The 281493-nt window shown below is 46.1% G+C and overlaps 7 protein-coding genes, 2 non-coding genes and 2 pseudogenes across 25 annotated transcripts; 5 read left to right on the top strand and 6 right to left on the bottom strand.

Moving 5' to 3' along the window:
- Window positions 1-13399: 13399 nt before the first annotated feature.
- Spindoc (spindlin interactor and repressor of chromatin binding) lies at window positions 13400-31043 on the bottom strand. Of its 5 annotated transcripts, none has more exons than XM_070017855.1 (7): window positions 30732-31043; window positions 24421-24750; window positions 24198-24344; window positions 23917-24048; window positions 23613-23813; window positions 21786-21893; window positions 13400-14166 (listed from the first exon to the last, which is right to left on the bottom strand). In XM_070017855.1, the coding sequence occupies exons 1-7, from the start codon at window positions 30856-30858 to the stop codon at window positions 13955-13957; spliced, it is 1257 nt and encodes a 418-aa protein (XP_069873956.1). In that variant the 5' UTR covers window positions 30859-31043; the 3' UTR covers window positions 13400-13954. The 5 variants fall into 5 exon arrangements, with proteins under 5 accessions (XP_069873956.1, XP_069873957.1, XP_069873958.1 ...); XM_070017856.1 differs by having other exon boundaries at window positions 23613-23798; XM_070017857.1 differs by lacking the exon at window positions 21786-21893.
- A 16973-nt stretch (window positions 31044-48016) lies between these two features.
- Window positions 48017-55956, top strand: Zfta (zinc finger translocation associated). 2 transcript variants are annotated; one of them, XM_070017941.1, is made up of 5 exons: window positions 48017-48158; window positions 50345-50839; window positions 51290-51685; window positions 51981-52517; window positions 52779-55956. In XM_070017941.1, the coding sequence occupies exons 1-5, from the start codon at window positions 48017-48019 to the stop codon at window positions 53261-53263; spliced, it is 2055 nt and encodes a 684-aa protein (XP_069874042.1). In that variant the 3' UTR covers window positions 53264-55956. The 2 variants fall into 2 exon arrangements, with proteins under 2 accessions (XP_069874042.1, XP_069874043.1); XM_070017942.1 differs by lacking the exons at window positions 51290-51685; window positions 51981-52517.
- Window positions 55957-57069: 1113 nt separating this feature from the next.
- Rtn3 (reticulon 3) lies at window positions 57070-110298 on the bottom strand. Of its 2 annotated transcripts, XM_070017939.1 has the most exons (9): window positions 109967-110298; window positions 96874-96930; window positions 83752-85884; window positions 64909-65116; window positions 61823-61961; window positions 61528-61597; window positions 61083-61129; window positions 60167-60225; window positions 57070-58983 (listed from the first exon to the last, which is right to left on the bottom strand). In XM_070017939.1, the coding sequence occupies exons 1-9, from the start codon at window positions 110109-110111 to the stop codon at window positions 58938-58940; spliced, it is 2904 nt and encodes a 967-aa protein (XP_069874040.1). In that variant the 5' UTR covers window positions 110112-110298; the 3' UTR covers window positions 57070-58937. The 2 variants fall into 2 exon arrangements, with proteins under 2 accessions (XP_069874040.1, XP_069874041.1); XM_070017940.1 differs by lacking the exons at window positions 83752-85884; window positions 96874-96930 and having other exon boundaries at window positions 109967-110292.
- A 598-nt stretch (window positions 110299-110896) lies between these two features.
- Window positions 110897-186236, top strand: Atl3 (atlastin GTPase 3). Of its 4 annotated transcripts, XM_070017937.1 has the most exons (14): window positions 123922-123991; window positions 124137-124288; window positions 142464-142678; window positions 143962-144105; window positions 150050-150154; window positions 150817-150867; window positions 161456-161512; window positions 166031-166123; window positions 167053-167191; window positions 175298-175425; window positions 176025-176081; window positions 178732-178803; window positions 179213-179644; window positions 181081-186236. In XM_070017937.1, the coding sequence occupies exons 2-14, from the start codon at window positions 124243-124245 to the stop codon at window positions 181165-181167; spliced, it is 1626 nt and encodes a 541-aa protein (XP_069874038.1). In that variant the 5' UTR covers window positions 123922-123991; window positions 124137-124242; the 3' UTR covers window positions 181168-186236. The 4 variants fall into 4 exon arrangements, with proteins under 4 accessions (XP_069874039.1, XP_069874036.1, XP_069874035.1 ...); XM_070017938.1 differs by lacking the exons at window positions 123922-123991; window positions 124137-124288 and adding an exon at window positions 110897-111014; XM_070017935.1 differs by lacking the exon at window positions 124137-124288 and having other exon boundaries at window positions 123740-123991; window positions 181111-186236.
- Window positions 152737-156222, top strand: LOC138824374 (etoposide-induced protein 2.4 homolog; annotated as a pseudogene).
- Window positions 162296-162402, bottom strand: LOC138824377 (U6 spliceosomal RNA). The gene has a single exon (XR_011371068.1). It is a non-coding gene; the product is annotated as a U6 spliceosomal RNA (small nuclear RNA).
- On the bottom strand, window positions 163109-163210 carry LOC138824379 (U6 spliceosomal RNA). Its single transcript, XR_011371070.1, has one exon. It is a non-coding gene; the product is annotated as a U6 spliceosomal RNA (small nuclear RNA).
- A 7330-nt stretch (window positions 186237-193566) lies between the features above and the next one.
- On the top strand, window positions 193567-214970 carry LOC138824239 (phospholipase A and acyltransferase 3). 2 transcript variants are annotated; one of them, XM_070017933.1, is made up of 5 exons: window positions 193567-193672; window positions 194052-194133; window positions 206182-206284; window positions 210245-210513; window positions 214723-214970. In XM_070017933.1, the coding sequence occupies exons 2-5, from the start codon at window positions 194116-194118 to the stop codon at window positions 214822-214824; spliced, it is 492 nt and encodes a 163-aa protein (XP_069874034.1). In that variant the 5' UTR covers window positions 193567-193672; window positions 194052-194115; the 3' UTR covers window positions 214825-214970. The 2 variants fall into 2 exon arrangements, with proteins under 2 accessions (XP_069874034.1, XP_069874033.1); XM_070017932.1 differs by lacking the exon at window positions 193567-193672 and adding an exon at window positions 193755-193900.
- A 1488-nt stretch (window positions 214971-216458) lies between these two features.
- On the bottom strand, window positions 216459-217241 carry LOC138824194 (R3H domain-containing protein 4 pseudogene; annotated as a pseudogene).
- Window positions 217242-220411: 3170 nt separating this feature from the next.
- On the bottom strand, window positions 220412-242250 carry LOC138824238 (galectin-12-like). 5 transcript variants are annotated; one of them, XM_070017931.1, is made up of 10 exons: window positions 241945-242027; window positions 240774-240901; window positions 239454-239542; window positions 239062-239275; window positions 237270-237389; window positions 236460-236498; window positions 228910-228936; window positions 227865-227953; window positions 223252-223402; window positions 220412-222809 (listed from the first exon to the last, which is right to left on the bottom strand). In XM_070017931.1, the coding sequence occupies exons 3-10, from the start codon at window positions 239492-239494 to the stop codon at window positions 222663-222665; spliced, it is 828 nt and encodes a 275-aa protein (XP_069874032.1). In that variant the 5' UTR covers window positions 239495-239542; window positions 240774-240901; window positions 241945-242027; the 3' UTR covers window positions 220412-222662. The 5 variants fall into 5 exon arrangements, with proteins under 5 accessions (XP_069874032.1, XP_069874028.1, XP_069874030.1 ...); XM_070017927.1 differs by lacking the exon at window positions 240774-240901 and having other exon boundaries at window positions 241945-242250; XM_070017929.1 differs by lacking the exons at window positions 240774-240901; window positions 241945-242027 and adding an exon at window positions 240902-241015 and having other exon boundaries at window positions 239062-239268.
- Window positions 242251-253770: 11520 nt separating this feature from the next.
- Window positions 253771-275079, top strand: LOC138824237 (phospholipase A and acyltransferase 5-like). 3 transcript variants are annotated; one of them, XM_070017924.1, is made up of 7 exons: window positions 253771-254094; window positions 254896-254983; window positions 257796-257904; window positions 269327-269435; window positions 271636-271898; window positions 274578-274658; window positions 274942-275079. In XM_070017924.1, the coding sequence occupies exons 1-7, from the start codon at window positions 253881-253883 to the stop codon at window positions 274963-274965; spliced, it is 888 nt and encodes a 295-aa protein (XP_069874025.1). In that variant the 5' UTR covers window positions 253771-253880; the 3' UTR covers window positions 274966-275079. The 3 variants fall into 3 exon arrangements, with proteins under 3 accessions (XP_069874025.1, XP_069874024.1, XP_069874026.1); XM_070017923.1 differs by having other exon boundaries at window positions 253772-254094; window positions 254893-254983; XM_070017925.1 differs by lacking the exon at window positions 274578-274658 and having other exon boundaries at window positions 253772-254094; window positions 254893-254983.
- Window positions 275080-281493: the final 6414 nt, after the last annotated feature.

Below are 281493 nucleotides of genomic sequence, written 5' to 3'. Positions count from 1 at the left end.
TTTGAAGCCAGACTGGGCAGGGAAGTCCATAAGACTCTTTTCTTGTTTGTTTTTTGTTTTGTAGGTTGTAGGGCCTGAACTCCAGGCCTGGGTGCTGTCTCTCAGCTCTTCAGCTCAAGACTAGCCCTCTACCACTTGAGCCACAGCACCACTTCTGGCTTTTTCTGGTTATGTGGTGCTGAGGAATTGGCCCCAGGGCCTCATGCATGCAAGGCAAGCACTCTACCACTGAGCCAACTTCCCAGCTCTCCATAAGACTGTTATCTCCATTTAATCACAGAAAAAGCCAGAATTGGTAGAGCACTAGCCTTGAGCAAAAGGAGCTTAGAGACAGTGCCCAAGCCCAGAGTTCAAGGCTCAGGACTGGTAATAAAAACAAAACAAAACAAAACACCAGCCGGGCACCGGTGGCTCCTGAGCTCTTAGAAGATAGAATAGTCCAGGTGGGTGCCAGTACCTCATGCCTGTCAATCCCAGCTACTCAGGATCTGAATGCCTGAGGATCAAGGTTCAAAGCCAGCCTGGGCAGGCAAGTCTGTGAGACTCTTATCTCCAAAAAACCACCAGAAAACCAGAAGTGATGCTGTGGCTCAAGTGGTAGAGTGCTAGCCTTGAGCTGAAGAGCTGAGGGATAGCACCCAAGCCCAGAGTTCAAGCCCCACAACTGACAAAAAAAAAAAAAAAACAGAGAAAATACCAACCAATGAAGAGTATTTCCTACAACAACAGGCACCATGCTCGGACTCTTGAGACACCTCACCATGCCTCACCCCAGCTTCTTCAGCTGCAGAAGAAGTCGGTGAAGACTTATCCAATGAGAAGAAAGAAAAAGAAAAGATGAAGACAAGAGTACATGCCATTCCCCCACCCCAAATTCAAATTGAAAATCCATAAGAATGATCTGCCCCCTGGTGGCCAAAGGGAGACATATTGCTGATTCCTCTATTAGTGGTACTTCTGCGGCCAAGGTCTAGAAAGCAGGAAAAAGAAAAGGAGCTGAAGGTCAGCATTACCTCCTCCAAGCTTCACACTCAAGATCTAACCCCAGCCCCACCCCCTTCTTCTTCTCCCTTCCCCTGCTTGGCCTTTCTTTTTTTTTTTTTTTTTGGTCCAGTCGTGGGGCCTGAACTCTAGGCCTGGGCGCTGTCCCTCAGCTCTTCAGTTCAAGGCTAGCGCTCTACCACTTGAGCCACAGCGCCACTTCCGGCTTTTTTCTTTTTTCTTATGTGGTGCTGAGGAATCGAACCCAGGGCCTCATGCATGCAAGGCAAGCGCTCTACCACTGAGCCACCTTCCCAGCCCCCCTGCTTGGCCTTTTTCTCTCTCTCATTAACCACTCTCCCCAGCAGACTTCCTCCATCCCACCACCAAACTTGCTATAATAATCTTCCTCGAGTCAAGCTCTGATTATATTTCTGCTCTTCTAGAATGGGATCTCCAGTGAGTCACAGACAGGGCTGCCTTTGTGGGCATATGACCTATACAGATATATAGAAGATCTTTATACTCTGAAGCTTCTGGAGTCTGATTTAATGCAAGCTGTCTTCTCTCTCTTACACACACACACACACACACACACACACACACACACACACACACACACACACACACACGTATATATTTTAAACCAAGAAGGTCTTTCTTTTAATTTTGCACTGTGCCCTACAACTTATGTAGCTAGTCCTGGCTATAGAAGAAGTCTTTAGCCTGCATTCACAATTTTGTTCAATCTGGCCTCAAATGACCTTGCTAATATCCAGCTAATATCACTGGCTGATACGTCTTTCTCCCTCCTTCTTGCCCAGCCACTCACTAACTGATCTCATGCTTATGCCTCTCTGTTCAGGGTGATCCTACTTCAGCTGCCAGATGTACTGCCAAGTCCAGTCCTGCTGCCATATACTCACATCCTTAAAGCCACCCATTTCGCCTCAAAGATAATGACTGTCACACATTCAGTGCCCTTTAAAGTTGGCCAGCACGCCTTTATTGGTCACTTACTATGTGCAAGGCACTGTTCTAGAAACTTCAGACTTATAGGTGAACCACTAGGCAAAGTCTCCCCTAGGAAGAAATTTGTTTGTTTTGCTGATCCTGGGGCTTGAACTCAGAGCCTAGGAACTGTCTCTGAGCCTCTTTGTGGTCAAGGCTAGTGCTCTACCATTTGAGCCACAGAGCCACTTCCTGCTTTTTTGAGTAGCTTATTGGAGAGAAGAGTCTCATGGGGACTTTTCTGCCTGGGCTGGCTTCCAACCATGATCTTCAGATCTCAGCCTCCTGAATAGCTAGGATGACAGGCGTGAGCCACCAGCGCTGGGCCCCAAGATATTTATTTATTTAGGCCGGTCCTAGAGCTTGAACTCTGGGCCTGAGTGCTGTCCGTGAGCTTCTTTTGCTCAAGGCTGTGCTCTAGTGCATGAGCACATTGAGTCCACAGCACTACTTCTGTTTTTTTGTTTGGTTAGTTTTTGCTAGTCCTGGGGCTTGAACTCAAGGCCTGAGTACTAGCCCTGAGCTTCTTTTGTTTAAGACTAGCACTCTACCACGTGAACCACAGCGCCACTTCTGGCTTTTTCTCTGTGTGTGGTACTGAGAAATCAAACCCAGGGCTTCATGCATGCAAGGCAAGCTCTCTACCATTCAGCCACATTCTCAGCCCCACTGCCAGGATTTTTTCAGTAGTTTATTGGAGATAAGACTCTCAGGAATTTTCCTGCCCTGGCTGGCTTTGAGCTGCTATCCTCAGATCTCAGCCTCCTGAGTAGAAAGGATTATGGGCACTTGGCTAAGAAGATAATTTCATTCTTACCCCTTGGAGACATTGTAGCTCTTTTTCTTCTTAACCCATTCCTGTCTGGGGACATGCACATTCTGGATAGATGTCCCCTTGCAGCACCACACAGTCCAGAATTGTCCTTCGATGAAGAGTCAGATGAGACAAGACCCACTCTTGTCTTCTGACTCCAGACTCTCTGTCTTTTTTTTTTTTTTTTTGTCAGTCGTGGGGCTTGAACTGTGGGCTTGGGCACTGTCCCTCCACTCAAGGCGAGCGCTCTACTGCTTGAACCACAGCGCTACTTCCAGTTTTCTAGTGGTTTATGGGAGATAAAAGTCTTGCGGACTTTCCTGCCCAGGCTGGCTTTGAACTGTGATCCTCAGATCTCAGCCTCCTGAGTAGCTAGGATGACAGGCGTGAGCCACCGGCACCGGGCGACTCTCTGTCTTATGTCTAGATATCTCTTGAGTTTCTGTCATTTGCTCTGGCAGCACTGACCTGAGCCTTACCCAGCTAAAGGCATCTCAGAGATGTCAGAATGAGCCAACATGCACAATAGAATTGATGATGCAACATATTTATTATATTACCTAGACACAGCCGTGAGTAGGACCTAAGATACACAGGGAAGGAACTGTGGCTCTGTTTCCATTGTTGGTTTGGCTCTAGCATCTTTTTTTTGTGGGCGCTGGTACTGGGACTTGAACTCAGGACTTCTTATGTGCATTGACTTTTTTCACTTGAGCCACACCACTTCCAGCTTTTTTTTTTTTTTTTTTGCCAGTCATGGGGCCTGAACTCTGGGCCTGGGCACTGTCCCTCAGCTCTTCAGCTCAAGGCTAGCGCTCTACCATTGGAGCCACAGCATCACTTCCAGCTTTTTCTGCTTATGTGGTGCTGAGAAATCGAACCCATGGCCTCATGCATGCAAGGCAAGCGCTCTACCACTGAGCCACCTTCCCAGCCCACCACTTCCAGCTTTTAACTGGTTAACTGGAAATAAGAGTCTCTAACCGGGCTGGGAAGGTGGCTCAGTGGTAGAGCACTTGCCTTGCATGCATGAGGCCCTGGGTTCGATTCTTCAGCACCACATAAGCAGAAAAAGCTGGAAGTGGCGCTGTGGCTCAAGTGGTAGCGGGCTACCCTTGAGCTGAAGAGCTGAGGGACAGCGCCCAGGCTCAGAGTTCAGGCCCACAACCGACCAAAAAAAAAAAAAAAAAGAGTCTCTAACTTAGCCGGGTGTCAGTGGCTCATGCCTGTAATCCTAGCTACTCAGGAGGCTGAGATCTGAGGATCTTGGTTGAAAGCCAGCCTGGGCAGGAAAGTCTGTGAGACTATTATCTCCAATAAACCACCAGAAAACCGGAAGTGGTGCTGTGGCAAGTTGCTGACTTTTCTGCTCAGGTGACCCTCAGATCTCAAGCTCCTAAGTAGCTAGGGATTACGGGCATGAGCACTAGTGCCTGGCTGGCTAGTGTGTCTTGAGAGCTTTGTACCATGTAGTAATCTCACATTGAATTCTCAAACAACAAGCAGAGAGGCACCGTTATTTTCCCCCAGTTAGTAATAAGGAAGTGAAGCCCAGAGAAGCTTGGTTCTTTATGGTGGGTTTGGGGATGAAGAAAGTGAGAGGCAGAGCAGGACAGGGAAAGAACACACACCTGCATCCAGGCTCTGGGCTGGCCCTCAGCTCTCCTCTTTAGTAATTGTACAATTTTAGGCAAGCTGCTTAACCTCTCTCTTCCTGGGTCCTCCTATTGGCTGATTGGAGCCAATGATACCTCCAGCACACAGCTAATTTGTGGGAATACAATGAGTTCATATAGAAAACATGCTTAGGCAGAGCCTTGGTGCCCAGCCAACTTGTGCCAGCTCTTGTGCTCATGAAGGAAGTGCTGTTTGGTGTCCTCTGTCCTATCTTCCCCACTCCCTAAGGAACAGAACTAAATCTAGAAGTAGGAGAATGGGGCTAGGAAGGTGGCTCAGTGGTAGAGTGCTTGCCTTGCATGCATGAGGCCCTGGGTTCAATTCCTCAACCGAAAAAAGCCGGAAGGGGGCTGGGAAGGTGGCTCAGTGGTAGAGTGCTTGCCTTGCATGCATGAGGCCCTGGGTTCGATTCTTCAGCACCACATAAACAGAAAAAAGCCGGAAGTGATGCTGTGGCTCAAGTGGTAAGAGCACTAGCCTTGAGCTGAAGAGCTGAGGGACAGCGCCCAGGCCCAGAGTTCAGGCCCCCCCCCAAAAAAAAAAAGCTGGAAGTGGTGCTGTGGCTCAAGTGGTAGAGCACTAGCCTTGAGCTGAAGAGCTGATGGACAGTGCCTAGGCCCAGAGTTCAGGCCCCACAACTGAACAAGAGAAAAAAGAAAGAAAGAAAGAAAAAAAAAACAAAGTAGGAGAGTGTTGGCCAGTCACAGTGGCTCCCACCTACAAGCTCAGCTACTTAGGGGGCAGAGGCAGGAAGATCAAGAGTTTGGGGCCAAGCTAGGCACTGGTACCTTATACCTATAATCTTATCTACTCAAGAGGTCAAGATCTGAGTATCACAGTTCAAAGCCAATCTGGGCAGGAAAGTCTATGAGACATTTAATTCCAATTAACCACCAAAAAGCCAGAAGTGGTAGAGCATCAATCTTGAGGAAAAAAAAAATCCAAAGCAAAGTAAGAGCATTAGGCACTGAGTTCAAGCCTCAGTACTGTCAAATTAAAAAAAAAAAAAATTAAACTGGGTGGTAGTGACTCATGCCTGTAATCCTAGCTACTGAGGAGGCTGAGATCTGAGGATTGCAGTTTGAAGCCAGTCCTGGCAGGAAAGTCTGTGACACTCATCTCCAATAAACTACTCAGAAGTGGAGCTGTGGGTTAAGTGATAGAATGCTAGTAGCCTCGAGCAAAAGAAGCTCAGGGACAGTGCTCAAGAGCAGAGTTCAAGCCCCAAGACTGGCAAGAAAAACTAAAAAAGAGCCAGGTGCTGGTGGCTCACACCTGTTGTCTTAGCTACTTAGAAGGCTGAGATCTGATGATCATAATTCAAAGCCAGCCTGGGCAGGAAAGTCTGAGACTCTTATCTCTAATTAACCACCTGAAAACCGGAAGTGTTGTGTGGCTCCAAGTGGTAAAGTGTTAGCGTTGAGCAAAAGAGCTCAGAGACAGCACCCAAATTCCGAGTTCAAGACCCATAACATAGCATAACATAACATAACAAAACAAAAACCAACTTGAAAATAAAACTAAAGAGTGGGGTTGGGAATGTGGCTTAGTGGTAGGGTGCTTGCCTAGCATGCATGAAGCCCTGGGTATGACTCCTCAGTACCACATACATAGAAAAAGCAAGAAATGGTGCCGTGGCTCAAGCATTAGAGTGCTAGCCTTGAGCAAAAGAAGCTCAGAACAGTGCCTAGGCAAGTTTAAGCCCCAGGACTGGGAAAAAAGAAAAGTCTCATGGACCATCCTGCCTGGGCTGATTTTGAAGCACAATTCACAAATTTCAGTCTCCTGAGTAGCAAGGATTATAGGTGTGAGCCATTAGTTCCTGAAATTTTTGCTAAAATGTTTCTTCTTGTGAAAACTTCTCTAGTCCCCTCCCAGAATTTCCTCCTTCCTTAGATGACTCAGAGTGCTAAGCCAGGCTATGGAGCTACAATCAGCCACATCCAGAATGTAGGAGATTCTCCAGTGCAAATCACTGTACTAAAAAAAAAAAAAAAAAAAAGGAAAAAAGAAGGCCAAAAGCCAGGTGCTGGTGGCTCACACCTGGAATTCTTGTTATTCAGGAAGCTGAGATTTAAGGAGCACAGTTAGAAGCCAGCCTGGAGATAATAGTCTCCAATTAACGATCAGAAAACCAGCAATGGAGCTGTGACTCAAGTGGTAGCAAACTAGCCTTGAGTACAAAAGCTCAGAGACAGTGCCCAGACCCTAAGTTGAAGCCCCATAACTGACAAAAGGGAAGGAAGGAAGGAAGGAAGGAAGGGAGGGAGGGAGGGAGGGAGGAAGCGAGGGAGGGAGGGAGGGAGAGAAAAAGAGAGAGGGGGGAAGAAAGGGAGGAAGGAAGAAGGGCCATGTGCAGTGCAGTGGCTCATGACTGTAATCCCAGCTACTTGGGAGGCAGAGATCTGGAGGGTCATGGTACAAGACCAGCATAAGCAAAAAGTTAGCAAGACTTCATCCTGGCTGACAAGCTCGGGTACGTTGTTATGCATCTGGTGTCTCAGCAGTGAGGGAGGCCATAGCTAAGAGAATCACAAACTAAGGCTGGCCCTGGACAAAATGTCATGATCTGCCCTGAAAAAGCAAAAAGCAAAAATGGGCTGGAGGAATGGTGTAAGATGTAGAATGCCTGCCTAGTATGAGGCCTTGAGTTCAAACCCAGTACCAAAAGGAATAGGGAAAAAGAGAAAAGAAAAAGTCTAACAGATTATGAGAGGAATCATTACCAAATGCAAAGTGTGGACTTATTTGGATCCTGATTTAAACACACCAGCTGTAAAAAGACATTCGTGGGAGCATTCTGGAGATGAGTTCCACAACATTCCAAGTGAATGTATTGGTGCTTCACTGTGCATTTAAAAATGGTTAACATGATCAAGTACAGTGGTATGCTCCTATAATCCTAGCCCTCAGGAGATGGAGGCAGAGGACTAGAATTTGAGGCCAACATGGACTACATACAACACATAACAAAAGCAAAAGGTTAACATGGCAAGTTTTATGCATATATATTTTTAATTTTTTATTGTTACTATAAAGGTGATGTACAGAGGGGTTACAGTTACATAAGTCAGGTAAAGAGCACATTTCTTTTCTTTTTTTTTTTTGGGTCCAGTTGTGGGGCTTGAACTCTGGGCCTGGGCACTGTCCCTCAGCTCTTCAGCTCAAGGCTAGCGAAGAGCACATTTCTTGGCTGGGAATGTAGCTTAGTGGAGATAGAGTCATGCAGACTTTTCTGCCCAGTGCTGGCTTCAAACTATGATCTTCAAATCTCAGCTTCTTGAATAGCTAGGATTACAGGCATGAACCACTCATACAGACATGAGCCACAGAGTGTTGGGTGCCAGTGGCTCATGCCTGTAATCCTAGCTACTAAGGAGACTAAGACCTGAGTGAGGATGGTGGTTTGAAGTCAGCCCCTGGCAGAAAAGTCCTCATGAGACTCATCTCCAATTAATCACCAAAAAGCCAGAAGTAGAGCTGTGACTCAAATAGTAGAGCACTAGCCTTGAACAAAAAAATCTCAGGGGCCGGGCGCCAGTGGCTCACGCCTGTAATCCTAGCTACTCAGGAGGCTAAGATCTGAAGATCTAGGTTCAAAGCCAGCTCAGGCAGGAAAGTCCCTGAGACTTATCTCAAATAAACCACTCAGAAAACAGGAAGTGGTGCTATGGCTCAAGTGGTAGAGTGCTCGCCTTGAGCTGAAGAACTGAGGTGAGGGATAGTGCCCAGGCCCAGAGTTCAAGCCCCACGATAGACAAAAAAAAAACAAAAACAAATAAAAAACCTCAGGGATTGTGCCCAGGCTCTGAGTTTGAACCCCAGCACCAGCACAAAAAATAAAAAATTAGAGAAGTTGAGCATGGTGAGAACATATCTATATTCTCAGCACTTGGGAAACTAAAAACAAACAAACTAACATTAAGGGCTGGGAATGTGGCTTAGTGGTAGAGTGCTTGCCTAACATGCATGAAACCCTGGGTTTGATTTCTCAGTACCACATAAACAGAAAAGGACAGAAGAGGCGCTGAGGCTCAAGCAGTAGAGTGCTAGCTTTGACCAAAAGAAGCTTAGGGACAGCCACCAGGCCCTGAATTCAAGCCCCAGGACTGGCCAAAAACAAGAATAAAAAACCCAGAAATAAACAAATAAACAAAAACCATTAAGAAGCCAGGCACTGGTGGCTGTAATCCTAGCTACTTAGGAGGCTGAGATATGAAGATTAAGGTTTGACCAGTCTGAGAAGAAAAGTCTCCATGAGACTGCGAACTCCAATTCCACTCAAAAATGGAAGTGGAGCTGTGGCCCAGGCCTCTAGTTCATGTCCCATAATCGACCAAAACGATAAAAAAAATTAAAAAAAAAAAAAAAAAAAAAAAGGACAGGTGGTGTAACTCCACAATAGAGAGCTTGCCAAAGCATGTTTTTTTTTTTGTTGTTTTTTTTTTGTGTTTTTATTTTGGGGTCCGGTATGGGGCCTGAACTCTGGGTCTGGGCACTGTCCCTCAGCTCTTCAGCTCAAGGCTAGTGCTCTACCACTTGAGCCATAGTGCCACTTCCGGCTTTTTTCTTTTTGCTTATGTGGTGCTGAGGAATCGAACCCAGGGCCTAAGGCATGCAAGGCAAGCACTCTACCACTGAGCTACCTTCCCAGCCCCAAAGCATGGGTTTGATTTCCAACACTGAAAAAAAGAATCCCTAGTACTAAATAATAACAGTGATAGATTTGGAGAATGTATACAGACTAGACTAGATATTAGATAATAAGGAAATAACAGCTTTGAGGACTTTTTTCTTTTGAGACAAGATTTTGCACTGTGATTATAGCACAGTCCTACCACACCATCAAAGAAAACTAATGTGTGTGTGTGTGTAGGTCCTGGGGCTCTAACTCAGGATTTGGTTGCTGTCCCTGAGCTTTTATGCTCAAGACTAGCTCTCTACCACCTGAGCCACAGCTCTACTTCTTGCCTTTTGGTAGATTAACTGGAGATAAGATTCTAACAGACTTTCCTGTCCTGGCTGGCTTTGAATTGTGATCATCATATCTCGCCCTCATGAGTAGCTAGGATTACAGGTGTGAGCCACTAGTGTGCCGGCTGAAACAACTAAGTTTTAAAAGTGTGATAATATATTTTACTGAAGAGGCAGAATCTCAGAGATCCAAATGGAAGTATTTTCGAATGAAATGATATGTCTGCAGTTCACCTTAAAATAATCCAGAAGGAAGCAGGGCGTGGGGATATAAAGCTAAACCAAATTTGGCAGTCTTTGCTGAGGGTGGACTATGGGCTACATGGAGTTTGTTTTGCTGTCCTCTTTCTTTTCTTCTGGAAGTGTTTGAAAAAATCTCTATAAGCCATTCACTGGTGATTCATGCCTGTAATCTTAGCTACTAAGGAGGCTGAGAGCTGAGGATTGAGGATTGAAGCCAGTCTGGGGCAGAAAGTCTGGTCTTCAACTAATCACAAGGAGCTGTGGCTCAAGTGGTAGAGAGCTGGCTGTTAGCAAGAGCCGAGGGACAGCACCCAGGCCTGAGTTCAATCCTCAGAATCAATACACACACACACAAAAGATAATGTTGTGGCTGGGAAGGAAGCTTCGTGGTAGAGTGCTTGCCTAGCATGCATGAAGCCCTGCGTTTGATTCCTCAGTACCACATAAACAGCACAAGCCAGAAGTTGTGCTGTGGCTCAACTGGTAGAGAGCTAACCTTAAGCAAAAGAAGCTCAGGGACAGTGGCCAGCTCTGAGTTCAAGCCCCAGGACTGGCAGGAGCAAAAAAAAAAAAAAAAAAAAAAAGCCAGAAGTAAAACTGTGGCTCCACTATTAGAGCAGTAGGATTGGCACCAAGGCCCAGAGTTCAAGCCCCAGAACCAACCAAAAAAAAAAAAAGGAGAAAGAAAAAAAAAGCCATACTGAGCAGGAAACTCTGAGTCTTATCTCCAATGAACCATCAAAAAGCCAGAAGTGGCAGGGTGCCAGTGGCTCACACCTGTAATACCAGGAGGCTGAGATCTGAGGAGCTTGGGCATGAAAGGCCATGGACTCTTTTCTCCAATAAACTACTCAGAAAACCAGAAGTGGCACTGTGGCTCATGTGGTAGAGTGCTAGCCTTGAGCTGAAGAGCTGAGGGACAGTGCCCAGGCCCAGAATTCAAGCCCTGTGACAAAAAAAAAAAAAAAAAAAGCCAGAAGTGGAGTTGTGGCTCACATGGTAGAACACTCAAGGACAACATCCAGGCCCTGAGTTCAAGCCCAGGACTGAAGTATACATAGACAAAAATTAAAATCTCGGTTCACAGCACATGTGACCGCTATGACACTCCTGTACCAGGCTCCAGGAACGTTGTCAGCTCACCATTCATCGATAGGCTTTGCCATAATTACATCAGTAAAACTAAGTACACACCAGGCGACACGCTGGGTCTGGTAACAGGCATCTGAGGGACAGAGCCCTTAACCCATGGGGCTGCGCAACAGCAGCATCACAGGTTTGCCTGCAGACTTCACTGTCGGACTGGGTGAAGTGCACACCTGTGATGCCAGCGCTAGGAAGGTGGAATCCGGGATCAAGAGTCGGAAGCCAGCTGGGGCTACACAGTGACTCTCAAAAAAAAGTCCCCACAACCTTGGGCAGCCTCCCCCCCTCCAAAAAAAAAAAAAAATCAACACCAGACTAGCTAGACATGCTGTTTGACTTGAATAACTGGTGAATTTTGTGTTCAAAATTGAGGGCAGAAACATTTTTTTTTTTTTTTGTCGGTCGTGGGGCTTGAACTCTGGGCCTGGGCGCTGTCCCTCAAGGCTAGCGCTCTACCACTTGAGCTACAGCGCCACTTCCGGTTTTCTGGTGGTTTATTGGAGATAGGAGTCTCACGGTCTTTCCTGCCCGGGCTGGCTTTGAACCACGATCCTCAGATCTCAGCCTCCTGAGTAGCTAGGATTACAGGCGTGAGCCACCAGCGCCCGGCTCGAGGGCAGAAACATTTTTACTTTTTAGGTATCCATAAAGCTCTCCCTGACTTGTTTTTTTGCCAGTTGTGGGTGCTTGAACTGGGCCTGTCCCTCAGCTCTTCAGCTCAAGGCTAGTGCTCTACCACTTGAGCAACAGCAGTACTTCCGGCTTTATGTGCTTAATGTGGTGCTTAGGGCCTCGTGCATGAAAGGCAAGAACTCTACCACTGAGCCACCTTCCCAGCCCTTCTCCCTGACTTTTAACCCCAAGGACAGTGTGACAAGGGCGGAGGTGGCAGGGACAGAGGAGTTGGGCTGTGCTGGGGTTGGGATTCAAGACAGCAGAAAACTTTTCCCCACCACCATACTCGTCATGGCTGGGGGCTGGGAATGTGGCTTAGTGGTAAAGTTGCTTGCCTAGTATATGTGAAGCCCTGGGTTCAATTCCTCAGCACCACATAAATAGAAAAAGCCGAAGTGGTGCTGTGGCTCAAGTGGTAGAGTACTAGCCTTGAGCAAAAGTAGCTCAGGGACAGTGCCCAGGCCCTGAGTTCAAGCCCCTGGCCTGGTTTAAAAAAAACAAAAAAACAAAAAAACAACCATATTCCTGGGATCACTGTGCACAAGGAAAATGTCACACAGGAAGGAATACACACAAGTGGATAGTTGACATTTATTGAACACTATGTGCCGGGCCCTAGAGAAATGGAATCAATGCAGGTTGGTCTCTGCCCCAAAGGAGCTCACAGACTAGAAGGCTAAGCAATAATCACCCCACAGCAGCAAAGGTGCATATGGAATCACAACTTCACAACCAAGTCTTATGTATTTTCCCAAGTGTATAAACTCTCAGCAACACAACCATGCTGTCTTAAAAGTCATACCACTGAAAGGACAGAGAAGAAGCCACTATGATTAAGCTTGTGCCATCAGAGCCAGATTTTCAACATTATTTATCCTTCAGATTAGGCACACCTTAGGTTAGCTGATGTGCAGTGGTGGAGGCCTAAAAGGTTCATGGCCCCATCCTGCAGTGGTTGAACCATCCTAGACTCAAGACACCTGCACAATGTTTCTTCTCCACCCCCCCCCCCCACCTCTTTCTAGCCTCCCCTGGACGAGGTCCCCATATAATCAGTTCCTTCTCCAGAGCTTGTTGGATGGGGTGAACGGACGATGTCCCAAAAGCCCACCAAGCTATAAGACTCTCTCACACCTGGCCTGGCCAGCCCACAGCATATCCTCACCCTTCCCGACAGAGCTGAACTTCCAGTTGGAAGTGGTAATCTATCCTCAGCTTGTCCTTACCTCTCCCTACATGCCCCTGACCTCTTAGGAGCAGTGGGTGCTCAAACCTATGCCGGCCGGGCTGGGGAGGGGATGGACAGACCCCAGAAGCAGCCTGGGGTGGGTTAGGTCAAGACATGCATCTGTGAGATTTGAGGTGGGCCATCTCCTGATCTTGATCCCAAGGTCAAGGCAATATGGGCAGAAGACAAAGCATGGCTGAAGGTTAGGCTGAGGAAAGGGTGGGAGTGGAGTATGCCACAGAGGGTGCAGGCTGGAGGACTGCCTAGGCCCACGTGCTACTTCCCCAGCACCGGGTAAGAGGGGCTTGCAGGAAGGCCAGGATGATTCCACTTGAGAAATTCCCCAACTCTGTGCTCCGTGGATGCGTGCTCCTGACCCACTATGGTCTACTGAAGCCTAGTGAACAAATTAGCCACACAACAGTGTGTTTCTGATCTCCTTTCCAGAGTGGGTTAAAGGAGGGAAGCCACTCTTCCCTAAGTAACTGACAAGTCAAGACAGGCCCAGGGGTAAAGCAAATCTTGCCCTGGCGTTGCTCACTGCTCCACCCCCGGGACAGGCGGCCTCTGCCCAGCACTGTCTTCCAGCCCTCATGGCGCTCACGTTGGCCCCAGGAGGTCCTTGTCCCCAAAGATGGCCCAGACTGAACTCTTAATAAAAAAAAATAATTTATTGTCAACAAAGGCAATATATACAACAGGACAACAGGTGAAAGGAAGAATGGGTGAATGGATGACTTTTCAGGGACAGAGTGGGAAGAGGTAATGGAGGCTTCCTGGTGGAGAAGCCTGAACAAGTTGGGGAGAAGGTGTCCCCCGAGGTAGTGGGACTCAGTTCAAACCCCGCTGTGACCACCTCTGCGTAAGGCACTGCGCCAGGGGAGAATGGTAGGGGGCTAAACATGGGTGGGAGGAGGTGGAGGGGTCACAAATGATTGGGATGGGTGTTCTCCACAGGCCCAATGCCCCAGCTCACAATAGCGCCAGCCACCACTGCCTACCTCGGGAGCCTGGCCTCAGACCCCGCGAAGGGCCCACACCTACCAGTACCCCAAAGTGATGGAGATGATGCTGCCCGCCTGCCCCTCCACCCTGCCTGATATTTGGTGTTAAAATTCTCTATCAGGTGGCTGAGATGATAGCTGAGTGGTAGGCCAAAGGGAGATGCTGCCTTTCTTCCCTCTGCCCCCCAGGAAAGCAAGAACTTACTCCCCACTTTCCGCTTCTGGCTGTCCCCGCACAGTGGCACTGGATTCTGAGAGAACTGTGGGCCAGTCTGAGCTGTCACCTGCTCCCACCCCCTTGGTGCCCTGGGGGTGCTTGGACCAGTCTTGCAAGAGGCTGACAGCTGGGGGCTCCTCCATCCGCACTCGGATAACCTGGAGATCCAGTGTCCCTCGAAGCCCCGGAGGGGGAGCTAGGCAGGGACAGAACAGAAAGTAAGAGGAAGGCCCTCCAGAGCCGGGAAATGTTCCTAACAGCTGTTTAACCATCCTCCCAGTGCCTATGTGAGCAGAAGCAGAGGGCATTGGGAGGTAGCAAGCTTGACTGGCATAAAGTGTTACCCTCTCAAGCAGGCCAGGCACTGCCATGAAGGCTTCCTCCTGCTTAGTGATATACATCACCTCTTCAACTCCTACCGCCAGCTGACTCCATCTCATATAAATCCCACTGAGACACCTGGCCCCAGGACTGACTAGGAGTTAAGGTGGCAATATAGGATGTTGCTTTGTCCCCACAGAGCTGTGTGTGCAGAGACAGAACCCTGGAGAGCATAGCAGCTTTGCAGCTTGAGCTGGGTTCTACAGCTACCTTTCAGGATCAGGGGAAGCTACTCAAAATGGCAACATGGGGCTTCCAGATAGCGAGGGCAGAATGTTGTGGTTACCGTGTAGCTACCATGTCTTCTGTGACATGGGCCCATTAAACCGGACTACGGGAGGCTCAACAGTAGAGCAAGCATAAGGTCCTGAGTTCACACCTCAGTTACCACAAATTTCATTACATTGGAAAGCAAAACCAGGAACATCAATGGGAACTGCATGGCCTATATTCAAATTCTTTGCAGTGTTGTTTTTCCATTATTTTTAGACACAATTATGAAAACACAGCAGAGAAAACAGGTACCATTTTGCCATATAGCTTGGAAGCATTTAAAATGACTCCTCAAGTTTAAAACCACTGGGTTGCACAACTGGGCCAGCTGTTTTGTGTTTGCATAATCTGGCTTGTGTTTCTGGTGAACTATAAGCCCCTTGGGGAAAGACAAAACCCTACTCATATGCTCATCAACTCAACAATAACTTAGGGCATGGGCAACTCCCATGTTCCCCATACTGTTCCACAGTTGCTAGGGACACAGCAGCAAGTGGAGCCAACCATGCTGACTTCTTGGGACTGACATGCTATTGAGAGCCAACTAAGAACAAAACCAGGCCAGGAGCCAGAGGCTCACGCCTGTATTCTTAGCTACTCAGGAGGCTGAGATCTGAGGCTTGTGGTTTGAAGATAACCTTGGTAGACAAGTCCATGAGACTCTTATCTCCAATAAACTACTCAGAAAAAGCTGTAAGTGTGCATTGGCTCAAGTAGTAGAATGCCCAGGCCCTGAGTTCAAGCCCCAGGACTAGCAAAAAAAAGGAAGGACTGATAAGTCAAAGATACTCATGTTATCCACAGGCAGGAGCAACACCACAGCACACATGACAAGGAGTGGGAGAGCCAGCAACTGCAGAGCAGAGATGTAGAGGGAGCTGAGAGGCGGCCATAGAGCTGGCGGGAGATAGAGGAAAGAGCAAATGCAGATGCTGCCAGATACCATAGAACAGCAAGGCAAGGCCAGCCCTGCCAGCAGGTCAGGCATGTGGGGAAGGACACCAGCCTTCACACTGACTGACTTTCGCCAAGTGAGAGCAGCAGTGTGAGGAGCCCAACAGTGACTGGTGTGTTTTAGTAAGAACACTGACTGCTTTCAGAGAACAGCTGGCAAAGCTCAAAGGACAGAGACTAGTTAGAAAGTTGCAGGTCCTGGGGCTGGGAAGGTAGCTCAGTGGTAGAGTGTTTGCCTTGCATGCATAAGGCCCTGGGTTCAATTCCTCAGCACCACATAAGCAGAAAAAGCCGGAAGTAGCGCTGTGATTCATGTGGTAGGATGCTAGCCTTGAGCTGAAGAGCTGAGGGACAGCACCCAGGCCCAGAGTTCAGGCCCCACCTCTGACCAAAAAAAAAAAAAAAGTTGCAGGTAGCAAGCATGGGGAGTGGCAATGAAGGAGGTAGGAGGTAACTCTGTGCTCTACCACTTGAAAGCCATGCCCTCACCCTTTTTGTTTTATTTTCCAGATGTAATAAGAGCTTATTAAGCCTCACTGCCCTAGAGTCTACCCTTAGCTTCTATAACTCCATTTTGCTTTTATGACTCCTTAAAAGATAGGACTGCACTCCTAGCCGTGAGACTGGTTCCTTATGGTTTAACATTTAAAATATATATATATATTTTTTTTTTGGGGTCCGGTCGTGGGGCCTGGACTCTGGGCATGGGCGCTGGCCCTCAGCTCTTCAGCTCAAGGCTAGTGCTCTACCACTTGAGCCACAGCACCACTTCCGGCTTTTTTCTTTTTGCTTATGTGGTGCTGAGGAATCGAACTCAGGGCCTCAGGCATGCAAGGCAAGCACTCTACCACTGAGCCACCTTCCCAGCCCCAACATTAAAAAGTATGTCCACTGTTCCGTTTATGTTCCTGGCTTCTCTTAACTTCCCATTTGGCTTGGACCTGCCGGGAAGAACTATTAGGAACTTTCCTCCCCTGAGCAAACAAGGATGTAAATTTATGTGTCCTGAAAGGGGGCTCAGGACTGCATTTTGGGGCACACGAATGCACAATGTAGGCACTGGCCAGCTAATAAAGACTTTTTATCAACTACTGTGTGTGTGGTTGATATCTCCTGGTAGTTTACTTCATAACACAGATACTTTTTGTCCAGGGCCAGTACATTTTCTGTTCTCCAAACTCTCCTTGTCAAGGTGCATACCACCACACTTAGCTTACAGGCCTGAGTCAACTACACCCAACTCTAAACTCTGAACCTCTTTTAGAAGCTTACTGATATGGGACTGGAGAAGCAGGACAACTTTGGAGTTTGACCAGAGCAAATGGAAAGATGGGGCTGCCAGTTTCCTAGGAAAGGGTAACTGGAATAAGTGGTAGAGACTAATTAATGCCAGACTAGTCCTCTACCACTTGAGCCACAGCAGCACTTCCAGCTTTTTCTATTTATGTGGTGCTAAGGAATTGAACACAGGGCTTTGTGCATGCTAGGCAAGCACTCTACAACTAAACCACATTCCCAGCCCTGGATGTTGATCTTTTAGTCAATCCAAAAAAAAAAGAGAAACAGAAGTGCCAGGTGGTGGCACATGTTTATAATCCTAGTACTTTGGAGGCCTAGTTGAGGCCAGCCCAGAGTCTCATTGTGAGTGTGTGTGTGTGTGTGTGTGTGTGTAAGTTGTGAGGGAAGGGGCCCCTGCAGTGTGCAGTGCACATGCACACCAGGGAGAGAAAAAGGAACACATGGAACAGCCAGGGAAACAAAGTTGTTGCTAGGAGGAAAGCACGAGCGACAGGTCTACTCCCTGGTGCTGCCACAGCAAGAATGAAAGACCAATCAATGGATTGGGGATGTGGCTCAAGTGGTAGGCTCAAGCTAGGTCTTAAATTCATTCCCCAGTACTGCAAAAGAAAAAAAGAGAAAAGAAGAAAAGAAAGGAAGGGAAGGACATAAGAACTGACCACTGGGTTTAATTTTGAAGAAGTCAGTGAATCCTAACAAAAAACAATTTCAGGCTGGACTGTGGCAGATAAAACTAAGTGATTCAAGTGGAGTCCACAAAGAGATGACAGGCAGTCAGTAAAGAAAAGGCCTTCAGGATCCAAAGATGCACTGACAGTGGAAAGAATAAGAGGTTAAGAAAAGACAAATTACAGCTCTGTGCAGGTTGATGGGGAAGATCTGAAGAAGACAGGGCAACAGAGGAGAGACCCCATTGGCCCTAGACCTGGGGAAAAGGGCTAGCCTTGGCTGAGGGCAGCTCAGTCCTGTGCCAGAAGAAATGGAGACAGTGGCAGGGAAGGGGGGAAGGAATGGCTGCACACAGCTTGCAGATGGGCTTAGTGGAAAGAGAGACATAGCTTAGTAAGCAAGTGCCCTAGATGAGGTAATTAACCTGCCTTAGGTCTGCTGCTTGGCAACCTTGGACTGAGATCCCTCCTACTTATACCTCTCATATAGATGGGATTACAAGTCAGTACCACTATACCTGAGCTTGTTGGCCAAGATGGGCTTTTTTTCCTGCCAGGGTTTGCCTATACTTCACTTCCTAACCAAGAGGATGGGATTACAAGTGGGCACTACCACACCCAGCTTTTTTTTCTTCCCTAGTGCTAGGGATCAAATTTAGAACTTCATATATATGCTAGGCAAGTGGTCTACCACTGTCTAGTCCCCATATACCCCTTGTTTTATTGTTTGTCAGTTGTGGGGCTTGAACTCGGCCTTCCCTGAGCTTTTTTGCTCAAGGCTAATACTGTACCATTTTGAGCCACACCACACTTTGTTTTCTGGTGGTAAATTGAACATGAGACTTTTCTGCCTGGGCTAGCTTTGAACCCCATGGTCCTCTGATCTCAGCTTCCTGAGTAGTTAGGCTTACAGGCCTGAGCCACTGGCTCCTGGCCATACCCCTTGTTTTTTTTTTTTTTTTTTTTTATTTTTTTTTTTGGTCCGGTCGTGGGGCCTGAACTCTGGGCCTGGGCACTGTCCCTCAGCTCTTCAGCTCAAGGCTAGCACTCTACCACTTGAGCCACAGCGCCACTTCCGGCTTTTTTCTTTTTGCTTATGTGGGGCTGAGGAATCGAACCCAGGGCCTCGAGCATGCAAGGTAAGCGCTCTACCACTGAGCCACCTTCCCAGCCCCCATACCCCTTGTTTTTTAAGCCAGGTACTTGGTTATACTGCCCAGGTTGGCCTGTACTCTTAAGCTCAAGTAATCCATATGCCCCAGTCTCCAGAGTTACTGGGTCATTGGGGACCCCCACACCTGACATAGTTTCCCCTCCTGGAGAACAGAATCATAATACTTTCTATAGCTTATTTTTAGGAGATAGCATGCCAGGGAAGTTCAATATGTAGTAAGCGCTGGAGAGGCGGGGAGCTGGGAATGTGGCTTAGTGGTAGAGTGCTTGCATCTCATACATGCAGCCCTGTGTTTGACTCTTCAGTACCACATAAACAGAAAAAAGCCAGATGTGGCACTGTGGCTCAAGTGGTGGCACACTTGAGTAAAAAGAAGCCCAGGAACAGTGTCCAGGCCTTGAGTTCAAGCCTAAGGAGTAGCAAAAAAAAAAAAGAAAAAGAAAAAAAGAAAAAATAAAAAGTCCCTGGTTTCTCTTAGCTCTATGTTTTTTTTTTTGTGCCAGTCCTGGGGCTTGAACTCAGGGCCGGGGCACTGTCCCTGAGCTTCTTTTGCTCAAGGTTAGTACTTTAACCACTTAAGCCACAGCACCACTTCTTTCTGTTTATGTGATACTAAGGAATTGAACCCAGGGCTTCATGCAAGCTATACAAGCACTCTACCACTGAGCCACATTCCCACCCCTAGGGACTTCCTGAGTTACCATGGTCAAGTGTCAGTTCTTGCTGGAGGTGAGAAGGCAGATGTATGGGGTAGGGATTCAGAAGAGTGAAGCATGGGACATGGGCAGGAGAGCCCCATCCAGAGGTATAAAAAGCAAGCTGGGCTGGGTGCTAGTGTTTCACACTTATAATCCTAGCTACTCAGGAATCTAAGATCTGAGGATCATGGTTTGAAGCCAGCCTGGGCAGGAAAATCCATGAAACCCTAATTAATCAGCAAAAAGAAGCTAGAAGTGGAGCAGTAACTCAAGTGGTAGAACACTAGACTTGAGTCAAAAAGCAAAGGGATAGGGCTCAAGCAAGTTTAAGCCCCAATACTGGTTAAAAAAAAAGAGAAAGAAAAAAAGAAAACTGGGGGCTGGGAATGTGGCTTAGTAGAGTGCTTGCTTAGCATTCATGAAACCCTGGGTTCGATTCCTCAGTACCATATAAACAGAAAAAGTCAGAAGTGGCACTGTGGCTCAAGTGGTAGAAAGCTAACCTTGATCAAAAGAAGCTCAGGGACAGTGCCCAGGCAAAAAAGCAGCTCAGAGACAGTTCAAGTCCCAGGACTGGCACTCCCCTTGATCCCCCCGTCCCTCAAAAAGAAAGAAAACTGGGAGAAGTTACCTGTCTTTGGGACAGACTAAGCCCCTTTAGGCCCTGGCCTAAACACTCACCAGCCCTGCCCAAATGCCCTATCATTTCACACTCTCCCTTGGACTAATGCATCTGTGTGTGTATGTCTGTCTGTGTGCGCCCACAGATGCACTGTTCCTCTAGCAGAAGCTGCGGCCAACCTCTCCTCAGGGACTCTGGAAATGCCAACACTTGACCGACAAGCAAAGACAGGCATGGTCATCTGTCTGAGTTGTCCTTTTGCCAGGCACTGTTGTAGGTACTGAGGACATACCAGTGAGCAGAATACAGGGCCTGTGTGAGGCTACCAGTCCCATGGATGCCACACTTGCCCACTACACTCCTGCCAAGTTCAGGTTACAAGTCCCTGTGCCTCACTCAAGCATTCTGACTAAGCCCCCAGGTACTACTCAAACCAATGTCAGCACAACAAAAAAGCCTTCTCCCTCTGTGACTTACGAGTGGACCTTCCAGCTCACTTCTCTTCTGTCCTAGACACTGTATCTACAACTCCTCCTACAAAGGCCTTGGAAAACTCTAGAATCTTCCCAGACAGCCTCATATCCAGCTCCCTCAGCTTGGTTAACTTATCCATAGGAACCATTTCAACAACTAAAGCCTTTTTTTTTGGGGGGGGGGGGGAGAAGCCTGGTCCTGGGGCTTGAATTCAGGGCCAGGGCACTGTCCCTGAGCTTCTTTTGCTCAAGGCTAGCGCTCTACCACTTGAGCCACAGTGCCAATTCCAGCTTTCTCCCCCCCTCCCTTTTTTTTTTTTTTTTTTGGTCAGTCATGGGTGCTGAACTCTGGGCCTGGGCGCTGTCCCTTAACTCTTCAGCTCAAGGCTAGTGCTCTACTACTTGAGCCACAGCGCCACTTCCAGCTTTTTTCTGCTTATGTGGTGCTGAGGAATCGAACCCAGGGCCTCAGGCATGCAAGGCAAGCGCTCTACCACTGAGCCACCTTCCCAGCCCGTCCACTTCCAACTTTTTGAGTAATATATTGGCAATCAGTCTCATGGATTTTTCTGCCCAGGTTGGCTTTGAACCGTGTGTGATCCTCAGATCTCAGCCTCCTGAGTAACTAGGATTACAGGCATGAGCCAAGGGTGCCCAGCTCCAAAGCCATTTCTTTTATTTATTTTTTTGATCCGGTCCTAGGGTCTGAACTCTGGGCCTGGGCGCTGTCCTAGTGGTAGGCTAGCGCTCTACCACTTGAGCCATAGCACCACTTCCGGCTTTTTTTTTTTCTGCTTATGTGGTGCTGAGGAATCGTTTCTAAGCGCTAAAAAAATAAACTTTTTATTATTTTTTTTTAATGATAGGATCATTCCTCCCAATCTTTTAGAGAATGTCACCACATACACAAGCATACAGAAAAGAACCTTCTCTGGTTTGAGAAATCTGTCCAGGCTCTGGGTTCCTCCAGCATGGGGCCTCCCTACCACCAGTGAGTTAGCTCCCAACAGACTTGAGTTTTCTGGACCAAAGCCTGCCTTGTGCCTCTTATTCTCCACAACTTCCCTTGGGAGCAAGTGCCATGACCTTTGTCATTGTATTACTTAAGTGTACCATCTCCAAGCCCCACAAATCATGCTGTTGCCAACAACACACAGCTACCCTCCTCTGGCCCTCTCCTAACATTTGTAGGCTTATGGAGCCCCATCCCTCCACTGTACCCACTCACCCCAAACAAACTTAAACCTCAAGGATTCTCTGCTCCTCTACTCACCACCCCAGACAGGTAGAGTTTGGGCACAGGGCACCCTGGGACAGGAAACGAAGGCCCGCTTCAAGCATGAGACTGGAAGATCCATTACACAGTGGAGAGGCCAGCCATCTAGGAGATCCATGGGTGAGCGGAGACTCGGAAACACTCAAGTCCAAGTGGGCCAAGTGAACCCAGGGAGGCAGCATTGGAACGTGACTCAAGCTGAAACTTGAGACAGTTAGAACTGTGATCTACGTGAAGGGGTGAGGCCTGTCTTGAGAGGAGAAAAGGGGGCCTGTTTTGGTAAATAAGTAAACAAAAGCAAACACAAATACAGACACATGGAGCTTTGCGAAGAAGCAGAAGAAAGCAATCCAACTGTTAAGAGCCAATGCCAGTGAATCCTCAGAACCTGCAAATGTCTTATTATACAGCAAGGGGGAATTAAGTTGAACATATAATTAAGGTTGTTAATCAGCTGACTTAGAAGAAGAAATGGGCACTTGCCTAGCCTGTGCCAGACTCTGGGTTCTATGCTCCAAACTACAAAAATGGATAGATAAATAGATCTGCCTGGATTATTTGAAAATGTTCACTGTAAACACAAGGGTCCTTAAATGAGGAAGAAAGTTAGATGACTCAAAGATGGCATCTTGAGAACCTCTACTAGCCACTGCTGGCTTTGAGAATATGAAGAGGCCACAAACCAAGGAATACGGGAAGACTCCAAAAGTTAGGAAGGCAAGAAAACAGATTTTTCCCTACAGCTTCCAGAAATAAACACAGCCTGCCAATACCTTACGTTTAGCTTAGGGAGACTCATTTTGGTCTTCTGACTATAAAATAAATATGTGCTGTTTTAAGCCACTAAGTTTGTAGTAAGTTATTTCAGCAGCAAGTGGGAAACTCATACAGTGGACTCTGGGGAGGAATGAGCCATCTTTTTGAAACTCAGATTCTCCCTTTTCATATTAAGTTTTTGTTTTGTTGGGCTGGGAAGGTGGCTTAGTGGCAGAGCGCTTGCCTTACATGCCTGAGGCCCTGGGTTCGATTCCTCAGCACCACATAAGCAAAAAGAAAAAAGCCGGAAGTGGCACTGTGGCTCAAGTGGTAGAGCGCTAGCTTTGAGTTGAAGATCTGAGGGACAGCGCCCAGGCCCAGAGTTCAGGCCCCATGACTGGACCCAAAAAAAGAAGTTTTTGTTTTGTTTTGTTTTTGAGATAAGGTCTCACTAAACTCATTCACAATCCCTCCATTTTAGCTTCTTGAGTGCTAGGATTATAGACTGTGCCACCATGCCTGCCTTTACAAAGCATTTTTGTGAGGCCCAAATGAACTGTACAGAAGCTTCTTAAAATCAGTGGACAGATGCAAACACAAGCACTTGCCATCATAGAACTGGTATCTCTAGGGAGTATCTATGTGGTCTTCTTACCTATTTCTTCCATACCTTATGGTTTCTGAAACAGGTCTCACTACTTAGCCCAGGCTAGCCTTGTACTCTTAATCATCTTGCCTCTCAGCCTCCCAAGTACTGTGATTACAGACACATACATCTAGTTTAACATTTGTGGGAATTGCCAAACACCCCATCTGGGCTGCTTCTGCACCATGGTGAAGGTAAGGTGGGTTCCTTTTGGGCTCCAGCTGGAGAGGGCTTTATGAGTACAACTGGAGGTCAAGGCTTTTCAGGAGATGCCCAACCTAATGACCATCTCCAGAGAAGTCCTGAGAACACTGGGAAATGCTCAGTTGTTTAGCCTAGGCTGTACTACAGAGCAACTTCAGAGGTTGGAACCCAGGATACTGCCTGCCCTCCTCCCTTATGGTCCCCTCAGAAGGGCTCACCTGAAGAGGGGCTTACTGCCTGGGGTAGGCCTTCTCCTGCTGCCTGGCCCTCTTTAGGACAGTCCTTGTTGTCTGTGGCTCTAAGCTGGGTATGAGAAAAGAGCTGGAGGACGAAGCCAGGAGGGAAGGTGCCATCAGTGAAGTGGCGGACCTCGGCTGGTGCTGCGAATGCCTCAGCTGGTGAGTCTGGGGATGGAGGGTCTGGGATGGAGGACAGCAAGAATGGTCAGCTTTTACCCCCAGAGAGCTGCAGATGCCCCCTGCCTGGCCATGCCTACACTATGTGGCCAGGGCCAACACTTACCTGGGTCAGGATCCAAGTTTTTGGTCACTGGCCTTCCTCTCTTCTTTCTCACAGGCTCTTCCCCAGAGGGTTCCTTCCATCTCTGAGTGCGGGACTTCTTATTATTATTTCCTGGCTCTGTAGCAGGGGCAGCTGCAAAATAAAAGATGAGGCCACCATGCCTGAACCCCACAGCCTCAGGCTCCTAACAACACCTTCCTGCCCCAGCCTAGATCATAGGGCTTGTGCTTCACCCCTCACCCCCGCCCACACCACCTTCCCAAGGTCCCCTGTTGACTGACCAAGCAGCTCAAGGGGGCGGAGTCCTCTAGGCCGGCTCCTTTTAGGGAGAGGGTTGTCCTCGGAGTCCAGGAGGACCACGATCTCTGCTGGCATCCTGGCAGTGTTCGGGTTGGAGTCTGGATCTGGCTGGACATCCTGGCCTGATTCTGAAGGGGCAAAGGCCCACTGAGCTCCCAGGGCTCCCACGGGCCCTGCTTCTCCCTCGGCCCCCACCCTCCCTACCTGGGCTCGGTAGGGATGGCTGCTCAGCTTGGACATCTTGCAAAAGGGCCACTCCTTCACTCCAGGCCTCCAGGATGTTGTTCTTCTCAGAGCGGCTCAGATCTAGGGTGTGTGGATGCTGCTCCAGAATGTGCATGCGTGCTGTTTCGGCCGAGGGGAACCGGATCTCTGACCCACACACCATGCACAGTGTCCGCCCACCGCCTCCAGGGCTGTTTCCCACCAGGAACTCCTGTTCCCAAGACACTTGCTGCTTGGGCTCTTCACAGCCATCTCCACCTGCCTCCAAAAGGTTGGGCCGAGGTGGGGGGGTCTTCTCCTGTTGGGTTACTGAGAATGGAAGGAAAATGTCTGTAAAGATGCCCATGGCTGGAAATGATGCTTAGAACACATCTATGTGGGACAGGTGAGGGCCATGCAGTGTTCTTCCCACCAGATCTCACAAAGCTCCAGGCACGTGCACAAAGCCTAATATCTCTACACCTCTTATCAGTCCTGGGTCTTAGGCTCCATGTTTCCCAGGTTGCCAGTCTCTGGACATCTGCCCAAAACTCTTGACTACTTGGTGACATCATTCCTATGACATACTCCTCATGGTTGGCTGTAACTGTACTTGATTTTCGTGACACTAAATTTTATCATCTTCTGGTCCCCATGGGGGAGAAAAGATATTCTGTCAGTGGCTCACCTGCTGGTTCCTCTACATGTTGAAGAACAGGTCTTCAAAACACGCTCTGGCCCCCTCACAACTAGCCTTGACCAGTGCTCCCCGAGTATTTGCAGTGATGGCTTTGCCCCTACTGAACCATATGCCACCTGTTCTACCTGCTCTGTGTTCTTGAACTAGCACTGCACAGGTCAACCATGGTGGCATAAACCTGTAATTCTAGCCATTCTCCTGTATGAGAGGATCATTGTTCAAGACTAGCCTAGGAGCTGGGCAGGTGGCTCAATGGTAGAGCGCTTGCCTTGCATGGATGAGGCTCTGGGTTCGATTCCTCAGCACCACATAAGCAGAAAAAACCGGAAGTGGCGCTGTAGCTCAAGTGGTAGAGCACTAGCCTTGAGCTGAAGAGCTGAGGGACAGCGCCCAGGCCCAGAGTTTAGGCCCCACAATTGCTTCCCCCCCAACCCCCAAAAAAACTAGTCTGGGCAAAAGTTAGCAAGGTTATATAAAAGACAAGCTGGAGTTGGACTGGGGATGTAGCTCAGTGATAGAACCCTTGCCTAGCATGCATAAAGCCCTGCATTGTTCTCCAGCACCACCTCCCACCTGCAAAAAAAAAAAAGTTAAGCTAGAGCCAGGTACCAGTGGCTCACATGTGTAATCCTAGCTACTTAGGAGGCTAAGATCTGAGGCTCTCAGTTTGAAGCCAGACCTGGGTGGCAAAGTCCGTGAGACTTTTTTTTTTTTTTTGGTCGGTCGTGGGGCTTGAACTCTGGGCCTGGGCGCTGTCCCTCAGCTCTTCAGCTCAAGGCGAGCGCTCTACCACTTGAGCTACAGCGCCACTTCCGGTTTTCTGGTGGTTTATTGGAGACAGGAGTCTCACGGTCTTTCCTGCCAGGGCTGGCTTTGAACCGCGATCCTCAGATCTCAGCCTCCTGAGTAGCTAGGATTACAGGTGTGAGCCACCAGCGCCCGGCATGAGACTTTTTTTTTTTTGGGTCCGGTAGTGGGGCCTGAACTCTGGGCCTGGGCGCTGTCCCTCAGCTCTTCAGCTCAAGGTTAGTGCTCTACCACTTGAGCCACAGCGCCACTTCCAGCTTTTTTTTTTTCTGTTTATGTGGTGCTGCGGAATCAAACCCAGGGCCTCATGCATGCAAGGCAGGCGCTCTACCACTGAGCCACCTTCCCAGCCCTCCATGAGTATCTTATCTCCAACTAACCACCAAAAAGCTAGAAGAACTGTGGCTCAAGTTATAAAGCACTATCCTTGAGAGAAAAAGCTAAGGGACAGTATCAAGGCCCTGAGTTCAAGCTCCAGAATTGGGACTGCCTAAAGCTGGCCCGGTACTGCATAACTGTAGTTACAAAGCAGAGAAGGACCTTGGTCTAAGGCTAGTTCCAGATCCCACAATAACAAGATAAAAAGTTGAGGGCCGGGAATGTAGCTTAGTGATAGAGTACTTTTTTAGCATGCATGAAGCCCTGGGTTCAATTCTTCAGTACCACATAAACAGAAAAGGCCAGAAATGGCACTGTGGCTCAAGTGATAAGAGTGCTAGCCTTGAATAAAAGCAGCTCAGGGACAATGCCCAGGCTTCGTGAGTTCAAGCCCCAGGACTAGCATAAAAAAAGTTGGGTGCTGGTGGTTGACGCCTACAATCCTAGCTTCTCAAAAAGCTGAGATCTAAGGATCATGTTTCAAAAACAGCCCAGGTAGGAAATTCCATGAGACTCATCTTCAATTAACCAACAGAAACTGGAGAGAGACAAAAACAGCAAGAGAGAGAGAGAGAGACAGAGAGAGAGACAGAGAGAGAGACAGAGAGACAGAGACAGACAGAGAGACAGACAGTCAGTCAGAAGAGGGAAGGGGACAAAAAGGGAAGGGGAAGACAGAGAAGAGGAAGGGAAAGAGAGAAGCTCTGATGGGAGAGAAACCCTTTACAGCTCACCAAGTGTCTTAAGACCGATCTTAGCTGGATAGGTCACTGTTTCTGGCAAGGGTCTATGGTGGCTCTTTGACCTCTTACTTGCACCAGAAAGGATGAACAAACACAAGCTAACACCTAGGAGCTGTATCCAGAACAGACCTGAGCCTTGGCCTGGGCCAATCTAGGGCTCAGGTGAACTGTACTCACTTCCCATGAGACAGGACCCCTGACCTCTCAGTGGTCATCCATTCTTTCCCACCACTCCCTCAAACCAGCTCTCCTAAAGGTTACCAGTGAACCCAGCAGGAAGTTCCTCAGCCTGTCAGCTTTCCAGCTAGATTTTTAACTCCAGATATATACAGGGCACCAATCAAGCTTCTTTTTCTGCTTTTCCACTGCTGCTTCTCAGGCACCCTTGCAGGGTTCTCCCCACAGTGGGGTATGTGTGCAAACCCTGAGGGTTCAATTCAGGGTCTCGGTGCTGTCCCTGAGCTAATGCTCTACCACTTGAGCCACAGGTCCATGTCAGGTTTTATTGGTTTTTGTTTTGATAATTAGAGATCAGACTCTCGGGGACTTTCCTGCCTGGGAGGACTTTGAACTGTAATCCTCAGGATTCAGCCTCCTGAGTAGCTATGGGTTATAGGTGTGAGCCCCACCTTTTCACCTTCCCTCCAAAGCATGGCACCTTGTGTCCTCTGCACACTGCAAGCCGAAATTTAGTCTAAAATCTCCAACACCAACAGAGCTTACCAGTGATAAAGGACTGAATCAATCTCTACCCTCCCTTCCATCCAGGACTCCGGTCCTTGGACTTCTTGCTTGGCCTCTTCCCTCTGATTCTTACCTTTATTATTGCCTCTTAATGATGCTCATATATTTACACTTCCTACCAGAATGCTATATGGCCCAGACTGGCCTTCTTGTGATTCTGCCTCAGTCAAGATTATAGGTATACACCATCAAACTTGCTCGTAATTGGCATCTTGAATTTACCATTTTCAAAACTTAACTTCCAATATCCCAACTCTACATATACCCAGTCTCCTTCCTTCTCAATACAGGAAAGCATCCTTCAGTTGCTTAGGCCAAAAGCCTGAAATTCACCTTCTCACATACTTAAATTATCTACACTTGATCTTTTCTCTGCCTAAAAGGCTCTTCCCTCCAGCTATTTCCAGGGCTGGCTCTCTAACTTCCTCTATGTCTGTGGCTCACACCTGTAATCCTAGCTACTCAGGAGGCTGAGATCTGAGGATCATGGTTCAAAGCTAGCCCAGGCAGGAAAGCTGGAGACCCTTGTCTCCAATAAACTACTCAGAAAAAGCCAGAAGTGGCGCTGTGGCTCAAGAGGTAAAGCACTAGCCTTGAGCAAAAGAAACAGTGCTCAGCTCAGGCCCAGAGTTCAAGCCCCAGCACCAGCCAAAACAAAAAATAAAAAACTCATTACCTGACTTACACACTTTATTTTTTATTTTTTTGGGTCCGGTCGTGGGGCCTGAACTCTGGGCCTGGGTGCTGTCCCTCAGCTCTTCAGCTCAAGGCTAGCGCTCTACCACTTGAGCCACAGCGCCACTTCTGGCATTTTTCTTTTTGCTTATGTGGTGTTAAGGAATCAAACCCAGGGCCTCATGCATGCAAGGCAAGCGCTCTACCACTGAGCCACCTTCCCAGCCCAACTTACACACTTTAATAACAATAAAATTATATTTTTTTAAAAGTCACCTTTGCAGGGAGCTGGTAGCTCACACCTGTAAACTTAGCTACTCAGGAGGCTGAGATCTGAGGTTAGTGGTTCAAAGCCAGCCTGGGCAGTAAAGTCTATGATACTCTTATCTCCAATTAACCACCAGAAAACCACAAGTGGTGCTGTGGCTCAAAAGTGGTAGAGCATGGCTGGGAAGGTTGTAGAGTGTTTGCCTTGCATGCATGAGGCCCTGGGTTTGATTCCTCAGCACCACATAAGCAGAAAAAGCTGGAAGTGGCACTGTGGCTTAAGTGGTAGAATGCTAGCCTTGAGCTGAATTGCTGAGGGATAGTGCCCAGGCCCAGAGTTCAAGCCCCACAACCAACAACAAGTCACCTTATTGAAGAAGCTTCTCCTTTCTAACTACTCAATAGAAATTTCTTGTTCCTCCCCTTTCTTACCAAGCTATGTCGTGTGTGTGTGTGTGTGTGTGTGTGTGTGTGTGTGTGTGTGTGTGTGTGTGTGTGTGTGTGTGTGTGTGTGTGTGTGTGTGTGTGTGTGTGTGTGTGTGTGTGTGTGTGTGTGTGTGTGTGTGTGTGTGTGTGTGTTTGAGGTACTAGAGTTTGAATTCAAGGGCCTTTCATTTCCCTAGCCTGGTGCTATACTCACTTGAAACATTATCTCCAAGATTGCTTTCTGCTGGCTGTTTTGGAGATGGGAGTTTAAGGAATTTTTCTGCATGGACAGGCCTCTAGCCTCTATCCTCTATATCTTAGCCTTCCCAGTATCTAGAACTACAAGTGAAAGTCAGTAACACCTAGCTCAATATACTTGTTTACTTATCATTGCCATATATATATGTTCAAGGCAAGGTTTCACCAGACTTGTTTACTGGGTTGTTACCCTATAAACACTGGTTGATGAATAAACCTCTCTAGACTTCTGTTTCCTTCCTGTTAATGGGGATGAAGCCACCCTTACAGGGTTGTTGGGCAGATTAATGGAGATGGGTTAGTAATAACGGAGGATGGGCTAAATGCTAAATATTCTCAAAGAGAGACCCTTTCACTCCCCTGTTTATCACCTGCTTGTCTCCAATAAGGTTGAGAAATGGTGATACATCTAGGTTTGGGTGGAATTACAATGAATGGCTCACCCTATCGGAAAGAGGTATTGGACAATGAAGAAATATTTGCATTTTCATGAATATTAAGTCTTCCACAAAGGTGGCTCTTTTGTTTTCCAACGGTTTGCAAACCCCTGAAGACTAAACCAATTGGTAGAGGGAGAAGGGAGAGCGCGTGCTCCCAAATTGCCCCTCACCTCCCATTAGAGGCTTCTTGATGCCTTTTAGATGGCTGAGGGGGGGGGGCGGGGGGAGACCTAGCCAGCGCTTCTTTTTTCCTCCTACTAGGTGTTGGACGCAGTTCATTCATCGCACTTGCTGGAGAACCTGACACCTGTGGCTCCAACAAGGGAAGGCCTGGGGATGGGTGGGGGCGGGAAAGCCTAATTCTTGGAGGGGGTCTTAAAATTCTCCTTTTGGAGGTCGACCCGATACCTCCCTCCACCCTCTGAGTCGCTACCGCGCCCAGTCTCGGGCCTAGAGGCCTCGCCAGCCCCTCGGCCTAAGACACAGCCGGGCCCCGGCGTAGTCAAGGCAGAGCCCGCGTACAGTCGGCGCCCCTCCCGGGGATCCAGTCTCCGCGCTGGGCCCCGGCGAGGGGGCGCCAGGCACCGGAAGATCCGTTTAGCGTCGGGTGTGGATCGAAGTCTCCAGACCCGGGGCCGTGGTGGGGGAGGGGGACTCGGAGAGGCCGGAGATTCCAGACCCGGCGGGGGAGGAGCGCGCGCGCGCCGGGCCCGGACCGGAGGGGGAGGGGCCGCGGGCCGGGGCGCCAGGCCCGAGGGTGCCGGGAGGGGGGGGGCCTCCCGGGGGACCCAGCCCGCCAGGCCTCGGGGGTCCGAGCCTCCCCCCACTCCCACCCCGGCCGGGAAGCCAAAACGGGGTCCCCGCCATCCTCACCTCTGAGCATCGGCTCGGGGCGCGGTATGACCGCCACCACCACGGCCTCATCGTCGTCCTCCCCTTCCTCACACTTGAGTGTCACCTCAAAGCAGTCGAGCGCGGCGCCCTCCGCCCTCAGGGCCATGGCGCGGCCGGCCGGGGGCGACAACGGGGACCAGACTTCGGAAGAACGGCGCGCAAGGCCTCGTTCGGCTGGTGCAGCAAGCGGGCGGCTGCTCCCCACCAGACACCACGCCGGGCCCCGTAGCGCAGGCCCCGCCACGCGCCGCCCGCCCGCTCACTAGCTGGGCCAGCCACAGAACTCAGAGACCCGCGACCCCGGGCGGGGAGGACTCAATCCGGGGCCCCGGGCCCCACGGGCTCCCTTTTATAGAGGCTCATTGTCGGTGCCCGCCCGCCAGGCCCGCCCCCTGGTCCTGATTGACCAATCACGAGAGGCCCCACGCAAGCCCCGCCCCCGGGCACGCGGCGTTGTTAGAGTCTTGGAGACCGCGGGCGGCCGGGTGGCTGGCGTGGCGGGGAGGCCCCTGCTTCCCCCGGTGCGGGCCTCGGGATGGTGGGCCGACTCCACGGAGACAATGCCTTGCTGGGCATTGTTGCTGGTGCGCCGACAGCTAACCGGGGCTCCAGGATTTTTTTTTTCCCTCCCGTGCACGAGCCAGCCAGGAGGTGTCCCAAGGCGGGAAAGGCACTGTGGACCAGAGGAAAAGGACCTTAGCCCGGAAGCGCATTCCTTCTGATCTGGCGACTGTGACCTTGAGCAATTTGAATAGCTCATCTTTTCTTCCAAAATGCATTTCGGACCCTTCTGGCAAAGGAATGGAGAATGAAGAGGATGTGACCCAATGGATAGGACTTTGGTGGTGGTGGTGGTGGTGGTGGTACTGGAGTTTGAACTCAGGGCTTTACACTTGCTAGGCTGTCACCCTACCACTTGAGCCACACATCAGTCCAGCTTTTTGCAGAGTACTTTGGAGACAGTGTCTCCCAGACTTTTCTGTGTGGCCTGGTGTGGAAACCAAGATCCTCCCCAGCTCAATCTCCTGAGGAGCTAGGATTACAGGAGTGAGCCACCAGTGCCTGCCTATGTTTGTTTACTTATTTCTTTGTGTGTTGGCTTGAACCCAGGGCCTTACACTCCCACTTGGCTTTTTTGTTCAAGGCTGGCTGGGGCAACCTGGGCAGGAAAGTCAGTAAGACTGGGGCTGGGAAAGTGGCTCAGTGATAGAGCGCTTGCCTTGCATGCATGGGGCCCTGGGTTTGATTCCTCAGCACCACATAAACAGAAAAAGAAAAAGCCGGAAGTGGTGCTGTGGCTCAAGTGGTAGAGCGCTAGCCTTGAGCTGAAGAGCTGAGGGACAGCACCCAGGCCCAGAGTTCAGGCCCAGGACTGGACCCCAAAAAAAAGAAAGAATTAACCGCCCCCCCCCAAAAAAAAACCCTGAAAGTGGAGCTGTGACTCAAGTGGTGGAGTGCTAGCCTTCAAGGACAGTGCCCAGCCCTGAGTTCAAGCTCCATGATTGGCACATACAAAAGTCACCCAGACTTTCCTGCCTGGGCTGTATTTGAACCACAATCCTCAGATCTCAGCCTCCTGAATATCTAGGATTACAGATGTGATCTAACCACATCTGACTTACCTTTTTATAAATTTAAGTCTATAGATTGTATGGCTCTACCCTAGGGCACCCAGCTATCTCAAGAGATTCCCTAGATCATAGTCCAGTTGCCCTGAAAATGCTGTTACAGTCATGCACTGAGTGAACTTTTACTCTGTCACATAAAGTGGGTGCTTCTGCTTCTACAAAGATCTTCAGGAGAGATTTCACTGCAAAAACTGACACTGAAAATCCGTCTGATACCATTGTATTGGCCAGGTACAGAGGTTCAAGCCTGTAATCCTTGCTACAAAGAAGGCAGAAATCAGGAAGACCATACTCCAGGCAAGTCAGGGCAAAATGTTTTTGAGACCTCATCTCAATAATAGCTAGTATGATGGACTGGATCTGTTACCCATCTAAATGGGAGCATAAATAGGATCTCTGTCCAGGCCTTCCTGGGCATAAATATGAGATTCTACTTGGTTTATTTATTTATTTTTGGGTCCAGTCATGGGACCTGAACTCTGGGCTTGGGTGCTGTCCCTCAGCTCTTCAGCTCAAGGCTAGCGCTCTACCACTTGAGCCACAGCGCCACTTCTGACTTTTTTCTTTTTGCTTATGTGGTGCTGAGGAATCGAACCCAGGGCCTCATGCATGCAAGGCAAGCACTCTACCACCGAGCCACCTTCCCATCCCATGAGATTCTACTTGGAAAATAACAAAAAAACAAAAAAACTGGGCGCCGGTGGCTCACACCTGTAATCCTAGCTACTCAGACTCTTGTTTTTTTGTTTTGTTTTTTTTGCCAGTCATGGTGCCTGAACCCTGAGCCTGAGCACTGTCCCTCAGCTCTTCAGCTCAAGGCTAGTGCTCTACCACTTGAGCCACAGCACCACTTCCAGCTTTTTCTGCTTATGTGGTGCTGAGGAATTGAACCCAGGGTCTCATGCATGCAAGGCAAGCACTCTTCCACTGAGCCACCTTCCCAGCCCCAATCCTAGCTACTCAGGAGGCTGAGATTTGAGGATCACAGTTCAAAGCCAGCCCAGGCAGGAAACTCCATGAGACTCTTATATCCAATAAGCCACAAGAAAACTAGGAGTGGGGCTGGGAAGGTGGCTCAGTGGTGGAGTGCTTGCCTTGCATGCATGAGGCCCTGGGTTCAATTCCTCAGCACCACATAAGCAGAAAAAGCTGGAAGTGGGGGCTGACTCTTAAGTAGTAGAGTGCTAGCCTTCAGCTGAAGAGCTGAGGGACAGCGCCCAGGCCCAGCTTTCAGGCCCCACAACCGACCAAAAAAAAAGAAAACTAGGAGTAGTGCTGTGGCTCAAGTGGTAGAGCACATGCCTTCAGCTGAAGAGCACAGGGACAGTGCCCAGGCCCAGAGTTCAAGCCCTATGATTGACAAACAAAAAAAAGAGTACCTACCTAACAATCACAAATTCAAAGTATAATACTGAGGAACTGCTTAAGTGGCACAGACACACACACACACACACACACACATACAGAGTATAGTATTGAGTTGGAGCCTTAGTACTACCCATCTTAAAAAAAAAAAAAAATCAGGGCTGGGAAGGTGGCTCAGTGGTAGAGTGCTTGCCTTGCATGCATGAGGCCCTGGGTTCGATTCCTCAGCACCACATAAAGCAGAAAAAGCCAGAAGTGGTGCTGGGGTTCCAAGTGGTAGAACACTAGCCTTAAACTGAAGATATGAGGGACAATGCCCAGGCCCAAAGTTCAGGCCCCACGACCAACAGAAGAAAAAACAAAAAAAAAGAAGAAGAAGAAAAGTTGAAGCCAACTGGTAGCTCATGCCTGTATTCCTAGCTACTTGGGAGGCTGAGATCCCAGGGATCACAATTCAAAGCCAGCTTAGGAAGAAAAGTCTGTGAGACTCTATCTCTAAAATAACCAGTAAATGGGTGGGGAAGGATGGACAGGGTGACACTGAACAAGCTTCACTGTATATAAAGGGACATACTAAGTTGAAACTCCTTTATACAACTATTTGGAGCTAATATTAAAAAAAAAAAGATTAATATACTGGAGCTGAGAACCAGTGGTTCATACCTGTAATCGTAACTACATAGCTGAGATCTGATGATCCTAGTTTGAAGTCAGCCTCTGACAGACAAATCTAAAAGACTTTTAAATCTATTAAACTGGAGATATGGCTCAAAGGGTAGAGCATCAGACTTGAGTTAAAAAAAAAAAAAAAGCCAAAGAGAGCACAAGAACTTGAGTTCAAGTCTTTAGAACTTGAACACCAAAAAAACTAGACGTGGAGCACAAAAAGACTGGAGGCGTGTTTTAAGTGGTAGAGTGTTAGCCTTGAGCTGAAGAGCTGAGGGACAGCACCCAGGCCCAGAGTTCAGGCCCAATACCAGCAAAAACACACACACACACACACACACCAACAACAACAACAACAACAACAACAAAACAGAAGCCTTACTTAACAAGTCCTGAGTTCAATTCCTAGTACCTCAATTTAAAACAACAACAACAACAACAAAAGAGAAAAACCCAAAAAGCTGGATACATGGTTCCTTGGTAGACTATACCAGTCTAACAAGCACAGTTCAAACCCTAGTACAGGAAAAAAAAAGAAAATGTAATATTATATATCCATGTTTTTGTCTAAGTAGCTATTAGGACGGCCCCGGAGAAATGACCCCTTCCCTTGATTCTCTCCCTGTGCACCCTAGAAATCCCTGCCTAGGACCTGTAACCCAGGCAACTGGCATGCCTGGGGGCAGTGGGAGGTCATTTCCTCATCCTCTGAGGTCACTTCCCCAACTGCTGTGACCACACCCCCACTCCTTCCCCCTATATAAACTCTCTCCTCCACAAGCTCTCTTACTCTGCACACCTCTCTCTTGTGCTGGTCAGGAGTTTGGTCATTCTCACAATAAACTCTCTTCCCTTGGCAAGCCTTACAGTAGCCTTATTAGCAAGAGCCATCCAAATTAGGCACTGGTGGCTCATACCTGTAATCCTAGCTACTCAGGAGTCTGAGATCTAAGGATCACAGTTCATAGCCAGCCTGGGCAGGAAAGTTCATGAGACTTTTATCTCTCACCACCGAAAAGTCAGAAGTGGAGCTGTAGCTCAAATCCTGAGTTCAGGGACAAGTGCCTTGGCCCTGAGTTCAAGCCCAGGACCCCCCACCCCCCATCCCCACAAATGTGGATAGCTAGCCAGTCACTGCTAATTTGGTCCCAGCGGGGCCCTGGTGACTCACATGTGTAATCCTAGCTATGCCAGAGGCTGAGATCCGAGGGTCAAGGTTCAAAACCAGGAAAGTCTGTGAGATTTTTTTTTGGGGGGGGGTCAGGTTGTGGGGCCTGAACTCTGGGCCTGGGCGCTGTCCCTCAGCTCTTCAGCTCAAGGCTAGCACTCTACCACTTGAGCCACAGCACCACTTCCGGCTTTTTTCTTTTTGCTTATGTGGTGCTGAGGAATCGAACACAGGGCCTCAGGCGTGCAAGGCAAGTGCTCTACCACTAAGCCACCTTCCCAGCCCTCTTTTTTTTTTTTTGTCTGTCCTGGGACTTCAACTCTGGACTTAGGCACTGTCCATCATCTCTTCAGCTCAAGGCTAGCGCTCTACCACTTGAGCCACAGTGCCACTTCCAGTTTTCTGGAGGTTTATTGGAGATAAGAATCTCACAAACTTCCTGCTCGGGCTGGCTTTGAACCTCAATCCTCAGATCTCAGCCTTCTGAGTAGCTAGCATTAGATGTGTGAACCACGATGCCCGGTTTGTGAGACTCTTATCTCTAATAAACTACTTAGAAAAAGCTGGAAGTGGTGCTGTGGCTCACATTGTAGAGCATTTGCTTAGAGTCAAAGGAGCTCAGGGATAGTGCCCAGGCCCAGAGTTCAAGCCCCAGGACCAGCAGAAAAAAAAAAATTCAGTCTTTACAATTTAGAGAGGACTGGAGATAGTAGAGTATTCCTCTAGCAAACATAGACTCTGGCCCATTCCCAGCACCACTAACAAAAGCTCAGCAGACCATCATTTTTATGTGAAGTTTTATTCAGTCTCAGTGTGTCATCACAAGTCCCGTTCTTTTGGCTTCTGCCTCAGGTATGAAAAGCAGCACACTAGCTGGGTGCTTGTGGCTCAGACCTTCAATCCTAGCTACTGAGAAAGCTGAGAGATGAGAACTGAGGTTCTAAGCCAGGCAGGAAAGTCCATGACTCCTTTCTCCAATTAATCAGCAAAAAGTCAGAAGTAAAACTGTGACTCAAGTGGTAAAGCACCAGCCATGAAAGAAAAAGCTAAGGGATGGGCTGAGAAGATGGCTCAGTGGTAGAGCGCTTGCCTTGCATGCCTGAGGCCCTGGGTTCGATTCCTCAGCACTACATAAGCAAAAAGAAAAAAGCCAGAAGTGGCGTTGTGGCTCAAGTGGTAGAGTGCTAGCCTTGAGCTGAAGAGCTGAGGAACAGCGCCCAGGCCCAGAGTTCAGGCCCTACGACTGAACCCAAAAAACAAAACAAAACAAAAAGCTAAGGGATAGTGCCCAGTCCCTGAGTTCAAGTCACAATACTGCCAACAAAAAAGAAAGCAAGAGGTCTGGGAAGGTGGCTCAGTGGTAGCGTGCTTGCCTTGAATGCATGAGGCTCTGGGTTCGATTCCTCAGAACCACATAAGCAGAAAAAAGCCAGAAGTGGTGCTGTGGTTCAAGAGCTAAAGAGCTGAGGGACAGGGCCCAGGCCCAGAGTTCAGGACACACACACACACACACACACACACACACACACATACACACACACACAGAGAAAGCAAGAAAGAGTAAGCCAGCACACACACACACACACACACACACACACACACACACACACACACACACACACACAGAGAAAGCAAGAAAGAGTAAGCCAGCACATGGTGCTGCAATTATTTGTTTGTAAATTTTTATTTATTTTTAGTCTGTTGTGGGGCCTGAACTCTGGGCCTGGGCGCTGTCCCTCAGCTCTTCAGCTCAAGGCAAGGCTCTACCATTTGAGCCACAGTGCCATTTCCAGCTTTTTCTGTTTATGTGGTACTAACTAATTGAACCCAAGGCCTCATACATGCAAGGCAAGCACTCTACCACTGAGCCACCTTCCCTGCCCCCTTATTTGTAGATTATAGTCCCTTTTCTTGTTTTTTTTTTGTTTTGTTTTGTTTTTGGGGTCCAGTCATGGGCCTGAACTCTGGGCCTGGGCGCTGTCCCTCAGCTCTTCAGCTCAAGGCTAGCGCTCTACCACTTGAGCCACAGCGCCATTTCCAGCTTTTTTCTTTTTGCTTATGTGGTGCTGAGGAATCGAACCCAGGGCCTCATGCATGCAAGGCAAGCGCTCTATCACTGAGACACCTTCCCAGCCCTATAGTCCCTTTTCTGTGGCTGCCAAAAGGCAAGCCTGACTCTTGACCATCTTTATGATTCATATTTATTTATTTATTTATTTATTTTGTTGGTCATGGGGCATGATTTCTGGGCTTGGGTGCTGTCCCTATACTCTTTGGCTCAAGGCTAGCGCTCTACCGCTTGAGCCACAGCAGCACTTCTGGTTTTCTAGTCGTTTATTAGAAATAAGAGTCTCGGGCTGGGAAGGTGGCTCAGTGGTAGAGTGCTTGCCTTGCATGCATGAGGCCCTGGGTTCAATTCCTCAGCACCACATAAGCAGAAAAAAGCTGGAAGTGGCACTGTGGCTCAAGTGGTAGAGCACTAGCCTTGAGCTGAAGAGCTGAGGGACAGTGCCCAAGCCCAGAGTTCGGGCCCCACGACTGGCAAAAAAAAAAAAAAAAAAAAAGAGTCTCACGGACTTTCCTGCCTGGGCTGGCTTTGAACCTTGATCCTCAGATTTCAGCGTCCTGAGTAGCTAGGATTACAGGCATGAGCCACCGGTGCCTGATACTTTTATGATTCTTAGACTCGTCCTTAGTTATAGTGTCAGCACCAGCTTAGGGCCCAAACTTCCAGCCTTTCTTTTTTTGTGCTCGTCTTGGGGCTTGAACTCAGGGTTTAGGCACTTCCCTGAGCTTTTTTGCTCAAGACTAATGTTCTACCACTTAAGCTACAACTATGTTTTAGATTTATGATGAAAGTCTCAGGCTGGGAAGTTGGCTCAGTGGTAGAGTGCTTGCCTTGCATGCATGAGACCCTGGGTTGGATTCCTCAGCACCACATAAGCAGAAAAAAGCCAGAAGTGGTACTGTGGCTCAAGTGGTAGAGCACTAGCCTTGAGCTGAAGAGCTGAGGGACAACGCCCAGACCCAGAGTTCAGACCCCACGACCGGACCCCCCCCAAAAAAAAATTTAAAAAAAAGCCTCACTGACTTTCTTACCTTGGCTGGTTACAAACCACGATCCTCAAATCTCAGCCTACAAAGTATCTAGGATTACAGACATGAGGTACAAGTGCCTGGCTCATTTTATCATTCATTGATTCATTTTTCCTTTCTTTTTTTGCCAGTCCTGGGGCTTGAACTCAGGGCCTGGGCACTGTGCCTTAGCTGCTTTTGCTCAAGGCTAGCACTCTACCACTTGAGTTATAGCACCACTTCTGGCCTTTTCTGTTTATGTGGTACTAAGGAATCAAACCCAGGGCTTCATGCATGCTGGGCAAGCACTGTACCACTAAACCGCATTCCCAGCCCTTATCATTATTTCTATTCATTCCAGCAATCCTGATTACATTCATTTGAGTATCTGAGATTTTTCTGCCTTCCTCTGTTTTTCTCTTCATGTCAATGGAGATGGAGTGGGTCCAACTGACATTTTTTTTTTTTTTTTTTTTTTTTTTGCCAGTCCTGGGACTCAAACTCAGGGCCTGGGCACTGTCCCTGAGCTTCTTTTGCTCAAGGCTAGCACTCTACCACTGGAGCCACAGTGCCACTTCTGCCTTTTTCTGTTTATGTGGTGCTGAGATATTGAACCCTGGACTTCATGCATGCAAGACAAGCACTCTAGCACTAAGCCACATTTCCAGCCCCCAACTGGCATTTTCTAGTTGAGTTCAGTGGTATTTGATTGGTTCAGTGGTGAGTAGTTTAGTCCTAGTGGTTTTCTGGGATAGCCTGGCTACTTCCTACACAGTTATTGACAGTCATCCCGTGGCTTCCAGAAATTCTATTATTGTCCTCAAGCTGACTCATCTAGTGACACTAGGTGCAGAGCCAAAGCCACTTGGTGAGATGAGATTGTCCTATGGCGTCCAGCTCTGGATATGGATGTGGCAGTGGAGGAGAAAGACGATTTGAAATGTACAGAGCAGGAAGGGTGTCTGGGGGGAGAGGACAGCTACTTTTCCTGCTTTGCAATGAAAAAACTCCAGTCTGTACAGAAAAACTAAGGCTGGTGCTCAGCACATCCAGGATGGAAAGAATTGGCCTAGAAGCACTCAGGGCCTATGTCGAATTATTCTTTTTTTTTTTTTTTTTTTTTTTTTGTCGGCCGTGGGGCTTGAACTCTGGGCCTGGGCGCTGTCCCTCAGCTCTTCAGCTCAAGGCGAGCGCTCTACCACTTGAGCTACAGCGCCACTTCCGGTTTTCTGGTGGTTTATTGGAGATAGGAGTCTCACGGTCTCTCCTGCCCGGGCTGGCTTTGAACCGCGATCCTCAGATCTCAGCCTCCTGAGTAGCTAGGATTACAGGCGTGAGCCACCAGCACCCGGCTTGTCGAATTATTCTTTAGCTTGCTTGTGTCCTGACCCTTCACAACATTGGGCTTCAGCCCTTCCTTAAATCTCAGGATCAATGAACCCCCAACTTTGGTGGAGCTATTTCAAGATGAGAGTTTGGGCACAAGAACCCTGAAGTGTCAGGCACTGGTGGCTCACACCTACAATACTAGCTACTCAAGAGGCTGAGATCCAAGGATCTCAATTCAAAGTCAGCTCAGGCAGGAAAGTCTATGAAATTCCTAGCTCCAGTTAGCCAGCAAAAAGCCAAAAGTCCAGGGGTGGCTCAAATGATAAAGTGCCAGATAAGAGGCAAACCTCAAGCTATGAGTTCAAGCCCCAGTACAGCTCAAACAAAAATACCTTTGGCTGGGTGCTAGAGGCTCATGCCTCTAATCCTAGCTACTCAGGAGGTTGAGATCTGAGCATCAAGGTGCAAAGCCATATCTCCCTTTAACCACCAAAAAAGCCAGAAGTGGAGCTATGGCTCAAATCATAGAGTGATAGCCTTGAGCAAAAAGCCGAAGAATAGTGTCCAGACTCTGAGTTCAAGCTCCAGGATGTGTCACACACACACACACACACACACACACACACACACACACACGCACGCACGCACGCACGCACGCACGCACGCACGCACACGCACACGCACACACGTACCACAAAACCTTTTATGGCTTCCAGTTCACCCAGGATGATATTCCAATTAATTAACCTTACATTTAAGTTCTTTATTTATGACCTGGCTCCTGCTTGTCTCCTATATTATTTGAGATTTTTCAGTGGAAAAGGGAGCAACCACATGCAAGTTGAGTCAAGTAGACAAGAGCAAGTTTTGGCCCATATACCTAGAAGGTATATGGGCCATATACCTACCAGCATCAGGCACAACCTGATGCAACAGATCTTGATTCACAGGATGTTACCTGATGTGGCCTTCCTTTCCACCCTTTAGATCTGTCTCTTACTGGCTTCCTTTTCAGGTAGAATTCACTACTAGGTGGCAAATGTCTCAGATTTGCAAGCCTCAAAGTTTAGCTCCAAGTAGATGCATCTTGTTGAATAAATCCTAGCACATCACAGAGGACGCATGATATTAGTTTTGGCTAGATCATTTGCCCACCTTTGACCATTACTTTGACTCTTTTTTCTTTTTGGGTTGGTCTTGGGGCTGAACTCTGGGCCTGGGCGCTGTCCCTCAGCTCTTCAGCCCAAGGCTAGCGCTCCACTACTTGAGCCACAGCACCACTTCCGGTTTTCTGGTGTTGAGTTTTCTGGAGATGAATCTCACAGACTTTCCTGCCCAGGCTAGCTTTGAACTGAGATCTTCAGATCTCAGCCTCCTGAGTAGCTAGGATTACAGGTGTGAGCCACAGGCATCTAGCTTTCTCTCTCTCTCTCCTCTCTCCCCCCCCCTTTCTTTCTTTCTTCCTTTTGCCAGTCCTCCTGGGGCTTGAACTCAGGGGCTGGACACTGTCCCTGAGCTTCTTTTGAGTCAATTACTTTGACTCTTATTGTTCATTCCTGAGACTTAATGAGGGGTTACCCCACTTGAATCTCTGAGAAAGGTGGGCATAGATGACTTATGCCTGTAAATCTAACTACTCAGGAGGCTGACATCTGAGGATTGTGGTTCAAAGCCACCCAAGCAGAATAATCCATAGGACTCTAATTTCTAATTAATCACCAAAAGGCTGATAGAGGAGCTGTGGTTCAAGTGGTAGAGTCTCAGTCTTGAGCAAAAAAGCCAAGCTGGGAATGTGGCTTAGTGATAGAGTGCTTGCTTCTCATGCATGAAGCCCTGTGTTTGATTCCTTGGTACTACATAAACAGAAAAAGCCAGAAGTAGCACTGTGGCTCAAGTGGTAGAGTGCTAGCTAGCCTTTAGCAAAAGAAATTCAGGGACAGTGCCCAGGCCCTGAGTTCAAGCTCCAGGACTGGAAAAAAAAAAAAAAAAAAAAAGGATTAGAGACCCTGAGTTCCATCAAGCCCCAGTAACAACACACACACACACACACACACACACACACACACACACACACACACACACACACACACACACACACACACACACACAGAGGGAGTGGCTATTTCCAAATGATATTTGAGAAGGTAGAAGAAGGATATGGCAAATGCCATGACTTAACAAAAAGTTGTGCCCCTTTTCCTGCTGGTAAAGTCCCCCAGCCAGGCAGTGATACTGAAATGAAAGTGGAGACTCTTGTTCCTCCCCAGGAAATAGGAGATAGATACTATCTTTCCCCCTTCCCTCCTCTCCCCTCCTTCCCTCCCTTCCTCCCTCCCTCCCTTCCTTCTTTCCTTCCTTCCTTCCTACTTTTGCCAGTACTAGAGTTTGAACTTAGGGCCTGGGCACTGTTCCGTCTCTGAGATTTTTTTCTCAGGGCTAATGATCTACCATTTAAGCCACAGCTTCATTTTTGGCTTTTTTTTTTTTTTTTTTTTTAGAAGCTTATTGGAGATAAGAGTCTTTTGGAGGTGTGGGAAAGCTCAGTGGTAGAGTGCTTGCCTTTCATGCATGAGGCCCTGGGTTCGATTCCTCAGCACCACATAAAGCAGAAAAATCTGGAAGTGGTGCAGTGGCTCAAGTGGTAGAGTGCTAGCCTTGAGCTGAAGAGCTGAGAGTCTCTTGCATTTTCCTGTCCAGGCTGGCTTTGAACTTTGATCCTCAATTCTCAGCCTTATGAATAGCTAGGATTACAGGTGTGAGCCACCCCCAAGCACCCAACTAATTGTTTCTTTCAAAGTGATTGGTTTGTGGGTTTGCACATGACATAGCTCCACCAATAATAAGAATGTAACAACTAAGGCACACCTCCAGCCTGCCTTCCATTGGTTAATTGGAGTTACAGCGCTCTACCACTTGAGCTACAGCGCCACTTCCGGCTTTCTGGTGGTTTATTGGAGATAGGAGTCTCACGGTCTCTCCTGCCTGGGCTGGCTTTGAACTGCAATCCTCAGATCTCAGCCTCCTGAGTAGCTAGGATTACAGGCGTGAGCCACCAGCGCCCGGCTTGACTTCTATTTTCATATTTTAGCCTCCTGAGTAGTTAGGATTATAGGTGTGAGCCATGAGTGTCCAGTTTTTTGTTGTTTGTTTTGTCAGTCGTGGGGCCTGAACTTAGCCTGGGCGCTGTCCCTCAGCTCTTCAAGGCAAGCGCCCTACCACTTGAACGACAGCACCACTTCTGGCTTTTTCTGCTTATGTGGTGCTGAGGAATCGAAGTCAGGGCCTCATGCATGCAAGGCAAGCACTCTACCACTGAGCTACCTTCCCAACCCAAGGGTGTCCAGTTTTTTTTTTTTTTTTTTTTTTGGGTCCGGTCGTGGGGCCTGAACTCTGGGCCTGGGTGCTGTCCCTCAGCTCTTCAGCTCAAGGCTAGCGCTCTACCACTTGAGCCACAGCGCCACTTCCGGCTTTTTTTTCTTTTTGCTTATATGGTGCTGAGGAATCGAACCCAGGGCCTCTGGCATGCAAGGCAAGCGCTCTACCACTGAGCCACCTTCCCAGCCCCAGGTGTCCAGTTTTTAATGGACAATTAAGGGGCAAGAAAGAAGACAAAGTTGCAGAAGATCCGAAGAAAAATTAAAGAAAGGGTAGAGGACTCTTGTCTAGCTGTCTGCCAAGGACAGGGCAGGGAATGAACCTTGAATGGGCAAGTGACAAATCAGAGTAGACCCTCACCCTCAGGTAGCATCTCCTCCTCTTTGCCCCAAAACATTTGTTGAATAAGCTTGAATCCTAGCAGAAAGCCCTAGTGGCGCACACATGTAATTGTAGCAAGGCTGAGATCTGAGAATTGTGGTTCAAAGCCAGTCTGGACAGAAAAAAAAAAAACAATCAGCAAAACGCTAGACTGGAGGTGTGGTTCAAGTGATAGAGTACCAGCCAAGTAAGCTGAGCAAAAGCAAGTTTCTACAAGTCAGAAGCTAGTGGTTCATGTCTGTTCTGATCTGAGGATCCAGATTCAGGATCTAATCTGGACAGGAAAGGCATGAGTTTTCTTTTCTTTTATTTTTTTGGTTGGTAATGGGGCTTGAACTCTGGGCAAGCACTCTACTACTTAAGCCACAGCACCATTTCCAGTTTTCTAGTGGTTTATTGGAGATAAGAGTCTCATACTTTCCTTCCTGGCCTGGTTTTGAACCTTGATCCTCATATCTCAGCCTCCTGAGTAGCTAGGATTACAGGCAGGAGTCACGGGCCCTGAGCTGAGCTTGAGACTCTTATCTCCAATTAATCACTAAAAGTCAAGTGTAGAGGTGTGGCTCAGTGGTAGAGCACTAGACTTTCGCAGGAAAAGCCAAGGGAAAGTGGGAGGCCTAGAGTTCAAGTCCAGTACCAGCACATCAATACACACACACACACACACACACACACACACACACACACACACACACACACACACACACACTGTTCTATTTAGAAGGGGTATACTTATAACCTGACTTATGGAACTGTAACCCCTTTGTATAACTATTTCATAACAATAACAACAACAAAAATACCCTACCTATAAATTTTTATGAACAAGGCCAAGTTATGTGGTTGGCTGCACATGAATTTTGTAGGAGACACAAAGTGTCTAGTGACATTAGTGTTTATACTAATATCCTTTCTGGCTCTATGATCCAACCTTGGACACCCAGTGACATTAGGAGTGTCTGTGGGGTTGGATTCAGTCTGAATTTCCAAGAATCTGAACCTGCTGTTTTCCTAGTCCCGTGTTAATGGCATTTACAGGTAAGTCTTTGAGATGTGCTTGGTTCTTGAGGCTTCACCCTTATGGAGGGCTATACCCATTCAGAGACTAATGGGTTGAAATAAGGATACTGGGTCTAACTAGTGCCATCTTGGCAATGTGATGGATAATAGGGAATCTAACCAGGTGAAGCCCCACCCCCAGGAGATGGTCAAGCCTAAATTCCTAGAGGCAGGGTGGTTCAGCCGCCATTTTGTACCTTGCCTCTTTTTTTGCTTCTCTCCTTAGGTCACCATGGCATCTTACTTTGGCTCTGCACTGGAGTTGACCTGGTTTGTTGGGATTGTTTTTCTCCTCTTTTTTGCTTTACTACCCTCATGGCTCAGTTTTCTAAGTGTTAAGTGTATTTGAGGTTGCAAGCTTTCTGGGTACATGCGTCTACCTACCTACAGTCACTGGCTTTTTTTTTTTTTTTTTTTGAACTCTGGGCTTGGGCACTATTCCTCAGTTCTAATTAAGCACCAAAAGAGCTGAAAGTGGAGGTGTGGCTCAAGTGGTAGAGAGCTAGCTATAAGTGAAAAAGACAGCGCCTAAGCCAAGTTCAAGCCCTTTCTCCTCCCAAAACAGTAACAATAAAAATCCAGACTCATGAATTTGCCCTCACTGGGTGCTTGTTCATGGCTAGCACTGAGTCAAGCCTCTAGCCTGGTTAATTTGAGATGGAGTCTCTAAAAGCCCAGGATTTTTCTACCCTGGCTGGTTTCAAACACTGGTCCTCTGATCTCAGCCTCCTGAGTCCTTAGAATAGGTTTGAGCCGCTGGCACCTGGCTAAAATGACCTGGCTAAAATAACTATATTGATGGACAGGTACCTAGTCTCACAGTGGCTGGCCCTGTGTGCCTAATATGCACAACTAGATAGTAAATTGAGATGAAATGTAAAGTTCCTTAGTTCTAGAGGAACAGATTTCTTTCACTCTGGGTAGTTGGGTTGCTTTTGCCTTTGCCTTTTCAAGGGGATAAGACCTCATACTTGCTAGGCAAGTGCTCTACTTCTATTGAACTCTACCCTTTCCTCTCTTCTACCTCCCTCCCTCCCTCTTTTTCTCCTCTCTTCCTTTTTTTTTTTTTGGGGGGGGGGTGTCTTTTGTTGGACTTGAACTCCACCTGAGCACTTTAGCTCAAGGCAACCAAGTGCTCTAACACTTGAGCCACAGTGCCACTTCAGGTTTTCTGGTGGTTATGTGGAGATATGAGTCTCATGGACTTTCCTGCCTGGGCTGACTTTGAACTGTGATCTCACAGCTCAGCCTCCTGAGTAGCTGGGATTACAGGCGGGAGGCACCAGTGCCAGGCCTCCCTGTTCCTTTTGAGAAAGTCTATGTCCTCCAACACTCGGATCCTTTTGTCTCAGCTTCCTAAATGCTGGGATAAAGGCTTGGTACACCCTAGAAGCACATGTAAAGACCAGTCCCTGTTATTTTCTCTTGGTATCCCTGGGCTTGGCAACCCTCCACCTCAGAGCCCCATTTGACACCCACACCTGGAGCATCCCCACTCTGGGCCCATCAGAACAGATAAAAGGAAAGACAGCAGCTCTGAGAGCTGAGAGCAAGGCCAGCCCTGGAGAGAGCAGAGCTGTGGGCCCGGGACTCTGTTTCCCTCAGGTGATGTCTCTTTCAAGTCATCCCTGAGATTGAGGAAGGGATGGGCCGTTCTCTCAACAATGACAGAGACCTTGTGTGCTTGGGTCGAGCTTACTTCCTGTCTCCTGGGAAAGCTTTCCTGTGTTCTGTGCACTTCCATGTTTTCCCATGGACACCAAAGGGCTGGAGTTGTTTCATGTTTATAAGTTATTGGCACCTAAGTTACCCGTAGTTAAGTCCAGCGTATTAAATGCAGGCTGGCACATAGTAGGTACTGTGTTCTGGAGGCAATCTGTCACCAGTGAGCGACTTCGATCACAGTACCGCCCGGAGAGAGGAATACGCTACACACACACCGCTAGCTAATAAGACCCTGCATGGCTTTCTGCACCCTGTAATTTGGATCTCCAGGAATCGCCTTTGTTGTGGGCGACCAACCACAGGCAAAGCAAGCACCTGCTTCTCCAGCTGGTCCTCGAAAGGAGGACCTCCCGCCGGCGCGACCCCGCTGCCTTTCGGGGACCCTGTGCTGCGCTTCCCGGGATCTTGGGAACCGGGAGGCGCCCCCGGGCCCGCAGCCAGGGTCCGCCCCGGCAGTTCCCAGCCGCGGGAACGTGCGTGTCCCCAGATGTCCCCGGCCGGGGCCAGCATTCTTTGTCCCTTCGGACTGTGTGTGTGTGGGGGCCGAGGGCTGCGCCCGGGACCTCGTCCGGCACCCCGGCCCGCGGGACCCGGGGCCTGAGTCACGGCTGCCACCCCGGGGCCACCTCCTCTTCGCAGGGCCGGCCTGGGCGCAGCCCGCTTTCGGCCCCGCGTACCGGGCGCTCCCCCTCCCTTCCCCGCCGGCGCCTCCGCGGCCGCCGCCCTCACCCCGGGGCCGGCTCCGGCGGAGCCTCGCCCGTGCGCCCCTCCCGAGGAGAGGCCCGGGCTCCCCGCGCTCCGCGGCGGCTCCCGCGGGAGGGGGCGCGGCCGCCCCCGCGGCTCCACCCTCTCTGCGGGGCCGCAGCCATCTGGGGCTCCGGCCAGTCGCTGGGGCTCCGGGGCCCGCGCCGACCTCGAGCAGAAGGAGGCAGAGCTCCCGGTCCGCAGCGCCGGGCGCCTCACCGGACGGCCCCCGGCCCGCGCCGCCGCCGAGAGCCCCGCACTGGGATGCCCCGAAGGGGCGGTGGCCGCGAGCCCAGCCCGAGCGGGAGCGCGTCGCAGCGGACACGGGCGCCCCTCGCCACCTCGGAGACCCCTCGGGAGCCGGGAGCCGAGGCGCGGAGGCGGCGGTGCGGGCCCGCCGGGCGGCGAGGGCCCTGCTCCAAGCGTCGGTGGCGAGCGCCAGCTGCGCGCTCGTCGCCTCCTGCCTCTTTCCCCCCCAGCCCCCCGCGAGCTGGCAGGAGGAAATAGCACGCGGCCCCTTTAAATTTACCCAGGAGCCCTTAAAGGAGCCCCAGGGGCCCCAGACAGGAATCCCCACCCCGGTCCAGCCCGCGCCGCCGAGCGAGCAGCCAGCCGTCCGTGCGGCCGGCCGCCCCGTGCATGCGCCCCGCGCCCCGGAGCCCCGCGCCCCGAGCGCCCCGCGCGGGCCGCCGCCGGCCCCCGCGGCCCCGCGCCCCGCCGCCCCGGGGCCCCGCTCCGCAGCGCAGCTCATGGAGCCCGGCGGAGACCACCGGAGCCGGAGCGGCGGCGGCGGCAGGGGCGGCCCCGGGCCAGCAGCGGCCTCGGCACGGAGCCGACGGCTGCCCCTGGCGGCATCCAGCGGCGGCGCGGAGCCCGAGGAGGACGACGGCGGTAAGAGCTGGGGGCCGGTGGGCCCGGGCGGGGGCCCCGGCGTGGGGGAGGGGAGGCTGCGGCTCCGGGCTCCGGGCTCCGGGCCCCTCTCCGCCGCCGAACAAAGGGGGGGACGTGGGCAGGGCGGCCGGGGGCGCCACCTGGCGGGCGCGGGCCGCGATCGCAGGGCTAGCGGGAGAGCCCCCCGCCCAGCTCCCGGGGCCGGCCCGCCCGCGGGGGCTCGGGCGGATCCCCGTCCGCTTAAAGGGCCCCACGGCGGGCGCCCCGGTTTGGGGGGCCCCGGTGGTGGGGCCCCGCGCCAGCGCCACGGGGCTCGGGGCGATTGGACTTGCGCCCCCGCCCCCGCCGCCGCCCCTTCTCTTCCAGACATCCTGGTGGTCTTTCTTATCCAGCCGTCTTCTGAAGGGCCGCGCTGACCCCCAGCCCCTTCCCCTCAGGGTCCCCCCCCCCCAATGGATTTCGGCATCCCGCTGGTCTCGGGCGGGCTGCCCCTTGTCGTGGCCTGGTGGAAGACAGGAACTCTTCCCCACGTTTCCCTTGGGAAGGGGATAGCGCTCTCTCGCGCTCTCTCTCTCTCTCTCTCTTTCTCTCTCTCTTCTCCCCCTCCCCCCCGGGGGCCACTACTACCCACATCCCCTACCGCGGGCAGGTTTTAAATAAGGGATGGGTTTGCCCACAAAGGCGGACGCCTCCTCGCGCCTGCCCGGTGCCTTCTCGTCCCTTTCTCAGGGTGTATTTGGACCCCAATTTGTCAGCTGTTCACGGGACCAGCTAGGCTTCTTGGCACCGAAATCAGAGGCTTTCATCATTTGCCTGCTTGTAGGGTCCACGCCTTAGGACCCTGGAAAGGTCCTGTCCCGGGTCGGGGAGACCTGCCTGCACCTCTCTGGGATCTCTTCCCAGAAACTCCCCATCCCCTTTTGTTTTTAAAAAAATCTCAGCTCCTCCTCCTCCCTTTTTTTTTCGGCTCTTAAAGGGCCAGTCTGCCTTAGACAAGCCTAATTTCAGCGCTGGAAGGATGCTTAGAGAGACCCCCACTAGCTACCCTGTGCCTTGCCAGACAAAGACTCTCAAGCCCAGAGAGCAGACGTGACCTACCAAAGGTCACAGAGCAAATGATCAGTGAAACCAGCACTCCCCCACCCATGGATCTCCTTATAACAGAAGGAAAAGAAAACTAAAGCAAACAAGCAAAACTCCACCAATGTCACCGGAGCCCTCTCAGATCCTGCCTTTTGTTTGCCTGACCCTGGGATTCTCTACTAGGAGGATGGCCAAAATGTGCCAGTTCCGTCTCTATGGCCAGGTCTCCTGGCCATTTGCTCAGAACTGTAGGGAGGGTGGGTGTCTGTGTGACAAAGGGATGGTCAAAGGGCTCCTCCAGTGTGCCCACCCTTCTGATTGCCAGGCAGCAGTCCGCTCCCTGCCACAGCAGAAAATAAATGCCCAGAAAGACTTCACCGGCTCCTGTGGGTGGTAGCTCCTTGATGCTGTATGTTCCGGGGCCAGCCCCTTGCCATCCCTTTTCAGGGTCACTGACCCTCCCAGATTCTGGGGAAGGCCAGGTCTCAGAAACTCCTTTTCCCTGGAGGTAGTGACAGCTTCTTCTTGAGGGTCCCTCTAGTGGGGGACCTTTATTTGGGGGAACTAACTGCATACCCTACCTTCAAAATAGACCCTCAGTATGTATTTGAAGCATTATTGGAAAAGAGAGAAGACCTTTGGGTGGGGGCCTTCCTGGCTTGAGCCCCAGGTGGGTGGATCCTGGGCCCAGCTCTGGCTGCAGACAGATGCCCCCTTTGTTCCTCTCACCCCACTGCCTGTTCTGCTCTGGTTGTAACCGCTCCAGTCTGCTGCTGCTCGCCTGGCTTTATCCCTACCGCTTTCATCCAAAAAGGGCACCTTGCAGAGCTGGCGGCCTCCTTGGCCCTCACCTTATTTCTCAAAAGTCACAGCTAGTCCGTGCAGCGTCCTGTGTCCTTTTGTTCTTGAGCCTTTCTCACTGGGTCCTTGCTCTTGGTAAAGGGTGCTTTGACTCCCTGCTTCTCCCACATCCCTTGTCACTGCCCTTCCCTCACTGCCATGCATCCTTTCATTTGGCTTTCTCATGCTTCCAAATCAAAGCCCCAGGTTCTTTTCCCTGGACACAGGAGATTGAACAACTGTCTCCCTTTCCCCTTCTTCAGGACAAGATCTTCAGCTGGAAGGGGGTGCCTTGGGGTCCTGGGGGAGTAACCCCCTCCCCTCTCCCAGGGCCAGGGGACCAGCATCTTCAGGCAGGAAATACTCAGACCATTGTGAGGCCCGGGCCTCCAGGCCTGGAAAGAGCCGCATCCCTGGCCGTGATCACCGGCGCTACTACCACGACCACTGGCGGCTGGAGTACCTGATGGATTTCAACCCCGCCCGGCACGGCATGGTGTGCATGGTGTGCGGCAGCTCCCTGGCCACCCTCAAGCTCAGCACTATCAAGCGGCACATTCGCCAGAAGCACCCCTATTCCCTGCACTGGAGTCCCCGGGAGAAGGAAGTCATCAGCAACAGCTGGGACGCCCACCTGGGGCTGGGGGCCTGTGGTGAGGCTGAGGGCCTAGGGGCCCAGGGGGCTGAGGAGGAGGAAGAGGAAGAGGAGGAGGAGGAGGAGGCAGGCAGCCTCCAAGCGTGCCCACCCAAGGCCCCAGGTAATGCAGGGCAGGCCAGAGGCAGGAGTTGGTTCGGGGGGGTGCGGTGGGGAGGCTGGGGCCAGCAAAGCTTTCAGCCCCCTTAGATGATGGTTTTCTGGAGGATGTCACTGCTCCTTCCAGTGGGGTCTGTTAATTGCCTTCCTGTCTGGTTGTGGGTGTGTGTGTGTGGGGGGGGGTGGGTTGGCTGGGGGTGGTCTCCAGCATCCTTGATAGCAGCCATAGGCTTGGAGGAGCTGGGGCTGGTGTGGGGATCCGAGGGCTTGAAGGATGGCTGGCAGCTTTCCTGAATCTGAGCCTGGGGAGACTTAGACTGTGTGCTGTGCTAGAAGATGTGAGGGGGAGAAGAGAAGGGCAAAGGTCAAGGGCGAGGCTGTGGAGAGCCTGGCTGTGGCGGTGGGGCTGCCCACAGGGCCCAGCACCTTAGTTGCTTCCCTCCAACCCTTTCAGGCAAAGCCTCAGCTGGTGGGGGCTGCCGGCGCCAGCATCGAGGGGTGCGAGGGGGCCCAGTGGCACCCTGGCGCCGGCGCCTCTCAGCCTCCCGAAGGGCTGGGGGCAGCAGGGGGCTGGGGGCCCGGCGCCTGGAGCGGAGGCTGAAGGAGTCCCTGCAGAACTGGTTCCGCGCTGAGTGTCTCATGGATTATGACCCGCGGGGGAACCGGCTGGTGTGCATGGCCTGTGGCCAGGCACTGCCCAGCCTGCACCTGGACGACATCCGTGCCCACGTGCTGGAGGTGCACCCCAGCTCCCTGGGGCTCAGCGGCCCCCAGCGCAGTGCCTTGCTGCAGGCCTGGGGTGACCAGCCTGAGGCGCTGTCGCTGTCCGAGCTCACCCAGGCCCCACCAGGTGCGAGGCTCTCTTCCCAGGGCTGAGATCCCCCCACCGAAGGGCTGCAGCGCGTGGTCTCTGCCACCCTGGGAGGCAAGGCAGGGACTCCTGGTTGAGTGCTCAAGGCCTGCTCACCTTCCACTCCTGCACGCGCGCGCACACACGCACACACACACGCACACGCACACGATGGCTGGGGCTGCTAGTTTGGGGCTGGGGTGTGGAGCAAGGATGGATGCCCCCCTCTTCCCCCTACGTGGGTAAGGGCAACCCCGCCAGCGGGCTGAGCCCCTCTCCACCCCTTCCCCAACAGACGATGACCTCATCCCCCAGGACCTGACCAGAAAGAGCCGGGACTCCGCCCCCAACGCTGGCGCCCCCTCCTCTCAGGACCTCAGCCCCCCAGACGTAAAGGAAGAGGCTGGCTGGGTCCCTGAGGGGCCCGGGTCCGCAGAGGAGGAGGAGGGCGAGGGCGAGAGGGCAGGGGTCCCGGGCCGGTCGCCTGGGGGCCGCCCGCGCCGCCACTACCAGGAGCGCTGGCGGCTGGAGTACCTCGTGGAGCTGGATGGCTGCCGGCGCGGCCTGGTGTGCATGGTGTGCGGGGGCGCGCTGGCCTCGCTCAAGATGAGCACCGTCCAGCGGCACATCCGCCAGCACCACCCGGGCTCCACGCGCCTCAGCGGGCCTGTGAAGGCCCTCATCGCCCGGGAGTGGAGCGAGAAGGCCGCCCGCCTGCTGGCCCTGCGGCTGCCCGGCCCCGAGTCCCCCAGGGGCCCAGCCGCCGCTGCCGCCGCCGCCTCGGAGCAGGGGGGAGGGGCAGAGGAGGCGGAGCCAGAGGAGGAGTGGTGGGGTGAGCCGTGGAGGGCCAGCGTGGCGAGGGAGACGGGTCAGGGGCCCCCCCACCCCCGGCAGGCAGGGAGCGAGGTCCGGGGCCGGGCCTGGCGCGGATGGGTGGGTGGGATGCAAGGAAGGAAGGACGGACGGACGGATGGATGGATGGGAGATAGGGGAGGTCGGGGTCAGAGGACAAAGGGGACCGGGACGATGGAGATGCCAGGTGGCACCCAGCCTGATTGCTACCCCCCACTTTTGCTCCTTTGTCCCTCCCTAGGCGACGTCCCGCCGTCCCCGGGGACCCCGTTGGAGCGGCCGGCCGAGGAAGAGGAGGATGAAGAGGACGGCCAGGAGCCGGGGGGCTTAGCTTTCCCACCGCTGCCCCCGCCTCCGCCGCCACCCCCGCCGCCGCCGCCGCCGCCGCCGCCGCCGCCGCCGCCCCGCAGCCGGGAGCAACGGCGGAACTACCAGCCGCGCTGGCGGGGCGAGTACCTGATGGACTACGACGGCAGCCGGCGCGGCCTGGTGTGCATGGTGTGCGGGGGCGCGCTGGCCACGCTCAAGGTGAGCACCATCAAGCGGCACATCCTGCAGGTGCACCCCTTCTCCATGGACTTCACCCCCGAGGAGCGCCAGACCATCCTGGAGGCCTACGAGGAGGCGGCGCTGCGCTGTTACGGCCACGAGGGCTTCGGGCCACCGGCCCCGGCGCCGCGTGACGGCGGCGCTGAGCTCAAGCCGGGCGCCGTGTGTCGGGCATAGCGGACTTGCGGGCCTCCCCGCCCTGTGCTCGGCCCGACTGGGGATCGCGGGGCGGTGGGGTGGTGGAGCCCCGGGTCCCACCACCCTGGGCCCGCGGCACAGCCTTGCCCGCTCCCCCGCAGGCGGGGCCGGGCGCGGGCTCGGGGCTGGGTGGGGCCCGGTGCCATTTCCACGTGCGCGCCAGTGGGTGCATCGTGCGCGGCGCCCTGCTCGCCTCGCGCGGGGCCCCCACGTCTCCCGACGAGCCAAAGCCGCGTCCCGGGAGCTCGCTCCGAGCCGCGCTACCAGTCCCCGGCCGCGCCCGGGGAGGCGCTCGGCTGCTGGGCGGGCTCGGGCGCCGTCTGTCAGTATTAGGCCGAAGGCGGGGCCCGGAGGCCGCGCCGGCCCCTTGCCCTGGTGGAGCCCAGGTCTCTGCGCCAGCGGGCGCGGCCCCGCGCTCGGGGGAGGAGGGGAGGGCTAGGCTGCCCGGTCCCCATTGGTATTCCTTGGCCTCTCGGAGGCCCCGGGCGCGGGAGGCGGGGAGGCGGGCGGCCCTGCGGTGGGGCGGAAGCGCTGAGCCAACCGCGGGCGGAGCGAGCGAGGCCGGGCCCGGGCCAGCTGTGCCAGCCTCCTGGGCCACTGTCATGCCCGCCCAGGCAGATCGGGTAGCGGAGAGGGATTAGCACTTTTTTTTCCTTTGCTCCTCTCCTGCCCGGAAGGCACCCCCCCCATTTACCCCTAAGCGGAGCGAGGAGCCCCTGGCCCGCCCCGGGACACTGGCGGTCCCGGCAGTTGGCTTAGAATCCCGCCTCCTCCCCAGGCCGCTTACGTCCTTGGTGGATGCAGGGTGGATGGCCACGTTCTCTGCTCCCAGGGCCTGGGCCGAGCCTTGGCCTCCCCTTCTCTTTCCAGGCTCTGTGGGGGTGGGGAAGCCGCCCCCCCAGCCCCCCGCAGCCCCACGAGATCTCCCAGGCAGGTCCGAGAGGGATGTGTAGATTCATTCTCCCGTGGAGAACTGGTGGCCCCGAGATCAGGCCCGATTTTTGCTCTTTGTATTTTATTTTGAAACTGTATTTAATGCTTTTATATGAAAGGGGGAGGGGCGGGGAGAGAGCTGACCCAATCACCCTCATGTGCAAAATGTCTTATTTATTATGCGTGTATCAGAGATAAGCTGTGAGGTGGTGGAGGAAGGACCCGAAAGAATGGAGGACAGACATGCAGGGATGGGAGGACACAAAACCTCCTCTCCTCTCCTGGCCCCAGGATCTGCTCTTCATCAAGAGAAGCCATTGGGAGAACAGGGCCCTCAGTTTAGAGTCAGGTGGAGAGGTCAGGGGAGCAGACCTGCCACTTGGGGCCGGTGCTGCTGCCTTGGTGGGTGAGAACAATGCCTAAGGCCTTCCCTGCCTCCCTCCACTTCCTCCCTCAGGCCAGAACCCAAGGTTCAAGTGCCTCAGGCCCAGTCTCCTTGACTCCTGATTGGGAGTTGGATTTTATACCACGGATTTTGTATCATTTTTATATAATTCCAAATTGTCTGAGTGGGAAGACACCCTGGAGATCACTAGTAGTACCATACCTCCTCCATCACTAGGAAACTTCTCAAGGCCAGAAACTGAGATTGATTACACAGCCAACTAGAACAGGACAAAAAGTAGCATAAAAATGTCAACTTCCAATTCATCGATTTTTGCACTATACCACACTGCCTCCCAGTGTCTGGGAAATTATTGAGATTTCTCTTATGTGTTAGTTCTGCCAAGCAGTGGCATGTGCTGGGCACTGCAAGCCATCACGGTGCATCTGTAACTTGTGAGCATGGAAAGACTTGACTTCCTCGGATGAGGATGCTGGGCTCTTCTTTGGGGCAGCCCTTGCCACGGGGCCTCAGTTGGAAAGGAGCAGTGCCTGCTTTATCTGTGATGCCCAAGCTCTCCCAGCAGGCAGAGCTCTGGCTTTGCATTCTTTACTTTTGAGGCCATCAGGAGTTCAGGACCCGGCATTCAATTTACTAAGATGAACTTCCAGTGACTTTTCACCTTTCAGGGTTTCTAAGACAGTATTAAAATAATGAGGACAGAGATTATGAATGGTACCCAAATGGGTACTAGTATTATTTTCCTTCATGCACATTCTCAAACCCAGAATGAGTGTTCCACTCCCTCCCCACCCCCACCTGAAGTTCAGGTTAAGTGGGACAGAGCAGGTTAGGAGTGATTCTACCTTTTGGTAGGACAGGAAGCACTGTCTTCATGGAGACAGCTCAAGCACTTCAGTGGCCTACAGTGTGAACCAGCAGCAGCAATCTTAGGAACTTGCTAAATCTAAACATTCCTAGGCCCATATACATTTAGGTTTCCAGAATTAGTGTTGGGATGGGGCCAGCCATGCATTTTGAAGTAAGCCCCCAAGGGTCCTGATGCAGCTGAGGTCCCCAGCCAAGGTCTGATATCACTGTGGGGATTCCCATGGTGACCAGTCCTCATCCCTGCCATGCCTCCTAGTCTCAGATCGTCATTAACAGGTGAAGTTTCTTCATGATTTTTTTTTTTTTTGTTAATGGTATGCTTGCTATTATGGCCAATATGTAAATGTTACTATGAATACATATTTATATGCCATGTTACTTAGTGACATTATTCAAACATTTGTATGCGTATTTGTGAAGTTGTATGCATTCAGTCATTAAAAAAATATTTCCGCCTAAGTTTTCTAAGAGGTATGTTGAATAAAATTTTAAACTTCAGATCAAGTCCCAGCAGCCTTTGTGTGTGGGGGGGGAGATAATTCAGAGGAAGGGGTCTTGGAGCAGAGACCTGGTGCATGTGATCAACTCTGAATTTCAGCATTTGTGGCTGTGGCTGCAGGTGATGGTAGGTAGATAGGCTGCTTCACATTGCAAGCCGGGAACCTCCAGGGTTGATGGGTTGCCCAGGACCTTCCCATGCTCCTGCAAGGATCCCCTCTTGGGGTGTGTCTCAGTTCCTGCACAGCTGTGCCTTATGCTATGGAAATCCCACGGTCTTGGGAACTGATTTTTTTTTTTTTTTTTGGTGGTGGCAGCAGTCCTGAGGCTTGAACTCAAGGCCTGGACACTGTCCCTGAGCTTCTTTTGCTCAAGACTAGCGGCTCTACCACTTGAGCCACAGCACCACTTCTGGCCTTTTGTTTCTGTGGTACTGAGGAATTGAACCCCAGGCTTCATGCATGCTAGGCAAACACTCTACCACTAAGCCACATTCCCCAGCCATACATTTTTTTTTTTTTGTCGGTCGTGGGGCTTGAACTCTGGGCTTGGGCGTTGTACCTGCGCTCTTCAGCTCAAGGCAAGCGCTCTACTGCTTGAGCCACAGCACTACTTCTGGCTTTCTAGTGGTTTATTGGAGATAAGAGTCTCACAGGGGGCTGGGAAGGTGGCTCAGTGGTACAGTACTTGCCTTGCATGCCTGAGGTCCTGGGTTCAATTCCTCAGCACCACATAAACAGAAAAAAAAAAAGCTGGAAGTGGTGATGTGGCTCAAGTGGTAAGAGTGCTAGCCTTGAGCTGAAGAGTTGAGGGACAGTGCCCAGGCCCAGAATTCAGGCTCCAGAACCGGACCCCCCCCCCCCAGAAAAAAAAAAAAGTCTCACGGAGTTTCCTGCCCGGGCTGGCTTTGAGCCTCCATCCTCAGATCTCAGCCTCCTGAGTAGCTAGGATTACAGGCATGAGCCCCTGCCATGTATTTTGTTTTTGAAAGTCCCCAAGTAGACCAAGGGTCAGAAAACCTTGTCTGGTTCTTACTTTACCCATACTATGTAGAAAGAATAAAGTTAGCAGAACGATACCACAGTCATTGCGTTCTTTATTTAATTAATACCACATCAATTTGCAGTTTTACAGGAACCAGGATTCAAGCTCCTTGGGCGCTACTGTATTTTTTATGTTGCACGCACAGACACGTACACAGTTTCATTAGTAATTTTTTCATCTATATTTTTCTTAAAAAAAAAAAAAAGATCCTGGCACACATTAAAAAAAAAAATCCAATTATTTAAACACAGCAGCAACACAAAAGAAAAGAGCCAGACGCGGAGGCTTCCAGTGCAGAAAGGGGCCCGTTGGCGGAGATGCCTGTGACTGTCAATGTGCTGACCTCGTAAGACAAAGGACGTGGATGACAAAGTGAGTTAAAAAATTAGAAGGGAAGAGGAAAATAGAGAAAAGAAAATGGAGAAAGGTTACAGCCTCTTTTACCTATCTAAATGCAAGTAATTTTCCAGAGTAGAAATAAAGTTCCTCTCCCTACTTGTAAGAAGGTGCATGAAACACCACAACTTGTACTTCAAAGTCGCCAGCTCACATTCCTCCTTGAGGGGTGGGACTCATTTCTGCTTGCTTTCCCAATGATTGGATTCCCACCCACTTCATGTAGACTTGGACTTGGAGATTCCTTATCACTCACTCTCCAGCACACAGCCCATCAATACAATGTGGCCCTGCTTACTCGAGCTTACCTAAAGTGCTCTCCACAGGAGCACCCTGGGCCACAACCAGGTGTTGAGCCAGTTTACCTGTCTTAAACACAGCCACAAGCCAGCCTCCAAGCAGCTCAACTCCACATAAGCCAGGAGACACATTTCCCTTCACCACAGGTGGTGCAGCCTCTCAAGCTAGTGCAGCCTGGGTCCGCAGGCTAAATGGATGAGTGCAGGTTAAAGATGCAGCATGTGAAGAGAAGATAAAGAAAATGGGCCTCTGTATTTCTGGAGTTCACCTCTTGAGGACGTTCCCTCCCCCCCACAGACAGGTAGGATTACAATTACTCAATTACTGAGGAGCCCACATGCAGGTTATGTTTTCTCTAACAAGTTTGCAGCAGTGTACAGCAGTTACAGACATTTATTTCATAATAAAAGTACAACCATATTTATTAAACTTGAGGTAAGGTGGGCAGGAAGAGGGGAAGCACATTCTGGAATGAATTCCCAAACCAATGCTCAAACTGGTGTCCAAGACAGCTGGGTAGGACACTCCCTCCAGCCTGCGGAGCCCTTGCTGACTTCCTTTGCTAGCATGGGTGGCAGAGGGCTGGCAGCCAGGCGTGCTCCCTCCACACCCTCTCCATCCCACCCTCCGTTCCCACTCTCCTTTCTTGGATGGTGTTCTGAGCACTAGGAATCACCTCTATAAGTTACTCGATTCAAAGAGGAATATTAGGAATAGCTGCTTATGGTGCAGGGCAGGAAGGTGGAATTAGAGGAAGGAATCCCACTTCTGCCCCAAACAATTTCTTCTTCACAAGTTACTCATTATTTAACTTAAAAAATAGGGATAAAAGTATAATGGGAGCTGGGTGAGACTTGTCCTTGAATACGGAGAGTGGACCCGACATGTGTTCAACCACTCGCCTTCTTCAGTGCCTTCCCCCAGGTAAGAGCTCCATTACCACTAGGGACTGACCCTACCAATTTGATTCTTTATTCTTTTGGGTTCTTAGAGCAGTTTTTTTTTTTTTTTCCTTCAGTCCAACACTTCTTGTGCTTGATACTGAGGGTAAGGGGGAAGGAGAGGAGAAAACACCAAATTAAAAAAAGCTTGGAATGCAGGCTCAAGCCGACACTGAGCATGTGCCTTCACGGTACAAGTAACAACATTATTTTATAACTATTAAATGGTGTTTTAGTAACTGTTGTGTTTCTGGTTTCCATATGCTTATTCTGCCTTTTTTTTGGCGATTCCAGGGACTTTTGCTTGGATCCTATTGGGGAAAGAAAAAAAAAAAAAAAAAGGTGAGTAAAGGTATGAGGAACAATTGCTAGGTTTTAAATTTTTTTTTTTAAAGTTTTTTTTTTATTTTTTTTTTGGTCGGTCGTGGGGCTTGAACTCTGGGCCTGGGCGCTGTCCCTCAGCTCTTCAGCTCAAGGCGAGTGCTCTACCACTTGAGCTACAGCGCCACTTCCGGTTTTCTGGTGGTTTATTGGAGATAGGAGTCTCACAGTCTCTCCTGCCCGGGCTGGCTTTGAACCGCGATCCTCAGATCTCAGCCTCCTGAGTAGCTAGGATTACAGGCGTGAGCCACCAGCGCCCGGCGCTAGGTTTTAAATTTCACAGTAATGCCAGCAGTCCATCATGGACTGCTTAAATCACATGGAACACAGTCCTGTTTTCACAAGGATGGGTGAAGACAGCCAGAGGCAGGGGTATGAGCTGTTCTGTTCTATGCCTGGCACAAGCCCAGGGTCCACAAAGCCCACTTTACCTGCCTGCTTCTCTCCTCTGCCAGAGCCTCTTGGCCCCTCACTGGGGTTCCAGAGAGGAATGAAGGTATAAGGCATAGTGCCTGCTGATGACGCAGGATGCCACAGCCCATTTCTCTGGCTCTGGCAGGCACAGAAAAATGAATGCCAGGTCCCTCACTAATACTAGACAGGTCATTCAAACTCCCTCAGGATGTCAAGGCTACTTTCCACATCTAACAGCAGGTGATTCATGTCAACTAACACTAGTGATCAAGAAGACACCAAGTCCAAAACTGATCTATGAGTATATTTTGCAAATTAATAGAAATAACCAGGCATCAGTGGCTCACGCCTGTAATCCTAGCTACCCAGGAGGCTGAGATCTGAGAATCACGGTTCAAAGCCAGCCCAGGCAGGAAAGTCTGTGAGACTCTTATCTCCAATAAACCACTAGAAAACTGGAAGTGGTGCTGTGACTCAAGCAGTAGAGCGCTTGCCTTGAATTGAAGAATGCAGGGACAGCGCCCTGGCCCAGAGTTCAAGCCTCCCTGCGACTAACAAAAAAGTCAAATTTTTTTTTTTCTTTTTCAGCATGAAAATTACTTACCTTTGGCTTTAGCATTTTCTGTGGGGGTTTAAAATAATTGGAGGGGAAAAGAAATCACATGAAAATAGTGCTGAAAATGGCCTGAGTATACATACTTTTCAACAATGGACTTGGTCTGATCCCGGACAATGCCAACATAGTGATCAATCTGTGTCTGTAAGGAAGGAAAGAAGACTCAGTTGTGGCCATACACAGATGAATAACTTTCCCAAAGGCACTTTCCTTTATGTATTTTACCCATTTTTAAAAACATTATGAATATGCTGGAAAATAAAAAACAAAGCCTAGTTTTTCAAAGTATTGTATCAACTTCTGATTTTAGACTTAATCTTTTGCAGAGGTAAGCCTTACTTAGAGACCCTGATGTACAGCGTTTTCTGAATATTAATCTGTATTCTGTAGTTTTGTTATAGCTCCTGGCTAAGTCTTTAATAGCAGAAGAACTAGAGATCTGTGATGTTTGCTTAATCCACATAGAAAGTACACTGCACACACCACCCCACTGACCATTTCCTTCCCAGCCCACAGTTTAAGCTTTTATTTAGGCACTTAACTTTTATTCATTAAGCATTTTTGAACTTTTACTGGAACAGATCATACATATGGTAAAAAGCCAAAATGCATATAATAAGGCATCAAATATCTCTTTCCTCCTTGATCTGTTCTATATATCTAATTTCTCTTGCTGGAGGAAACCAGTTACTACATTCTTTTTTGTTTTTTGTTTTTTTTTGGGTCCAGTCGTGGGGCCTGAACTCTGGGCCTGGGCGCTGTCCCTCAGCTCTTCAGCTCAAGGTTAGCACTCTACCACCTGAGCCACTGCGCCACTTCCGGCTTTTTTCTTATGTGGTGCTAAGGAATCGAACCCAGGGCCTCGAGCATGCAAGGCAAGTGCTCTACCACTGAGCCACCTTCCCAGCCCCAGTTACTACATTCTTACAGGCACTTGACTCAAAATGAACTAAACTAGTCAAACTAGCCAGCACATCTGATTGGAAACAAATAGCCTACCTTGTACTTCTCATACACAATTGGGACACTGAACACCAGCAGATCGGCTGGAAGACAGAAGGAAAAGACAAGAAAAGAGCAAGTGTGAGAACAAGTCTCAAGATTCAAGAAGTGCAATTTTGTCCCCATGAAGCAGATTTTCCTTAAAAATGAGGAATCCTGGCTAACGGTCTCAACAAAGGACAATTAGGGTAGTCTAACAACCCAAAGACCTCTTCTGGTACACAGGCTGCATTCTTTGTACCACATACACCCATTTCCAAATTAAAAAAAAATGGTTTCTTGAAGTAAGTTTCCTGTATTCAACCTATACAACTCTCCCTTGCAGCTGTCTGGTTCCTCCATGTCCAGAGCGCATCACTGATGGCTGCCAAGTGAGGGGAACCATGCTGGGCATCTCTATACTTTTACTCAAGAAGCTGGGACACTTTCCTTGCCACCTTACCAAGAATCAGAAGGGTGATTCCATTAAAAACCGCACCCACATAGGTCATCAGCCACATGAAGACAGCGAGCTGTGAAGGAGAACGAGCAGGAATCAAAGTAATGCAGACTTCAGGTCACTCATACTATAAATGGGTGATGAACATTCCCACTTGAACTAGGGTGAAGAGAATTCTGCCCACCTCTTAGGTCCAAGATGGACTAGTAAGTGCACAGATAAAACCCTAACACAGTGTTGTCACTCTGAACCATACTCCACGTCAGACTCACCCCCAAAAGCTACAGAAACAACTAACCTTCAAGGAGTCAACCAGATCTTCCACGAGAAAGAGACGAATAATGAACTTCAGGGCCTTGTTGACGTGCACCATGGCTGCATTCATGTAGTTGTGGAAAGCTTCTGAGGACAGGGTAATGTCCAAGTCCAGGTACGCTCTTCCAGAGGAAGAAACAACAGTCACACATGTCACACAGGAGGGAAGATTCTGTCAGCACAAGGGTGAAACTGGCCCCTGAATGCATTTTAGGAATTTATAGGGGAATTTTTTTTTACGATCATGTAATGGGCAGAGGCAAAGATGTCAGGTGGCTGCAAAGTGTAGGATTGTCACAAGAAAAAATTGTCTTATAGTCCTACATAATTAAAAAAATTTTTTTTACCCAGTCCTGGGACTTGAACTCAGGGCCGGGGTGTTGTCCTTGAGCTTTTTCTGACAGTTTCTTGGAGGAAGAGTCTCACAAACTTCTTTGCCTGGGCTTCAAACCACATGACCCTCAAATCTCAGTCCCCTGAGTAGCTAGGATTATAGGTGTGAGTCGTTGGTGTCTGGCTCCTGCATAACTTTTATTCCATTGTTGTATATATGTATGCATGTATACACATGTTATATACTTGTTTGTATTTATTTATTTAATTTATTTTACCCAGTCCCGGGGCTTGAACTCAGGGCCTGGACACTGTCCCCAAGCTTCTTTTTACTCAAGGCTAGAACTCTACCACTTTGAGCCACAGCTCCATTTCTGGCTTTTTGGTCATCAACTGGAGATTTAGAGTCTTACAGACTTTCCTGCCTGGGCTGGCTTTGAACCGCAATCCTCAGATCTCAGCCTCCTGAGTAGCTAGGATGACAGTCAGCCACTGAAGACAGGCTCCCAACAATTTTTGCATGCAAGGCAAGCACTCTACCACTGAGCCACCGTCTCAGCCCCTGGCTCCCAACAATTTTTAACAGTCCCGAATCTCTCTTTATCTTTTGGTGGTAATGAGGCTTGAATTCAGGACTTTCAGTTTGTTAGGCAGTTTCTCTACCATTTCAGCCATGCCCTGAGCCCTTTTTTGGCTTTAGTTATTTTTTTAGTTAAGGTCTCAAAATTCTTTCCCTGGGTCTGGTCTTAGACTGAGATCCTCTTGCCTATGGCATCTTTAGTATCTGGGAATCAGAGACATATACCACTCATGCCTGTTTACCTGGGCTGGCTTTGAACCAGAATCACCCAGGTATCTGTCTCCTGGCTTGATGGGATTAAAAGTATGCGACAGCCTCAATTTGCCCTTATTCTGATTTTCTTTTTTTCCTTTGTGCCCAGCACATTATGAATTTTCTCAAGTCATATTTTGTTTATACTACAACTTTTTTTTTTTTGGTGGTGTTGGGTATTAGACCTAGGGCCTCATGAATGCTAGGCAAGCACTCTTATTATCAAACCAGTCCATAATTTGCATAAAATTTCAAACTACATATGATTTTAACTGTTTTATTTCACCAAGAGAAAGAATAGCCCAGCCTGACAGCCAGAGCCTGTTCTATTGCAAGCCTGAGAGGATCACAAGAAACATAAAAAATTTAAGAATTCTGGCTGGGAATGTGACTCAGTGGCAGAGTGCTTTATTAGCATGCATGAAGGCCTGGGTTTGATTCTTCAGCACCACATACACAGAAAAAGCTGGAAGTGGCGCTGTGGCTCAAGTGGTAGAGTGCTAGCCTTGAGCAAAAGAAGCTCAGGGACAGTGCCCAGGCCCTGAGTTCAAGACCTAGGACTGCCCCCCACCCCCCCGCCAAATAAATAAAAATAAGTAAAATAAAATGAAGAACCCTGGCATTTATTAACCCACTAAGTGTGGGTTAAAAATGTTAAAAGAGTAAAAATGTGAAGAAAGCATTTGTTAAAGTTACATTATAATCAGAAAAAATAGAAATCAGACCCTAGAGTGTATGACCTCATTTATTAAGATTTGCCTGTGGGGAAGAAGGATGAAAGACAATGAATATGGTCAAAGTACACTGTGCCTATAAAAACTGAACAATAGGGGGCTAGGAAGATGGCTCAGTGGTAGAGCGCTTGCCTTGCATGGATGAGGCCCTGGGTTCAATTCCTCAGCACCACATAAGCAAAAAGAAAAAATCCAGAAGTCCAGAAGTGGTGCTGTGGCTCAAGTGGTAGAGCGCTAGCCTTGAGCTGAAGAGCTGAGGGACAGCGCCCAGGCTCAGAGTTCAGGCCCCACAACCGGACCCAAACAACAACAACAACAAAAAATCGGAACAATAAAACCTGTTGATATTATTTTGGAAAGGAGGCAGGGACAGTAACAGAGGAGGTGATATTGATTAGAATATATTATAAACTATGTAGACATGTAAAAATACTTCTGCCCACCCCTGGCATAATTAATATAAACTAAGAAAAAAAATCCTCTGAGATTATGAAAACTAAATGACAGCTAAGAAGGAAATCAGAAATAAAGCTAAGAGAAAACACAGAGCACAGCCCCAATGCCAGGATTTCAAAGCCACTTCCAGCACTGGGAGCGTGGGTCAGTAGTACAGGTACAGGGCTAATAAGCAAAGGCTCTCGGTTCACATGCTATTATTGCCCCCAAAATGCAGTTTCAACATGAACATGGCTGTCTGACTAGGTGCTCTGGGTATGTGGTGTGAACCCCACCCAGGGTTCACAGTGTGAGCCTCTAGTTTGTTGAAAAGTTCTCAGATCCTAACCTGGCCACTTCTTAGGGTGACTGACTGTAAAGTCTGTATGGGCTGGTTTGTATCATCATTCTTTTTTTTTTTGGTCAGTCATGGGGTTTGAACTTGGGGCCTGGGCATTGTCCCTGAGCTCTTTTGTTCAAGGCTAGTGCTCTACCACTTTGAACCACAGCTCCACTTCTGATTTTCTTGTGGTTAACTGGAGCGAAGAGTCTCATGACCTTTCCCGCCTGGGCTGGCGTTGAACTGTGGTACTCAGATCTCAGCCTCCTGAGTAGCTAGGATTACAGGTGTGAGCCACCTGTGCCTGGCTAGGGCTGATTTTTTTTTTTTTTTTTAGAGCTGATCAGACCCAGAAAACCCTTCCAACTAAAATGTGGACTATCATTTTAACTTACTTGAATGGATGGCCTTCTTCTGACTTCTGCACAGCTTGGATGACAGATTTGTAGACTCTGAAGCTGATGGTGACAGAAAGAAGGGCCAGGATGAGGTAAGAAACCACACTGATGACACTGAAAGCTGCCAGGGAGAGCAGCATGATCAGCGTGGCGCCAAAGACAAAGCCAGTCTTCTTCACGTCTCGCCAGAAAATCAGATCGTGCACTGCCAAGAGAGGGGAGGGGGATTTTAAGGTATAGAAGCCAAGACTGCTCTCTATTGTGTCTTGCATGCACCCCACTAGCACAGACATGGCTACAACCCATTTCAAGAGTATCTGATACTTAAAGAGTTTATTTTGGCTACTGAAGTCCATATAGGTAAAGTGTCTTTGGCAGAAAGGATTACAGCTGACAATACAGTATCTTTGTAACTGCTGACTAAAACTACAATCAAATCAACGACAATGGCTTATGCCTGAAGCACCAGCATTGTGGAAGCACAGGCTGGAGGATCCCAAGAGTTACAGACTGGCCTGAAAAACAGAACTGTACTTTTTTTTTTCCAAGTGAAAGTAATTTTTTTTTTTTTTTTTGCCAGTCCTGGTGCTTGAACTCCGGGCCTCGGCACTGTCCCTGAGCTTCTTTTGCTCAAGGTTAGTACTCTACCACTTGAGCCACAGCGCCAACTTCTGGCATTTTCTGTTTATGTGATACTGTGGAATCGAACCCAGGTATTCATGCATGCTAGGCAAGTACTCTACCATTAAGGCACATTTCCAACTCGTGAAAGTAAATCTTTAGCTCCCATTTCCTGCATGGTGAACAGGAAATATTTTTCTTTTTTTCCATTTCTCATTTAATCTCATTTTGCAAAAATAAATCCTTGCTAAATTAAAAAAAAAAGTGAAAGTACAGAAGGGTTATAAATTGATTTAGACTATAAACCCAAAGCTAACTGGAAATGTACAAAATGGAACGAGGGCAAAGAAAGTAGCAATAAAAGCTAGCCAATACCCATAAGTGCTAGTTACAATGATGTCAGTCTATTATAATCTGGAGAACTCAAGGATTATGCTTAGGAGGTCGTACTGTTATGCGAACTGTAATACGCGCGCGCGCGCGCGCGCGCGCGTGCGTGTGTGTGTGTGTGTGTGTGTGTGTAGAAATTGAAGTCAGAGCCTGTGCAAGTGATTCATGACTAACCTACCCCCTCCTTTACCTGGTGCTTTGTTTTATTTTTGTGATTGTACTGGGGCCTGAACTCAGGGCTAGAGTACTCTATACTTAGCTTTCTCACTCAAGGCTGAGAGGCTCTACTATTTCACTTTCATCTTTTTGCTGGTTAACTGAAAATAAGAATCTTATGGACTTTTCTGTCTAGGCTGGTTTCTAACCTAGGTCCTCAGATCTCAGCCTCCTGAGCAGCTTGGATTGCAGCTACTGGCATCCGATTTGCCTTTTGAGAAAAGGTCTAGTTAAACTGCCTAGGCTAGCCTCAAAATTCTAATTCTTTTGCCTACCCAGTAGCTTGGATTATAAGAATGGGCTACCATGCCAGCTAATTTTTAAGAGCCTGGGTCTCACTATGTTGTCCAGGCTGGCATAGAACTATTCAAGGGATGCTTCTAACTCAGCGCCTAGGCAGCTGGGACCATAGACAGGAACCAGAACATTCTGGCCATCCACAATACTTTTTTTTTTTTGGTCGGTCGTGGGGCTTGAACTCTGGGCCTGAGCGCTGTCCCTCAGCTATTCAGCTCAAGGCAAGTGCTCTACCACTTGAGCTACAGTGCCACTTCCGGTTTTCTGGTGGTTTTGTTGGAGATAAGAGTCTCACGGACTCTCCTGCCCGGGCTGGCTTTGAACCTAGATCCTCAGATCTCAGCCTCCTGAGTAGGTGTGAGTCACTAGTGCCCGGCTTCCACAATACTTTCAAAGTAAGTAGGGCACTATTAACAATGGTGTTAGAAAGCACGTGTAAAGCAGACCATTGAGGAAACAGGGTTTTTTATGGCTGGGCTATCTAAAGTAGAAAAAAAATCTTTTCTTTCCTCTGCCTCAACAACTGGATGGCATATGTTGACAAGCACTTCCAATCGAGACACCAAATGTGCATTTCAACTTCTAAAGACCAACACTTAACACTTGTCGCTCCAGTGAGACTCTCCCTCTACTCTGCTCACAAAAAAGAGCAAGGTACTGGTGACTTACGCCCATAAACCTAGCTTCTAAGGAGGCTGATACCTTTGCATTGCAGTTCGGAACCAGGCTGGGTAGGAAAGTCCGATACTCTCATCTCAAATTAACTACCAAAGCTTCAGGACAGGCTCACATAAAGAGCAAGGCTCTGAGTTGGAGAGACAAAGTTTGAGAACTAGGTGCGGGGGGCTCATGCCTGTAATCCTAGCTAACTCAGGAAGCTGAAATCTGGTCATTACAGTGGGAAGCCAGCTCGGGTTAGAAAAGTTCCCCTCAGCTGGGCGCTGGTGGCTCACGCCTGTAATCCTAGCTACTCAGGAGGCTGAGATCTGAGGATCACGGTTCAAAGCCAGCCTGGGCAGGGCAGGAGAGACCGTGAGACTCCTATCTCCAATAAACCACTAGAAAACTGGAAGTGGCGCTGTAGCTCAAGTGGTAGAGTGCTTGCCTTGAGCTGAAGAGCTGAGGGACAGCGCCCAGGCCGAGTTCAAGCCCCATGACCGACAAAAAATAAAAAAAAAAAGAAAAGAAAAGAAAAGAAAAGTTCCCCTCAGATTCCCATCTCCAATTAACCACTCAAAAACCAAAATTGGGGTGGGGGGAGGGGGGAGGCTGGGAAGGGAGGTGAAGGGTAAACAAAGGAGGAGGCTGCAATGCTTGGTAAGAAATGTATGCATTATCCTGCCCATGTAATTGTAGCCCCTCTGTACAGTATGTTCTCAAATAAAATAAAATAAAAATTAAAAAAAACAAAAACAAAAAACAAAAAACAAAATTGGCCGGGCACCAGGGGCTCATGCCTATAATCCTAGCTACTCAGGAGGCTAAGATCTGAAGACCGCGGTTCAAATCCAGCCAGGGCAGGAAAGTCCCTGAGACTCTTATCTCCAATAAACCCCATAGTGGTGCTGTGGCTCAAGCGGTAGAGCACTCGCCTTGAGCTGAAGAGTTCAGGGACAGTGCCCAGGCCCAGAGTTCAAGCCCCATGACCAACCGGAAAAAAAAAAAAAAAAAAGACAAAGAACAAAACAAAACAAAAAAACCCAGAAGTGGAAGTATAGTTCAAAATGGTAGACTGCTAGCCTTGAACAAAAGAGCTCAGGGACTGAGCCCAGGCCCTGAGTTGAAGCCCCACAACTGAAGGGGGGAAGGAAGGTAGAGTGTGAATCCTGGTAATTTCTTTTTCTTTTTGGGTCCAGTCGTGGGGTCTGAACTCTGGGCCTGGGTGCTGTCCCTCAGCTCTTCAGCTCAAGGCTAGCGCTCTACCCCTTGAGCCACAGCGCCACTTCCGGCTTTTTTCTTTTTTCTTATGTGGTGCTGAGGAATCAAACCCAGGGCCTCAGGCATGCAAGGCAAGCGCTCTACCACTGAGCCACCTTCCCAGCCCCAATCCTGGTAATTTCTAAGCATCTTACTTTAACCTTTCTAAAAGCATCCATATTTTTACCTTTATGAGGAAAAGATGTTTCTAGGACTACATAAAGCTAATACAGGGAGGTTACACTGTAGACATTAAAATTTTAGTAGTACTCAAAATATGGTTAGCCTAAAAGACTATGATTTTAAATAAAGTGAATTTGAAACTGATCCCAACTGACCAGATGGCACCCAGTTCTTCCCCATGGTCATCTGTAATACTCTCCTCTGGACCCAACCTAAAACCAGATTTTGCCAAAATCTAAAAGAAAACACTAAAAATATGCTGAATGTATAGAAGAAATAACTGCTGGTTCAGAAGCAGCATCCTGATTCCCAATGGAAAACTAAGCATTGTTGCAAAGGTGAAAGACAAGTGGAAGGCACTCAGACTCACCTGACTGAACAGGAAAACCAAACAGAGCCTACTAGAGAATGAGTGCTAAGTAGGAGTCAGGGCTGGAGTTCATATGCTACAAGAGGAACTAAGTGTCACTGACAGAGAAACAAACAGGTGCCACAAGCCTCAGAATGGAATGCATGGAGGAGAGTGTTGTATCCATGGTATTCCTGCCTCAAATACAACTTGATTCTAAAGAGAAGACACCATGCAAAGTCAAGAAGACCTATTTCTAATACTATCAATGGCGAGACATGTCAGTGCATAAATGCTAAGTGTGATCTTGGACTAGATGCTGCAAATAGGGGTAAAAATCATTAAAGACACCATTAGGCTGAAAGTGGTAGCCCATTCCTATTATCTAAAGCCTTAGGAGGCTAAGGCTGTAAGAGTTCAAAGCCAGACTGGGCTACACATAGCAAGATCCTCCTCAAAAAACAAAAAAGCAACCAATCATCTAACCAACCAAATCTTCACGCTGCACAAATGACAAAATCCAAATGTGAATAGACTAGAGTACTGCATTTTTTTTTTTTTTTGGTCGGTTGTAGGGCTTGAACTCTGAGCCTCAGCGCTGTCCCTCAGCTTTTCAGCTCAAGGTGAGTGTTCTACCGCTTGAGCTACAGCACCACTTCCAGTTTTCTAGTGGTTTGTTGGAGATAAGAGTTTCATGGACTTACCTGCCAGGGCTGGCTTTGAACCGCGATCCTCAGATCTCAGCCTCCTGAGTAACTAGGATTACAGGCATGAGCACTGGTGCCCAGCCTGCACTTGGTTTTATGCGATTAAAGAAGGGCTGGGAATGTGGCTTAATGGTAGAGTACTTGCCAAGCATGCATGAAGCCCTGGGTTCCATTCCTCAGTACTACATAAACAGAAAAAGCCAGAAGTGGTTCTGTGGCTTGAGTGGAGTGGTATGCTAGCCTTGAGCAAAAGAAGCTCAGGGACAGTGCCCAGGCCCCAGGACAAAAAAAAAAAAAAAGTTAAAGCCAGAAACCAGCAGCTCATACCAATAATTCTAACTACTCAGGAGCCTGAGATCTGAGGATCATGGTTCAAAGACTCTTACCTCTAATTAATCACTCAAAAACCCGAAGTGGAGCTGAGGCTGAAAGTGATAGAGCAAAAGAGCTCAGGGACAGCACCCAGGCCCTGAGTTCAAGCCCCTCAACTGACCAAAAAAAAAAAAAAAAAAAAAAAAGGAAAAGAAAAGGTTCCTATTTCAAGGAATATGTATCAACTATCAATGGTTCAGGGAAAAAACATGTATGTGGACAGAGAAGGAGGGAACACCAAAGCACATACAACCAAATGTTAACAGTGAACAAGCCAAGTCATGTGCAAGTTTCTTGCCCTATGCCCTTAGTTTTTAAGTCTTAAATATCTGAGGGGTGTGTGTGTGTGTGTTTGTGTGTGTGTGTGTGTGTGAAGCAAGCTAGAGGACAAGGCTAAGGCCTACACAGAAAGGAACTTTATGCATCAGAGATGGAGAAGGGTGAACAATGTGAAAACAAATTAGAAATTTCATTCATGTGCAAGTTGTCCTCATGAACTCTACTGTCACCTGCTGGAAAACTATGACAATAGTCAAGTCTACAATGCTAACTCATGTGCCTACAAGAGAGCAGTACACAACCTGCACCAAGAAGCGCCCCTCCCAGCTTTAAATTAAACAGTGAAATAATGTATTTTCAACTGAAAGGGTACATACTGGTTGAAAGGGGGAAGAGTAGAGAAAGAGCTTGGGCAAAATGGCCCAATGCATCAAATCTTGAATCCTTGCTCAGAGGTTATTTCCTCCTCTGCTCATCCTACCTGACATCCCTTAAGCAGCCTTATTTCTTTTCACAGCACCAACCATTTTAGTGATATGTAAGAGGCTTCTCGTATCTCTAAGTGAATGTTCCACCATGGGCCTATCTGCCAAGATGGCATAAGTACATCTTCCACTTCTGTCCGCACAGTGCTGCATGCACATCAATCAGCCCTGGGCAGGAGAGATGGAACAGTAGAGGAAGCACGAAGTAGCAAAGGAAGGAAATTGGCATGGAATGTGGAAACTTCTCCTTCTCTAATCCCTGGGGAAATGAGGAGGAAAAGAAAAAAAAAAAAAGCAAGAAATGGGATAGTTGCCAAAAGTTTAAAATGTAAAACCACTAGAGAGAGAGAGAGAGAGAGAGAGAGAGAGTGTGTGTGTGTGTGTGTGTGTGTGTGTCCGTGTCCTGGGGCTTGAACTCTGGGCTTAGACACTGTCCCTAAGCTCTTGAGCTTGAACCACTGAACAATATTGAACAATTAGTGTTTATTTCGTAAGCACAAAATGATTATAAAAGATTGTGTCCATAAATTTTTGTATTCTACTTTCATTCATCTGTTCCTGGTACAACAGTAGTATAGTACTATTTGCACTCCTGTGTGTGTGCCTATGCACATGTGTACGCGTACTCCAGTGCTGTGGCTTAAACTCAAGGCCTCATGCTCTTGGCTTGGCTTTCTTGCTCACAGCTACTGCTTTACCACTTGAGCCATACTTTCATTGGGCATTTTTGAGTAAATGGAGTCTTGAAAATTTTTCTGCCTGGGCTGGTTTCGAGCTTTGACCCTCTAGGTCTTGCTCTGATCTTTTAGGTTACAACTAAGATTCTACATTATCAAAACACTTATCATATTGGATGCTGGTGGCTCATGCTTTTCTTTCTTCTTCTTTTTTGTAGGTTGTGGGGTCTGAACTCTGGGCCTGGGCACTGTCCCTCAGCTCTTCAGCTCAAGGCTTGCGCTCTATCACTAGAGCCACAGCACCACTTCCGGTTTTCTGGTGGTTAATTGGAGATGAGTCTTAAGGACTTTCCTGCCCGGGATGGCTTTGAACTGAGATCCTCAGATCTCAGCCTCCTGAGTAGCTAGGATTATAGGCATGAGCCACTGGTGCCCGGCTATAACTAGCTTTATCTTCAATAACATATTATATATTTTTTTCAGCTGAAAGACCTTTTTCCTAATTGTACCATAATATGTTGCAACAAATTAGTGTACTGTACAAATAATGCCTTGTCTTAAAGTCCATTTCAACATTTAATATTTTACAAGAAAAATCAGTAATTTTTTTTTGGGGGGGGTCTGGTTGTGGGGCCTGAACTCTGGGCTTGGGCACTGTCCCTCAGCATTTCAGCTCAGGGCTAGCGCTCTACCACTTGAGCCACAACACCACTTCGGCTTTTTTTTTTCTTATGTGGTACTGAGGAATCGAACCCAGGGCCTCATGCATGCTGCATGCAAGGCAAACGCTCTACCACAGAGCCACCTTCTCAGCCCCAGTAATTTTTTTTTTGGTCGGTCCTGGGGCTTGAACTCTGGGCCTGGGTGCTGTCCCTCAGCTCTTTAGCTCAAGGCTAGCAGTCTACCACTTGAGCCACAGCGCCACTTATGGTTTTCTGGTGGTTAATTGGAGATGAGTCTCACGGACTTTCCTGCCCAGGCTGGCTTTGAACCGTGGTCCTCAGATCTCAGCCTCCTTAGGAGCTACGATTACAGGTGTGAGCCACCTGGTGTCTGGCAAAATCAGGAATTTGTTACCTTATTTTACTAATGGCAGACGAAAATTCTAACATAGAGGGCCTGTATTTGCCAAGTTTTTATACTGCTGGCAAAATAGCAAATAATTCCTTGTCCTTGTTTTTCAAGTAGTCTTTAATGCGGCAAATTACTTATTGTAAAAACATTTAAGGCTAATAAGCCTTAATTTGCAGTTGCAGCAGCCACAATGCACCACAAGAGGGCATTAGCACATTCATAGACAATCTTAGAATAAAATCCCTATGTGCCAATTCTAGAACAGCAGTGAACCTGTGGACACCCTACCCATTTATTACTGCACTTAGGGAAAAGAACTTGGTTTGATCCTAAGCTCAACCATTCACAAAGAATTAATCTTCTCTCTCAAAAGTTGTTCAAATGCTTATTCTGAAAAGAAATAACTTGAACGAATCTTTAAGATTTAGTATTCAAGTTAAGCTTCATTAATTTTTTATTAGGCACAATTAGGTGGCCCCATTGTAACACACACATGTATAAGATGTATCTGATCAGCCTCATCTCCTCCACATCTCGCTTACCCCACTGGTTTCCGCCCCCCCCCCAAAAAAAACTCTAACACATTTCAACTGGTTTCAAGCAGATAAACTTCAACCATAGCATTCATGCTCCTCACTGCTACCACCTCTGTGATGTATTCTAGCTTCAATCAGTGAGTATCAGGGAGCTCACTGACTCCTGATATAACTGGTTCCAGGGAGGAATGACAAAGGGGATGGAGAATCAGAGTCCCCATACCCTTTATGCCACAATCCAGTCTGTTTTACATCTTAGTCAACCTTCTAGCATCAGTATCTATCATCCCAGACAGCTGCTTCTCTATGGTCCCTGTGCTCCTGACCAGAACTCAGTATACTACTGGGCCTCAAGTGACTCAATGGGGAGGGGGGGGGGGGCGCGGCAGCGCAAAAAACCAGTTAGATATGTAGTTTATACCTGTAATACCAGCACCTGAGAAGCAGAGGCAGGATTTAACTTCATTTTTAATATGTTTGTGGCACTACTGGGGATTGAACTCTGGGCCTCAAACACTTTATCACTCAAGTCATGCCCTCAGTCCTTTTTGCTATTTGGGGAGGAATGTTAACTGGGGTTTGAACTCAGGGCTTTATATATTTGCTGGACAGGGGTTCTACCACTTGAGCCAGGCTTTATCTAGCCTATTTGTTTTTATCGATAGTGCCTTTTGCTTTTCTTCCCCAAGACTCTTTGGATTGCAACCTTCCTATTTCTGCCTCCTGACCAGTGGGATTATAAGCATGCACTATGCCATGTTTAACCAAACTTAATTTAAAAAATTCTTTTGTTATAAAGGTGGTGAACAGAGGGGTTACAGTTATGTAAGTCAGGTAAAGAGTACATTCCTTTTTGGATGTCATACCTTCCCTCACCAAACTTAGTATTTCTTTCTTTTCCCTTGTTAGTCCTTGGGCTTGAACTCAGGACCTGGGCACTGTCCCTGAGCTTTTTTTTTTGGTCAGTCCTTGGGCCTGAACTCTGGGCCTGGGCGCTGTCCCTCAGTTTTTCAGCTCCAGGTGAGCCCTTTACCACTTGAGCCACAGCACCATTTCTGGATTTTGTGTATGTGGTACTGAGGAATTGAGCCCAGGGCTTCATGAATGTTAGGCAAACACTCTACTACTAAGCCACTTTCCCAGCCCACCAAACTTAATTAAAAAAATAAAACTTACTGTTTTTTTTTTTTTTTTTTGCACTTTCTTTTTCTTTTCTTTTCTATTTTTTTTTTTTTTGGGTCAGTCGTGGGGTCTGAACTCTGGGCCTGGGCTCTGTCCCTCAGCTCTTCAGCTGTAGGCTAAGCACTCTAGCACTTGAGCCTCAGCCTCACTTCTGGCTTTTTCTGCTTATATGGTGCTGAGGAATTGAACCCAGGGCCTCATGCATGCAAGGCAAGCACTCTACCACTGAGCCACCTTCCCAGCCTGTTATTATTAAGATGATGTACAGAGGGGTTACCACTTTATAAGTCAGTTAGGAAGTATATTTCTTTTTTTTTTTTTTTTGGTTGGTCGTGGGACTTGAACTCTGGGTCCTCCCGCTCTTCAGCTCAAGGCGAGTGCTCTACCACTTGAGCCACAGCACCAATTCCGGTTTTCAAGTGGTTTTTATTGGAGATAAGAGTCTCATGGACTTTCCTGCCCAGGCTGGCTTTGAACCAAGATCCTCAGAGCTCAGCTTCCTGAGTAGCTAGGATTATAGGTGTGAGCCACTGGCGCCCAGATAGGAAGTACATTTCTTTTTCTGAATTTATGTGCACAGTACATTTTATTTGTTAATATTTAACACATGTATGAACATTTAAATACATTTGAAATAACTAAAATAAACAAAAGCCAGGCTTGATTTAGTTGTTATTATTATTATTTTGTGTCTGTCTTAGGCTTGCACTCAGAACCTGCACACTGTCAACTGAACATTTCTGCTAAGGCTAGTGCTCTACCACTTTGAGCCACACTACATTTTCAGTTTTTCAGTAGTTAATTGAAGGTAAGAAAGAGTCTCACAGATTTGCCTACCTGGGCTGGCTTTGAATAGAGATCCTCAGATCTTAGCCTCCTGAGATGCTAGGATTACAAATTGAGCCACCAGTGCCTAGCTATTATTACTATTATTTTGTCGGTCTTGGGGCTTGAACTCTGGGCCTAGGTGCTGTCACTCAGCTCTTCAGCTCAAGGCAAGTGCTCCACCATTTGAGCCACAAAGCCACTTCTGGTTTTTTGGTGGTTTACTGGAGATTAGAGTCTCATGGACTTTCTTGCCTGGGCTGGCTTTCAACTGCGATCTTCATATCTCTGCCTGCTAAGTATTTTTTTTTCAAAATTTGCTAGACCAGCTTGTGATCATCCATGTAACCTGTCCACTCCCCAAGTCCTAGGACCATACCAGACTTTCCCTACAAAAGGGAAAATTGTAGGGGAGGATCAGGGATGTAGCTCAGTGGTACAGTCTGTGTCTGACATACAAGCACTGATATCCCAGCACATTAAAAACAAAAACAAAAATTTTAAAATGTGAACTAGGCTTTTAAAATATGAATGATTAATCTGTGAGAAAACTAACATTTCACATGGATTCTTCTTAGTTTACCCTTTCTTTCTTCTTTTGTTTGTCATTGTGGGGCTTGAACTGGGCCTGGGCAGCTGAGCTCTTTAGCTGAAGGCAAGCGTTCTACCACTTGAGCAACAGCTCCATTTCCTGTTTTCTGTTGGTTAATTGGAGAAAAGAGTCTCACAGACTTTCCTCCTGGGCTGGCTTTGAACTGTGATCCTCAGATCTCAGCCTCCTGAGTAGCTAGGTTTAAAAGCATGAGCCAGCCGGGCGCTGGTGGCTCACGCCTGTAATCCTAGCTACTCAGGAGGCTGAGATCTGAGGATCGAGGTTCAAAGCCAGCCCGGGCAGGAGAGACCGTGAGACTCTTATCTCCAATAAACCACCAGAAAACCAGAAGTGGCGCTGTAGCTCAAGTGGTAGAGCGCTCGCCTTGAGCTGAAGAGCTGAGGGACAGCGCCCAGGCCCGGAGTTCAAGCCCCATGACCGACAAAAAAAAAAAAAAAAAAAAGCATGAGCCACTGGCCCCTTTTTGGGGAGGGGTTCAAGGTGTAACAGGGCCTCATTATTTGGCCCACCTAGGCTGGCTTGGAGCTCACTATCCTCCTCTTTTAGCCTCCTAGTGCTGGAATTGTTCATGTGCCACCTTGCCTGGTATGGACACTGGCTTTAAGCCCCCCCACTCCCTCTGGGTTTAGTGCTCTACTACTTGAGTCACAGGCTTCATTTCAGCTTTCTGGTAGTTAATTGGGAGATAAGAGTCTCATGAAGCCTGCTTGAGGTGAGCCACTGGCTCCCAGCACAAAGCCTTTTGTTTGATTTGCAAAATTCAAGTCCCAATTTTATGACTACTGAAATGGGTTAATAGTCTGCTTTGCTACAGACTTTTTTTTTTTTTTTTGCTGGTCGTGGGGGCTGAACTCTGGGCCTGGGCGCTGTCCCTCAGCTCTTCAGCTCAAGGCTAGTGCTCTACCACTTGAGCTACAGTGCCACTCTGGCTTTTTCTGCTTATATGGTGCTGAGGAATCGAACCCAGAGCCTCATGTACGCAAGGCAAGCACTCTACCACTGAGCCACCTTCCCAGCCCCCCGATTTACTCTTAACTAACAAAATTCCCCCCAAAATGGCACAGAAAGATCACTGATACAATACAAAGCAGTCACTGTCAAACAGACACAGGCTTTTGGCCACAGACAAGTCTGGCAGTAAGTCAAAGAAATTTGTAGGAACTCCTTTCAAAGTAACATTTCTCTCAGGCTTTCAGAAAAAATAGTTTTTCATTCATTAAAATAACCTAACATCACCTTTGCCCTGAATTTTTTGATTTATAAAACACAGAAAACAAAACAGCATTGACTATCCTGCCAAATGAATAGAGGGTGGATCTGAAAATGTGAACTTTTGACCTCAGTTATCTAAATGGTATAATTAAGATAACAACCTTGGCCAGCCCAGTGGCTCACGCCTATAATCCTAGCTACTCAGGAGGCTGAGATGTGAGGATTGAGGTTCAAAGCCAGCCTGGGCAAGAAACTCTGTGAGACTCTGATCTCCAATAAACCACTAGAAAACCATAAGTGGCACTGTGGCTCAAGTGGTAGAGCGCTAGCCTTGAGCTGAAGAGTGCAGGGACAGCGCCCAAACCCAGAGTTCAAGCCCCACAACCCCCCCCCCAAAAAAAAATCTAGAAGTAGACCTTTGGGCTCAGGGCTCAAGTGGTAGGAAGCTTGAGCCCCAGGATCTATACAAATAGAAAATAAACTAAATCTTTATCAGAAGTAAATAGTAATGTACATAAATGGATTACTATACTGCTATTAGATATATAAGCTGTGTGTATTTCAATATAAAAGGATTTGAGCTAGGCACTGGTGGCTCACGCCTGTAATCCTAGCTATTCAAGAGGCTGAGATCTGAGGATCGTTGTTCAAATCTAGCTTGGGCAGAAAGTCTATGAGAATCTTTTTTTTTTTTTTTTGGCCTGTCCTGGGGCTTGAACTCAGGGCCTGGGCACTATCCCTGAGCTTTTTTTGCTCAAGGCTAGCACTCTACCGCGTAAGCCACAATGCCACTTCTGGTCTTTTCTGTGTATGTAGTACTAAGGAATTGAACCCAGGGTGCAGGCTAGGCAGGCACTCTACCACTAAGCCACATTGCCAGCCCCCTGTGAGAATTTCATCTTCAATTAACCACCAGAAAAACCGAAGTGGCGCTGTGGTAGAGTGTTAGCCTTGAGCTGAAGAGCTCAGGGGCAGTAACCAGGCCCAGATTTCAAGCCCCGTGGCCGATTAAAAACAAACTGAAAAGTTGTATAATAAAGACAAGGGGAGTAAAGGGAAGTTAAGTGAAGCTCAGAGGTATGTTCCTTGCTCAACATGCACAAGCCTTAGGTTTAATTCCCATTATAGCCTTAGGTTTAATTCCCATTGTAGAATGCAAAGTAAAAAGGCTGGGAAGATGGCTCAATGGTAGAGTGCTTGCCTTGCATTCATGAGGCTCTGGCTTCCATTCCAAAGTACCACATAAGCAGAAAAAGCCAAAGTGGTGCTGTGGCTCAAATGGTAGAGTGCTAGCTAGCCTTGAGCTGAAGAGCTGAGGGAAGTGCCCAGGCCCAGAGTTCAGGCCCCATGACACGCCTCCCCGCCCCCGAAAAAAAGAATACAAAGTAAAACACTGAAAAACCTAAAATACTAGAAGCACATATCTATGTAAAGTAGAAAGATGAACCTGGGTCATGATGGTGGTTAGTGCTGGGGAACGGGGAGGAAAAGCCAGCAGGCTAAATAGCGGTGATGAAGGGCCTTTAGCTGGAAATAAACCTGACTTCCAGGGTTAACAAGTACTAGAAATTACTTTTTATGAATACAAGTGTGCATCTATGAAAAATATATACTTGTATTTGGTGGTACTGAAGTTTGAACTCTGGTCCTCATGCTTGCTAGGCAGGTGCTTTACCACTTGAGCAGTGCCTCAGCTCTTTTTGTTTCAATTATTTTTCAGGTAGGGCCTCACAGCTTTTGCCCAGGGCCAATCTTGGATCATGGATACTACTTATAAGTAGTATCCTCCTGCATAGCTGGGATCACAGATCCATACTGTCATATCCAGTTGATTGGGTGAGATGGTGTCTCACCAACTTTTTGTCTGGGTGGTTATCAAACCATGATTCTCCCAATCTCTATGTCCCAAGTACCTAGGTTCACAGAGGTTCACAATGACTAGCCTGGCTCTGCGCATGGGTGCACATGTGTGTACACACTGAGGTTTGAACTCATCAGGACTTTACTCTCTGGCTCAGATATTTTTTGCTTACAGCTGGTACCTAACCACTTGAGCTACTTGAGCCACACTTCCAGTTTTGGCTATTTGCTGGTTATTGGAACTAGGAGTCAAGGTTTTGTCTGCCTTGGCTGGCTTTGAACCATGATCCTCAGATCTCAGCTTCCTGAGTAGCTAAGATTATAGATATGAGCCATCAGCAGCTCCTGATTGGCCTGGCTTTTTGTTGTTGTTATTGCTGAGATATGGTCTCACTAAGTTTTTTTGTAGGGGCTGGCTTCAAACTCCAATCTTCCATCTGTGTTTGTGTCTCTGGGCAAAAGATGTATGCTGCCATACCCAATTATATTTTTTCCATTTCTCAAAAACAAATACCTTTAACAACATCAATGACTGCATAATAGTGTAATGCATTGTTATGTCATCATGTACTCAACCAATCTGCCATTATTATAAACAGGACTACAATGAACAATTTCCTTGTACATAAATTTCTTAAATTGCTAGGGCAGTTCAATTTACATACCAGTCACCAAGCTATATGCCTGTCCATCTGGTTGCATTCTTCCTGATCTGAATACTCAAAAACTATTAAGTGTGAGAGGTAGGAATCTAATTTCCTCCCAAACTATTAGAGAATACTGTACCATAATTTTTCAGTAACCTATAATATCAACATGAAGACCTCATTATATACTGGTACATAATACTAGGCAGCAGAAAAACAAAATACCATCAGTTTTTTGTTTTTGCTTATTTCCACCCAACAATGTTAGGCAAAACATAACTATGGAACTTTATTTTAAGTGAGAAGGATGTTATTTACTGAAATATTTTACATTTTTAAAGATTTAGTCACAGAGAAAGATAATTTTAAAAAGCTGTTTGAAACTTGTGAAGAAAAACCTTCGGCTTATGCTTAATAATATCAATCTTCTTTAATTATTCTCTAAAAATACCTTCTAATAGAATTTGGTCAGTGATGAATATACAGAACCTCCTGGCCCTTTTCATCTTTCATACTAAATAAAATAATGTAGTTAGGGATGACTAGTAATTAGTACTTATATTCTTCTTTGCTTCAACAACACTATAAAAAAACATGCAAAACAACCACCATCATCCCATTAACAAAAGAAGATGCTGAACCAGTTAGGCTAGTTGTCTCAGCTCACACTAATACCCCAGAGCACTGGGATTTCACCCTGGAGGCTTTGTAGTCATTCCTATATACCTCATGACTCAAAAGTAACTATCTTTAAGAATTATTACAACTTAGGAAGAAATCTAGAATGTATCAGAGAATTATAAAAATGAGAATCAACTTCAAGCATCTTAAACTTACAGATAATGAAAACACTCCAGAAGTTTAGTGAACTAATTGTTCAAAATACTACTTTAAGGGGCTGGGAAGGTGGCTCAGTGGTAGAGCGCTTGCCTTGCATGCTCGAGGTCCTGGGTTCGATTCCTCAGCACCACATAAGCAAAAAGATAAAAGCCGGAAGTGGTGCTGTGGCTCAAGTGGTAGAGCGCTAGCCTTGAGCTGAAGAGCTGAGGGACAGCACCCAGGCCCAGAGTTCAGGCCCCACGACCGGACCCCCCCCCAAAAAAAAAAAAAAAAAAAGAAAATACTACTTTAATGTGCAGTTATCACCAGAATTAGAACCTAGTATTCCTTAATCCAAGCTCCACAATCTTCAATTATTATGTTATGTTACTCTTTTTTTTTTTTTGGTCAGTAGTGGGACTTGAACTCTGGGCCTGGGTGCTGTCCCTCAGCTCTTCAGTTCAAGGCTAGTGCTCTACCATGTGAGCCATAACGCCACTTCCGGCTTTTTCTACTTATGTGATGCTGAGGAATCAAACCCAGGGCCTCATGCATGCAAGGCAAGCGCTCTACCTCTGAGCTAACCTTCCCAGCCCTTAATTATTTAAATTGTGGGAGAGGGCTGAGGATGTAGTTTGGTAGTACAGCACTTGTTTGAGGGGAAAGAGGTTTGCAAGAGTCCATTTTGACCAATAACAGCACAATGGTGTATAATTATCATTCCAGTGAAGGAAGCATAAATAAGGATTGAAGTCAAGGCTGGCCTGAGCATGAAGTGAGAATTCTATTTCAAAACAACCAATACAAAAAGGCTGGCAAGCCAGGCTCACACCTGTTAATCCTATCTATTCAGGAGGCTGAGACCTGAGCATCACAGTTCAAAGCCAACCCAGGCAGGAAAGTCCGTAAGACTCTTACCTCCAATTATCTACCAGAAAACCAAAGGGGGCATTGTGGCTTAAGTGGTAGAGTGCTAGCTTTGAGCTGAAGAGCTCAGGGACAGTGCCCAGGCACAGAGTTCAAGTCCCATAACTGACCAAAAAAAAAAAAAAAAAAAAGGCTGGCAAAAGTGGCTCCAGTGGTAGTTTTGACAGCCTATCAAGTATGACCTGAGTTCAAATCCCAATAGCTCCAAAAGAAAAAGTTCAGCCATGCACCAGTGGCTCACACCTATAATCCTAGCTACTCAGGGGCTGGGAAGATGGCTCAGTGGTAGAGCGCTTGCCTTGCATGCATGAGGCCCTGGGTTAGATTCCTCAGTACCACATAAGCAAAAAGAAAAAAGCCAGAAGTGGTGCTGTGGCTCAAGTGGTATAGCACTAGCCTTGAACTGAAGAGCTGAGGGACAGCGCCCAGGCTCAGAGTTCAGGCCCCACGACCGGACATCCCCCCCCCCCCAAAAAAAATCCTAGCTACTCAGGAGGCTGAGGATCATGGTTCAAAGCTAGCCTAGGCAGAAAAGTCTGTGAGACTCTGATCTCCAATAAACCACTAGAAAACCGAAGTGGTACTGTGGCTCAAGAAGTAGAGCACTGCCTTGAGCTGAAGAGTGCAGGGACAGCGCCCAGGCCCAGAGTTCAAGCCCCAGGACCAACAAAAACAACAAACAAAAAACTTAAAAAAAAAAAAGTTCACATTAACTAAAATATTTTAATTGTAAATATCACCATACCATGTTATGATTTCATTAGGAAAAAAGGACCATGAGAAACATCTGAGTTCATTAGACACTATATTGCAAATGAACTACACAACTTGTGGGGGAGGACAGAAGGGAAAAACTGAACAGCAAGGGAAGAGATGACATTGTCCAGAAAGAAAGGTACTCTTTACCTGACTTAAGTAACTGTAATGTCTCTGTACATCACTTTTATTTTATTTATTTATTTATTTGGTCGGTTGTGGGGCCTGAACTCTGGGCCTGGGCACTGTCCCTCAGCTCTTTAGCTCAAGGCTAGCGCTCCACCACCTGAGCCACAGCACCACTTCTGGCCTTTTCTGCTTATGTGATGCTGAGGAATCAAACCCAGGGTCTCATGTATGCAAGGCAAGCACTCTACCACTGAACCACCTTCTCAGCCCTGTATATCACTTTTATAATAACAATAAAAAATAAACCTGAGCCCAGCACAGGTGGCTCACACTAGTAACCCTAGCTACTCAGGAGGCTGAGATCTGAGGATCACAGTTCAAAGCCAGCCCGGGCAGGAAAGTCCATGAAACTCTTATTTCCAATAAATTGCCAGAAAAGTGGAAGTGGCACTGTGGCTCAAATGGTAGAGGGCTAGCTAGCCTTGAGCTGAAGAGCTCAGGGACAGTGCCCAGGCCCAGAGTTCAAACCCCCATGACCAAAACACACAGACACACACACAGACACACACACAGACACAGACACACACACACAGACACACACACACACACACACACACGAAACATCTGATTATCCTTATACAATAAGGGAGGGGAGGGGTGAGGTAGGAGAGGGGGATTTGTGGAGGGCTGTGAACATGCTATTTCCATGTATTTTTCCAAGGGCCCAGAATAGACAGCATTTGAAGTAGTCTTACTAAGAGTCAATGCAAGGAAAGTGATAATTTTAAATAAAAAGAACAGGAAGGATGTCTGGTACCACCTAATGAGCTGTGGCCTAAAGATTATTAAATAAGGTTCAAAGCAGAAAAATGTGTGAGTTTCTCTTAAGTATCATTCCAAAATAGTACTCTAATAATACTGGTTACCTACTTTCAGAGCATTAAGTTCTCTGTGGAATATGATCAAATTAATTATAAGTTTCATTTACTGTGTTTCCCAGAAGGAATTCTGTATCTTTGACTGTTAAGTAGATTTCACAAAGTCCCTATCAAAAAAATCCAGGACGGTAATTATGTAAAAAAATTTAAAAAAATAAGTATCATGATTTATTTTAAACCAGTCCCACCCTCATGCTAACCTATAAGGATCTTGAAATATAATTGAAACATTAAACAAATTTTAGGAGATTAATTTTATAAAGTGGCCTGTTTGGAAAATACTGATATAAGGAAGCCAAATCAGGCAATCATTAAAAAAAGATAAAAGGGGGGGCTGGGAAGGTGGCTCAGTGGTAGAGTGCTTGCCTTGCATGCCTGCAGCCCTGGGTTCGATTCCTCAGCACCACATAAGCAAAAAGAAAAATGCCGGAAGTGGCGCTGTGGCTCAAGTGGTAGAGTGCTAGCCTTGAGCTGAAGAGTTGAGGGACAGAGCCCAGGCCCAGAGTTCAGGCCCCACGACCGGACCCCCCCCCCAAAAAAAAATAAAATAAAATAAAAAATAAAAGGGGGATAGAAGGGGAAATAAAGGCGGCTACAATGCTTGATAAAAAATGTACTTATTATCTTGCCTATGTAATTGTTACCCCTCTGTACAGTATTTTCACAATAAAAATAAAGTTAAAGAAATAAAAGGAATTTGCCTGTCCCCATCATATAGTGTTTTTGTATAGCTATAAATTTATAGCTAAAACCCAGAGACAAAAAATAGCACTGCTAAGTAATCACAGCAGAACTAACCACATGCAGCATTTCTAACATAAAGGGTTACCTGAGAAGTCTGTGAGGAGTCTTGCTAGGGCATGCTTGGTTACCAGGTCAGTCTTGCTAAGGTTGGGAAGAGTATCTACCCTATTTTCTCTGATAATAGTGGGCTCTTTGGAAATCCCAAGATCAGATCCAGTTTTGGCATCTGTGTGTTCCAAAGTGCCAGATGACTGCTGTGGAGTGCATGTTTGTTCAAATCTTCCTTCAGGAGATTCTCCTTCAGCCTGCACAAAGGTGGACTTCTCCGTCTGTCTTTCACCTAATTCTGTGAGGGCTCTGATTGTGAGTTGCTCTTGTTCTAAATCAAGAGATGCCACAGGAGGTCCCTGGGAAGAATAGGCTTCTAGAAGCTCCCTTCCATTGATTTCTTTGCTTGGTTCACTGCATTTGCTTTTAATGTCTTTATGTTCAGGCTCATTTGCCTTACTTTCACGTAAGACTGTTTCCACAGAAAAAATTCTTTTATAGTCAGTTGTCTGTTCTAACATGGCTTCAGAGACATTTCCTTCCCCTTTGTCTACTATACCTTTCTGTGTGGTCTCTGTAAAGGCAGCCATCAAGTCCTCTGGGGAGGAATCATCTGTATCTCCAACATTGCCTTGTAATGACTTCAAGTTGGCAAAAGCTGTTGTATTTAGTGAAAATTCTGTTCTATTGAAAACACTAGGAGGTACTGCTGAAGGAACTTTGGAGTCACCATCAATTGTAACAGGCTTTTCAGGAGCAACTTCTGACACACTGGTATCTGGACTTCTTTCAAGAGTATCAGACTGAACCTGACGTGGCTCAAAGTCATTGACTGGCTCTTCAGAGTTTGCACATATTTTCTTTTCCACTGTTTCACAACTGGGAATCTCTTTGATTTCCTTCTCACCCATATTTGTAGCACTTGAAATGGAAACAGGCTTTTCAGCTTGAATTTTGTTATTTTCTAGTGTTAAATCTGTTGTGATGTCTTCTATGACTGTGTCATCAGATTCACCAGAACTATCAGCCTCTGTGATTTCTCCCAGCGCAGAGCTCTGCCAGTTCACATCATACTTCAAGTGCTCATCAGGTAAAGCTACGTTCACTGTGGCCATTCTGGAAACCATGGAGACATCTTTCTCTAACTCTGAAAGCATATCCTCTTGTTTCTCTGTATCACCTTGCACCCCTTTGACACTGACTTCTTTTGTGGGAGAATCTCTTCCAGCCTTCCCAATGAGAACATTGTCTTGTGGGACAGATGTCTCTGCCCCATCACCTGTGGATTTGGTGATGGTAGTGTTCCCACTAACAGAACATACAGGGACCTTCTGATGATTACTCGTTTTAAGATTTATAACTGGAATTTCTGAATGATACTCGCTCCTACCAAGTCCTGTACCTTTTGGGGTGTAGTCAGAAGACTTACTGGTCTGTTGTTTCGGTTGGGGAACCAAATCCCAAGTCAGTATTTCATTAGTAAAGTTATGCATATCATTCACACATCTGGACACCTCTTCCAATGCTGCAGTGGTATGTGAAAACTGTCTAGTGAGCAATGCAGAGGTTGGGTAACGCCCAGCCTCTTTACTTCTCAGTGGAAACACTTTGTCATTAGTCTCTGTCATATCTGCAGATGATTCTCCATCTGTGTGTACCGCCCAACCACCCAAATTATCTGTGCTCTCCTTATAGGAGTCCTTGAATTCTCTGTCAAATGCTGCTTTGTCAATAATCACTTCAAATGGTGATTCAGGGGAATCTTTTTCTGTGCTAGCCCCTCCTGAAGTGTCAGATGGGGACAAGAAGTATGCACCAGTGACTTCTGCATTAGGTGGCTTAATGGGTGACTTCTGTGCTGGCAGCAAAGTAGGCCTGTATCCAACATCCAGTGCAGTTCTATCCTCCCTATTTGGTGCCTCACTTGGGTTCCTGGGCTCCAGGTGTGTTTTTATTTGCTCTTCTACTGGAGCAGCTTCCTTGCTGGTTGGAATGGAGGGGCAAATGCAAGGAATTCCTGCTGCAAGAGAAACCAGGGAGTCTGCTCCATCCTTGCTGGTTCCCTGAAGCTTTCCCACCTCTTTCATATCTAGAAGAGTCAAATGGTCTTTTCCTTCTTTGGCTATAACAGGCTGGCTGCCTAACACTTGGCTTTTTTCTCCATGCAGTGCTGAAAGGTCAGGGTTATGTATTTCAGAGGATGAAAGAAAAGAGGAAGTCATAATTTCTGAAGGTGGCTCATGAGAGCTAAGGGAGCTCAGTCCCTCTATGGTCAGAATTTGAAAGAGAACTTGTTTACCAGATACAATTGCACATTAGCTAGTCAGGCCAAGCAGCATGCTTTACATTTTAAAATTATACACATATACACACAGGATGTGTGCATATATACATATATGTATATATATCTCACACATATACACACATAAATATGTAACAAAATAGTAATCAAAAGTTCCTATAAGACATGCATAAAACTGCCAACAGTAAACTAGAGAAGCCATATCATGCCACAAATTGCAAATAACAAAGAAAACATAAGGATAGATTAAATGGTCTACTTTTTCCATTGTAAAGCTAAAGAATAAACAAGGATAGTTGGGCCAGATATTACATACTAGATGCTCCTAGATACTAAGGAGGCTGAGACTTGAGGATCATAGTTTAAGCCTGTAGGGCAGGAGAGCCCATAACTACCAAAAAGCCAGAAGTGAAGCTGTGGCTCAAGTGGAAGGGTAGTGGTACTGGGAAATTTGAGGGAGTTCCTCTCCCTGCCCTGTTTTTTTTTTCCCCCCTAGGAGCTGTTACACAGAAATACTCCATATAAAATAAACAAGTTACTATGAAGCACCTTGACACCTGTGCAAGGGGAAACTCCAGTACACAATGGCTCTTAAGCCCACTGTTAGTCAAGAAGAGGTAGCCAGAAGTTGAGCACTGGTGGCTCACACCTATAATCCTAGCTACTTCAAAGGCTGAGATCTGAGGTCCCGAGGACTACCGTTTGCGGCAGCTAGAGCAGAAAAGTCTGTTCAACTTCATCTCTAATAAAATAATTGGGAGGTGGAGGTGTAGCTCAAGTGGTAGGAACACCAGTCAAGCAAGCAAGGAAGCCAAGAGAGCAAGAGGCCCTGAGTTAAGAGCCCAATACTCCCTACTTCAAAAGAAAAAAAAAAAAAAAAAAGGTAAAGGTAGCCTGCTCCAAAATCTTGTCCTAAGGTGTCATTTAAAAAAAAACTGAAGCCGGGCACTGGTGGCTCACGCCTGTAATCCTAGCTACTCAGGAGGCTGAGATCTGAGGATCGCGGTTCAAAGCCAGCCCGGGCAGGAGAGACCGTGAGACTCCTATCTCCAATAAACCACCAGAAAACCGGAAGTGGCGCTGTAGCTCAAGTGGTAGAGCGCTCGCTTTTGAGCTGAAGAGCTGAGGGACAGTGCCCAGGCCCAGAGTTCAAGCCCCACGACCGACAAAAAAATAAAAATAAAAAAAATAAAAAAAAACTGAATGATGCAAACTGGCTTCTCTGGTTAAGATATAATTCCTTTTAAAATAGCTAAGTCTGGGCTGGGAAGGTGGCTCAGTGGTAGAGCACTTGCCTTGCATGCATGAGGCCCTGGGTTTGATTCCTCATCACCACATAAGCAAAAAGAAAAAAGCCAGAAGTGGCACTGTGGCTCAAGTGGTAGAGCGCTAGCCTTGAGCTGAAGAGCTGAGGGACAGCGCCCAGGCTCAGAGTTCAGGCCCCACAACCGGACCCCCCTCCTCCCCCAAAATAGCTAAGTCTTATCAGTTATGAATACTACAGTACTCATTAATTTATTACATCATTCTCTAGTTTTCCAACCTAACAAACTTTAATAGGGAAAAGATTAAAACCACCATCTCAAGGGAAAGCACATGGTTATATGTCTGAAGCTGGAAAAAAGCTGATCTTAAATAGTCCCAAATCAATCAAACAATCAGTTATTCAGGTCAGACGAAACCTAAGCAAGCTCAGGATAACTGCCTTGAGTACAAATGAGTCATTGGGAAGATGCAAAGAAATGTTCCTTGCTGGGTGGGAAGTGTCTTTCCTTAGTATCTGTTCTCTTTTTCATGTGAGAGCTGAATAATAACCACAATAGATAAAAGCAAATTTATAACTTCATTCAAATGTATCTTTTTTTTGTACTTGTCCTGACCCTATTCCTTAACTTTTTTACTCAAAGCTAGCACTCTACCACTTGAGCCTCAGATCCATTTCAGGCTTTTTTGGTGGTTAATTGGAGATGAGTTTCACAGATTTTCCTGCCTGAGCTGGCTTAAAACTGTGATCTTCAGATTTCAGTCTCCTGAGTAGCTGGGATTACAGATGTGAGCCACTGGCGCCTGATTCAGAAGTATTTTTCAAAAACAAGCAATAACAACTTATTACAATAAGTTGTTATTACAATAAGCAGCTGTACTCACTATACATATTATGTTGAAAATGAACTGTACAACTTGTGGATGGGGATAGGAGGGAAAAACTGGGAGAGAGCAAGGGAAGGGGTGACACTGTCTAAAAGGAAATATACTCTGCCTGGCTTGTGTAACTGCAACCTCTCTGTACATCATCTTTTTTATTTTATTTTATTTTTTTGGGGGGGGCGTCGGCCGTGGGGCTGAACTCTGGGCCTGGGTGCTGTCCCTGAGCTCTTCAGCTCAAGGCAAGTGCTCTACCACTTGAGCCACAGTGCCACTTCCGGTTTTCTGAGTGGTTTATTGAAGATAAGAATCTCATGGACTTTCCTTCCGTTGCTGGCTTCAAACCTTGATCCTCAGATCTCAGCCTCCTGAGTAGCTAGGATTACAGGGGTGAGCCTCTGGCCCCCAGCTCTAAACATTATCTTATATAACAATTAAAAAAAATAAAGTTTCCATATGTCATGTAAAATTAGATTTTGACACATCACTGAAAAGTGACATGATAGGATCTAAGCTTTTGAATAATAAAACTATAACATGGTTATTGTAAACAAACAAAAACACCTTTTAGTAGATGAACTCAAGTTGTTAAAGTCTGGTTGTAAACTATTATTAGGAGAGAAAACCAATTGAAGCAAGCTGTAACTCATTTAATTCTAATGCAGTTATTAGTGACTATTGCTTGTATCCATCATTATATAGTTGAGATATTCAGCATGACTAGATTAAGGGTACAAGATAAATAAAAAGGCCCAGCACTTTGGGGGTGAAAGATGTAATTACTGTAGACTACCCCAAAATCATAAATATTCTAAAACTGGCCTGCTATTGGATTTACTGGTCATTGTTTCTATCCGAAACCATCCAATGGATCAAAATCTGGGTTAAAGTAAAACTGTCTGGGAACCCCTTCCTTCAAGAAATGAACTCTAGTTTTGAATTAGAGGTATAATAACTTAAGGTAAAGCTATGAGACTAAGTTAGAAGTCCTCATCTCAGAATACCAACAGGTCTTTTAACTTATACAATCCTCTTCAATCTTCAGGAAAACTACTACTATTTCATAGGTTTTAATCTCTGACCTACTAATACAGAATCCCCAAGAATAGAGCTCAGATCAGTACTGTAAGTTTCATAGTCCACAGCTTTACCATATTTGATGTTTTGGAAGGTAGAAAGACAGAATCATATTTCAGAACTCTAGCTCTGTAAGAATCTTTTAAGAGGAGGCTGCCACTCTTCTCCATAGATCATTCCATCTAGCAACACAATTCTGCAGTAGCAAGGCAAGGACAGTCCTTTAGAATCTGCTTTAATACTCCCATAGGGCCCGGATGTGTATCTTACTGGTAGAGAACTTGACTAGCATGCATTAGGCACTTGGTTCCATTCCCATACCCAGCACTGCAAGCAAAACTAAACCAAACCACTTTTAAGACTAACTTTAAAATACAGTAATTGATTGGAATCAACTGACTAGGGAATCTGGTATGGAAACTGAGGAAGATTTTTCTCTATTTTATTCTTAGAATATTTTGTCTTACAAGGAGTTAAAATGGAGTGATGAAGCTAGGTGTTTGTAGCTCACACCTGTAATCCTAGCTGCTCAGGAGGCTAAAATCTGAGGAGCAAAGGTTCAAAGCCAGACTGGGCAGTTAATTCCCCATGAGGCTCTTATCTCCAATTAACCCCTCAAAAACAAGTGGAGGTGTGGCTCAACATGGTAGAGCACTAGCCTTCTTGAGCAAAAGAGTTCAGGGACAGAGCCTAGGCCCTGAGTTCAAGCCCCATGATTGACTAAATAAATAAATAAACGAACAAGTAAGCAAGCCAGCCTAAGAACAGCACCTGTGTCCTGGGTTCAAGCTCAGGATTGGACCAAAAAAACCCCAAAACCTCCCACTAAACAATAACAACAAAACCAAGAATGACGAAAAGCAATTTTGACGTGAATTCAATGAACTTATCAAGTAAATAGCTTTGAATTGGGAAAAAGAATCTTTCATCTACCATTTACTATATCCTTCAAAATAATATCTCTTCACTTTTTTTTTTTTGGTCAGTCGTGGGGCTTGAACTCTGGGCTTGAGCGCTGTCCCTGTGCTCTTCAGTTCAAGGCAAGCGCTCTACCGCTTGAGTAACAGCACCACTTTCGGATTTCTAGTGGTTTATTGAAGATAAGAGTCTCACGGACTTTCCTGCCTGGGCTGGCTTTGAACCTAGATCTTCAGATCTCAGCCTCCTGAGTAGCTAGGATTACAGGCGTGACCACCGGTGCCCAGCTTCTCTTCACTTTTTATCTACCCAAACTCTGAAGGTGTAACGATTTAGTATTTTTCTATGTATTTCTCACTTAGTTACTGAAAACATGTGATTCAGAAATAAATAAGCAACAATGAATATTATATCTAGTATCAGAGTTCTTCCTAAAGGGTGAATTAATATGTTAAATTAACTTAAAATTATGTTAAGAGCTGCAACTTAGCTCAGGCCAATTCAATACATGTAATTAAAAGGAGACCTGTAACATGGAAAACTACACTATCAAAGGAAGAAAAAATGAGAGATTATAGTAGCCATTCACTTTTTCACATAAATACTATGTATAGTTATACAAGGCTTGGAATATTCAGGTATAGGTTTCCCTACACTTGAATTTTCTCATGTTCACAAAACAAAAAGAGACAAATTATCGTGCAAAACAGCATCAGCAACTCAGCCACAGCATCAAAATAGGAAGTTAGCCAGCAGACAATTTGCAGCCAAGCTAGGTTCTAAACAGTTTCTTTTTGTACAAAGAAAAATGTTTTACTTTTTTTTTTTTTAAAAAGGCTGTAACTGGCAAATTTTTTTCTCAATGCTTGCCCCAAAGTTCAGTGTTGTAACTTCCTATTCTAGATGCCAACTGCATTAATCAAATTGAATGCAAACATTCATTAATGAAAATGTGCTTCCAATTCCAGATGGTGGGTGGATCCCCTTTCCAATCTAATTTTTTCTCCCCCTCCCCCCAAGTCCTGGGGCCTGAACTCAGGGCCAAGTGTTGTCCCTGAGTTTATTTTTTGCTCAAGGCTATACTACTGAGTGGTTTAAGTCTTATGGACTTTGCTGCCCAGGCTGGCTTCAAACCATGACCTTCGGATCTCAGCCTCCTGAGTAGCTACGATTACAGGCATGAGCCACCAGCACCTGGCTTTTTCCTACTTAACATGTTTTCTGAAGGAAATCAAATATTTTCCAGCCTTTTTAAAGATTTCAAAAAGAGAAACCAAATTTCACTTTGATTTATGTCTTTTTTTTTTTTTTTTTTGGGGGGGGGGTCCGGTCGTGGCAGGAACTCTGGGCCTGGGTGCTGTCCCTCAGTTCTTCAGCTCAAGGCTAGCGCTCTTCCACTTGTGCCACAGCGCCACTTTCCGGCTTTTTTCTTTTTGCTTATGTGGTGCTGAGGAATTGAACCCAGGGCCTCATGCATGCAAGGCAAGCGCTCTACTACTGAGCCACCTTCCCAGCCCCACTTTGATTTATGTCTAACAAAGGGAGCACAGACCCAGAAAACGTAAATTGTACATATGGTCCAGTCATTTCTATCTATTTGCTTTCATGCTTCAAAATAGTATCTCTAAGAAAATCTCTAAACTCTAAAATATAGCTGTTCTATCCAATGGTATAGATTACAGGTACACAGTCATATGCATGGACTTTGGAGTCCTTGGTCTGTCATTTACTGTCACCCTGAATAAGTCATTTCATTTAAATGTTTCCTCAACTGGTAAAAGAACTAATATTTTTCCTCCACAAAACAGGCTGTGAGGATTAAATGAGATGATTCACATGAAGTACTAAGCATAGTAAAAGCTCAATAAAAATTAGCCACATTCAAGATCTCTGGCAATGTTTATGCCTTCTATTACACAGGAAGACATTGAAGTTATTCTCTCAGGGATTCGGTTGAAATATGACTTTGCTTAGTGGAAAAGGAATTCCTAAGCAAAAGATTCTAAGGACTACTTCAGAGTATAACTTACTTAAGAAGCTGATAATTCCACTCACACTTTCATATAAAAAGCTTATCTACACAGAAACTATACAACTTTGGATGAGGATGGGAAGAAAAAAACTGGAGAGCCAGGGAAAGAGTGACACTGCCCAAAAAGAAATGTACTTTTTGCTTGATTTTTGTAATTGTAACCCCTCTGTACATCACCTTTATAAGTTAAAAAAAAAAAGAAAAACAAAAAAGTTTAACTTCCTACCTGTATGTTACAATAGTACTACCTAGAAGTTATTTAATACAACTATCACACAATTTACTTTTGAAAAATGTGACTACCTTTTACTCAGTCTAATCCAGTTTTTACACATGCATTTTCCTGAAACCCAATAATGGTAAACATATATTTTAGGATTAAAAATACAAGTTCCATGAAGCTGGGAATGTGGTTTAGTGGTAGAGTGCTTGACTGCTATAGCATGCATGAAGGCCTGGGTTCAATTCCTCAGTACCATATAAACAGAAAAGGCTGGAAGTGGCGCTGTTGGTTCAAGTGGTAGAGTGCCAGCCTTGGATAAAAATAAGCTCGGGGACAATGCCTAGGCCCTGAGTTCAAGCCCCAGGACTGGCCAAAAATAAGTTTCAGCCGGTGCCAGGGGCTCATATCCATAATCCTAGCTAATCCGTGGAATGAGATCTGGGGATTGTGGTTCAAAGCCAGTCTAGGCAGGAGAGTCTTTGAGACCTTTATCTCCAATCAACCACCAAAAACTGGAAGTGAAATTATGGCTCAACTATGAGTGGTAGAGAGCTAGTCTTGAGCAAAAAAGAGCTCAGGGACAGTGCCCAGACCGCAAGTTTAAGCCCCCTCAAAAACAAACAAACAAAAAACCAGCAGGGTACCAGTGGCTCATGCCTGTAATCCTAGTTACTCAGGAGGTTGAGATCTGAGGATCTAGCATGGGTAGAAAGTCTGTGAGACTTATCCCCAATTAACCAGCAAAAATTCCAAAGTGGAGCTGCGGCACAAGTGGTAGAGTACTAATCTTGAGCAAAAAAGCTCAAGGACAGTACCTAGGCCCTAAGTTTAAATCCCAGACCACCCCCCTTCTCACCATACACAAATAAATAAAATTTCCTTTTTTTTTTGTACTTTTCACTGTAGGGGACTGAACCCAGGAACCTTGCACATGCTTCTAAGGCAAATACTCTATCACTGAGTTACATCTCCAGCCTACACTTAATTCTGAAATCTAAAATGTCCTTTTTAATTATTACTACACATCGCTTAGTATGGTATAGGTAAACAAAGGTATAACTGATGAGAGATAATGGAAGAGATTAGCTGGGTTAGTGGAAGTTTATGATCTCAAGATTCATGCTGGTGGCAGCATGAAAAACCTATATGGGGCACAACTGGTCCAAATATCCCACCCCCTTCCCTGAAATTTTCATACAATTAACCAAACATACCAACTTCCTCTTCCTTTATTTTTAACTCAGACAAACCAGAAGCTGTTAATCTTGGCTACACCCGAACCCACCTAACCATCTGCCAAGGTGTTCCTTCAAGTAACTGAGTAAGTTGATTTCCAAACTGCCAATGAAGCAGAACCCTTCAGGACTAATTTTCCTTCAAGATTTCCCCCTAAGAGAAAATGGTACTAATAGAGGTTAAATTGGAACATTTTAAAGGTTATAGCATTTTTAACTGTGTCTTTGTGATAACACTATCCTGAATCTGCACTAATCAAAATATTTTTTCTTGTAAGCAACAACTTAGAATGATAAATGTATGTTCTTTAAAAACACTGTACTGGAATTTGAGTTCATGGCTAGGCAGGTGTTTTATTGCTTCAGCTATGCCTCCAGGCCAACAGATATTTTGGGGAGTGGGGTATTAAGGTTTGAATGGAGGCCATTGAATGATGGCTAGGCTGGCACTCTACTACTTGAACCAATCTTCAGACCTGCTTTTTTCTGGTTACTTTGAAGATGGGAGTTTAGCAAACTTTCCTACCTGTGTTAACTTCTAACAACAATACATCTTAATCTCCTGAGTATCTAAGATTATAGGCTTGAGCTATGAGTGCTCAGCTCTAACATTAATTGGAGAACGACAGATTTAAGAATGACTTGCCTGGCGCCGGTGGCTTACTCCTGTAATCCTAGCTACTCAGGAGGCTGAGATCTGAGGATCTTGCTTGAAAGCCAGCCGGGGCAGGAAAGTCCCAGAGACTCTTATCTCCAATAAACCACTCAAAAACCGGAAGTAGTGCTATGGCTCAAGTAGTAGAGGGCTTGCCTTGAGCTGAAGAGCACAGGGACAGCGTCCAAGGCCAGAGTTCAAGCCCCACAATGGATCAAAAAAAAAAAAAAAGAATGACTTTCAGGCCAGGGAGGTAGCTCAGTGGTAGGTAGATCACTTGCCCAGAAGCATGTACAAGGGGCTGGGCTCAATCCCCAATACTGGAAAATACCAAAAAAAAAAAGGGGGGGGGAACACTTTATTTTTGTATTGGGGGTGGGCAGAGGAGGAGTGTGTATGCTGCTCATAGGATTTAAACTCAGGACATATATGCTGTCCTTGATTAGAAAAACCCTTTTTTTAATCTGTTTTCCTTGAGCGCTAGTGTAATTTTTGCCAGCAGGAATTAAAACAAAATTCAATCCATTTTATCTTTTTGACATTATCTGTATTAGATATGTTGTGCATGGGTTTCCTTATTAAGATTTAGGTTATCAACTATCCCCTTTCTATATGAAAACTTAAATAGATTTTTTTTTTTGGTCGGTTGTGGGGCTTGAACTCTGGGCCTGGGAGCTGTCCCTGCGCTCTTCAGCTCAAGGCAAGTGCTCTACCTCTTGAGCCACAGCGTCACTTCAGTTTTCTCATGGTTTATTGGAGATCAGAGTCTCACGGACTTTTCTGCCTGGGCTGGCTTTGAACCTTGATTCTCAGATCTCAGCCTCCTAAGTAGCTAGGATTATAGGCGTGAGCCAGCGTGCCTGGCTAACATAGATTTTTAAATATCTGAAATACAACAGCAGATAGTTGCATATTCTGTTTATATTTATCCTTTCTTGCAGAGCAGAATAAATGTTAACACCTATTTTCTAAATGATTACATTTCTCATGAAGTGGAAAAAAAAAATCCTTAAAAACATAAAATCTGATCAGGTGCTAGAGGTTCACACCTGTAATCTTAGCTACTCAGGAGGCAGAGATCTGAGGATCATGGTTCAAAGGCAGCCCAGGAAGGAAAGTCCGTGAGACTCTTATTTCCAATAAACCACTCATAAAACCGGAAGTGGCACTGTGGCTCAAGTGGTAGAGGGCTTGCTTTGAACTGAAGAGCTGTGGGACAGCACCGAGGCCCAGAGTTCAAGCCCCATGACCGACAAAATGATAATGATAGTAGTAGTAGTAGTAGTAGTAGTAGTAAGTTATCGGGAGCTGGTGGCTCTTGCCTGCAATCCTAGCTATTCAGAAGGCTGAGATCTGATGATCAGGTTCAAAGCCAGCCCAATGCAGGTAACCACCAAAATGCCACAAGTGGAGCTGTGGATCAGGTGGTAAAACACTAGCCTTGAGCAAAAAAGTGTTGAGACAAAGGCTAGGCCCTGAGTTCAAGCCCAGGACAGGCACAAAACCAAAACAAAACAGAACATGTTTCCTAAGAAGGAAATTGTGTCAGAGGAAAAGTTTTACTCATTTGTTTTATCCCATTAGTCTGGCTTGCTAGCTTACTTATTTAGTTCAGTTGTATTTATTTGTTTTGGTTATTTGTTGTGAGTGGGGTACTGAGATATTGAACATAGGGCCTCACACATGTTACTAGATAAATGTTCTAACACTGAGCTATATCCTAACCCTAGGTTTTTATTTTTTTGCAGGGTCAAAGTCTTCCTAATCAGCATCTAGACTTGGAAGTTAAGAGAATTCTAGCTGTGACAATAAATTGTTTATATAGAGCTTTCACAACTGTCTAATAATCTTTATTATTATTTTTTCTGTAGTGCTAGGCTAGGGAACCCAGTGCTTCACACATGCTAGTCAAGAGCTCTATACTGAGCTAACCCCAGTAATTCTGTCCCTCCTTTCCTTCCTTCTTAAAAAAGTTTTTTCCCACCATTTGGGGTCTAGGACCATAATACAAATGGAATAATGCTTCATAAATAGTATAAACCAATGAAACATACAGTGCACTTTCCACCAGACTCACGACCTGCAAACTTATATGCCTTTCTCCAGGGGGGGAAAAAGCCACAACTTAATCTCTAAGACAAGGAGCCTTAATTACCAAAGGCCAAATAACCTGTTCTATGTTCCTAGGCACTCTGGAACTAGCCTTGAGACAAATCTCACATTAAACTCTACTGCCTACATTAGTATTTTTGTAATTGATGGAAGTATACTGTAATACCGTTTAAATGAATTGAGGGTATTCTATCTGCTGTAAATTCTGTAGGCAAGTTCTCATTTTTAAAGATACATTCAAAATTACATTTAAAGTTTACACTATGTTAAATTATCCACCCAGCCTCTATTTTAAGCTTTACAGAAAACCCATAGGCAACTGCTAACTAAAAAGGACTGGTTTACAATTAGTTTTTGTTTTAAGAGATGTGGGGCAATAGACTTTTACCCCATATCCCCAGTTACAGCCTCTTTCTCAACATTTTTCTTTTAAAATGTGCAAAAAAAGTTACAGACTTGCCTTGTGAGGTCGAAAATAGAGATACAGGCTGAGAGGAAGAGGAAGAAACAAAGGAATCTGAAAGAAAATATACAGCATGAGAATTTGACAATCTCACACAGGAATTTTAACTTTAACTTTTTATTTTGGTGGTGAGAAGGGAAGACAAGCATTACAAATGTCATTGGGCTTAGCAAGAGGAAAACTCAAAATCTTTATTTCCAATAATTTTCACTCACCTGCCATAAAACCTCATTTCATTTCCAAGGTGTATTTCTACAAGTTAACTGACTCAGCCTTATTAAGCTAAACATGATCACTTTCAGAGGAAGAAGGGAAATTCCTAGCATTTCCCAAGAGCTACAACCTTAATAGATGCTACTACTCTGCTGCTCTGCTATGAGAAAGGGAAAGCAGGAATCTAAACACTAATTTAATTTTTGCTTTTACACATTTTTAACTTCATTTTGAAGCTTTAAGTCAACATTATTTAACTAGCAAATATGCAAGGATGGCCTTTTCTACTTAAAAAAAAAAAATCACAGCTGGTGGCTCACACCTGTAATACTAGCTACTCATGAGATGGAGATACAGGAATCGAAGTTTGAAGCCAGCCTGAGCAGCAAAGTCCATGAGACTCCTATCTCCAATTAACTACTAAGATGGAGCTATGGCTCAAGTGGTAGAGCACCAGTTTTTAAGCAAAAAAGCTAAGTAACAGTGTCCAGGCCCTGAGCTCAAGCCCCAGTTATCTACCCCCACCAAAAAAAAAAAAAAAGAGTACTGCTTTTAAGTTATTTAAAATGAAGCATTATACTTTTACAAATTTCTAAACAGCTCTCCTTTTCTTTCCTTTAAAAAAAAGAAACGTTTACTTACCTCTTTAATGTTTCCAGATGTGTTTATTTCTAGATGCATTTACTATCAACACTAAATCTGTGAACTGCTGAGTTTAAATCTGAACAAACCTGAAAAACCAAATGCCTTTAAGCTCAATGCCAGAAAAGATCTTCTGCACCTGCCAGCTGTGTGCCTTCTTTTCACCCTAACACCCCCTCCAAATGGAAAATTTCAACATGCTAGTTTTTATGCATGGTATCTATTCTGATATAGAGTATAGATAGCCAAATGTTTGCAACAAGATTGCAGGAGTTTCCACATGGTACTGATACTCCATATTTCTCAAATGCTAATAATGAAAATTTTGTTAAGTAGGTAGGTCTACTCAATCATGGTGCCCCAAAGTAGCTGAAGAGTAACTACAAATGGTGCAGTGAGCTGTGGGGATGCAGCAGAGGCAGCCACCATGGCAAATGGAACAGATGTAGGCCTGGTCAGGGAACAAGGTAAGGGAAGGCACTCTAGAGAAAGTACTAACCAGCCGGGTGCCAATGGCTCACGCCTGTATACCTAGCTACTCAAGAGGCTGAGATCTGAGGACCATGGTTCAAAGCAGCCTGGGCAGGAAAGTCCATGACTCTTATCTCCAATTCACCACCAGAAAACCAGAAATGGTGCTGTAGTTCAAGCTGTAGAGGGGAGCCTTGAGCTGAAGAGCTAGGGACAGCCCCCAGGCCCAGAATTCAAACTCCATGACCGATAAAAAGAAAACAAACAAACGAAAAAAACTAACCAGATTTCCAAATGGCTTAAATGTTTTGGAGTAAAAGCTGGATGATATTCTCTATGCAGTGAGAAAAACTACTGAAAGTTTTTTGGTAAAATAATAATACTATCATATGTGTTTGTTTTTCCTTTGTGCCAATCTCAGGTCCTAGGCACTGTCCCTGAGTTTTTTTTTTTTTTTTCCCAGTCCTGGAGCTTGAATTCAGGGCCTGGGCACTGTCCTTGACCTTTCTGTGCTCAAGGCTAGTGCTCTACCACTTGAGCCACAGCACTACTTCCGGTTTTCTGATGGTTAATTGGAGGTAAGAGTCTCACGGACTTCCCTGCCTGGGCTTGAGCGATCCTCAGATCTCAGCCTCCTGAGTAGCTAGGATTATAGGCCTGATCCACTGGTACCTGGCCTAAATAACTATTTAAAGGAGAGAAATAATGAACTAGCAAAGGAGACAGAAAGGAGCCAAAGTCATTGATTGGTTAAGGTATTAAGACTTATGAAAAAAGCCACAAGAATTAATAACCAGGCAATTTGGCATTGACAATTCTATAAGAGTGATAAGGTGGCTCAGTGGTAGAGTGCTTGCCTCGCATGCATGAGGCCCTGGGTTGGATTCCTCAGCGCCACATAAACAGAAAAAGCCGGAAGTGTCAAGTGGTAGAGCCTTGAGCTGAAAAGCTGAGGCATAGTGCCCAGGCCCAGAGTTCAAGCCCCACAACTAAACCCTGCACCCTCCCCCAAAATAAATAGTGATAGAGGTACAGATACTGAAGACTAAGAAATAAATAGGAAGCCGGGCACCCGTGGCTCATACCTGTGATCCCAGCTACTCAGGAAGCTGAGATCTGAGGATCATGGTTCAAAGCCAGCAGGGACAGAAAAGTCCAAGAGACTCTTATCTTTAATAAACTACCAAAAAGGGGCTGGGAAGGTGGCTCAGTGGTAGAGCACTTGCCTTGCATGCATGAGGCCCTGGGTTCAATTCCTCAGCACCACATAAGCAAAAAGAAAAAAGCCGGAAGTAGTGCTATGGCTCAAGTGGTAGAGAGCTAGCCTTGAGCTGAAGAGCTGAGGGACAGCGCCCAAACCCAGAGTTCAGGCCCCATGACCGGACCCAAAAAACAAAAAAACAAAAAATAAACTACCAAAAAGCCAGAAGTGGAGCTGTAGCTTAAGTGGTAGCTTTGAGCAATGTTAGCCTTAAGCAAAAGAGAGCTTAGAACAGTGGCCAGGCCCTGAGTTCAAGACCCAGAACTCACATAAAAAAACCAAAAATACTAAAACCTGAGCAACAGCCAGAAAGAGGTTTTTGGCATTTAGAGGAAAAAAAGGTGGTAGTGGGTTTTGTTTTCTATCAATAGGTGGTACTGGGGGACTGAACTCAGAGGCTCATGCTTACTGGACAGATGACTGACCTCTAGCCTTTTTGTGTTGGTTATTTTTGAGACAGAGTTTTGCTTTTTTTGCCCAGGCTGGCTTGGACTGCAATTCTTTCCCTCCTCAGATAGGACAATAAGTGTATGCATTCATACCCAGCAACTATTGACTGTGATGAAGTCTTGAACTTGTTGCCCAGTTGGCTTCAACTGTGATCTTCCTGGTCCTTACCTCCTAAGTAGCTAGGATTACAGGCGTGATCCACTATGTCTGGCTTATGGAAGGGTTTTTAGGAATAGAAATGAGAATTAATCATATTTGCAGAGAAAGGAAAAAGCCAGTTAGAAGAAAAAATTGAAGATGCTAAAAAGAAACAGTATTTGCTAGAAATTGCTAGAAGGGACCAAAATTTATGAGTAGACCTCAAAATTTATAAACACTCATGGGCAAAAATGTAGCTATTAAACTCTTCATCATAATACTCGTTATAATGCCTTTTTTGTGTGTGTCTGACAGGGTCTTGCTATGTACCCCAGGTTGACTTAGTGATCATTATAAATCAGCTCCTAAGTATTAAGGTTACAGGAGTATGCCACCAGGCCTATCTTCTTATTTTTAAAGAAACAACCGTTATCTTGCTATATTTTCCAGGTTGGTAGTGAACTTCTTTTTTTTTTTTTTTTTTTTTGGTCCGGTTGTGGGGCCTGAACTCTGGGCCTGGACGCTGTCCCTCAGCTCTTCAGCTCAAGGTGAGCGCTCTACCACTTGAGCCACAGCACCACTTCCGGCTTTTTTCTTTTTGCTTATGTGGTGCTGAGGAATCGAACCCAGGGCCTCAGGCATGCAAGGCAAGCGCTCTACCACTGAACCACCTTCCCAGCCCCTGGTACTGAACTTCTGAGCTCAAGTAACACCTCTGCTCATGCCTACAATCCTAGCTACTTGGGAGTCTGACAACTAGAGGATTGTGGTTTGAGATCAGCTTAAGCAAAAAAGTTTGAGAGACCACAATGGCACATACCTCTCATCTCAAGCTACATGGGAACTGAGATTGGGAAGATGGTGTGCCAGACCAGGCTCAAAAGTCTGTGAGATTCTGTTTCCATGGAAGGGACACGAGATAAAGTGGCACATGTCTATCATCCCAGGGATGACAAGAAGCTTAAAAGTAGGCAGACAATGGCTCAGATGAAAACTTGGGTAGGAGGCAAGACCCTATCCTAAAGAAGATCAGTAAAAAAAGGGCTACAGGGGTGGCTGAATGGTATCATGCCAGCCTACCAAGCTTGAGGTCCTGAGTTCAAATCCCCAATACCATTAAAAAAGAGAGACAGCCAATCTCCAACAGAGATATATTGATACAGTTTTGAAGGCTTACACAACAACTGTCGTTCCTTTTGTTTTTTTGTATTTTTGGTCATGGGGCTTGAACTCATGGCCTGAATTCATCCCTGAACTTTTTTTTTTTTCTTTTTTGGTCGGTCGTGGGGCTTGAACTCTGGGCCTGAGCGCTGTCCCTCAGCTCTTCAGCTCAAGGCTAGCGCTCTACCACTTCAGCTACAACACCACTTCCTTCCCTGAACTTTTTTGTCCAAGGATAGTACTCTACCACTTTTAAGCCACAGTTCCACTTTCAGTTTTCTGGGGGTTAACTGAAGATAAGTCTCTCACAGATTTTCCTGTTTGGGCTGGCTTTGAACCATGATCTCACTGTCCTGAGTAGCTAGGATTACAGGTGTGAGCCACTGGAGCAAACCAAATACTCTTAACTTGAGGTTCATGAACTCTGTAAAAGTTCATGCAATACTTTGTCTATATGTATATTTTTCTGGGAAGAGTTTCTCCATTCATTTATTCATTCCATAAATACTTATTTTATGAGCCAAGAACTTGTTTTATTTGCTGAACAAAACCAGTAAAGTCTCTTCTATTACTCACTTAAAGCTTATGAGGGACTTCTTCAAGCCAGGTACTAACAGGAATTAATGCAGTAAGGGAAACAGCATTACCACTCTAATGGAACTTATATTCTTGAGGGAAATCTGGTTCATGGTGAGCACCTTCTAGCTATGTTCTCACATGAAGGGGCTGAGCTTGCTGGGTCTCTACTATAAGAACACTAATCTCACCTGGGTGCCACTGGCTCACGCCTGTAATCCAAGCTACTCAGGAGACTGAGATCTGAGGATTACAGTTCAAAGCAGCCCAGGCAGGAAAGTCCATGAGATTCTTATCTCCATTAAACCAACAGAAAAACTGAAAGTGGAACCATGGTTCAAGAGGTAGAGTACTAGGCTTGAGCTCAAGAGCTGAGGGACAGCGCTCAGGCCCAGAGTTTAAGCCCCACGACCAACATATATATTAAAAAAGGGGGGGGGGGGCGGGGGAGGGGAGGATAGGAAGGGATGGGAAGGGGAAACAAAGGAGGCGGCTACAATGCTTGATAATGTACTCATTATCTTGCCCATGTAATTGTAACCCCTCTGTACAGTATTTTCACAATTAAAAAAAAAAAAAAGAAAAAAAAAAAGCCTTCCGGCCGGGCGCTGGTGGCTCACACCTGTAATCCTAGCTACTCAGGAGGCTGAGATCTGAGGATCGCGGTTCAAAGCCAGCCCGGGCAAGAGAGACCTTGAGACTCCTATCTCCAATAAACCACCAGAAAAATGGAAATGGCGCTGTAGCTCAAGTGGTAGAGCGCTCACTTTGAGCTGAAGAGCTGAGGGACAGCACCCAGGCCCAGAGTTCAAGCCCCATGACCGACAAAAAAAAAAAAAAAAAAGCCTTCCTTCCTAAGGCCATCACCTTAGGTGCTACATTTTACTGTATGAATTTGAATTGGGACATAAACATTTAGTCCACTGTAGCACAGCAAGAGTATTCCAGGCAGAGTGACCAGCAAATCAAGTACTAAGGTGGTATGTGTATGTTGGGGGGGGGGGGGGGGGTGTTCCTGACATGAAACACAAGAAAGCCAATGTATTTTTTTGGCATTTTCTGAGTGTGACAGGAAGCCATTGGAACATTCTTTTTTTTTTTTTGGGGGGGGGGGCGGGGAGGTCTGGTCATGGGGCCTGAACTCTGGGCCTGGGTGCTGTCCCTCAGCTCTTCAGCTCAAGGCTAGTGCTCTACCACTTGAGCCACAGCACCACTTCTGGATTTTTTCTTTTTGCTTATGTGGTGCTGAGGAATCGAACCCAGGGCCTCATGCATGCAAGGCAAGCGTTCTACCACTGAGCCACCTTCCCAGCACTCACTGGAGCATTTTATCCATGAGTGTCATACTAGCTTATACCAGCTGCCATATGGAGGACAGATCAAAGAGATGCAAAGAAGAAATGGAAAAACCAGTTCTCATATGGGAGAGACAACAGTCTCTCCAAAGAGCTGCCATGGCCTCCACCAGAGGGGAGATTGGGAGAACTGGTCAGACTTCAGATACATTTTGAAGACAGATTCAAAGGACTTCTAAAGTAATTTTGCTTACATAAAGTTTCCAACATACCTGTTCATACATCCTGAAAAGCAAGGTGTTGATGAGGACTATGTTAAAAAGCTTACTTGCTCTCCTGGTTAGGTTATGAAGGTGTGCTTATAGGAAGTAGTAAGTCAGTTGATTTGAAAAAAAAAAAATACAAATACTGCTTTGAAATTGAAAAAAACAAAAACCAAAGAATTAAAAACAAACAAACCAACAATTAAAACCAAGCACTGGTGACTCATGCAATCCTAGCTACTCAAGAGGCTGAGATCTAAGTATCAAAGTTTGAAGCCAGCCTGGGCTTCAACATCTGTGACTCTTATCTCCAATAAATTACTCAGAAAAAGCCAGAAGTGGTGCTGTGGCTCAAGTGGTAGAGTGCTAGCCTTGAACAGAAAGAGGCTCAGGAACAGTGCCCAAGCCCTAAGTTCAAGCCCCAGAACCAATAACCAAAATTAAAAATTTAAGTATCACAACAGGCCTTCTGCTGATAATTTACCTTCTCACAATGTAAAATCAAAATACAAACCTAATACATTATTTTAATTTTCCCTGAGGTTGCAATATGATAACCTAGTTAAGTGACTTAGGTAATTCACTCATACCCAGTAAAGACTTCAATGATGCTATCATTATCATGGGACAGGGACTATAGCTAAACTTACTGTAGCATGTACACTCTTTCAAAACATCTATAATATATCCTATGATCTAAAACAACTCCAGAATTAGTATTCACTATTATAAGTGAACAGAAAAAATGTAAATCAGTTCTCTGGTAACTTCTGAATGAGTTCATTAGATAAGCAAATTTCAACTTGACAATTTATCTAAAAAGTTAGCTCTTCAGCTCAAGGCTAGCACCCTACCACTTGAGCCAAAGCGTCACTTCTGGTTTTTTGGTGGTTAACTGGAGATAAGAGTCTCACAGATTTTCTAGCCAGGGTTGGATTTGAAACTGATCCTCAGATCTCAGTTTCCTGAGTAGCTAGGATTACAGGCTTGAGCTACCAGCACCCGGCTAAGTCTGTGAGATTCTTAACTCCAATTAACTACCAAAAAGCCAAAAATGTTGCTGTGGCTCAAAGTGGTAAAGCTCTAGCCTTTAGCACAAAAGCTCTAGGGACAGTGCCCAGGCCCTGAGTTAAGCCCTAGGATGGGCACTAAAACCAAACAAAAACATCCAATAAAGCTGAATACAGAACATAAGCTAAATACACACATTAACATGCATATTTAATAACATTACAAAACTTAATTTGGGGGCTGGGAAGGTGGCTCAGTGGTAGAGCACTTGCCTTGCATGCCTGAGGCCCTGGGTTCGATTCCTCAGCACCACATAAGCAAAAAACAAAAACAAAAACAAAAACAAAAAAACAAACTTAATTTGGAGCCATTTAAGTTCCTCTTGGAAAACAGTAAGTAAATTCTAGAAATATAAGCTAATCTAAAAAGAAAAGAATACAACAGACCCTTTCATTACCAAATTTCATTTTTTTCATTTTTTGTATGTGCATGACAGTACTGGGGCTGAATACAGGGACTCATGTTCTTGATTAGCTTTTTGCTCAAAACTGGCACTATAAACAAGCTACACTTCCACTAATAGCTTTTTTACTATTTAATTGGAGATCAGAATTTCAAAGATTTGTCTGCTCTGGCTGATTTCTAACCATGATCCTCACAACCTCCTGAGGTTCTGAACCATCAGTGCTGAACCAAACTTCATTTTATAAGTGCTTTAAACATGCGCAGGTGTAAACACAGGAGACTCCTACAGCAGAATTTAATAAAAAGCAGTATTAGCCAGGTACAATGGCTCAGGCCGGCAATCTTAATTTTATTTGGAAGGTGGGATGGAGGACAAGTGATTTGAAGATAGCACTGGTATAAAAGCGAGACTTCATTTCAACAAATGGCTGGGCACCGTAGCACCTACTAGTTATTTCTGTAATGCTTGGAAGACACAAGTAGGAGAATCCTACCTCAAAGAAACCAATGGCTGGGCGCTAGTGGCTCATGTCTATAATCCTAGCTACTCCGGAGGCTGAGACCTGAGAATCGAGGTTCAAAGCCAGCCCAGGCAGGAAAGTCCATGAGACTTTAATCTCCAATAACCACCAGAAAACCAGAAGTGGAGTCATGGCTCAAGTGGTAGAGTGCTAGCCTTGAGCTGAAGAGCTGAGGGACAGAGCCCAGGCCCAGAGTTCAAGCCCCACGACCAACAAAAAAAAAAAAAAAAAAAATTGTGGGGGGGGAGGGGGGAGGCTGGGAAGGGAGGTGAAGGGTAAACAAAGGAGGAGGCTGCAATGCTTGGTAAGAAATGTATGCATTATCCTGCCAATGTAATTGTAACCCCTCTGTACAGTATGTTCTCAAATAAAATAAAATAAAATTTAAATTAAAAAAAAATTGGCTGGGAATATAGCTTAGTGGTAGAGAGCTTGCCTAGTATGCATGAAGCCCTGGGTTCCATTCCTCAGTACCACATAAACGGAAAAAGCCAGAAGTGGTACTGTGGTACTGTGGCTCAAGTGGTAGAGTGCCAGCCTTGAGCACAGAGAGGCTTAGGGACAGAGCCCAGGCCCTGAGTTCAAATCCCAGGCCTACTGGAAGCTGGTGGCCTATAATCCTAGCTACTCAGGAGGTGAGATCTGAGGATTGCAGTTGAAAGCCAACCCAGGTAAGAAAGTCTTATCTCTAATTAACCAGAAGTGGCTCTGTGGCTCAAGTGGTAGAGCTGGCTCACCTTGAGCTGAAGAGCTCATGTTCGGCGTCCAGGCTGAGTTCAAGCCCCACAACTTACCAAAAAAAAAAAGAATTTTCTTGGGCCAGGCTCAGTGGTTCATGCCTGCAGTCTCAGATTCTAGGGCGGCAGAAATAGAAGGATTACATGTTTCAGGCTAAAACCTGGGCAAAAGCTAGCAGTCTTAGCTATTTGGGAGGCATAGGGAGGAAGATCATGGTCTGAGGCTAGCATAGGCAAAAACAAGACACCCCATCTGAAAAGCAAACCAAAAAGCAAAAGAATTTGAGCCATGGCTCAAGTAATAGGGTGCTTACCCAGCAATTGGGAAGTACTGAGTTGAATATATAGCATCACCAAAAATTATTTTCTTAGTGGCACTGTAGCTCAAGTGGTAGAGCGCTCGCCTTGAGCTGAAGAGCTGAGGGACAACGCCCAGGCCCAGAGTTCAAGCCCCACGACCGACAAAAAAAAAAAAATTATTTTCTTGTGAAGAAGACTGTGCTTTCTAGCTTGTAATTCAACTGTTATGTAGTGTCTGTGTGAAAACAGCTTTTAACTTGCAAATATTATTAATTAGGTATTGTTATTTAATAAGTCAGGACTTAAGGATACAAGGACAATGTCTATATTGTATCTGTATCTTATTCCTTCATACTACTAGTACTACTATTTTCTATGGAAAAAAGATTTTCAAGTATGTTTAATAATTTGTATTCAAACAATTATCACCATTTTAATATTTTCTTAGAAAATGAAGGCTCAGAATTTGTACAAGGTCATTCAATTATTAAGAGACAAGGCTAGGATTGAAATCTAGGTGATATCATGTATCACCATATCATAGTACCCCTGAGAATCTGACATGTGTAAAGCACAATGTCAATGCTGAGCAGGTGGTCAGATTCCTTTTAGTTTTGGTCTCTAAGCATACATACTATGTGCTAGCTTGTACTAGTACCTAAAACACTGGACCAGAGAGGGCCATCATTCATTTCCTATCTATACACTGAAACTAACATGCTAAAATTAATTTCTGGATAGGTCAATTAAGACAAATTGTCAGACCCCCATAGCTCATGTTTGTAATTCTGGCTCCTCAGGAAGCTGAGATCTGAGAATCTCGGTTCAAAGTCAACTCTAGCAGTACAGTCCATGAGACTCTCATCTCCAATTTAACCACCAAAAAGCTGGAAGTAGAGCTGTGGTTCAAATGGTAGAGTGCCAGTCCTGAGAGAAAAAGCTAAGGGACAGTTCCTAGGACTCTACTTCAAACCCAATACTGGTATACACACACAAAAATTTTTTGGGGGCTGGGAATGTGGCTTAGTGGTAGAGTGCTTGCCTAGTATACATGAAGCCCTGGGTTTGATTCCTCAGTATCACATAAACAGAAATGGCTGGAAGTAGTCTGCCTTGTGTAGAGTGCTAGCCTTGAGCAAAAAAAAAAAACCTCAGGGACAGTGCCCAAGCCCTGAGTTTAAGCTCCAGGACTGACTAAAAAAAAAAAAAAAAAAAAAAAAAGAGGGCTGGGAAGGTGGCTCAGCGGTAGAGTGCTTGCCTTGGATGCACGAGGCCCTGGGTTTGATTCCTCAGCACCACGTAAGAAAAAAGAAAGGGCTGGGAAGGTGGCTCAGTGGTAGAGCGCTTGCCTTGCATGCTCAAGGCCCTGGGTTCGATTCCTCAGCACCACATAAGCAAAAAGAAAAAAGCCGGAAGTGGCGCTGTGGCTCAAGTGGTAGAGCACTAGCCTTGAGCTGAAGAGCTGAGGGACAGTGCCCAGGCCCAGAGTTCAGGCCCCACGACCGACAAAAAAAAAAAAAAAAAAAGACTCTTCAATATTTAACATCTATCATAGCAGGCCCCACGACCGACAAAAAAAAAAAAAAAAAAGACTCTTCAATATTTAACATCTATCATAGATAGAGCACAAAAGACCAATTCCTAAAACTTAGGTCTGAATCAAAATTGAAAAACAAAAATAAGCAAAAGGAGCTGGGCACAGGTGGTTCATGCATATGATCCTACCTAGCTACTCAGGAGGCTGAGATCTGAGGATTGTGGTTTGAAGCCAGCCCTGGCAGAAAAGTCCCTCTTATCTCCAATTAACTACTCAAGAACAAGAAGTGGTGCTGTGGCTCAAAGTGGCAGAGTGCTGGCCTTAAGCAAAAGAGAGCAGGGACAGTGCCAAGGCCCTGAGTTCAAGCCTGACTACCAACCTCCCCCTCCCCCCAAAAAGAGCAAAAGGGACACATAAAAAGGCTAAAAAGACAGTAAACATTAAAGCCAAGTTATTATGTTATAGGGATGCTGCTGTTCAGTTGGATTTTAGTCCAGAATATAAAAATCTGGAGGAGAAATGCTGGTGATTTAAAGGGAGTGAAGGTTCTAAATCTGCTGCCTCATTCCTTCATCTGCAGAAGCTTCCTCTAATACTATGTCTACACAAATGGCCATGACCACCCTGGAAAATCCAATAGAGTACTGAAGCTCTTAGACAGGTGGCAATCCATTGTTTGGAAAAAATGAAAAGCAAAAATGTAGAGAATATATTGAAGGGTAGGATCAGGAATATTATGTTCTTTACAATGATCAACCCAAGATTCTGCCAAAGGAGGCAATGAAATATTTTTAAACCTCTAAAAATCCCTCCTTTGACAAATCCCTTTTTTTTTCCTTCAAAGGCTCAGTTCCTTTAAGAACCACCACCTGCCAGGGGTGCATACTTTTCCTCCAGAAGGCATCTGCACTGCAGCTCTGCACAAGGAGCTTGCCAGTCAGCTCCCACCAGCAGGCAGACGCATATACAATAGAAACTAAAGGAGGCCCAAGCTTCCCCCCTAGCTTTTCAGAAATCGAAGAAAGGGGCTCAACCAGCCTTTGGCTTTGTCTGAATTTTTCTCCCCTTTCCCCCTCCCACCCCCACCCTGCTTCTGCAGTAAACACCCTCTTTTGTTATATATCAATACCAGCACATAGAAAATATGAAATCAAAACATGTGGATGGCTTGGCATGATTCTCTTTATTATCTTCTAGAATATAAGCAATGCGTGTCCCCAGCCCCCACGCTGCGCCAAGGAAGAGCCGGCTGTGGTGCAGATACAGCCAAGGATCCATCTTGGACCATCAGCAGCTCCCTCCCAAACCTTCCTGAGCTATTCTCATCACGCCTCCTCTACCTCAAAACCTTACCCGCTCCCCACCCCCCGCAAAAAAAACCACCCAAAACCCAAGCCGAGTCTAGCCGAAAATAGTAAAGTAATAGGCTTCCATTAAACTTCCTCATCCTCCCCACAGGCAAACAAAAAACCATTTTTTTGAAGGATCATCAGGCCTGTCTAGTTATGTCAATACCTGTTTGCAAACCTGCAATGCAACCCTTTCACCACCAATCCCCCCAAAATTGTGACGAGTCATTTTTTTTCTCTCTCTCCCCCACCACGACCCACCTGTCACAATCCTCTCAACCTCGCTAATCCTCAGCTACTAAATCACCCCAGCTCCACCGAGGGCTCCTGAGCCTCCCCCGAACACGATCCCGTCTCCAGGCGTCGAGCAAATTCTCCATTTCACCCGGCTCTCCCCACGAGCGGCTGTTCCCCCCACCTGCCGGGGCTCGGCGTCAACGCCCACTCTCTACATTACCTCCCCGCCCCCAACCTGTTTTGTTAACACCCCGTTATTTCCTCACCGCCTTGCGCTTCCCCACCCCCACTTTTTCCCTAACGTCGGTTTCCCGCACCCCCCCACCCCCGCCCCGGGGCTGAAGCCACCGGGCCGGCCGGGGAAACTCGCTGCCCCCCCCCCGGCCCGCCCAGACCCCGGGCCCACCGACCCGCTCACCCTCCCACCGCGGTGAAAGGGGGAGGGGATCCCCACGCGCCTCACCCGCACAGAAGGAGCCGCAGCTCTTGGTCCCTAGGGTGGGGCAGGTTCCCGAGCTCCCGCTGCCGCCGCCGGGCGCGGACGGCTCGGCCCCGGAGGACGACGAGGAGACTGACGGGGATTGAGTGGCCGCCGACGAGTCCGCCATGGCTGCTCGAGCAAAAGCGGGAGAAGGGTGAAGAGAGATGTGGGGCGGGAGAGAGGGAGGGAAGACAGAATAATCGGGTCGCTGGCTTTCCGTAGCGCCTTCAAGTGCCTACTCCGAGGACAGACTCCCGCAGACTGACTGACTGAGCCGAGCACGGCGACTGGGACGGAGCACAAGTGCGCATGCGCACAAGGAGCTTTCGGGCGCGCGGCAGGGGCGGGCGGCGGCCGCGGGGGCGCGCAATAACGCACTGCGCAGACGCAAGAACTATCCCTGCGCTTCTGTGGAGAGGGAGGGGCAAGGCCGGTCTCTGGCGGCCCGGGTGGGGCGCGCCCCAGGGGGGTGGGGGGGGGGGAGGAAACCTGACGTAAGGGGCGTGGCTACGCGCCAAAAAACCGCGCACCACTGCGACCGAAAGCCAGGCGCTGCGGGTAGAATTCTTTTCATAGATCGCGATGTGAATGTTTTCTTGTTGGCATAATTCGTATTTTAACAATGGAAGTTTCTTTGTGCTTCCATTAGCTGGAAAGGCTCTTTACTTTTGTCGGATGCGCGTGCCCCCTTTCCTGTGAAAGTGAAAACCCCGTGGGAGACTAGGCCCCAGGTGCGTTCAGAACTGATCTGGATGTGTCGTAATATCGGCTCACCGCGAGGCAGAGGTGGCACCGGCCCGAGTTTGGGAGGTGGAGAATGATGTTAGAATGAAAAGCTATTACTCATTCCGAGCACACCGCAATGCAGTCACACAGTGGCTTCACATTTTTATCTCGCTACTGTTCCCAAAGAAGGGGTCCACCTTGGGTGGTCAGGTTAGCTTTTCCTTCCAAATAAGCTCTGAGATAGAGAAGACGTACCTCGAAGGGAGGGAAAAATGCTGAATTAATAAGGAAAGAAAACCTGGAGGTAAGAATATCCTGGTTATTATTCTTGTGGTGATGAAATATTAAGAAAAATTTCAGAACAAGGCACAAATACACATTATTGAATTTTATTCACAACCTAAGAGGGGTCTTTAGCAGGAAATGTATTTAAAAGTAAATTTAGCTCATATTGAGTTCTGTTTTGTTTGTTTTTTTCTTTTGAGTTAGCTTGTCAAAGTCAGAGCCTCCCTGCAACCGGTTAAAATATCTGAAAGGTGCATAATCCTGTTATTGTTTATTTTTAAGGGGATGTGTTTTAGAAATAATAAAAATCAAGGCTTTTGGCTTTGTTATTGTTAAAGCAGCAATGGATGACCCAAAGTGCAGTTGTGGTTTCAGCAAATCCTACAAAGATGCAGCCTCAGGATGGGGGAGGTAGTCAGCCAGGCTGCTGCAGAGAGGAAAAGTGATCTGATCAGTGGAAATCTTCTACAACTACATCTGCCCTTGACAGTTTTTAAGGTCAAGTGAAGCCCAAACAACATCCTGGCATTGCATTGCTCTCCAAAAGGCACTGGATATTTCCCAAAATAACTCCATGGCAAATATCTTATCTTGGCACTTAAAGCATGAGTGGATAATGCAGCAAACTGTCCCTTAGATGGCAAAAGAAAATATAAGCCAATATCATAACCAAGTCAATTATCTCTGTGTTCTGATGTGAGTTTGCTTTTTTAAAAAATCTGTTATTAAGTGCTGGATCAGGAAATAAGTAATGCTGGTACTTAAAACTAACAGCCCTTTTTAAAAACAGAAGACCCCTTGATTAAGCACCAGTGGCTTAGGACTGTCATCCTAGCTATTCAGGAGACTGAGATCAAGGATTGTGCTTTGAAGCCAGTCCAGGCAGAGAAGTCTGTGAAATTTTTATCTCCAATTAGCCTCATAGAAGCCAGAAGTGGAGCTGTAGCTTAAGTGGTAGAGCATTATCCTTGAACACAAAAGCTCAGGGGTAGTACCTGGGCCATGAATTCAAGGCCTCCCCCCACACACACAGAAAACCTGTAGACCCCACTGGAAAGAAAGCCCATTTCTGTGACACCCAGAAACAGAAAAGCCAAAAAATCAAGAGGCATTGTTGGTCCTGGCGATCCCTTCAGACCAAAATACATACATGTCACATGTGTCTATTTCTAATGTATGTCATTTGCTTTTCCGTATATATTTAAATTATATGTGTGTGTATCCACACACATCTCTAGCCTTTGTACTAGATCTAATTCTTTTTTTTTTTTTTTTTTTTTTTGGTCGGTCGTGGGGCTTGAATTCTGGGCCTGGGCGCTGTCCCTCAGCTCTTCAGCTCAAGGCTAGCGCTCTACCACTTGAGCCACAGCACCATTTCCGGTTTTCTGGTGGTTTATTGGAGATAGGAGTCTCACGGTCTCTCCTGCCCGGGCTGGCTTTGAACCGCGATCCTCAGATCTCAGCCTCCTGAGTAGCTAGGATTACAGGCGTGAGCCACCAGCGCCCGGCCTAGATCTAATTCTTGAAGCTGTTTATCTTCATGCTTCCCTTACTAGCTGTACTGTCAGCTTCCCTGAGATTAATTTTTCCTTGGAATGTTTGTGTATGTATACATATGACTTGTTTGGTAAGTGTTTCTTGGTCACTAGTTGTGTGTATGACACTATTCTGGGAACTTTAGAGGAACCCCAATTATACTATAATGTTTATTCTATCTTCAATGAGCTTACAAACTAGCTTGGGTATAGCCACAGGGGGGGAAAAAACAAGATAAGTGTGGCGAGGTTTTAGGAAGAAGCTCTGAGTAGAATAGAAATGAGGAATAAGGTTGTTAAAGGTAAAGAAGCATGATGGTTTTAAGCAAATGAGGGGGTTGCTTTGTGTGTGTTCATGCCTGCGTGTGCACCAGTATTGGGGCTTGAACTCAGTGCTTGGATCCTATCCTTTAAAAGTTTCATTCAAGGCTGAAATTCTAACATTTGAGCTATAGCTTTACTTTTGACTTTTGGCTGGATAATTGGAGGTAAGTCTCATGTACCTTACTGCCTATGCTGGCTTGTAACCAGGATCCTCAGATCTCAGCCTCCAGAGTAGCTAGGATTATAGGCATAAAACACCAGCTTCTAGGTTGTAGACTCTTCTCTCTCCCCCTCAGGCTGGCCTGTAACTAAGATCCTCCTCTCCTACGTAGCTGGGATGACAGAGAAATACCATCATACTCATCTATTGGTTGAACTTTTTACCTGGGCTGGCCAAAAACCATGATTCTCCCAATTTCACCCTCCTAAGTAGCTAAGATTATGAGTGTGCCCCAACATCCTGGGATATACTATATTTTCCTTGTCTGTTCATTAATTGATGGACTTCTTGGTTAAATCCTTCCTTATCTGAGCTCTTGTGAACAAAAGTGAAAGAGACATGGGAAGCCAGATAGAGTAGTTCACACCTGCAACCTCAGCACCCGGGAGGCTGAGGCAGGAGGATCTTGAGTGTGACACTAGCCTGGGCTGAATAGAAAGCTTGAAGCCAGGGGCTGGGAAGGTGGCTCAGTGGTAGAGCGCTTGCCTTGCATGTATGAGGCCCTGGGTTCGATTCCTCAGCACCACATAAGCAAAAAGAAAAAAGCTGGAAGTGGTGCTGTGGCTCAAGTGGTAGAGTGCTAGCCTTGAGCTGAAGAGCTGAGGGACAGCACCCAGGCCTAGAGTTCAGGCCCCACGACCGGACCAAAAAATAAATAAATAGGGCTGGGAAGGTGGCTCAGTGGTAGAGCGCTTGCCTTGCATGCTCGAGGCCCTGGGTTCGATTCCTCAGCACCACATAAGCAAAAAGATAAAAGCTGGAAGTGGTGCTGTGGCTCAAGTGGTAGAGCACTAGCCTTGAGCTGAAGAGCTGAGGGACAGCGCTCAGGCCCAGAGTTCAGGCCCCACCACCGGACCCAAAAAATAATAATAATAACAACAACAAGCACAAACCATAAGAGTGCAGCTGTCTTAGATTTTGCATCCTTTGGATATATAGCCAATAGTAAGATAGCTAGATCATAATACAGTTCTGTTTTCAGTTTTTGTTGTTGTTGTTATTGTTTAGGTAAGTTATGGGGCTTGAACTCTGGGCCTGTCTCTCAGCTCTTCAGTTCAAGGCTAACACTCTACTACTTGAGCCACAGCACCACTTCTGGCTTTTTTTCTGTTTATGTGATACTGAGAAATTGAACCAAGGGCTTCATGCAGGCTAGGCAAGCACTCTACCACTAAGCAACATTCCCAGCCCTCATTGTGGTTTTGATTTATATTTTCCTGATATTTGGTGATTATGTATGGCTTCTTTTCTTGTAGTAATCTCATTTAGGTCTTTGATCTATTCTGCATTGATTTCCATGTATGATGAGCAGAAGTGATCTAGTTTCATTCTTCTTCCTATGTATATGTATATCCCCTTCTCACCATTTGTTGAAGAGACTGCCTTTCCCCTATGTGTGCTCACCTGACATCTTTTTTTTTGTTTTTTTATTATTATTAAGTAGTTGTACAAAGGAAGAGTTGCAATTCCATTAGTCAGGTTATGAGTACAATTTTTCTTGGTCAATGTCACTCCTTCCTTTAGGTTCTCCTTCTTTTCCCCCCTCCTAGCCCTACCCTTAAGTTCCATAGTTCATTTTTGCATAATGGAAATTGAATATGACTGCAAGTGTTCACCCTTTCTCCCTCCATTTCTGTGCCTCCCTTTGCCCATGCCCTCAAAATGTATTTCTGTTTCCTGTTATTCATTTTGATAAACAGCACTTTAGTTGTTCTGAGATGTTTTGCCTTTGGACTTGTTCCCTAAGTATACTGTCCTTTAATCAGTTTGTTTGTATGTAAATGCATTGTGCCCTGTTTATGTTATCATACATAGTTGTATTTTAGATCTAGCTTCTGCACATAAGAAAACATGCTCTGTTTGTCTCTTTGATCTTGGCTTGCCTCACTTTGCATGATTTGTTCTAGGTCCATCCATTTCCCTGCAAATGACATAATATTCAAATGGATGAACAAAATTCCATTGTGTATATGTACCATACTTGTTGTAGGGCATTTGGGCTGTTTCCATAATTTGGCAATTGTGAATAGTGCAGCAGTGAACATGGATGTGCGAATGTCTTTACCATGTCCTGACTTGCAATGGTCTAAGTAAATGCCCAAGTATGGTATAGCTGGACCATAGGAAAGTTCTGTGTTTAGTTTTTTGAGGAATCTTCAAACCATCTTCCAGAGTGGTTGTACTAGTTTACATTTCCATCACCAGTGTAATAGGGCTCCTTTTCCCCCACATCCCTGCCAGCATTTGTGTTATTTGAATTATCAATACTAGACAATCTTACTGGGGCATGAGGGAATCATGATATTGTTTTGATTTGCATATCTTTTATGGCCAGGGATGTTGAGCATTTGTTACTTCTTCTGAGAAGTCTCCATTTAACTTCTTTGCCCATTTGTTAATTGTGTTATTAATTTTGGGGGAGATTAGTTTCTTGAGCTCCTTTACATGACATCTGTGTGTGTGTGTGTGTGTGCGTGCGTGAGCGGTACTGGAGCTCGAAATTCAGGGCCTCAAGCTCAAGCTTCTACTTGGCTTTTTGAACAAGCACACTTGAATCATACTTCCATTTCTGGTTTTTTGCTGGTTAACTGGAGATAAAGAGACGCTCATATTTATTTTCTTTCTTTCTTTCTTCTTTATTTTGTCAGTTGTGGGGCCTGAACTCTGTGCCTGGGTACTGTCCCTCAGCTCTTCAGCTCAAAACTAGTGCTCTACCACTTGAGCCACAGTGCCGCTTCCAGCTTTTTCTGCTTATGTGGTACTAAGGAATGGAACCCAGGACCTCATGCATGCAAGGCAAGCACTCTACCACTAAGCCAACTTCCCAGCCTTCATATTTATTTTCTTAGGCTGTTTTTTTTTTTTTTTTTTGTCGCTCTTGGGCTTGAACTCTGGGCCTAAGCTGCCCCTTAGCACTTCAGTTCAAGGCTAGTGCTCTACCACTTGAGCTACAGCACCACTTCCGGTTTTCTGGCGGTTTATTGGATATAAGAGTTTCATGGACTTTCCTGCCCAGTCTGGCTTTGAACTGCGATCTTCAGATCTCAGCCTCCTGAGTAGCTGGAATTACAGGCGTGAGCCACCAGCACCCGGCGTCTTAGGCTGGTCTTAGACCATGATCCTCAGATCTGAGCTTCTTGAGTAGTTAGGATTGTACATAGGAGCCACCAATGCCCAGCTTCACATGGACTTTTGTTCTTTTTGTTGTTGTTGTTGTTCTAAGACTAGAACTCAAACTCAAACTCAGTTCCTGACATTTTGCTCATTGGCTGCCACTCTACCAACTGAGCTACACGTTCAATCCTTCACTAGAGATTTTGAAGGTGCTCACTGGAGCTTATTTCTCAGGAGTTTAACTTTTACTGCTGAGATATTATACGAGGCCTTTCCTTCCTGTGTCTTGTCTTTTTTTTTTTTTTTGCCCATCCTGGTGCTTGAACTCAGGGTCTGGGCTCTGTCCCTGAGCCATTTTGTGCCCAAGACTAATGCTCTACCACCTGAACCACAGCCCCACTTCCAGCTTTTTCTGAGTAGTTTACTGGAGATAAGACTTTCACAGACTTTTTCTGCCTGCACTGGCTTCAAATTCTGATCCTCAGATCTCAGCCTTCTGAGTAGCTAGGATGGCAGGCGTGAGTCAACAGCCCAGCTTATCTTGTCTTTTTTGGGACTAGGATTTCGATAGGTATTTTCTCATCTCAACGTTTTTATTTTGGGGATTGAACCCAGTGTTTTTCCTTGTCATAATAAACACATGTTCTACTGCTGAGCTATGCCCCTACTCCTTCTTCATTTTAGAAAACAAGGACATATATTGAAAAATTAAATTAGTTGAGAGTACAGTTGAGAATATAGTATAGCGGTTGACTGTGTTTCCCATGTTTGAAGCCCTGGTTTCAATCTCAAATACCAGAGCACTGGTGGCTCATGCCTGTAATCTTAGCTACTCAGGAGGTAGAGATCTGAGAACAGAGATCTGAGAAAGCCACCCCTGGCTGGGCGCCAGTGGCTTAAATCTATAATCCTAGCTACTCAGGAGGCTGAAATCTGAGGATCACAGTTCAAAGCTAGCCTGGGCAGGAAAGTCCATGAAGACTCTGATCTCCAATAAACCACTAAAAAACCAGAAGTGGCGCTGTGGCTCAAGTGGTAGAGCACTTGCCTTGAGCTGAAGAGCACAGGGAGAGTGCCCAGGCCCAGAATTCAAGCCCAGGACAGACCAAAAAAACAAAAACAAAAACAAAAAAAACAGCCCTGGCAGCTGACTTTGAGAAGAGTCCATGAGATAAGAGTCTATGGCAAGGAGGGTGGGAGTGTGTGTGGGGGGGGAGGATGGGAAGGGATTGGAAGGGGAAACAAAGGAGGAGGCTACAATGCTTGATAAGAAATGTACTCATTATCTTGCCCATATAATTGTAACCCCTCTGTACAGTATTTTCACAATAAAAAAAAAAAAAAGGTCTATGGCAGGGCTGGGAAGTTGGCTTAGTGGTAGAGCACTTGCCTTGTATGCATGAGGCCCTGGGTTCGATTCCTCAGTACCACATACGCAGGAAAACAAAAGCCGAAAGTGGTGCTGTGGCTCAAGTGGTAGAGCACTAGCCTTGAGCTGAAGAGCTGAGGGACAGTGCCCAGGCCCAGAGTTTAGGCCCCACGACCAGACCAAAAAAAAAAAAAAAGAGTCTATGGCACTCATAGACTGTTATCTCCAATTAACAACTAGAAAACCAGAAGTACCACTGAGGCTCAAAGTGACAGACTGCTAGCTTTGAGCAGAAGAGCCCAGGGACAGAGCCCAGACCCTGAGTTCAAGCCCCATGGTTGACAAAAATAAAAAATGAGAGGCTTGACATCATGGTACAGACCTGTAAGCACAGCACTCCAGAGACCTGAGGCAGGACTGTGACTTCAAGACCAGCCTAGGCTATATAGTACAATCCTTCTAAAAAACAAAAGAATAGGGACTGGGAATGTGGCTTAGTGGTAGAGTGCTTGCCTTGCATACATGAAGCCCTGGGTTCAATTCCTCAGCATTACATAAACAGAAAAAGCCAGAAGTGGCACTGTGGCTTAAGTGAGCAAAAAAGCTCAGGGACAGTGCTTGCTTAGGCCCTGAGTTCAAGCCCCAGGATTGGCAAAAACAAAAACAAAAACACCCAAAAAAATACATTTACATGTAATTTATATACATACAAACATATACATATAGATCTGGGGTCTAGCTCAATGCTAGAGTGCTTTTTTTTTTTTTAGCATGCAGAAGGTCCTAATTTGATCCTTAGCACCAATATAAATAAATCAATAGTGTATATACACTGATGAGTCAATGATAGGGATATGTTTTGAGAACTCTGTCATTAGGCAATTTCATCCTCATGGTAACAGCTTAGAATGTACTTTCATAAAACTCCACTGAACATTCCATGTGGTCTGTTGATGCAATCTATAAACATAGGATGCATAAAGAACTGCTGGTATAAGAGAGTGCACCTTTTTTTTTTTTGGTGCCCATCCTTGGGCTTGAACTTATGGCCTGGGCCTTTCCCTTAGCTTTTTCACTCAAGGATAGTACTCTGTCACTTGAACCACAGGCTAGGGGTAAGACACAGGGCCTTATTCATGCTAAGCACGTGCTCTAGTACACCCTAAACTGTAGGTAGATGTTTAAATGGTGTCCAGGGAGATAACTTCTGTTCTAAGTTGTTTTGTCCCAGTACAATCATGGGGAGTGATATTTACTTGTTATAAGACATTGAGTCTTTGGGAGGACAGGAATGTGTTTTATGCAGATTCATTATTGCCTAGCACAGTGTCTGGGACATAAATGCTCTGTTTTTGGAAAGCTTTGGAACCTGAGTCACAGTGGGCATCATTGTAGAAAATAATTTTGCTATTTGGTGCTTTATAAAATATGAAGTTTGACTATTTATGGCTTTGTTTTGAACATGATGATAACTATTCAGCATTATCCGCACATAAGTCATCAGTGCAATTTTGTGGGTATTTGTTATTTTGTGAATGACGAAGCAGAGACTAATGAACTCATCCAAGCTTGCACAGCTAATGAGCATTAGAGCCAAAATTCATTTCCAGGTTAGTCTGACCCAAAGCCAATAGTTTTACCCATTCAAATGTGTCTATGTGTCATCTCTTAGTAGAACACAAGGACAGATCAATCCCTGGTCATGCCATGGAATCCAATTCAAAATGAGATGGCTGAAGGCAGCTATAATCAATTTAATCAATATTTAGCATTTTATTTGTTTGTTTTTTGTTTTTTGCCAGTCATGGGGCCTGAACTCTGGGTCTGGGTGCTGCCCCTCAGCTCTTCAGCTCAAGGCTAGAGCTCTACCACTGGAGCCACAGCGCCACTTCCAGCTTTTTCTGTTTATGTGGTGCTGAGGAATCGAACCCAGGGCCTCATACTTGCAAGGCATGCACTCTACCGCCCGCTGAGCCACCTTCCCAGCCCCATCAATATTTAGCATTTTAAATGTCCTTTGTTGTTATGATTCTGGATACTTGAAAATAAGTAAAAACAGCAAAATATGTTTCTCATGTGGGAGGGGGTTGCTTTCTAAGCTGTGACTAATCCTAAAATCCACCTAAAATGTAATATATTGTTTCAAATGCTACAAGCTTCTTCCAGGTATGAGGAAGGCTGATGCCCCTTGTGACATTGAAGATGTTGTGCCAAGACTGCTATAATGCCAGTATTTTCTCTTTACTTCCTGTGCAGCTTTATTGGGAGTCCTTAACATAGAACAGGGAGGATTGTTCCATAGAAAAAGTTAGGTATTTGGGCTGGGAAAGTGGCTCAGTGGTAGAGTGCTTGCCTTGCATGCATGAGGCCCTGGGTTTGATTCCTCAGCACCACATAGCAAAAAAACTAAAAAGCCGGAAGTGCTGTGGCTCAAGTGCTAGCCTTGAGCTGAAGAGCTGAGGGACATTGCCCAGGTGCCCCCCAAAAAAAAAAAGAAGAAAAAGTTGGGTATTTAATTTTAAAGAAGCCAGAAAGCGAGTAGTTAGATTTAACACTTCTTCATTTGTTTGTTTTTTGCTGGTCCTGGAGCTTGAATTCAGGGCCTGGGCACTGTCCTTGAGCCTCTCTCAAGGCTAGTGCTCTACCACTTGAGTCACAGCATCACTTCTGGCCTTTTCTGTTTATGTGGTACAGAGGAATAGAACCCAGAGCTAGATGCATGCTAGATAACCACTATGCTGCTAAGCCATATTACCAGCCCCCATACTTCTTCATCTATCAATTCAGAAGAAATTTTAGCCTCTACTATCTGTGGACACTAAGGCTATGGGTATATAGCTGTTTTATTCAAAGCAGATAATAATTCTTTTCCATTTAGAATTTACATGTTAGTGGGGAGAGAGGAAACCTAAACTCTTAAGTCAGATGGTAAAACATCTCATGGAGAAACCAGGTGCCAGTGGCTTACACCTGTAATCTTAGCTACTCAGAAGGTTGGGATCTGATGATTGCAGTTCAAAGCCAGCCCAGACAGGAAAGTTTGTGAGACTCTTGTAACTATCAAAAAAGCCAGAGGGGGCTGGGAAGGTGGCTCAGTGAGGCCCTGGGTTCGATTCCTCAACACCACATAAGCAGAAAAAAAAGCCGGAAGTGTGGCTCAAGTGGTAGAGCACTAGCCTTGAGCTGAAGAGCTGAGGGACAGTGCCCAGGCCCAGAGTTCAGGCCCACGACCGGACCCCCCCCCAAAAAAAAAAAAAAAAAAGCCAGAGGGCCAGGTGCCGGTGGCTCATGCCTGTAATCCTAGTACTCAGGAGGCTGAGATCTGAGGACCATGGTTCAAAGCCAGCTCGGGCGTCGTGAAACTTTTTTTTTTTTTTGGGTCCGGCCATGGGGCCTGAACTCTGGGTCTGGGCGCTGTCCCTCAGCTCTTCGGCTCAAGGCTAGCACTCTACCACTTGAGCCACAGCACCACTTCCGGCTTTTTTCTTTTTGCTTATATGGTGCTGAGGAATCGAACCCAGGGCCTCTGGCATGCAAGGCATGCGCTCTACCACTGAGCCACCTTCCCAGCCCCCCGTCGTGAAACTCATCTCCAATAAACCACCAGAAACCAGAATTGTCGCTGTAGCTCAAGTGAGCACTAGCCTTGAGCTGAAGAGCTGAGGGATAGCCCTCAGGCCCAGAGTTCAAGCCCCAGGATTGACAAAAAAAAAAAAGCCAGAGGTGGGACTGTGGCTCAAGTGGTAGAGAACTAGCTTGGAGTGTGGAAGTTCAGGGACAGTACCCAGGCCCTGAGTTCAAGCCCTAGGACTGCCACACGTGTGCAAGCCCATGCATGCATGCAAACACACACACACACACACACACACACACACACACACACAATGTCTCATGGAGAACTGTAGTGCAGAGAAAGAGAATAGAGAATGCTGGGATATGTAAGAAATTTCAAATTCTTTTTTTGTTTTTTTTGCTGTCATGGGGCCTGAGCTCTGGGCCTGGGCGCTGTCCCTCAGCTCTTCAGCTCAAGGCTAGTGCTCTACCACTTGAGCTACAGCACCATTTATGTGGTGCTGAGGAATCAAACCCAGGGCTTCATGAATGCAAGGCAAGCACTCTACCACTGAGTCACCTTCCCAGCCCTTCTTTTTTTTTTTTTTTTTGTTGGTCATAGAGGCTGAACTCTGGGCCTGGGCGCTGTCCCTCAGCTCTTCAGCTCAAGGCTAGCGCCCTACCATTTGAGCCACAGTGCCACTTCCAGGTTTTTTCTTCTTATTTGGTGCTGAGGAATCGAACCTAGGGCTGCATGCATGCAAGTCAAGTACTCTACCACTGAGCCAACTTCCCAGCCCCAATTTCAAATTCTTTTTTTTTTTTTTTTGGGTCTGGTCGTGGGCCCTGAACTCTGGGCCTGGGTGCTGTCCCTCAGCTCTTCAGCTCAAGGCTAGCACTCTACAACTTGAGCCAAAGCACCACTCTGGCTTTTTTCTTTTTGCTTATGTGGTGCTGAGGAATCGAACCCAGGGCCTCAGGCATGCAAGGCAAGCGCTCTACCACTGAGCCACCTTCCCAGCCCCCAATTTCAAATTCTTATACAATGAGTTGTAATTATGTCAAGTCATTGGCCTTTGGCCTTTCTTTTAGAGCATGCCCTTTATTTGTGTAATTTCTTAATGCTTTCTACACAGCAATAACCTCTTGCCCTGATGTTCATTCACTTCTCTAGTTTCTTGTTGTCTCTAGTTGGCCTAGATCTGACTTAGATTTAATTTTTAAAAATTTATTTATTTGCTGGGTGCCAGTAGCTCACGCCTATAATCCTAGCTACTCAGGAGGCTGAGATCTAAGGATTGTGATTTGAAGCCAGTGCGAGAAAAACTCCCCGAGACTCTTATCTCCAATAAACCCCTCAAAACTCAGAAGTAGTGTTTCGGTTCAAGTGGTAGCACAAAGATGCTTAGGGACAGCACCCAGGCCAAGTTCAAGCCCCACAACTGACCAAAAAAAGTTATTTATTCTCATCCTAGGGCTTGAACTCCACTTCTGGCTTTTGTTGTTGTTGGTTAATTGAAGATAAGAGTCTCATAGACTTTCCTGCCTGGGCTGGCTTCAAGTTATGAGCCTCAGATCTCAGCCTCCTGAGTAACTAGGATTGCAGGTATGAGCCACCAATGCCTGGCATAGATTTCCCAAACAATCTTGCAGAGTGTTAGGATAATCAGAAAGCCAGGGGGTGAGGGTGAGGGTGGGGAGATGGGACTAAAACAAGTTCTCTTTAGATAGGATAAGGCAGAATTACTTCTACTTTTCTACCTCAGGCCAATCACTTAGGAAGTTAAAAAAAAAATATAGCTCAAGGGCTCAAGGTAGCTGAATGAGATTCAGGTTAGGCTGTAGGCTGTAATAGTTCCAAGTTGAGGCTGAAGGAAGAAAGTACAACCATTTGTTGAGTGAATGAGGTCATAGTAATGTAGTATTGGCCCTGGGATGTTTTAGTTACCCATAATTTTCACCAGGTACTTATACCCAAAAACTATCCTCATCCCCAAATCATTTTTCTATAGTGGCAAGTGATACCTTCCCTATTTTGTATGAAGTATCAGTAAAATCTTTCTCAGAGAACTTCATTTTGTACTAATCTTGTCCTTCGTTTGGGAATGTTCGAAAAAACAGCTTCTAAACAAGGTTCTGGGTAAGCTTGAGGTTTACAAAAGATGAGGGGGGTTGGGAGGGAGGAAGAAAGAGAGAAAGGGAGAAGGAGAGAGAAAGAAAGGGAGGGAGACAGAGAAGGAGGAGGGAAGGGGGAAAGAGAGAGAGGGAGAGAGGAAAGAGAGAGAGGCTGGCTACATAGTTCAGGCTGGCTTTCAACTTGCAGTGTAGTTTAGACTGGCCTTGAACTCTCGATCCTTTTTACCTCGGTATCCCCATTGCTGAGATTACAGGTGTACACCACCCCACATTATCTATCTCAGCGGTGATAGTGTACATCAGGCTTGACATGAGTCAGGAAAAGGAGGCAACGATGATAATGGTGGTAATGAAGTCAGGGCTGCCGGTCCTTGTGAAGTCAAAATCATCGAAAACGTTCACGTCATCCGGGATTGAAGCCTTCCCGTCGCTCATCTATGATTTCGGCTAGCGTTGGTGGTTTGGGGGTTCGCGGAAAGAGCCTCCCCCCGGCCTCCGCCCGGGCCTGGTCTTTACGCTAGGCACCGGGCGGAGTTATCTGCAGGAAGGGTCCCTCCTTTCCCGCTCCCTTCCCCGCACGGCCTTGTGGGAGTTGTAGTTCAGTAGCGTGACACCCTCGCCCATCCCACCCAGCCCCACCCTCTCCCCGCCCCGGATGAGTGAGCAGAATGAGGGCCGCGGGCCGCGCCCTGAAAGCTCCGGACTACAATTCCCAGCGGACCGGAGCCTTCAGTACATTGCTACAGGTAGCCTGCGCGTGCGTACTCGGCGGTGCGGTGGCGGGACCGGGCCGCGTGCGTTTTCCCGCCCCGTGCCGCCTGTCAAGTCGCGTCCACACGTCCCCGGTTCTCCAGTGGTGGCAGCTCCGCGAAGCCCCTCCTTCTCCCCAAGTTTCTTCCAGAGCTCAGGCCACGCCCGTTTCCCGCCTCCAGGGCCCGGTTCCCGCCCGCCTCAGCCCGCCCCTCTCTGCGCCCCTTCTGCTGAAGGCAGAGGCTCCATGTTGTCCCCTCAGCGACCTGTAGTGGCGGCCTCGAGAGGAGCAGGTGAGGCGTCCGCTTCCCCCCACTCCCCGACCCGCTCCGTGGTCGCCCCCGACGCCTTCCCTGCTTTGGTTCCCTGCCGCTCTCTGCTCTTCCTGGTGCTGGAACCCGGATCCCTCGCTCGTGAATCGAGGCTGGGGGGGCTCCTGGCGGGGCCCTGGCGCCGGGGCAGGCCGCCCGCGCCCCCGGGGCCCGGTGGTCTGCGGGGGGAGCCCGGTGTCCCTGCGGTTTCGGCCCGTGGGCCCCGCCCTGCGCGGGGCCGGGTGTCCCGGGCGTCGCGGGCGGCGGTGGCGGCGGCCAAGTCCCCGTCGCCAAACCGGGACGGAAGGGCTCGGCTGGCGGGGAAGGATGCCTTGGCGGCCAGTCCTGCGGGGCTGGGATGGAGTTGAAGTTTTATTTTTATCTTGACGACCTTGAGGCACCGACAAGTATTTGGAAAGTCCATTTTCAGACCACGCTTGAAGAGAAAAAGCATTGGCCTAATACCACGTTTAAGCAAATTCTTCGAGTAGTTCGGGGAACGTGGACGTTGTCCTTTTGGGTTCTTGAAAGCATAAACTGTGGTTAAAAAAAAAAAGCTCAATGAAAATCAAATAGGGCATCCTTATAAATTCACGTCGAGGGTTCCCGGCTTTTTATTCTCGTTGTCCTATTCTTGCTTATTGCGCGAAGTTTCTCTTCGGAAATCGAAAAGCAAAAAGGTAAACCGTGTTTCCAGAATCTGCTAAGCCCTCGAATTTAAATACAAAGAGGATGTAATAGTTTTGTGGAAAACTAACGGGCTGTATTTTTTTTCCTTCTGATATTTGGAGAAGCCGACTTAAGCAACACCTGCCAAGTATTTGACATTGCAAGATATTGTACTGAAAATTCAAACTTTTTTTCCAATTTCCACAGACATTAGCTCGTATTGTAGAAATTCCTGTTGCTGTGTTCACACCTGTAAAGGAAACATTTGATTGGGAGAGATCTAAGATCTCTAGGCTAGTCCAGCATGGTTTTTTTTTTTTTATTAGTTATGGCTTTACTCTCTCCTGTAATCAAAGTTTAAAGAAAAAGAAAATAGCTTAAATGATAGGTGCTAGAATTTTTTTTTTTTTAACTTTTCAGGAAGGCCTGTTTATTTTTGTTTGGGGTGTAGAGACTGAACCCAGTATGCTGCATTCATGAGCTCTATCCACCAAGCACAAACTTTTTAAAAGTCAGTTTTTTGGATTGGGAATGTGGCTTAGAGTGCTTGAAGCCCTGGGTTCAATTCCTCAATATCACATAAACAGAAAAAACCAGAAGTGGCGCTGTGGCTCAAGTGGTAGAGTGCTAGCCTTGAGCACAGAGCCTCAGGGACAGTGCCCAGGCTGTGAATTTAAGCCCCAGGACAGGCCAAAAAAAGAAGAAAAAAGTTTTCTCTGGGGGCTGGTGGTTAACTCTACTCAGGAGGCTGAGATCTGAGTATTGTAGTTCAAAGCCACCCAGGACAGTAAAGTCCTTCAGACTCTTACCTCCAATTAACACAGAAAAGCCAGAAATGGGTGGTTAACTCTACTCAGGAGGCTGAGATCTGAGTATTGTAGTTCAAAGCCACCCAGGACAGTAAAGTTCTTCAGACTCTTACCTCCAATTAACACAGAAAAGCCAGAAATGGTGCTGTGGCTCAAGTGACAAAGCGCTAGCCTGGAGCAAAATGGCTCAGGTACAGCTCCCAGGTCCTGAGTTCAAGCCCCAGAACTGGCACAAAAGTTAATTTTCTTCAGTTTAACGTGCGTTTTTCTTTGAGGGAGGTAGCATTTATAGAAAAAGTTATAGTAACACTAATTACTTAAAAAGGAAATAATAGAGCTCAGTGTGGTGTTGGTGTTTCATGTCTATAATCCTAACACCCAGCCCTAGAGAGACTCAGTTAAGGAGGATCCAGAGTTAGAGGCCAGCCTAGCTACATAGAGAATCTGTCTTATCCTACCCTCTTCTTTCAACCCTCCAACCCAAACAAAAACAAAAATGAAATAGAGTTGTATGAACAAGAAATACAAATTTTCCACCTCCCCAGTCTCCTTAAGGTAGTCATAAGTAGACTGATCACACATTCTTTTTAAGATTTTCATAAAATACCTTAGGGAATCCTAGATGTGTGTGAACTTCTTTGAGAACTATTTAAGGATTTATCTGTAATAACTTGCATGTCCATTATGGCCTTGAGTTTCATATAAAGTATTCAATATTTTATCTACATCTTAAAAGTTTGTCTGAATATTAAAATAATTTCCAAAGTTGTCTTTGAGATGTTAGGGGCATACTAAGAATTAGCAAGGGGAAAATGTGAGGAGAAATCATAAAGAAAAACAATCATTCAGTTGCTTTAGAGCTGTGATACATTAGAATTGCCCAGAGGCTCTTGTGTTTTTCTTTTGGCTTCATTTATTTTTGAGCTGGTATTGCTATATAGCCAGGCTGGCTTGGATCAGAAGATCTTTCTGCCTCATCCTCCCAAGTACTGGGATTTAGTGGTGTGAACTACCAGTCTGGTTCCCAGGAACTTTGAAAACCTGCCCGTGCTGGGGTCATCAATTCGGTTTTAATTCTATTCAGGGACCAGGAAACAGTATAAAAAATATTTTCAAAAAAATTTTTTTTGCATCTGGGCACTGGTGGCTCATGCCTGAAATCCTAGCTACTCAGGAGGCTGAGATCTGAGGATCTAGGTTCAAAGCCAGCCCCAGCAGGAAAGTCCGTGAAACTCTTGTCTCCAATAAACCACCAGAAAACTGGAAGTGGTGCTATAGCTCAAGTGGTAGAGCACTTGCCTTGAGCTGAAGAGCTGAGAGACAGCCCTCAAGCCCAGAGTTCAAGCCCCATGACCAACAACAAAAAACCCAAAACATTTTGCAGTAATTCTGCTTTGCCATACTTCTCTATAATCAAATTGCCCTATAGGTGATTACTGACATTTGGTTTTGGTTTGTTTTTTGTTGGATGGGGCTTGAACTCTGGGCCTGTCTTCAGCCCTTTAGCTCAAGGCTAGCGCTCTACCATTTGAGCCACTGCACCACTTCCAGTTTTTGGAGTGGTTTATTGGAGATAAGAGTCTCACGGGGCTGAGAAGGTGGCTCAGTGGTAGAGCGCTTGCCTTGCATGCCTGAGGCCCTGGGTTCGATTACTCAGCACCATGTAAGCAAAAAGAAAAAAAAAGCCGGAAGTGGCGCTGTGCTCAAGTGGTAGAGTGCTAGCCTTGAGCTGAAGAGCTGAGGGTCAGCGCCCAGGCCCAGAAGTTCAGGCCCCACGACCGGGCCCCCCCCCAAAAAAAAAGAGTCTCATGGATTTTCCTGCCCGGGCTGGCTTTGAACTTCAATCCTAGATCTCGGCCTCCTGAGTAGCTAGGATTACAGGTGTGAGCCACTGGTGCCTGGCTTAGTTATTACTGACGTTTGGATTGACTTATGAGAAATAAAATTTGCTAAGTATCTATGTTGAGAAGATATTGCTCTTTTTTATGTTTTTTATTGTAAAAATACTGTACAGAGGGGTTACAGTTACATGAGTAAGGTAACAAGTACATTTCCTATCAACCTTGTTACCTCCTCCTTTGTTTTCCCTTACCATCCCTTCCCTACTCACCTCCCCAACTCTTCCCTCCCCCCAAATTGTAAAGTTCATTTTCAACATCTTGATATTGCTCTTTTTTTATTAAAAAGTTTTAATTGTTATTATAAAGGTGATATACATGGGGATTACAGTTACATAAGTCAGGTACTGAGTTCGTTTCTTTTTGGGCAGTGTCACCCCTTCCCTTGCTCTCTTCCAATTTTTTCCATCTCTCCCCACAATTCATTTTCTTTTTTTTTGGGTCCGGTTGTGGGGCCTGAACTCTGGGCCTGGGCGCTGTCCCTCAGTTCTTCAGCTCAAGGCTAGCGCTCTACCACTTGAGCCACAGTGCCACTTCCGTCTTTTTTTCTTTTTGCTTATATGGTGCTGAGGAATCGAACCCAGGGCCTCATGCATGCAAGGCAAGCACTCTACCACTGAGCCACCTTCCCAGCCCCCACAATTCATTTTCAACATAGTGTCTAGTGGGTACTGCTGCTGCATTTGTTTATCCTTTTCCTTCCCATTTCTGTATCCCCCCTTACCCTCCTGAGGGATATTGCTGTTTTGAACAGATTTTTTTTTTTTTAGTCAGTCGTGGGGCCTGAACTCTGGGTCTGGGCTCTGTCCCTTAGCTCTTCAGCTCAAGGCTAGTGCTCTACCACTTGAGCCACAGTGCCACTTCTGGGGTTTTTCTGCTTATGTGGTGCTGAGGAATTGAACCCAAGGCCTCATGCATGGAAGGCAAGTACTCTACCACCGAGCCACCTTCCCAGCCTTGAGCAGATTTTTTTTTTTTTTTTTTTGGGTCCGGTCGTGGGGCCTGAACTCTGGGCCTGGGCTCTGTCCCTCAGCTCTTCAGCTCAAGGCTAGCGCTCTACCACTTGAGCCACAGTGCCACTTCCGGCTTTTTTCATTTTGCTTATGTGGTGCTGAGGAATCGAACCCAGGGCCTCATGCATGCAAGGCAAGCGCTCTACCACTGAGCCACCTTCCCAGCCCTTGAGCAGATTTTTGAAATGCTTTTTGTTTGCATTTATGTTGAGTATGAGAACATGCTAGCTATATTTTATTGCTAAAGTATTATAAATTAGGAGATAAGTTTTATTAGTATAGCAGGCAAGCTTTTTTTTTTTTTTTCCTCCTCATCTGGGTACCAGGTGGCTGGTGCCAGTAGTGCTAGCTACTCAGGAAGCTGAGATCTGGAGGGTCTTGGTTTGAAGTTAGTCTGGGCAGAAAAGTTCTCAGGACTACATGGCTAACCAAAAAAATGGGCTGAAGATTTGACTTAAGTTTTAGAGTGCCAGCCCTTCAGCCCTAAGTAATAAAACCAAGCAGGCATGAGACCCTGAGTTGAAATCTTTTTTTTTTTTTGTCGGTCGTGGGGCTTGAACTCTGGGCCTGGGCGCTGTCCTTCAGCTCTTCAGCTCAGGGCGAGCGCTCTACCACTTGAGCTACAGCACCACTTCCGGTTTTCTGGTGGTTTATTTGAGATAGGAGTCTCACGGTCTCTCCTGCCCGGGCTGGCTTTGAACCGCGATCCTCAGTTCTTAGCCTCCTGAGTAGCTAGGATTACAGGCGTGAGCCACCAGCGCCCGGCTCAGGAATCATTTTTAAACTTGATCCTGTATCTGCATTATCCTGAATATTGAATACTGGTTGGTCATAGTTGATCTTCATAAACATAAACTGAGGCACTACGAAATGGAAAAAGTGTGATTTTGTTCAGCATTTTGTGCTAAGGCACAAGATTTTCTATGAGAGATAAACTGGAAAGAAATCTTCCTCCTAAACTCTTTAATTAATTAAAGGGTTTTCCTCTGGTTAGTTGAGTTTAACTAGTATTTTTAGTAAAAATATGTTATCGACTGGCACATTTACTGCCTAAGCCCAAATGGAATATATTAATTCCTATTCCCCCAGCACCAAAAAGAGTCATGACCAGTGCAAGAGAGTTGGGAGAGGTTTTGGTATACTTATCCTGGAGTATGATAGTTTTTCCTTGGCTTGCTTTAGGAACTTCAGTGACTGCCAGAAAAGACAGGCATGAAAATGGCATGCCTCTCTTTTTGGGTATGTTGTTCTTGCTCTGTGGTATTTCTAAAGAGGACGGAAAACTCAGGTCATAATTCTACCATGAGTCATACAATTTGCTTCATAAAGTGTTTTTATAACTTTGGTTATTTTGCTTTTGGGACTTCTATAGACAGTAAGGATGAACAGTGAGGCTGGTTCATAACCCAGTGTGTTTATACCTATGAGATTTTAGAAATGGTTGGAGACATTTTGGGATGTCATGACCTATAGGGAACATTGCTTAAATATCTTGGTATGTAGTGGGAACAGGCCAGGGAGACTGTAAAATATCCTATAGTGCCCTTCTCCACCTGCCCCCCCCCCCCCCCCCCCAGCAAAGAGTTCTGTGGCCCTAAATGTCAGAATGCCAATGTTTTGAAACCTTGATACACACTGTTAAATTAATGAATGAATACTCTTTGGATTGTTTTTTGCTTGTTTGCAGTGCTGTGGATGGAGGCCAGTGGTCTACCATTGAGCTACATTCCCAACTCTGAATTTCTTTCTCTCTCTCTTTCTTTCTTTCTTTCTTTCTTTCTTTCTGTCTGTCTGTCTGTCTGTCTTTCTTTCTTTCCTTCCTTCCTTCCTTCCTTTCTTTCTTTTTTTTTTTTGTTGGTCCATGGGGCTTGAACTCTGGGCCTGGGTGCTGTCCCTCAGCTCCAGGCTAGTGCTCTACCACTTGAGCCACAGTGCCGCTTCCAGCTTTTTCTGTTTATGTGGTACTGAGGAATTGAACCCAGGGCCTTGGGCTTGTGAGGCAAGCACTCTACCACTGAGCCATCTTCCCAGCAGCTCTGAATTTCTAAAGGAACAATAATAACTACTTTCATCACTGTTTGGATGGTCTCAAATATTTGAGGTGATATTTATCATTTTCGTGTGTGTGTGTGTGTGTGTGTGTGTGTGTGTTATGCTGGGGTAGAGTCCAGGACCTTGTGCATGCTAGGAAAGTACTTTACTACAGAGCCTATACCTTTAGCCCACACCATAATGATTTTATGACAGAGCTTACTAGATTTATGTTCATGTGTAAGACAGAAAGACCAACTATAATTAGTTGTGCAGTTCACTTTTATTCAGCAAGTATAGGTAGCTCCGTTTTCTGTTGTGGAGATTGACCCCAGGCTTCTTGCGTTTCAATCATGTGCTCTACTGCTGGCTTTTTTTTTTTTTTTAAAGGACTATAACTCTAGTGAGAATCAATGTTGTAATTTGCACATGGTCTCTGTAATTCTTCCCAGTAATCAATTTGATCTGTTGTTAGTCTTTCAACTTCATTCACTTTGGGTTGTTGTCATTTTAGTGTCGAGCTAGTCTGTGGAATGAAATTACTGTAGCGATTACTTAAACAGTCATATGAAACCTGTTAGTCTGGTTAAGATGTGTCAAAAGTAAAGGATGAATCAATACTTTAAGTAATTAGGAAAAAGTTTGTAGTTTCCACATAAATTGTTAGGTTGTTTTGTAATTATCTAAAGGTTGTAACATTTTCTTCCTTTCTTCCTTCCTTCCTTCCTTCCTTCCTTCCTTCCTTCCCTCTCTCTCTCTTTCTTTCTTTTTGTCGATCGTGGGGCTTGAACTCTGGGCCTGGGCACTGTCCCTCAGCTCTTTAGCTCAAGGCAAGTGCTCTACCACTTGAGCCACAGCGCCACTTCCTGTTTTCTGATGCTTCCTGTTTTCTGGTCTCACGGAAACCGGGCATCGGTGGCTCACGCTTGTAATCCTAGCTACTCAGGAGGCTGAGATCTGAGGATCACGGTTCAAAGCCAGCCCGGGCAGGAACGTCCATGAGACTCTTATCTCCAATAAACTACTAGAAAACTGGAAGTGGTGCTGTGCTCAAGCAATAGAGCGCTCGCCTTGAGCTGAACAGCCCAGGGACAGCGCCCAAGCCTGGGGTTCAAGCCCTACGACCGACCAAAAAGAGTCTCATGGACTTTTCTGCCCAGGCTGGCTTTGAACTGTGATCCTCAGATCTCAGCCAGAATTCTGAGTAGCTAGGATTACAAGCATGAGCCACCAGCGCCCGATGGTTGTAACATTTTCTAAATAGATGAAATGATGGCTAGTATAGTATTGTACCAACTATTTACAGTAATAGGAATTAGCAATATAGTGTTTCTACTTTTTTTTTTTTTTGTGCATGTGGGGATTGAACTTGGGGCTTGGGCGCTGTCCCTGAGCTCAGGCTAGTACTTTACCACTTTGAGCCACAGCTCCGCTTTTGGTTTTTCTGATGGTTAATTGGAGATAAGAATCTTGTAGATAGGCTGCAAAGGTGGCTTAGTGGTAGAGTGCTTGCCTAGTATGAATGAAGACCTGAAGTAGAACTGTGGCTCAAGTAGTAGAGTGCTTGAGCAAAAGAAGCTCAGGGAGAGCGCCCAGGCCCTGAGTTTAAGCCCCAGGACTGGCACACACAAAAAATCTTGTCGACATTAACTGCCTGGGCTGGCTTTGAACTGAGATCCTCAGATCTCAGCCTCCTGAGTAGCTAGGATTACAGGTGTGAGCCACCGGTGCCTGGCTTCCATCTTTTTATAAAAGCATATATTTGGTGGTTGTTTTCTGGTCTACTGGGGCTTGAACTCTGGGCCTCCTCACACAGGCTTTCTCACTGCTAGCACTCTACCACTTGAGCTATGCCTCCAGTCTGGCATTTTGTTGGGGTATTTTAGAGTTCTGGCCATAGTCTGGTAGATCTTAACCTCCTCAGTAGTTAGGGTTATAGTAAAACATACGTTTTAAAAGTTTATTTTATTGCATATGGATGCTACCTATAACTCTAGATAGGCCAACTCTTTGTATATTTGTAAAAATGTCATATCTGTTATTCGTATTCTTTTTTTTTTTTTTTTTTTGGTCCGGTCGTGGGCTTGAACTCGGCCTGGGCACTGTCCCTCAGCTCTTCAGCTCAAGGCTAGCGCTCTACCACTTGAGCCACAGCGCCACTTCCAGCTTTTTTCTTTTTGCTTATGTGGTGCTGAGGAATCGAACCCAGGGCCTCAGGAATGCAAGGCAAGCGCTGTACCACTGAGCCACCTTCCTAGCCCCTATTCATATTCATTTAAATGCAGGTGATATAGCACTAACTGTTTTCTCAGTCTGCAGTTGCAGATCTGGGAAAATAATTACTTCCCTAAAGAAAAAAGGCTTGTAGGGGCTAGGAAGGTGGCTCAATGGTAGAGTGCTTACCTTTGTATGCATGAGGCCCTGGGTTCGATTCCTCAGCACCACATAAACAAAAAATGCTGGAAGTGGCACTGTGGCTCAAGTAGTAGAGCACTAGCCTTGAGCTGAAGACCTGAGGGACAGTGCCTAGGCCCAGAGTACAAGCCCTACGACTAGGGGGAAAAAAAGGCGTGTAAGGTTGCCATTTAAAGGTACTATCCCTGGAGATTAGGTAAAATGTTCAGACTTTAAGATTTCTGGAAGCCGAGTACTAGTGGCTTTGCCAAAGCAGGAATTTATATTATGGAAAGAAGAGGGTAGACTGGGTGGATTATTGCATCTAAGAAGATAGAAATGACCTGGGTACTGGTGGCTCACACCTATAATCTTAGCTATTCAGGAAGCTGAGATCCTAGGATCATAGTTTGAATCTAATGGGTAGGAAAGTCCATGAGACTCTTTTTTTTTTTGTCGGTCGTGGGGCTTGAACTCTGGGCCTGGGCGCTGTCCCTCAGCTCTTCAGCTCAAGGCGAGCGCTCTACCACTTGAGCTACAGCGCCACTTCTGGTTTTCTGGTGGTTTATTGGAGATAGGAGTTTCACGGTCTCTCCTGCCCGGGCTGGCTTTGAACCGCGATCCTCAGATCTCAGCCTCCTGAGTAGCTAGGATTACAGGCGTGAGCCACCAGCGCCCGGCTCCATGAGACTCTTAACTCCAATTAAACAATAAAAATGCTGTTAAGTGGCGCTGTGGCTCAAATGGTAGAGCACTAGCCTTGAGCAAAAAGCTCAAGGACAGAGCCCAGGCCCTGAATTCAAGCCCTAGGACTAGCACCAAAAGAGAGAGAGAGACAGAGAGAGAGACAGACAGAGAGACAGAGAGACAGAGAGACAGAGAGACAGAGAGGATAGATAGAACTGGGAAAATGTAGAAGTGTTGAGAGATTTGAGAGAAGTAACTGAGAGCATATCTTTGACAATACAAAACGTAGACTTGTAAATGTTAAACCCTTGACTCATTTTACTGAAGACTGGACATGCCCAGGATCACATAGGCTGTAAGTGGTATAACTGGAATAGGAACTTGTCTCCTGACTTCAAGTTCGTAGATTTCCAAATATCCTTCTTGGGAGTGAGGTGGGTGGAACATCTGGATGAATCTTCTTTGTCAGTTAAACATTTGAACATTGAAGTGCACGTTAGAGAGCTAATAAAGTTTTATCATCAAAATAGAGGTATTAACCAGTACTGGTGACTCATGCCTGTACGGTAATCCTAGCTACTCGGGATGTTGAAATCAGGATTGCTGTTCAAAGCCAGCTGAGGTAGGAAAGTCCTTGAGACTTTCACTTATTTATTTATTTATTTATTTATTTATTTATTTATTTATTTATTTATTTATTTATTTATTTTTGGTAGTAGGGCTTGAATTCTGGGCCTGGGCGCTGTCCCTCAGCTCTTCAGCTCAAGGCTAGTACTCTACCACTTGAGCCACAGTTCCACTTCGGTTTTTTGGTGGTTAAATGGAGATAAGTCTCACACACTTTGTTGCCTGGGCTGGCTTTGAACCATACTCCTCAGATCTCAGCCTCCTGTATAGCTAGGATTACAGGTGTGAGCCACCAGCCCTCGGCTCCTTGAGAGGTTTTTTTTTTTTTTTTGTCGGTCGTGGGGCTTGAACTCTAGGCTGGGCCAGGGCGCTGTCCCTCAGCTCTTCAGCTCAAGGCTAGCACTCTACCACTTGAGCCACAGCGCCACTTCTGGTTTATGTGGTACTGAGGAATTGAACCCAGGGCCTCATGCAAGCAAGGCAAGCCACTCTACCACTGAGCCACCTTCACAGCCCCTCCTTGAGACTCTTTTGTGGATCATGGGGTTTGAACTCGGCTTGGGCGCTGTCCCTGCGCTCTTCAGCTCAAGGCAAGCGCTCTACCGCTTGAGCCACAGAGCCACTTCCAGTTTTCTAGTGGTTAATTGGAGATAAGAGTCTCATGGACTTTTCTGCCCTGGCTGGCTTTGAACTGTGATCCTCAGATCTCAGCCTTCTGAGTAGCTAGGATTACAGGCGTGAGCCACCAGGTGCTCTGCTTGAGACTCTTATCTCTAACAAACTACCAAGAAGCTGGAATTGGAGCTGTGGCCCAAGTGATAGAGTGCTAGCCTTGAGCAAAAAAGTTTAGCAACAGTGCCCAGGACCTGAGTTCAAGCCCCAGGACTAGCACACAAAAAAATAGAGGTATGGTTGCAATGATAAGAATAAGAGCTCATTAAGGGAGTGAATAATTGGAAGGGGTGGGAGGGGTGGGAGCTGGGAAGGGGAAACAAAGGAGGAGGCAACAATGCTTGATAAGAAATGTACTTATTACCTTGTCCATGTAATTGTAACCTCTCTGTAAGGTATTTTTACAATAAAAATTGAAAAAAAAAGGGAGTGAGTAAGAATTGGAAGAGACTGAAGCACAGCCTTAGTGTATATCCACCCACTGGAGGCTGAAGAAGAAAAATCTAGTGAAAGGAAGGGCTAGGAGGCTAGATTGCCTTTTTTTGTTCTAGGCTGTACTAGGATCTAAACTTAGGAACTTGTGCATGCTAAGCAGTCACTTTATCAATTGAGCCAAGTCTTTACCTTTTGTATTTGGTGTCAATCCTGGAGCTTGAACTCAGAGCCTGAGCACTGTCCCTAACCTTCTTTGCTCAAGGCTAGCATTCTACCACTGGAGCCACAGCTCTACTAATGGCTTTTTGGTGGTTGATTGACAGTAAGAGTCTCATAGGCACCTGGGTTGGCTTCAAACCGGGATCCTCAGATCTCAGCCCCCAGTTTAGCTAGGATTACAGATGTGAGCCTCTAGCATCTTTTGCTTTTTTTAGTTTTATTTTTTTCTTATAGCATCTCATACTTTTGTACAGGCCAGATTCAACCATGAACCACCACCTATGTCTTCTGAATAACTAGGATTACAGATAATGCGTGACCATATATGTTTCTTTTGCCTGGGCTGGCCTCAAACCTCAGTCCTCATCTCTGTCTTCTGAGTAACTGGGCTTAAAGGTCTGTACCATACACCTGGTAGGTAGGTTGGTTGATCTCTACCTACTTACCAACCTACTTACCTATCCACCTATCTATACCGTATTTCATTCTGTAGCCCAGATTGGCCTTGAACTGTATATCCTTCCTTCTGCCTTAACTCCTCTCACTGCTAGAATTACAAGGTTATAAACATATGCCAGGTTTAGAAGTAGTTGGCAATTTGTGTTTTGTCAAAAAGAGGCAGTTTTGTCAAAGAAAGGCAGAGTTCAGTAAGAGTCGAAATGGCCACTGGCTTTGGTAAAAGAGGTCAGTGGTAAATTAGGGAATGATTTCAACAGAGAGATTAAGAGGCAAGCCAAATTTCCAGATGTAAAGGGAATGGGTAGATAACGAATGGATGAAGACATACCTTTCAAGGAGTTTAGCAATGAATAAATGGGAGGACGAAGGGAAGAAACCATTTTGTATGAGATACTGGGGCTGAATATGACAGTTTCTCTGATCCCAGACTAAGAAGTCTGGCTGGTAAATCCTAATTACAGTAGGATAGTTAGGATGAAAGCTAAAAGTATGTACCAGGTTTCAGTGGGAAAAAAAGCTTGTGGAAGGAGAAACTTCCTTTCAGTTCCTAGAAATGACTCAGATGCTGTGCTTTGACATGGGTATTAAGTTTATAAATGAAGATGAAAGTAGTTAGAAATTTCTCTAGAGTCACATTGTGACTATTTTGAAATTTGACTAATCTACATTTTTTTTTATTGTTTACTTCATGAGGGTATTGCTCTGGAAACATGGAGGATATATTATTGAATAAAAAAATGACAAAAATGCTGGGCACCAGTGGCTCATACCTGTAATCCTAGCTACTCAGGAGACTAAGATCTGAGGATCACAGTTCAAAGCCAGCTCGGGCAGGAAACTCCGTGAGACTCTTATCTCCAATAAACTACTCAGAAAATTGGAAGTGGTGATGTGGCTCAAATGGTAGAGTATTAGCATTGAGTTGGAGTTGGAGAGCTGAGGGACAGCGCCTAGACTCAGAGTTCAAGCCCCACGACTGACCAAAAAAAAAAAAAAAAAATCCTGTCCTTTTAAACTTACATTTGGAGGGGAGAAAGCCAGGATTTAGGCCCAGGTCCCTCAGCTAAACAAAATCTGTCACTGTCTCTTTCTCTCTCCCTCTCCCTCTCTCCCTCTCTCTTTCCCTCTTTCCTTCCCTCTCTCTCTCTTTCTCTTCCTCTCTCCCTCTCTGTTAGTCCTAAGGCCTGAACTCTTGGGCCTAGGCGCTGTCCCTGAATTTTTCAGCTCAAGGCTAGCACTCTACCACCTGTACCATAACGCTACTTCTGACTTTTTCTGCTTATGTGGTGCTGAGAAATCGAACCCAGGGCCTCATGCATGCAAGGCAAGCACTCTACCACTAAGCCACCTTCCCAGAACTCTTTCTCTTTCTTTTGGTGACAGTCCTGGGGCTTGAACTCAGGATCTAGGTGCTGTCCCTAAGCATTTTTTGCTCAAGGCTAGTGCTCTACCTCTTGAGCCACAACTCTACTTTCAGCTTTTTGGAAGTTTAGTAGAGGTATGAGTCTCATGAACTTTTCTGACTCTGCTCGCTTTGAACAGTGATTCTCAGATCTTAGCCTACTAAGTGGCTAGGATTATAGCTGGCACTTGATGTAGGCAGACATTTTTCATTTATATAAAAGTGAAGCAGTATGGCAGTTCTGCTGCAATAAATCCTATGCCCTGCCTTTTTTGTGGGTTTAGGGTGTTGCCCTCATGTTCCTGAAGCAGAGTGACTCACTCTTACTTAGCCAGCAGCGAAGGGGGAAAAAATGCCTGATCTGAAAGTTGCCTATGTCTTTTCAAATCATTGATGTAGGTCAGAACTTGGTCAATGGTTATTCTACAGTTACATGATTGTGTTGGAAGCCAGGTACTGATGGCTCATCTCTATAATCCTAGCAACTTGGGAGGCTGAGATCTCAGAATCAAGGTTTGAAACCTGCCCAGGCAGCAAAATCAATGAGTCTCTCTTACCTTCAATTAACCACACAGATCTTGTGGCTGGAGTGCTAGAGCACTAGCCTTGAGCAAACAAGCCCAGGTACAGTGTCAGGTCTTGAGTTCAGGCTCTAGGATTGGCACCAAAAAACTAAAAAAGATTGGGTTGTTAATAGGCCTAACTAGCCGTGCCCTTGTGGCTTACACCTGTGATCCTAGCTACTCAGGAGGCTGAGATTTGAGGATTATAATAGGAAGCCAGCCTGGTCAGGAGGAGACTCTTATTTTTGTTTGTCTGTTTTGTTTTTTGGGTCCGGTCGTGGGGCCTGAACTCTGGGCCTGGGCGCTGTCCCTCAGCTCTTCAGCTCAAGGCTAGCTCTCTACTACTTGAGCCACAGCGCCACTTCTGGCTTTTTTTCTTTTTTGCTTATGTGGTGCTGAGGAATCGAACCCAGGGCCTCATGCATGCAAGGCAAGGGCTCTACCACTGAGCCACCTTCCCAGCCCCAGGAGGAGACTCTTATCTTCAATTAACTACCAGAAAACTGGAAGTGGTGCTGTGGCTCAAAGTGGTAGAGCATTAATCTTGAGTGATCCCGGGCCCTGAGTTCAAGATCCTTGACCACCACCACTACCAACAAAAAAGCCCAATTAGAAACCTATTACTTAATAGGAAGCAGAAATGAATATTGGAAAATTATCAGCCATCACTCAGGACTTTTATTTGTGCTTCTTTTTTTATTTTTTGTTGGTCGGAGGGCTTGAACTCAGCTTGGGCACTGTCCTTGAGCTCTTCAGCTCCTTGAACTACTGCTCTACTTTCAGCTTTTTCTTGGCTAACTAGAGATAAGAGTCTCACAGACTCCTGTCTGGGCTGGCTTGGAACCTTGATCCTCGATCTCAGCTTCCTGAATAGTTAGGATTACAGGTGTGAACCACTGGCTCCTGGCTGTCATTGTTTTAAAACTTGGAATGCTTATTTGTTTCTTGGGGATTTGTTTTTTGTTTTTTGTTCATGTGGAGCCTGAACCCTGGGCCTGGGTGCTGTCCCTCAGCTCTTCACCTCACTCTACCACTTCTAGCACTCTACCACTTGAGCCACTGTGCCACTTCTGGTTTTCTGGTAGTTTATTGGAGATAAGAGTCTTACAGGCTGTCTTTGAACCATGAGCCTCAGATCTCAGCCTCCCGAGTAGCTAGGATTACAAGTGTGAGCCACTGGCACCTGACTCTTGGGGATTTCTTCTTCTTCTTTTTTTTTTTTTTTTTGTCGGTCCTGGGGCCTGAACTCTCGGCCTGGGCTCTGTCCCTCAGCTCTTCAGCTCAAAGCTAGTGCTCTACCACTTGAGCCACAGCGCCATTTCCAGCTTTTTTCTGCTTATGTGGTGCTGAGGAATCGAACCCAAGGGCTCATGCATGCAAGGCAAGCACTCTACCATGGAGCCACCCTTCTAGCTCCTATTGGAGATTTCTATATTGATTCTGGATGTGAGTCCTTTGGAAATAGGTATTGTGAACATTTTCTCTGAATCTATAGCTTGCCTTTTAACTCATTGTCATCTTACTAGTCAGGTGATGTATAGAGGAGTTACTATTTCAAGTAATGAGTACATTTCTCTTTGGGCAATGTCACCCCTTCTTTTGCTTTCTCTTCTTCCCCTTCTGGTTCTTACTCACACATTGTATATATAGTTCATTTTCAGCATAGTGTCTACTGAGTACCAAAGCTGCATTTGTTCACTCTTTGTTCCTCCATTTCTATGTCCTCTCTCACTCCCCCCAAAAGATAGATAAACAAGCAGGACAAAAAAAAAAAAAAAAAAAAAAACCAAGAAATAAACAAAGAGGAAAAACAAGCAACCTTGTTTCTATTTTCTGGAATTCATTTTGATAAATATCTTAATATTCCAGAGGTGTTGTGCCTTTGGGTTTCTCCCTTGAGAGTATTTTCCTTGCTGGCCGGGCCCTGGTGGCTTACGTCTGTAATCCTAGTTACTCAGTTACTCAGTAGGCTGAGATCTGAGGATCACAGTTCAAAGCCAGCCGGGGCAGAAAAGTTGGAGACTCTTATCTCCAATTGACCAACAGAAAACTGGAAGTGGTGCTGTGGCTCAAAGTGGTAGAGTTCTTTTTTTTTTTTTTTGTCGGTTGTGGGGCTTGAACTCTGGGCCTAGGCACTGTCCCTCAGCTCTTCAGCTAAAGGCGACTGCTCTATCACTTGAGCCACAGCTCCACTTCTGGTTTTCTAGTGGTTTGTTGTAGATAGAAGTCTCATGGTCTTTCCTGCCCCGGCTGGCTTGAACTCTGGGACTGGGCACTGTCCCTGAGCTCTTCAGCTCAAGAGAGCACTCTACTACCAGAAACACAGCACTACTTCTGGTTTTTTAAGTGGTTTAGTGAAGATAAGAGTCTCACAGACTTTTCTGCCTGGGCTGGCTTTGAACCTCGATCCTCAAATCTCAGCCTCCTGAGTAGCTGGAATTACAGGCATGAGCCACCAGCGCCCGCTGTAAAGTGGTAGAGTTCTAACCTTGAGCTGAAGAGCTCTGGGACAGCACCCAGGCCCATGGGGAAAAAAAAGTATTTTCCTTTAGTCTTAGAGTGTGTGAATGCCTAGAGACCAATGTATTTTATATCTAGCTTTCACATATAAAAGAAAAGATGTGTGTCTCTGAGCTTGACTTAGGTCACTTTACATGATTTTTCCTAGGTCCATTCGTTTCCCTGCAAATGACATATTATTTTAATGGCTGTATAAAATTCTATTGTGTATAAGTGCCACAGTTTTTTGATCCACTTATCTATTGTAGGGCACCTGGGATGTTTCCACAACTTGGCTATGGTGAATAGTGCTGCAGTAAATATGGATGTACAAGTGTCTTTATGGTATCCTGGCTTATGACATTCTGGGTAGATGCCCAAGAGTGGTATGGCTGGATTGTAGAGAAGATCTATGTTTCATTTTTTTTGAGGAACCTCTAGACCATCATTGGCATCTTATAATGAAAAGATATTTTTAATTTTAATGAAGTCTAATTTGTATTTTTCCCCTTTAATAGTGTATTTGTGCTCTATTTAAAAAAGGTTTTTCTTAATCAAAATGAACTCCGGGAAATGGAAACAAGGTTTTTTTCCTTTGTTGTTGTTTTCTTTTTGTCTTGTTTGTTTATCTGTCTTTGGGAAGGCAAGGGGCAGGCACAAAAATAGAGGGACAAAAGGTGAACAAATGCAGCAGTGGTACTTACTAATTATACAACTTGTAGGTGAGGACAAGAGAGAAAAACAGAGAGGGGAAGGGGTTACATTGTCCAAAAAGAAATATAGTCATTAGGGGCTGGGAAGGTGGCTCAGTGGTAGAGCGCTTGCCTTACATGCCTGAGGCCCTGGGTTCGATTCCTCAGCACCACATAAGCAAAAAGAAAAAAGCCAGAAGTGGCACTGTGGCTCAAGTGGTAGAGCGCTAGCCTTGAGCTGAAGAGCTGAGGGACAATGCCCGGGCCCAGAGTTCAGGCCCTATGACTGGACCACCCCCCCCCCAAAAAAAAAATAAAGGCACACAACCAACCACGTGTTTAAAAAAAAAAAAAAAAAGAAATATAGTCATTACTTTTCTTAACCCCTCTGTATACCACATTTACAGTAATTTAAATAAAAGAAGGTTTTTGCTTTTTCCATGTTCAAAAATAATGTAGTCCATGTGCTGATGATTTAGGTCTGTAATCCTCACTATTCAGGAGGCCTAGGTTTAGAAGATTGTTCTAGTCTAGGCAGAAAAGTCCTTGAAACTGTTGTCTCCAAAATAATTAGCAAAAAGCATGACTGGAATCAGTGGCTTAAATGGTTGAGTGCCAGTTGAGCAAACAAGTTGAGTGAGCACAAGGCCCTGAGTTCAAATATTAGTACCACCACCACCAAAAATTGTGTGTGTGTTTGTATACTGTTGAGTATAGAAAATGTTAAGTACATAAAATGTTCAAAACTAGCTGGATAAAATGTGTGAAACTGGCTACACAGGAGGCAGAGATCAGAGGATTGTAGTTAGCCCTAGCAGGAAGCAAGACTGACCTCAATACAATAGTTGGGCATGGAAATATTGCCTGTTACCTCAGCTTTGTAGGAAGCATGAGTAAGAGAATTGTGGTCCAGACCTGCTGGGGCAAAAGGCTTGAGACCCTATCAGAAAAATAAAGCAAAAAGGGATGAGGAATGTGGCTAAAATGGTAGAGCCCCTGCCTAACAAATGCAAAGCCCTAAGTCAAACCCCAATACCACCAAAATAAAAAATATTTTTGAAATTAGTTTTTTCTTTCCACATTGACAGGTGATGCCATGGAAAACGGAAAGCCTGGTCCAGTGCAAGTTGTTTTGGTTCACAAAGAACAACATTCCTTTGAGCTAGAAGAGAAAGCTTTGGCTAGCATCCTTCTACAGGAACATATTCGAGATCTTGATGTGGTGGTGGTGTCAGTGGCTGGTGCCTTCCGAAAGGGCAAATCCTTTATTCTGGACTTCATGCTGCGATACTTGTATTCTCAGGTAAGGAAGAATGAGTTTGTTACAAGGTAGAAAAGAGCAAAAAACAGCCAGGTGCTAGTGGCTCATTCCTGTAATCCTAGCTACTCAAGAGGGTGAGATCTGAGGATTGCGGTTTGAAGCCAGAAGCTAGCCAAGGCAAGAAACTCTTACCTCCAATTAATCACAGAAAAAGCCAGAAGTGGTTGTGTAACTCAAATGGTAGAGGGCTAGCCTTGAATAAAAGGAGCTTAGGGACAACACCCAGGCCCAGAGTTTAAGGTCCAAGACTGGCAGAAAAAGAAGAAAAGAGGGGGCTGGGAAGGTGGCTCAGTGGTAGAGTGCTTGCCTTGCATGCCTGAGGCCCTGGGTTCGATTCCTCAGCACCATATAAGCAAAAAGAAAAAAGCCAAAAGTGGCGCTGTGGCTCAAGTGGTAGAGTGCTAGCCTTGAGCTGAAGAGCTGAGGGACAGCGCCTAGGCCCAGAGTTCAGGCCCCATGACCGGACACCCCCCCCCCCAAAAAAAAGAAAAAAAAAGAAAAAGCATAAAAGCTTATGAATTGTCCTTGATGTATAAAATTGCTTGTTTAAGATTGAATGTGAGGGGGCTGGGAAGGTGACTCAGTGGTAGAGCGCTTGCCTTGCATGCATGAGGCCCTGGGTTCGATTCCCCAGCACCACATAAGCAAAAAGAAAAAAAAGCTGGAAGTGGTAGAGTGCTAGCCTTGAGCTGAAGAGCTGAGGGGCAGCTTCCAGGCCCAGAGTTCAGGCCCCACGACCGGACCCCAAAAAAAAAAAAACAAAAAGATTGAATGTTGGGGTGATTGAGACGGGGAGGGGTAAGAAAGTTCAAAGGGGTTGGGGCTGGGAAGGTGGCTCAGTGGTAGAGTGCTTGCCTTGCATGCATGAGGCCCTGGGTTCGATTCCTCAGCCCCACATAAGCAGAAAAAAAAAGCTGGAAGTGGCACTGTGGCTCAAGTGGTAGAGCGCTAGCCTTGAGCTGAAGAGCTAAGGGACAGCGCCCAGGCCCAGAGTTCAGGCCCACGACCGGACCCAAAAAAAAAAAAAAGAAAGTTCAAAGGGGTGACATTGACCAGATGCATGGTATTCATAAACTGCTTTGTTGAATGGCAACTCCTGTGTACAACTGCTTAAAAATTAAAATAAAAAAAAAAAGATTTAATGTGGGAGCTGGGAATGTAGCTTTGTTTTGGAGCTTACCATGCTTGAGGTGTGGTTTGATACCTAGTACTTTACAAAAAATAAGTGCCAAGGATTTAGTGAGTGTGTCTCATTTCTTCTGTAGAAGGAAGGTGGCCATTTAAACTGGTTGGGTGACCCAGAAGAACCATTAACAGGATTTTCGTGGAGAGGAGGCTCTGACCCAGAAACCACTGGAATTCAGATATGGAGTGAAGTTTTCACTCTAGAGAAGCCAGGTGGGAAGAAGGTAAGGATGAAAAGACTTAGAAATCATAGCAAGAACGTACCATAAGAATCTTCATGTGGGGGCTGGGAAGGTGGCTCAGTGGTAGAGCGCTTGCCTTGCAATGCATGAGGCCCTGGGTTCAATTCCTCAGCACCATATAAGAAAAAAGCCGGAAGTGGCGCTGTGGCTCAAGCGGTAGAGCGCTAGTCTTGAGCTGAAGAGCTGAGGGACAGCGCCCAGGCCCAGAGTTCAGGCCCCACGACTGGACCCAAAAAAAAAAAAAAAAAAAAAGAATCTTCATGTGTACTGTGCTAATCTAATAAAAGTAATTTTTATCAAGCTGATGTAGGCACGCAGTTTAAAAGTGATGTGTGTTTTAAAAAAATATATGTTGGGCCAGGTGCTGGTGGCTCATGCCTATAATCCTAGCTACCCAAGAGGCTGAGTTCTGTGGATCATGGTTCAAAGCCAGCCCTGGAAGAAAAGTCCGTGAGACTCTTATCTCCAATAAACCACTAGAAAACAGGAAATGGTACTGTGGCTCAAGTGATAGAGCCCTCTCCTTGAGCTGAAGAGTACAGGGACAGTGCCCAGGCCCAGACCAGAGTTCAAGCCCCACAACGGGGGGAGGGGGAACAGGGAGTGGAGAATAAAAACATACATATTTTTAAATAAATATGTGTGTGTGTGTGTGTGTGTGTGTGTGTGTGTGTGTGTGTGTGTGTGTGTGTGTGTGTGTGTGTGTGTGTGTGTGTGTGTGTGTGTGTGTGTGTTGATAAATGTTGGGGTTGGAGAAGTGGCTCAGAGCATCAGCCAACGAGTGAAAGTATTAGATACTGAGTTCAAGTCTCTGTCTCTGACCAAAAAAAAAAAAGAAAACCAAACAAGCAATGAATGACAGCTGGGCCCTTGTGGCTCATGACTATAATTGGTTCTAGCTATATATAATTTGAAGATTGTGGTTTGAAGCTAGCTTGGGCAGAAAAGTCCATGAGACTCCATCACCAGTTAACCATCAAAAAGTCAGACTAGCCAGGTACTGCTGGCTCACACCTGTAATCCTAGCTACTCAGGAGGCTGAGATCTGAGCATCATGGTTCAAAGCCAGCCTGGGCAGAAAAGTCTGTGAGACTCTTATCTTCACTAAACCACTTAAAAAAACAGAAGTAGTGCTGTGTTTCTGGTAGTAGAGTGCTCGTCTTGAGCTGAAGAGCTCAGGGACAGTGCCCAGTCCCAGAGTTCAAGCCCCATGACCCATTTTTTTTTTACAAAAAGGGCTGGGAAGGTGGCTCAATGGTAGAGCGCTTGCCTTGCATGCATGAGGCCCTGGGTTCGATTCCTCAGCACCACATAAGCAAAAAGAAAAAAGCCGGTAGTGGCGCTGTGGCTCAAGTGGTAGAGCACTAGCCTTGAGCTGAAGAGCTGAGGGACAGCGCCCAGGCCCAGAGTTCAGGTCCCATGACCGTACCCCCCCCCCCAAAAAAAAAAAAAGTCAGACTAGAGGCATGGTTTTTAAGTAGTAGAGTGCTAGCCAAGCAAGCAAGCAAGCAAGGCAATATAAAGCCCCTGAGTCCAAACCTTGGTAACATATAATAATAATATTAATAGTAGTAGTAGTAGTATGTGAATATAGTATAAAAGGTCAGATACTTCGTGATAGAATTTTAACAGAATGTAGCTGTCAGTATGGTTGTCTTCTCTCCACCCCAGTTTTCACTTCCCAGAGTCTGGGCTCTCAGTCTGGGCACTGAGAGATCTCATGTTTGGAAGGTAGTCAATTATTTCCCACAGCCTTACCAGTGTATACTGGTTGCAGCTATACCTCTATTTCTGGCTTTTTAATGGTTAATTGGTAGTAAAAGTCTTGTAGACTTTCCTGCCTAGGCTAGCTTCAAACTGTGATCCTCAGACCTCAGACTCCTTTGTACTTAAGATTACTGGCGTGAGCCACCAGTGCATAGCTAGTCTGGCATTTTTGCTAGTTAACTGGAGATAGGGTGTTGGGGACTTTGTTGCCTAGGCTGATTTTGAACCTCTTTCCTCAGATCTCAGCCTTCTGAGAAATTAGAATTACCAAATGAGCCCACTAGTGGCCAAATTTCTTTATTTAAGATTTTTTTTTTATTGGCATGTATTAAGTGTATAATGAGGAGGGCGTTTTACTGTGACATTTCTATACATGCAATAGTATACCCCATCAACCTTACTCTTCTGTCACTCTCCCTTTTTTTCCCCTTTCCACTTCTTGAAATAATTTCAATTGGTTTATTATTCTGTTTTCATATATGCATATAAAATATTTTGACCATATTTACCCTCTTTCACTCTCTCCATTAGCCTTCTTTCTTCCTGTTCATATCTGTTAATACCATAGAACCTGTTTTACTCTCCTATCCATTTTTTAAGTGTATATTAATTGTATCAAGAGATTTTAATATAGGGTATTTTTCTTATGTATATATTAATCAGAATAATTCCTCTGTTGCTGTGTGTGTTTTGTGTTGTGTATATGTATATTGCATGTGTACTAGTACTGGAACTTGAACTCAGGGCATGGGCACTGTCTCACAGCTTTTTTTGCTCGAGGCTGGCACTCTACCACTTGACACAGCTCCACTTCTGGCTTTTTGGCGGCTAATTGTACTTTGCTGCCTGAGTTGGCTTTGAATTGTGATCCTGTAATCTCAGCCTCCTGAGTATCTAGAAGTGGATCCACCAAGCACCTGGCTGGTTTTTTTCCTCCCATATCTGGCCTCATCAGCCCCATGCTCTCATGGCCCATCTGTGATGTAGCATTCATCAGTTCTTGGCTCCCTTTCATAGCTAAACATTTTATTGTGTGTACGCATGTGCGCATGAGAGTGCACACACCCACACACCCACATACACACATACACATACACGCTAGGTGTTGGTGGCTCACACCTGTAATCCTAACTACTCAGGAGGTTGAGATGTGAGGATTGTGGTTCAAAGCCAGCTCAGGCAGAGAGCCTGTGAGACCTTAATAAACTACCAAAAAACTGAAAGTAGAGCTAGAGATAAAGTGATAAAGAATGTTAGCCTTGAAGCTAACAAGGAAGCTCAAGGTCAACACCCAGACCCTGAATTCAAGCCTTAAGACCTGCAACAAGAAACAAAACAAGAAACAACAAATTTGCTAAAACCAACCTACATTTTTCTTTTTTTGGGGGGGGAGGTGTAAGGGTTCGGTTGTGGTGCATGAACTCTGGGCCTGAGTACTGTCCCTCAGCTCTTCAGCTCAAGGCTAGTGCTCTACTACTTGATCCACAGAGCCTCTTCTAGTTTTCTGGTGGTTTATTGGAGATAAGAGTCTTAACCTTGAGCTGGGAAGGTGGCTCAGTGGTAGAGTGCTTACCTCTCATGCATAAGGCCCTGGGTTCACTTCCTCAGCACCACATAAACAGAAAAAGCTGGAAGTGGCGCTGTGGCTCAAGTGGTAGAGCGCTAGCCTTGAGCTAAAGAGCTGAGGGACAGCACCCAGGCCTAGGGTTCAAGCACCATGAGTGACCAAAAAAAAAAAGAAAAGAAAAAAGTCTCACTGTCTTTGAACTGTGATCCAGAGTAGCTAGGATTATAGGCCAGCCTACATTCTTATCAGCCACGCATAAAGCTCAAGTTTCCACATCCTGGCAAGCACCTAATATCATATCTGTTTTGATACAGGGTCTCACTATGTTGTTTAGGTTGACCTCAAAAGCCATGATCTTTTTGTTTCAGTCTTTTGAGTGTTAGGATTACAGTTGTGCATCATTGTTTCCTGTGTGTGTGTGTGTGTGTGTTTTGGGTCCGGTTATGGGGCCTGAACTCTTTGTTTCAGTCTTTTGAGTGTTAGGATTACAGTTGTGCATCATTGTTTCCATTGTGTGTGTGTGTGTGTGTGTGTGTGTGTGTGTTTTGGGTCCGGTTATGGGGCCTGAACTCTTTTGTTTCAGTCTTTTGAGTGTTAGGATTACAGTTGTGCATCATTGTTTCCAGTGTGTGTGTGTGTGTGTGTGTGTGTGTGTGTGTGTGTGTGTGTGTGTGTGTGTGTGTGTGTGTGTGTGTGTGTGTGTGTGTGTGTGTGTGTGTGTGTGTGTGTGTGTGTGTGTGTGTGTGTGTGTGTGTGTGTTTTGGGTCCGGTTATGGGGCCTGAACTCTTTTGTTTCAGTCTTTTGAGTGTTAGGATTATAGTTGTGCATCATTGTTTCCAGTGTGTGTGTGTGTGTGTCCAGTGTGTGTCCAGTGTGTGTGTGTGTGTGTGTGTGTGTGTGTTTTGGGTCCGGTTATGGGGCCTGAACTCTGGGCCTGGGTGCTGTTTTGCTTATGTGGTGCTGAGGAAACGAACCCAGGGCCTCAAGGCAAGCGCTCTACCACTGAGCCACCTTCCCAGCCCTCCATTCTTTTTTAATATAGCCAACCTAGTAGATGTGAAGTAATACTGTTTTTTTTTTTTTTTTTTTTTTTTTGCGGTCCCAGGGCTTGAACTCAGAGCCCAGGAGCTGTCGCTGAGCCTCTTTGTGCCCAAGGCTAGTACTGTACCACTTTAGCCATAGTGCCACTTCCAGCTTTTTCTGAGTGGTTTATTGGAGATAGAGTCTCATGGACTTTCCTGCCCAGCTGGCTTTGAAATGAATCTCTGTAGTTTGGGATTACAGGTGTGAGCCACTGGTGCCTGGCATGAAGTAATATTTCCTTGTGATTTTGAATATATTTGAGTGTATTCAATGTTTGAGTGTTCAAATACTAAGTACATTTGAAAATACAATGTATTTTCCGAGTGACTAATGATGTCTAGTCTCTTTTTACTTGCTTACTACTCACTCGTATCTTCTTGGGAGGACTTATCTAGTGAAATAAATCCATTTCTTTTTTTGGGGGGGTTCGGTCGTGGGGCCTGAACTCTGGACCTGGGTGTTGTCCCTCAGCTCTTCAGCTCAAGGCTAGCGCTCTACCATTTGAGCCAGAGCGCTACTTCCGGCTTTTTTCTTTCTGTTTATGTGGTGCTGAGGAATCGAACCCAGGGCCTCATACATGCAAGGCAAGCACTCTACCACTGAGCCACCTTCCCAGCCCAAATCCATTTCTTTTTGCAGTGGTTGAGGGGATCAAATCCAGGCTTTATACATGCCAGGCAAGTGCTCTACCATGACCTATAATCTCTTTTTTTTTTTTTTTTTGCTGGTCGTGGGGCCTGAACTCTGGGTCTGGGCGCTGTCCCTAAGCTCTTCAGCTCAAGGCTAGCGCTCTACCACTTGAGCCACAGCGCCACTTCCAACCTTTTCTGCTTATGTGGTGCTGAGGAATCGAACCCAGGGCCTCATGCATGCAAGGCAAGCACTCTACCACTGAGCCACCTTCTCAGCCCCCTATAATCTCTTTTACACATTTCCTCCTCCCCTTTATTTTACCTCTGGTGCTGGGATTTTACTCCATAGCCGGGTAGTGAGTGAATTAGATGGCTACTACACATTAGGTCTTTTTTTCTTTCTTTCTGTCTTCCTTTTTTTCTTTGTCTTTCTGTCTTTTTTTTTTTTTTTTTTGTCAGTTGTAGGGATTGAACTCTGGGCCTGGGTGCTGTTCCTCAGCTCTTCAGCTCAAGGCGAGCGCTCTAGCACTTAAGCCACAGCACCACTTCCAGTTTTGTGAGTGGTTTATTGGAGATATGAGTCTCATGGACTTTTCTGCCCGGGCTGGCTTTGAACCTAGATCCTCAGATCTACACCTCCTGAGTAGCTAGGATTACAGGTATGAGCCACCAGGGCCTGGCTAACATTAGGTTTTTCTATGCTGTTTTGTTTGTATACCCTTGTTTTGTATTGTCTTACCAGGTCAGAGAAGATAATTGTCTTCAGCAAATCCTCTCAGCACAATGCTGATAGAACCTATGAGCTTACAGAGTTTTGAATTTCTCACTTACACTTTCTCCTTCCTCACTTTAACCTGTTTGCTTGGTTTTCTTTAGGTTGCAGTTATTTTGATGGATACTCAAGGGGCGTTTGACAGCCAGTCAACTGTGAAAGACTGTGCTACCATCTTCGCTCTAAGTACCATGACCAGCTCTGTTCAGGTAAAACTTTGTACTTGGACATAAGAAGAAATACAATAAAGGAAAGCATCTAGTTTCAGTTATTGTTCTGTTAGCAAAATTCTTGTGATGCTATAGAACTGTTTCTTTCAGATTGTTGATGTAATTAAGCTGTTAGAAGGCCAGAAGGAGCTGAATTATTTTTCTACTTTTATAATTATATATAATGTATTCTGAGCAAACTCAAGTCATTATAAATTGATAAGAAGAGTTTGTGATTTCAGCCATATATTCATAATTTTTGCAGAAGACAGATAATATTACTGTTTAAACTGCCCCCATAATCTTTTGTTTTTTTGGTTGGTCGTGGGGCTTGAACTCTGGGCTTGGGCACTGTCCCTCAGCTCTTCAGCTCAAGGCTAGTGCTCTATCACTTGAGCCACAGCACCACTTCTGGTTTTCTAGTGGTTTATTGGAGATAAGAGTCTCATGGAGTTTCCTGCCCGGCTGGCTTTGAACTGTGATCCTCAGATCTCAGCCTCCTGAGTAGCTAAGATTACAGGTGTGAGCCACCGGCGCCTGGCTCCCCATAATCTTATATGTAATAGTTTAGTAGTATAAAACTTATGTTCAGTGTGTTAGGTTTATTTGGGATTTGTTTGACGAAAGCTAGAACAGTATAAATTTGGATTTTTGTTTTCTAGATTTACAATTTGTCCCAGAACATTCAGGAAGATGATCTTCAACAGCTGCAGGTATATATTCTTCACAGACATTTTGATATCATAATACATCATTTAAAGTTTTCAGTCTAAGAGGTTGAGTATATTGCATATGCCTAGCATATGCAAGACCCTGGTTACTATAAAAATAAGTTTTAAGAGAGGAAAATTTTAGAGCTGAGTAGGTTTTAGCAAATGATTGCAATATGGAGAAAGATTTTTTGTTCATAGTAATTCTCTATACTCTGTGTATTTGTTGCTGAGGTAGAGCAGGGGTGGCTGGGAATGGCCTTTGTCATTTGAGCAAAGAATGGAAGAAAGTGGACAAGGTGTTTTTTGTTTTTGTTTTTTTTTTGGTCTGGTTGTGGGGCCTGAACTCTGGGCCTGGGCGCTGTCCCTCAGCTCTTAGGTGAGCACTCTACCACTTGAGCTACTGCGCCACTTCCTGTTTTCTGGTGGTTTATTGGAGATGAGTTTCATGGAAAAAAAAAAGCTAAAAAAAAAAAAAAGTTTTATAGAGGCGCTGGGAAGGTGGCTCAGTGGTAGAGCACTTGCCTTGCATGCATAAGGCCCTGGGTTCGATTCCTGAGCACCACATAAGCAAAAAGAAAAAAGCTGGAAGTGGCGCTATGGCTCAAGTGGTAGAGCACTAGCCTTGAGCTGAAGAGCTGAGGGACAGCACCCAGGCCCAGAGTTCAGGACCCATGACCAGACCCAAAAAAAAAAAGAGAGAAAAAAAAAAGTTTCATGGACTTTCCTGCCCTGGCTGGCTTTGAACTTCGATCTTAAGATCTCAGCCTCTTGAGTAGCTAGGATTACAGGCGTGAGCCACCAGCGCCCAGCTGATTGATGGTTTTGTACTGGTATTTGATTCTGTGGTTGAACACAGTGGTTCTGTGGAACATTTCCTATCCAAACTTGACCAGACTCCCTTGCCCCAGTCTTACTATGCAGCCTAGGTTGGTCTTGAGAGCCTCCTGCCTTAGCCTCCTGGGTGCTGGGATTGGTTACTGTGCTTAACTCATATCAAAATCTGGATATGCCACCAATTTTTTTTTGTTTGTTTGTTGGAGGTGCTAGGTATCAAACCCATGTTCTACATGTTTATTTTTGTGCTTATATTGGGACTTCAACTCTGAGCCACATTCTCACTCTGCTTTTTTGCTCATGCTTAACATTTGACTATATGAGCCACACTTCCAGTTCTGGCTTTTTGTTGGTTGGAGATAAGTGTCACATCAATTTTCCTGACCTGGTCGGCTTTGAATGTTAATTCTCCAGTCTTAGCCTCCTGAGTAGCTAGGATTACAGGTGGGAGCCTATGTCTGGCTTTTTTTTTTTTTTTGTGGTTGTGGGGTTTGAACTCAAGGCCTGGGCTTTGTCTCTGAGCTCTTTTGCTTAGGGCTAGCACTCTACCACTTTGAGCCACAACTCTACTTCCAGTTTTGAGTGGTTAATTGGAGATAAGACTTTCACAGGGACTTTTTTGCCTGAGCTGGTTCAAACTGTGATCCTCAGATTTTAGCCTTCTGAGTAGCTAGGATTACTGCTCCCACCAGCACCTAGCTTTTTAAAAAATCTGAAATGTATTCCTTTCTAAGCTTCTTTCTTTCTCAAATTTTTCAAATGCCTCCTTTTTTTTTTTGGTTGGTTGTGGGGCTTGAACTCTGGGCTTGGGCGCCGTTTCTCAGCTCTTCAGCTCAAGGCTAGCGTTCTACCACTTAAGCCACAGCACCACTTCCAGCTTTTTTTTTTTTTTTCCGCTTATGTGGTGCTAAGGAATCGAACCCAGGGCTTCATGCATGTAAGGCAAGCACTGTACCACTGAGCCACCTCAAATACCTACTTTGTGTCAGACTGAGGATCAAGTGCTATAGGAGATATCAAGTGCTTGAGATGGTAATGGCTCACATCATCATAGGTTTTACAGTGAGATATATAACAACAGAACTGGGTGATATATTAGATCTCTAGGACTGTTGTAATGGTACTACAAAGGTGAGTGGCTTAAAGGAACAGAATTGTTTTATAATTCTGGAGGCCTTAAGTCAGAAATCAAAGTGTTGACAGGCCAAGCTCTCTTTGAATCCTTGAGGGGAGAATCTCTTCTTGCTTCTTCATAGCATTTCAAGGTTTGTTGGCAATCCTTGGCATCCTTTGACGTTCAGTTGCACATTTCAAACTCTGCCTGTCTTCACATGGCCGTCTGCTCTCTGTGTCTGTCTTTATATAGCATTTTACTCCTTGTGTTTCTGTTTTTCTTGTAAGGACATACTTCATGACCTCATTTTAACTTAGTTACATCTGTAAAAAATCTTATTTCCAAATAAGGTCATATTCATAATTTAATACACGTTAGAACTGCAGCATGTTTTGTTTTGTTTTTGTTTTTGGGTGCTGGTCCTGGGGTTTGAACTTATGGACTGGGCACTGTCCTTGAGCCACAGCTCCACTTCTAGCTTTTTGGTGGTTAATTGAAAGTAAGAGTCTCAAGGACTCTTTTGCCACACTCCTCAGATCTCAGCCTCCTGAGTAGTTAGGATTACAGGCATTAGCTACTGGTGTCTGACTAGATTGGTTTTTGAAGGCATAGGCACAGCTGTCATCCAGCAGCCTTCCTTTGCTATCATATTGACATTTCTTTTCATTTTCCACCTTAGTCTCATTGGTTGTTTCATTGACTCATTATCTCATTGACTGTTTTTTTCTTTTTGTCTTGTCATTCCTTCACTCATTCTCTAGTAGCCTCCTAAGAAAGGATGCCTAGGAGACTTAAATTTTTTGTTTTGTTTTGTTTTTGTTTTTTTTGGGTCCAGTCATGGGGCCTGAATTCTGGGCCTGGGCACTGTCCCTCAGCTCTTCAGCTCAAGGCTAGCGCTCTACCACTTGAGCCACAGCACCACTTCTGGCTTTTTTTTTTTTTTTTTTTTTTGCATCTGGTCATGGGGCCTGAACTCTGGGCCTGGGCGCTGTCCCTCAGCTCTTCAGCTCAAGGCTAGTGCTCTACCACTTGTGGCTTTTTTCTTTTTGTTTATGTGGTGCTGAGGAATTGAACCCAGGGCCTCAGGCATGCAAGGCAAGCGCTCTACCACTGAGCCACCTTCCCAGCCCCTGAGAATATTTTTATTTTATTCTAGGATTAAAGAATGGAACTAATATTTTAGAATTCTGAAGGTATTGCTTCCTTGTTGTCCACCTTCCAATACAGCTGCTGAATTTTCACTGTGATTCCTGATGCTGTTTATGTAACCTTTTTGTTTCTGAAGCTTTAAAGGTCTTATTCTTGGCATGCATTTTTCATGACTTAGTGTTGGCTTTTTGCTTATTCTGTGTAAACTCCTTTCCTCATAGATAAGATGCTCCGACTAAGCAATAACAAGATTCTGTTAAAAACAGAAAATAAGAGGGGCTGGGAAGTTGGCTCAGTGGTAGAGCGCTTGCCTTGCATGCCTGAGGCCCTGGGTTCGATTCCTCAGCACCACATAAGCAAAAAGAAAAAAGCCGGAAGTGGCGCTGTGGCTCAAGTGGTAGAGCACTGGCCTTGAGCTGAAGAGCTGAGGGACAGTGCTCAGGCCCAGAGTTCAGGCCCCACAACCGGACCAAAAAAAAAAAAAAAACAGAAAATAAGAAAAGAGCTAGGCATTTAAACTCTTAACAGAAAAATGGAAAATTCAGTAGGGACAAAGTTAAAATATAAATTGGAATGTCTAGTGTGGACATTGGCCCTGGGATGGAGCTAGCTGCCAGGCAAGGAGGAGCATCAAACAGAGATGGAGAGCGAGCCCTGGTTGCGTGAGTGCTAGGTAGGCCTACCAAATCCATAATTGGGGGACTGCAGGGTTCTGCTTATTGAAAGATTTTTGTGGCACTTTTCTCTCCTCTGTGTGCTGAAGAGATGGCTAACAGGGTCAAACCTTTCTCCAAGATTGTGGCGGGGGAAACAGACTCATCTGGGCTATTTGTACCATCTTAAAGCTAGATGCTCAAATCTAGCATGAGAGAGAGAGGAATAGCAACAAAGAAAGTCAAATAGTATCCTGGCCCTGGAGAGAGTCCCAAGTATAAAGGATAGAAAGAAAGCGAGAGTGAGCCATATACTCTTGGTAGGCTTTTCCAGTGCAGAGTATTCTGGTTCAGTCTCCTCTTGTTTTAGTTGTAACAGCATGAATTATTGGTGATCCATCACTACATGGAGGTGTTTGTTGTGTCTGGAATTCTTGGGTGCTTTTTTTTTTTTGGGGGTCTGGTCGTGGGGCCTGAACTCTGGGTCTGGGCACTGTCCCTCAGCTCTTCAGCTCAAGGCTAGCACTCTACCACTTGAGCCACAGCGCCACTTCCGGCTTTTTTCTTTTTGCTTATGTGGTGCTGAGGAATGGAACCCAGGGCCTCAGGCATGCAAGGCAAGCACTCTACCACTGAGCCACTTTCCCAGCCTCTTGGGTGCTTTTTTGAGTGCACTTCGTGTTTGTGCTTAGCGAAGTTGTGAATGGCATTTGGTTTCAAGATACAGCTGATGACATTTGAGGTATCAAGAAAGAAGTCTCACCCATTCCTTATTGTCAGTGAAATCATTGCTGACATGCCCTTCAACCTTTTGCTACAGTCTCTTTTCCTTATCCAGGGGATATTTAAGTCTCTTTTACATCCATCTTTTTGGTCAGCTGCTTACTCTGCTGCATATGTTCCTTCTCTATTCACTGTGTGCTTTGAGTATGGTTGGTTCAGTAAAGGAATTGTCAAACATAGAAAGGAACTGGCCGTGCTACTTTAGATTTGGTTTGCCCTTGCCTTTTCCTCACAACAATGCAGTTCTTATACATTATTCGTGGCTGCCTCTTCTCTATCATCTTTCCTTTGTTCATTATCAGTGTCAGTGAAGGAAAGACCCTGGAAAAATGAACCTTTTCCAGTTGTGCCTCTTCTTCATCTTCTTAAGCAACAGTCTCTTCCACAAGATAGTCTGCCTGCAGTCTGCCCTGGTCAGCTCAACTTCTGCAGAGAAGTTCACTGCATCCATATCCTGCCAAACTTAAGGCTGCTGCTTGCTGTCTGTTGCCTGCAGTTCTGTCAGGAGGGAAAGTGGGATTGGATGAAAGACAAGGCAACTCTTTTCTCTGTTCTCCTTCCCCTGCCAGGGAAGTTGGGACACCTTCTGCCCAGAGCCCTTTGCATAGTCTCTTCTGTTTGTGGAATTAGAATTTTTGACTCTGGTGTATGTGAGACAGAATCTTCTTGACACTAGTATATGGTATGAGTCTGAAAGGACCACAGCTATTTTATAGCATTTGCTAGCCTCTGCTTGGGCTTATCTGAATGCTTTTATTTTTCTGTCTATGCCATTTACTCCCCCTGGCCCCATCTCTCCTTCCTGCCTTCCAGAATCCTTGAATGAATGGTTTTGTAATGCTAATGTATATAAAATATACAATATAATACATAATACAATCTAATTTTGACATAATATATATCAATATATTGTTCAATCCTCAGTTCAGTCCTCAGTGCTGCAAAATTTTATTTTTATTTATTTATTTTTTTTGGGTCTGGTCGTGGGGCCTGAACTCTGGGCCTGGGCGCTGTCCCTCATCTCTTCAGCTCAAGGCTAGCACTCTACCACTTGAGCCACAGTGCCACTTCCGGCTTTTTTTCTGCTTATGTGGTGCTGAGGAATCGAACCCAGGGACTCAGGCATGCAAGGCAAGCGCTCTACCACTGAGCCACCTTCCCAGCCCTGCAAAATTTTTTTAAAAGCCACTAAAAATTTGAGTAAGAACTGGCTGTGATCCCAGCTACTCTGGAGCCTTAGTCAGGAGAATCCCCAGTTCAAGGTCACCTTGAGCAGTGTAGTAAGATCTTTTCTTTCTTAAAAAATTTTATTTGCTTGAAAATAGTAATATATATATATATATATATTAGTTGTATGAGATTTCATTGTGATATATACAATGTATTGAAGTCAGCCTCACCTACTCTCTCACTCTTCCTACTTTTTTTTTTTTTTTTAATTGTGAAAATACCATACAGAGGGGTTACAATTACATGGGCAAGATAATGAGTACATTCCTTATCAAGCATTGTTGCCTCCTCCTTTGTTTCCCCTTCCCATCTCCCCCCCTCCCGCCCCCCCCTCCTGCCCCCCCCCCCTGCCAAAGTTGTAAAGTTTGTTTTTCTTTTCTTTTGTTTTTTTTGGGTCCGGTCGTGGGGCCTGAACTCTGGGCCTGGGTGCTGTCCCTCAGCTCTTCAGCTCAAGGCTAGCGCTCTACCACTTGAGCCACAGCGCCACTTCCGACTTTTTTCTTTTTGCTTATGTGGTGCTGAGGAATCGAACCCAGGGCCTCATGCATGCAAGGCAAGAGCTCTACCACTGAGACACCTTCCCAGCCCCTAAAGTTCGTTTTTCCACATAATCACTCTTCCTTCTCTTATTCCCTACTTAAAACAATTTCAGTGGCTAAGAGATCTTAGAAAAGGTGGGCCTTATGTACCAGTGTGGGGGAGTGTAGTGATTGGGAAAGATTGTCTATTTTGTTACCAACTCCTAAATGTCAGTATTTACACAAAAGTTTATTCTTGGGCAATCACTTCCACCAGATATTTCTTTCTTTCTTTATTTTTTTTGGCGGTTGTGGGGCTTGAACTCTGGGCCTGGGCACTTGTCCCTCAGCTCTTCAGCTCAAGGCGAGCGCTCTACCACTTGAGCTACAGCGCCACTTCCTGTTTTCTAGTGGTTTATTGGAGATAGGAGTCTCACGGTCTCTCCTGCCCGGGCTGGCTTTGAACCGCGATCCTCAGATCTCAGCCTCCTGAGTAGCTAGGATTACAGGCGTGAGCCACCGGCGCCCGGCTCAGATATTTCTTTAAATTAAGCATGGTGAGAAAGTTAAGGAACTTGCTGTTCAATATGTATACTTGGATTTGAGTACTTTCCAATAAAAGACAGTGGGCATCTAACCTTAGTAGAGTTTGGTATCCAAGGCTGTATTATATTTGTATATATGTACTCACTTTTTGGGGGTGTGTGTGGGGGGGATCAGAGGGGATTGAATTCAGGGCCTCATGCTTACTAGGCATGTATATGTTCTACCATAGACTTGTCCTGCCTCTGGTCCTTTTGTTTTTTGCTTGTCTAAAGCTTTTGCTGGAGCTGGCCTGGGATGGCAGTCCTCCTTTGCCTACTAAGTAGCTGAGATTACAGGTCTGCACTATCATGCTTGGCTTGTTTTTGAGAAAGGGTATTACTACCTGGCCTTGAACCTTGATCCTCCTAGCTTTGCTTCTCAAGGAGCTTGGATTATAGGCATGGTACTAATGCACTGCCATGTCTGGCCGAGACTGTTTTGGTTGTGGTACTAGGATTTAAACTCAGGGTCTCACTATTGTTATAGCTGGAGCCATGTCTCCAACCCTGGATTTTACTGTGTGGGTGTGTGTATTAGTGTGTACATGTATGGTTGTGGGTGCATGCCAGTACCAAGAATCTTGCACTCTTGCTCTCCACTTAGCCTTTTTTCTTTCACTTTTGGCTGGCTTTCTTCTATTTGAGCCTCACCTCCACTTCTGGTGTGTGTGTGTGTGTGTGTGAGTGTGTGCACGCGCGTGCATGCACACTTTCTATTTGAGCCTCACCTCTACTTCTGGGGTGTGTGTGTGTGTGTGTGTGCGTGCTGACTTTCTTCTATTTGAGCCTCACCTCCACTTCTGGGGGGTGTGTGTGTGTGTGTGTGTATGTGTGTGTGTGTGTCTGGGGTGTGTGTGTGTGTGTGTGTGTGTGTGTGTGTGTGTGTGTGTGTGTGTGTGTGTGTGTGTGTGTGTTGGGCCTGGAGCTTGAACTCAAGACCTGGGTGCTGTCCTTGAGTTTTTTGCTCTAGCCATAGCTCCATTTGTTTTTTTTTCTCTCTTTTTTTTTTTAACAATGGTAACACTAGACATTTTACTTAAAAAAACACATATTTAAAAGTGACCATGCTTCACAAAATGATACATGATATATCCCAACTGAATAATCTATATAAAACATAAACACAATCTAAAAAATGCTGGGCTTCAATTTTAGGAGGGTTACTATTTCATTATTAGCTGTATTTCTTTAGAGTCAGGGATGTGTTCTCTAAGTGTCCTTTCTCTTCCTTGGTGAAATGTTGCATTTCTTTTTTTTTTTTTTTTTATTGTAAAGATACTATACAGAGGGTTACAGTTACATGAGTGAGGTAATGAGTACACTTCCTCTTGAACATTGTTACCCCCTCCATTGTTTTCCCCCTACCATCCCCTCCCTCCCTCCCTTCCCCAGGTTCTTTTTTTTATTGTGATTAAGTGATTGCATAATTTCCGGAAATTCACAGTATTGTGGAATAATGATGCTCATTTAAAGTCACAAGTTCATTCTAACTTTCCTGGAGCAAATTGTCTATCACAGTCTGTAATATATAACAGTGCTCACATGTTATATACCATATATGTGATCAGCAGCATGGGGATATTTGGTCTCTTTTTTTTTTTTTTTTTGAGGTTAATTGGAGATAAGAATCTCATGGACTTCCCTACTCTAGGCTTGCTTCAAATCATACTCTTCAGATCTCAACCTCCTGAGTAGCTAGGATTGTAGGTATAAGCCACCAGCACCTGGCATTTCTGGCTTTGTTGCTAGTTAATTGGAGGTTAGAACTGGGATCCTCACCCCCCCTGAGTATCTTAGGATTGTAGACATGAGCCATTAGTGCCAATCTGTTATTTTTGTTGTTAGAGACTCACTTATCTCAAGTTGCCTACTTTTTATTGCTGAGATGACAGGACAGGTGTATAAACTTTTCTTGACTGCATTGGTCTACAACCTCAATCTTTCTTTTTTTTCTTTTTCTTTTGGTCGGTTGCGGGGCTTGAACTCTGGGCCTGAGCACTGTCCCTCTCAGCTCTTCAGCTCAAGGCAAGCGCTCTACCACTTGAGCCACAGTGCCACTTCCTGTTTTCTGTGGTTTATTGGAGATAAGAGTTTCATGGACTTTCCTGCCCAGGTTGTCTTTGAACTTTGATTCTCAGATCTCAGCCTCCTGATTAGCTAGGATTACAGGCATGAGCCACCAACGCCCAGCTTGTCTTTCTTATTTCAGCCTCCCAGATTACAGACCCAAGTCACTGGTACCCTGCTTTAGTGTTTTGTTTTTCTTTGGTCTTTCTAGTCCAACATTTCTGTGAGGGCAAGAAGAAGATAGGGCTGAGAGGTTAGGAACCTGGGGGTGCAGGTGGTCTTCCCAGAGAGTCACAAACATTTCTCATACCTATGATGCAGGGTACTGGGCATTTATTATTTCCCAGACTTCTTTTAGAGATTCTGCTGAGAGAATGTTATATTCTGGTCTATTCTATTCCATTCCATTCCCCCCACTTCTCTCTCTACCTCTGCCTCTGCCTCTCTGTCTTTCCCTCTTTCTCTCTTTCTGTCTCTCTCTCTTTCCCTCTTTCTCTTTGAGGCAGTATATCACTTTGTAATCTAGACTGACCTCTGTCACCTTACTGTTCTCGCCTCCTGAGTGTTGGGATTACAGGTATGTAGCAGCATGTCTGGTAGAGAATTTACTTGTTTCTTGACATTTCTTGCCTGTTCATTTTCCTTTCATAGCATTCGTGGCTTTTCCTTTCTTCCTTGTCCTTTGATTGTGTAACATTTAAGCTTTGTTTTTTGTTTTTAATGAGGTTTATGAAGAAAAAGGTGATGATACATGTACATTATAATCTTAATGAATCCATTCAAGAATCTGGATGGGGTAAATATTGTGGGCTCAGAGTGAATAAAAAGGCAAATGTTCTTGTCCTGTGGGACTTAAATGCTCACGGAGAAAATTGACACTAGTCCCGACAAGTAAAGGTGGGAGTATATTAGGTGACAGGGTTGAGGAGGTGAGTCTGACCAAGTTACATGTGTGCATAAATGGACATATCAAAATGAATTCCCTGTGTTTAACTAGTTGATGCTAATAATACTTTAAAACATGATGGAGGTAGGAAATACTGTCTAGAAAATTGTAATCCTTTAAGTAGATGGTCATGGGAGGGTTCATTGAGAAGGAGCCATTTGAATAAAGATGTGAGAAAATGAGTGAGCTGATTCCAAGTCTGTTCTTGGGAAGAACACTATATAGGCAGAAGGAGAAGCCAGAACAAAGGCCCTCAGGCAGCTGCAAGTCCACTTGTTTGAGGCACAGTGATCCATAGTGGCTGGAGACTGAATGAGTGTGTAATGTTGTGAGCAGAAGTGTGCTGTGTTCCAGCAACCATGTTTTTGTAACAGAACCACTGTGGTAGCTGTCTTGAGAATAGTCTGTGGGAAGGCAGAGCTGAGGTAAGGACATTTAGGATGCTGTTGAGTATTCCAGGCTATGTGGAACTGATGAGTGGTTGGATTCTGGATTTGCTGATGAATTGGGATGTGGAAAATAGAGAAATAATCAAGACGATTTTAAGGTTCATGACAGTTTAAGCTCCTGTGGGCTTTTTAAGCTATGGAACTGTGTTTTTAATACTAATATCCAGTCTGCTAAATAAGTACTTTACTAAAGAATAGCACAGAACTATATTAACTAAATTTCCTTACAAACCATAACTCTTGTTGTTGTTGTTTTTATAGCTCTTTACAGAATACGGTCGTCTGGCAATGGATGAAATTTTCCAAAAACCCTTCCAGGTAATGTATTAGCTCTGAACATAATGCATGTCTTGGTTTTGGCTCACAGATCAGCAAACCATAGCTCACAGGTCAAACCTGGCCTGCTGCCTATTTTTATATGGCTTGAAAGTTGAGTTTTTTTTGTTTTGTTTTGTTTTTTTTGTCAGTTGTAGGGCTTGAACTCTGGGCCTGGACACTGTCCCTCAGCTCTTCAGTCCAAAGCAAGCGCTCTACCACTTGAGCCACAGGACCACTTCTGGTATTCTGGTGGTTTATTGGAGATAACATTCTCATGGACTTGCCTGCCTGGGCTGGCTTTGAACCTAGATCCTCAGATCTCAGCCTCCTGAGTATCTAGGATTATAGGTGTGAGCCACTAGCACCCAGAGAGTATTTTATTTTCTTATACTGTTCCTGGGACTTGGACTCAGAGCTTGAGTGCTGTCCCTGAGTGTTTTTGTTTTTGTTTTTTGTTCTTTGTTCTTTGTGAAAACCACAGCTTAACTCCTAGCTTTTTGGTGGTTAATTGGAGATGAGTCTCATGGACTTTCCTGTCCAGGCTGGCTTCAAACTGTGATACTCAGATCTCAGCCTCCTGAGTAGGATTGTAGGGCTGAGCCATCGGCACCCTGCAAGTTAAGTGTTTTTTATTTATTTATTTATTTTTTATTTTATATATATATATATATATATTATTGTAAAGATACTGTACAGAGGGGTTACAGTTACATGAGTGAGGTAATGAGTCCATTTCCTATTGAGCATTATTACCCCCTCCTTTGTTTTTCCCCTGCCATCCCTAAAAATATGGAACACTTCATGAATTTGTGTGTCATCCTTGCTCAGGGGCCATGCTAATCTTCTCTGTATTGTTCCAATTTTAGTATATGTGCTGCAGAAGTGAGCACTGTTTTTTATTTTTGTAAGATAGAATCTCACTGTAGAGCACAGGTTGGCTTTAAACTCCTCCTGCCCCACCCTTCTTAGTGGTGGAATTACAGGCATGCACCTTTAGGTCTGACCAGGATGTTGTATGCACATGTACATATATACACATATATATATATATATATATATATATATATATATATATATATATATATACATATATGTATACACTTTGTGTGCCTGTTGTGGGTAATGCAGGGCCTGGATGCTGCCCCTGAGTTTTTTAACTCATTGCTAAGACTATACCACTTGAGCTCCACTTCCACTTTTTGGTGATTAGTTAAAGATAAGAAACTCAGGGAGGCCGGGCGCTGGTGGCTCACGCCTGTAATCCTAGCTACTCAGGAGGCTGAGATCTGAGGATCTCGGTTCAAAGCCAGCCCGGGCAGGAGAGACTGTGAGACTCCTATCTCCAATAAACCACCAGAAAACCGGAAGTGGCGCTGTAGCTCAAGTGGTAGAGCGCTCGCCTTGAGCTGAAGAGCTGAGGGACAGCGCTCAGGCCCAGAGTTCAAGCCCCACGACCAACAAAAAAAAAAAAAAAGAAACTCAGGGACTTTCCTGCCTAGGCTGATTTTGAACCACAGTCCTCAGATCTCATCCTCGTGAGTAGCTAGGATTACAGGTGTGAACCACCAGTACCCAGCTTTTATTTTATTTTATTTTTTGAATATGGAACACTTCACAGATTTTCATGTCATCCTTGCTCAGGGGCCATGCTAATCTTTTCTGTGTTGTTCCATTTTAGTATATTGGCTTGACTATGCTCTTGCTTGATGTTTTTGCTCAACACTGGCATTCTGCCACTTGAGTTACATATCCATTTCTGGCTTTTGCTGATTAAATGAAATAAGAATCTTAATGGACTTTTCTGCCCAGGCTGGCTTTGAACTGTGATTCTCAGATCGCAGCCTTCTAAATAGCTAGGATTATAGGTATGAGCCACTGACACAGGGCTGTATGCCTATGTTTTTATTGTTTGATCATTTTTACCATGTTGAGAGACGTGGAGGAGGACAATGGAAGAGGTGACATTACACTCATAAACTGGTATGTTGAATTAGAAATCCCTTTGTATAACTACTTAAAGATAATGTTTAATTAAAAAATTTTAAAGTATATTAAATAAAAACAAGCTGGAGCAATGCAGTAAAGGACACGAGAGAAAACATGACACTGCCAAACTGGGGCCTCACATATGTTAGGCAAGTGCTTGAACAGTTGAGCTATGTTCACCTCCTAGTTTTTGTTTTTTACCCTCTTTAATCTGAGGCTTTGACATAGTCCATGCTTAATGCTGTCCATGTTGTTGCTTGGCTTTCTTGCTCTTGGCTAGCACTTGACCACTTGAGCCACACCTCTAACCTGGTTTTTATTGCTCCTTAACTCTGAAGTAATTGGGATTAGTGTGTGTGTGTGTGTGTGTGTGTGTGTGTGTGTGTGTGTGTGTGTGTGTGTGTGTGTGTGTGTGTGTGTGTGTGTGTGTGTGTGTGTGTGTGTGTGTGTGTGTGTGTGTGTGTGTGTGTGTGTGTGTGTGTGTGTGTGTGTGTGTGTGTGTGTGTGTGTCAGTACCAGGGCTTGATCACAAGGCCTGAGTACTGTCCCTTAGCTTTTTTTTTTTTTTTTTTTGCTCAAGATTAGTACTCTACCACTTGAACCACAGTTCTATTTCCACTACAAACCTACTTCTGTTTTTTTCTTCTTGTTTTTTTGTTGTTAATTGGAGGTAAGAGTCTCACAGATATTTCTGCTGGGGCTAGATCCTCAGATTTCAGCCTTAGCTTCCTGAATAGCTAGGATTACAGGTGTGAACTACCTGTGAGTGACCTGTGATTTTTTTTTTTTTTTTTTTTAAAGACAGGATCTTGGGCTGGGAATGTGACTTAGTGGCAGAGTGCTTGCCTAGCTTGTATGAGGCCCTGGGTTCAATTCTTCAGTGCTACATAAACAAGCAAACAAAAATATTATATATGTGGTAGAGTGCTTCAGAGAAATAAATAACTTAGAATTAAAAAAAAAAAAAGACAGGATCTTGCTATGTATGTAGCCCAGGCTTAGAATTAAAAAACAAAAAAGACAGGATCTTGCTATGTATGTAGCCCAGGCTGACCTTGAGGATTACAGGTATGTGTTGTCATGCCCAGTTCTATTTTTTCCCTCTCTTTTCCCTCTCTTTTCTTTATGCAGAACTAGCAATCAAGCCAGGGGCCTCAAACATGCTAAGCAAGTCTGAGTTATACAGCCATTTATTCAGCCAGCTATACAGTTATGTAGCTCCATGGCTTCCTTTGTACTACAGCAACAGAGTTGAAGAACTGTTTAAACTCTTATTCTCTAGTTCAGTACAGAAAATATTTACTGGCTCATGCTTTACTTATTTCTTGAAGATGAAAAGCATAGTGATTTCAGTAAAGCTTAGAGGTGCCTTAATATGTGAACTTTTTTGGGGGGAGGGGAATCCTAGGTTTTTGAACTCATAGCCTTGAGTCAGTTGAGCCATTCTCCCAGCCAATGAGCATTATCTCCCATCCTCCCTTTTATTTTTCTATTCTGAGACTTAGAGGCATGCTCCAAGCCTGACTATATCTTCTGCTTTATAATGTGAATAACAGATGTGGGTTTTTTTTTTTTGTTTTTTTTTTTTTTGTTTTGGTCGGTCATGGGGCTTGAACTCTGAACCTGAGTGCTGTCCCTCAGCTCTACAGCTCAAGGCTAGCACTCTACCACTTGAGCTACAGCATGACTTCCAGTTTTCTGGTGGTTTATTGGAGATGAGTTTCATGGAGGGGCTGGGAAAGTGGCTCAGTGGTAGAGTGCTTACCTTGCATGCATGAGGCCCTGGGTTCGATTCCTCAGCACCACATAAGCAAAAAAGAAAAAAGCCGGAAGTGGCGCTGTGGCTCAAGTGGTAGAGCACTAGCCTTGAGCTGTGGAGCTGAGGGACAACGCCCAGGCCCCGAGTTCAGGCCCCACGACCTGATCCCCCCCCAAAAAAAGAGTTTCATGGACTTTCCTGCCTGGGCTGGCTTTGAACCTCGATCCTCAGATCTCAGCCTCCTGAGTAGCTAGGATTACAGGCGTAATCCTGGCAACAGATGTGATCTTATGGTTTGACAGTGTCATGTTTTCTCTCGTGTCCTTTACTACGTTGCTCCTGCTTGTTTTTAGGGTAGAACCCTCTTTTTAATATACTTTAAAAATTTAAATTAAATATTATCTTTAGTTATACAAAGGGATTTCTAATTCAACATACCAGCTTATAAGTGTAATGTCACCCTTCCATTGTCCTCCTCCACCTCTCCCAACCTCACCCATCCCCTTCAATTTTTTTTCTAAACAATCTGTTCTATTCCTGTTAACTTGTGGGATTCATTCCCACAAGTAGCAGGTGGGCCTATTGACCTCATCTTGGACTTAAACACATCCATAGAGTTTTTTATAAAGTTTCTAAGACATGGTCGTTTAGGTAAGTCCTTCATCACATGTGTTTGCCTCCTTTAAAGAAATTGGCATTATGCAAAGAAGTATTTCAGTTATTACCTTTAAATATGTTTATGCTGTATTATGTCCTACTTTTTGCTGAAATAGACACTGATGTTTCTAATTCGAGACTGGAGTTTCCCTTATGAATATAACTATGGACTACAAGGAGGAATGGCATTTTTGGAGAAACGTTTACAGGTAAGTGGGAAAATAATCCAGAGGAATTTTCTAAAAGTAGTAAAAATTACTCATTTGCCTTTGGCTATGGAATTTAAGGCAGATTATTGACGATGACACTCAGTATATTGAACTTGTAGGAATCTTAAGCATAAACTTACAATATTATTATTTCAAATTTTAAAAACCTGGAGCTGGGCACCAGTGGCTCACGCCTGTAATCCTAGCTACTCAAGAGGCTGAGATCTGAGGATTGTGGTTCAAAGCCAGCCCAGGTATGAAAGCCCATGAGACTCATATCTCCAGTTAATCACCATAAAACCAGAAGTGGTGTTGTGGCTCAAATAGTAGACTACTTGCCTTGAGCTGAAGAGCTCAGGGATAGTGCATAGGCCCAGAGATCAAGTCCAACAACCAACAAAAAACAAAACAAAAACCTGGAAATGTAAAATACTGGGACTTCGGAGAAGAATTCTGGGTAAAGCCCAAGTGTGGTTATAATTTTCATTTCACATTTTTAAGCCAGGTTTTATGTGTGCCTTTAGAACAGTTCAGAATTTTAGTTCTGTTCCTATTCAGTAATCTCATTTGCTTTCTTTGGCATGAATATAAACAGGTTAGGCCCATTTATATGGCCTCACATAAGAGTCCTTTGTTAGTCACTACTCACTGGGTATATTTTCCTTCCAGCCCACAAACCTTCTCTTGTTCTTAAACATTATGCAATACACATTTTAAACAAATTCTTTAATACCTGTGCATTTTAGCTATGGAAATTAAGCATGGCTAGTCACACTACGCATTCATTGCTTCTTGAAGTTCTGAGTTTTCTCATTGGCCATTGTGACCCATCAGAGTTGGAAAGTTTTTCCTTTGTCCTCATAGTAGTGATTTCTGCCAAAGAAAACCAAATAGTTTTTGGTTGGTAAAATGTTGGTCTTCGTTGGCAGGTCAAGGAACATCAACATGAAGAAATTCAGAATGTTCGAAATCATATTCACTCATGTTTCTCGGATGTCACCTGTTTTCTCTTACCACATCCAGGACTCCAAGTGGCCACAAGCCCTGAGTTTAATGGGAAATTGAAAGGTGTGTCCCATATGTTGTTACCCTATATGTGGTTGATCTTTGAAATTAAATAATAACCAGTAAATATCAATTATGAATCAAATGAATGCTTAAGAGAAGTTGTATTCTGTTAGAATAATACAGTTTCTTGTTTAAATTTTTCTCTGACTTGCTGTGACCAGCTAGCTTACCTGTTTCTCCATCTAAAAATGTGTAACAGGCAACATAATCTTTGAGAGGGATTTTATAGTTATTGGTTTACAAGACTAAAACTGTTAAATAAAGGAAGACCAAACCTAAACTAGCTACTATTTATCAAGTAAAATTAGCGGTACCATGAGGTATGGCCTAGCTGTTCTTTCCATCTTATGTGTGATTGTAGCAGACCTGGTGCTGGATCATGTGTTACTGTCAGGAAGTGCTGAGAGCATGGTTCAATTTGGAGGGACCAATCAGCTAGGACTCTTAGGTTCCATATCTTATTTTTGTTCCTCCTCCTTGAGTTATTAGATGGCTGATCCTGGGTATGTATGTTAAGCTGCACTTTGTATATAAGCTTATCCGAGTTTCTCAGGTTCTCTATAGAATGAAGATAATAAATAGCTGCCAGTTTTGTAGACCCAGCTGAGTTCCAGTGTTGTCCAAGCTGCTTTCAAACCTAGGTTCCCAGAAATCTTCATGAAGTTGATATCATTTCCTTTATCTTACAGACGAGGAAACTGTCAAAAATGAGGAAGGTTAAGTAACCCACTCAGAGTGTTCAGTTAGAAGTGAGGAGATTCACATCTAGATCTTGGTGCCCTAAAGCCTAAAGCTAAAATGTTCCTTTGTTGTTTGGAGGAAGTCTTTTAGAAGATGTGTACTGTTTTGTTAGTGGGAATCTTGCTGTTCACAGTGGAAGCTTTCCATAGCCTCATTAAATATGAAATATATAATTTTCACTGTGATTCTGTTGATTCAATAAAACTCCTTATCCAATTTAAGATTTATATTTTCACTGGTCTCAGTATTGCCGAATAAATGGAGTTTGAAAGACTGAACCTTTACCTTCTATGTGCCACTTGTATATTTCTAAGTGGTTGACAGCTTTCTTGAGGACGATACTTCCAGCTCGATCTATGATGATTGAAAAATACACGACAGGCCTGGTTTGGGGAAAGAAATCTGTTTTGGCAAATAGTAGAGCTAGAATCTCTCACCTAAAAAACAGTTATGAGGGAATTTTCAGCTTTTCATAAGAGAAAGTTGAGTATGAATTTGCATGTGTATGTGCATAGGTAATAAGTTCTTTGAGTGTTAATAATGCTCCATTGTTACCCATACTTTACCAAACCCATTCAGTGGTGATGTTTGGGAGAGAATGAATTAGAGTGATTTTTCATGTCCTTGCCTCATGGTCTCAGGTTATCAGGTAAAAGGCAATTCCCTTATTTTTAAGTATTTTAATGATTTCAAAGTATTCTGCTTGGAAATTCAGTTCTTTTTTATTTTTTCAGAAAATAGTTTGTTTGTTTGTTTGTTTTCAATTCTGTCACCACAAATTGGGTGGCTCAAGACAATGGAAATTATTCCCTCACAGGTCATGAGACAGAAATCAAAGCCATGGGGCTGGGAAGGTGGCTCAGTGGTAGAGCACTTGCTTTGCATGCCTGAGGCCCTGGGTTCGATTCCTCAGCACCACAGAAGCAAAAAGAAAAAAGCCAGAAGTGGCACTGTGGCTCAAGTGGTAGAGCGCTAGCCTTGAGCTGAAGAGCTGAGGGACAGCGCTCAGGCCCAGAGTTCAGGCCCCACAACCAGACCCCCCCAGAAAAAGAAATCAAAGCCATGGTTGGTTCTCTGAGTGAGAACAAGTGTCATGCCTCCCTCCAAGGCTCTGGTAGTTGCTGGCAATCCTTTGCATTTTTGCTTATGGCTTCACTCCAATCTTGATTCATTGTGGTGTAGTTCTCTGTCTTTTCCCTTCATGGAGTCAGCTCACTAGGCTTTGGATGTGAGGCCACTCTAATCCAATAAGACCTCACTTTAGCTAATTACATTTGCAGGGACTATTTCCAAATAAGGTCACAGTCTGAGTCTCCATATGGATATACATTTGGAGATGTAGGCACTGTTTAACTGACTGTACAGATTGTGAATGGTTTAGTCACTAAGTATGGAGTGTGCTATTTCTTGCTTATAACATTTAAAGACTACACTCTTTTTTTTGGGGGGGGGGTCCGGTCGTGGGGCCTGAACTCTGGGCCTGGGCGCTGTCCCTCAGCTCTTCAGCTCAAGGCTAGCACTCTACCACATGAGCCATAGCGCCACTTCCGGCTTTTTCTTTTTGCTTATGTGGTGCTGAGGAATCAAACCCAGGGCCTCAGGCATGCAAGGCAAGCGCTTTACCACTGAGCCACCTTCCCAGCCCAAGACTACACTCTTTAGTCCCTTCACTATGTACTGTTTGGTTCCCTTGTCCAAGATGTAACTATAAAATACATTTATAACAGTTGGGAAGGTGGCTCAGTGGTAGAGTGCTTGCCTGGCATGCATGATGCCCTGGGTTCAATTCCTCAGCACCACATAAACAGAAAAAGCCAGAAGTGGCACTGTGGCTTACGTGGTAGAGCACTAATCTTGAGCTGAAGAGTTGAGGGGACAGTGCCCAGGCCCAGAGTTCAGGTTCCACAATCAAAAAAAACAAACAACCCCCCCCCATTTATAAGGTTTAATTCTTTCTTTCTTGCATGAAGAGCCAAATATAAAAACGAATACAGGTCTAGTGTATAAAGCTCAGTAGTACAATGCTTGTCTAGAATTCTCATGGCCCTGGAGTCAGTTTCTAGTATCACAATGAAACCAACAAAAAGGTCAGCATATATTAATGAAAATATGTGAAGCGTTATAATAACCAAAAAGGCACAAATATATTGATATGTTTTTTTTTCACAAGAATGTTGCAGTATCAGAATTTAAAATATTTACATTCTTTGATCAAGTATTTTGCTTTTAGGAGTTTATCTAAGGAACTGTCTAAATTGCTAGATAAAAACATACATCTAAGGATATATACTTTGGCATGATAGTGTTATAATATGGAATAATTGGAAATAGTCCAAATGTGTTTATGAGGAATTGGCTAAATTATCATGCCCAAAGTTAAAATTCCAGTACTGCTAGTTCTCTGTATAAGGTATTTTTTTCTTCTTGGTCGGTTGTGGGGCTTGAACTCTGGGCCTGGGCACTGTCCCTCAGCTCTTCAGGTCAAGGCTGGCCCTCTATTACTTGAGCCACAGCACCACTTCTGGTTTTCTAGTGGTTTATTGGAGATAAGAGTCTCACAGACTTTTCTGCCTGGGCTGGCTTTAAACCATGATCCTCAGATCTCAACCTCCTGAATAGCTTGGATTACAGGTAAGAGCCACCGGCACCCGGCTTATATGAAGTTTTTTTTTTTTCCTTGGGTCCGGTCATGGGGCCTGAACTCTGGGCCTGGGCGCTGTCCCTCAGCTCTTCAGCTCAAGGCTAGCACTCTACTGCTTGAGCCATAGCACCACTTCTGGCTTTTTCTGCTTATGTGGTGCTGAGGGATCAAACCCAGCTCCTTATGAATGCAAGGCAAGCACTCTACCACTGACCCACCTTCTCAGCCCCTAGAACCAGAATATTATGTATATACCATTTTATACTTTTCTAATATACAGTTATAAAGAATTTATTCTACTTTTTTTTTTGAGATTTTATGAGCTGGTTGCTGGTGGCTCATGCCTATAAGGCTAGCTATTCAGGAGGCTAAATTCTGAGGACTGCAGTTCAAAGTCAGCATGGGCAGGAAGGTTCATGAAATTCTTTTTTATTTTTTATTTTTGCCAGTCCTGGGGCTTGAACTCAGGGCCTGGGCACTGTCCCTGAACTTCTCTTTGGCTTAAGGCTAGTACTCTTACTACTTGAGCCACAGCGCCACTTCTGGGATTTTCTGTTTATGTGGTGCTGAGGAATCAAACCCAAGCTTCATGCATGCTAGGCAAGCACTCTACCACTAAGCCACATTCCCAGCCCCTGAGACTCTTATCTCTATTACACTATCAAAAAAAAAAAAAAAAAAAAGCCAACCAGCCCATTCCTGCTACCCCCCCAAAAAAAATACTTCATGAGTTTTTTTTTTTTTAATATGCAAGTAGGTTTGTGGAGTGTAAGGAGTTTTACTTTGATAGGAGTAAGAACTTTTCCAGGAAGATGTTAGATGATACAGAAATCAGCTTTCAGGTATTTTAGTTCTCCTGTGTTAGACCTGCTCATTCTTACATTGAGAAAAGAGCTCTTATATAGTGGTTCTCTCAAACTCTTGTGGAACCTGCTTAGACCCTGTCACTTTTTCTGTCATCTTCATCTTCATCTTGAGGCCTTTGAGGACTTACCAGGAAATAAATACCACGAGGGAACATGTTCCTCTACTCTTAACATTCAACTATTAGTGGGAAAAAAAAAAAAAGCAAAGCTGGGTGCTGGTGGCTCATGCCTGTGATCCGACCTACTCAGGAGGCTGAGATCTGAGGATCAAGGCTCAAAGCCAGCCCAGGCAGGAACGTCTGTGAGACTTTTTTTGGGGGGAGGGCGGGGGGAGTCTGGCCGTGGGGCCTGAACTCTGGGCCTGAGCACTGTCCCTCAGCTCTTCAGCTCAAGGCTAGCACTCTACCATTTGAGCCACAGCGCCACTTCTGGCCTTTTTTTTTTTTTTTTTCTGCTTATGTGGTGCTGAGGAATCAAACCCAGGGCCTCATGCATGCAAGGCAAGTGCTCTACCACTGAGCCACCTTCCCAGCCCTCCGTGAGACTCTTATCTCCAATAAACGACTAGAAAACTGGAAGTGGCACTGTGGCTCAAGCGGTAGAGCGCTCACCTTGAGCTGAAGAGCTGAAGGACAGTACCCAAGCCCAGAGTTCAAGCCCCATGACCGGCGAAAAAAAAGCAAGCTGGTGCTGGTGGCTCACGCCTGTAATCCTGAGATCTGAGGATTGTGGTTCAAAGTCAGCCTAGGCAGGAAAGTCCCTGAGTTTCTTATCTTCAACTAACCACCAGAAAAGTGGAAGTGGAGCTCATGGTTCAAAGCCACCCAGGCAGGAAAGTTCATGAGACTTTTTTTTTAATTTTCTTTTTTTTATTGTGAAAATACTGTACAGAGGGGTTACAATTACATGGGCAAGGTAATGAGTACATTTCTTACCAAGCATTGTTGCCTCCTCCTTTGTTTCCCCTTACCATCCCTTCCCATCTTACCCCCCTCACCCCTCTCATGAGACTCTTACCCCAATAAACTACTCAGAAAAAGCTGGAGGTGGTGTTATAGCTCACATGGTGAAGCACTGTCCTTGAGAGACTCAGGAACAAAGTCCAGACCCTCAGTTCAAGCCCCAGAACCAGCAAAAAAACAAAAACAAAAACAAAAAGCTAATGAATGGTGTTTTCCATTCTCTAAAAAGTGAAATTTCCTTGGAATACACAGATAGGAGACTTAGAAGTTCAAGGACAGCCTGCACTACATAGTGAGACTTGGTAACAAAGTAACAAAGAAACAAGTCAACAACAACAAATCCTTCCCCAGCAAAACCAATTCTATCCCCCAAAATTTCATTGAATTTTCTTTTTTCTTGGTGGTGCTCCTGGGGTTTGAACTTAGGACCTGGCATTCACTTTCTTTCTTCCTTCCTTTCTTTCTTCCTTCCTTCCTTCCTTCCTTCCTTTCTTTCTTTCTTTCTTTCTTTCTTTCTTTCTTTCTTTCTTTCTTTCTTTCTTTCTTTCTTTCCTTCTTTCTTTCCTTCTTTCTTTCCTTCTTTCTTTCTTTCTTTCTTTCTTTCTTTCTTTCTTTCTTTCTTTCTTTCTTTCTTTCTTTCTTTCCCCCAAATTCTTTATTGTGATTAAGTGATTACATAATTTCACGAATTTCACAGTATTGTGGGATAGTGATGCTTAGTTAAAGTCACAAACATTCTAACTTTCATGGAGCAAATTGCCTATAAAGTTTATGAGTTCTATGAGCTTTGACAATACATTTATTTCTTCCAAGTTGGGTGATATGTACATTCCTTTCCTTTTGCATAGAGTCAGCTGTTCCCTCTTTCCCACTCATTCCCTCCCTCCCATTGCTATCACTGAGTTGCTTAGTTCATTTTGATCAATGTCCAGTGCAGCTGATGGGTCCCACTGTTGTATGTTTTTCCCTGATTCCCTCTGGTTCTGTGTCCTCCTAGTTCCCCCTGGTGTGCACATATATACCATATATGTGATCAGCAGCATGGGGTATTTAGTAGTGATTCGACCAGATGGATTGGAGGCCCTTTGTTTCTCAAGTCTTGTTAACTTTGTCGTATCACCTTACGTTTTGGATTTAACATCCACTCATCGGAGACCATGTGCTGTTTGTCTCTTTGCTCTTGGCTTACCTCACTCAACATTTCTTCTAGTTCCATCCATTTCCCTGCAAATTCCATTATTTTGTCCTTTCTAATGGCTGCATAATATTCCATTGTGTATAGATACCACAGTTTTTGGATCCATTCACCTGTGGTGGGGCATCTGGATTGTTTTCATATCCTGGCTATTGTGAACAAGTGCTGCAATAACGATGGAAGTGCATGTGTCCTTGTATACGGGTTTCTGTTGTTCAGGATAGATTTCTAGGAGTGGTATGGCTGGGTCATAGAGGAGGTCATTATTTGGCTTTCTGAGGACCCTCCAGACTGCTTTCCAAAGTGGTTGTATAAGTGTACATTCCCACCAGCAGTGTAATAGGGTTCCTCTTTCTCGGCATCCCCTCCAGCATTTGTCATTGGCTGCCTTTAGGATGTAGGCCATTCTGACTGGGGTAAGGTGCTAACTCAGGGTTGTCTTTATGTGCATTTCCTTTACAACCACGGATGGTGAACAGTTCCTCATGTTTCTTTGTAATTTTTATCTCTTCTTTTGAGAAGTCTCTCTTTAGTTCCCTTGCCCATTTAGTGATTGGTTTGTTGGGTTCGGGAGCAATTAGTTTCTTGAGTTCCCTGTATATACTGGATATTAACCCCTTGTCTTGATATATTGCTGGTAAATATTTTTTACAGTTAGTTGGTTGTCTTTCTAGCTTGATTGGTATGACTTTAGCAATCAAGGTAGTTCCATTTGTCGATTCTCTTCCCATTTTGTTGTGACCCTGGGACTCTGTTCAGGAAGTTCCTGCCTGGGCCTATAAGTTCAAGTGTCTCTCCTACTCTGTCCTTCAGTAGTTTCAGAGATTCAAGTTTGATGTTAAGGTCTTTAATCCATTTTGAGTTGATGTTAGTACATGGTGACAGGCTGGGGTCCACTTTTAGTTTTCTGCATATGGCCACCCAGTTTTCCCAGCACCAGTAGTGCATTCACTTTTCTTGCTTGCTCAGTGGTACCCTTAGCACTTGAGCCATATCTCCAACCCTACTTTTTGCTGGTTATTTTGGAGATGAAATCTAGTAGACTGGAATCTAGTAGATTTGCTGGGTCTAACAGCAAATCTCCAGATCTCAGCTTCCTGAGTAATTAGGATTATAGGTATGAGCCACTAGTGCACAGCTAACAAAATTGAAATTTCTTTAAAGACTAGGTAATAGATTAAATATCTCAGAATGAAAAATAGGATAATATATTCTTTTTTTTGGGGGGGGGGGCTCCGGTCATGGGGCCTGAACTCTGGGCCTGGGCACTGTCCCTCAGTTCTTCAGCTCAAGGCTAGCACTCTACCACTTGAGCCACAGCGCCACTTCTGGCTTTTTTTTCTTTTTGCTTATGTGGGGCTGAGGAATTGAACCCAGGGCCTCGAGCATGCAAGGCAAGTGCTTTACCACTGAGCCACCTTCCCAGCCCCTAGGATAATATATTCTACACATTCTTTTTTAAATTAGAGATGACTTTGTATGATAAGAGGGAAGGAGACAATGGTACATCAAGACAGAGACCTATCAGCAACCTGGTCAGAGCTAGAAAGTACCAAACATAGTCTAGCACTACCCACTTCCCTGCCTCTACTTTGAACTAGCAAATGTTATAATTGTATATACTGTAAGGATTGATTTTTATGCTGACCTTGGTTGAATAAGACTGTTTGACTTCTTGTTTCCTCTTCATTCTATAAACAGATATTGCTGGTGAATTCAAAGAGCAGTTGCAGGTACTGATACCATATGTACTAAACCCATCTAAGTTAATGGAAAAGGAGATCAATGGCTCCAAAGTCACCTGCCGGGGACTACTGGAGTATTTTAAGGTAAATATGAGTCTTAATTTTGAATTGTTTGGTTTTTGGTGAAACTAGTTAAGATTGTAAACCATCCTGAATTCACTATTCAAAGTCTCCTGGGGGATATTTTGAGGCATCTTGTGTGAGATCTTAGTGTCCTTCCAAGTATGGGCCACTGGGTGGCAGTATGTGCCTAAGAAGCAAATGGCTGTTTTTTTGCACTCTCTTAGAGGAGTGATTACTGTGGCTAAAGGAAGATTGGTCCTCAAGGAAGATGGTGTGGACAGGAGATGGTTAGGAAGTTGCTGTGAGTAAGAGATGGCATCTAGATGTGACACAACTACCCCGGGTGGACAGCCTCTGCCCACGGGTCGTGGTGAGGCCAGTGTGCATGGGGAGTCTAATGGGAGTCCTAGCCTTAGGAGGCTTGTGCTGCTTGAGAATATTTTAGATAACTAAAAATGCTAACATGCCCTTTTCAAAGGTGTGTTGTGTTTCTGCTAATTCCCGATTGTTTTAGGTCCTTTGGAAAATGTAATTGTATGACCGCTGTTTCCAAAATTTAAAGTATGAATAAAGTATATTAGAGTGTATTTTCATAATGATTTTTATGTTTATATTTTAAGGCATATATTAAAATTTACCAAGGAGAAGATCTGCCTCACCCCAAATCCATGCTTCAGGTAATCAGTTTTTTGATATCCTAAATGACAATCTTTTTAAATTGAATTGAACCCAGATATGAAAAAGCCAAGTACTCTAAGAAGACAGTAAGCTCACTGTCCTTGCTCATTATGCAAAGGTCTTTTGCTTTCAACACTTTTTGTGGCAGTGGAGCACCTCTCATAGTTTTTTTTTTTTTTTTTTTTTTTGGGGGGTGGGTTTTTTGTTGTTGTTTTGTTTTGCCATTCCCTGGGGCTTAAACTCAGGGCCTGGGCACTGCCCCTGAGCTTCTTTTGCTCAAGGCTACCACCCTACCACTTGTGCCACAGCACTTCTTCCAGCTTTTTCTGTTTATGTGGTACTAAGGAATTGAATCCAGGGATTCATGCATGCTAGGCAAACACTCTACCACTAAGCCACATTCCCACCCTGCACCCCTCGTAGTTTAACAGCTTCTCCTCCCTGGGCCTGTTCTTGCCTCCAGACACACTTTGGAAAACACTGCCTCCATTATACCTATGTGAAATTTATCCCAGTAGCTTCCAATCATCTGCACTTACTTTAGTGTAGGATGTCTATTTAGATTCACTGGTTAGGTTTTTTATTTTCAACGAAAACATCTCATTTGATGAAAACATACTTTCTGACTTGCTGAATATGAGGGTTATATATTGCCAAAATAACAATTTCTTTAGTAGCAAAAAAACATTTTCACCAAAGTTAGTAGATCCTGGCATTGAGATCATAAAGATAATTCCCACCTCTGTTTTGTTTTAAATTTATTTTATTTATGTGGTATGGAGGAATTAAACCCAGGGCCTCATGCATGCTTGTCAAGCACTCTACCACTAAGACACACTCCCAGTCCCTGCTTTTATTTATTTGTTTGTTTGTTTGTTTGTTTTTGTTGGTCATGGGGCTTGTAACTCTGGGCCTGGGTACTGTCCTTCAGCTCTTCAACTCAAGGCTATTTGCTCTACCATTTGAGCCACAGCATCACTTCCAGTTTTCTGGTGGTTTATTGGAGATAAGAGTCTCACGGGCCGGGCGCTGGTGGCTCACGCCTGTAATCCTAGCTACTCAGGAGGCTGAGATCTGAGGATCTCGGTTCAAAGCCAGCCCGGGCAGGAGAGACTGTGAGACTCCTATCTCCAATAAACCACCAGAAAACCGGAAGTGGCGCTGTAGCTCAAGTGGTAGAGCGCTTGCCTTGAGCTGAGCCCAGGCCCAGAGTTCAAGCCCCACGACCAACAACAAAAAAAAAAAGAGTCTCACGGACTTTCCTGCCCCGGTTGAACCGTGATCCTCAGATCTCAGCCTCCTGAGTAGCTAGGATTGAAAGCATGAGCCATCAGTGCAGGCAATTATGTACTCATTTTTACATCTTTTTTGCATATCCTGAGGCTTGAATCTGGGGCCTGAGTGCTTTCCCTGAGCTCCTTTTTTTTGGGGGGGGGGAGGGGTCCAGTCGTGGGGCCTAAACTCTGGGCCTGGGCGCTGTCCCTCAGCTCTTCAGCTCAAGACTAGCATTCTACCACTTGAGCCACAGCGCCACTTCCGGCTTTTTTTTTTTTTTGCTTATGTGGTGCTGAGGAATCGAACCCAAGGCCTCAGGTGTGCAAGACAAGCGCTCTACCACTGAGCCACCTTCCCAGCCCCTCCCTGAGCTTCTTTTTGCACAAGGTTAGCACTGTACCACTTGAGTCACAGAGCCAGAATAGTTTATTGGAGATAAGAGTCTCATAGACTTTTCTGCTCAAGCTGGCTTCAAACTGCAATCCTCAGTCTCAGCACCCTGAGTAGTTAGGATTACAGGTGTGAGCCACTGGCAGGTTTTGTTTTTGGGTTCTTTTGTGGTGCTTGGCATTGAATGTGCCAAGGCTTGGTACATCTTAGGTAATCATTCTACCATGGAGCTATATCACCAGCCAAAACTTTGCATATATTTTATGCATTTAAAATTGAAGCAAGGAGGGGTTGGGAAGGTGGCTTAGTGGTAGAATGCTTGCCTTGCATGCCTGAGGCCCTGGGTTTGATTCCTCAGCACCACATAAGCAAAAAGAAAAAAAAAGCTGGAAGTGGCGCTGTGGTTCAAGTGGTAGAGCGCTAGTCCTGAGCTGAAAAGCTGAGGGACAGCGCCGAGGCCCAGAGTTCAGGCCCCACAACTGGACCCAAAAAAAAAAAAAAAAAAACTGAAGCAAGGAGCCAGGTGCTGGTGGCTCACACCTGTCATCCTAGCTACTCAGGAGGCTGAGATCTGAGGATCGCAGTTCAAAGCCAGCCCAGGCAGGAATGTCTGTGAGACTCTTATCTCCAGTTAACCACCAGAAAACCAGAAGTGGTGCTGTGGCTCAAGTGGTAGAGCGCTAGCCTTGACTTGAAGACTGAAGGGACAGCGCCCAGTCCTGAGTTCAAGACCATGACTGGCCAAAATAAAAAAAATGAAGCAAGGAAATTGTATTTTCCTTAAGTTTTGGAACTTAATTTTTGCTAAAGATTCTAAGGTTTGAGAACAGATGTTTTGGTAGAAAAATTGTGTTTAATCTGTTGAACTTTATTGGAAACCTAAAAGAAAAATGCCAGAAAGTTTTAGGATGAATGGAATGTAGATTGAGAAAAGGTTTTTACTTCACTATTTGTGGGAAAATGTTTTCCTTTTTTTTTTTAAAGGCTACCGCTGAAGCCAACAATTTAGCAGCTGCAGCCTCTGCAAAGGACGTTTATTATAACAACATGGAAGCGGTATGAGGCATCTGCCTTTTCTCTGATTTACCTGTAGACCTGACATTGCTGCAGGCTTCAAAAGCCTGAACTTGATCCTCTTTAAAGTATCTGAAGATGATATGGTAACAATGTGTTTTCAGGTTATCTTTTGTTTGCAGTCTCCTAATGATTACCCTTTCTAACCAGGCTTTCTTAGAATGTTCCTGATTTTCTGATTAATGTAACCTGGTTATTTAAGTATGCTTATTAGAGGAAGTGAGCTCAGACTTCATTGGACTTGGCTATCTTTGGATTGTGTGTGCATGGATCTGTGTGTGTGTGCCTCTAGTTAACATCTAATATCTTAAAACATTCTAACCCTTTCTGTATCTTTTTACTTGTTTGGCACTTGAAGGGGATGCTCATAGCATATCTTTGTTATTTTTAGGTTTGTGGGGGAGAGAAACCTTATTTGTCTCCAGACATTTTAGAACAGAAGCACTGTGAATATAGGCAACTTGCTTTGGACCAATTTAAGAAGACCAAAAAGATGGGCGGGAAGGATTTCAGCTTTCGTTATCAGCAGGAGCTGGAGGAAGAAATTAAGGAGCTGTTTGAGAACTTCTGCAAGCACAATGGTAGCAAGAATGTCTTCAGCACCTTCCGAACGCCAGCAGTGCTGTTCACAGGCATTGTGGCTTTGTATATAGCCTCAGGCCTCACTGGTTTCGTTGGTCTGGAGGTTGTGGCCCAGCTGTTCAACTTCATGCTTGGCCTACTGCTAATAGCCCTCCTCACCTGGGGGTACATCAGATATTCCGGTCAATATCGTGAACTGGGTGGAGCTATTGATTTTGGTGCAGCATATGTGTTAGAGCAGGTAAGTGGTGCTGGTTGAGGAGGCTGGGTGGATGATGGGCAGATATTTATTTGTGCTTTTGTTGTAAAACATCTCAGATTGGGGAAGGGGATGTAGCTTAGTGATAGAACACTTGCCTAGCTTGCATGAAGCCCTGGGGTTTTTTATTTGTTTGTTTGTTTTTTGTTTTGTTTTGTCAGTCATGGGGCCTGAATTCCGGGCCTGGGTACTGTCCCTCAGCTCTTCAACTGAACTCTACCACTTGAGCCATAGCACCACTTCTAGCTTTTTGCTGCTTATGTGGTGCTGAGGAATCGAACCCAGGGCCTCAGGCATCCAAGGCAAGCACTCTACCACTGAGCCACCTTCCCAGCCCCCCACCCCAATCAGTTTGGAAAAATTTTATAGTGTAAGAAGGTAGGAGAAGCTTACATTGTTTATTTTTTATTTATTTATTGGTGGTGTGGGGCCTGGGCGCTGTCCATCAGCTCTTCAGCTCAAGACTAGTGCTCTACCACTTGAGCCACAGCGCCACTTCCGGCTTTCTCTGCTTTTATGGTGCTGAGGAATTGAACCCAGGGCCTCATGCATGCAAAGCAAGCATTCTACTGCTGAGCCACCTTCCCAGCCCCTACATTGTTTATTTTTTATTTATTTATTTATTTTTTTGGTCCGGTCATGGGGCCTGAATCTGGGCCTGGGCACTGTGCCTCAGCTCTTCAGTTCAGGCTAGTGCTCTACCACTTGAACCACAGCGCCATTTCCGGCTTTTTTTTCTTTTTGCTTATGTGGTGCTGAGGAATCGAACCCAGGGCCTCAGGCATGCAAGGCAAGCGCTCTACCACTGAGCCACCTTCCCAGCCCTACATTGTTTATTTTTATCCTGATGAGCTTTACATTTTATCTAGACTATTTATATTTGTTCCTAATATCTTGTTAACATCCCTAAAAATGCAAGAGAGGTTCCAGATGTTTCTTCATGAGAAATTTCTGATTAAATGCTCTTAACACTTAATATTGATATTAGTCTCCCCATCTCTATCCCCTTGCTTATTTGCTTCCCTGAACATCAAGAGCTTGAAAAAAAGTAAACTTAATGAAGTGTTTTATTTTAATCCTACTGGGTTAGAAAATGGATGCCATCTCCATTTTAAGTCTTCTAAAAAACCAACAGCTTTTAACATTCATATGATCCCCTGTTTTACAGTTTTGAGCCTAGTTTATTTCTTTTTCTGTGAAAAGATCAGTTAGGTCAGTGTGCAAAGCCTGTGAGCAGATGTCCCACTGACTCTTAGTCAGCTGCGGCCACAGCTCTCCTGCAGCCCTCCTTCTCACGCCTCTGCTTCTATAGTGGGCTGATGATGATGGAGAGGATACTTGAGCATTATTCCCAAGCACTTGCTTTCTTGGTACTGTTATATTATTAACTAATATGTTGAATAAATGGAATTTTGCAGGCTTCTGCTCATTTTGGTAATTCTACTCAGGCTGCTGTGAGGGATGCAGTTGTTGGACGACCACCTGTGGATAAAAAATCTCAATAGCATCTTAACTACAAGATTCAAGAGCCCTGCTGGCTCCTAGTTCTCTGGTTTCTGCCACTGCCACCACCGGTCCAGGTCCAGAGGAATGGCAGGTCTGGGACTGTCTGGGAAGAGCTGAAACAGGGAACTGTAATAAATGATGTGACCTTTCCTGTGTTTTCAAATTCTTAAGCACACTTCCATTCCTCTTGGAAGCACTTCCACATCTATGTCTATTGCTTACCACTTTCTGCTTTGTGCACTTTATGGGGAAAGGCTACAGGAAAAAATGGAAATGTAGCCTGTAAGGCTTCTGTGTGCCACGTAGTGCCTTTTAAGATTGAATCTATGCTTTCACAGACATGAAGGGGAAGAAGTGCAGTGGAGGCTCTTCTGGGGTAAAAGTTCTTAGTTCTTTATAGCTTGCCTTCCCCCCCACCCCCACCCCCTTTTTTTAATGCTGGTTCTAAGGCTTGAACTCAGGGCCTGATTGCTGACCCTGAGCCTTTTTGCGCAAGGCTAGTACTCTTATTAGTTTAGCCAGAGCTCCACTGCTGGCTTTTTGGTGGTTAATTGGAAATGAGAATCTCACAAACTTTCCTTTACAGATCGGCTTCAGACTGCGATCCTCAGAACTCAGCCTCTGAGTAGCTAGGATTACAGGTGTGAGCCACCAGTGTTCAGCCTATACCTTATTCAGAAAGATTCTTTGTTTTTAAAGTTTACATAATTTGGGAAAGCTTCAAAACTAAAGAACAGCTGAAAATTATGCTATCATGCTATTAAACTTTTGTAGTATTTGAATTGTTTGCTGTAAAACCTAGAAAATTTATGTAATTTAATATGCCATACTCTGGAATGTAAGGTCTTTTACCTGATAGGCCAGTGGTTTTGTCAAACTTCTTTTTCTTTTCTTTTTTTTTGTCGGTGGTGGGGCTTGAACTCTGGGCCTGGGCACTATCCTTCAGCTCTTCAGCTCAAGGCTAGCACTCTACCACTTGAGCCACAGTGTTACTTCTGGTTTTTTGGTGGTTTATTGGAGATAGAATCTCATGGACTTTCTTGCTCAGGCTGGCTTTGAACTGCGATCCTCAGATCTCAGCCTCCTGAGTAGCTAGGATTACAGGTGTGAGCCACTGAAGCCCACCCAGCTGAACTTCCTTTTCTTTTTCCTTCCTTCCTTCCTTCCTTCCCTCCCCTCCCCTCCCATCCTCCTTTATTTCTTTTCTTTCTGTTGTGGGGCTTGAACTTGGGCTGTCCCTGAGCTTTTTGCTCAAGACTAGCAATCTACCATTTGAGCCACAATGCCACTTGCGGTTTTCTGTTGGTTAATTTGGAGGTAAGAGTCTCATGGACTTTCCTGCCCCAGCTGGCTTTGAACCATGTCCGTTAAAGCACCAGTGCCCGCTTTTTTTTTTTTTTAATAATTCTTATAGCTTCTTTCTAGAAAAGAGGCATATATGCCTTAAAAGGCCAGAGTGGCTCAGAGGAAAACTTTGAGCTGAATACCTTAAGGAAAAAGCTGAATTTAAATAAACGATGTGACCTTTGAGAAGTCACTGGAACTTGTGTCATGGTCAGATTTACTAGAGGTTTATATACTAGATATGTAAGCCAGTACTCACCCTCTCACAGATTGTTCTTTGAAAAGTTCTGTTTTTGAGATTTTGCATTTTTACAACTTCATTAAGGATTAATAACCTTCCTGAATATTGCTGTCACCATGTTCAATTCTGTATGGCCTATCAACAATTGATAATTAAATAGCTGATTTAGGGTCTTTATGCCAACTGTTTGTATCCTATGCATTGTTTTATGTTTATAATATTGAAGCTAAAATTGCTCATTTTATTTACTCTTTATTTAATTTTTCTTTTGTTTAGTTGTGTAGCTTTAAATAACTAGGGCTTACCCAAATATAGACTATATCTAGAATTACCTAAGAATTCTTTTGTTTTACTTCACTTTGATTATATGATGGAAAAGTTTTATCTAATAGTTGCTTTTTCCTTTGAGTTACCATGGATTTTGGAGTTTAAAAGGTGCCTACAAGTATTTATATATACATTTATATATACATTAATATTTGAAATAATTTGATTTTGGAGGGAAGTAGAGTTTAGTCAGTCTAAGTAAAAATTTTATACATGTGAAGTATGAATAGAAGATAGAAAGATAGACCTTTCTTGCATTTAAGATCTCTATCAGAGAATTTTCTTTTGTTTAATACTTTACTACTCAAGTATTTTGCTAAGTCTCAAATTAATTCCAGACATTTTACATACTTTTGTACCATCTTGTTATCGTTCCCCCACCCCCACCCCCACCCCCAGTTGTGCCTGAACTCTGGGCCTGGGCGCTGCCCCTCAGCTCTTCAGCTCATAACGCTCTACCACTTGAACCACAGTGCCACTTCCGGCTTTTTCTGCTTATGTGGTGCTGAGGAATTGAACCCAGGGCCTCATGTATACAAGGCAAGCATTCTACCATTAGAGCCACCTTCCCAGCCCCACCATCTTGTCTTTTAAGTCCTTGCTATTTTATTTCCTTTCCTTACATTTTAGAAAAATTCTAGCTTGCTTCATAAACAATTCACTTGCTTATGATTGATGCCAGGCTTTGACTAATAAATTGAAGCCTTGTTTCCAAAATTTTGGCGTATTTTCAAAGGTGGCCTATATTCTCTACGGGTTCAACCCTTCTCACAGGCCTTACTGACACAGAGATGCTTAGCTTTTAATGCATTTTACAAGTGGATACATAGATTCCAGTATAATTGTCCAAAGTAACTGCTTTTCATGGTGAGATCTCTCTGTCTCTCTCTCTCTCTGTTTCTCTCTTCTATGAGTTAATAAAGTGTTAGGATTTTATATTTTATAAAGGAATCACTTTGGTTTAATTACCCTGAGGAAGTCCAAATATTTCTTTGGGGGTTCTTAATTTTCTTTGGTCTCTTTTCTCTCTCAATAGTAAATTGGTGATTTTATGTCAGTTCCCCCCCCCCCCCGCCCCCAATAAAAGATGCCTTTTACTGCTGGCTATAAATAGTCCTGGGGAAATTTGTGGCCAGGTTTCAAAAAATATCTTACTTGTTACCTTCTCCTGCCTTCTGTAGGTCAGCCACACGTGTGGGAGTCAGCTTTCTGCTCAGCCTTTCCCCTCCCCTCCCTGTTAATTTGCACATTCCAGATGGCATGCAGAGCACATTCCTGTTAACATACTTTCCAAAACCTCCTATTAACTCATTTTACAAGAAGTTAAATGATGCCAAGTTTGAAAATACTTCAAAGTAATGAAATTAAATTTCTGAGTGTTTTTTTCTGAGAAGCCTTTCTAGTACACTGTGAGAGCAATCTATCATGTATGTTGATAAAGCATCTGTGGAGTCATCCTCTTTTTTAGCAGTATACAAAACAAAGGTTTGTTGTTGTTTGTGCTAGAAATGGAACCCAGGGCTCTGCATATGATAGACAAGTGGTCTTCCACTGAACTACCCCCACAGCCCAAAATTTGTTTTAACACAAACATTATATACATTATAAAATTGCCTGAATATATTGTTTATGCTTTATTCTCTTTGGTCTTTTTTTCCTTTTACTCACTTTGGACCAACAGGAACAGAACCACTGCTTTGTACTTGTAGTCAGTTTTGTTAGCAGGTTCCACACAGTGTTTTACTTTATAAAAATGGTGCCTTGAATAGAGTGAGTTTGGATGAATGTGTAAGAATGGATGACTTCTAGAGAAAGCAGGTTGAATTCTGCCCAGGAGAAAGCAATAGAATACAAAGGTTGTTTTTTTTTTTAATGTTAAAAAAAAAATGATGTGTAACTTACATGAGAGTATTCATAGACCTCTTCTTTTTTTCTGTAGAACTTTGGAGTGTAATTCAGGAAGATTTAAGGTTTTCATCAAAGATTGTCAGTATGGGCTGTGTTATTCTAGCTTACAACAAACTTCTAGTCAAGGGATAAGGAGTATGACGAAGACAGATTTGTTATGATTATTTGTGATCAGTTTTTTAAAAATAAGATTATAATAGTGGACATTTGCAATGAAATAGTTTTTCTTAAAGTCAGTTGTACTGTAGCTATATTTGGAGCAGTGGCCTTAGCTACGTTTGAGTACATAAAACAACCTAAGGAGGTTGTTTAGAAAGTGGTCAGATTCCCAGCTTTATACCCAGTTTATGCCACAGTTTATCTGGACAGTGACTGGAATCATCACTTCTGTAACTCAAGTTGTAGGTGATTCAGGGACCAGGGAGAGAGACTGTCCCATGAGATGGGACTACCAGTAAGCATTGTTTGCAGATGGGGAGAGCTTTGCCTGCGGTTCAGAATAGGTGGTCTTCTGCCAGGTACAGTCACCAACTTTACTGCATTCAGAGTCAGAAGGGTCCCTTCAGTCCAGAGGATTGTCTAAGTGCTTTTGAGCTGCTTTTCCAAATTGTCATGGTGCCTTCTCTAAAAGAATGAATGTAGCAGGTGTCCTAATAACAGGTGTATAATTAGATTTTTTAAAAAACAACTTTGATAGCTATTTTTCTTTTGAAAAGGTAAATTTAGCACTGTGGTTTGAATCCCATGCAAAAAGCCTTAATTCATAAATGCCAGTAATGATTTTTTAAAAAGGAAGGATAGGATTATAACTTTTACATACCTCCTACCAGGAACTTTTTAAGATAGCTCTGGAAACAGAAAGGTTTTGGGGAAAAAATTGTTTTTAAAGGATTTCATGTAACAGAAGTAAAGCTTAAATTTAGTGGTTTTATGGCTAAAAGAAGGGTGAATTGATTCCTAAATTTTTCTAATACAGGTGACTAAAGGCTGTCATGGATGGAGCTTTACAGGTGTTAAATCTAGAATATATAGAGTTTTTTTCTCTGTATCCTTTCATTTTCTTTTTTAAAATGATTTGCTAAAAGTACTTTCTGCTAGGCCCTGGCCTTTGAATGGCTTTAAAATTTAATAATAGATTTTTAAAAAGAGCATTGGGATGATACTATGTTATTAGTATATTAAAAGCATGTTTCTGTACCAGTCCTAATTGTAACATGTAAATGAAATAAAGATCACAATACAATGTCATCTGTGAGTTTTTCTGTTGTTATCAGCACACATTAGCTATACCAGGAGGGATTTCTTTTTCTTTCTTTCTTTCTTTCTTTCTTTCTTTCTTTCTTTCTTTCTTTCTTTCTTTCTTTCTTCCTTCCTTCCTTCCTTCCTTCCTTCCTTCCTTCCTTTTCTTTTCTTTTTTTTTTGTCTTGGGGCTTGAACTCGGCCTAGACACTTTCCCTTCGCTCTCCAGCTCAAGGCAAGCACTCTACCTCTTGCGCCACTTTGCCACTTCTGGTTTTCTGGTGATTAATTGGAGATCAGAGTCTCACAGACTTTCCTGCCTGGGCTGGCATTGAACTGTGATCCTCAGATCTCAGCCTCCTGAGTAGCTAGGATTATAGGCATGAGCCACAGTGCCTGGCACCAGGAGGGATTTCATAGTGACATAGAGGATGGATTCCAGTCAATCCTCTATCACTCTTCCTTATCCCACACCCTATTCCTTTTTTTTTGGGGGGGGGGGGTCCAGTCGTGGGGCCTGAACTCTGGGCCTGGGCGCTGTCCCTCAGCTCTTCAGCTCAAGGCTAGTACTCTACCACTTGAGCCACAACGCCACTTCTGGCTTTTTTTCTTTTTTGCTTATGTGGTGCTGAGGAATCGAACCCAGGGCCTCAGGCATGTAAGGCAAGCATTCTACCACTGAGCCACCTTCCCAGCCCATTCACACACCCCATTCCTAACACAATTTCAGAGCAGAGGTTTTCATTGTTCTATCTTCACCCTTGCTCTGTGTGTGTGTGTGTGTGTGTGTGTGTGTGTGTGTGTGTGTGTGTGTGTGTGTGTGTGTGTGTGTGTGTGTGTGTGTGTGTGTGTGTGTGTGTGTGTGTGTGTGTGTGTGTGTGTGTGTGTGTGTGTGTGTGTGTGTGTGTCCTGGGGCTTGAACTCATCTGGGTGCCATCCCAGAGCTTTTTTGCTCAAGGCTAGCACTTTATCACTTGGCTAGCACTTTATCACTTGAACTGCAGCTCCATTTCTGGCTTTTTTGTGGTTAATTGAAGATGAATCACCTGGACTTTCCCCTGCCCAGGCTTGCTTTGAACCATGGTCCTTAGATCTCAGCCTCCTGAGTAGCTGGGATTATAGGCATGAACCACTGCCCCCCTGGCTATCCTTCCTTGCTGTTGCTTAGTATGGGAAGATTGATGGCAAAGAGAATGAAATCTTTAAGGTGGTAGAGGCAGTGTAGTTCAAAATCAGCCAACTTTGTTGCATGAAACAGTACTGCAAGTTCACACAGCTGGGGAAGGCTGTGTTGTTGGGGCTGCTTAAAAGTATATTAAAAACTTCAAGATAGGGGCTGGGAAGGTGGCTCAGTGGTAGAGTGCTTGCCTTGCATGCATGAGGCCCTGGGTTCGATTCCTTAGTACCACATAAGCAAAAAGAAAAAAGCCAGAAGTGGTGCTGTCGCTCAAGTGGTAGAGTGCTATCCTTGGGCTGAAAAGCTGAGGGACAGCACCCTGGACCAGAGTTCAGGCCCCACGACTGGACCCACCCCCACCCCACACCCCCCCCCCCCGCAAAAAAAAAAAAAACAAAAACACTTCAAGATCAACTTGGAGGATTTTTTCTTTTTATTTGTTGTGTTTTCATTTGGTGACCTGTCTGAAACTGAAACCAGCTAGTCAACTGTGGGAAGGTGGAGCTCTGCTGAGAATTCCTTTTTGCTGGTGACTTTAGACAGTAGGATAGGTTGCATTGTCCCTACATTAGGAAGTCCCTAGTTCAGACTCACTGGGTATGGTCAGCAGCCTTCACCCATCATCCCTGATGGTGATCACATGTCAGGTACTATTCTGGGTGATGCACTGCAGTTCATCTCAGGTCATCAGGGGAAGGGTGAACTCGGAAGGTTGATGTGTGCAGATGAGGGGTACACACAAGGATCTAGTACTTGCTGATAGCAGTGTTGATGCCCTCATCAGCATGATCTGGAGAAAGGAAAGACAGGTGTGTGAGGTGCGGGTCTGCAGTGTTGAGAAGTAGAGCAGATGTTGCCTGGCTTTCAGTGTGTTAACATTCTGTTGACATTGCGAAAGACTGAGGGAAACTTTTTTGTACCTAGTAACTAGGGACAAAACTGGTGTCAAACACTGGAGAAACTCAAAAGTCTACAGGGCTCTTATTAATGTACAGGGACCAGATTGCTATTGCAGTTGGGTTCCTGCATGCCCTAGGGGAGGGCAGACAAGAGGTTCTGGACTTACATCATCACCTTTAAATGTCCCCAGGAGATGGAAACTTTTTTTTAACCTCCTGCCTCTTAAAATATATGGATAGATAGATAGATAGATCTATATCTACCTGCATTTATAGATATAGATCTATCAATATAGTTCCATCCCAGAGATGCTTCTGATTGGTATCTTGAGTCATAGCCTTTGTGGAATTAGCACTAGCCCAAGGGCTGGACACTGAAACCCTGTCAGGTCCAGGTCATAGGTGCCTATAGCCAGTGTGATAAGAAATACTGTAACTAGCAGCTCTACTAGATTCAGAATTACCAAATGGAAGACTGCCTTGTTTAGTAAACAGGATTGAGAGTCTCGGGGATGTTCCCCAGATTAGAGGCTCTTATGCTTTTCTAAGGACAAGTAGAGAAGGTTGTGCTGCACACTTATGCAGAGCATTTCACCAGGGATTTTTTCTCTCATCTTCAGTGACACTCCAGGGATTTCTGAGAGGGGGATTCAGAAGAAAGTTACACTTTTTTCTTCACATAAAATCAAAATAGGGGCTGGGAAGGTAGTTCAGTGGTAGAGTGCTTGCCTTGCATGCATAAGGCCCTGGGTTTGCTTCCTCAGCACCACATAAGCAGAAAAAGCTGGAAGTGGTGCTGTGGCTCAAGTGGTAGAGCGCTAGCCTTGAGCTGAAGAGCTGAGGGACAGCGCCCAGGGCTAGTGTTCAGGCCCCATGACCGACAAAAAAATAAATCAGAGTAATGGCCCGAACACAAACTCCTGTATGCAGTTGGTGAAAGGACACTTCCTTTGAGGAATACTCCCATCCTGAATTGCATTTAGGCAAGAATCCTCCATGCCATCATGGAATCTGTGCTCTTTGTTCTTTGGGTGTAAAGAAGCATGATGGATTCCCCTTAACCACAGTTCTCTCTCTCTCCCCATCTCTTGTCCTGGCCGCCATCTTCCCTTTCCCACCAACCTGCTCAGATTCTCTCTAAAGCTTGCACAGACCTTTAGCCATGTGTCTAATTCCCACTCGTTCAGGAAAGCAATGGATTCTCCTTCAAGGAAGAAGGAAGAGCTGGGTGCTGGTGGCTCACGCCTGTAATCCTAGCTACTTAGGAGGCTGAGATTTGAGGATCATGGTTCAAAGCCAGCCTGGGCAGGAAAGTTGATGAGACTTATCTCCAATTAACCACCAGAAAATAGGTGTGGCTCAAAGTGGCCAAAACAGTAGAGCACTAGCCTTGAACAAAGAGCTCAGGGACAGCACCTAGATCCTGAGTTCAAGCCACATAACCAACAAAAAGTGAAAAAGGAAGAAGGAAGAGAGAAGAAAGAGAGCAAACATAAAAACATTTTCTCCTTTCAGATTGGGGCTCCATAGCTAAGATATGCAGAAAAGCCTAGAGATTTTGGAGTCACACACTAATTGGGTCCTGTTCACCTAATTCTCCCTTTGTATGTGGTACTATGCTTTATCTATGTTCTCATATATGCAATTGGGAGAACCATATCCCCAAACTTTAGATCTTAATGATATTTGAAAGATGGAAATTTGGTGCTAGTCCTGGGGTTTGAACTCAGAACCTGGGTACTATCCCTGACCTTTTGTGATTAAGGCTAATAAAGCTCTACCACTTGAACCACAGTTTCACTCCCAGCTTTTTTGGATGCTTAATTGGAGATGAGTGTCAAGGACTTTTCTATCTGGGTTGGCTTCAAATAGTGATCTGCAGATCTCAGCCTTCTAAGTAGCTAGGATTATAGGTGTGAGTGACTAAGGTGGGAACTCTGGAAGGTGAAGAGCAGAGTCCTTAAGAATGAGTTAAACTGTTCCTAGGTTAATAGGTTGTGGAAGGAAATTTGTTATGTAAGTAAGCTCTCTGTAGAATACTTGTCTTGCTATGTGATGCTACTGCCATGTTACCAGATGCTAAGCCAGGGCCAACTTGTTGGTCTCCCCAGTCTTTAGAACTGTGAACCTAGTAAGGTTTTCCTGTATAAATTACTCAATCTTAGGTATCTGTGAGGAAGCAACAGAAAACAGATGAAGACAGGAATATAGTATTGGCCTCAGATGGAAATTTCTATATCCTGGGCTCTCTTACAGAACTCTTCAAAGAGAATGTGAAAGTAAAAACAGCTTGTACACTGCACTCCACCCTCCAGAATACTTTCAATTTTGTTTGGCTTTTTTTTTTTTTTTTTGGTTGTGGGGCTCACAGACTTTCCTGCCTGGGCTGGCTTTGAACTGTGATCCTCAGATCTCAGCCTCCTGAGTAGCTAGGATTACAGGCGTGAGCCACCGGCGCCCAGCTTTGTTTGGCTTTTGTCTACTACAGCATTAAGAAAAAGTAAGAAAAGTAATACCTGAACCTATTTGAGAGCAGAGGGTGAAGGGAACCAGAAGTCACTCTGCTCTCAGACTGGAACCTCTTGGGCTGGAGATGTAACTCAGCGATAGAGCACTTGCATTAGCATGCACAGTACCAGTACCACCACAATAATGGGCCCTCCATTTTGGATTTGAATGACCTTACAGGCAGTCACTAGCTCAATGAGCTCAGCAATGGGTTGGTTGAGTAATGGTGAATGTAAAATTCTGGTATTTACATTGTCTCTGACTCTTCCAGAAGCTGATGAGTGTATATGTGATAATGATCATGTGCCCCTCACACTATTAACAGCCCACACATCCTGTTGGGCTCAGTATTTTATTAGCATCATTACTCTCCTTTTGGGGAATGTGTATTCCTGTATATCATCTGATATCACCATTACCCCATCTTAAAGATGAGTAAATTGAGGCGTGGAAGAGGAAACGTACCATAGACCCTATAGCAAGCATCCTGACTCTTAGACCCAGGACTGGCACAGAGTGGTGGGAATAGAGGGAGGATTCTACTTCTCAGGTAGGTTCTACTCAGAATCGGAGCCCAGTACAGGGGAAGAGCCTGTGTTTGGTTATTCATTCATTGTGGAATGCCTGCTGTGTGCCTGGTGTGCTGGAAACTATTGGTTTAAAGTACTTTCTTTTTTCTTTTTGGTCGGTCGTGGGGCTTGAACTCTGGGCCTGGGCACCGTCCCTCAGCTCTTCAGCTCAAGGCGAGCGCTCTACCGCTTGAGCCACAGCACCACTTCTGGTTTTCTAGTGTTATTGGAGATAAGAGTCTCACGGACTTTCCTGCCTGGGCTGGCTTTGAACCGTGATCCTCAAATCTCAGCCTCCTGAGTAGCTAGGATTACAGGCATGAGCCACTGGTGCCCAGCTTAAAGTACTTGTTAAAAGTACTTTTAAACAGTAGTTTGAAGTTTTGTTTTTTGTTTTTGGGTCCGGTCATGGGGCCTGAACTCTGGGCCTGGGCGCTGTCCCTCAGCTCTTCAGCTCAAAGCTAGCACTCTACTACTTGAGCCACAGTGCCACTTCCGGCTTTTCTTTTTTCTGCTTATGTGGTGCCGAGGAATTGAATCCAGGGCCTCATGCATGCAAGACAAGTGCTCTACCACTGAGCCACCTTCCCAGCCCCTGAAGTATTTTCTACTAGACCCTCTTGCCTTTTTTTTTTTTTTTTGATTGGTTCCAGGGTTTTGGACTCAGGGCTGTTGACCTACCACTTGAGCCCTGCCTCTACCTTGGTTTTCTGCTGGCTAATTGGAGATGGAGTCTTGTATTTTCTACCTGGGCTAGCTTCTAACCATGATGATCCTCCGGATCTCAGCCTCCTGAACAGCTAGAATTGTAGATGTGAGCCATTGGTGCCTGGTCCTTTTCTGATTTTCCTTTCCCCTTTGAACATGGGTCTCTATGTTTCCCAGGCTGGCTTGGGCTCAAGTGACTTTCCTGCTTCACTTGGTCATGTGAGTGGCTGGGTCTACAAGCATGGATCCCATGCCTGGTGCCGGTGGCTCACACCTGTAATCCTAGCTACTCAGGAGGCCGAGATCTGAGGATCATGGTTCAGAGCCAGCCGGGGCAGGAGACTCTTATCTCCAATAAACCACTAGAAAACTGGAAGTGGTGCTGTGGCTCAAGTGGTAGAGCACTAGTCTTGAACTGAAGAGCTGAGGGATAGTACCCAAGCCGAGTTCAAGCCCCATGACTGACGAAAAGAAAAAGAAAAAAGAAAAAGCATGAATCCCTATGTCCTACTGTCCTACTCCATCTTTTTCTTTGAATGTTTTTTTTAATGACATTTTTTTTTAATCTTAAGTAGTTGTACAAAGGTATTTCAGTTCAACATGTCAGCTTGTGGAGTACTATGTATCTTGATCAGTGCTACCCTTTTCATCATTCTTCCCACTTTGAATCACTTTTAAGTGTTTTAGGATAGTTTTGTAGAGAGAAGTGAGATACCACCTCTACCATCTCAGGGTCCTGATTGGGCTTGACAATTCAGTGGACATTAAATAAGATCAGCAGGAGAAAAGCGTATAAAGGACAAGCCTGTCTCCTGCTATTTTCAGATGGGAATTTTCATTCTCATTTTGAAGGAATAACAACAAAAAGACCAGAATAATTTACTTGCACCTGGTATTTTTTTAAGGCCCATTATCAAAAATGCCACAGTGGTGTGTATACTCATTATCAAGAAGCTAGGGTGGTGTGTTTTTTCCCCCCAGTCCTGGGGCTTGAACTCAGGGCGTGGTCACTGTGCCTGAGCTGCTTTTTGCCCAAGGCTAGCACTCTACCACTTGAGCCTCAGTGCTACTTCTGGTTTTTTCTGCGTATGTGATACTGAGGAATTGAACCCGGGGCTTCATGCATATGGGCTTCATGCATCAGTCTACTACTGAGCCACCTTCCCAGCCAGGTGGTGTATCTTTTAACCCCAATTTTTCAACTCAGCTTACTCTTGGGCGGAGGAAATCAGTATATGGATCGCAATCGTTGCGACAGTGCACGCAAAGATCAAATGCAATGAACCCAACAGAGTTCTTAAATATTATCACCGTAAGATCGCCGTGCCCGCCCTGCTGGGGTGAAGGAGGAGGCGAAGCCAGAGCGCCCCGGGGCGCGGCCTCGGAGCAGGCCTTGGGGGAGCCAGGCCTCCAGCTGTCCCCAGTGGCCCGGAGCGGGAGCGGGAGGCCCACACCAGCCAGTCGCACGGGGCCGGGGCGGAGCGACCTGGCGCTGGCCCAGGCGCTGCGGCCATTAAGCCGGGCCCGAGAGCGGAGATGGTGCGCCAGGTGGGCGCAGAGGTTCTTCCTGGGATCTAAGGACAGGTGAGCCTCCGGGGTGTTCCCGCTGTCCCAGAGGGCGCCCGGGAGGTGAGGTTGGAGGCGGGGTGGAGGTAAACAGGCTGGACGAGCTGCTGTGGCCTCCCCGCCCTCGGCGCTCCTCCCTCCACCGGGCACCGGGGAGGGGACAGAGGAGGAGCCCGGGGAGCGCCCTGTCACCCGCGGCGCTCCAGGAAGCCGGTCCTGAGTGTGAGCGCACTGCTGAAGCATCAGGTGAGACATCCTTGCTCTCCTACAAGGGGGTTGCGGGTGCCAGGCCCGGTGCAGGGCAGGGAGGGAACGCGGTCCGTGCCCGATTCTCCTTGCCAGGAGGAGAGGCCGTGTGTGTGTTAAGAATGCTCTTTCTGTTTCCCCCCTGCTTCAGGCATTTACGCCGTGGATAAAGTGAGACCCAGCTTGTCCTTCACCCAGGACCCCCTTCGCTAAAGATGATGCACGTGCCCTTTGTGAGTGTGGGGAGAGGTGGGGCGGGGGCGGGGCCGTGTTTTAAGGGTGGCTGTCGCCTTGGAGCCTCTATGGAGAGGTAGTTTGGCGCCACATCTCCACCTGCTGCTGCTGGGTCTCTGGTGTGGGTCGCTTACCACCTGTTGGAGGAAGTTGTCTCATTACCCATCCATGCCTGGGCAGAGCCGGAGGCTGGGCAGGTCTGTCTTACCCAGGCTCAGTAGAAGGCTGGCTCCCCAGGAAGAGAGAGGCAGTAAGGGGCAGAGGTCTTTCCATAGAATGCTGCCCTCCAGAGTCAAAAGGCGCCTGGGGCTCAGTGTGGGAAGCTGGACTGCTGTGTGTGGCCTTTTCTGGGGTCAACTGGTTCACCTCATGACCAGCCCTCCCAGCAAATTCCTAGCTCTGGCTTCTCATTCTACCCTACAGTGAGGATCAGACATCATCATGAGGGCTAGGCAAATGTCTTTATCCAGCCTGGCAGGACCACAGGTTCGAGTATAGGATGTTGAGGTAGACTTATGGAAGCTGTGATCACCTCCATGTGCGATCAAGTTCAAGTTCACTCCCTTCTCCAGAATGAAGATTATGCCACTTACAACTTAGAAGTGCTTAAAACAGTACTGGGCACCCATACTGAGCACTCTACAGTAATTTATTTCCCTTGTTATTGCAATCCCTGAAAGAGCTTATCACAGAGTGCCAGATGGCTTATTTGCCATCTGGAGTGGCCATTCTTTCTTTCTTTGTCTTTATTAATTTTTTTTTTTTTTGGTCGGTCGTGGGGCTTGAACTCTGGGCCTGGGCGCTGTCCCTCAGCTCTTCAGCTCAAGGCGAGCGCTCTACCACTTGAGCTACAGCGCCACTTCCGGTTTTCTGGTGGTTTATTGGAGATAGGAGTCTCGCGGTCTTTCCTGCCCGGGTTGGCTTTGAACCGCGATCCTCAGATCTCAGCCTCCTGAGTAGCTAGGATTACAGGCGTGAGCCACCAGCGCCCGGCTGTCTTTATTAATTTTTGTGCTAGTATTAGTCCTTGAAGGCAGGGCCTGCGCTCACTGTCTTGAGCTTTTCTGCTGCAGGCTACACTCTTCCCACTTGAGCCACAGTTTCACATCTGGCCTTTGGTGGCTAATTGGAGATAAGAGTCTCATGGACATTCCTTTCTAGGCTGCTTTAGAACCATGATCCTCAGACTTAGCCTACTGAGTAGCTAGGATTACAAGTGTGAGCCACAAGCTCCCAAGTGTGGTCACTTTTCAATATACCCCTCCTCTATCTGGTAACATTGTTCTTAGCAATGGAATGAATAGTAAGTATGTCCAGAAAGGAAATGAAGACAGTGAACTTAATATATGTAATCATGCCAGTAAAAATAAAAATGAAGCTGAGTTTGGTGCCTGTAATCTCAGCTATTTGGAAGATGAAAGCAAGAGGATCAAGAATTCAAGGCCAGCCAAAGTTGGAGGGATCCTATTTCAAACTAACAAAACTGAGCAAAAATAAATGTCATCATGTAAAAACAAAGAGTAATGTATTCATAGCTTGTAATTGCATTAATATACTTTGGAAAATTTTTATGCACATGGAGGTCATCTATAGTAGTGAATAATTATAATGCTACTGTTTCTCTTTTGGAGACTTCTGAAAAAGTTGTCTATGACTTTGTCAGAATTGACAAAGTCAATTCATATTCATATTTAATATTCACTAGAGCTAGATTTGCCAGTCTGTATTTGTTTGCTCATTTGATTGGAGAATGCTTATTGCTAATTTTATTTTTGAAAGCTGCTTTCATACGAAAAACAAAGATAGTTTGGAATAGTCCTTAAAGCATTTGGATTAGCTTGGCACAGATTCACAATATAGCCTGTGGTCTTAAAAGAAATCAGTTCTAGTGGCTTTTAAATATCTCTACATTCAAAACATTTTCATGGAAATATCTAACAGAGAAACTTCATTGTACTTTTTAGTTTCATTTGCCAGAACTCCCCCAATTTTTCTTTTCCTTTAAGAATATGGCAGATAGAGAGTAAACTTTGACATTTATTTTCTCCACTGCTTTTAGAACAAGTCTAGTTCCTGGTTTTTCTTTCAGTTTCTTCTGGCACTAGGAGAAGGAACTGTTGAAACAGTGTGCTGACACTGAACAGAAGACAAGATGTTCTTTTTTTTTTTTTTTTTTTTGTCGGTTGTGGGGCTTGAACTCTGGGCCTGAGACTCTCAGTGTAGCTAGTTAGGGGAGCTAGTGTAGCTAGCAAAGGGGAAGAGAAAGAAGACCTTTCTCCAGTAGAAGGCGGGACTTGAGGTCGTATGAGGCTTTCTCCTCACTCTGGAGGGGCCACAGGCTGAGAAGGACTCCAGGAACAAGCCAGCACATTCCTCTTCTGAGAATGTTGTATGTGCTGCACTGAATGTTGGAGAATTAGCCTTGTTCTGGTCCTCAGTTTGCTGCCCAAGACTAGCTGTCAGGCTGGGTGTGGGGGGCATCCATGTGGGCTCAGCCCAACAACTGCAAATTCCGGTCCTCTCATCAACAGGTTGTTGCTGAAACAGCAGAACTCATGCTGCAGGGGGCAGAGGCCTCAGGGGCTCAGGGAGGCATTCAGGAATGCAGACATTGACACTGACATGGAATCCTTCTCTCCCCTCCCCTCCTCTCCTCTCCTCTGTCTCTCTCCTTCCTTCCTTCTTTCCTTCCTTTTCTTCCTTCCTTCCCTTCCTTCCTTCTTGTTGGTCATGGGGCTTGAACTCTGGGCCTGGGCACTGTTTCTGAGCTCTTCAGGTCAAGGCTAGTGCTCTGCCACTTGAGATACAGCACCAATTCCAGTTTTCTGGTGGTTAATTGGCAATAAGAGTCTCACAGACTTTGCTGCCCCAGCTGGTTTTGAACCACTATCCTCAGATCTCAGCCTCCCCAGTAGCTAGGATTACAGGTGTGAGCCACTGGGTCCTGGCTTCTTTCCTTCCTGCCTGCCTGCCTTCCTTTCCCTTCCCTCCCTCCCTCCCTCCCTTCCTTCCTTCCTTCCTTCCTTCCTTCCTTCCTTCCTTCCTCCCTTTCTTCCTCCCTCCCTCCTCTCTCTCTCTCCAGGCCTGGGTGCTGTCCTTGAGCTTTAATTTTGCTCAAGGCTAGTGCTCTACCACTCCAGCTATAGCTCTACTTCCAACTATTTTTTTTTTTTACGTAAGTTTTTTATTGTGAAGCTTGTTTTGTTTTGTTCTTTTTTTTTTTTTTTTTTTGTCGGTCATGGGGTTTGAACTCTGGGCCTGAGCGCTGTCCCTCAGCTCTTCAGCTCAAGGCGAGCGCTCTACCACTTGAGCTACAACACCACTTCCGGTTTTCTGGTGGTTTATTGGAGATAAGAGTCTCAGGACTTTCCTGCCGGGGCTGGCTTTGAACTGCAATCCTCAGATCTCAGCCTCCTGAGTAGCTAGGATTACAGGCGTGAGCCACTGGCTCCCAGTGCTTTTTTGGTTTTTAATTGGAGATAAGAATCTCATAGACTTTCCTGCCTGGACTGGCTTTGAACCTTGATCCTCAGATCTTAGCTTCCTAGGATTACAATCATGAGCCACAGATACCCGGCTAAGTGTGTGTGTATGTTTAATTTCCAAAAAGTCAGGCTTCATTTTTTTTTTCTTTCATGTGTTCCACCACTGAATTATACCCTAGCTGTGAACCCGAGTTGAGGTTGAGTAGGGGTTTGCAGGTTAACACTGAAGGAAAGCCTTTCAGAGCTGAGGCAGAAGTAGGCAGAGGTGAGTCTTGATGTTGAGGCCCTGGAGCTGAGCGTTATCTGATACTCTGATACCAGTACCTCCGTGTGAATGACTTCACACAGGAACTCTTTTGTGTATATGTGGTACTGAGGGTTTGAATCCAGGGTTTCCTGTTTTCCAGGCAAGCCTTCTACCTCTACTACCTTTTTTTTTTTTTTTATCAAGAAAGGAAAATTAATGTAATGGTATACCTATATGCCACAATTTGTGCTATTTTCAAATATTTAGTTAATATATGCTATTCTACAGGGAAGTGGTATGATTATTCACTTTAGGCATGTGAGAAAAAGTGCTGGATAAAACGGGTAGTGTTTCCCAGTGTCATAGATACAGAGGTACAGGTGGGACACAAGTGTAGAGCGGTGGGCTTCCATTAAGACTGTGGTCTCACAAAGGCCCATTTGGGGAACTTCTCATCTTCCATATATTTTGGGTTCCAAATCAATGGACTACCTTGATACAATTGTATGTTTTGTCTTCTTTCATGTTTTGCTGTCCTAGGGCTTGAACTCAGGGCCTGAGTGCTGATTCTGACCTTTTGCACAAAGCTAATGCTCTACCACTTAAGCCACAGATCCATTTCTGGCTTTTTTTGGTGATTATTTGGAGATAAGAGTCTCACAGACTTTTCTGCCTGGGCTGGCTTCCAACCATGATCCTCAGATCTTGGCTTCCTGAGTAGCTAGAATTATAGGCATGAGCCACTGTTGCCTGTCCAATTGTGTGTGTGCACATTTTATTTCCCAAAGAGCCAGGCTTCACTTTTTGTTTTTCTTTCATGTGTCTATAAATCCCAACACTTTAGATCTTAGGATTCAGGCAGATCCACGGCAGAAACTTGACACTATTTTGTAGACAGCTCTGAGACCATGAGCAAATTCATTTCCACTTCGAAGCTCAGTGTCTGGGTCTGAAAAAATGAAGCTGGGTTTTATTGGGAGGGCTGGGAAAGTGGCTCAGTGGTAAAGTGCTTGCTTTGCATGCATGAGGCCCTGGGTTCGATTCCTCAGCACCACATAAGCAGAAAAAGCCAGACATGGTGCTGTGGCTCAAGTGGTAGAACGCTAGCCTTGAGCTGAAGAACTGAGGGACAGCACCCAGGCCCAGAGTTCAGGCCCCACGACCGACCAAAAAAACCCAAAACAAAACGAGGCCCAATTAGTAGATACTATCCTTTGCCAAATGCCTCCTGTCTGCTATTTTGTAGCTGTTGATGATTTTTTAATTATTATTATTATCATTATTGTTATTTTTTGTGCTGGTAGTGGGACTTGAACTCAGGGTTTGGGTGCTATCCCTGACCTGTTTTGATCAAGGCTAGTGCTCTGCCACTTGAGCTACCACTTTCAGTTTTGGGTAGTTAATTGAAGGTAAGAGGCTCATGGACTTTCCTGCTCAGGTTGACTTTGAACCATGATCCTCATATCTCAGCCTCCTGAATAGCTAGGATTACAGGTGTGCCCAGCTTTACCTGCTATTTCATAGCTGTTGTATTTGATCCTCAACATAATACAATGAATCAGGAACTCTCTATAGTTCATCCTGTTTTCATAAGGAAACTGAGGCTGGGAAAATTTAGGTAAACTGGCTAGACAGTGAATAGCTTCTGGGTTTGAACACAAGTCCAAAATGGAATCACTATTGTGTTTCTGAAAAAGAAAGTATCTCTCTCTCTGTCTCTCTATCTCTCTGTCTCTGTCTCGTGTGTGTGTGTGTGTGTGTGTGTGTGTGTGTGTGTGTGTGTGTGTGTGTGTGTGTGTGTGTGTGTGTGTGTGTGTGTGTGTGTTAGTACTGAGGTTTGAACTCAGGGCCTTGGATTTGCTAGGCCAGCACTCTACCACTTGAGTCATATGCCCAGCCCCAATGAAGTCCATCTTGGATTGAACAAATAGAACAGTCATGCTCATTCTCCTACTTCCTGTATTTTTGATAGTCTTGAAATATTTCACAGAAAAAAACTTAAACGCCGAAGACACAAATGGGGCGTGGGTGGGTAGCATGGTTTCCAAAGTGGCCTTGAGTGCAGAAAAACAGTTTTTTGTTTTGTTTCAACCTTTGGGTTGCAAACTGTTCCCAAAGTGGCCTTATTTTCCATCTTGGTCCTGCCTAGTGCCCAGGCTTTGTGTGTGTGTGTGTGTGTGTGCTGCCTAGTGCCCAGGCTTTGTGTGTGTGTGTGTGTGTGTGTGTGTGTGTGTGTGTGTGTGTGTGTGTGTGTGTGTGTGGTCAGGGATCATTCTGTAATAGGTCTCCCTGGAGGGCCAGGCTGCCTCCTTCCTCCTGGCAGGAGTGAGGGAGCCGTTGTTCACATTCCGGCTTTGCTAGTCTTAAGCTAATGTTGGGCAAGTGGCTTCTTCTCCTCTAGCCTCAGTTCCACTGCCTCATTTTCACTGTGAAAAGGAGATATGTACACACATCTTAGACTAACTTTTCAGCCAGATGCTCTCTGCCTTTTATTTTACTTATTTATTTTTGTTTGTCATGGGGCTTGAACTCTGGGCCTGGGTGCTATCCCTGAGCTCTTCAGCTCAAGACAAGCTCTCTACCACTTGAGCCACAGCGCCACTTCCGGTTTTCTGGTGGTTTATTGGAGATAAGAGTCTCATAGACTTTTTTGCCTAGGTTGGCTTTGAACCATGATCCTCAGATCTGTCTCCTGAGTAGCTAGGATTACAGGCATGAGCCACTGACACCTGGCCACTCTCTCTGCCTTTTATTAATATAATTTGTTTATTATGCTGGTATTGGGGCTTGAACTCAGGGCCAGGGTGCTTTCAATTAGCCTTTTTTTGCTCAAGATTGATGTTTTAGCCTTTGAGACACACCTCTCTGCATCTGACTTTTTGCTGGCTAGTACTAGTAGAGGTAAGAGTTTCACAGACTTTTCTGCCTGGACTGGCTATGTACCTTGATCCTTAGGTCTCAGCCTCCACAGTAGCTAGGATTTCAGATGTGAGCCACCAGCTTCTGACGCCTCTTTGCCCTATAGATACTCTCTTTCCTGTGGTGTCACGCTGGGCAGACAATGGAATCATGGAAGAACTTTGAAAACACACAGACTTGGGATGTACCCCAGGAATCCTGTTCTGACTACACTGTAAAAGCAGCCTGAGATGTCTGCCCACCTGAGTGCTCCTTTGTAGCTTGCTGTCCTTCTTCCTTCTCCTTCCTGCCCATATTCCTGTCTCCATAGCCCTGTTACTAACCACATCTTCTTCCTCAGCACTTCTGATTGGAGTGCAGAGTGTAGGATTTGGGCATCTTTTAACCTGGGTTCAAGTTCTCTTTTGCCATATCTCATTCCCCTTATACTTTTAGGTTCTCAACAGAAACCTCATGTGCTGTGCCTTCTGCCTCAGTACTCTTTTTTTCTGGGGAGGGTAGTACTAGGCTTGAACTCAGGGTCAGGGTCCTCTCCCTTGGCTTGTTTGGTCAAGGCTGGTGCTCTATACTTGAGCCATAGGTCTACTGCTGGCTTTTTGCCAGTTAATCAGAGACGAGTCTCAGAGACTTTTCTGCCTGGCCTAGCTTTCAATCTACTCAGCCTTCTGAGTAGCTAGGATTATAGGTGTGAGCTGCCAGTGCCTGGCCTCCAATTCTCTCTTAAATCCATTTCAGCCAGGCCTTAGTCTCCAGCATTCAATTCATACTCATTCCAGACTACTCTCTTGAGCTCAGGCCCCCAGTGTGCCTCCCTGCCCTCTTCATGTGACTGCCTAATGTGCCTTTCAGTCCAACCTGGCCTAACCTGAGTGTCTGGTCATCCCTGGCCCACTCACCTGCAGCCTGCTACATCCCAGCCTCCCAGTTCCTCTTGCCTTCACATCCCTCCTCATTCCATCTGTGAAAGCTGCTGACCTTTAAAGTGGGTCCAGCTTCCATTACCTCTCATCACCACCCTTTCCCCACCTGTCTGGGCCATCATTACCTCTCCTGCCCTGATTGCCTAACAGCCTGCTTCCCTCAGTGCCCTTTGCATGACCTCTTCCCAGGTAGTAGCCTGAAGGACCCTTTAAAATCCTACATGAGATCATGTTCCTCCTATGCTGGGCACCTTGCAGCCATGCCTGTTAGTCAGAGTCAAAGCCAAAGGCCTCATACAGGGTGGCAGGTGCTGTACTAGCTGCCCTTCGCCACTTCCATATAACCTCTGATCCTTCAAGCTACCAGTGTCCTCTCTCCCTCACCCATGCTGGCTTCCTTGCTGCTCCTGAGCACCTGGGGTGATTCTCTCTGCCAGGAGGCCTTAGACATCTGCAGACTTCATTCCCAGATCTCCTTCAGGCCCAGTGAGACCCTCTCAGGTCCTCTAGACCCTCACTGACCTAGACCCTCCCTGACCACCTAGACTTCCCTTGCCTCCCCTCCTCCCCTGCTTTGATTTCTCTTTGCCTCCTAGTTAACATTACATCTCACACCCACCTTACCTGCACTCCAGCCCCAACATTGGGAATGTTCTTTCTTTCTTTTTTTTTTTTGGTCAGTCATGGGGCTTGAACTCGGCCTGAGTGCTGTCCCTCAGGTCTTCAGCTCAAGGTGCACTCTACCACTTGAGCTACAGAGCCACTTCCGGTTTTCTGGTGGTTTATTGGAGATAAGAGTTTCACGGACTTTCCTGCCCGGGCTGGCTTTGAACCTCCATCCTCAGATCTCAGCCTCCTGAGTAGCTAGGATTACAGGCATAAGCCACCAGCACCAGGCTCTAAGTTATTTTTTATTTTTTAACCATTTGGTTTTTTCCCTTGCTATTGAACAAAATTTCGGCCTTTGTTTTGTTCAGGAACAGCTCAGGTGCTCAGGTGGTGCCTGGCAGGCAGCTCAGTGAGTGTCTGCTGAGCATCAAGGGAATGACCCATGGGCCACCCGGGGTGAGGGGACTTCCAAGAAGTTTCCCTTGCCCTCTCCCATCCTGTTGGGGTGGGGAAAGGGAATTGTTAAAATAACAATGGTCAGCAAGTCCTGCAAGTGAGGCTGGGTGATGGCTGCGGGTTTGGAGTCCAGATCCTCAGTAGCTCTGCAGCACACACATAACGCATCACACCCCAGTCCTTGTGTGCACATACACAATGCATCACATCCTAGTCCTAGTGTGCACACACACATCACATCACACCCCAGTCTTCATGTGCACACACACACATCGTATCACACCCCAGTCCTCATGTGTGCATACACATCACATCACACCTCAGTCCTTGTGTACTGCACACACAATGCATCACACCTGCAGTCCTCGTGAGCACACATACACACAATGGATCACATCCAGTCTTGGTGTGCACACACAGAGAACTCATCACACCCCAGTCCGCATAATGCCTTCAGTGTTTCCTACCTTGCAGGGCTTCAGCTTTTAGATCACTAACAACAACAAAACAACAAACCCAGCACTGGCTGTGTAGCTTTTTTGTTCTTTATTTATTTTTGCTTTAGTGGTCCTGGGGATCAAGTCCAGGGCTCCAGGCTCCCGAAGCAATCTCAACCACCGAATAACACCTCTCAGTCCCAGGGATGTCTTTTTTAGGGGGGGAGGGGAGTGATTTCCATGTCTATTTGTGTAACGAGACATGAAAATGACTATGTATGCATGGATGTTGGCTAATCCATTTAATGAGTTTCACTAAGGTTGTTTGGGTTGTTTTCTTGCATGAATTTGAGAGGCCAGAAATTGCTTGGCAGTTTGCTTGCTAAGGAAAAAAAGGTGTCACACAGCCTTCTGTAACTTGCCTTTGTAGGGAGATAAAAGCTTTTTGTTCTGAAACTCACAGGCGGGTGGTTACAAAGTTTCAGCCTTGCTATAAATTTGTCACTGCCTGTGCTTTGTAAGAGTCTTGATTGGCTAATGTGCTGGCTGGGGTTCCTGAGTCCCAGTCCTGCCCTGGAGGAAGTAGCCTGGGGCTGGGGCTGGGGCTGAGGCTGGGGCTGGGGCTGGGGCTGGGGTTGGAAGGCTCTCTGCCAACCCAAGGTTTTATGACAGGGGGATGGCCAACTTTTTCTGCCAAGGACCAGCTAGTAAACATTTTAGGTTCTGCAGGTCTCCGTCACAATTTCTTAACCCTGTTGTTGTAGATAGACAGCATGCATACAAGGGCAACAACCAATTTGGCTGTGTTCCAGTCAAACTTTATGCACATTGAAACTTGCATTTTCACCAGGCACTGGTGGCTCACACCTGTAATCTTACCTACTCAGGAGCCTCAGATCTGGGGATTGCAATTCAGAGTCAGCCCAGGCAGAAAAGTCTGTGAGACTCCTATCTCCAATAAAACTACCAAAAATCTGGAAATGGATCTGTGGATCGAGTGGTAGAGTGTTAGCCCTGAGAAAAAAAGCCCAGGGACAGTGCCCAGGCTCTGAGATCAAGCCCCAGAACTGGTACAAAAAGGAAAAAGAGAGAGACAGAAACAGAGAGACACAGACAGAGACAGAGAGACAGAGAGAGAAACTTGCATTTCACACAATTTTCATGTGTCAGAAAATATTCTTGTTTGACTTTCCTTTTGTAAAATCCAATCTGAATTTGAAAGCAGGCTAGACAAAAGCAGGCGGGTAGGTCTTTTAGTAATGGACTATAATTTTCCTGTTTGTAGATTGGGCACATGAATTTTTACATTCTTAGTTTTGATCCAGCGGAGTTGGAGGATGTCTGTCATTAAGTAATTGCTTTTCTAGTTGGATTTTAGTGGCAGAGTATGAATTATTTATCATAGCCTTCTTTCATGGTTCTCTATCATTCTCACTGGTCCTTGTAAGACCCCCCCTTTTTGTGTAGGTCTGACTCAAGCTGTAATTCTGGCTACTTGGGAAATAAGAATCATCAGGCATAAAAGTTCATCAGACTCTGTTTCACTCAATAGCTGAGCGTGGTAGTTTTTTGTTTTTTGTTTTTGTTTTTTAAATCCCAGCTACACAGAAGTCCAATAGCTAATGCAATGACAGAAGCCTGTCATCCTCAGTGACACAGGAAAGCACGTATAGGAGGATTGCAGTCCGGGTCAGACCCAGTATAAAGTGAGACCCACCTCAAAAATAATACAAATAATGCAAAAAGGGGCTAGAGGTATGGCTCAAGTGGTAGAGAATTTGCCTAGCAAGTGTAATGCCCTGAGTCTCATCCTCAGTACCATTAAAGAAGAAAGAAAGAGAAGCTGGGAAGGTGGCTCAGTGGTAGAGTGCTTGCCTTGCATGCATGAGGCCCTGGGTTTGATTCTTCAGCACCACATAAGAAGAAAAAGCCAGAAGTGGTGCTGTGGCTCAAGTGGCAGAGTGCTAGCCTTGAGCTGAAGAGTTGAGGGACAGCACCCAGGCCCAGAGTTCAGGCCCCACAACTGACCAAAAAAAGAAGGAATTCAAGGACAGTGCCCAGGCCCAGAGTTCGAGCCTCAGGACTGACAAAAATAAAAGTAAATTAAAAAAAAAAAAGCGAGATACAAATAGCCAGTCATGGTAGCACACACCTGTAATCCCAGCACTGGAGAGGCTAAGGTAGGAGGATCACACTCGTGTATACTTTCAGGTGCCCTCTTCAGCTCAGTTCACCCCTATACATTCTCTTGCACACTTGCCTTCCCACCCCTTTCTGTGGTCCTGAAATAATAGCTGCATGTTACTACCAGACAGTAATAGGAATTATCTGCTAGGTGCTAGGCCAGGTTGGCGGTATCTGTGAGATTCCCTCCAGGTTTGCCAGCTCCTGTTAAATGCTATGGGTCTGCCTGGTCGATGGTCAGGGTGTAGTTAAAGCACTGGGCCTGGGAATCAGCCAGCCAAATGTTGATTTCTGGTCTGCTGCTCATGAGCCATGGACTTTGTGCCAATTCATCCACCTCTCTGAGCCTGATTTCTTTTTTTTTTTTTTTTTTGGTCTGTCATGGGGCTTGAACTCTGGGTTTAGGCCCTGTCCCTCAGCTCTTCAGCTCAAGGCGAGCACTCTACCGCTTGAGCCACAGCATCACTTCCAGTTTTCTAGTGGTTTATTGGAGATATGAGTTTCATGGACTTTCCTGCCTGGCCTGGCTTTGAACCACGATCCTCAGACCTCAGCCTCCTGAGTAGCTAGGATGACAGGCATGAGACAATAAGGCCATGAAGAAGTTCTTTGGTTTGTATTTTGCAATCCTAATGACTGGAGGCAGGTATGGGGTCCCTGCAGGCCTGAACACAGGCTTGTGAGCATGTGTCTGCCTGTGTATTGCTAAGTTGATGGTTTCCTAACAGATTCTTACCCCTGGTCCCTGGGCCTCATACGGCTTCTAACAGTCTTGTTATTGGTCTTGCAGCCAGAGCCCAAGCCTGGAGACCTGATTGAAATTTTCCGCCCTTTCTACAGACACTGGGCCATCTACGTTGGCAATGGATATGTGATCCACTTGGCTCCCCCAAGTAAGAGCAATAGGGTCCCAGCTGTTCTGGACCCAGAGGCTGGGAACTGGTGGTGAACTGCGGCCCTCACTTTGCCCATGCTCCCCACTGGCAATTTGTTCTTAAATTTTACAAACAGAATGTGGTATGGGGTAATGTTTTTCAGATTCTGCTCCTTGGAACACCAGGTGGGTTATTTTTCTTTTCTTTTCTTTTCTTTTTTTTGCTGGTCGTGGGGCCTGAACTCTGGACTTAGGCTCTGTCCCTCAGCTCTTCAGCTCAAGGCTAGCTCTCTACCACTTGAGCCACAACACCACTCCCGGCTTTTTCTGCTTATGTGGTGCTGAAGAATTGAACCCAGGGCCTCATGCATGCGAGGCAAGCTCTCTGTCACTGAGACGCCTTCCCAGTCCTCCCAGGTGGGTTCTTTTTTTTTTGGGGGGGGGTCCGGTTGTGGGGCCAGAACTCTGGGCCTGGGTGCTGTCCCTCAGCTCTTCAGCTCAAGGCTAGCGCTCTACCACCTGAGCCATAGTGCCACTTCTAGCTTTTTTTTTCTGCTTATGTGGTGCTGAGGAATCGAACCAGGGCTTCATGCATGTAAGGCAAGCACTCCACCACTAAGCCACCTTCCCAGCCCTCAGGTGGGTTCTTGTAAGGGTTGAGGTGGGTATTCAAGGGCACTCAAGTTCTGCTTTTACTGTGTATGTGTGTGTGTGAGTGTGTATGTGTGTGTATTGGTTGGTTGTGAGGCTTGAACTCAGGCACGCTACACTACGTAAGCTTTTTTGCTCAGGGCTGGTACTCTACTGCTTTCACCACAGCTCCAATAAAGGCTTTTTTTTTTTTTTTTTTTTTTTTTTGTTGTTGGTCATGGGGCTTGAACTCCAGGCCTGGGCGCTGTCCCTCAGCTCTTCAGCTCAAGGCAAGCGCTCTACCACTTGAGCTACAGCGCCACTTCCGGTTTTCTGGTGGTTTATTGGAGATAGGAGTCTCATGGTCTCTCCTGCCCGGGCTGGCTTTGAACCGCGATCCTCAGATCTCAGCCTCCTGAGTAGCTAGGATTACAGGCGTGAGCCACCAGCGCCCGGCTCCAATAAAGGCTTTTTTGATGGTTAATTGGAGATAAGAGTCTCACAGACTCTCCTGCCCAGACTGGCTTTGAACTGGCTTTGCAATCCTCAGATTTCAGCCTCCTGTTGTTGGTTATGGGGCTTGCACTCTGCACTTGGGTGCTGTCCTTCAGCTCTTCAGTTCAAGGCAAGCGCTCTACCACTTGAGCCTTAGCACCACTTCTGGTTTTCTGAATGGTTTATTGGAGATAAGAGTCTCATAGATGGGCTGGGAAGGTGGTTTAGTGGTAGAGTACTTGCCTTGCATGCATGAGGCCCTGGGTTCAATTCCTTAGCACCATATAAGCAGAAAAAGCCGGAAGTGGTGTTGTGGCCCAAGTGGTAGAGCACTAGCTTTGAGCTGAAGAGCTGAGGGACAGCACCCAGGCCCAGAGTTCAGGCCCCACGACCGACAAAAAGAAAAAGAAAAAGGAAAAGAAAGCTTAGAGATAGTCCCCAGGACCTGAGTTCAAGCTCTAGATCCAGCACATGCGTGTGCATGCACGCGCACACACACACACACACAACCACACACACTACTATGAGACTGATACTGGGTGGTTCTTAACTTTTGATGTGTATTTATGGGGAGGGGAACTTATGCCCTGCAGTCCAACTATAGATTCTGTGCCTTTAACTATGGCACTGTCACCTAGTCTGACATTTCCCAGTGTTATCATAAATTGTCTGATATATCCATGTGTCCTTTCTATGATTGGTTACAGTATTTTGTATTTTCTTGGATAGACTATGTGTATTTCAGGTTGGGCATGGTAATCCACATTTGTAATCCCTGCCATTTAGGAAGCGGAGGTAGGAAAATCATTGTCCAAAGCAAGCCAGAACAGAGTCCCAAGTCCTAATACCACTAGGAAAAAAGAAAAGAAAAAGAAAGAAAATGTGTATTTTTCAGTATTGGCTCAGCAAGGTTGAGCGACATGTGTGGAACATTCCAGGTGGTCCATGATAAAATCATGACCAGAGCCCTGACCTTCTGAGTGTCAACCTGAGCCCAGTGCACCTTCCACCAGACTTAAGGAAGCTCTTACTCTTAGGTGTTGACTCTGCATGTGCACAATGCTGCAAGTTGGTGTGTCCTTAAATTTTGTGCCCTAGACAACTTGCTTGACTCACCCTAGGGCCAACCTTGCCACCTGCCCTATCTGAGGGCTGCAGGTAGATGGGCCTCAGGACTCACTCTGTGAATTTAGGCCTTACAAGAGGATGCCTGTCTTTTATTTCAATGATTCTGTCAAGCACCACCAGCCCTATTACTGGCAACTCAGAATTCCCTGATTTTCTAATATCTCCAACTAACTAGAGGCAGAGGGCTTTAGTCCTCTCCAGAAAGCCAGGTAAAGCAGGATCTGGAATCTGACCTCCCTGCCATTGCTTACTGGCTGTCACAGTTGAAGACTGGTCCTGCCTGATGTGTTGGTGTGCTATTACTGTTGGGGTACTGTGTCCTGATTCTGGCAGGGCACAGTGGCCCTCTGATAATGAACCTTCTTTTATGATGTTCTAAGTACCCATTTCAAACATCATGTGCTCTACCTTGACTGCAGGTGGACTGGGAGGGAGACTCAGCCTTTGTTCTGACATTGGCTCTCCTTTACTGCCCTCCTGGCCCTGCTTTGGAGCCCAGACTCCTTTTCCTTTATTCCAGGTTTGTTTGTTTGTTTGTTTGTTTGTTTGTTTATCTTGTCAGTCATGGGGCCTGAACTCTGGGCCTGGGCTCTGTCCCTCAGCTCTTTAGCTCAAGGCTAGCGCTCTACCACTTGAGCCACAGACCACTCCTAGCTTTTTCTGCTTATGTGGTGCTGAAGAATTGAACCCAGGGCCTCATGCATGCAAGGCAAGCATTCTACCACCGAGCCACCTTCCTAGACCTCCAGGTCTTTTTGTTTGTTTGTTTATTTATTTATTTAAAATATCTGTTCTTGCTTGTAGCCAATGGGACTTGGTCAGGGCTGCTGGCCTATCTCTCAGATTTCCTGTGCATCATGTCTAAGGAAAGCAGTCATGGCTTATATTTGCACAATCAAGAAAGATACAGGTGTCACAGGGTGCAGTAGATCAGCTTCTCTAGGGTAAAAAAAAACAAAACCAAAAAACAACAAACCAACAAATCAGAGAACTTTACTAATATTATTTTTTTCCCCTTACACTTCTTGCTCAAGTTCATTTCTGAGTTGGTTCTTTATGCAGGCATAAAGATGCATGAAAATCCCCAAGATCCCTTTGATGCCGTTTGTATATTGCTAAGTTGGGAGATGACTAAATCCTCCAAGCTCATACACCTAGCAAAAGACAGGTCCCAGATCAGGCTAAGGTTTGCCTGACTTCAAGAAGCTTAGCTTGGGGCTGGGAAAGTGGCTTAGTGGTAGAGCACTTGCCTTGCATGCATGAGGCCCTGGGTTCGATTCCTCAGCACCATATAAGCAGGAAAAAAAAAGCCGGAAGTGGCATTGTGGCTCTAGTGGTAGAGTGCTAGCTTTGAGCTGAAGAACTGAAGGACAGTGCCCAGGGCCAGAGTTCAGGCCCCACGACCAGACACCCCCCCCCCCAACAAAAAAAAAAAAAAAAAAAAAAAAGGAAGACTAGCTTTTGACTACCACATTGGCCAAGGAAAGCCAGATTGGATCTTTGAGATAATCTTTTTAACTTCATCTGATTGAGAGACACCTAGGATATTTGCAGAGCACACCTGTGTGTGTGTGTGTGTGTGTGTGTGTGTGTGTGTGTGTGTGTGTGTGTGTGTCACAGCAATGACTTGTGATGGTACTCAGGCTGGATACCTTGCTGGAAACAGCCCTGAGCCCCAGGCTGTGCCCTGGACCAATTCCTTTGTTTTCTCTTTGTGGATGTACAGGTGAAATGGCAGGAGCTGGTGCAACCAGTATCATGTCTGCCCTGACTGAGAAAGCTATTGTGAAGAAGGAACTGCTGTGTGATGTGGCTGGGAGAGACAAGTACCAGGTCAATAACAAACACGATGACAAGTACACCCCACAGCCTCCCAGCAAAATCATCCAGCAGGCAGAGGAGCTAGTGGGGCAGGAGGTCCCCTACAAACTGACCAGCGAGAACTGTGAGCACTTTGTCAATGGGCTGCGCTATGGAGTTGCTCGCAGTGACCAGGTACGTTCTCAGATTGTGTCCTCTTTCCAGGAACCAGCCCATTCCCCCACCTGACAGTGGCTAGACATGGTGAGGGTGGAGACAGAGCATGAATAAACAAGAGAAAGCAGTAGAGAGATGCACTTCCTGTCTTCCAGGATGTCAGAGGAAGCACAGCTCACTGTATTTAGCACAGCAGTGGCCAGAAAAGGCAGCCAACCACAATGACCAAGCCTGTTGTTGAGCCTTCCTTGGCCACTCACCTCTTAGATGACCATCAATGGCTCTGGACACAGGCTTTATTCTACCCTCTCTCCCCTGAGAGAGTCTTTCAGAGTTGAAGCAATTTGTGGCCATTCATTTCCTCCAACAAATCTTGGCCTTCACATCTATATTGGTTATTTCCTGGGTGTCAGACGCAGCTGTGCTGAGTACAGAGATGGAATTTAAAGCCCAGGTGTTTGACCAGCTTCTGGGGTTTACAAACAGCACCATCATCAGCCCTGCCAAGACCCCAGAAGTGATCCCAGAGCCCCCAGGGGAATGTAGTTTGTTAATTTATGTCTGATTTTTTTTGTCATACACTTCTTCTTCTCCTTCTCCTTCTCCTTCTCCTTCTCCTTCTCCTTCTTCTCCTTCTCCTTCTCCTTCTCCTCCTCCTCCTTCTTCTCCTTCTCCTTCTGCTTCTTCTTCTGCTTCTGCTTCTTCTTCTTTCTTCTTTGTCAGTCGTGGGGCTTGAATTCAGGGCCTGGGTGCTGTCTCTAAGCACTTTTGCTCCAGGCTAGTACTACCACTTTGAGCCACAGTGCCACTTCCAGATTGGAAATAAGAGTCATGGGGACTTGTCTGCCTCCCTGGATTGGAACTGTGATTCTCAGATCTAAGTCTCCTACGTAGCTAGGATTATAGGTATGAGCCACCAGCACCTGGCACACCCCTTCTTTCATTTGCAGTTTAAAAAAAAAAAGCCAGTCCAGGGGCTTGAACTCAGGACATGAGACCTGTCCCTGAGCTTTTTTGCTCAAGGTTGGTGCTGTATCACTTCAGTCACAGTTCTACTTCCAGCTTTTTGGTGGAGAGGTAAGAGTCTCTTGGATTTGTTTTCGCTGGCTGGCTTGGAACTGTGATCTTCCCACCTCAGCTTCTTGAGTAGTTAGGATTACAGGTATAAGCCTCTGGTGCCTAGTTTGGCATTTCTAATGAAGAATGACTTTTTTCCCCTTTCCACAATATTCTGATTTAAGATCTGTGATGCACATGATGTAGCCACTTTCACCATCAGAATTCCTATAATACAAGCACAGAAGCGATCCTGGATCTATGAGTTATAAAACAAGAAGATTCCCAAGCTAGCACTAACTTTTGGACAGATTGCTTATCCCCAAGAGTTTGTACCATCAGGACTGAAACTAGATACCATTTTCTTGTATTTGATTGCCCTCTTTGACTGCATACAAAGCATGACCACCATCAATGAGGTGATTATTGTTTACCTTGACAAAGTATCTTTTGTGTGAACTAGTGGGCTCAGCATTCTTTCTTATGCTGTGAGGTTCTGTAAAGATCTAGGACCATATTGTTTCTCCTCCATTATCTGTACCATTTTCCCTACCCTACCACAGAGCTTAGCAAGGAAACCACTGGATACACTGACTTAATGTAGGTTTCCTAGTGAGAGTAACCCGCCCCAACATGTTGACTACAAAACCCTATGTAATCCCCCCCCCTTTTATTTGTTGGTTGTGAGGCTTGAACTCAGGACATATGCCTTGCTCAAGGTTAGTGCTCTACAACTTTGAGTCATAGCTCCACTTCCAGTTTTCTAGTGATTAACTGGAGACAAGGGTCTCATGGACTTTCCTGCTCAGGCTGGATTTGAACTGTGATCTTCAGATCTCAGCCTCCTGAGTAGCTAGGATGACAGGAGTGAGTCATCAGTGCCTGGCTTCTAATTCCCTTTTAGAGGAAGGTTTAAGGCTAGCTACCAGTAGCAAACTTGCAGATAAACAAGAGAGGAAGTGAGGAAAGAGGGCATGAGATGCAGAAGATAGGTACTTTAGTTCCAGGGAGAGTTTATCATATGACCATCCAGTGCCTAGTATTTTTGTTTCTATATGAGATGTCCAGAATCTCTACCAGATTCTTGTAGGCAGGGCAAAGTTCTGTGAACAGAGAAAAGTCTAAAAGACTTTTTCTTGTTTGGGGTCTGCTATACCTTCTCCCTTTGTAGGCTCACAAATCTATTTCACTCTGTTGGGGTGAGGGATTGGTTCAAGGATCTGACTACAGCTCTCCCTCCAGTCCTACTTCTAGAGGTACCTGGGGTCATCAATCTGAACCTTTTGTGAAACCCTTAAGAAAAAGTTCCTGCCGGGCGCCGGTGGCTCACGCCTGTAATCCTAGCTACTCAGGAGGCTGAGATCTGAAGATCATGTTTCAAAGCCAGCCTGGGCAGGAAAAGTCCGTGAGACTCTTATCTCCAATAAACCACCAGAAAACCAGAAGTGGCACTGTAGCTCAAGTGGTAGAGTGCTAGCCTTGAGCTGAGGAGCTGAAGGACAGCATCCAGGCCCAGAGTTTAAGCCCCACGACCGACAAACAAACAAACACAAAGGGAGCCTGGATGCTGATGGCTCACACCTGTAATCCTAGCTACTCAGAAGGCTGAGTCTGAGGATCACAGTTCAAAGCCAGCTCATGCAGGAAAGTCTGTGAGACTTATCTCCAATTAAATACCAGAAAACCAGAAGTAGTTCTGTTGCTCTAGTGGTAGAGTGCTTGTCTTGAACTGGAGCTGAGGGACAGCACCCAGGCCCAGAGTTGAAGCCCCATGACTGAAAACAAAAACAAAAAACCCCACAAAGGGAACCCAAGAGAAATCTAGGTGTGATGGTGCACACCTGTCATTCTAGTACTGAGAAGTTTTGGGCAGGAGGATCATGAGTTCAAGGTCAGCCTGGGCTCTCTAGTGAGATCTTGTGTCAGAAAAGGATCCTTAAAATACAAAACCTGCCAGGTGCCAGTGTCTCATGCCTGCAATCTTAGCTACTCAGGAGATTGATATCTGAGGATCATGGTTAGAAGCTAGCCTGGACAGGAAAGTCCAGGCTTATCTCCAACTAATCTCCAACTAATATCAAAAAGCCAGAAGTGGAGCTATAACCAGAAGTGGTAGAGCTGGGAAGGTGGCTCAGTGGTAGAGCGCTTGCCTCACATGCCTCTGAGGCCCTGGGTTTGATTCCTCAGTACCACATAAGCAAAAAGAAAAAAAAGCCAGAAGTGGGGCTGTGGCTCAAGTGGTAGAGTGTCAGCCTTGAGCTGAAGAGCTGAGGGACAGCCCCCAGGCCCAGAGTTCAGGCCCCATGACTGGACCCCCCCAAAAAAAAGAAGTGGTAGAAGGCTAGTTTAGAGGGCTGGGAAGGTGGCTCAGTGGTAGAGCACTTGCCTTGCATGCATGAGGCCCTGGGTTTGATTCCCCAGCACCACATAAGCAAAAAAGAAAAAAAAGCCGGAAGTGGCGCTGTGGCTCAAGTGGTAGAGCGCTAGCCTTGAGCTGAAGAGCTGAAGGACAGTGCCCAGGCCTAGAGTTCAGGCCCCCCAACTGGACCCCTCCCCCCCAAAAAAAGGCTAGCTTAGAGCAAAAAAGCTCAGGGAGAGTGCTCATGCCCTGAATTCAAGCCCCAAGATGGGCATAGAACAAAACAACCCAACCCAAACCCAAAACAAAAGACAAACAAAACAACAATGGCAAAACAGAATCCCTGCAAAGAGAGCCCAGCATGACTGGAGGGATGGGGCGGGTTGTACAGTGAGGAGTTGAGTCACTGCTCTCATGGAGATCACACCTAATGGAGTTCTCAATAACATCTCCCTGACTTCACGCTTTCCCATTGGCTGGCCCAGAATCTTGACCATCCTGCCATCATTGTCCCATTCTTTCCAAGGTCGCCCTTTAAGAGTGTTACATGCTTTAAATAGCCACAGGGTGAATCCATTTTCCCTGGATTATGGTTGCATCATGTAAATTCCAGGCCAGATGGCTTCATGCTGTGAATCTTTTCCAAATTTAGCCCTCTCCTCCATACTTCCCTGCCAATATGTATTGACTGAGGTTGGCCAGGGGAGGCCAAGAGGCATGGGAGGCATCCTGAGCTCAGTGATCCTGCCGAATGTACAGCGTGTTCTCAGATTCCTGATATAGAGTATGACTCCGTGCCTTCTTGATTGCAGGTCAGAGATGTCATCATGGCTGCAGGTATAACAGGACTGGGTTTGGCCACCTTGGGCCTCATTGGAGCCATGTTCTCAAGAAACAAGAAGCAAAAGCAATAGATCCTGTCAAGGACATCTTTGTTGATGGGGAGGTGGGAAGGCTCTTTTGCTAAAAAGTTTCATTATGTTTTGTGATAAGCCTTATTTTCACAGAATAAAATAAAGCACAATAAGAGAGGCCTTTATTAGGGGAAATGCAGCACAAACTGCCTGGTGTGATGTTTGTGAAGGGAACTAGACTGTGTACCTGGTGACCCCCCCTCCCCCCCCTTCCCCGCAACCTCTTACTAGTTTGTGTACTTTGTACTGCAGAAAACAGAGTCTAACTCCAGTCATCTCAAATTATCTTAAGACTGTTCTGGTTATTAGCATATGTCTGGGGCCACCAGGGAGACAGGCAGTCCATGTATATGGAAAAAGAAACCATCAGATAACAAGGGCTGTTGGCATGGAACTTAATCCATCAAGGTGCCTGAGATTCTAAAGTTCATGTGTGTAGATATTCAGTGGAGTTGGGAAAAAAAAATCCTCTGCCATAAATAAATTCAGTATTTGCTTTGGCCAAACTTTCTAAAAAGTTTGCTAATCCATGTCTGTCTTCTGCCTTATATGTTCCCTCTCTTCATGCTGCTTCTTTACCACTTCTGTGTGCTACAACTCCATGTCTCTGAACCCACATTCCCACCTGTTCTTCTCAACTCCATCCTCTCTTTGTCCTTAACTCTATTTCTGAGATTTTTTTTTTTTTTTTGCCAGAGCATCAGGAATTTCTAAAGCACTTTCCATCCCCCAAGCACACCAAGCAGGCCTGTTCTCCATACAGGACCCCCGCACCTTAGCAGGGCAGTCGGAGCCAGGCTGGGGACACAAGGGATGGGGTAACAGAGGTCAGAGGCTTCTGGCTGGAAGTCCTGGATCCCCCATATAAAGGGAGGGAATAGAAGGGCTAGAGGGGGAGAAGGAGGTCAAGTGGAGAGCAGGCTGGGGGGGGAGACCACAAGACACGCATAACTAAAAGCATAAAACCAGCCCTTGAGATGAAGCTTGTCCTGCGTAGTGGACCCACATATGTGCGTACACACACACACACACACACACACACACACACACACACACACACACACACACACACACACCTACATGCACAAGACAAAATGATCTTGGGACAAGGGGCTGAGTCCCAAAGGACACCCACTCCCATCAGAGGTAAAAATTGGGAGGGATCAAACCAAGGCTGTCAGGAAGCCCCATGCTTTACCAGCAGGGCAAGTTTGGGGGTTGTTTGTGGGGTTTTTTTTTTCCCTCTTCAAAGGGGAAGTTTAAAAATCTACAACAAATCATGCTGAATACATTAAGAGAGATTAAAAACCCGTAGGCTATCCCCTCCTCACCTGAGCTACCCCCTCCCCCCACACACAAGCTAAACAATGAATAAAGAAACATGCCCAGGTGAGGTCTCCCCACCCAGATACAAGTCCCAGAGTGGGAAGCTATGTACAAGGACAGTCTGGGCAGTCCCAGCTGCCAGGATTGATCTGTGCGAGCTGGGCACGGAGGGAACCAGGGTAAGAACCCACCCAGGGGAAGAACAGGTTTCCAAGGACAAATTTTAAAAACATCAAAGATGGGAGCAGATGGTGTGGGAGATGTTGGGGGTCCTGGGCGGCAGCAGACAGGGCACCAGGGAACTGACATCACTGCTGCTCCAGCCCTGGTGGCGGGAAGTCCAGATGCCGGTTGCTGACCTTCATGTGTCGCCGGCCCTCCAGGTCCATGAGGACCATGTCCTGGCAGACGGCACGGAGCAGGAGCCTCTCAAAGCTACTGTCCAGCATGGCTGTGTATACAGCCTGGGGGACACAGAGAAGGCCGTCAGCAGCCTCCTCCCAGCTCTCCAGTGTCTCCATGGGGAAGCGGATCTCGCTCGGGTGTGTGTGCTGGGTCCCCCCCGCGGCCCGGCCCCTCCTCCTGGGCTCGCGCTGGCCCTCGTCCTGCTCTCCGCTGAGCGGTGGGTTCACGAAGTCAGGTCCACATGGGTGGCAAGGATGCCCGGGGCTGCAGGGGGTGCAGGTCCCCGTCCTCCAGACCCGGTGGACCTCCATCTGCTTCCACCGGGTCAGGAGGTGCTGAGCGTTCTCCAAGCGCTGCGGGCTTCTCCGCCGCTTGGCTTTGGGCACAAGGCCTGAATTCCGCACAGCCTGGTTGATGGCTCGTTGCTTGCGCCTGGATTGCTGGACGTCTCTTCACCTGGGAGGTGGTTAGTGGGGACAGGCCCTCCGCGGGCCGCCCCGGCCGGGCCCCCGCCGCCGCCTCCGGGCCGCCCTCGGGTCCTCCAGGGCGATCACCACCCGGGCAGCCGCGCAGCTGCGCCCGGCTGGGCCTGCTGCGCCCGGCCTATCTCTGAGAATCTTGATTGGCTCAGTGTACCACCTGGCTCAGCCTACCCAGTGGCTGCCTTTGAGGGAGGTGACTTCCATTAGGCCAATCAGCTGTGCCTTTGGCCCAGCCTCTTGGTGCAAAAGTTGCCACTTAGTGTTTCCTTCCTTTCTCCTCCATTTTCCTAAACCCCAGAGGGAAGAAGTGCCAGGAGGAACTGGGCCCCTCCACCTGCGTCTCATCAAGCCGTTCAACTCACTCTCTTCCCCAGGCCTCTCTCCACTGGGAGCACAGAGCTCCCCGTGCCTCTTTCCCTCCATCTTCCTCTTACTATTACCTCCCTTTTGACCCCGGACTCCCGATCTCCAGGCAGGAGGCTCTTTGCCATTTGATGACTGAGTCCATCCACCACCCAAAAGGTAACCAGCTGTGGTCTGTGGTGGAGGGACCCCAACACAGACCGGGGGACTCCTGAGAAGTCCCCCACTCCCTGTGGGGATCCCTCGAGACTCCCAAGAGCCTCTCACACTTTGCTGACCCCTTGACACCTTTTAAGACTTTGGGAGCCGGGCGCCGGGGGCTCACGCCTGTAATCCTAACTAATCAGGAGGCTAAGATCTGAGGATCAAGGTTCAAAGCCAGCCTGGGCAGGAAAGTCTGTGAGACTCTTATCTCCAATTAACTACCAGATAACCGGACGTGGGGCCTGTGGCTCAAGCGGCAGAGCACTAGCCTTTAGCTGAAGAGCTGACAAAAGAAAAAAGAGAAGAACAAAAAGACTCTGGGGATGCCCTCTTCTAATTATTTTATTATTTTGAATTTATTTTATTTTTGTCGGTCGTGGGGCCTGAACTCTGGGCCTGGGCGCTGTCCCTCAGCTCTTCAGCTCAAGGCTAGCTCTCTACCACTTGAGCCACAGTACTACTTCCGGCTTTTTCTGCTTATGTGGTGCTGAGGAATCAAACCCAGGGCCTCATGCATACAAGGTAAGTGCTCTACCACTGAGCCACCTTCCCAGCCCGCCTTCTCCTAATTATTAGGGTCTGTTCATTTGCCTTCCCAAAGCGACAGGACAGGCCACTCCATAGTCCTACCAAATTTTCCAAAATGCACTCTAAATTGTCTGTTCCCAGAGACATCCCATTGTCTTGCCTGTGGTCTAATCTTAAGGCTCTCCGGCTGATTGATTTGCAGTAAAAACAAAAACAAAACAAAAAGAACCTGACATGTTTGTCTACTGCAATCTGGCCTCACTATCATTTAAACAATGGTCACCCTTGGCCTAGATTTGGAAACTTTGGTTTTAAAATTCTTACTGATTTAACCAATTCACCAATAAAACGGCAATAGGTCCCAGGCCCCCTAGACCGCAGCTCCCACCTCCCAGACCCAAGGCTTCTTCGTTAACCTCTGCCTCCTTGCTCAGACCATAGAAACCCAGCTCCTGTCCCACCTCTTTATAGTTTCCAAGCTCCCAGGAAGGCTGCTTTATCTCAACAGTCCTTGCCTGTGGAAGATCGAGCCCAGCCTGTTTCCTTCCTTTCTCCTCCATTTTCCTAAGAATAACAATGTGAGATGTTTGATTTTTCTGTGTGTTTCTGTACATCTTTACATACTCTTCTCTGCTGGGTGCAGGCTGTGGAGATCACATGATTTTAATCTGTGGTGGGGAGATCCCTCAGCAGTTAGCACATACAGTGGGGGGTAGAGGGTGGAGGGGTGGGGGAGGCCCTGGACAGGGCCCAAAGGCCCTGTCATTTGAAGTGATTTTTTTTTTTTTTTAAGCCTGAAAGAGTGGAGCCACAGACAGCTGCCTCACTCCTTTGCCTTCAGGGTCCCGGCTGGGTCTACTGATGCCTCTGTTGTGTGATCCAGCAGGCAGAAATTGTTGCCTCCAATATCTCAGCCACCTGTACTGGCAGCCTTTGGGGGTTAAGTGACTCAGAAATCCTTAAGCCTTGACTGGTTCCTAGCCTCCAAATCTCATGGTTGTGTCCATCTGAAAGCCTGTTTAGCCACAAGCTGCTTACAATCAGCCCATTAAGCGAATCACTCTGTGGTGTCAGGCCCATTTCCCAGTGGAGGCTAAGGTATCATGGAAATGTGAACAGACTATGGACAAACCAAGCAAAATAGTTGGAATAGTAGAAGAAGTAACTCAGGTTTATTTCATGCCAGATGTTGGTGGACAGAGAGGAGTTCCTTTCCAATGAGAGAGCATTGATGTAAACACAGGGATTTAATAGACAAGTTTAAGTTGGGGAGGGTGTAGATGTGGGGTAGTCAAGTAGGCTGCAGTTGGGACAGGGGTTTACAGGATACAGGAGCAGGGCAGCCATGTAGGCTGTGGCTGGATCAACAATCACAGTTTCTGGGAAATCATGTCAGACTCTGGGTCAAAAGACAACAGCAGGGCTGAGAGCGAGTGGCGCTTGCCTGTAATCCTAGTTCTTCAGGAGGTTGAGATCTGAGAATCATGGTTTGAAGCCAGCCTGGGCAGGAAAGCACTTGAGACTCATCTCCAATTAAACACTAAACAAGCTGAAGCAGAGCTGTGACTCAAGTGGTAGAGCACTAGCCTTAAGCAAAAGTGCTCAGGGACAGTGCCCAGGCCCTGAGTTCAAGCCCCAGGTACATGCGCATGTGTGCTTGCACACACAAACACACATACAGTAGGAATTTACAGCCACCGGAGGTTCCGTTTTACAACCATGATATCTGGAGTTCAGGAGATAACAGTAGCTTTTACTACTATGGCAGTTTCTCATCATTTTCTGTATTGTATTTCTACTAAGCTCCCTGACAAAGAGAGTTTTCTGAAATGGCCCCAGAGAATGACGTTGATGGGTAGGGAGGCCAATCTCTGGCCAGTAATCAGTATAAATTGATCTTTCAGTAAGTAGACCTCTCATTCCTCAGAGACTATGGTCTTTTGTAATTTGGACAAAAGAGTTGATGCTATCTGGGGGTATTTTCATTTTCTCTGCCAATTTAAGAACAAAAAGGCATGGCAGCCTATCCTTGTGGTGCATGCCTGTAATTCTAATTACCTGGGAGGTTGAGATCTGAGGAGCATGGTTTGAAGCCAGCTAGCACAGAAAACTACATGAAACCTCTTTCCTCCAATTAAATGCCAATAACAAGTTGGAAGTGGTGCTGTGGCTCAAGTGGTAAGAGTGCTAGCCTTGAGCAAAAAAGCTTAAGGACAATGCCCCAGGCCCAGAGATCAAGCTCCAGGACTGGCACCAAGAAAAAAAAAGGCAGCAAAATATTTGAAGTAAATAGTGCAAATTTATTTGAAAGTGAAAGGAAAGAAAGAAAAGTTGGGGGAAGCACACTATCTGAGAATGGAGAGGGGAATTTTCTAGGGGAAAACACCAAGGAGTTTTTATCTGGTTGTGCTATTGGGTCCATAGACCCTTCCTCCTGGGGATTGTATCTTGGTTGGACTGGGTAAGCAGTGGTCACTTGTTGCTGGAGAACTTTCTGATTGGATCCCCCCCACCCCACCCCCCAACCAGAGGTATAAATTTCTGATTGGACTTTTCTCACCTTGTAGCAGAAATCGAGAAGGGGGCGGGCTTGTCTGCTGCTTGGCCTTTGTAAAACACTTTCTAATTGGATCTCCTGAGCAAGGGGTCCTTCTGATTGGATCCCTTCCACCTCAAAACAGGAGAGCTTGTTTTTGTTTTTGTTTTTGTTGGTTGTGGGGCTTGAACTCTGGGCCTGGGCGCTATCCTCAGCTCTTCAGTTCAAGGCAAACACTCTACCACTTGAGCCTTAGCCCCACTTCTAGTTTTCTGAGTGGTTTATTGGAGATAAGAGTCTCATGGATGGGCTGGGAAGGTAGCTCAGTGGTAGAGTGCTTGCCTTGTATGCATTAGGCCCTGGGTTCGATTCCTCAGCACCATATAAGCAGAAAAAGCTGGAAGTGGTGCTATGGCTCAAGTGGTAGAGTGCTAGCCTTGAGCTGAAGAGCTGAGGGACAGTGCCCAGGCCCAGAGTTTAGGCCCCACAACCGGCAAAAAAAAAAAAAAAAAAAAAAAGTCTCATGGAGTTTCCTGTCCGGGCTGGCTTTAAACCTTGATTCGCAGATCTCAGCCTCCTGAGTAGCTAGGATTATAGGCATGAGCCACCAGCACCCAGCTTCGCGTTCCACTTTGTATCTTGTTAACACCTGTTCCAGTCTTGGAACCCATGGTCCGAGGCCCACCAGGAACAAGTAAGGTATTTTGTGCTGCTCTGTTGTTCCCACCAGATTGGCCTTTGCCTCAGCTGCCCTTTATCACCCCTCTCTAGCTAAACAGTCAGTTCACTGTTTCTCTCCTTGTTGCTGGAATAATGTCCCAGTTGGCATTCTTGCTTTTTGCTAGATAAGATTTCCCAACCAGTTGGTCTGATTCCATATTGGAGGGAAGTAACTAGTCAGGGACTCTGTCTGCCAATAAGACATTTCAAGCAAGGGAAATCAATTAGAAATAGCTCCTAAGCAGGGTTTACCTAGAGCCCATTAAGATTAAAAAGCTAAGTCTGACAAATAAGTACTTGTAAAAGTTGTCCCTCAATGGGTCTGACAGCAAATACTCCAGAGGACCAAGTCTGTCCCAAGTCTCCTTGAGCCATGATTGGTTCTTGTTTTCAAGGCCACAAACTATCTCAGTCTCAAACTGATTCAGTTCAGCTCAGGTATTGTTTAGAATCCTTTGTCTTGTAGAATTCCATGAATGAAAAATCACCGGTGAGGGGCTGGGAAGGTGGCTTAGTGGTAGAGCGCTTGCCTTGCATGCCTGAGGCCCTGGGTTTGATTCCTAAGCACCACATAAGCAAAAAGAAAAAAAGCCGGAAGTGGTGCTATGGCTCAAGTGGTAGAGCGCTAGCCTTGAGCTGAAGAGCTGAGGGACAGCGCCCAGGTCCAGAGTTCAGACCCCATGACTGGACCCCCAAAAAAACAAAAACACCAGTGATGAAGTGTGAGAGCAAAATACTGAAGTTTGTATATGTAGAAAGAAAAGCAAAGAAATACTTGCAGAGCAGGGAGAGGTCTTAAGAGTCCATTGTTGCTTGCAATCCTTTCTTTCTGGGTCTTTATGAAATTATGAGCCAGTTGGGAAGTTGGTCATGCATTTCACTGAGGTCACACAGTGCCTACTGGAGAGGGGCTTATTGGCACATTTTCCTTTTTAGCCAGAGGGCAAGTTCTGTGCTGTTCTTTCACATACCACCTGCAGCCTACACAGCCTGCTGGCCCTGTGAGTGCAGCCTGGGTCCATGAAGGTTGGCACAGATAAACGCCACATTCCTAGTAGGACTCAAGAGTTGGAGCAACTTTTGGACCTGCTATCTTCCCTCTGTTGTGTGGACCCAACCTCCCTGCAGCCTCAGGATTGTGACCCACAAGTGACCTGGGCCCTGAGACAGGTTGGTGGTTCAACGAAGGCCAATGGACTAGGGCTGTACAGTGGAGTTCTGGCACAGACTGGTTTTTCTTTTGCCTGGTTGGAGTAGCGCCGGACTCCCCTTCCTCAGATGTGGACACAGTAGAGCTGGACACTTCCACTGATTCGGAGCTCCCGTAATCGCTCTAGCACTTGCTGGTCCAAGCTGGTGGCTCCCAGCCCCTGCCCATTGAGTGCCAGTTTCAGTCCTCCTTCCTGGCATAGAAGCAGCACCTGGCGAGGAGAGTCTGAAGAGGTGACAAGCTTTCACACATATCTCCCTCTGACTGCCTGATGTGCTACTCATGGAGACCCTCCTCCCCGTAGAGGACACAGAGAGAGGTCCCACAGTGGCCTTTGAATCTTCCCAGCCCCAGGCAGGCCTCAGTTTCCTTACCTGCAACTGGGGTTGCTTCCCATTAGAAAGTGGCTGTACATAGGAGCTTTATAATAGGGGAGCTTTATAATAAAGCTGATGCTTGAGCCCCCACTTCATTTAATTATGCTTGGGTTTCATCAACATGGAGGTTTGAGGGCCAATGCCTGGACGATCTCTGCTCCCTTTGGCATCCAGCTTCATACCATCTTCCCCGCTCACCCTTCCCCAGATATGCTCCCTGGTCTTCCAGATCAATATGGGACTCTGCTGTGCACTCTCTCCCAGGATGTGGCCTACCTCGAAGAATCGCTGGGGGTAAAAGAGGAAAGGGGCTGGGATGAGCTTCTTGCGTCCCCAGTGGGAGATCCAGGCCAGCGTCCGGTCTGCGAAGGAAGCCCTCAGGGTCACAGGCACGCGGGCAGCCTCATCTCTCAGGCTCAAGGTGAAACTACAGAAAGCAGGCCAGAGAAGAGGATCAGCCTCCACTGTCCTCCGGCCCGTGCACAGCCCAAGGGAGGTAGAACAGCAGCTGGAGGACTGGCAGTTTCCAAGCGCTAATGACTTAGGTGCTAAGTCCTTAGGAGCACCTAAGTCCTGAGAAGTCAGCACCTAAGTCAGGTGCTCTAGGTAGGTGCTTGGACACATACTAGCTCAGAGAAGTGGAAAGAGCAAGTGTCGCTGGCTGGAGGCTCATGGTGGAGGCCATTATCTAGCTGAAGCCTCAGTTTCTCTTCCTGAAAGGGAAAACTGTGATATTGATAATAGTAGCTAACCCCTCCTTCCCTCCTTCCTTGCCCCATTCTTCCCTCCCTCGCTTCCTCTCTCCCTCCCTTTCTTCCTTCTGTCCTCCTTCCCTCCTCTCCTTTCCTCTCTTCTTTTCTTCCTTCTGTCCTTCCTCCTTCCCTTTCTTTCTCTCCCTCCCTCCCTTTCTCTTTCTTTCTTTCTCTCCCTCTCTTTTCTTTCTTTCTTTTCCTTTTCTTTCTTTCTCTCTTTCTCTTTCCCTCTCTCCCTCCCTCCCTCTCTTTCTTTCACTTTGTAGTCCAGGCTGACTGGCTCCAGCCTCTGGAATGCTATGATTAAGCTAACATTTACTAAGTGATAACTATATTGCCTTAACTATTTTGTACATCATTTAAAGGTTAGAATCAGATTCCAAGGGTTTGACTCTGGCTCTGCTACTTGCTGTGACCCTGGGGGGGAAAAATCACTTAATTTCTCTGTGTTGGTTTCCTCAGCTGTCATTGAGGGGTAATAACAGTACAACATCTCTCTTGTGGGGTTGTTGTTAAATGAATTAGTACAAATAAAGTGATTGGGCAGGACAGTGCTTGGGACATCATAAGCACACAGATGCTACTTGTGTCTAAAAAATAATGCAATATGTATCTTATAAAGCCAGCCCCCCCACCACAAGGAAAAAATAGGAATGAAGGAGTTAATGGGAGTGAAAGATAGGAAGGATCCAGTGCACAATAAGGGTGTTATAGAAATCAGGATCCTTAATCCTCACAGAAAACCTCAGGTGTCATGAAGTTTATCAGCTCATTTAACTAATGAAGGCAGGAAGTTAAATGATTTCTTCTGCTATTCTCAATAGCTTGTCCTAGTGTGTGAGCCAAGATTCATGACTAGACGGAGGGAGGTCTTTCTACTGCCTGGCATCCACCTCTCAAGTAGGGTCCCTAGACTCTGTTCTGTGTCTCAGAAGCTTCTCGATACCTTCTTTGAGGCAGCTGAGGATAAGTGGAGACAGAGGATGCAGATAGTGGGGCCAAGTGGAGGGGAAGCCCACTCTGGTGGGGGGGGGGGGTTTCAGTGGCTCCTATGGATCCCTTCCGGCACTGGAAAGGAGACTTTCAGGTAGGAAGGAAGGTTGGAAGGTAAGGCTGTGGGAGAATGGATATGCATGGAGATGGATATGCATAAGAACATACGGGGCTTCTACACTGTGGCTGGGCCTGTCTCCAGCTTCCTGTCCCACCAGGCACCCATCCCAGACAGGGCTTACAGTCTTCCCACCAGCCTGGGAGCTCTGAGCAGTCCCAGTGTCTCCCTCACCTCACTCCGCAGGACTGGCTAAAGACTCCCTCTAGATGCTCTACAGACTCTGTGCAGCTCTTGGAGGTTGTGGCCAGGCGTCCCACTCAGGCTAGAATGGGAGGGAGGGACAGACCCGCACTGCCAATGAGCTCCAGGGAGCCCGCTTTTGTTTTCTCAGTCCAATGTATTGTTTCTGAAAACAGCAGCAGCATTCATGGCGTGCCTCGCCAAGTGCCAGGCATTGTGCTGCGTCTGCAGGCCTGTGGCCCACAGCTGAACTGGCCTATAGGAATACTGTTCAATCTCAACACCAGATTCAAAAGCTGAGTTATTAAAGGATGGTTTTCAACTTCTCTCTTATTTCTTTATTTTTTGGTTGGTTGTGGGGCTTGAACTCTGGGCCTGGGCACTGTCCCTCAGCTCTTCAGCTCAAGGCGAGCGCAATACCACTTGAGCCACAGCACCACTTCCAGTTTTCTGGTGGTTTATTGGAGATAACAGTCTCACGGACTTTCCTGCCCTGGCTTGAACTGAGATCCTCAGATCTCAGCCTCCTGAGTAGCTAGGATTACAGGCGTGAGCCACCAGTACCGGGCTTCAACTTCTCTTTCAAAAATTGCCAACCACTGGTGGCTCCTGCCTGTAATCCTGTAATCAAAGTTCAAAGTCAACCCCAGAGGAATGTCTGAGACTTATCTCCAATGTACCACCAAAGAGCAGAACCTTAAGTACAAAAGCTCAGGGATAACACCCAGGCACAAACAAGAACCAGACGATGGGACATGACCAGACTCAGGGAAATATTCTTTCTTCCCAACTTGGCACCTCAGCATTTCTGTGAGCTGTGTGGTCTCTGAGTTCGTGTGTATTCCCTCGTTGTGAACTATGCCACTGAGCTACAAGGGCAGGGAAGTGTTCTTTTGATCACTGGCATCTCTTCATTTCCCCTTATCAGATTGGGATTACTTTCCTATTTCTTTTTCCAACAGAGAAACAGAAATAGACTTTTAGAGAGACCTCATGACTTTGTAAGCATTAAGCCCACCTTTGCTGCTCAGCTCCACCCAGACCTGAGCTCCTCCCTGCCCAGGAGTTCCTGCCATACAGCTGGCCCCTCCCTCTCTCCGCCCAGACCCACCTGAACTTCCACCTACCTCACTTCCAACCCCCAGACCCTGCTGCTACCTAGATAGTAGAGGGCACCATGCGCTCTCTCTCCGAGGGAGTATGGCTCCTCTAATAAACCTTGTAATAATCTTGTCCTGTGCCTCCCTGCCTCCACATGGTCCCCTGGGATGGATGTGATGGCTCCTTCCACACTTGCTCAGACAGGTGAAGTTTACAAGAAATCAAGAATCTAACCAGTCATGCCTGGTTTTGGAGGATCATGCTATCCAGGTCTGTGCTTCATGCCTGCCCCCAGAATTCACACAAGGGATCAGTCAAAGGGTAGAGAGGTCAGTGACTTAAACATTCAAACAAAACAAAACAAAGTGCCGGGCACCATTGGCTCACGCCTGAAATCCTAGCTACTCAGGAGGCTGAGATCTGAGGACCCAGGTTTGAAGCCAGCCTGGGCAGGAAAAGTCCCTGAGACTCTTATCTCCAATTAATCACAGAAAAAGTCAGAAGTGGTGTTGTAGCTCAAGTGGTAGAATGCTAGCCTTTAGCCAAAGGACAGCTCCCAGGTCCAGAGTTCAAGGCCCAGGACCGGCAAAAAAAACACAAAAACAGGAAGAACATAGTGCTGTTCCCACTCTCTCCTCTCCTGTCTTCTCTGAGATAATTCTGATACCACCCCACTGTGGAGTACTTACTGTGTACCGCCAGGTACTATCCTGAGTACTACCTCCCACCCCCCAACAAGCATTATCATTAATGTTCAGATAAGGAAGCCCAGGCACAAAGAAGAAAAGCAATTACCCTCAGGTTGCCCAGATCAGTACATTTCCTGAGCAGATGACAACCCAGTCAACTTAGCCTAGATAAGGAAAAAAAAAAAAAAGTCCACTAGTTTTCTTTAAAGTAGCAGGAGGGGGGCTGGGAAGGTGGCTCAGTGGTAGAGCGCTTGCCTTGCATGCTTGAGGCCCTGGGTTTGATTCCTCAGCACCACATAAGCAAAAAGAAAAAAGCCAGAAGTGGCGCTGTGGCTCAAGTGGTAGAGCGCTCGCCTTGAGCTGAAGAGCTGAGGGACAGCGCCCAGGCCCAGAGTTCAGGCCCCATGACCGGACCAAAAAAAAAACAAAAACAAAAAACAAAAAACAAAGTAGCAGGAGGCAGTGGGGCAATCTGGTCTAACAGGATTTCATCCACAGGTCTTGGTTTTAGCACCCCCTGGAGGAGACGTCAGGTAGTACCCATTTAGTAATTGTCCAGGTACCAGCCCCTTCACCCTAGGGCTGTTCCCTAAATTAAGCATGGTAGGAAGTCAGTACCCTCTCTGGGCCTCACCCTGTGCCCGCAAAACTCTTTCCTGGGATCTGGGATGTGGGCCTCGTTGGTCTGAGGAGAGATCAGCTACTAATCCCAATCTCAGCCTGACTTTCATAAGCTCTGTGACTTTAGGCAAAGTACTTCTTTCTGTTTTCTCTTCTGTTTTTTTCTTTTTTGGTCAGTCATGGGGCTTGAGGGGTACTGTCCCTCAGCTCTTCAGTTCAAGGCAATCACTCTACCACTTGAGCCACAGCACCATTTCTGGTTTTCTGGTGGTTAATTGGAGATAATTGAACCATGATCCTCAGATCTCAGCCTCCTGAGTAGCTAGGATTACAAGCGTGAGCACTGGCACCTGGCTTTGTTTTCTCTTCTGTAAGAAGTTAGATGGTGTGCTGGGAAATGAAAAGAAGGGAATGTTTCATTGAATAACTTACTCCTTCGGCTCTTGAATGACCAGTCCTCGAACTATGATGACTTGTCCAGGCCAGAGACCTCGAGAAAGAGCACGTGAGCAGGGCAATTCCTGGAGAAAATAGGAGATCACCGAGTAGGGCGGTTACAGGTGTTCAGGATGGGCTCCACCAGCTACCCTTGGGGACCTGGCTAGCACCAGGGCAGGCAAATTTACCTGTTTGCTTGAAGCTAGGAGATTCAGCTCTGCCCTCTTAAGCACCTGCTGCATGCCTGCAGGAAGCTCCCTCTAACCATTCATGCTGAGCTCAGTATGTGAGCACCATGACTGCTCTCTGAATTGTCAGAACTATTCAGTGGCTTACCCTCCCCCAGCCTGTGAGTAGCTACAGGGCCAGGGCTGGCGTGTCCCTCTGTTCTAATACCTGGTCCTGGGTCTGTGCACAGGGTAAATGGAGAGAAGGTAAACTGAGGCTGCTTGGGGCTTGAGCCTGGAGCTGTGCAGCCCACCCACAGCAGCAGTATTCCAAAAAGAAAGGGAAACTGCTGAGCACTGGTGGCTCATGCCTGTAATACAAGCTGCTCAGGAGGCTGAGATCTGAGGATCATGGTTGGAAGCCAGTTCAGACAGGAAAGTGGGTGAGACTCTTATTTCCAGCAAAAGGTTGGAAGTGAAAAACCAGAAAGCAGGTACTTAAAAGGAGTCAGGTGTGGTCAAAGGGAAAATGAATGAAGAGGAGCAGGGGGAAATGCAAACAAGAATTTAATGTATTGCCTACAAAATTAAGAAGAGTGAGGGAAGGGGTAGGCAGAGGAGGAATGCGTGAGTATAGGGAAAGGGGTGACATTGTTCAGGATATACTCTATTCATAAACTGCTTTGTTAAATAGCAAATCCTTTGTCTAACTATTTAAAGATAATTTTTTTTAAGCCAGAAGTGCAGCTGTGGCTCAAGTGGTAGCATGCTAGTCTTGAGCACAAAAGCTCAGGGACAGTGCCCAGGACCAGCAAAAAAGAAAACCATGGGGACAGAGGGAGCCACGAGTGGACCACAGGAACGTCACTTACCAGCCGAGCACTGTACAGCAGAAAGGGCTGTCGGGAAAGAAGGAAGCAGGATGAGGCTATTGGTGTTTGCTTGGGGGAAACTTCCTCATGCCATTCTTACATACTGGGGAAACTTGGGGTGTGAGCTTCTTATAGCAATGAGAGAGTCCTTGGGGCCCCAGTAGGGTCCTCTTTTTTTTTTTTTTTTTTTTTTTTTTTTTTTTTTTAATTTTTTTATTGTAAAGATTCTATACAGAGGGTTACAGTTACATGAGTGGGGTAATGAGTACACTTCCTCTTGAACATTGTTACCCCCTCCATTGTTTTCTCCCTACCATCCCCTCCCTCCCTCCCTTCCCCAAGGTTCTTTTTTTTTTTTTTTTTTTTGATTGTGATTAAGTGATTACTTAATTTCCGGAAATTCACAGTATTGTGGAATAATGATGCTCATTTAAAGTCACACGTTCATTCTAACTTTCCTGGAGCAAATTGTCTATCACAGTCTGTAATATATAACGGTGTTCATATGTTATATACCATACACGTGATCAGCAGCATGGGGATATTTAGTAGTGGTTCAACCAGATGAGTGGGAGTTCTTTGTTTCTTAAGTCCTGTTAGTTTTGTCATATCACCTAACATTTTGGATTTATCATCCGCTTATCAGGGAGACCATGTACTGTTTGTCTCTTCGTTCTTGGCTTACCTCGCTCAACATGATTCCTTCTAGCTCCATCCATTTCCCTGCAAATGCCATTATTTTGTCATTTCTAATGGCTGCATAATATTCCATTGTGTATAGATACCACAATTTTTGGATCCATTCATCTGTGGTGGGGCATCTAGGTTGTTTCCATATCCTAGCTATTGTGAACAGTGCTGCAATAAACATGGAGGTGCACGTGTCTTTGTATATTGGTTCCTGTTGTTCAGGGTAGATGCCTAGAAGTGGTATGACTGGGTCGTAAGGGAGGTCAATCTTTAGCTTTCTAAGGACCCTCCAGACTGCTTTCCAAAGTGGTTGTATGAGTGTACATTCCCACCAGCAGTGTAATAGCGTTCCTCGTTCTCCACATCCCCTCCAGCATTTGTCGTTGGCTGATTTGTGGATGTGGGACATTCTGACTGGGGTAAGGTGGTATCTCAGGGTTGTCTTTATTTGCATTTCCTTCACCACCAGGGATGATGAACATTTCCTCATGTGTTTCTTTGCCATTTTTATTTCTTCATTTGAGAAGTCCCTCTTTAGTTCCCTTGCCCATTTAGTAATTGGTTTGTTAGGTTTGGGAGGGATTAGTTTCTTGAGTTCCCTGTATATACAGGATGTTAACCCCTTGTCTGATATATTGCTGGTAAATATTTTTTCCCAATTAGTTGGTTGTCTTTCTAGCTTGGTTGCGATAGCTTTATCTGTGCAGAAGCTTTTTATTTTAAGGTAGTCCCATTTGTCGAGTCTCTCTCCAATTTGTTGTGACCCTGGGACTCTGTTCAGGAAGTTCCTTCCTGTGCCTATTAGTTCAAGTGTCTCTCCTACTCTGTCCTGCAGTAGTTTCAGAGATTCAGGTTTAATGTTAAGGTCTTTAATCCATTTTGAGTTGATGTTGGTGCATGGTGATAGGCTGGGGTCCACTTTTAGTTTTCTGCATGTGGCTGCCCAGTTTTCCCAGCACCAGCGGTTGAAGAGGCTGTGTTTCTTCCATTGTATGTCTTTGGCTCCTTTGTCGAATATCAGCTGGCTGTAGGCCTGTGGATTTATTTCTGGGTCTTCTATTCTGTTCCATTGGTCTTCGGGTCTGTTTTTGTGCCAGTACCATGCTGTCTTTGTTATTATAGCTCTGTAGTAGAGTTTGAAGTTCGGCATGGATAGCCCTCCCATATTGTCTTTATCCCCTAGAATTGTTTTGGCTATTCTAGGTCTTTTGTTGTTCCATATGAATTTTTGGACTGTTTTCTGTATTTCAGAGATGTACGTCATTGGGATTTTAATAGGAATTGCGTTGAATTTGTATATTAGTTTTGGAAGTATTACCATCTTTACTATATTAAGTCGGCCTATCCAGGAGCATGGGAGGTCTTTCCATTTCCTAGTGTCTTCTGCAATTTCTTTCTTTAACTTTTTATAGTTCTCATTAAATAGTTCTTTTACATCTTTGGTTAGGTTAATTCCTAAATATTTTATTTTTCGGGAGGTTATTGTGAATGGGGTTGCTCCCTTTATTTCCCTCTCTTCCTGTACATTATCAGTGTATAGGAAGGCAACTGATTTTTGTGGGTTTATTTTGTATCCTGCTATTTTGCCAAAGTGATTTATGATTTCTAAGAGTTTGGGGATGGAGTTTTTGGGATCTTGGAGGTATAGTATCATGTCGTCTGCAAAAAGGGATAGTTTAACTTCTTCTTTTCCTATGCGGATCCCTTTAATGTCTTTTTCTTGCCTTATTGCCCTGGCTAAGGGTTCTAGGACTATATTGAAGAGGAGTGGAGACAGTGGGCATCCTTGCCTTGTTCCTGATTTTAGGAGAATTGGTTGTAGCTTTTCCCCATTAAGTATAATATTGGCTATTGGTCTGTCATAAATGGCTTTTATTGTTTTTAGAAATGTTCCTTCTATTCCTATTTTCTCCAGAGCTTTTAGCATGAATGAATGTTGAATTTTGTCAAAGGCCTTTTCTGCATCTGTAGCGATAATCATGTGATTCTTGACCTTGGCTCTGTTGATATGTTGGATTACATTTATTGACTTACGTATGTTAAACCATCCCTGTGTCTCTGGGATGAAGCCTACCTGGTCATAGTGAATTATTTTTTTTATGTGTTTCTGGATTCTGTTAGCTAGAATCTTGTTAAGGATCTTTGCATCTGTGTTCATCAAGGAGATTGGCCTGTAATTCTCCTTTTTGGTTGGGTCTTTGCCTGGTTTGGGGATGAGTGTGATATTGGCTTCGTAGAATGAGTTTGGGATAGCTCCTTCCTTCTCTGTTTCTCTGAAGAGCTTGAGGAGTATGGGTATTAGTTCTTGTTTGAAGGTCTTATAGAATTCTGCTGTGAATCCATCTGGTCCTGGGCTTTTTTTTGTTGGAAGACTTTTGATAGCTTCCTGTATCTCATTATAGGATATTGGCTTATTTAATTGGTTAACTTCTTCTTTGCTCAGTTTGGGCAACTTGTATTTCTCTAAAAATGCATCCATTTCTGCCCGATTTTCTTCCTTTAGAGAGTATAGCTTTTGAAAGTAGTCTGTTAGAATTGTTTGGATATCTTGGGTACGTGTGGTGATGTTTCCCGTGGCATCCCTAATCCTATTAATATGGGTTTCCTCTCTTCTTTTTTTAATTAATCTAGCCAATGGGCCATCAATTTTGTTTATTTTTTCAAAGAACCAGCTTTTTGTTTGGTTTATTTTGGTTATGGTTTTCTGATTTTCTAATTGGTTAATCTCTGCTTTTAATTTGGTTATCTGGCTTCTTCTAGTAGCTTTAGGTCCCATTTTTTCCTGTTTTTCTAGCTGTTTTAATTGCAACATGAGATTATTTACTTGGTCTGTCTCCATTCTCTTGATGTGGGCACTGAGGGCAATAAATTTGCCCCTCAGGACTGCTTTTGCTGTGTCCCACAAGTTTCTTTGTGAGGTGTTTTCATTTTCATTGAGTTGTAGGAAATGCTTTATTTCTTCTCTGATCTCTTCTGTTATCCAGGCATTGTTAAGGAGTGTGCTGTTCAATTTCCATGTATTGGAGAAATTTCTGCGGTATGCTTTGTTATTGAGAGCTAGCTTGATTCCACTGTGGTCAGATAGGATACAGGGGATTATGTCGATCCCTTTGTATTTGCTTAAGTTCCTTGCATGAACTATGATATGGTCTATTTTGGAGAAAGTTCCATGAGCTGCTGAGAAGAATGTGTACTGTGTTGTTTTAGGGTGAAATACTCGGTAGATGTCAGTTAATTCCGCTTGCAGTATGGCCTCTCTTAATTCGGTAGCTTCTTTGCCAATCCTCTGGTTGGTAGACCTGTCCTTTGGTGAGAGTGGTGTGTTAAAGTCTCCTAGTATTATCGTATTGGGATCTATTTTATTCTGTAAGTTTGAGAGCATTTGTTTGACATATCTGGGTGCACCAATATTTGGGGCATATAAGTTGATGATGGTTATATCCTCCTCTTGGATTGTTCCCTTTATTAATATGTAGTGTCCGTCCTTGTCTTTCTGTACTGATTTTAATGAAAAGTTTATTTTGTCAGATATCAGGATAGCTACACCTGCTTTCTTACTGGGGGCGTTTGATTGGTAGATCCTTTTCCACCCCTTCACTCTGAGTTTGTTTGTATGTTTGGCTGAGAGGTGGGTCTCCTGAAGGCAACAGATGGATGGGTCTTGTTTTCTTATCCAGTCCTCAGTTCGTTTTCTTTTAATTGGTGAATTCAGCCCATTTATATTAAGAGAAAGTATAGAGAGATGCATTGTTGTCCCTGCCATTCCGTTTTCCTAAGTTTTTCTTTTTTCCTTTCCTCCTGTGCTTGCTCAGTTAGACTTTGAGTAACGCCTGTTTGGGGCAGGCCCCAGTTCCTGGCTGCTTTCTTCAGGTTGTGTCCCCCCTCTTAGAATTCTTTGTAATGCTGGCTTAATGTTTATGTATTCATTTAGTTTTTCTTTGCTATTAAAAGTTTTCAGTTCTCCATCAAATGTGAATGCTAGCTTTGCCGGGTAGATCAGTCTGGGTTGGCAGTTATTGGCTCTCAGGGCTCGTATGGTGCTTTCCCAGGCTTTTCTTGCATTCATTGTTTGTGTGGAGAGATCTGCAGTAATTCTTATTTTTTTCCCATTGTAGTATAGCTCCTTCTTCATTTTTGCTGCATGCAGGATTGTTTCCTTATTATTCAGATCTATCATTTTTACTATAATGTGTCTAGAAGTGTTTCTCCTGGGGTCTTGCTTGTTGGGTGTTCGATAAGCTTTTGTGATGTAGTTAAGATGGTCGTTTTTGAGGTGGGGAAAATTTTCATTGATTATATTGTTAAATAGGTGGTGCATTCCCTTGCTCTGGAATTCCTCACCTTCGTCCACTCCAATTATGCGAAGGTTAAATTTTTTAGCATTATCTGCTTGCTCTTGAATATCCCTTTGGTTTAATTTGAGTAATTTTTCCATATCTGTCACTTTTTGGTCCAGTTGGTGTATTCTGTCTTCTGTATCTGACACTCGACCTTCCATTTCATTCACTCTGTTGACAGTGGCTTCTATTGTGGTTTGCATGGAGGAAATGGATCCCTTTATGGATTCAATGTTGGTTCTCAGAGTACTGATCTCACCTCTCAATGAGGTATGCATTACCTCTAATTTGGCGTTTATCTCACTTCTTACTGAGGTTTGTGCAGCTTCTATTTTTGCATGCATCTCTTGTTTGATACCCTGTATCTCTTTGGATAGATCATCCTTGTGCTCTTTCAATTTCTGATCAATTTCTCGCTTTATTTCTTGAGTCATTGCCTCCAGCAACCCTTGGAAGTAGCCTTTGTCTTCCATTCCTGCTTTGCTCCCACTGGGGCTCTCCCCTGTGTGGCTGCTGGCTTTTGAGGTGAGCTTGCTGTCCTGGGTGGTAGTAAACCTTGTGATTTTTCTCTGTGATTTTCGCATGGAGGTTCAGGAGACTGCTCTTCAATTTTGTTTTGGTGTGTCTGTCTTTGCTTGGTTGCTGATTCTGTATTGGTAGAGAGAGTCTGTGCCTGATCTGGGTTCTGTTGGGAGCCTATTTCCAGCTGCTATTCTGTCTTACTTAGGATTCTCAGCTCTCTGCTGTAGATTGCTGGCAGTTCCCGCCTTTGGAAGGGTTGAGCAGCCTAGACTGCTTGTGTTTGCTCCTACGGGTGCTCTTGTGAAGAACAGATGCTCTGGATGCACTCTCCCAAATGCTGGAGTCTGCTATGGGCTCCTGATGTGTTTTTGTTTGTTTGTTTTGGGCTGGTTGTGGGCTTGAACTCTAGGTTTGGGTGCTGTCCCTCAGCTTTTCAGCTCAAGGCTGGCACCCTACCGTTTGAGCCACAGCACCACTTCTGACCCTTTTTGCTTTTGTGATGCTGAGGAATCAGATCCAGGGCCTCATACATCCAAGACTATCACTCTATTGCTGAGCCGCCTTAACAGTCTGAGCTCCTGCTTACTATCAGGTGCTGGCAGCCTGTGTTGCCCAATTCCCAGTCTAGGGTATATGGGTGGAGTTTTGGTGGGGTTTGGGCTTCTCTTGTCCTGGGCCTCCAGGTCTTTTGTTGTCACAGGCGTGCTTCCCGGGGGAGTGTTGTTTCCTGGTTTTCTCCCCTCTGTTGAGGCGTATGCTCAGCTTTTTACTTCAATTGGGAGGAGTTGGTTGTGTTGTTCAGGCGCCGGATCCCCGGGCCTGGTTCCGGCCCCAGCCTGGAGCGCGCTTGTTAGGCCTGTGCTGATGTGTATACCACCTAGGTTATGCAGCCTGGAGCGCACTCGTTAGGCCTGTGCTGATGTGTATACCACCTAGGTTATACAGCCTGGGGGACACAGTTCAAATTTCTTCTACTGTTGGTAGTCTTGACCCAGGGGCGCTGTTCCTGGCTTGGGCATTTAAGCTCCCTTCCAGGGGTGCTCTTGCTCTAGCCTGGCCAGCTGAGTGTGCTCCACGGGCTGGTGGAGCTCTCAAACAGTTCCCAGTTTTAGTGGGTCCTGTGGTCCGGGTGTTGGGGTAGGGAGTCTAGGTCAGGGTCTGGGGATTCCCTCCAGCTCTGGTCTCCCTTGAGGGATACACTTCCCCTGTGGGGTACTCACCCTGGAGCTGGTTGTTTCTGTGTGGTGTAGGTCGTCAGTTGTTGTTGCAATCCGGGCTGGGTTGGGCGGTGGTGGCTCTGTGTGATTCTTTTCTGTCTCTGCCTCTGTCGAAGCTGTCGGGTCAAGAGTGTCCCCGCTCAGACAGCTTCTTCGCGGTACCTCTGGGGCCCGAGTGGCCCCGCCGGGTCGTTGCGATCGTGATCGGGCGGGCGGGTGGGTGGTCTGCAGACAGTTCCCTTTGCGCGCTGCTGGCGGTTTTGGCGGGATGGAACCTCTCTGCTCGGGTGGAGAGTGCCGGGTCGTTGCGATCGCGATCGGGCGGGCGCGCTGCTGGTGCCGAGCGGCTTTGGCGGGATGGAGCCTCTCTGCTCAGCCCAGTAGGGTCCTCTTAAATGCAGAGACCCAACATCTCTGGATTACATCGTGGGGGGGGGGCATGTGCCTCATCTCCCCTTCGGTGAGACCAATCTACCCATGTGTACAGGGCCGTTCTGAGAACCACAAACTCCAACAGAAACGCATCTTCTGATGGGACTCACAGATTCTGGGAGCCACCCTCATCTACTTTCCCAAGCTGGTCCCAGACAGGGGCTGGGAGAGGTAAATGCAGGTTCTCTAGGGGCTGATGGGAGCTGGGCAGATCCATGGCCATGTGAGCAGAGAGAGAAGGGTCAGCCGAGCCCGGTGCTGAGAGTGGAGGGGCAGAAGAACCCGCCTGTCCCAATAGTGTGGTTGTCCAATGCTCAACGGCAAGGACCAGCCTTGCTGCCAGGAAACTCACATGTCCGGCTGGATATTCTTTGCTGCCCTCTGCAAATGGCTGTTTGGGAAGAGGAAAAACAAAGACAAGCACTGGCAATATTCAGGATTATTGGAAGCCTTACGAGCCATTTATTTGACCCTGGCCTTCCCTTCCTCCAGCCCACACAGCTTGTCGTGGGTCCTAAATCTGGAATTTTGAAACTATGGATTCCTGGCCTTGTCTCTGACAGGACAAACCACAACCTCCAGGGGCTGACTCAAACGCCCGAACTTGGAAGGATTTTCTTAGCCAGCTTGCTGGAGCTATGTGGCTTTATTTATTTTGTCCATTGTGAGGCTTGAACTCAGGGCCTAGGCACTGAGTACTTTTGCTAATGCTCTACTACTTTGAGCCACAGAGCTACTTCCGCTTTTCTGGGGGTTAATTGGAGATAAAAGTCTTACTGACTCTGGGGCTGGCTTTGAACCGCAATCCTCAGATCTCAGCTTCCTGAGTAGCTAGGATGACAGATGTGAGCCACTGGTGCCCAGCTTGCTACATGGGCTTTAATAAGCCAAGTCCTTCCCTGGCTGGCCATAGCTCCTCCAAGTTGTCCAGCCCCCCTGCAGCCAGGACAGACTCCTGCCTGTGGCTCCTGCACACCTTTCTGCTGTCACCTTGCCTCCCTCCTCCCCCGATTCACTTCTGACACTTCTGTGGCTCTTCCTCTTAGGTGATTACTAGTGTCCAAGGTTTCCTTTGTCTCGTGGTCTGTGGTGGGTGATTGGGCCCCAGGCTTGTGTGGGGATCAGGCGAAGTCAAAGGCCATTAGCACGCAAGCCAACTTACATTGATGTTAAGGAATCCAACCGCTTTCACCAAGATGTCGCCATAGATACCCAGAGTATTTACCCGGCACAGCGGGAGCCGGTAGCGGAAGTGGAGAAAGTGCTTTCCATTTACGCTCACCTGGAGAGGCAGAGGGCTTGGCTTGATGGAGTCTAGTGTTCACTGGATCCATTAGCTCATGCCAGGCATCAGTGAACATGACTCCCTGGCTTTGTACCTATTTCGCTTCATACCAAACATATGATGAGCTTAAGTAACTAACCTAAGGTAGCTGGGCGACCTCACCCCCACCCCCGCCCTCCTGGCTCACTGTAATCCTAGCTACTCAGGAGGCTGAGATCTGAGGATCACGGTTCAAAGCCAGCCCGGGCAGGAAAGTCTGTGAGACTTTTTTTTTTTTTTGGGTCCGGTTGTGGGGCCTGAACTCTGGGCCTGGGTGCTGTCCCTCAGCTTTTCAGCTCAAGGCTAGCACTCTACCACTTGAGCCACAGTGCCACTACCGGCTTTTTTCTTTTTGCTTATGTGGTGCTGAGGAATCAAACCCAGGGCCTCAGGCATGCAAGGCAAGTGCTCTACCACTGAGCCACCTTCCCAGCCCTGTGAGACTCTTATCTCCAATAAACCACTAGAAAACTGGAAGTGGTGCTGTGGCTCAAGTGGTAGAGTGCTCACCTTGAGCTGAAGAGTGTAGGGACAGCGCCCAGGCCCAGAGTTCAAGCCCCATGACTGACAAAAAAAATAAAAAAAAATAAAATAAAAAATACATTTAAAAAAATAACCTAAGGTAGCAAATGTTGTTCTAGGGCTTGAACTCAGAGCCTGGGCACTCTCCTTGAGCATTTTTGCTTATGGCTATCCCTCTACCACTTGAGCCACAGCACCTCTTCTGGCATTTTTGGTGGTTAATTGAGATAAGAATCTCATCTGGCTTTGAACCAGGATCCTCAGATCTCAGCCTCCTAGTGGCTGGGATTATAGGCATGAGTCACCCAGCTCCATGTCCTCCTTTTATCTATGACAAAGCATTGCTTTTACTTAGCAGACATGAAGCATTCCCATCATCCCACCTACAGATGAGGAAACTGAGGCCCGAGAGGCTGAGGGCTCACTCAGACCCCCGGCCGGCCCCTCACCAGCTGCCTGGTCCTCTGGAGCTGTCAGAAGGTCCCATCATGTCTGATACGTTCATATCAGAAGTCAGAGTGTTGAGGTCAAGTTCTCTTTCTCTGACCCCTGTAGCCTCAGCTGGCAGATAATCATGAGAGCACCTGCCTTGGAGGGTGTAGTAAGAACTAAATGAGCTGATGCATGCAAAGGGTTTAAAACAGTGACTGGCAGGTACCCTGAGCGCTTGTTACCACTAAGACATTAGATCTCTCTCTAGAGTCAAGCACTATAGAGTTCTCTTTGTGTGTGCCCACACACACACATACCAGTCCTGGGTCTTGAACTCAGGGCCCGGGCACTGTCCCTGAGCTTTTGTGCTCAAGGTTAATACTCTACCACTTTAGCCATAGCTCCACATCTGGCTTTTTGCTGGTTAATTGGAAAAAGTCTCATGAACTTTCTTTCAGGCTGGCTTTGAACTGTGATCCTCAGATCTCAGTCTCCTGAGTAGCTAGGATTACAGATGTGAGCCACCAGCGCCCAGCCAGAGAGCTCTTTTGCTGCCAGCCTGGAACAAGGTATGGCAGGTCCTTGGTTCTCTCCCTACAAAGCTGAATGGTCCAAGGGAAGGGAGAGAAGAGGGGTTCAAGTTCTTGATTAGTCAACAATGATGGTGTCTACTCACCTTCATCTCCTCGTTCTCAAAGAGAAAGAGGATGACGAAGCTGGCCCCTCTCTGCAGGTCCAGGCCAGGCCAGCGGACCTCTGCCTGCCACTGTCCACTGTGCAGGCTGTTGCAGATGACATGGGGCGTGGTGGTGTGGAAGCGAGGGTTGAAGTGGATGGCAATGTCTGGCCGGGGACTCAGGCTGCAGCCACACTGAAAGTCCACCTGAAACCTAGGGTCAGTGAGTGGCATCTGGCTGTGCCACTCTGCTCATAACCCACAGAGATCCCCAAGGCAAAGATCAGCCCTCAGCCCAAACCCTCTCACTTTGAGTTCCAGCACTGCCCACCTGCACCCCCCTTCCCCGCACTCCCTTCCCCGCATCCCCCTTCCCCGCGACCCCCCCTTACCTGCGGGCGTGCAGAGGGACCACACCCTGAAGCATGACCATCTTGCCTGCATACAGACCGCCAAAGATTGTGGTGACATAAGGAATTACCTGAACAAAAAGGAATGAAACCTCCACATGCAGGCCGGAGAGAGAACCCACGGCCTAGCTGTTTGGGATGTGGAAAGGGAAGAACAAGAAACTCAATGTCCTCACCCCAAATAGAAAAAGAAAAAGAAAATGCAAACTAGGATTTCATTAGAAATTTTTTTTTTAATAAACCATGTAAAAAAATCAGTTTTCCCTGGGATAGTCTCTCCAGCCTATTACCTTTCTTTTTTTTTTTTCTTTCTTTTTTTCACTTATGTGGTGCTGAGGAATCAAACCCAGGGCCTCTGGCATGCAAGGCAAGCACTCTACCACTGAGCCACCTTCCCAGCCCCTCCAGCCTATTACCTTTCTTTGGGATGTACACATATCAAAGCCCTGAGGACGCATGGTTCATCCCCACTGCCTGCTTAGAGCGCCAGCCAATTGGCTCTCCCGAGTCCTAGGCACAATGGGCTGTGTGAGCCAGTGAGGCGGGCACGGCCTGGATGCGACACTGGTCCCCTACAGGCTTGGTGTGGAGGCTTCCTGAGGCCTGTTTAAGAATCAGGATCTGGGAACTGAGAGCTGGCCTTGACTGGGACTCTTGGAGAAATACCTAGCACTGATCAGCTACCCACCTGGCCTACCTTTCTTCTCTTTCCTGAACCTCAGTAGAGAAGGGCTAGCTGGCTGTTTTCCCTGTGAGATCACCTGCCTCTCAAAGCTAGAACTCACTACCCAGGAAGGAGGCTGAGATCTGAGGATCGTCCTTTAAAGCCAGCCTGAGCAGGAAAGTCCATGAGAGTCTTATCACCAATCAACTATCAAAAAGCCAGAAGTGGAGTTGTGGCTCAAGTAAGTGGTAGGGTACCAACCTTGAGCAAAAAGCTAAGCAAGAGTACTGGCCCTGAGTTCAAGCCTGAGTACCGGCAAAAAGCACAACATAAAAATGTTAAAAAGCCCAGTGCTGGTGGCTCATGCCTATAATCCTAGCTACTCAAGAGGCTGAGATCGGAGGATCACATGGTTCAAAGCCAGTCTAAGCAGGAACGTCCATGAGACTCTTAGCTCCGATGAACCACCAGAAAATTGGAAGTGGCTCTGTGGCTCAAGTGGTAGAGCACTCGCCTTGAGCTGAAGAGCTGAGAGACAGTTGCCCAGGCCTAGAGTTCAAAATCCATGACTGATTTTTTAAAAATTGAAAAAAAAAAAAGGGTTGAGCTTTGCTTTTCCCCTTTGGTAGGCTCAGCACCTGTCAGTTGACACAGCATGGGCTTGGTGGAGATGTTTGCAGAAGGAATGTAAGTAGAACAGCACATACACTTTGGACAGGATCACAAGCTTGCCAAGCTGCAGTGGCAATCAGAAGCCCAAGATCACCTGGAAAGAACGGAGATCTCAGCATCGCCTTCCAGGAGAGCTTCCAGCAGGGATCTTGATTCCTGAACCTTCTTAGGGATCTTGATTCCTGAACCTTCTCTCCCCACTAGACCGATCCACCTTTCCTGGCCTAAGGGCATTTCAGGAGGAACCTTAAAGGTTCCAGGCTAGGGTTTCCATATGTCAGTGCAGCTCCTGGCTTTCCCTTCCCACACCCCTGCTCCTTGCGGAGTATGTGATTGACTGGGCTCATGCAGCCTCTGGGAGCAGAGGGCCAAGTAAGGGAAAGGGATCTTCAGTGCTCACTAGTTGCGGAACTAGTGCTGGGAGTTTAGTACTCTGTAAAGCCTCTGTACCTTCAGAATATCTCCCAGGCACTAGAACAGGAGGAGGGAGAGTGGACCCCCTCCCCCATCCCTGATCAGAAGGCTCCCCCAAGCCTCCCTCCCAGGCTAGAGATGAAACTGCTTTTCTTAATAATCAGTGTTCCCCCTCAATGACCCCCCTTACCCCAAACCCCATTTTTCCAGCCACCCAAAGTAGTAGGAGCACAGCACTGGATTTCTTTCTAAGGCTAAATAAAATTCAAGGACCCAGCCAGGCACTGGTGGCTCACGCCTGTCATCCTAGCTACTCAGGAGGCTGAGATCTGAGGATCAGGGTTCAAAGCCAGCCTGGGCAGGTCAGTCCCTGAGTCTCTTATCTCCAATAAACCACCAGAAACCTGGAAGAGGCGCAGTGGTTCAAGTGGTAGAGCACTATCCTTGAGCTGAGGAGCGCAAGGACAGCACCCAGGCCCAGAGTTCAAGCCCCATGACTGACAAAAGAAAAAATGAAATAACATCCAAGGATCCAGGCACACCTAAGTGGGGATTTGCGGATCAGCCACTTTGCTAAACTCAAAAAGAATCATCTAGAGCCCCAGGCAAGCCCTAGGAATGCAGGGTCCAAGACTCAAGTGGTCTCTGTCCCAGGAAGTTGTGGGCCGGAGGGGGGGGTGCCCTGAGACAGTTCAGGGTCCCAGCGCAGGGTCAGCGGCTCACCGGGTGGAAGACGGGCGGCTGCAGGATGAAGCTGTCAGGAATTGGGTCCAGGGCTTCTCCAGGTGCCATGAGGGGTGGGGCAGCTGCGCCTCGGGCTGCGGATCTCAATTCCAGGAGCTCTGCGTGCACTGGACTCGCCCTTTCCCAGCCAGCCTCCTCCGCCCCGCGCAGCTCTGCCAGCTGTTAGCCTGACCTGTGCCCTGAAGGCTCCTAATGCTGTTTGCGGGAGACCTGGGAGGGGAGCTGCCACCTCAGGCCCACACAAGGAAGGCCCCAGCTGCGGGGGTGCAAGCAGCTCCGGGGAGACTGGCGCTCTTTCCAGAAACTCTGTGTTCAGGGGCGTGTCACTGGCCCTGGCCATCCAACTGGCTCCTCTGGGACTGAAGCACATGGCCAAAGCAGGAGGAAGCCAGGGGCCGGCTCCTCAGAAGGCCAGGGGGATTTGTGTTTCCAGAGGCTTCCCTGACCCCCCCCTCCCCCCATCAGAGCAGGGGGTGGTGTAGGTCAGAGCTGGAGAAATACTACCACACCTCCAGCTTCTGGGATCCTCCTACTCACATTAATCTGTCTCATTTCCCTGTCACCTTCCCCTTTCCCTCCTCCTCCTCTTCCTTCTTGTCTTGTGTTCCCGGAAGCTCCATTTCAGCATTAGTTGGAAATGTCAGGGCCCAGCTGGCATCACAAGAAACTGGAATGAGCAGAAAGGGGGTTGGAGGGTCCCCTGAGGCTCAGAAGAGGCAAGCCATGGGCCGTGGGATCACTGGGCTTCAGAGGAAAGAGACCCGGATGCTGGCATGCTCAGCCTCTGCTTGAATGAACTTTGTACTCTTGGACAAGCCGCTTCCCTCCTTTGGCCTCCTTGGTGTAGCTCCACGTGGAGAGGGTAACCATAACAACGTCTTTCAGGAGGTCTGTGGCTGAGAGTGGGGTAAGATCAGAGTCTTGGGAGAGTCCTTGCAGTTCTGGTTCCAGCTCCAGTGAGGCTTTGTCTTTGAAAGTTGTACAACTTCTCAACTCTGGCCTGGGTTTGGGAGGTCTCTGGATCTGACCATGCTGTTGGACTTGGCAGGGAGCAGGCTGGGCACACGGTCAATGCAGGCGAGAGTGTATGAAGGTCCTGGAATGAGGAATCAGGAATGCCAACGAGAAAGCTTAACAAAACAAATACCAAGGAAGCGGAAATGTGATTTGTCAGGAGAGGTTCAGGGACAGGAGGGGGGCAGATGAATGGAAAGAGGCAGGAGGTAATCTCTAGAGTTCAGGTTCATTTTCACTGCCAATTAAAGGACAAAAGAAGGATGGAAAGTAAACAAAGCAAGCTTATTTGAGAGTGAAAGGAAAGAAGCGCTTAAGGGAGCAGATCTCTGAGAATGGATTTCCTGGTGAAGGGAAAACTCCCTCCCCATCTTTGTCTGGTTCTGTTAGATATTAGTCCTCTCCTCCTTGGATTCTTGTGGGGAAAGTGTCTTCGGATGCCTTCCGTCTGGGACCCCAAGCACAGAAGTTCTTGTCTTATTGGACTCTTCCTACCTTGGAACAGAAGGGCAGAGGTGAGGGTTTGCCTTCTACTTGGCCTTTCCTAGCTTTTGCTTGGGTCATCTGAGCAAGGAAGTGTGAAGGATTCTAGAGCTGATCTGTGAGACCTGGAAAGGGTTACGAGCTTGGAAAGCCATCTCTAACAGCATGAGCACTGAGCCCTAGAAGGCTCAGTCCAGGCAAGATAGAGGTATAAGTTACTACCCCGAGTGTGTTTAACTGAGGGCTGTTTGGACACTAAAAGCTTAAGACCTTGGAGCTAAGGTGGATGTCTGTGTTACAGTTGCAATGTTTATTGCTTCCTTCTGCTCCCCAATGACTCCCTAAAAATAAGAGAGTCAATTATCGCTTTGTACACAAGCTATACCTTATCTAAATGGTTGTAACCACTAGATAGATGCCCTAGTACCTACCTGTAACTTCCCGCCCCACCGTTCCTATCATTTTTCATTTCTTTGGCTTGTACCCTGTGTCACGCTGTTCCACGGTCACAGTGGATTGAATCTCCTCCCATCTTGGAATCCAAGGGCGGAAGTGGGAAAGTCTTTCCTTCCTGTGTGTCTGGGCAGTAGGCACATAGGTACAGGTTTTAGAACCCACTGTTCAGAGCCTGATGGGAATAAAACAGGTGATCTGTACTATTCCATTGCAGCTGGCCATATTGGCCTTTGCCTCGGGTGCCCTTTTCTATCCCTACAACATAACCAGGGTCAGACAGGTGTTCCTCAGGTGAGTGAATACAGACATTCAATTCCATGTATGTATTTGGAAATGGGAACACATAATTTGAGAGTATAGGTGGGTTTGGGATAGATAAGGGAGAAGAGACACTCTAACAGAGTGTGGAAGTTTTCAGAGAAAGGCCTAGCTGTTTGGCTCTCAGGGGTATTTATATGGTAAAGGCAGGGAGGGGTCTTGCCATATGTGGAGAAAACAGAGAAGCCATCTTTTTGAAGGATCGAATCTTCGAGTCTTTATTAAGGGCTGGTGGACTCCTCCTGTCTCAAAGACCAGCAGCCAGCAAATACATGTAACACTGGTGGGAAACTAACCCATGAAGGACAGAGAGGAAAGAAAGAACAACAAAAAAATACAAACAAACCAATTCAGCTCCAATGGAGAGCTGAAGTGGTGAGCAGAGAAGATAGGAGACGGACATAAACGCAAAGACATGTGGCTTTACGGACATAAACGCAAAGACATGTGGCTTGTCCTGACCTAATAGGGTCAGGTCAGGGGGCAGGGTCAAAGGAAACTCAAGTCCCAGGCATTGGACTGACAGCTTTAGTAACCTATCATACAAGTCTCCACCCCTGCCTTCAGGGATTTGGGCTTGCCCATCACCTGGGAAGTGGGGCCTCAACTTTCCCCAATATGGAGACAAGATAACAGATCCTACCATCCACTCTGTGGTCAAGATGGCAGCCCAGACTTGATCTCCTACTTCAGTCTGACTTAAAGATAGGAAAAGATACTTTGGGGCTGGGAAGGTGGCTCAGTGGTAGAGCGCTTGCCTTGCATGCCTGAGGCCCTGGGTTCGATTCCTCAGCACCACATAAGCAAAAAGAAAAAAGCTGGAAGTGGCGCTGTGGCTCAAGTGGTAGAGTGCTAGCCTTGAGCTGAAGAGCTGAGGGACAGCGCCCAGACCCAGAGTTCAGGCCCCACAACCAGACCCAAAAAAACAAAAACAAAAACAAACAAACAAACAAACAAAAAAAGAAAAGATACTTTGCATTGTTACACTTACTAAGTTCCTGGTCTTGTTTACCATTCTAGCTGTTTACATTTTGGGTCAACCCTAAGGTTACTTTGGGGGAACATTTCTCTCAGGAAGGGATACATGGTGCCAAACAAATGTTAATTCTTGGGGTGAGAAACACATCTCTGAGGAAGAAATGCGTCCTGTTGTCTCTCTTTGAAGCAAAGATAGTGCTTCTGTTTCTAAATACCTTCTTTCTGAGTTGCTTTCACTAGGCCTCATTTTCAAGTGTACCTCTTTTTCCTTATTTTTTGGTGCCAGTCCTAGAGAGCTTAAACTCAGGGCCAGGGCTATGTCCCTGAGCTTTTGTGCTCAAGGATAGTGCTCTACCACTTCAGCCACAGTTCTACTTCTGGCTTTTTGGTGGTTAATTGGAGATAGGAGTCTCACCAGCTTTCCTGCCCTGGCTGGCTTTGAATCAACGATTCTCAGACAGCTGCCTGAGTAACTAGGATTACAGGCATGAGCCACCAGCACCTGGCTGCACTTCTTTTAAATGTTTTATGGGTTTTGTTTTGTATTCTACTAACTAATTATTGCTGGTAAAGTAAATGCCTTGCATTTATTTGTTTGGAGTGACATTGTCCAAAAAGAAATGCACTCATTATCTGACTTATATAACTGTAACTCTTCTGTACATCACCTTTATAATAACAACAACAAAATAAAAATTACAAAAAAAAAAGGAAGGGCTGGGAAGGTGGCTCAGTAGTAGACTGCTTGCCTTGCATGCATGAGGTCCTGGGTTCGATTCCTCAGCATCACATAAACAGAAAAAGCCAGAAGTGGCACTGTGGCTCAAGCGGTAGAGCGCTTGCCTTGAGCTGAAGAGCTGAGGGACAGCGCCCAGGCCCAGAGTTCAGGTCACGACCGGCAAAAAAAAAAAAAAAAGAAAAGAAAATATGAATTGAGTCTCTACCTATGGAAGAAGGGCTCTCTGTGGATGAGGACCAGGAATCTACCTTTACACATGCTCTCCAGACATGCTGATGAATGAGAATGTGTGAGAAACTCTGACTTAGTTCATAACTGGTTGCTGAGCCACGGTTGTTGAGATTCTGCTGGGTAGATGGAGCTGGGTGGTATAAGGTGCTTGTGAAGGGTAACTTGCTTAGGAAGAGTAATCTAAGTAGGGGTGGCAGTAGAGAAACCAAAAGTGGAGAGACCAGTTGAGCAGGGGTGTGAAGCTTGCACTGGGATTAGATCAGGGGCCCTTCCCAGTCCCAGAGCTGGGCAGATCTGTGGCCTGAGGCCTGTGATGCCCCCTACTCAGACCTGGCCCTGCAAGGGCTGTAAGGGAAGGGGAGTACCTGTGCAAGGCTTGCCTTAACTGAGGACCACAGGGAAACAGCAGCAGAGATCTGTTTTCTCACTATTCTGGAGGCAGAAGCCCAGGATGAAGGCACTGGCAGGTTTGGATTTCCCCGAGGCCTCTTCTTGGGCTTGCAGAAGGCTCACTTTGTGCCCTGATGTGGTTGTCTCTGGTGTTTTTCTTTTTGCCAGTTCTGGGGCTTGAACTCTGGGTCTGGCGCTGTCTCTGAGATCCTTTGCTCAAGGCTAGCACTCTACCACTTGAGCCACAGCCCCACTTTCTGGCTTTTTCAATGATTAATTGGAGATCAGAGTGTCACAGACTTTCCTGCCCTGGCTAGCTTTGAAACACAGTCCTCAGATCTCAGCCTCCTGAGTAGCTAGGATTACAGGCTTGAGCCACAGGTGCCTGGCTTCTGGTCTTTGTATTTGTGAGTGGTAGGTCTGCCAGGAGAACAGCCCCCTCCCCCATTCCTCTTCACCTGCCTAAAACCACTAATCACCTGACTGTCAAACACCTGACTGTGAGTCAGCAAAGAACCCCAGACTCTGAGGTCATTTCCTCATCTGCTGAGGTCAGTTCCTGAACTGCACTGGCCACGCCTCCTTCTGACAATGAGAAGTTCCCCAGGCTCTGAGATCACTTCCACATGCGCTGTGGTCCTGCCTCCCACCTTCCCTATATGATCACGCTCAACACAGGGCCCTCCCTCTTTTCTTCCCTTCGCTCTCCATAGGCCTCCATCTTGCGGATGCTGGCAGTTTGCTCTCCTCCAATAAACTCTTTTCTGCATGAAGTGAACCAAGTGGCAGTTTCCTTTCAGTGACCTTTACAGTGAGCTTCTCTCTTCTTATGTAAGGATTGGTGGACTCATGTATTTGGATGTAAGAAAAGCCATCTTTTCTATCAAAGTAGGTTGCTTAAAAGTTCTTGCTTTGACCTGATGGCTTGGTTCTTGTTTATTCTGCAAGAAAGGAAAAGAGGAAATGCTTTGGGATCAGGAAGGAGTTTTGAAGTAGAAGGTTTTTTATCTTAACTGAACTGATGGGTCCTCGGTGGAAATGTGACATACCTCAGAAGACTAAGAAATGAGAGGGATTTTTACAATTAAAAAAAATATATATGGAAAAGAAGAAAAACAAAAAAGAAATGAGAGGGGAGCAACTGATAGGAGCTCAAGATTTATGGGTACAGACTTGCCGGGCTGTTCCAAGTGGGAATGGAGGCAGCAGCAGTGGACAGTGAAATGTAAACAAAGTTTAGGGGGTGGTCATAGATTACGTTAGGTAGGCTGCAGGAACTGGAGGGAAAGTCAGCTCTGAGAAGGAAGTGCTACATGGACTACGGGAATTGGCGGAGTCACGTTTGGAAAAGGAGTGTACTGACACTGTTGGAACGGGGACAGGATTTTGTAGGTCACGCCAGGGAAACAGTATAGCAGTGGGGAGATAGAAATGCAACCTTTTTGTAAACAGGTAGGGACATAGGGTGGGGACCTAACTGGCAAGCTGACTCTTGAGACTGTAGAAAGACACACCTCAGATTGTTCAAAAAAGAGCCGAGGCTGTGGATATGCTTTGAGATTGCTGTGTAAGGTTAATCTTAATCTTTTGGTTACCTTATGTAAATGCATCTTACCTCCTTCCAACTGGCCAGTCTTGAGCAGATTGTGAACATGAGCAGGGCCAATGAGAGCAGAGGGGCGGAGCCTGCTGAGTTAGAAATAAAAAGAGAATAGCTTGCCTGCTCTGGGTGCTTTCCTGCCAAAAGTTTGGCTGGTGGCACACCTTTCTGTAGAAGTAATTTTGCCTTGCTGAGACAATTCTGTTTTTTTTTTTTTATGTTCTTTTTTTTTTGGGTCCGGTTGTGGGGCCTGAACTCTGGGCCTGGGCGCTGTCCCTCAGCTCTGCAGCTCAAGGCTAGCGTTCTACCACTTGAGCCACAGCGCCACTTCCGGCTTTTTTCTTTTTGCTTATGTGGTGCTGAGGAATCGAACCCAGGGCCTTGAGCATGCAAGGCAAGCGCTCTACCACTGAGCCACCTTCCTAGCCCACAATTCTGTTTTTGTGTCTGTTGTTGTGACTCTGGTGGTTCTTGGAGAGTATATATATATATAACAGTGAGGATTTAGCACATAATTTTTGGAGGGTCACAATTCTGCCTTGAATACAAGAATAACTAGGAATCGTTAATTTCCTGCATGGAGAAGTGGGATATGTTACTCTTTCTTCACTATTTCTCCCTATTTTAACCCCGTTTTACCAAATAAATCCATGCTAAAACTTGAAAAATAAAATAGAAGATTTTTTAAACTTCTTTTTTCCCCAAATGCCAAGTTTATTTCAACAGCTTGTAGTTTAAGAAAGAAAGATATTGGATTGCCTTTTTCTTTTTCAAAAGCTCTGGTTTTGAACATCTAGGAAGGATGTGAGTAAGCTTAAAACAGAAACAAAAAAATGATAGTTCGTAGAAAAGCAGACAGGCAGGGAATTAAGGTCTGTACAACTTGCAGATGGCAGGAAAAGCTGATAAACCAAAACCTGAAGTGGGAGTAAGGGGCTACAAAAGAAGTAAAAAGGACAGAAGAAGGAGAAAGTAAGGATGTGGCACTAAATCTTTGGTGCCTGTCCATACCAGGAACAGAAAAGACACCCACCATTAGCATTTTTCAAGGGCCCCATTCTTCCTATTTAGTCCACTGAAAAGATTGAAATATTGTCTTCCTATGGCATATCTATGTCACATGTTCTATTTCCCTGCCTGCTTGCTTGCCTGCCTGCCTGCCTGCCTGCCTTCCTGCCCCCCCCCCCCCGCCCCCTGCCTTTCTGCTTGTACCCTTGAGAGTGAGATGCAGGCTGGGTCCTAGGGACCCCCTTTAGGTTCTCTCTCTAAGACTAGCTGTCCTGGACTGGAATTCTGTTAGCTATAACTGTCTGTCTGTCTGTCTGTCTGTCTGTCTGTCTATTCTTCAGGGTACCCACACTCTGCTAGAGTGTACCCCAGCCTTTCTGCTTGTCTGTCTGTTTGTTTGCTTTCTTGTTTACATAGTAAAGCTCCACCAAGTTTTCTTACTATTGTGACTTTTCTAGAAATTCACCATCTTGGCCATGTGGTGGGTTTTCTTGTGTCCCCCTACTCCTCTAACAACCATTCAAAGGTCAATTTGTATGCTAATGTGTCCTCTCACCAAAATTATTTTAAATGTTTTCTGATAATTGGCTCTACAGGCCACAAGTAAAAAAAAAAGGGCTGTTTTAAACTCAAGCCGCAAAGATGCTCATCAGATTTGGGTGTGGATAAATGTGTCTAAATGTCTGTTTCCCAAGTATGTAAGCCACCTTGGATACAGAACTGACAATGGTTTCAATCTTGAGTAATATCTTAAAGTACTGCATTCAGTTAATCAGTTGCTGTTTCAAAACTCTCATCATATCTACTATTGAGTTTTGTCATTACAAATTTTATCCTCTGCATCATTTAGTCAGACACACAGAGGTATAAATAACTTTTCTTTCTTCTTTCTTTTTTTTTTGTCAGTTGTGGGGCCTGAACTCTGGGCCTGGGCACTGTCCCTCAGCTCTTCAGCTGTAGACTAGCACTCTACCACTTGAGCCTCAGCCCCACTTCTGGCTTTTTCTGCTTATGTGATGCTGAGGAATTGAACCGAGGGCCTCATGCATGCAAGGCAAGCACTCTACCACTGAGCTACCTTCCCAACTCCATAAATAACTTTTCCAAGTATTTGTTGATCAAATTTCTATTTTTAACAAGTTCCAAGTAAGCTTGGTTAAAAACTATTTCTACTAATCTCCTTGTTGCTCCAATTGAAAATAAAAAGTGTCTTGTGGCAAAAAGATTTCTTTGATCTGAGATTTGAGGTTTGAAGCCAGCCTGGCCGGGGCAGAAAGGTCCCTGTGAGATTCTTATCTCTCCCTAACCAGTAGAATGTTGAAGTGGTGCTGTGGCTCAAAGTGGTAGAGTGCTAGCCTTGAGCAAAAGAGCTCAGGGACAGTGCCCAGGCCCTGAATTCAGGCCAGTAACTGACAAAAGAAATGCCAACTGGGTCAAGCTCCCTAGCAACAAGCACCTAGACCCCTGGGACAAGCTAGTCCTGGTGACAAGGGATAATGGACAGGAGTTAAGAGGGGATGTGTCAGATCTTAAATGAAATCACTTTGTGCTAGCCTTTCAAAATTAACCAGAGCCAAGAGTCAAAAGAAAATAGTTAATAAGCATGCCTATCTAATGTTCATACCTGTTTTTCTTCTAAGTGTCTTGGTACCTTCCTGGGTCTCCCATCCATATTCCATAGTCCAGACATCTATAGTCCAGCTACAGGAAATGTTCAAGGCCTCCTACTAGTCCCTTAACCACTCCAATCCAGCTCCAGCTTCTGACTAGTTTTTTTTTTTTTTTTTTTTTTTTTTTTGTGGGTCATGGGGCCTGAACTTGGGTCTGGGCGCCGTCCCTCAGTTATTCAGCTCAAGGCTAGTGCTTTACCACTTGAGCCACACAGCCACTTCCAGCTTTTTCTCTTATGTGGTGTTGAGGAATCGAACCCAGGGCCTCATACATGCAAGGCAAGCACTCTACCACTGAGCCACCTTCCCAGCCCTGACTAGTTATTCTTTTTTTGTCGGTTGCGGGGACTGAACTCAGGGCCTGGGCACTGTCCCTCAGCTCTTCAGCACAAAGCTAGTTAGTGTCCTACTACTTTAGCCACAGTGCCACTTCTGGCTTTTTCTGCTTATGTGGTGCTGAGGAATTGAACCCAGGGCCTCATGCATGCAAGGCAAGCACTCTACCACTAAGCCACCTTCCCATCCCTGACCAGTTTTTCTTAACTAGTCCAATGCTCCCATACCTACATGCCAGATGTTAATCAGTTATAAGTAGGGACATGAGCCAACAGGAACTAGTTCTGAACTCTTCCTTCTGCCTTTTGTGTGCCCTCTAATAATAGTTTTTCTTATTGCTCAGCCCCTGCTCCTAAGGCTTCTTTTATAAATTTCACCCATACCTATGTTCATGACCAAGGAACTCTTAACTGCTGCCTTCTCCCAGACCAGACAATATCTCTGCCTTCTACCTCTAATGTCAACGTCCCTTGCCTGCAGGAAGTAGCAAGAGAAAATCAGTACCCTTTATAACTATCAAAAGGCTGGAATGTTAGGTCTACCCAGGAAAAATGGCTTCTTCCCTTTGTTCTCCCATGGTGTACAAGTGGCCCTTTCCAAAAAGTCCCGCCCAGAACTTGCAAGCCTCCTGACTGGCACCTGGAAGCAGTGGGAGGTCTCCCAGGCCCTGAGGTCAAGCTGCAGCAACTCCTTCCCACACCTCCTCCCTGCCCCCTACACCACCCATCCTTAGTCCCCCCACCCCCACCCCGCTTTTCACTTCCCCTACATTCCTTGTGTCACCAGACAGGTGAAGTTTAGTGAAGCTTCCCTTTAAATATGGGAACTCTTCACTTAGGGTTCTTGACTTCAATTGCAGAATAAGAATTTCTGGACAAGTCACAATGGTAAGAAAACTTGGCAGAGCTTTATTAAGTAAACAAGGAAATAGACAAAAAAGCAGACAAACCGAAGGGTAGGGGCGCCCTCTAGCAGAGTGTGGGTGCTCTCATAGGGACACAAAGACACAGACACAGATAAGGAGACACCCAGAGAGACACCAGCTCCTTGGGCTGTTGAGTATTTATAGGGGAAAGGTGGGGGGGAAAGGGAGTCTGGCTTTAAGTTATGCAAAGCTAGGTGCTTTGTCTTTGCTTTAAGGACATCTGGTGTTCCAGGTAAGAATGCATCCTGCCATAAAACATCCTTATCATTGAAAGGAGGAGATACCCTGCTATCTGTATTTTGGGGCATCCTATCAGGCAGTTGTGAATTCTTGGGTGAGAAATGCACCCCTTGGGAAAGAATGCATTCAGTTGCCTTTATTTGAAGCAAAGAAAGCATTTCTAAGTTTTTAGGTAACATACTTCTGAGCTCCCCGCACCGGGCCTCCGCTTCCATGTTATCTGCTTCATTTCCCCCAAAATGACTTGTTACCTCAATCTTAAGGGAAGTTCGCGAAGGAATATCTCCTGTAGTTGCTATTAGCTGAGCATACCTCATTTTCCCGATTCTATCCAGTGACACTTGAACCTCCTGCTCCCTCTTGCTCGGTGCAGCCCAACAATATGCTCTTTCCCCCAATAAACCCTCTTCTGCCAGAACCCTGGCGGTCTCTTTTCTGTGAGCCTGGAGTGAGAAAGCCAAGTTAGAAGGGTAAAGTTCAAGCCTCAATATTGGGAAATATTGGGGAAAAAAGATTTTAAAGTTGTTCTCCCATCAACTTTGGGCTACTGGGTTATAGACGTTTGGGCATCTGTTTATAGAAAGCATGAGCTCTGCCAGAGGCTCCTTCAAGACAGGTGTGCAGATGTGAGATGAGTATTTCCTTTGCAAACACTGGTGCCCAGAGTTCTCCAGGATTTTTTTCCTTTTTATTTTTCTTTTCTTTTTAAATGAAGACATTCTTACTCAGTTTAAGGAGCACTCTAATTAACTGTGCCCACGGACAACCATGGCGGAACAGAGCTTCCTTTTCCTTTTTTTTCCTTTCCATTCAACTGCGTTCCGGGGAGGTGGTAAGGCTAGAAGCAAACAGCGCCTGCGCGCTTTGCAGCGAGCGCTTCTCCAGCCAGGGTCGGTCTCTGAACGCCCGGCGCCGCCGCCCCTGCCGCGCGTGCGCGTGCGCGTGTCACACTGGGGAGCGTGGTGCACTTCGGCCTAATTTTATTGTCATGCTTGGTAACTTTGGGGACGGGGGAGCAGCCAGGAACCGCAGGCTCCCTTCCTGCTCGAAGTTCCTGGATGCTTTCAGCAGGAGGACCTACGCAAGCCAAACCGCCGCTCCGCGCGTCCCGGCCCCACAGCACGCTCTGGCCTCCCTCTGCACGCCCGGCCCCGCTCACTACCTCCCCCGCCGCGCGCCCCCGCCGCGCGCGCTTCGCCTCGCGTGCCCTCACCGCGCCCCCGCCCCGCCGCGCGCTCTTGCCCCGCGCGTTCTCGCCGCGCGAGCCCCCGCCCTGCCGCGCGCGCTCGCGCCGCGCCCTCACCGCGCCCCCGCCCCGCCGCGCGCACTCTCGCCGCGCCCCCGCCCCGCCGCGCGCTCTTGCCCCGCGCGCTCTCGCCGCGCCCCGCCGCGCGCGCCCCCGCCGCCGTTTGCGGCGTCCTCTCCCCTCCGCAGTTCCCCGGCGCCGCCCCAGCGCCCCGGATCCCGACGCTCGGGGCCGCGCCCACTGCGATCTGCGTGGCGCGCCGAGCCTAGGGGACCGGCGGGATGAGCCTGCGCCCGTTCTCCCGCAGGGCGCCCCTCTCGAGAGCCTGCAGTGCGCGGTCCCGGGATGGCCTGCCGGGTCCGGGACGCTCAACCGCGCCCCTGCCGGGCCCGTCCTCGGAGCGGGGCCCGGCCCCGCGGGGCCGCCGGGCGCGGAGGCCGCCCTGGCTGGCGCTGCGCTGGCCGGCCCTGAGGAGACTATGGGCCTCCGGAAGAGGCACGTGGGGCGCCGGGGAGCCCGGGAAACGCGGGTTAGGCCGGCGGCCGGGGGTTTGTCAGTGTCAGCGACGGACCTGGCGTCCAGCCCTCCCGCCCCCAGAACCCGGCCCCAGGACCCGGCCCCAGCATCTCAAGCATCAGCCGGGCGCTGGTGGCTCACGCCTGTCCTCCTCGCTACTCAGGAGGCTGAGATCTGAGGATCGCGGTTCAAAGCCAGCCCAGGCAGGAAAGACTGAGAATCTCATCACCAAGAAACCACCAGAAAACCGGAAGTGGTGCTGTGGTTCAAATGGTAGAGCGCTCGCCTTGAGCTGAAGAGCTGAGGGACAGTGTCCAGGTCCAGAGCTCAAGCCCCAGGACACACACACTAATGTGGCATTAATTAGTTGCACCAGGAGGTTCAGGTATACATACAATATATCTTAAAGTCATTGTGTGTCCTGGGGCTTGGCACTGCCCTTTAGCTTTTTTACTCAAGGCTGGTGCTTTACCACTTGAGCCACAACTCCACTTCCGGCTTTTTGGTGGTTGATTGGAGATGAGAGTCTCCAGGACTTTCCTGCCAGGGCTGGCTTCCAGCTTCCACCTTCAGGTCTTAGCCTCCTGAGTAGCCAGGAATACAGGTGTGAGCCACCTGCCTTGGCAAGGGCTGACTTCCCAGTCTGGAAGATGTTCTAGAACACAGCTTCCAGCCCGCCTTTGCAAAACCATCAGGGTGCAGGCTGGAGCTTCCCGTTTACCTGTGAGGGCAATTGTGAATTAAATAGCTCTTCCTACCACTTTCCCCTTTTATTAGCAGAGTCCTCGGGATCCCAAGCGTTGGTCCCGCTTCAGCCCCAGCAGCCGCCGCAGAGCACCGTAGAACAGAGCCAACCCGTCCAGCAGGGGTGAGATGCTTTATGTAAGAACATTGGGTCTTTGGGAGGGAGGAGTCTTTGCAGAACTGACTTGGACGGCAGCTTGTGAAACAGCTCCTCTGGCGCGTGCCCGTGTGGGCAGGAGGCTGATGTGGGTCTGTAATGGATTGCACTAGGCTTGGGATTTATGGGTTAGAGGATGGATGCCTGGTCCTTGCAGCTGCAGACTGACAGCCACACTCCCGGAAACCGAGTTTCGTAGGAGGCTGTTTATGATACTGTTGGTTGAGCTTAGTAACGAATGAACAGTGTAGTTTTCTGGACATTTTCTCAATGCACTTTCATTAAAAGCCTGATGGTTGCCTCTTCTTTAAAAAATTGGAAGGGCAGCCGGGCCCTGGTGGCACATGCTTGTAATCCTAGTTACTCAGGAGGCTGAGATCTGAGCATCACCGTTCAAAGGCAACCCAGGTAGGAAAGTCGGCAAGACTTACCTCCAATGAACCCCCAGAAAACCGGAAGTGGAGCTGTGGCTCAAAGTGGTAGAGTGTTAGCTTTGAATGGAAGAGCTCAGGGACAGTGTTCAAGCCCCATAACTGACCAGAAAACCAAACAAAAAAAATTTTTGAAAGGGCTAAAATTTTGAAGAAAAGTGCAATACAGAAAATACTTTTGTAGCAGAGTTAAAGGGAAAGCAAATGGGCATTTTTGAGTTGATGGTGCTTCAAATGTACATATGCTTTCAATTTTATCTTTTGACAACTCTACAAGACAGTATTATTTCTGTTTCAAAGATAAGGTCCGGACAGATTACTCTACCAGCTCAAGGTTGGACAGCCCCAGAGTTAGGATTTATACCTAGGTCTTTGGCACTAAAATGATTTCACTCTAGCTGGGCTCTGGTAGTTCATGCCTGTAATCCTAGCTACTCAGGAGGGTGAGATCTGAGGACTGTGGCTTGAGGTCAGCCTAGGTAGGAACATCTGTGAGACTTACCTGTAATAAACTACTAAAAAATTGGAAGTGGATCTGCTGTAGTTCAAGTGGTAGAGTGCTAACCTTTAGCTCAGAGACAGTCAAGCCGCAGGACTGGCACAAAAAGAAAAAAAAATCACTCTACCAGATTACGTCATAGGCTTATTTCTTCTTGCTTTCCATTTTAGTCCTCTTCTGTAACATTTTGTTTCAATAACATTTTGTTTCAAGGGACAGACTATACTGATGTCTTTTACATAACTTGGTTACAATGCTATGATTCAAGAAGATTTCTAGAAAATATGGAAGAAACAGCTCCAGATTTAAAGGGCTTGCCTCTAGGCAGTAGCATAGGGTGGAAGGGGTAGGACACAGGTGCCTTGCATTTCATTATGTTTCTATGTGTTGGTACTACTATTCCTTCCTCCCTCCCTTCCTTCCTTCCTTCCTCCCTTCCTTCCTCCCTTCCTCCCTTCCTTCTTTCTCCCTTCCTTCTTTCTTTCTTTCCTTCCTTCCTCCTTCCTTCCTTCCCTCCCTCCCTCCTTCCTTCTTTCCTTTTCTTCCTTCCTCCTTCCCTCCTTCTCTCCCTCCCTGCCTCATTTCCTTCCTTTGTTCCTTCCCTCATTTCTTTCTTACTTTTGTGTGTGTGTGTGCTGATCCTAGGGCTTGAACACAGGGCCTAGGTACTGTCCCTGGACTTTTGTGCTCAAGGGTAGCACTCTACCACCTGAGCCATGGTTCCATTTCTGTCTTTTTGGTGATGAATTGGAGATAAGAATCTCACAGAGGGCTGGGAAGGTGGCTCAGTGATAGAGCACTTGCTTTGCATGCTCAAGGCCCTGGGTTCGATTCCTCAGCACCACATAAGCAAAAAGAAAAAAGCCGGAAGTGGCGCTGTGGCTCAAGTGGTAGAGCACTAGCCTTGAGCTGAAGAGCTGAGGGACAGTGCCCAGGCCCAGAGTTCAGGCCCCACGACCGGACCCCCCCCCAAAAAAAAAAAAAAAAAAAAAAGAATCTCACAGACTTCCCTGCCTGGTCTGGCTTTGAACTGTAATCTTCAGCCATCAGCCTCCTTAGTAGCTAAGATACTGGTGTAAGCAGCCCAGTCTTCTTTCTTTCCTTTTTTAACCAATGTGCAACCATCATTTTGATAAATATTGTAAGGGAGTAATTAACAAGTTAAAACCAGAGAGAGAGATAGAGAGAAAGACAGAGAGACAGAGACAGGGAGAGAGAGGCAGGAGGTGGAAAAAGAGGTGCTTTCTAAATAATTACGTTCCAAAGAAATAAAGTAGGAATTATTACAATTTGAAATGCATATGTTATAAAAACCATGTGTGTATTCCAAGGAGAGGGGTAAAGGGAAATGCTTAAAGGCAAAATGAGGATTATAGAAATCGTTTTGGGACTATCATCTTTAGCCACAGGATTAGTAATAAAGGTGTTCAAGAACCAATAAGAAATGGAGCTCTAGCCACAGGTGCAGAGTCCTTGGAGAAGTATTCTCTGTGCAAGGTTTCAAGATCCTTGTGTGAAGTTGTGCTCTTAAGGGATGATTATAGTAGACCTTGTGACCACGCCATCTGTCTACCAAAAGTCCTCCCTTCTGGCCCTCCCTCTGGCTTCATTTCCTCCGGTTGACATCAGCAACTCCATTTTGAATGTGGCAACTTTTGCACAACTCATTAGCATTTTCGAAACAACTGGCAGAAAATCAGGAAGCGGCACTCACTTGATATAAAGTAAATACAGGCTTTATATGCTCCGCCAATGTCCAATCTCAAGAATCACAAATCTGAAGTCATCTGTAGCACAGATTTTCCAAGAGTTGTGTTATTATTAATGATATGATTACTAAATCCCTTAGAGAGAAGCCCATAATTACCTTGGAGTCTGCAGTCAACCAGAAGAGGGTGGAGTTGAAGTCAGCACCGAAGCCTGAGAGTGAAGGCAAGTTAGTAAAGCAAGCAGATGAGGTAGGTGTAGCAAGAATTAGATGGAGTGTTGTTGTTGTTGTTTTTGGGTCCAGTCGTGGGGCCTGAACTCTGGGCCTGAGCCCTGTCCTTCAGCTCTTCAGCTCAAGGCTAGCACTCTACCACTTAAGCCACAGCACCACTTCTGGACTTCTGGATTTTTTCTTTTTGCTTATGTGGTGCTGAGGAATCGAACCCAGGGCCTCATGCATGCAAGGCAAGTGCTCTACCACTGAGCCACCTTCCCAGCCCTAGATGGAGTGCTTTAACCTCTTGGTGACTTCTCTACTTATTTGGCCTGTGTCTAAAAAAATATCCACACTGACTTAGGATATTGGTTGGGTAGCATGTATTTAAGTTCTTTAAAATGTGCTAATTGATACATTGTAACATATATACGTGTGTGTGTGTGTGTGTGTGTGTGTGTGTGTGTGTGTGACTGTGAAACCATTGCCACAGTCATTATAATGAATAATAATGAGCATCTCTCTCAAGTATAAAAGTTACTGGGGCTTAAACTCAGGGCCTGAACACTGTCCCTGAGCTTTTTCACTCAAGGCTGGAGCTCTACCCACTTGAGCCACAGTTCCACTTCCAACTTTTTGGAAGTTCATTGGAGATAAGAGTCTCCCAGACTTTCCTGTCCAGGCTGGCTTTGAACTATGATCCTCAGATCTCAGCCTCCTATGTAGCTAGGATTACAGGCCTGAGCTACTAGTGCCCAGCTGAAACAAGACTCTTAATCTCTTTAATGAGTTAATAATTTGAAAAGTCATAGGTTTTTATTTCTTACTATATGATAGAAGAGGAAGGTATACAATTGGTTTGACAGACCAGTTTTTTTAAATGATTTTAGAGATGTCAATTATTACAACTTTATTATCCAACCAGTGAATTACCAAATTGAATAATGATAAGAATTTCAGGTTCTCCTTAACGTATATTTTCACAGAATACAGGAACAATTTCTAGAATGCTTCAGGACCATGTGTTCAAATTATATTTCCAAAAGACAGATTTGTGCTAGAGCACAGAGCAAGTTAGAAGTCCTCATGAATATATATATATGCATATATAAAGTATATATATAGTTATACATAAATAAATAAATATATATATATATATTTTTTTGTCTATTGTGGGGCCTGGGCGCTGTCCCTCAGCTCTTCAGCTCGAGGTGAGCACTCTCCCGCTTGAGCCACAGCGCTACTTCTGGCTTTCTGGTGGTTAATTGGAGATAAGAGTTTCACAGACTTCCTTGCCCAGGCTGGCTTTGAACCCTGATTCTCAGATCTCAGCCTCCTGAGTAACTAGGATTATAGGGAAGAGCCACCAGTACCTGGCCACTCATGAATATTTATAAAGCTTCCATACTGTAGTACAGAGCAAGGTTACTGTTTCTGTGAATGTTTTCAATTTAACACTTTGAAGTAGATTTTTTTTTTTTTTAACAAGTGGTATGCTGCACAGAGTTACTGTTGCCTCTGTAACTGGATCGCCATTGCCCTCGATACTTTAGAAGCCTCCTTTACAAAATGTTTATGACGACTTGCATTTCCTTCCTTCCTTCCTTTTGTCGGTGGTGGAGTTTGAACTCTGGGCCTGGGCGCTGTCACTCAGCTCTTCAGCTCAAGGTTAGCTGATCTATCACTTGAACTACAGCACCACTTCCAGCATTTTCCCTTTATGTGGTGCCGAGGAATCGAACCCAGGGCCTCATGCATGCAAGGCAAGCACTCTACCCCTGAGCCACCTTCCCAGCATGACTTGCATTTTAAAGGGTGGGCTCTGGTAACCTTATAAGAAAAAGGCAGGCCTGTAGAATTCAGCAGTTACTCCCAAAACTGAAGAGAACAGAGTAAGATGTTTTATTTTTTTGAGTGAGTATGCCACGTGCTGGGGCTTGAACTCTGGGCCTTGTGCTTTCACTTGGCTTTTTTTTGCCCAAGGCTTGGTGAGCCACAACTCTTATTTCTGGCTTTTTGCTGGTTAATTGGAGATAAGAATCTCTTAGTCTTTTCTGTCCATGCTGGCTTTGAAGTTTGATCCTTAGACCTCAGCTTCCTCAATAACTAGAACTGCAGTTGTGATCTGCCAGCTCCAGGCCAGAGTAAGGATTTTATTTAATACTGAAACAAGGAGTCGGCCAGAGTAAGGATTTTATTTAATACTGAAACAAGGAGTCGGGCACTGGTGGCTCAAGCCTGTAATCTTAGTTACTCAAGAGGCTGAGATCTGAGGATCTCCGTTCAAAGGCAGCCTGGGCAGGAACCTCTGTGAGACTCTTACCTCCAGTAAACCACCAGAAAAAAGCCGGAAGTGGCGCTGTGGCTCAAGTGGTAGAGCACTAGCCTTGAGCTGAAGAGCTAAAGGAGAGTGCCCAGGCCCAGAGTTCAAGCCCCACGACTGATGAACGAAAGAAAGAAAGAAAGAAAGAAAGAAAGAAAGAAAGAAAGAAAGAAAGAAAGAAAGAAAGAAAGAAAGAAGGTGTGTGTAGCATTGCTTCTTGGTAGTTTTGAAGTATAGCAGAGATGTGAAAGGGTTTTCTTATTCTTGCTCTCAAGGTCTTCCCAGATTGTTAAGAAGCATCATCAGCTCAACTTTTCATACCAATAATGCACACTGTTTAACTTGGTTTTCTCTATTTTAGACCCTGATAGCAAAACCTGCCTTGCACGATTTATTTCTCATGTTCTGTGCTCATTTGAACCTCACTGCATGACAGGCTTGTTTGTTTCACCTTTCTTTTTGTTCTCCCAGGTCATCTGAGTGGACCCTTTGCATCAATTAAGTCCTATTCTCTGAATAGACCCAGAATTAGCTGGGCACTGGTGGCTCAGGCCTGTCATCCTAGCTACTCAGGAGGCTGAGATCTGAGGATCACAGTTCAAAGCCAGGAACCTCAGCAGAAAAATCTGTGAGACTCTTATCTCCAGTTGACCACCAAAAAGTTGAAAGTAGAACTGTGGCTCAAATGGTAGAGCACTAGCCTTACAAAAGCTCAGGGAGAGCTCACAGGCCCTGAGTTCAAGGCCCAGGCCTGGCACCCACACAAAACACAAAAGTGTTATTTATTGCTTTATATAACTCATGAAATGCTGCCAAGAGCAAAGATGAAATAAATGCCTCTTGAGCTCCTAGCATGCGAGGAACACCAGCTTTTATCCTAAAATGAGGCCTTAGATAGCTGAACACAGATAGAGGCCCACCCCCAGCCCGCCTACATTCTCTCTTTTCCTTTCTATTCCCTGTATCCATCTGTCATTTCCAAATTCATCCCCTGATTCACTGTGTGTCAGCCATGACTGCCTCGTTTCTGTTTGTCTGTTTCCTTCCTCAGGGCCTTGTACTTTGTAGATCATCAGGTCTGCTCTTTCCTGGGTTTTCAAATCCAGCCCATGTATGATTCCATGGATTAGATACCTCTCCAAAGTCATCTGTGGGCAGCCCTGACCTGCAGTGTGGTTGTATTAGGTGCTAAGAAGTAGTTAAGGTTAAATGAGGTCATGAGGGTGGGACTCCTAGCCGATAAGGTTAGTGGGAAGAGACCTCCTGGAATTCTTTTCATTCTCTCTATCTTTACCCCCACCCTGTGAAGACACTCAGAAATCACAGGTCCAACTGGCAATGGTGGCTCATGCCTGTAATTCTAGCTACTCAGGAGGCTGAGATCTGAGGATCATAGTTCAAAGCCAGCCTGGGCAAGAACGTCTGTGAGACTCTTTTTTTTTTTTTTTCTTGGTCCAGTCGTGGGGTCTGAACTCTGGGCCTGGGCGCTGTCCTTCAGCTCTTCAGCTCAGGGCTAGCGCTCTACCACTTGAGCCACAGTGCTACTCCGGCTTTTTTCTTTTTGCTTATGTGGTGCTGAGGAATCGAACCCAGGGCCTCTCCATGCAAGGCAAGTGCTCTACCACTGAGCCACCTTCCCAGCCCTGCTGTGAGACCCTTATCTCCAATAAACCACCAGAAATCCAGAAGTGTTGCTGTGGCTCAAGTGGTAGAGTGCTAGCCTTGAGCTGAAGAGCTGAGGGACAGTGCCCAGGCCCAGAGTTCAAGCCCCAGGACCGACCAAAAAAGAAAAGAAAAGAAATCACATATACACACAGTCAGATGGTGGCCACCTACAGGCCAAGAGTCCTTGATCCGGGTCTTTGCAGCCTCCTGAACTGGGAGGATGTTTAATGTCGATCAAGTCAGCTCATAGTCGGTGAGGTTTGGGTCACGTTGGCCAGAGCAGACAAATACATGAATTTTTGGTGGGGCTCCCCTTGACCTCTCTAAGGGCTGACCCCTCATCAGTGGGCTCCCGATCTTCACTGCTCCTGTGTTTTTTGCCAGGACTCCTTTGTTGCTGATTAATCTCCTTTTTTTTTTTTTTCTGCCATATTCCATGTCTCCCTCCTTGCTAGAGCCTCAGCACCAGAGTTTACGTGTGCTGTTTTCTTCCCTGCCTAGGTCATGCCCTCCCCAGACCCCAGGAACCCCTTTGTTTTGTTGTACTTGGACTTGAGACCCCACCCCACCCCCAAGACCACCAGAGACCAAGATCAATGTGAACAGCAAAAGAGTCATTTATTGCAAGCTCGAGCCTGGTCCTCCGTGCACCAGGTAACTGGCGCTGAGCCCAGGGTTAGAGCACTTTTTATACACTTTTTAGGGAGGACAGGGACTTTGCATACATCATAGCATCTGTAACACATCACTACACATCGCGGGAAGGTCATTAAACAATTCTATAGTATAATTGGCGCACTACCAAGCGGGAAAGGACCAGAACAGGTTGTTGGTTAGATCAAAGGGCTGATGTACTTTAAACTGGCTGGCTCGAACCACAGGGCAGTGTTGAGGAGACACGTGCTGAACTGCAGGGTTCTTTTCTCAAACAAACACCACCTGTGGTCTGACTGCTGGGTCACCCTCCAGCACCTGCCTGCGGTTTTCCCAAGGATTGTTTGTGTCCTTAGTCACCCGGAAATTGCTTTTTTTCTGTTCGCATTCCCAGGTCGGGCTCATGGTCAGCTGCATAACTCATACCTCTCAGTATGGTTACTAGCTTAAAGATGGAGACACTCAGGCACCAGGCTCTTCAGTTTTCCCTCCTTATCCATCTCCTCGTGGCCAGACCAGTGCCTTCAGAGGTGCCTGCGTGCCTCTGACGGCGTCAGAAAGGCCTGGGCCTCTGTCGCAGCCTGGCCTCTTTTCTTCTCCCACAGCCTTGTCTGATGTTTGATGTCCTCTTCCTCAGTCTTCCTTTGGCTACATAAAATATTCCCATTGAACCATCTGTAACAGCCTCCTGGTGGAATGATCCAGATAATTTTCTTCTTCTTGTCTCTGAGATCTCATCCTAGATCCTACTTCTTGGAGGAGGTCTCTTCTGACCACAGGGCCCAAACTTAACATGGTAACCCTCCCCTGCCCGGACCCTACCCTGTTATTGGGAGTGTAGAACTCTCCCCCCCACCCCCACTTAACCTAGTATCACTGGCGTGACTTAAAAGTCAGGACGAAGCTGGGCGCCGGTGGCTCACGCCTGTAATCCTAGCTACTCAGGAGGCTGAGATCTGAGGATCACAGTTCAAAGCTGCCTGGGCAGAAAAGTCCGTGAGACTCTTATCTCCAATAAACTACTAGTAAACCGGAAGTGGCACAGTGGCTCAAGCAGTAGAGCGCCTGCCTTGAGCTGAAGAGCACAGGGACAGCACCCAAGCCCAGAGTTCAAGCCCCACCACCGACAAAAAAAAAAAAAAAAAAAAGAGTCAGGACGACTCACTCTGTAGATGAGAACTCCTATCTAGGTTCTTGTCAGTGTCCTTGACCCCTTGACTAGCCACCTCTCCTTTGGGCTGCTTTGGGACCGATGGCCTCACAATCTTCTCTATCAGACAGTTTCCTTCATGGGGTTTAGGGAAGGGATACCCAGCTTATTTTATCCAGGGAAGTAAACGATCTCTTCCTTTGTTTTATACATCCAAATCCAAGGGAAGGACTCTGATTGGCCCAGCTTGGAGTGGGGCGCAGTGATTGGCCAAGTCTGTAGCATCTTCACTGGAATCATAAGGATAGAGGTTATTCAAAAGAAAATGAAAAGGGTTATTTTCAGGAAAATCTACATCATATACCAAGGCTACTGTCCAACAATTCTATCTCAGACTTTCCCCAATCAAGCAACATAACACCAATCATATACCTGTGTCTTTTCCTTTAATATTATGAAGCCATTTTGCTTATTGATTAACTGTCTCCTTTCAACCTGAGGGCAGAGAACTTGTCCTTATATGCCGCTATGTTCCCGGTGGCTAAAACAGCCAGTGCTTGATAAATACTTGCCACCTGCGTGGGGGGAGGGGGAGAATAAAGCCATCATATATTCACTTTAAAGGCTTAGAAACTAAATAATCACGGTTTCAGATCAATATAGAGATGTGATATATTCCGTGAGGGCATGTAATAATCTTTGGACATTGAACTTGTGTGTGTTAATATTTGAGAGTCCCGGTTTCATTCCTGAGCTGTCTCTGTCAGGGCCACAGCTAGAAGCAGAGTTGCTAGGTAATGTTCTCCCGTCTTTCCACATCTGATCCACTGACTGACCAGGGACTCACTCAGTATGTCTTGGAAGTGGTCTGGGAGCTTCACTTTTTTTTTTTTTTTTCTTATGGCAGTTGTGGGTCTTGAACTCATGGCCTGGGTGCTGTCCCTCAGCTCTTCAGCTCAAGGCAAATGCTCTACCACTTGAGCCACAGCGCCACTTCCGGTTTTCTGGTGGTTTATTGGAGATAAGAGTCTCATGGTCTTTCCTGTCCAGGCTGGTGTTGAAGCTCAGATCTCAGCCTCCTCTGAGTAACTAAGATTACAGGCCTGAGCCACCGGCCCCAGGCGTGTGTGTGTGTGTGTGTGTGTGTGTGTGTGTGTGTGTGTGTGTGTGTGTGTGTGTGTGTGTGTGTGTGTGTGTGTGTGTGTGTGTGTGTGTGTGTGTGTGTGTGTGTGTGTGTGTGTGTGTGTGTGACCTGGGGCTTGAACTCCGGGCCTAGGCATTGTCTCTGAGCTTTGGTGCGCAAGGCTAGTTCTCTACCATTTGAGCTACAGCTCCACTTCTGGCTTTTTTTTTTTTTTTTGGTGTTAATTGGAAATACGAGTCTTATGGACTTACTTCCCTGCCCTGGCTGGCTTTGAACTGACCCTTGAGTATATAGGATTACCAGCAGCTGCTCCCAAGGGTTGAAAGGTAACGCTGTTTTTTTTTTTTTTGTGACCTTTCTCCTGTTTCTTTGCCACCTGCAAATTCTAACCACTTCCCTGCACCATGCCTGTTAGGCTTATTAATGCTTTCAGAGTCTATTATTACCCATGGAGGCCTTCTGAGAGAAGTTCTTCCTAGTGGGTGCTGGGTCTGGGAGAAGGGCCAGAGCTGGGCTGTCAGCCTGTGGAAAGGAAATAAACAGCAGATGGATGGGGAGGTTTTGAAGTAACAGCTTCTTCTAAAGGGAGAGGAAAAAGTTTTTTTTAAAAAAGCCTTACCCTGAGATGGAAGCCTGGCGTTGGTATTGGAGGTCTGTGAGGGAGGTTCCCGTGGTCCATGGAAGACTGGGGGGATGGGAAAGGGGAAGGGTGACTGTATCACCTGGTGAGTGCTTAGAACTCTGGCACCCAGGCCACAGACCAGACCACTCTAAACTTGTCAGAGTTCTGTGGGTGATCTCAGTGTGTAATCAAGGCTGTTGGCCTGTGCTCAGTGTAACCAATTTATGGGGAGAAATTTAGAGTGTGTGACCCTGCCACATGTGGCCAGAGGAACAGATGTGACCATCTGCCGGCGTGGTAGCTGTGATGAAGGAGAAATGCCACTGGGCAGGAACCCCCAGGTTCTGTGATCTGTGCTCAGGTAGATGAGATGGAGTTAGGTTTGTTCAAGGATAGCTTGACTGCTTAAGAAAGTTTCCTCTCTGCGCCTTCCCTCCCTTGGCTTGCTCTTTTACCTGTTTGCTGGCCCTCCAGAGCCATTTGCTGTTAGCGTATTCTGTGTGTGTGCCCTGAGCCTTCATTTATGTTCTGTCCTTACAGTACTTAACGCTTACCACCTTGCAGGTTTCAGAGAGTTGCATAGACACTTCTCTCTGCCCCTGCAGCAAAAGAAAATGAAGTCCAATTTTAATTCTGTAATGCCATTTTGCTTTCTGGATTTTGAATCCTGGATTGGGGCGCCCTCTAGTGGATGGTCAGCTACTATTACATTTCGCTTTTAAGGTGGAAAGAGAGTTGCTTGGGTAAAGATCTAGTTCTGCCGCGGACTTGGTATGGAAACTTCAGGGTGAAGAAATAATAATGATCTCTCTGTTCTTCAATTCCACCTGTGAAGTGTTGGGGCACAGATAGTTTGTTTTGTGTCCATAGAAAGAAATTACCACAGTGAGTCAGGATATGCAGAACAAGTACAGGTTTCCTCACAAGCTCTCCTCCAAAAGCAAAGATAAAGCTCGAAGGAATTGCCTAAGCCAGTCATTTAAAGAACCTGGGGCCAGGCACTGCTGGCTCACGCCTGTAATCCTAGCTTCTCAGGAGGATGAGATCTGAGGATCATGTGCGAAGCCAGCCCAGACAGAAAAGTCCCCTTGAGACTCTTATCTCCAATAAACTACTCAGAAAGCTGGAAGTGGTGCTGTGGCTCAAGTGGTAGAGCAGTAGCCCTGAGCACAAAGAAGCTCAGAGACAGTGCCCAGGCCCTGAGTTCAAGCTCCAAGACCAACCCCTCCCCCCCCAAAAAAAAAAGAGTCTGGAAATTTGATCAAGGTAGACAGTGAACTAAGAAGTGATTTGCAGAGTCCCAGAAAGTCTACGGAGTCCCAGAAAGAACAGTGGAAGTCTACAGTGTTTCAGGTGCTGGGGTGGGTGGGACAGGACTGGAACACTGACAGCATGGAAGACAATGAATGACTTTACTCCACACGGGAGAACAATGCCCACACAGCGGCGCAGTCACTGGCTCAGCCACACATCATCATGGAAGGCCAGAAGCACCGGCAGCCTGTGGTTGACACATAGGAGACCAACAGGCCAGTCAGAAATACAACATGGAAATGTAGGCAATGCAATCGCTATGGGTCTTGAGATGATCACATGTTGTCTGACACACTCAGGGCCAGACAAGGGGACCTTAGTGAGTCAGTTATTATTAGGTGAACACAGGACTTGTAACCAGATTCCATCTTATCAACTTCTGGGCCTTTGAATGAATTCTCCAAGCCACATGGAGATCCACAAAGGTGAAGCCTTACTGGCTTTAGGAGTTGTGCTGTCTAGGGGTATGGATCCATTTCTCTGCCAGATAAGAATTCAGTGGCAGAGGGGCAGAGAAGTAAAGCAGCACATTTGTTAAAGCAGCACATTTGTTAAAAGCCAAGGTAGGCTGCCAGTTCTCTGTGGAGAGGGGTCTTAGAGCCACTGAAGTCCCTCAAGGAAGTGGCCTTTATTGATTTTCCTCCTACCTGGGAGGAATTGGGCAGTGAGGGCCCACGTGCCTGCTTGGTTTCCTGTTTAGTTTCTGCCACAGGGCACAAGCAGGGATTAAGCCCCATGGTCGTGTACTGCTGTGCACAGGTACAGCAGTGCATGTGCTTGGTCATGCCAGGTCATTCACGAGGCATTATCTCCTTACGTAGGATTTTGAACATTGCGGGAAGAGGAGGCGCCACTTTGAGCAGGCGATTGAGGCACTGTGGGAACAGGAAGCGCTACGATGGGTCACATGTTGTCTGCTACCTGTCATATCCACCAATTCTCCTTCCTTCCTTCAGGAGTGACAGTCTCTCATTGGTCACTGGCTGACCATTAAGCTATGCTGGTCCAAGGAGTCTGGCTTAAAAGTAAAAACAAGGGAAAAAGCCCAAGTAGATACATTACCTAGTGTGGCACAATTACTGTAAGTGGATAACTTACCAAATAAACAGCAACAACTACCAGCTGGGTGGGGAGCAGGAATCGGAATCCAGTGTAACTACAATATATTGCCTAAAATGTCTGGGTTCCAACAACTTATTATGATATACACAGAGAGCCAGGAAAACTACCTATACACAAGAAAAAGGGTAACAAGTAGGGACGGTTTCCTAGTGGGCCTAGATGTTGGGAGTTAGCAGATACCTATTAAGATAGGTTTAAAGATGTAAATGAGCTAGGCGCTGTGGCTCATGCCTGTCATCCTAGTTACTCAGGAGGCTGAGATCTGAGGATTGTAGTTCAAAGCCAGCCTGGGGAAGGAAAATCCGTGATATTCTTATCTCCAATTAATCCCCCCAAAACTGGAAGTGGCACTGTGGCTCAAGGTATAGAGCATAGGCTTGAGCATAAAAGCTCAGGGACAGTGCCCAGGCCCCGAGTTCAAGCCCCATGACTGACAAAAAAAAAAAAAAAAAAAAGGAAACTGGTTGTGAATTTGGTATAAGGGGCATGGTACAGGGAAGCAAATGGGCATGCGGGGTAGCTGGTAGTCTCCATGGCTGTGGCTTCCTCTTCTCTCCCTGTCTCCCTTCCCTTCCCTCCCCTTCTCCCTCTCCCTGAGATACAGATTATGCTTCAAAGCTAGCCAGGGCAGGTATATTCCTCCCTCCCTCCCTCCTTTCCTCCTTCCTGCCTCTCCCCCCCTCCCCCCCACAGAAGCACACAGTGAGTTGGTAGAAGTGTTAAGCCATGCTAAAAGACTGCTTTTAGGACAGGGGGAGGAGCCTCCACGGGGTCTCCCAGGGCTGATGGCGAGGGCTCAGAGGACATGCTGGGAAGAGGTCTGGGCGTCCTTGGAGACAGCAGAGCTCCACTGATTGTTCCAGTCTGGAGTTGATCCATAGTCTCTCATAGGTTGGAGTGGCCCAGCCCCTGGTGTGTGGGGGTGCAGAGAAGGGGGGCTCTCTAGGCGGCAGGTGGATCCTTCAGCAGACTGGCAGAGGGATCAGGGACCGTAAGGAGCAGCAGGATTTGGGGCCCTGGTAGCCCCTGTCAGGCCCAGGGAAGGCTAGGTCTGGGTGAAGCCTGCAACATTTTGTGCTGAGACAGAGATCTTCACACCGCACCGCTGAGCACCCCCCCACCCCAGCTGACCCTCACCCCTGCTGTGACTGCACGGGTCCCTTCCTCTTGCAGTGCCCCTCTGGTGCCCCACACCCGGAAGGCTTACCATGTGGGGGTGAAGAGGTTCAGACCCTCCTCACTGGCACGTGTTGGTGCATCCTGAGCTGAGACACAGTGTGTTGTTGGCTGGCACAGCCGTGGCGGCTGCCGCTGTGCAGGGGAAGCGGGAGAGACCGCTCTCCAGTTTGGATCTGGTTCTGTCAAGGGAGGAACCTTAGCGAGATCCAAAAGCTGGGCTGCCACGGCTCCCCGGACAGATCGGTGCAGTTCATCCTTATCTCCTCTTCTTCTCCCCCCGCCGCAGATCAAACCACGACCTAGACCTGGAGACCTGATTGAGATTTTTCGAATTGGCTATGAGCACTGGGCCATCTACGTGGAAGACGACTGTGTGGTCCACCTGGCCCCCCCGAGTAAGAGGGACGCGCCCCGGAAATAGCCACGGGCAAGTTCTTAGCAGAGGAGCCAGGAGCAGAGTTATCACTGTGCTCCCCGCAGCCGCGGCCCTTCCCGGGCCTTGGTTTACTCTGTGGGTGGAAGAGCTGGGTCTCTGTTCACCAGTAGCCAGTGAGCTTCTAGCGGGAGTGGCACACGTGTACAGTGTCCCCTAAGCTCCCTGGCCTTTTAACCACCCTTCAAAAATAAAAACCTAGGGGCTGAAAATGCGACTTCCTGGTAGAGCGCTTGCGTAGCAGGCATGAAGCCCTGGGTTCGATTCCTCAGTACCACATGCATAGAAAAAGCCAGAAGTGGCGCAGTGGCTCAAGTGATACAATGATAGCCTTGAGCAAAAGAAGCCCAGGGACAGTGCCCAGACCCTGAGTTCAAGCCCCAGGACTGGCACCAATAAATAAATAAATAATAAATAAATAATCTAGCCGGGCACCTATGCCTCACACCTGTAATCCTAGCTACTCAGGAGGCTGAGATCTAAGGATTGCAAGTTGAAGCCAGCCTGGGCAGGAAAGTCTGTGAGACTCTTTTTAATTAGCCACCTAAAAAAGCCAGAAGTGGACCCGTGATTCAAGTGCTAAGACACTAACCTTGAGCAAAAACACTCAGGGACAGCGCCCAGTCCCTGAGTTCAAGTCCCAGAACCAGCACCCCCGCCCCTCTTTCCATTACGAATCTAAGGATTCCGAGCCTTCATGTTGGTACTGACAACTGAGCACCCTTTCCATATTTCTGGAGGTCCCATGGGTGGGGTGTGGGCAGTGTTTCCCGGTGTCCTCAAATCTTGCTAGGGCCTTCCTCCTCATCCTGCAGGCTGCTTCACCGCCATGCAGGCCCAGTCCTCAGTCCGTTTCTCAAGGCCCAGGTGACACGAGGCTTGGCCTTGTGGAGAAGTGATGGGGGAGGAGGGGCACATGGTACGTGGGGGCACAGGATGTCAAGCAATTGAAAATGGTTATCAGGAGCCGCAGCTCCCAGAGCTTGCCCGAGGAGCTGGGCCTGGGAGGATTTCTTTTGAATTTTGTATCCTGGGCAAGTCTTGAGCTTTCGGAGTAGAAAGCCTTTGACCAGAGCTGGTTCACAGATCACCTCTGTGTGCAGTCCTGTTCCGTGACAGCCGGTCTTAGAAGGAAGAGAACAGCACAGTGTGGAAGAGCTTATAATGAGATGCGAGACACCTGTGGGCTCCCTCCCCCATCATGCTAAGCCCAGGGGTAAGCCCTTTGCACTCAGCTGCCACTTCCAATAATTAGCTCCCCCTTTCCCCAGAAATCTTAAAATCATACCTCTGTCACTTCAACTAATGTAAAAGACATCAGTATCGTTTCTCTCTCTCTCTCTCTCTCTCTCTCTCTTTCTCTCTCTCTCTCTCTCTCTCTCTCTCTCTCTCTCTCTCTCTCTCTCTCTCTCTCTCTCTCTCTCTCTCTCTCTCTCTCTCTCTCTCTCTCTCTCTTTTGTTGTTGTTGGTCGTTGGGTTTGAACTCTGGGCCTGAGCACTGTCCCTCAGCTCTTCAGCTCAAGGCTAGTGCTCTACTACTTGAGCTACAGTGCCACTTCGGGTTTTCTGGTGGTTTATTGAAGATAGGAATCTCAGGGTCTTTCCTGCCTGGTCTGGCTTTGAACCCGATCCTCAGGTCTCAGCCTCCTGAGTAGCTAGGATTACAGGTGTGAGCCACCAGCGCCTGGCTGATAATTTGTCTCTTGAAACAAAATGTTACAGAAGAGGACTGAAATGGAAAGAAGAAATAAGCATTTGATTTAGTCTGAGTGAAGTGTGTGTGTGTGTGTGTGTGTGTGTGTGTGTGTGTGTGTGTGTGTGTGTGTGTGTGTGTGTGTGTGCGTGTGTGCGCACGTGTGTGTGTGTGCGCTGGTCCTGGGGCTTGAACCTGGGTCCTATCTCTGCACTTTTTGTTTTGTTTTGTTCATGGTTAGTATTCTACCACTCATGGAGCCATAGCTCCACTTCTGGTCCTTTTTCTTGTTTTTTTTGGTGGTTAATTGGAGAAAAGAGTCTTACAGACTTTTCTGCTCTGGCTGGCTTTGCACTGCCAAGCTAACTTCTCATTTTTTTTTTTTAAGGGACGACACTCAGAAATCATCTAGTGGTTTCTAAATGACTACCCACCAGGCCTTGGGTCTCTCTTGCTTTTTGTTCTTCAGCTGAAGGAATTGGGGCCCGTAGCATCACTTCGATCTTCAGCAACCGCGCAGTGGTAAAATACAGCCGTCTGGAGGATGTGCTCCATGGCTGCTCCTGGAAGATCAGCAACAAGCTGGACGGGACGTACCTGCCCCTCCCTGTGGAGAAGATCATGCAGCGCACCAGAAACATGGTCAACAAGATAGTGCAGTACAGCCTGATGGAAGGGAACTGCGAGCACTTTGTCAATGACCTCAGATACGGCGTGCCCAGGAGCCAGCAGGTGCGGTTCCTCGGGCCAGTCCCTCGTGATCAAACCAGGCATCGCTGGGCTGTGCTACCAGGTCTTTCATGTATCATAGAGTGTGCAGTTTAGGAGGTATCTTTACCTCTCTTCTGGGCTAGGGTGATCTCCTTGGTTAAGTTACTCTATTTCTGAGACTTTTTTTTTTTGTTTTCATTTTTTTTTCTTAATTTCCTTTACAAAATAGGAGACTAAAAGTAGACATTTCCTTGTTAAATTGAAAACTAGCAGTCTGGGCTGGGAAGGTGACCCAGTGGAAGAGTGCTTGCCTTGCATGCGTGAGGCCCTGGGTTTGATTCCTCAACACCACATAAACAGAAAAAAGCAAGAAGTGGCGCTGTGGCTCAAGTGGTAGAGCACTAGCCTTGAGCTGAAGAGCTGAGGGACAGAGCCCAGGCCCAGAGTTCAGCCCCCACGACCAGCAAAAAAAAAAGAAAAGAAAACCAACAAAAAACAAAACAAAAAAACCCTACCAGTCTGTGGGCCACATCTTGGATTTATTACTACTACTATTACTACTACTACTATTATATTGTTTTATTTAATTTATTTATTTTTGTCAGTTATGGGGCTTGAACTCTGGGCCTGGGCGCTGTCCCTCAGCTCTTTAGCTCAAGGCTCGCGCTCTACCATTTGAGCTACTGCACCACTTCCAGTTTTCTGGTGGTTTATTGGAGATAGGAGTCTCAGAAGGTCTTTCCTTCCTGGGCTGGCTTTGAACCGAGATCCTCAGATCTCAGCCTCCTGACTAGCTAGGATTACAGGCGTGAGTTACCAGTGCCTGGCATTATTATTATTTTAAAAGTTGAGTTACTACCAGCATTTAAAAATACAGAAATGTTACATAAGAAAGATCTGGATTTGCAGCTTTTCCTCATCCAGGCAACCAGCCTTTGGCCAGCATCCCTGTGTCTGACCCTCTGAAGGGCCAGGCTGTGCCTACAGGTGGTGGGCAGCGGTTGCAGTGCTGTTGGCCGGCTCTGTGCACATCCCCCCCCCCCCCCCCCCCAGTAGGGCAGCACGATCAGCTTAATGTGTTAGAGACTTGAAAAGCAAAATATCTGCAACAGTTTGAGCTGTTCTTGTTAATAACTATCCTTGCTCAAACTCCACAAGATAAGCAGAGGGAGTGCATATATTTATCTCCTTTTAAATAGGTGGGGAAAAAAATCTAAGGATTAAAAGTGGATTGTTCTATTGTCCTAGCTTTTGCTCTATGTTTCTTTTTTTCTTTCTCATCTCCTTCCTTCCTTCCTTCCTTCCTTCTTTCCTATTTCTCTCTCCTTCCTTCCCTCCCTTCCTCTCTTTTTTTTTTTTTTTTTTTTTTTGGGTTCCGGTCATGGGGCCTGAACACTGGGCCTGGGTGCTGTCCTTCAGCTCTTCCGCTCAAGGCTAGCACTCTACCACTTGAGCCACAGCGCCACTTTCCTACCACTGAGCCACCTTCCCAGCCCCCCTTCCTCTTCCTTCCTTCCTTCCTTCCTTCCTTCCTTCCTTCCTTCCTTCCTTCTTTCCTTCCTTCCTTCCTCCCTCCCTCCTTCCCTCCCTCCCTCCTTCTCTCTCTCTCTCTTTCTTTCTTTCTTTCTTTCTTTCTTTCTTTCTTTCTTTCTTTCTTTCTTTCTTTCTTTCTTTCTTTCTTTCTTTCTTTTTCTTTCTTTTGTGCTAGTCCTAGGGCTTGAACTCAGAGCTTGGGCATTGTTCCGGAGCTCTTTTTACTCAAGGCTGGCATTTTACCACTTGAACCACAACTCCACAACTCCACTTCTGGCTTTTTTGTTAGTTAATTGGAGATGAGATTCTGATAGACTTTCCTACCCAGGCTGGCTTTGAACCATGATCCTCAGATCTCCACCTCCTGAGTAATTAGGATCACAGATGTGAGCCACTGGTACCTGGCTTCACCTCTGTTTCTTATGTTCTCTAAACAGAGTGGATTCAAACCTGGTTCTTGGTCTCTCTGTTATTCCTCACCTTTTGGGAGCACTGGCAGGTCTTCCCCAGCCTCCCTCTCCCTCCTTGTCTGTCTACATCTTCCCTCTCAGTTCTCTGCACCTGTATCTCTGTATCTTGCATCCTTGGTGTGCCTATAGTCCATTCTTGTGAGGCTTTTTGCCAGTGCCAGGGTTGGTGGGCCGTGGTACAAGGGACCTCTCATTTGCTGCACACTTGTACATGAAGAGAAGACCCCAAGGGCACAATGAAAGGCTTCTCAAGACCCCTAGCCCCAAAAGTCACGAGCACCAAGCCCAGAGCCATGCTTGTAGACGAATTCACTGTGCAATTCCGCTCAGGTGAGTTCCCTTCCAGGCCTCTCAGATTCCCTGTTCGTTGGGCGAGGACTTCAGTGGCTGTGGCCCATCCTCTGCCGAGATCAGTTGCTTCTGAGCCCGTTGGAGTTTAGACCCTGTCCTGATGGCTCTGAGGAAGACAGAACCAGAATCTCTGGATGCTTTCCTGGGGGAAGGGAGCCCATCTGCCTCGGGGGTCTTGTCTCCAGCATGCCTGGCTGCTTGGGGCTCTTGCCGCTCTAGGATTTTGTGGAAATACAGCCTGGCATAGGCTGGCTCTTCTAGGGAAAGCCTCCCCATGGCATAGGTGTAGGAGGGAGGGCAGAAGGCCTAGATGGGGACTGATGGGCTGTGACCGCTGTGCTTTCAGGTAGAGCACGTTCTGCTGGAAGGCGCCAGGGCTGCAGGCGTCGTCATTTCGGCTGTTGTGGATGGCATAAAGCCCAAATCGGTAACTGCCCAAGGCCTGCTAACCCCCCAGAGAGGAGGAGCTAGTGACACCAGCATGGATGCCATGCCTCCTTCTTCCCTCCCCCTGTCTTCCTCTCTCGACGGCCCTCATTCAGAAAATCAGGAGCCTCTAGAACAATCTAGAATGTTTCTCCTCTAATATATGTGATAAGAGATGCATGGACTGGCAGGAGAGGAAGAACTACTGTGTTTTGCCCATCAGTTAAGAACCACCCACAGTGCTAAGTACTTCCTATACTTATTTAAGTTTCCTCTCTTTGCAGGAAGGAGCCTTGCTTGCTTCTTAGGCCAACTCTAGTCTGCAGTGCTGGGAAAGCTTCAGGAACATCATGGAGAGCTTCTGTTTAAACATTTGCAATAATGAAGAACTCTTTGCAGAAGTTCTTTCCATTCAGTGAAAATGTCTCCAGTTTCTTTCCATATAACAACCTCTCCCTTTTGGGCCCACAGTGTAGTTTGTGGGAGGGGGAGGAAGGGTTCGCTCTCAGTGCCAACGGTGCTTTAATCGGATAACTCATTGCCAAGGACTATTTTATTTCTAAAGTTGTACATTAACTTTATTCTTTTTTTTTTTTTTGTCAGTCATGGAGCTGGAACTCTGGGCCTGGGCGCTGTCCCTCAGCTCTTCAGCTCAAGGCTAGCGCTCTACCACTTGAGCCACAGCATCATTTCTGGTTTCCTGGTGATTAATTGGAGATAAGAGTCTCATGGACTTTCCTGCCTGGGTTGGCTTTGAACAGCGATCCTCAGGTCTCAGCCTCCTAAGTAGCTAGGATTATAGGTGTGAGCGCCCAGCCATTAACTTTATTCTTTATTGCTTAAAAATATCCAATTTAAAGTGTAATTGATAAGATCCCTCCTTCTAGTTTTTTTACCTGAGAATTAGCAGAGAATTTGAGATTTTTATTCTGATTCCAGATGAATTTACATGTTGACTTCTGCTGTGAACGAACAAGAGGATAGACTCATTTTTTAACATGTGTTGTCTACTATATTACTTATTAATTTGCTTACTTATTATTAGCATTACAGGAATTTGAACTCAGGGATTTGTGCTTGCTAGGCAAATAGTTCACTACTTAAGCCACCCCATCAACAAGAAAGTGTTATTTTTCCTAGTCCTGAGGCTTGAATTCTGGGTCTGGGTGCTGTCTGATTCATGTTCTAGTTCCAGTCACTCTATTGTCATTGTTTATTTTGAGCCCACTACTTAAAGACAGGACTTAAAAAACATTTGTAGGGATGGGAGACACATTGAGTGGCCAAAGTGAACTGTGTTGATTCTGAGCCCTTATTAATGTCCTTGAAGCATATGGGTGGAGCTGAGCCTGCAGAGAGCAGGGTATCTGCGGTATGGCTAAGCGATCAACGTCCATGCAGAACAGAGCTCTGACAGGTGATGTAATAAAAATGTGCAGACTTGAAGCATACAGATTCATGATGAAAATGGAACAGCTATTCAAAACATATTTTTTTCAGTTAGGGGAATTTTCTCACGTGAAGAATTTAAGGCAACCTGTGCCTAGGGAAGGTAAAATGGAGGCCAACTTCTGTCATGACTTTCACATTCTCTACATAAATATGCCGTTTCAAATCCTTGCTTTCTTATGGAGTGGGGCAGTCTGTCCTTTCTATTTGGGATGACCATGCATACACCTGACCAAAAGTGTTTACCCACCCCTGATCTTCTCAGAGATACTTGGTCTTCAGTGGAATGACTGGGTAAATGAGAGGCTTAGTAAACCAAACATTTGGACAAATGTTTGTGAACCCAAAGTCAAATATTTGCCTGTTTCACTTGGACATTTCCCTTCCAGTGGCATGCGGACTCCTGTGTAGGTTTAATAATTCATTTGACCTGGAAAGAGCAGCTTTCCTTAGGATAACCATTAGACAGACAATGAGGCATTTATAATAGAGAAAGAGGACCCTGTTATAATCATGCTCAGATAACAGCTCTAAACTATTTCCATTGGAGGCTATGTAAGATGGTGGTCATCTTCGTGCATAAGTGAAGAAATTAAATGGAGGGGGGTGAGGGAGAGAGAAATGAAAGGGGGAAGGGAGGGAGATGAGTTAATATTTTAAAATACTGTCTCCATGTAAACATTTTAACATGTAACACCACTGATAAGTACCATAGATCTTTTGTTGATGGTACATCATCAAAAAAATGATGTTGGTGATCCTCAGATCTCAGCCTCTTTTTTTTTTTTTTTGGTCAGTTGTAGGACTTGAAATCTGGGCCGGCCTGGGCGCTGTCCCTCAGCTCTTCACCTCAAGGCTAGAGCTACACCACTTAAGCCACAGTGCCACTTGTGCTTTTCTAAGTGGTTTATTGGCTCTAAGAGTCTCACAGACTTTCCTGCCCAGGGTGGCTTTGAATCTTGATCCTCAGATCTCAGCCTCTGAGCTATAGGGGTGAGCCACCAGCGCCCGTTTTCATAATGCCTGATGATTTTCTTCTTTCCTCAGCAATAATTTTCTGAGACCAACAGCTTATCTCCCTCCCTCCCCCTTCCTTCCTTCCTTTCCTCCTTTTTCCTCCCTCCCTCCCTTTCTCCCTCCTTCTTTATACATTTTACATTTTGCACTCACTTCTGTAAAATTATTTGTTGCCTAGTAATGTTGTTAGCCATCTTTTCACATATCAGTCCCTGCTGACATTCCTTAACTCAGAGCTCACTAAGAAGGTTGGATTCTAAAACAAACATTGTCATTCAACACATTTGTTTTTGTGCCCTTTAACTTGAGACTGTACTTGAGTTATCCCTTTTCCCCATTTTTTTTCCTTTTTTCCTTTTTCTCCTGGGGCTTGAACTCAGGGCCTGGGCACTGTCTCTGAGCCTCTTTGTGCTCAAGGCTAAATGCTCTACACTTGAGCCACAACACCACTTCCAGCTTTTTCTGAGTAGTTTGTTGGAGACAAAGAGTCTCACGGACTTTATTGCCCAGGCTGGCTTCCATCTGTGCAGGGTTATAATAGCTAAGCAGACAGGCAGGAAACACGGAGGGAGCTTTTAGATGGAGAAAATAGCAAATTCCCTTGGTCTCTGGTCATGGCTGAATAACCACAAACTACATTGATGTGTTTTATGATGTATCTTTGGCCTTAGATTAGCCATTCACGGTTAAGGAGGCAGGAATAGAAACTGTGTAAGGTTCTGAACGAACAGTTCTCTCCAAAGAATTTAAGACTTGGCTGAAGGAGAGGCATTGAGGAAGAGCTGACTGGGCTGGGTGATTTTAATGGATTCAGAGAGGTTTCATATTCCTTCTGCTCAGGCCTCTGAGATTCCCTTGTCCCTGCCTTTAGCTGGTTTCATCTAGAAGAGTCCAACACACATAAATCTTGTTTGATTGATCAGGAATTGCTTCTCAGCTATCAGGGAGACTTCCTTTCTTCCTGGAGGAAACCCGTAGTGAACCAGTCTGTGATTGGCCTGTGTTCTCAGAAGATGTCTAGATCTGCTATGGAACACAAGGGTGTTTTACTCACCATGTACAAAAGGACAAGAGAATCAAGGACATGTCTTGGGGCAAGGAAAAAGATTTATTCAGTAAGATTTATTCAGATCTGAGGATCACGGTTCAAAGCCAGCCCAGGCAGGAAAGTCTGTGAGACTCTTATTTCCAAAAAACCACCAGACTAAGAAGATGGTGAACCAGAGCATTAAGCACAAGATTTTAAAGCTCTTTTTTCTTTTGTAAAAATCTGTAGGCGGCTATTATGAAACTGGTATCTGGTAACCTGCTTCTTTGCATTCAAACCAAACAGATAAATCTTGTGTATCTGGTTTAAATGATGAGCAAGGACTGTGTATCCAGGGAGTCATAGACTTATTTTTTTTTTTATAACAATATGGATAGAACTGGGGAAATATAGATGAATATATTATTCTGATAATCTTGATTGGTTCATAGGATCCAATATCCCCAATTGACAAAACTCTTCATGCATGATAGCAATCTGCCAATTGAAGCTTTCTTAACCTCAAAAGGGAAATCCATAAAACTCTGAAAATAATGTATTTCATGATGAATGGCTAGATCAGGGGCAAGGCAGCATATGAAGAAAATTCTACAGAATCTCCAAATACACTCTTATAGGATGATAATTAGATATGTTCAGTAAGGCTTCCTATATAAGAAGTCAATATGGTATTTCTATGTATTAGCTATAAACTATCTGAACATCTTTAGAAAAAAATAATTCCATAAGAACCTAACAACTCAGGAATAAAGTCATACAAAAAAAGTGAGACTACAACATATTGGTAGGAGAGATGAAAGAGGATTTGAAATGTTAACTTCCTTTATAAATCCCATTGGGTGTTGGTGGCTCATGCCTATAAGCTACTCAGGAGGCTGAGATCTGAGGATCACGGTTCAAAGCCAGCCCAGGCAGGAAAGTCTGTGAGACTCTTATTTCCAAAAAACCACCAGAAAACCAGAAGTGGCGCTGTAGCTCAAGTGGTAGAGCACTTGCTTTGAGCTGAAGAGCTAAGGGATCAGGACCGGAGTTTAAGCCCAACTGACCAAAAAAATAAAATAAAAAATTCAGGGACAGTGCCCAGGGCCTGAGTTCAAGCCCTATGATTGATAAGAATATAAATCACGTTGTGAATTAAATGATATATTCATTGATATATTTTCCAGACAACTATATTATCTAAGAGATGACCTTCCTGCTTGCTACTTGTGATGACATGCTGCAGGAAGCAGGGAATTCACCGTGGCCAGCTGTGATTATGTGTGCACCACACTATCTTTTCCATATTGAAGCCAAAAGAAGGCTATTGTCTCCCTTCAGAAAGAACGGCAAGGGGCTGGGAAGGTGGCTCAGTGGTAGAGTGCTTGCCTTGTGTGCATGAAGTCCTGGGCTCGATTCCTCAGCACCAAATAAGCAGAAAAAGCTGGAAGTAGTACTGTGGCTCAAGTGGTAGAGCACTAGCCTTGAGCTGAAGAGTTGAGGGAGAGCGCCTAGGCCCAGAGTTCAGGCCCCATGACTGACAAAAACAACCGCCCCCCCCCAAAAAAAAAAAAAAAAAAACTAGGAAGATATTGAGCCATTCGATTGGACTGTCCCAATGGAAAATCAGTAAGTTCCCTTTACATTAAGTCCAGCCGCTCCCAAATGAGGCCTTTGACATCTTCATCCAACACAATTACCAGCAAATACTTTATACCAGATGAGATACAGTGAACGTGGTAACAGAAGGAAAGCTTTCTGTGTCTCCCAGGCTGGCTTTTAACTTCTGGACTCAAGTGAACTTCTCATCTTTTTTCTGAACACCTGGCACAAGGACTCATGCATTTCACTTAGCTAATGTTTGTTTTATGATAGTCTCCCCCCATCCCTGGTTCTGGGGCTTGAACTCAAGGCCTGTACTCTGTCTTTGAGCTTTTTATGCTCAAGGCCAGCCCATACTATTTGAGCTACAGCTCGACTTCTTGGCTTTATAGTGATTTAATGGAGATAAGAGTCTGATGAGGGCTGGGAAGGTGGCTCAGTGGTAAAGTGCTTGCCTTGCATGCATGAGGCCCTGGGTTCGATTCCTCACCACCACATAAGCAACAAGAAAAAAGCTGGAAGTGGCGATGTGGCTCAAGTGGTAGAGCACTAGCCTTGAGCTGAAGAGCTGAGGGACAGTGCCCAGGCCCAGAGTTCAGGCCCCATGACCAGACCCCTCCCCCCCCCAAAAAAAAAAAGTTTGATGAGCTTACCTGCCTGGGCTGGTGAGTAGCATGAGTCACATACACCTGGCTTCAGTGTATTTTCTCTTACATTTTTAATTAATTTTTTTGTTGGTCATGGGGCTTGAACTCTGGGCCTAGGCGCTGTCCCTCAGCTCTTCAGCTCAAGGCTAGCACTCTACCCCTGGAGCCACAGCACCACTTTTGGCTTTTTTTTTCTGCTTATGTGGTGCTGAGGAATTGAACCCAGGGCCTCATGCATGCAAGGCAAGCACTCTACCACTGAGCCACCTTCCCAGTCCTACATTTTTAATTATTATAAAGGTGATATACAGACAAAGGAATTGCAGTTATGTAAGTCAGGTAAAGAGTACAGTTCTTACATTTCTTTTTTGGACAATGTCACCCCTTTCCTAGCTTGCTCTCAGAAGATACTGATTTTTTTTTTTCATGTGATTATTGACCATTTGTAGTTTTTTTGCCAGTCCTAGACTTGAGCTCAGGCCTAGACACTGTCCCCAAGCTGCTTTTGCTCAAGGCTAGCACTCTACCACTCGAACCACAACACCACTTCTGGCTGTTTTTGTGTATGTGGTACTGAGGAATCGAACCCAGGGCTTCATGTATGCTAGGCAAGTACTCTACCACTGAGCTACCTTCCCAGCTTCCATTTGTAAATTTTTTGAAAAGTGTCTGTTCAGTTGACTTGCTCATTTTTTGATTGAATTGTTCAGTGGCTTTTTTTTTTTTTTTTTTTTTTTTTAGTTCTTTATATATTTTGGATGTTGGGTGGATAAATGGCAACTATTTTTCTTTTCCTTTTTTTTTTTTTGTTCATTGTGGGGCTTGAACTCTGGGCCTGGGTGCTGTCCCTGAGCTCTTCAGCTCAAGGCAAGTGCTCTACCGCTTGAGTCACAGCACCACTTCTGGTTTTCTATTGGTTTATTGGAGATGAGTCTCATGGACTTTCCTCCCCGGGCTGGCTTTGAACTGTAATCCTCAGATCTCAGCTTTCTGAGTAGCTAGGGTTATAGGTGTGAGCCACCGGAGCCCAGCTGAGTTGATTTTTTTGAATGAGGTTAGAGATAGGATCTAATGCTATTCTTATACATGGGAAT

This window comes from Dipodomys merriami, unplaced genomic scaffold (genome assembly GCF_024711535.1).
Source record: "Dipodomys merriami isolate MVZ:Mamm:240054 unplaced genomic scaffold, mDipMer1.0.p SCAF_128, whole genome shotgun sequence".
NCBI lineage: Eukaryota > Metazoa > Chordata > Mammalia > Rodentia > Heteromyidae > Dipodomys > Dipodomys merriami.
Note: the sequence above shows the minus strand (reverse complement) of the source record. Positions and strands in the feature narration are given on the sequence as shown.

Coding starts and splice junctions, on each gene's coding strand:
- LOC138824239 (XM_070017933.1), top strand. Junction 206,285..210,244: donor GATCCACTTGGCTCCCCCAA/GTAAGAGCAATA, acceptor GTGGATGTACAG/GTGAAATGGCAGGAGCTGGT. Junction 210,514..214,722: donor GAGTTGCTCGCAGTGACCAG/GTACGTTCTCAG, acceptor TCTTGATTGCAG/GTCAGAGATGTCATCATGGC.
- Spindoc (XM_070017855.1), bottom strand. CDS start 30,858: ATGGCCCTGAGGGCGGAGGGCGCCGCGCTCGACTGCTTTGAGGTGACA. Junction 24,751..30,731: donor CCCCGAGCCGATGCTCAGAG/GTGAGGATGGCG, acceptor TTCCATTCTCAG/TAACCCAACAGGAGAAGACC. Junction 23,814..23,916: donor AAACTTGGATCCTGACCCAG/GTAAGTGTTGGC, acceptor CCTCCATCCCAG/ACCCTCCATCCCCAGACTCA.
- Rtn3 (XM_070017939.1), bottom strand. CDS start 110,111: ATGGCGGACTCGTCGGCGGCCACTCAATCCCCGTCAGTCTCCTCGTCG. Junction 61,962..64,908: donor GAAGAAGGCCATCCATTCAA/GTAAGTTAAAAT, acceptor TTCCTCTGGAAG/AGCGTACCTGGACTTGGACA. Junction 60,226..61,082: donor TTGTGTATGAGAAGTACAAG/GTAGGCTATTTG, acceptor CCTTCCTTACAG/ACACAGATTGATCACTATGT.
- Atl3 (XM_070017934.1), top strand. CDS start 123,901: ATGAGTGAGCAGAATGAGGGCCGCGGGCCGCGCCCTGAAAGCTCCGGA. Junction 150,868..161,455: donor ATGATCTTCAACAGCTGCAG/GTATATATTCTT, acceptor TTGTTTTTATAG/CTCTTTACAGAATACGGTCG. Junction 175,426..176,024: donor GACTACTGGAGTATTTTAAG/GTAAATATGAGT, acceptor TTATATTTTAAG/GCATATATTAAAATTTACCA.
- LOC138824238 (XM_070017927.1), bottom strand. CDS start 242,013: ATGGCACCTGGAGAAGCCCTGGACCCAATTCCTGACAGCTTCATCCTG. Junction 236,499..237,269: donor TTGGATTCCTTAACATCAAT/GTAAGTTGGCTT, acceptor CTTCCCAAACAG/CCATTTGCAGAGGGCAGCAA. Junction 223,403..227,864: donor GTCATTCAAGAGCCGAAGGA/GTAAGTTATTCA, acceptor TGCTTTCTGTAG/TTTCACCTTGAGCCTGAGAG.
- Zfta (XM_070017941.1), top strand. CDS start 48,017: ATGGAGCCCGGCGGAGACCACCGGAGCCGGAGCGGCGGCGGCGGCAGG. Junction 50,840..51,289: donor GTGCCCACCCAAGGCCCCAG/GTAATGCAGGGC, acceptor CAACCCTTTCAG/GCAAAGCCTCAGCTGGTGGG. Junction 52,518..52,778: donor GCCAGAGGAGGAGTGGTGGG/GTGAGCCGTGGA, acceptor GTCCCTCCCTAG/GCGACGTCCCGCCGTCCCCG.
- LOC138824237 (XM_070017923.1), top strand. CDS start 253,881: ATGAGCCTGCGCCCGTTCTCCCGCAGGGCGCCCCTCTCGAGAGCCTGC. Junction 269,436..271,635: donor GGTCCACCTGGCCCCCCCGA/GTAAGAGGGACG, acceptor TTTGTTCTTCAG/CTGAAGGAATTGGGGCCCGT. Junction 271,899..274,577: donor GCGTGCCCAGGAGCCAGCAG/GTGCGGTTCCTC, acceptor CTGTGCTTTCAG/GTAGAGCACGTTCTGCTGGA.